Genomic DNA, 288,358 nt, shown 5'->3' with positions numbered 1-288,358 from the left:
CGAATCTGCAATGGCTGCAGTCTCGTTTCAGCGGCCGGAAGCAGCCCCGGCGCTCCGACGTTTCCGAACCGGGGCGAAAACTTGATAGTGGCGCCCCCTCCCCCCTCGAACGTTTGAAAAACCGATTTTTCAAAAATATGTTCATTTTATAGCTCACGGCCTTCTGAAGAGTTTGGCATATGAAACATACATGTTCGAGGAAATGCAAGGCATGTTAATTGGTCTTAAGTATGCCAAAATGCAGTGCCACGCCTCTTCACACAACCTTCTTCTATCGCACATCACTGTATTTCACTCTTTGGAATTCAAGCGTGTATATTTTGGAATGGAAGCCATCAAGCCTACATTCAGGACAGTGGAAATTAATCCTATGAAACATATATGTTCGAGGAAATGCAAGGCATGTTAATTGGTGTTAAGTATGCCAAAATGCAGTGCCACGCCTCTTCACACAACCTTCTTCTATCGCACATCACTGTATTTCACTCTTTGGAATTCAAGCGTGTATATTTTGGAATGGAAGCCATCAAGCCTACATTCAGGACAGTGGAAATTAATCCTATGAAACATATATGTTCGAGGAAATGCAAGGCATGTTAATTGGTGTTAAGTATGCCAAAATGCAGTGCCACGCCTCTTCACACAACCTTCTTCTATCGCACATCACTGTATTTCACTCTTTGGAATTCAAGCGTGTATATTTTGGAATGGAAGCCATCAGGCCTACATTCAGGACAGTGGAAATTAATCCTATCCCCCCCCCCCAAAAAAAAAAAAAAATCACTCACGATTAATACTGGGTGGGATTATTTGTGACTGAGAGAATAAGAACTCTTCAGAAAATTTGCACTCTTTATTGCCTATTAGCTTATAACTTCCTGTTTTATGTGTCATAAAATTAAATATTGGAAACATAAAACCAGTAAACACAAGAGGCAAGCAAGAAAGTACACATTTCTTCAATCGTTAGGTCCAAGAACTTTTTCTCGCAAATCTTGCAACAACTTTACGCAGCGTGCTATCCTTTCTGTGAAAGAATCTGTTATCTCATCAAAGTTCGTCAAACGTTATGCTACATGGAAAATCAAAATCCGTTGCCTAACACCGAAAAAGTTGTTAACATGAATAGTACCCAAGACTGGGGTAATTTCTCGATTTGATTATTTCTATTTTGTCACTGTGTGCTAGATAAAACGAAATATTCCTTCCTAATATCGCAGCAACTGTAACACACGACAAAAAAGTGAGACTGTTTTGGCACAAATAATCAGTTTTCTGTACCTCATTTACATAAATAACACTACAGAATATAATTCACGAAGTACCAAATGCCTATTAGGCCTACAACAAGCAGTAAGTTTTATGTTAGGAAATAGTTTCACATTTCATTAATACGCTCCAGTTTCTCAAGCATGAGATCGAAAAACTCATGGTACTACGAAGTTTCTATAGAAATTGGAAATCGTCTTATACTTCCACATAATTTGTGTGATGTCACCGTTTCTTCTCCTTCCTCGTTCTAACAAACAATCCTGTCGTCGCTAATTCTGTGATTATTCCTGCCATTGCCAAAACTTATTCTCCGGTTAACTTTCCTAACATTGCCAGAATCACCTGTTCAGTTATCCCGCGTTTATTCTCTGGTTGGAAGTTATTACGTGCTCTTACAATGCGTTTTCCGCGCTATTCCGAGAACAAAACTTAAGCCACTGCTAACCGGGGACTGTACAACTGACCCTTAGTAGTGTAGGGTTCTGGCAAAAATTTTCTGGCAAAATTTTATTTTCTTGCATACACGTAGAAGATAATATGTAATCTTTCTTACCTGTTATTCCTGTTAGTCGTTTATTCCCGCTTTGGTAGTCTGAATCTATGAATTTCGCTAATAATTATAACAACACTGATCATTTGCACACCCAGTCAACCACATAAGCAAAGAGCGATTAGCATTCAACAGTTCATGTTTATTCGGCTCAGCTCGTACAGCCCCGTCTTCTTTTGTGTGCGAGAAAGATTTTTATTTCCAGACAGACGGGGATTCCCCTGGCAGAGACGCCACGTACACTATGCACACAATCAAAAATCAACTTAAGATTCGTTCAGAAATAACTTAGAAAGTGTTTAAAAATGAGCAACTGAGATCCTTTTCAAAATCATACGAATAAGCTGGTCCCGGCGGAGATTCGAGTCCTCCCTCGGGCATGGGTGTGTGTGTTTGTCCTTAGGATAATTTAGGTTAAGTAGTGTATAAGCTTAGGGACTGACGACCTTAGAAGTTAAGTCCCATAAGATTTCACACTCATTTGAACACACAAACGAATAAGCAATAGACCAGCTGAGATGCATTTCAAAATCGTATGAATAATCGACAGGCCAACGTGCGCTGGATGCTAGGCGCTTTGTGAGTCGTGGTGGGATTACTGAGGTGGACAAGGAAAGATCGATTGCTGTGCATGTGCTTTTTACAGCAGGCGCAATGGCTTTGTTTTTTCGAAGAAGATGTGGTAACGGTTAATTCAAATTGCTACTGTCACACGACAGAGACCTAAGTTAAACAAGTTTGTTGGTGACCATGAAGAGGGAGAAGTCTGGCTCCAACAATACGGAGCCATAGCTCACACCTCTCGGCTTTCTCCAGAAATTCTGAGAGAGTTGTTTCCTCGGGTCTTCTCTCTTCGTGAGCAGACATCTCCTGGCCCCCAAGGTCACCCGATTTATCACCTTGTGATTTTATTCTCTGGTGACATTTAAAGGCTCAAATGAACAAACATTGCCCCATAACCCCGCAAGCACATAAGCAGACAATCACCTAGGAAGTAGCTGCCATTCCGAAGAACTATGGACAACTTCCGGGAAAGGCTTCGTCAATGTCAACAACGGGGGACGCCATTTAAAAATTTAAAAAGACGTAGTATTTGTGGTTCACAAATAAAAATAGTTTCTCTGTGTCTTTGTTTGTTTGTTAGTAATTACCCTTTGAAATATGGGAGACCTTTTTGCCGGACCCTGTATGTCTCGTACCAACTGTGTCCGTCAATGACTCCCTCTCACACTTGCCGCTATCCATCGGCTCTGCCTACAGGCTCTTCGGCACGCAGCCCCACTGAATCTCAACTCCCGTTGGGTGTCAAACGGTGGGGCTACGCCAGCCGTGCCCACTCTCATATAAACACAGAAAGCGTGCACACTGTCACGTCTTTATTTTATCGGTCTCCAGCGTATCGTAGAGGACTGTACCCTCTCAGCTTGCACCCAGAGTCCTAAATTATTAGTCCGATATATTCCAGTCTGTACACTGATCAGTCAGAACATTATGACCGCCTGCCTAATAGCCAAAATGTCCACATTTGGCACGGATAACAACAGCGACGTGTCGTGACATGGAAACAACGCTGGAGGGAGCTGACACCACATCTGCACACACAAGTCACCTGTTGTTGTTGTGGTCTTCAGTCCTGAGACTGGTTTGATGCAGCTCTCCATGCTACTCTATCCTGTGCAAGCTTCTTCATCTCCCAGTACCTACTGCAACCTACATCCTTCTGAATCTGCTTAGTGTATTCATCTCTTGGTCTCCCTCTACGATTTTTACCCTCCACGCTGCCCTCCAATACTAAATTGGTGATCCCTTGATGCCTCAGAACATGTCCTACCAACCGATCCCTTCTTCTGGTCAAGTTGTGCCACAAACTTCTCTTCTCCCCAATCCTATTCAATACTTCCTCATTAGTTATGTGATCTACCCATCTAATCTTCAGCATTCTTCTGTAGCACCACATTTCGAAAGCTTCTATTCTCTTCTTGTCCAAACTGTTTATCGTCCATGTTTCACTTCCATACATGGCTACACTCCATACAAATACTTTCAGAAATGACTTCCTGACACTTAAATCTATACTCGATGTTAACAAATTTCTCCTGATTCCCGTAAATTCCGGGGAGGGGTGCCATGAGCTCCGAAGCAACGTTCGATCATATCCCAGATGCGTTCGATCGGGCTCAGATCTAGCGAGCTGGGAAGCCAGCACATCAATTGGAACTAGCCACTGCGTTCCTCGAACCCCTACGTCACACTCCTAGCCTTATGATGTGGCGCGTTATCTTGTTGAACAATACCTCTGCCGTCGGGAACACGATCGTCATCAAGGGTGTACGTGGTCTGCAATCAGTGTAGGATACCTCTTGGCCGTTATGGTGCCTTTCACGAGCTCCACTCCATCCATGGATTCCCACGTGAATGTTCCCCAGAGCATAACGGAGCCGCCGCCAACTTGTCTCCGTACCGCAGTACAGGTGTCAAGGCGTCGTTCCCCTGGAAATCGACAGATTCACGCCCTACCATCGGAATGACAAAGAAGGTATCGGGCGCTGCCACTGCACCAACGTTCAGCGAGGACGGTCACGTGCCAATTTCAGTCGTAGTTGCCGATGTCGTGGTGTTAACGTAGGCACATGCAAGGGTCGTCAGCTGCAGAGGCCCATCGTTAGGAGTGCTCTGCGCACTGTGTGTTCAAACACATTTGTACTCTGCCCATCATTGAAGTCTGATGCTAGTTCCACCACAGTTCGCCGCTTGTACTGTTTTACCAGTCTGCCCAGCCTCCGGCGTCCGACATCTGTAATGGGAATTGCCCGCCCAACCCCATGACATGTGGACGTTGTTTCACCTTGGTTTCGCCACATGTTGAAGACACTCACTCGAGTTCTCCCCGAACACCCGACAAGTCGTCCAGTTCCCTAAATGTTCGTGCCAATCCTCCAAGCCATCACAATCTGGCCCCGCTCAAACTCAGACAGATCGCACGCCTTCCCCATTCTACACACGGACACCGCGGTCGCTGATATTAGATGCACCGGGCGTGTGTGTGACTAGCAGCCATTCCTCGCCAGGTGAAGCTGCTATCGCCTTGGCGGGTTTATATCGATAGTAGGTCGGTTGTCATAATGTTCTGGCTGATCAGTGTATCTTCCTCTACAGTTTTTCTCCTATGCAGCTGACCCCAGTACCATTGATGTTATTTTCTATTGTCTCAGCACACGTCCTATCATCCTGTCCCCTCCTAAAGACAGTGCTTTTCACAAAATTTCTTTCTTCGCCGATTCTGCAAAGAATCTTCTCATTTTTTATCTTATCTGTTCACTTAATCTTCAGCGTCCTTCGATATCACACCTCAAACGTCGCTATCCTCCTCTTCTCCAGTTTTCCCACAGTACACGATTGACGTCCACACAGTACTGTGTTCAAGGCGTATACTCATAGAAATCTCTTCCTCAAACCAAGGCCTATGTTCGATACAGGTAGACTTCTTATAGCGAGAAATGCACTCTTTACTGTGTTAGCTTGCTTCTTATATCCTCTTGGCTTTTCTCATCACGTGTCATTATGCTTCTTTCGCTTCATCTCCTACGTACAATTTTGATGTTAAGTTAATAGCCAGTATCATTTCTGCTACTTCACATTGCAATCGTTTTTCTGTTGTTCTTCCTAGCAACTTTCACAATGGATATCCATTTTATCAGCGAACTTTATCACTGATATTCTTTCCCCCTTAATTTTAATTTCAATTCAGGCCTTTTCTCTTATTTCTGTCATTGCTCCTCAAATGCGCAAATTAACAAGAGGGAAGCAAGGCCATCCTTAACAGAGAGGCCAACAAACTGTGCAGTCGACTGTGTTAAACAACCTCATTAGCTATTTTAGAGGAATTTGGATATTGTTTAATTATAAAGGTCTGTTACATAACAATCTGTCTAGAGGCATTAGAACTCGGTTTTCGTGGTCGTGCTGATGCTTAGAGGGCGCTGATCACAAGAATAAATGCGCCATATTCCTTAAAACATTGGAAAGTATGCTTTTCTCGGTCTCTGGAGCAGTGCAGTTGTGTTTTATAGAGTGATCAGTCACGCGCGCTCACACGCACACGCACGCACACGCACACATATACGGGCACACAAATAAAAACAAAATTCCTATACATGTTGCCATCATCGCCAGACACTAAAGGCAACATTTTGTTGACGTAGCCGACTTTCTCCGTCCCTCGCGTTCTTTAAGCCCTCTGCACACGCTGACAGTATTTGCGGCCAGTACTGGCGGCCATTACTGGCAGCCAGTGGACTGGTCGGCACAGTAGGCTTACACACGAAGACGGTACTAGCTTCCAGTGAAACTGTTCTAGTGGCAGCCAGTAGCTAGTCTGTGTGTGCACATGGTGAGCGCAACATTGTCCGCGATATGTGAGAAAATGGAGGAGATTGATGAAGTGTGAGAGGAAGCTGTTGAAGAGGTTGTAAGTCAAACTGTACATTGTATAAGTGAAGCGCTTCAACAAATATTGACCACAAACAGGTCGTGCTCGTTTAAAGGCAGGGTGTGTCGTAGAGTTCAACTGGGAGCTTCATCTATAATAAATCGCGAACTTGCCGAGGAGTATCCTCTAGAATACAAGAGAATTATGAAAACGAGTGTGGGACGAATTAACGAACTGTAAAATTTAACTGAATGTTAAATATCAAAAACAGATAAGCTAATGAGAAACGTATTTCCTGCCTGTCCAAAACTAGAGGCTTCCTTACGATTTTTAGCTACTGGTGACAGTTACCAAACTTTGACAATCGAGTTTCGATTACCAGCCAACACCATTTCAAGTTTTATGCCAGAAGTTCTCATAGCAATAACTACAGCATCACAAGAATATAGGAAGGTAGAATCTCATAAGTTATAGCTTGCTAACCAGGTAATTTATAGTAAATGGTAAAAGAGACGCTAACAGTGGACCTATCTTTGTCTATCATCCAATAAACGTTTCTAAAAAGAGGAGCACATTCTTAGGAATACCGAAGAGTTAAAAGAAAATAAATGCAGAAATGTGCATGTACATTTTGAAGTTGTCACTCTGAAACGTCCCCTTTGAACAATTGTACCTGACTGTGCTTAAACTGACACACAATATTTTGTTAGCGCAACGCAATCTGACTTTCAAAATTCCCTACAAAAGAATGGCCCTGACTAACATTAAACTATACCTTTCACAAATCACTTACCTCACAAAAATCTTCGCTGCTCAAGCTACTGCAATACAGCGAGCGCCACTACTGCCAGCTAAATAAAAGATTCAAACTATGGAAGGCACTAACTACTGATACGGATAGTTAGCAAATGAAAGATATTAATAGAGAACAAACAATGTATTTACCTTGATATCATCATATATAAATATAGCAGTTCATGACAAATTTCAAAACTCCGCCATCTCTCTCCCCACATCCACCACTGCTGGCGGCTCACCTCCAACTGCGCAATGCTACGCGCTGTTCACAGCCAGCTGCCTAACACTACAATGGCGAGTATTACAACAATGCAAAGCAGCCACAGACTGCACACAGCACAGCCAGTGATTTTCATACAGAGTTGGCGTTACCAATATAAGAACCTAAACAGCCTACTTACATAAAGAAAACATAAACAGCCTACTTACAACTCCTAACAACTATGTCAACCATACAAAAGATGATTAAATAAAATATATACAGTTTATTGTTAAATAATGTATTCAGAAGAAAATTTGTTTGTCAGGCAACGATATTTTACTGTAAATGTCTGTAAAGTAAATCTGCTTCAGCTATAAATCCATCATCTGAGTCATCGGTGTTGGGCTACGTTCCAGCTGCCAGTTGTGGGGCTTCCAATAAATTGAGTCTTTCTTTTGTCAGCATTGATTGAATGTGGTCCTGGCATGTAAGTCTATTTTTCAAGGGAAGAAAGGGAAGGTTCCTCAAGCGAGCTGCGACATATTTCCCAAATAAGTCAACCGCATCGGGGTCAGCTCTGTTTGAAGTCGATGGGCGACTCTCGGATCTTTTCTGTAACTTCTCAATGGTACTCTTTTGCCAACTTGATTGGGTGTTGGAAGAGTAGGCACAAGTGAGGGTTGAGATGAGCCCTCGGCATTGTGTATTATGTCAATGGCTTGAGAATCAGATGCGCCAGTTTCGTCATCCGCCCCACCATCGTCAGCAGTTGTGGCTGGTGTAGCCTGAAATTAAAGATGACCGATAACTAACGGCACTCACAGCTCTCAATGTTAATGTTAATGTGTTGGTATGCACTTGCAAAGTTTTGTTTATAACTAACATCTCTTTTTTGGGTTCCGAAGACAACTGAGGAATACGTGGAAATACAAAAAATTTGAAAACAAAACGGAATTTTTCTTTACGTTTTGGTGCTTTTGATGGAAAGCATGTGGCCGTAAAACGTCCGTCCGGAAGTTGTTCCCAGTTGTACAACTACAAAGGAGGTTACAGCGCTATACTTTTGGCATTGGTAGATACTGGTCGTAAATTTCTATACACAAGTGTGAGAACCAAAGGAAGAGTCAACGACACAAGTGCATTCCGGCTTTTATCAAGTGAGTTAGCATTGGACAATTCGTACACTAAATTTCCCTGATGACCACTTTATAATGGATGGTGACGCATTCCCTTTTATCCTCGACAATAATAAAACCCTTTTCCAAACAAAATTTGATATTAGGGTAACTATGTTACGCACGCACGCAGGCAGAGTAGTGGAAAACGCGCTTGGTATAAAGGCAGTGAGATTTGTAATCTTTCAAAAAGAAATCTAACTTGATTTAGGAATTCTATATTTGATTGTACAATGTACATGTACTCTGCACAACTGATTGCGAATAACGTCACCAGCAACACTTGGAAAGGGGATGGGTTGGCCATGAAGACACTGACACTGGAGTTTTTCACCCCGGCCAGTGGCATTTCACTGGAGCGGAACATATATTCCAAAACTGCTTCGGAACCAAGGAAAACACACGCCGAGCACTCCAGTGGCGGACTAAGACTATTGGTATGTAATAAATGACACAGCAAATTTTCTTAGGCACTACTTAGTTAATGACCAACTCTGTAAAATAAACTGTTCTGAACATTTTACAAGTGTTATTGCTCAGTGAATCACAAAGTTTGTTTAAATTTTAATAGCTGATAACATTAACAACGCTGTAAAATGTTTTAAAACACAATGTGTTTGTAGTCGTAGTCGTTTTATGTGACCTAGTGTCGTATTAAATCACATACTCTGCAGAGTGCTTTCTTTTGAAGTAGTTATTATTATCCTTTCCTCTTTATATTAACAAATATTTTTGTTGCTTTTGTTTCTGTTTTAGTAAATAATAGAAATTATATGACCTGACGTCTAGGAAGGTGACAGTTCGCTGAATCTTATCACTCGTTTGCCTTGGCTGCCGTATTTGATTTGACACACGCAAAGATTAAAAACCAAATTTACCCAATTAGATGTTGATCTCTTCGTGATGATTACATATCTCGAGAAACTGTAGGCTGCAGTGGAAACTATGGTACCTTGGGTACGTGGATGACGTCAGTGCCCTCTCCGCTTGTCTCTGACGAAATCAGTTTCAACAGTTCACCTCTGCACGTGGCCTTTATACGGGCTCTAAAGAAGCACATTTCGGGAACTGACACTCCCCTTCCCATTAAGTCACTCCTTAACTTCATCCTGGAAGTCTGCCTCTTCGACTTGGTGGTACAATCACAATGACGTATGTCCCGTAATAGTTCACAGTTTTCGTAAGTTTCTAAAAATGTACCTATATTGTCCGCACTCCATTTAACACTGCGGCAGCTGGTTTTGACTGCGCTTCTTCGGATATTGAAGACATTTCGCAACAATACGCAACAGTACAGCGTCTAGTGCTCTACTGGTGCCAGTAAGATACGTCCAGTAGTGGCTGCCACTAGATCTCGTGACCGATTTACTCATCCTTTATCGTCCTCTAATCTCAAACATGCTTTACTTTGCTGACCTCCAGTAGCCTACTACACGGTGAAGCGGAAGTACCGCCCCACACGGAGATAGTGAAGCGATAATAACTACTGGCTAGTACTACTGGCCGCCACTACTGTCGCTCTGTAATAACGCTCTAGTAATAACACTTTGCAATACAATTGTTCTTAGTATGCCTCTTAATTTTATCCCCAGTATTTTTCGTATGAAGATGCTATGTCGAATTAGGTGTCAAATTAACTTAGTTTTCTTTCTCTGTATCATATTAACCAATGTCCTTTTCTTTTTAATTCCCTTTAGTACTTGTTCATTAGATTTTTTCAGTCCATAATGTTTTTGTGGTTTTTCTCCGCATCTACATTTCTATAACATCCATTTTTTTTTCTTTAACTGTTGCCCCAAGTACCCGCTAGGTTAGCCGACAGCGCTAATGAGCTGCTTCCTGGACTCGGGTAGGCGCGCCGACCCCATATCGAATCCAAATGGCAGATTAACGACGTGGGCCAGTGTGCCGGCCAGCCTGGATGTGGTTTTTGGGCGGTTTTTCGCATACCACTAGGTGAATAACGGGTTGGTCCCCATGCCCCCCTCAGTTACACGACTCGCAGACATTTGAAAACGTTCGCGCTATTACATGGATTCCACTAGATGCAGACAGCTGGGGTTCACTGATTCTGTCCCAGGGGGTATGGGGTGACGACAGGAAGGAAATCTGGGCACTCTCAGACACTAACATTGCCAAATCCGTAGTAACAAGGCCGATCCCACGTTGGAATGGGACGAAGGCCGAAAGAAAATGATGAAATGATGTTTCCCCAAGTCTACCCTTCTCAATCATAGCTTGAAATGGTCCGAGTAACTGTCTTGATGAATTTCTTTCTTGTTTCCATATTAAGCTCTTTGTTTGGTAGTAAATTACTCTTATTTCGAAAAGCTTGTTTAGGCCTTACAATTCTTCTTTTAATATTCTTTACACCCCTGTGTCATCTGTTATTGAAGTAGAAAAATTCATTTGCTTGCATTAGCATTTTATTTCCAATCTTGATGTTTACCCTTACATGTCCCTCTGATTTATCAGTCACCATTGTTTTAGCCTTGTTTGTGTTTATTTTCAGTTTGTGGCTACTCATGGCATCAAACAAAATTTTATTTATGGTTTATATCCCCTTAACAATCTGCTAAAACTACTATACCATCAAGAAATCGAATTCATTGTATTTGCTTACCAATAACTTTGATCCATTTGTTGCCGCTTTTATTGTTTTTATGGCACTTTCTGTAAATAAATTAAATAAAGAAAGAGAGAGAGGTCAGTCTTGTCGGACACCTCTTGTTTTTGCTACCCTCTGTCTCAGTGCCATTTATATCTGTTCCTGTACTCTGGTATTTGTATACCTCTTATGCCCTTAAAAGATTTCTTCATATACAACATCACTCGGCAGGAACTAGAGAGATGGATTATATACACTGCCCTGCGGTGCATTCTGACCTAGAATCATGAACTATGGGATAATGTGACTGACGAACGGATTCTCAAGGATGAGAGACAGTGACAAATGGTTCAAAAACAGCTCTGAGCACTATGTGACTTAACATCTGAGGTCATCAGTCCCCTAGAACTTAGAACTTAGAACTGCTTAAACCTAACTAATTTAAGGACAGCACAGACATCCATGCCCGAGGCAGGATTCGAACCTGCACGATTCCAGAATGAAGCGCCTAGAACCACTCGGCCACACCGGCCTGCGACAGTGACAAAGCTAACAAGTGTCACACTTCACTCCACGTCAACGTTCGCAGCAGTAAGCGTGTACAAACAGGGGCTAACAGTTATCAGTACAAAGGGTCTGTTAGTACACGTCTGTTGTTATACGCCGGCCGCGGTGGTCTAGCGGTTCTGGCGCTGCAGTCCGGAACCGCGGGACTGCTACGGTCGCAGGTTCGAATCCTGCCTCGGGCATGGATGTGTGTGATGTCCTTAGGTTAGTTAGGTTTAAGTAGTTCTAAGTTCTAGGGGACTTATGACCTAAGATGTTGAGTCCCATAGTGCTCAGAGCCATTTGATCCATTTGTTGTTATACGACAGCGAGTTACGTACCTCAAAGCGAGCGGATCGTTCTGAATAGTACAGCTACTCACATACTACAGCGTGTAACTTTTAATTGGCCGAAAAATGTTGTATTGTATTGTATCCACCTAGGGTCAAAATCTGAGCTAGCTGACAGCACGTTCTGAGACCCATACGTAGTTCAGCATAGTAGGGGATATCGGTGTCGTTTATCACCTCTACAGACAAGATGCCTGTGGTAGTCAACGATATCGTCCCAAACGACAATCCGTCCACGAGTAAGAATGACGGGAAAAGCTATACGGACTTAGCCAAACTTATCTAGTGTTGACCATCTTCCCCACTCTTGCGTCATCAGCTGTATGGCTCATTTCTTTTTGTCCTCCACACACGTCCTTCAGATGTTTTATCAGACATTATTCACGCATCCACGAACGATAAAGTCTCGCAGTCACAAGTAAATTAATATGCAAGCTTGGTAGAGGAGTAAGTAAACTTTGAATGGATTCCTCGTAGCTGAGGTTACGGAGATTATAACCTGATTAAAAAATAGACGAATAAAGAGAATAAGCTAAGATAAATTTCTCTACCGATACCTTCGGTCTCGTTTCATGCCTTAGCCGCAGGTGTTTCATAGCCTTTAGGCAGATGATCAGGCACACATAGGCATTTTCACTTTCTCTTCATACCGCTGTCTAATACTCGTCCACAATAAATATTCCCTGCGTTTTCACATTCTATCTCTCGTAAGATCGTAAACATTCTAGCATCACGCACCTTAGTTTCATTAAATATTCCAGTACATTCATTTTCCCTAACGTCCTCATCTTACTGTAGTAGTTAAGCGTCTTCCGTGCCCTTCCCGAACAGCGGGCAGGAAAAACGAACATCTAAACCTTTCTGTTCGAGCTCTGATTTCTCTTATTTTATTTTGATGATCATTCCTACCTATGTAGGATGGGCTCAACAAAATATTTTCGCATTCGGAAGAGAAAGTTGGTGACTGAAATTTCGTAAATAGATCTCGCCGCGACGAAAAACGTCTTTGCTGTAATGACTTCCATCCCAACTCGCGTATCATATCTGCCACACTCTCCCCACTATTACGTGATAATACAAAACGAGCTGCCCTTTTTTGCACCCTTTCGATGTCCTCCGTCAATCCCACCTGGTAAGGATCCCACACCGCGCAGCAATATTCTAACAGAGGACGAACGAGTGTAGTGTAAGCTGTTTCTTTAGTGGACTTGTTGCATCTTCTAAGTGTCCTGCCCATGAAACGCAACCTTTGGCTCGCCTTCCCCACAATATTATCTATTTGGTCTTTCCAACTGAAGTTATTCTTAATTTTAACACCCAGGTACTTAGTTGAATTGACAGCCTTGGGAATTGTACTATTTATCGAATAATCGAATTCCAACGGATTTCTTTTGGAACTCATGTGGATCACCTCACACTTTTCGTTATTTAGCGTCAACTGCCACCTGCCACACCATACAGCAATCTTTTCTAAATCGCTTTGCAACTGATACTGGTCTTCGGATGACCTTACTAGACAGTAAATTACAGCATCATCTGCGAATAACCTAAGAGAACTGCTCAGATTGTCACCCAGGTCATTTATATAGATCAGGAACAGCAGAGGTCCCAGGACGCTTCCCTGGGGAACACCTGATATCACTTCAGTTTTACTCGATGATTTGCCGTCTATTACTACGAACTGCGACCTTCCTGACAGGAAATCACGAATCCAGTCGCACAACTGAGACGATACCCCATAGGCCCGCAGCTTGATTAGAAGTCGCTTGTGAGGAACGGCGCCAAAAGCTTTCCGGAAATCTAGAAATATGGAATCAACTTGAGATCCCCTGTCGATAGCGGCCATTACTTCGTGCGAATAAAGAGCTAGCTGCGTTGCACCTTCGAGGTGATTCATAATGTTTGAATACAGTATATGCTCCAAAACCCTACTGAAAACCGACGTCAATGATGTAGGTCTGTAGTTAGATGGATTACTCCTACTACCCTTCTTAAACACTGGTGCGACCTGCGCAATTTTCCAATCTGTAGGTACAGATCTATCGGTGAGCGAGCGGTTGTATATGAGTGCTAAGTAGGGAGCTATTGTATCAGCGTAATCTGAAAGGAACCTAATCGGTATACAATCTGGACCTGAAGACTTGCCCATATCAAGCGATTTGAGTTGCTTCGCAACCCCTAAGGTATCTACTTCTAAGAAACTCATGCTAGCAGCTGTTCGTGTTTCAAATTCTGGAACATTCCATTCATCTTCCCTGGTGAAGGAATTTCGGAAAACTGCGTTCAATAACTCTGCTTTAGCGGCACAGTCGTCGGTAACAGTACCATCGGCACTGCGCAGCGAAGGTATTGACTGCGTCTTGCCGCTTGTGTACTTTACATACGACCAGAATTTCTTCTGATTTTCTACCAAATTCCGAGACAATGTTTCGTTGTGGAATCTATTAAAGGCATCTCGCATTGAAGTCCGGGCCAAATTTCGCGCGTCTGTAAATTTTAGCCAATCTTCGAGATTTCGCGTTCTTCCGAACTTCGTATGCTTTTTCCGTTCCCTCTGCAACAGAGTTCAGACCTGTTTAGTATACCACGGGGGATCAGTTCCATCTCTAACCAATTTATGAGGTATGAATCTCTCAATTGCTGTTGCTACTATATCTTTGAATTTGAGCCACATCTCGTCTACATTTGCATAGTCAGTTCGGAAGGAATGGAGATTGTCTCTTAGGAAGGCTTCTATTGACACTTTATCCGCTTTTTTAAATAAAATTATTTTGCGTTTGTTTCTGGTGGATTTGGAAGAAACGGTATTGAGCCTAGCTACAACGACCTTGTGATCACTAATCCCTGTATCAGTCACGATGCGCTCTATCAGCTCTGGATTGTTTGTGGCTAAGAGGTCAAGTGTGTTTTGGCAACCATTTACAATTCGCGTGGGTTCGTGGACTAACTGCTCGAAATAATTTTCGGAGAAAGCATTTAGGATAATCTCGGAAGATGTTTTCTGCCTACCACCGGTTTTGAACAAGTATTTTTGCCAACATATCGAGGGAAGGTTGAAGTCCCCACCAACTATAGCCGTATGAGTGGGGTATTTATTTGTTACGAGACTCAAATTTTCTCTGAACTGTTCCGCAACTGTATCATCGGAATCTGGGGGTCGGTAGAAGGAGCCAATCATTAACTCAGTTCGGCTGTTAAGTATAACCTCCACCCATACCAATTCGCATGGAGTATCTACTACGACTTCACTACAAGATAAACCACTACTGACTCACACAAACACTCCACCACCAATTCTGCCTAATCTATCTTCCCTGAACACCGTCTGAGACTTCGTAAAAATTTCTGCAGAACTTATTTCAGGCTTTAGCCAGCTTTCTGTACCTATAACGATTTCAGCTTCTGTGCTTTCTATTAGCGCTTGAAGCTCAGGGACTTTCCCAGCACAACTACAATTCCGACTGTTCCTTGATCCAAGCACGTCCTGTATTTGCCATGTACCCTTTGAGATTGCAGCCCACCCCGTACTTTCCCGAGGCCTTCTAACCTAAAAAGCCGCCCAGTCCACGCCACACAGCCTCCGCTACCCGTGTAGCCGCCAGCTGAGTATAGTGAACTCCTGACCTATTCGGCGGAACCCGAAACGTTGCCTTATAGCGGCACTGTGTGGACTAGACTATGGCTTAACAACATGGAGATGTATGACATACACTGATGAGCAAAAACATAACGATCAGAAACAGGTACCATCAACTCTGGACTCTGCCAGAGCTGTCCCATTAGCTCAATGAGACGAGGCAATGCCATTGGTAACGGAAAGGCAGACTCCCCAATATTCGAGTGACGTTCGCACCAAACTTTTTTTTTCAGTTAACGCATCAAACGGAATCCAATTTTCTCCTGCACAATGCAGTAACCTGTGTATTTCCTTACGTTTCTGTTACCTTTATTTTAACATTAAGACATAACATGAACTTCTTACCGACGTAAACGACCAGTTTTTTCGTGCATTGTACAATTAAAGCCAACAGAAAATAATAGTGGATACAGAAAGATCGTCTGTATAGAAAACACAACAGGTAGGCTACACTAGATTCATATTACGCTACACACAATAATTCCATTCTGTATGTTTGATATTCAGGCTTATCTTCAAAAGAGCCGGTACATACATGCACGAGGAATGTTCTCTTTACAGAAGATGTTCAAAGCAATCATCTTACATTTACAAACACTTCGCCACTTGCTGGATCATACTTCGCTGGACCCTGCTCAACACATCTGCATCCACCATTGCCGAAGCGGCATGCACGGGAGCTATTAGGTCATATACATCAATGGTTGGAGTACAATAAACTTGATGCTTTAAGTGTCCGTACAAATAAAAATCTAGTGGATCAAGGTCCAGGGAACGTGGAAGCTAGGACACTGGATCTCCACGACCAATCCATTTCCCTAGAAATACTTTATTTAAATAGTTACTGATATTCAAATCAAAGTTTGGCAGTGCACCATCATGCTAAAATCCACAGCTGTCGAAAGCCACGTTCACGTGCGACGAGGGTTGTATTTCGTCCAGCAATAGCTGCTGTGGAGCTTGAACATACTTCCACGAGTGAAGCTGGATTCGTCAGTGTATATAATGTTCTTTATAAAATGTTCATTTTCCTCCATTTCTTGCAAAAACACTGTACTCGTCGAATGCGGTCTTCTGGCCGCTCGTCTTGAGTTAACGGGAATGACACGGATGTAGTTCTTCCTCATGTATCACTTCAACAGCCAGTCTTTGAGATACCTGGAGCTGCCTTGCAATACCACGGTTGCTTCGCCGAGGTGACTGGTGAACGGTTCCAAGTATCGCGTTCTCTGTTTGTGGAGTACGTGTAGTCCTTGGACGACCTCTGTCCATTACTCGTAGACGAAGATAACCCGTTCCCGAAGGCGACGAAAAACGGTCTTATCGTGGTGGCGCCTTTGAAGGTACCTCTATATCTACATCTACATCCATACTCCGCAAGCCACCTGACGGTGTGTGGCGCAAGGTACCCTGAGTACCTCTATCGGTTCTCCCTTCTATTCCAGCCTCGTATTGTTCGTACAGCTTATCAACGTATTCATCGTCTGTGTACTCCATCAGGAAGCAGTGTTACATGAACTTGGCAGGATTGGATATGATTGTTCACTGAGCGGTTCGTAGACAATGCGTGGAGTTTAATGGATCATGCTGTCATGTAATATGCTTTTGTCATGTGACAAAATGGTATCCTACTTACAAACGACGGGAACTAGGGAACAGACGCCTAAAAAATATAAAAGAGGAACCTGACGAGGGCTGGAGCATCAGCTCCATAGTGGATTGAGGGCTTGATGTCCCAGCAGTCTCCTAAGTGAGCTACGATAGCTGGTACGGTAGTGCGGGCATATAAACTTTCCTCTGTACATTCCGATGCAATGCACGACGCGTTAGTATTGCCAGCACCTGGTTTTCATACACGTGTTTTCAAAAAGTACGCGATCTGATTTTGCTAGATAAACTTTTCTCTTCGATCCGGATGAGAAATCGCATACCGACCTCCAAGTGCGGCATTTTTTCTTCGCCCTGCACATGCAAAGCAGAGACGAATGAATTGAGGAGAATCTTTCTAGCGACGATATGGCCCACAAAATGGGAAATCTGCTGACGTAAGCGGATTTGAGAAAGGACAGATTTTTACGGCCCATAGACTGGCAACGAATATCACGGAAACGGTGAAGTCGGTTCGCTGTCCACGTGCTACAGTCATGACAGCATCTACGATATGATAGGCGACTTAAGCTAACAACTCTCTTGTTTGTTTATATTCTGTAAGCTACGTAGTACTTCTTACCATTGGGAAAATTATGTAAACAAAGCAAAACATAGTTGTACATTCTGGCCAGAAGGACCAGTAGGGACCGACCGGCCGCCATGTCATCTTCGGCGACTGTCATCCGGATGCGGTATTTCGGGGCACGGGAACAGCACATCGCTCTTCCGGCCGTGGGCTTTCTTGACCGTGGAGTCCCTACTTCTCACTCAAGTAGCTCCTCAGTTAGCATCACGTGGGTGATTGCACCCCGTACCAGTCCTGAGAGTAACGGCAGTCGAACCCAGGTCCTTCTATAAGGACTATATCCATTTTTGTACAATGGATAGAGTCATACCAACAATTTATATACCAACGAGCAGGAGTCAGTAAAATTTTTGGATATACATACTGATAACAACCTGAACTGGAAAAAGCATATTACTGAGCTTCTCAAACAATTACGTTCAGCTACATTTGTTCTTTGTGTAACTGATAGTCTTGGAAATGAACAAATTTACCTCCTGACGTAAATATTTACACTCAATAATGTGTTATGGAATAATTTTCTGGTATAAATTATCACTCAGGAAGAAAGTATTGATCGCACAAAAGCGATCAGTAAGAATAACATGTGATCTTCACCCACGGATGTCATGTAGATACCTCCTCAAAGAGCTAGGCATTTTAATTGCGTCGTCACAATACATAAATTCGTCATAAATAATCGGTCACAATTTGAGAAGGACAGTGATGTCCATGCTACAACAATAGAGGGGAAAAACAGCTTTATTATCTATTATTGAAGCTGTCAGTGACTCAGAAAGGATTTCAATATGCGACAACAAAAATATGTGATCATTTGCCCCGTGCCATAAAATGTCTGACAGGTAGCAAAGAAAGTTTCAAAATGATTTGGAGTAAATTCTCCTGGTCAACTCCATCTCTTCCTTCTGGCAACCAGAAAAAATTAAATAAAAAAAGTTGTTGTAATTGCAGTTACATGAGAATGACCAAAAAACTAACGCGTTCATTAATGTTAAAACTAATTATGTATACACATCCTGTAAACTTATTGGTTACACATCGTTTCGATAAAAGAATCATTCAGATGATATGTGGACCACGTAACTAACTAACTGACTAACTTGGGCCACACATCAGCAACCTCTTTACTTTTCTTAATCCTCTTCGTGAATTATCTCTGTAGTCTGCGCATGAGTGAGTAATTGAAAGTTCATACGTACTGGTAGTTTTTTTCTTTTCTTTGCAAAGTCTCAGAAATTTTCTTTGTTCTTGTCGAAACATGTCCTTTAACCTGACGTGGCGTGGACCCACGGCGCTCCCTCTGTTTTTAGCATTATCGAATTGATAAAGCACGCCCCGTCCCCTCTTTTTAGCGTTTTTCGATTGGTGAAGCACTCTCCCGCTCTCTTTAGCGTTTTTTATCTTAGTAGCAACTCTCCACTCCAGACGGTAAAGGCATAAAGGCAGATCCTGGCGCTCTGACAAAGTTTTCTCGTCACTCTTTTCCTTGGGGAGGGGGAGGGAGGGGGGAGTTTCCGTCATGAGTATTTGTGCTCCACGGAATACGCTTTATGGTAACTTTCAGGTTGCTCGGAATTAGTTAAATGTTCGTTAGCAATGTATATGACTGTCTCGCTTTACTCAAATTTACGGTCAAAAGCTGTATTCAGGAACGACGCTTTTTTATTCTAAAAGTTTAGCAGTATATTAAGAACATTGTAGTTAGTGCTTTGTTCTAGGCAGGATGCCGAACACGTGCCTTCAGCACATTCCTTAGTTAAATTCAGAACTTGTTTCCATGTTTATTAATTAACAGACGCTTGTGTTGTGCGGAGTGAATATTGTCTAAATTTTCCTTGTTTTCGTTAACCACGTGCGTGGCCTTTGTACTGGCTTGCAATTGTGTGAAGTTCTCAAATCCTTCAGTTTAACTGTTGCTTCCAGCGGATAATCTGCAACTTCTGTTTAATTATTGTAATCGTGAGTCAGGTTCCCGTGTGACTATTCGGGCTGAACTTTTATTTCTACATGGTACTGAGTCTGAGTGGAGCATTCCAACTAGGAGACTGATTAATCGAGTAGTTGTCAACTCAATGAATAGAAGGACTGTACAATGTGTATTCTAATCTTTGGTTATTGGAATTCCCCTTCTTATTTTTTATTTTTTCAGTGGCTTCGCCCTGGATCTATTGTCCACCTACAGGACCCTCAGCTAATTATCAGATATAGTGGACTTGGCTTTCTGTCCCTTGAAACCTCCCACTGTGATCGTAGTGCATGCCGATATTTTATGTTGTATAATTTTCCAAGTAGTTTTCTGCCACGTGAATGATTGGATGTTGCGGAACACTGAGTCATTCGCTTCCTAATGTACCCACACTCCCTATTACTTCCCACGAGGTTTGCATGCAGAAGGTAAAGGCGATGGTATTAATCACCCATTCATCTTAACCAACAACGTTAATTGTTTTCCTTGGTGCGATTTGTGTGTGAGAATGAAGAGTTTTCTTTATAATAAATGTCAGTTTTATAGAATAAGAGTCACTTTTGCCCTCAAACCCACTTATGGCGCGCCGTTTCCCTGCATTCCTTGTAAAATCAGTTATAGAAATAACATTCCGCTAGAAAATGTTTGGCAAAAATATAAAGAAACCTCGTACCTTTAACGTTGTGTCAAAGTCTTCACATTGATTCCGTTGCACATTTGAGAAACCTACGCGGTCATAAAATAAATTTTAGAAACGCTTTGCATAGCATTGCACACACTGTGGAACTGAAGAATAGAAAGCCAATTCCCCAAATTTCTAAGAGACTTCAACCTCTTCAAAAGTCCATGGTATATGGCAAAAGAGAATTCCCGGAGAAGATTAAGAGCCAGAAAGTAGACATTTTAACAACAAAAGGTAGGGGTCTCCTTTGAGACATCTGGAGAACGTGGTGGCCAGACCGACAGTTGAACACCTTCTGAACAGAGGTGGGTGAAGACACCATTGGTAATGGCGGTCGTACGTTATTCAGATGAAAGATGACGTCATAGGGACCTCAAAGATAGGACAGAGCCACCGGCCTTAACAAGTCAGAGATTAATCAATGAATAGACACTCCAGTTGCAATGTGTTCTTTATTTTAGTCCACGACCGGTTTCGGATTTTATATTTAAGCTATTTTCTGCTGGATAACTGTGGTGAACCACTGTTTGACGTTGACTTAAATACAAAAGCCGAAAGCGGTTGTGAGTACAATAAAGAACATATTAGCAGTGTTCGTTAAATCATCAGACAGCTGCGGACCAACAGCACTCTCTAAACATGGCAAAACTTTGAGGGGCAGTCAAATTAAAAGCAAACACCCTCCGCAATGGGGCCATTGAATGGTTCCATTGAAAAGTAATCACTACACATTCATCCCACTGAGAGATGAGATAGTCAATTGCCCTCTCGTAACCGCCCGACTGCTACGGTCGCAGGTTCGAATCCTGCCTCGGGCATGGATGTGTGTGATGTCCTTAGGTTAGTTAGGTTTAAGTAGTTCTAAGTTCTAGGGGACTGATGACCACAGATGTTAAGTCCCATAGTGCTCAGAGCCATTTGAAGCCCTCTCGTAAAACGTTGTTAGTGACAGTTGTTCTCACAGAGTGGGCGATAGCACACGAGACTGTGAAGCCTTTGGCTCAGATTCGATAGTTAGTACTGTCCCACGTCCAATTTTTACATCGCCCTCTTGTTTGCTTTTAGCAAAGAAGAGGAAGAACGTGTTTGGTGCACCGCCTCTGGCGGGCCGCTTCCATCTTCCCCCAATATGACCTGTTTGTCTATCTTAAGTGCTAATTAAATCGGAAACGGCGCAAGCTATCGACTATTTTTCTTAACAATAATCCCTCAGCACAGCCTACCCTGCAACACTCTTACAAGCTTTCAAACTATTTTTGATCACCCTGCACATGCATGTAGTGGAAACTGGACTCTTCATGTCAAAGGCTGAGCTTATGAGAACGATAAAGCGTGTGGCTAGGTCGGCTCAAATGGTTCAAATGGCTCTGAGCACTATGGGACTTAACATCTGAAGTCATCAGTCCCCCAGAACTTAGAGCTACTTAAACCTATTAACCTAAGGACATCACACACATCCATGCCCGAGGCAAGATTCGAAACTGCGACCGTGGTGGTCGCGCGGTTCCAGACTGAAGCGCCTAGAACCGCTCGGCCACACCGCCCGGCGGCTAGGTCGGGAGCGCCACCTGCAAGAGGCCCCGTCGCTGATTCAAATATTTTTAGCTGACGCCATTTCGGCGACTTGCACGTCGATGAGGGTGAAATGATGGTGAAGACGACATAACACTCAATCCCCGTGCGGAGAAAATCTCCGGCCCTGCCGGTAATCGAACCCAATCCCTCCCATGACGATCTGCACCGCAAACCACTTCAGCTATGGAAGTGCACAGATTGACAGTGAGTTCCAAGTTGAAGCTGAGTGCGATTTCAACCTTTGACATGAGCAGTACAGTTGAGACCAAGTGCATATACAGACTGAATCACCTAAAACTTGCACCCCAAATATTGCAGAAATGGGAAATGCTACTGATACGCTGTTTTCACAGAATGGCTGACAGCCAGGGGCTCGTATTGTCAGCCAGTCAACAGTTTGTAATAATATCTAGAACGTGAACTTTTTGCGGAAATATACAGTTTTTTAAACGGAACAATGTCTATTGACATTAACTAACTAAACATCTACATCTACTTGATTAATGTGCTACTCACAATAAAGTGCCTGGCAGAGGGTTCAATGAACCACCTCCAAGCTGTTTCTCTACCGTTCCACTCTCTAATGGCGTGCGGGAAAAACGAGCACTTAAATTTTTCTGTGCGAGCCCTGATTTCTCTTATTTTACCGTGATGATCATTTCTCCCTATGTAGGTGGGAGCCAGCAGAATGTTTTCGCAATCGGAGTAGAAAACTGGTGATTGAAATTTCATGAGAAGATCCCGTCGCAACGAAAAACGCCTTTGTTTTAATGATTGCCACTCCAATTCACGTATCATGTCTGTGGGACTATCTCCCTTATATCGCGATAATACAAAACGAGCTGCCCTTCTTTGCACTTTTGCGATATCATCCTTCCGTCCCACCTGATGCGGATCGCACATCGCACAGCAATACTCCAGAATAGCGTGGTGTAAGCAGTCTCTTTAGTAGACCTGTTGCACCTTCTAAGTTTTCTGTCAATGAATCGCAGTCTTTGGCAGCTCAACCCACTACATTATCTATGTGATCGTTCCAATTTAGGTTTTTTGTAATTGTAATCCCTAAGTATTTAGTTGAATTTACACCCTTCGGATTTGTGTGACTTGTCGCGTAATCGAAATTTAGCGGTTTCTTTTAGTACTCATGTGAATAACTTCACATCTTTCTTTATTCAGGGTCAATTGCCACTTTTCGCAGCATACAGATATCTTATCTAAATCATTTTGCAATTCGTTTTGGTCATCGGATGACTTAACAAGACTGTAAATGACAGCATCATCTGCAAACAATCTCAAAGTATGGTAAATTAGAATATCAGTAGTGTTTGTAGTAGAATTCTAGTGCGAGTCGTTTACGAGATATTATATTTTGAAAAGTTTCCACACTGACACTTGTTTGTGCCATTCAGCCTGCGTAGTTGCTAAGTACGATGTTGTCATGTTTGCTTACAGTGTTCTCGTGTGTACCTTGAGCGCATTGCGACTTGCTAGTCAGATAAAAGTGTCCTAAAGTCCAGGCAGTATGTTGTCAGTGGACGATGGGATTTACCAATCCAGAAAGAGCCGACATGCTCACGGTGTATGGAGAGTGTAGGAGAGTGCACTTCGTTCTTGTACGGTGTATGCGGCAAGATATCACAATAGACGTCAACCATTTCGCCAGTTATTTATCAACCTCTTCAACCAGTTATGTGAAAGTGGTAGTATAGCATCTAGACAACGTAACATAACTAAACAAGTGACGAAGAAACAGGGTGAAATTAATGTTCTTGCAGCTGTTGCAACTGATCCGCACGTTAGCTCCCGCGTATTCGCACGAGAAAGTGGCGTCAGTCCGGCAGATGTCCTACCCATTCTCCATCCCAATTACATCTCTCTCCATCAAGAGCTGCATGGAAACTATTAAGAGAAGCGTGTTAACTTCCGTGTATGGGCCTTAAGGCAGGATACTCCAGATATATCATGTACCTTCTTTAGTGATGAAGCCACATTTATCAGTCATGGCCAGGTAATCCGCCAAAACATGTACTATTGGTCTGTTGACAATCCTCGTTGCTTCTTCAGGTGGAATGGCAGCGTCCATGGAGTGTAAACGTGTGGTGTGGGATAGGGAACATCAGCTGATAGGCCCTTTTTTGAAAGACAGAACACTGAAAGTGCACAAGTATCGCAGCCTCAAAACAAACTATCTCTGACGGATGCTAGAAGACGTTCGTCTGCAGACTAAGAGGAATCTGTTGTACAAAAATGGTGATTGTCCATATCATAGTGCAAGAAGTACTACAGCGTGACTTAACGAAATGTTTACAAATCGTTGGGCTGGACGCAGAGGACCTTTACCTTGGCCGACCTGTCCCCGGATTTGACACCTGTAGACTTTTTTCTGTGGGGAAAGCTGAAATACGCTGTCGACAAGGACATACCTATTGCACCCGGTGATACGCAGCGACGTGTTGCTGCAGCCTGCTCGAACATCTCCGCTGAAATGCTGGTCGTTCTGTACTAGACTGGAAGCGTGTATTGCCACTGCCGATGGTCATTTCGCACACAACCTGTGATCGTTCAGTTGTTTCGTTACTGGTCTGAATCCAAATAGCTAGTGTGCGTGATTGTGTCGTTCTTTAGTGTACGCTACCATATACCACCACCACCAACAACAACAACAACACAAACACATGTGTCGGTGTGGGAACTTCTCAAAATACGATAACTCGTAAACGAACCGCACTGGAATACTCCACCCAACACCAATGACATTTTAATTCTTCCTACTTTTAGTCTGTTAGTATCAGTTAGCAAACAATACGAGCCCTTGACAACCAATCCATCCTGTGAGCACTTTCTATTTGTGCAACATATGTGCGGCAAGTTTTTGTGGTTTGCTCTGTCTAAGTGGTTTTAATGTTTAACTTACATTTACTGCCCTGAATATAGCCACGCATTTACCAAAATATGGATATGCCGTAAACACTCTTTGCGTTTGATCGCTGTACCTGTTACTACTTGAAATAAAATAAATACAGTTTTTGGCAGAACTGTTTCCTGTATGTATCTATCGAAACCCTGCTTGCTTTCTCCTCCTCACACACAGCGCAGCGCATTCCTCACATACCCTTGACGTGTGCCCGTAACGCTTACACGCTGCACAATACCGAGGCGAGTTCAAGGCGCGATATGTCCGGACAAACTGCATTGCTTGCATCCAGTGAGACGCAGACCGTCTACCTCTCTCATGTTCCTCTCAAGTGATTCAAAACAGGCAATACAATTTCGTGCACTAACCTTAAAGGGACTGGTGTACACCCCGACACATTTCAACCTATTGCACATGCACTAATACTTGAAATCTGCCTCCTAGAAAAGGCCCACAACAGTTCGCCAACTCCACGTACACAAGAAAATACAATAAAATCTACCAAAACCACAAACATTGTTAAATCAATCCCTCAAAAATTCAACTCCGCGATTCAGAGCAACGACTGACTATACTTATCTTCCCTCTTCTTACTGTGACAAAGGTACAAATTAGCACTCCGCTTGCAAGTTAATAGTGCTTCTGGTACTTGACGTTTGTTATCATTGTAGAGTTCAGATGCATTTTTGTGATCTGAGAATCCAATAAACGGTTAAATTATTCAAACTGTCCACGGCTAAACATTAGAAAACTACCAGGGCTCGGAGTAATCCTAGACCAGGTTCGTCAAAGTCCTAATTTGGCGACCTATAAAACAATTGCGTACGTCAGAAGATTCTCCTAATTTTTATGTGGGGTATAGCATGAGCATTTAGCATAGCCCTGAAATGCTACGAGATATAAACCCGATGACCTATACAGCAGACAGATAGCTCTCTATGAGTTCACGCGAAATGAGAGGGCAAGCTCATGCACCGGATACCTAATTAAATATCTGAATTAAACAGGAGTGGCCCATCTAAACATGAAATATGAATACTATATCTCACATACATATATTGATAACGGCTACCAGTATTCTACTAAATTAAATTAAAGGTCACTACAACAATCCCATTCATTGCTGGAAGCATTAATGCGATTCTAGCTACAGAATAAATAATGCAAATAATTACAGAAGGGTACAATGGTGCAAAAACATGTGCAAAAGACCTTCACACAGGTGTGAAAGTCTTTTGTCTCCTCTGAAATCGCCAGTGATTGCTGAATAAGTCAATAGCCTAAAGAAAGAACTCAGAATAGTACGTATGAGCACCAGTTCTCTCGTCTAGGTGAATATATTCTTCAGCTAGCTGACTATATGCATCAGATGAAAAAAACGAAGCTTTGATGTGAAAAAATAACCTCATGTTCTCCCCGTCACGATGTATGCAAATGCGGCCCATACTTACCATCCTGCTGATACTCAGGTGCAAACACCGGCTGCTGTAGAGGCTGTGATCAACTGTAAAGCGAAGACATCTCCTTTTGCAATACTAAAGTGAAACCGACTCTCCCTGTAGATCGAGGCTCAAGTAATGCACTGCGTCATGCCCTGAACCAAAGTGTCATTTTCCTCTGCTCCACAAAATCTAGCTATTTCTACTAACGCTGAAGTTCGGACCAGTGGAAAATTTATAACAATTGCAAAAATTTCCCACCTCCTAACAAAACTGTCGTGGTTAACTAATATCGCTGAGTTCTCTTTTTGAGAGCCACAGTCGACAGAAATTCTCTTCCACTTTATGTCTGTTTTGGTATTTCGTCTAATAGAAACGGCTGCACACTCGCCCTCGTGAGTCTGTGACATCGTTGTGAAATTAATTATCATGAGGCAACCATGAGCCTCCTTACAAAATTTAAACTAGAAATGGCCTCCTTAAAAAATGTAAGCATATACATCTGTGGCCTCCTCTGGCCCCCAGTAGGCTGAGTGGATCTTATTTTTCTCTTCTGTTTATAGAGCTTATCTTTCCCAACAGGCATTCTTCAAGCTTCTCTAACACGGAAAGTAGACAACGTGCAGGGCCTCTTGGTCTGCCGCACCCATGGTGGCAGCCCAGAGTCCTCGCATCTGTCGGAAATCAGCACTCGATTCCCATTGTGTTCCTGACTGAATTCTGGCTTTGAGCAGAATCATTTGTATGGTCTTCATGCCATGCTTCTCTGGAGCTGGTGACAGGCCAAAGGAAGATCTGATATGTTTTAGTTGTCGTCAGGGCAGTTTCGTCATCTTAACTTATCGACACTGCAGCAGGACTAACAGTGTCATTTGTTGAGTATTCTTCATCAGTTATTCTAAATATTTGCACAAAAGTGATTATTTAAAATGTGTTGTAGGGTAAGCACTCAGCAGCAATGACCTGTATCAATAGAAAAGCGAACAGCAAAGATCATACTAGAATCAGTGGCCGATGGAAATAATAGTTCGAATGGCAGACATGCTACAGCAGTGGAAGCTGGCCATGAGAAGAAGATATGATGGTCATCTGAAATAACGATTTAATAGTTAAAAGTAATGGTAACACTGTAGTTTTGTTTGTGAAAGGGGCTCCAAAATGGTTTAACATCGGTCTTATGGTCAGTTATAGCGCAGGAGTTGTGCTGGACAGTCAGTTTCACACTGAGGAGTTTCCAGTGTCTGTGGCATGCTGACTGTTACAGTTAGCCATTTGACAAATAGTCGCAGCGGAGTGGTGGAACTTCCAGTACTGACAGAGCTTGGGTACTTACAGTTCACAATGATGACTGGTCTAATATAGCTGATTTGTTTAGCTCTGCGAGTTTCTGTCAATGAATAACCGTCTAGTGGTTCCCATTGTTAATCACTGCATGGCTAATAATGGAGATCTTGCTAAGTAATGGAGTAAGAACGGACCTAAATAATTTGTTGGATAATGGAAAACTTCATTGAAAGGACTGTACTAAGACCAAGCACTTGTTGTTGATGCATGAGTTGAGCTAAAGTCAAATACTGATCTGATTTGTTCCATACATTTTGGGTTAGTGTTCCTGTTTAAGAAACTCTGATGCCATTGAGAGTTGTCTATGCGTTTTATATGTGATTAGCAAACTCTGAGAGAATCAAGTGTTTGTTGTATTTATTCGGAAGATCTGCAAAAACTAAGAGAACAGTGTGGTGCGTTTTTTGTGTAGAGAATAGATTGGTTGTTTGCGTTGAGTGATAGTGACTCAGTTTGCAACGAATTTGATTGGGCAGCACTAGCGAATTTCAGAAGGTAACTATATTTTGGTTGTACAGTACAGACCAACCATAAACTGTCAAGATATTTACCGCAACGGTATGTAGTAACCCATTGGAACAATTTATGCAAGCAAGTCACAGTATTGTCATTATATTCTGCTTTGAAGAAGCGAGTGACCATTAATTTAGGTAACGATGGTGGAACGCGATCTGATAACACCCGAAGAGAGCTAATATTGTTTGGGTTGCATAACTTCAGGGCCCAAAGTGATGGAGGCAATCAGATTTTTTGTTTGCATTTTTTAAATCGAAATCGCTGTACTTGGACACATAGAACTGCTGGCGCTTGTCTACTACCACCGATTTGTAATGGAGTCGAAAAAAGCCACCAAAGTTTCGCTATATTAAAATAAAAAAAGAGTTGCTGAATCTTAGTTTGCTGTTAGTTACTTGAATAACAGGAACTAAGTTCATAGATTCAATTTTTTATAAATAAGTTTGGCCTGAAGATTTTATATGGGTACAATTTTATTGATTTAAAAATTAATAAAACAGGAGAAATATTATCGTTATTGGTTCTCGAGTCCACAGAAATATTTCGTAACAAATATTCCGGAAACGAGGAAAAAAGTAAGACATATATTTTCTTTATTAAAAGAAAATATAAATAACATGGTGTCTATTTATATGACACCGCTGACTTGGTAGTGAATTAGCTCTTGTTTTAGTGAACAACATAAATTCACAAATTACGAACTACAGAATATTGTGAATAAATGTCTTAGGCTGTAAGTTTGTCCCTGAATTAATTAACCTTGCTTGAATAAAGACGCTAGCTAAAAAAACATACAGCGGGATTAATCAAGACGTGACTCACTCGTCCGCAATAGTCAGCGATGAAACCGTGGCCGAACTGCGCAATATGATGTGCTAATCCTTACTAGCTGGTACTAAAAATTATTTGGAGAAATTTTAAATTGGCTGTTAATACACATTAATGAAATTGATCTACACTTACGAAAAGGCAAAACAAAAATTTACACATAAATAAAAGTGGAGAACAGAAATTTAGATCCGTGACTTCTTTCCGACTAATGTTTGGCCTCTGACGACTTTAGAAATAAACACTGTTTTTGTCCATCACATCAACTTCTTAATCTACAGGATATCCTCTCTTTGTCTCGAAAGTTGTGGAAAATACGGATATAAAGGAAAATAAAGGGAAAACTTACCAAGTATGCTGTCCAAGATGAACCAGTTTTACCCATGCAAAGGCTGCACAGAGTTACCGTAAGTTAAATTGTTGTCATATAAATAGTTAAGTTTCTTTTCGAAACAGCAAAAATGCATATTAAGGTGAAATTTTCGCTTATACCTCCTTCTGGAGTGTTTAATTTGTGGACACTGTCACTTTGTGCTCCAATAATAGGTTGGTTGGTTGTGGGATTAAAGGGACCAGACGCTCCAATAATAGACAGCCAACATATGTACATCCCATTTACCTCGATCTGTACCTCTATGACCTTCAAATGTTTGTGGAATCACTAACCCTTCTCTTCATTGACTGCTCCAAGTTTTTTCAGGAAGTTAGCAATATATCATGTAGAAAATGCAGTTTGATGCTCAGTTTCCCACCAAACGTTTTGCTGTTCTCCAAGGGCTGCTGGACAATTTCGATATAATTCCGTGCTCGTGTTTTTCAAAGAAAGAATTTGACATTGTTTTTGAACCCCAACCAAGCATTCTTTTCAAGAACTATCATTGTTGTGACAAAATTTTCATCTATAACGAGCTGCCGAATCTGTGGATTTTCGAACACCCAAGTCTTTATCTTTTCATACGACAAGCAAGAAAGTACCGAAACGAGATACTTGCAACGATCTCCTTCAATTGACTAACAAATTCCTTTATGAGACCCAGTTTTATATGCACAGGTGGAAATACGACGTTCTTTCTGCCGACAAATAACTGATGTAGAATTTTTGGACCACGAGGATTCAGGACAGCTCTCGGCAGGCAGTGCCGCTGCTCTCAATGCTTATCACGAGCTCGACGATCTCCCAAACACAAATAACAGGGATGCTTCGTACATACGTGTTGCTAGCCATTGAGGAAGCAGATAATTTTCACTTCAACACGGATGATCTAGTGGCGCATGTAATATTGCAACAAACCACTGACTTATATAGGTATGGTCTGTGCAATACACTGTGTTGATCCACAACCTTATATAAACTGATCAGCCAGAACATTATGACCACTTACTATCGACATAAAACCGTCCAGGTGATGACAGCGTCACCTGTCGAGGAATGACTGCTAGTCAGACACACGAACGGTGCATGTAGTATCAGTGAGCGTGCTGTCCGTATGTAGAATGGGGAAGGTGCGTGATCTGAGTTTGACCGAGGCAGATTGCGATCGCCTGGAGACTTGACACGGGTATTTCGGAAACTGCACGACTTGTCGGGTGTTCGGGGAGTGCTGTGGTGAGTGTCCTCAACACGTGGCGAAACCAAGTTTAAACCACTTCCAGACGTCTTGTGATTGGTTCTCACTGTCGGACGTCGTGGTCTGGGCAGACTGATAAAACAGAACAGGCGCGAACTTTGGCGGAACTAACATTGGACGTTGACGCTGGTCAGAGCACAGATGTGACTGAACACACAGTCCACCGGGCACCCCTAACGATGGGCCTCCGAGGCCGACGACCAATGCGTGGGCCAACGTTAATACCACAACATCGGCAACTACGACTAAAATGGGCACCTGACCATCGGCACTGGATTTTGGCGCAGTGGCAGAGCGTTGCATGGTCTGATGAATCCCGATACCTTCTTCATCGCCCCAACGGGAGGGCGCGAATCCGTCGACACGTTTACTGCAGGACGGAGACAAGGTGGACGCGACTCCATTATGCTTTGGGGAACGTACACATGGACATCCATGGGTCCAGTGCAGCTTGCGCAAGGCACCATGACAGCCAAGGAGTGTCGTACACTGTTGCATACCACGTAAATCCCATCATGACGATAATGTTTCCCACCAGCAGTGGCATTTTTAACAAGATGCACAATGTCACAAGACCACGAGTGTGATTGAGTGGTTCGAGGAACACAGTGGCGAATTCCAATTGATGTGCTGCCCCCCACCCCACTGCCTCCCTTCCCCGCTCGCCACGTCTGAACCCGATCCAACACACCTGGGATGTGACTGAACATGTTGTCAGAGCACATCGACACCCTCCTCGGAATTTATGGAAGTTAGGTGAGTTGTGTGTGCTGATGTGGTGCCAACTCCCTCCAGCGACCTACTAAGACCTCGTTGCTTCCATACTACGACGCGTCGCCGCTGTTACCCGTGCCACAGGTGGAATTACCCGCAATTGGGTAGGTGGTCATAACGTTCCGGCTGATAAGTGTATACACTTGACGAGAGATATTTCCGACTTTTGCTGCATTGTGACACTGAGATAACTCAGTGGCGGCAGATAAAAATTAGTGCTGGACCGGGATTCGAAGTCGGATATCCGAGCATATCCTCCACCCCACTCAAACATCACTGCACACTCCGTCGCCATTGTGTTACCTCAGTGCTCCACTGCAGCAAACGTTGGAAATTTGTTTCGACAAGTCACTGACTCTCTTTGTGTCTTCATAAACTTCTCGCAAACAATCTAAATAGCCGATTGGGACACCAAAAAATAATTTTCTATTGTGGAGGAAGGGTCACTTCGAGCTCCGTTTTGAGCTTTCGATGAACAGTAGTCAATCAGTTGCGTTATACAGGGTTATTACAAATGATTGAAGCGATTTCACAGCTCTACAATAACTTTATTATTTGAGGTATTTTCACAATGCTTTGCACACACATACAAAAACGCAAAAAGTTTTTTTAGGCATTCACAAATGTTGGATATGTGCCCCTTTAGTGATTCGGCAGACATCAAGCTGATAATCAAGTTCCTCCCACACTCGGCGCAGCATGTCCCCATCAATGAGTTCGAAAGCATCGTTGATGCGAGCTCGCAGTTCTGGCACGTTTCATGGTAGAGGAGGTTTAAACACTGAATCTTTCACATAACCCCACAGAAAGAAATTGCATGGGGTTAAGTCGGAAGAGCGTGGAGGCCATGACATGAATTGCTGATCATGATCTCCACCACGACCGATCCATCGGTTTTCCAACCTCCTGTTTAAGAAATGCCGAACATCATGATGGAAGTGCGGTGGAGCACCATCCTGTGGTACGTTTAGCTCCCTGCTTGCTTTGTTCGTCGACTTCCGCGGGCTACGCGTGAAACTTGCCCGCACGCGTTCAACCGTTTCTTCGCTCACTGCAGGCCGACCCGTTGATTTCCCCTTACGGAGGCATCCAGAAGCTTTCAACTGCGCATACCATCGCCGAATGGAGTTAGCAGTTGGTGGATCTTTGTTGAACTTCGTCCTGAAGTGTCGTTGCACTGTTATGACTGACTGATGTGAGTGCATTTGAAGCACGACATACGCTTTCTCGGCTCCTGTCGCCATTTTGTCTCACTGCGCTCTCGAGCGCTCTGGCGGCAGAAACCTGAAGTGCGGCTTCAGCCGAACAAAACTTTATGAGTTTTTCTGCGTATCTGTAGTGTGTCGTGACCATATGTCAATGAATGGAGCTACAGTGAATTTATGAAATCGCTTCAATCATTTGTAATAGCCCTGTATGTTGAAATTCCAAATCCTTCCAACAAACAATGTACGTCATGGCAATATACAAATCCACCATCACTCCGAAAGTTTTGCAAAAACATAGTTTCTCTTGATTAAAAGTGGCATAGCTTAGCTCCTCTTTCAAGCTAGTTTTTCTCGCACAGTCTTGATGCTAACAGTTCTGTGCTATTTTTAAACAGTTGTAAATCTCGTGCAAAATCATTCAACTCATGTTGCCCAAAACCCTTACGAACAGAATCATCTTCAGCAGCAAAATCTTTATCTTAGGTCTCACTCTGATCGTCTGATCTCTTATACTTGTACTTCCAAAGAGGGCAATTACTTCAAAACTGCCACGTCGGGTGGCCGCGCGGTCTAAGGCGCCTTGCCACGAATTGCGCGGATCCCCCCGTCGGAGGTTCGATTCCTCCTTCGGGCATGGGTGTGTGTGTTGTTCTTAGCGTAAGTTAGTTTATGTTAGATTAAGTAATGTGTAAGCCTAGGGACTGAAGGCCGCAGCAGTTTGGTCCCATAGGAACTTACCACAAATTTCCAAAAACTTGAAAACTAGCACTGAGATTTCAGCTGAATGAGGCACACTGGGCATATGCTGATGGTAAACTAGGATACTGTATTATACATTTGTTTTTCTGGTTGTATCCTGACGTTTTTACTGCTTCCACACTTTATGTGGAATCCATGATATACATATTTTTACTTTACGATGTGAAAAATAGGCTTGGTTGGACAAATGTGCCAATGTTTGTCCTTTGACTGGGAATGGCAAAACTGTCACAAATATAATAAAACGAATCGGTGCTGTTTAAGCATTTTCAGCTCAACTGACAGAGGCAGATGTAAGGAAATGTTTCAGTTCATATATACACTCCTGGAAATTGAAATAAGAACACCATGAATTCATTGTCCCAGGAAGGGGAAACTTTATTGACACATTCCTGGGGTCAGATACATCACATGATCACACTGACAGAACCACAGGCACATAGACACAGGCAACAGAGCATGCACAATGTCGGCACTAGTACAGTGTATATCCACCGTTCGTGCTGGACGTGCAGACCGCGTGAGACGACGCTTCATCCAGTCCCAAACATGCTCAATGGGGGACAGATCCGGAGATCTTGCTGGCCAGGGTAGTTGACTTACACCTTCTAGAGAACGTTGGGTGGCACAGGATACATGCGGACGTGCATTGTCCTGTTGGAACAGCAAGTTCCCTTGCCGGTCTAGGAATGGTTGAACGATGGGTTCGATGACGGTTTGGATGTACCGTGCACTATTCAGTGTCCCCTCGACGATCACCAGTGGTGTACGGCCAGTGTAGGAGATCGCTCCCCACACCATGATGCCGGGTGTTGGCCCTGTGTGCCTCGGTCGTATGCAGTCCTGATTGTGGCGCTCACCTGCACGGCGCCAAACACGCATACGACCATCATGTGCACCAAGGCAGAAGCGACTCTCATCGCTGGAGACGACACGTCTCCATTCGTCCCTCCATTCACGCCTGTCGCGACACCACTGGAGGCGGGCTGCACGATGTTGGGGCGTGAGCGGAAGACGGCCTAATGGTGTGCGGGACCGTAGCCCAGCTACATGGAGACGGTTGCGAATGGTCCTCGCCGATACCCCAGGAGCAACAGTGTCCCTAATTTGCTGGGAAGTGGCGGTGCGGTCCCCTACGGCACTGCGTAGGATCCTACGGTCTTGGCGTGCATCCGTGCGTCGCTGCGGTCAGGTCCCAGGTCGACGGGCACGTGCACCTTCCGCCGACCACTGGCGACAACATCGATGTACTGTGGAGACCTCACGCCCCACCTGTTGAGCGATTCGGCGGTACGTCCACCCGGCCTCCCGCATGCCCATTATACGCCCTCGCTCAAAGTCCGTCAACTGCACATACGGTTCACGTCCACGCTGTCGCGGCATGCTACCAGTGTTAAAGACTGCGATGGAGCTCCGTATGCCACGGCAAACTGGCTGACACTGACGGCGGCGGTGCACAAATGCTGCGCAGCTAGCGCCATTCGACGGCCAACACCGCGGTTCCTGGTGTGTCCGCTGTGCCGTGCGTGTGATCATTGCTTGTACAGCCCTCTCGCAGTGTCCGGAGCAAGTGTGGTGGGTCTGACACACCGGTGTCAATGTGTTCTTTTTTCCATTTCCAGGAGTGTAGATATAAACAAAACACATGTAAATTGGTATGCAAACAAGAACTCAGTTTCCAAGTCGAAAAGCGCTTCCCTGTATCAGAGTGACACAAAACGTATCAGTACAATATCTCAAGTATAAATGAACTAGCCTAGACAACGTGAACCATTTGCAGGTCTGCTACGGTGTCATTTAGCCCTCCTCTCGCCGGTCGGAGAGGAATTATGTCAACCAATAGAAGCGCAATAGTGCTTGCTGTGCTCAACTCTCGATCCCGCCGAGAGAAATCTCATTCACATACGGTGTATAGAAAAAATTTAACGTGATGGAAGAAAACAACTTGCAAATTTAGCCCTAAAACAGCTAAAAAGTCGTCTAAACAGAAATTGTTTAACAAATTGGTCCGCAATGTAATCAGCAGAAAGGCGACGCTGTTAAATGATACGTAGTAGATATATCGTCCAGTCTCTTACTAACAAATATACTTACTACTTACTAAAACGTAATGCTTCAAACATCAAACTGTGCTGAATGTTATTACCAGTTATTTAAAAGTCCAACAACACTGTATTCTTAACTGCTTAACGATATCTGGTGCCAATTACGTATAGAAGCAGTTCAGATACGGTCTCGTGCACGGTTGCTTGTACGTATTAAAAAGAAATAAAGTTTCATCTTGTGCTGGAAGAGGGTAATGCCGACTTTACGAGCGTGGCGCGCATAATTATCCTCATACACGTATGCAAGTCTTAAGCTTAGTATGCTGATTTAGTTTATCCAATATTGGTGTTCTCTAATATTAACTGTCAACCAATGCTCGAAGCTTCAGGCGCTGTTAGGATATATTTTGGCCACCTGTGCATAAAGTAGTATCCGCAGTCTGGAATAAGCCCCACACAATATTACGTGCGTATTATTCCGACACAGTGTAAGCTCTTATGCGTTCTCACAGCCGGCTATCCGTCCAAAGCTGCAGAAAAGCACTACAAGGACCATTCACCATAAAGAATTGAAGGAAAGAGAAATACTTAGATTTGCAATCATTCATGTTAGATTTAAGTGTGTGCGCACTTTCTTACAGTGTTAATAATTTAAATGGATTGGGCACCCTCATTTGAATAATGGTATATTAATACGGCTACAGAGCAGTTTTTGAAAATTGTAACAACTGGAAAAGCAACGGAACGGCTGCGACAGTATTGAGCGATGTTAGACCGACGTGGATACTCCCACAGGGCTTGGAATTGTTGTGTATAAGACGTTCCTGCGCCGTATTTTGGAGCACATAGATGTTATCTACATCTACATCTACATTTATACTCCGCAAGCCACCCAACGGTGTGTGGCGGAGGGTACTTTACGTGACACTGTCATTACCTCCCTTTCCTGTTCCAGTCGCATATGGTTCGCGGGAAGAAACGACTGCCGGAAAGCCTCCGTGCGCGCTCGAATCTCTCTAATTTTACATTAGCGATCTCCTCGGGAGGTATAAGTAGGGGGAAGCAATATATTCGATACCTCATCCAGAAACTCACCCTCTCGAAACCTGGCAAGCAAGCTACACCGCGATGCAGAGCGCCTCTCTTGCAGAGTCTGCCACTTGAGTTTATTAAACATCTCCGTAGCGCCATCACGCTTACCAAATAATCCTGTGACGAAACGCACCGCTCTTCTTTGGATCTTCACCATCTCCTCTGTCAACCCGACCTGGTACGGATCCCACACTGATGAGCAATACTCAAGTATAGGTCGAACGAGTGTTTTGTAAGCCACCTCCTTTGTTGATGGACTACATTTTCTAAGGACTCTCCCAATGAATCTCAGCCTGGCACCCGCCTTACCAACAATTAATTTTATACGATCATTCCACTTCAAATCGTTCCGTACACATACTCCCAGATATTTTACAGAAGTAACTGCTACTAGTGTTTGTTCCGCTATCATATAATCATAAAATAAAGGATCCTTCTTTCTATGTATTCGCAATACATACATTTGTCTATGTTAAGGGTCAGTTGCCACTCTATGCACCAAGAGCCTATCCGCTGCAGATCTTCCTGCATTTCGCTGTAATTTTCTAATGCTGCAACGTCTCTGTATACTACAGCATCATCTGCGAAAAGCCGCATGGAACTTCCGACACTATCTACTAGGTCATATATATATATATATATATATATATATATATATATATATATATATATATATATATTGTGAAAAGCAATGGTCCCATAACACTCCCCTGTGGCACGCCAGAGGTTACTTTAACGTCTGTAGACGTCTCTCCATTGAGAACAACATGCTGTGGTCTGTTTACTAAAAACTCGTCATTCCAGCCACACAGCTGGTCTGATATTCCGTAGGCTCTTACTTTGTTTATCAGGCGATAGTGCGGAACTGTATCGAACGCCTTCCGGAAGTCAAGGAAAATGGTATCTACCTGGTAGCTTGTATCTAATATTTTCTGGGTCTCATGAACAAATAAAGCGAGTTGGGTCTCATACGATCGCTGTTTCCGGAACCCATGTTGATTCCTACAGAGTAGATTCTGGGTTTCTAGAAATGATATGATACGCGAGCAAAAAACATGTTCTAAAATTCTACAACAGATCGATGTCAGAGATATAGGCCTATAGTTTTACGCATCTGCTCGACGACCCTTCTTGAAAACTGGAATTACCTGTGCTCTTTTCCAATCAATTGGAACCATCCGTTCCTCTAGAGAGTAGCGGTACACGGCTGTTAGAAGGGGGGCAAGTTCTTTCGCGTACTCTGTGTAGAATCGAATTGGTATCCCCTAGGAGAACGCAACCGATGCTGATTTCAACCGCATACAGAGATTCCAAAATTGACCTTCCAAACTGGCATTGCACCTACACTCGGATTTATCGACGGCGTAATTCTATCAGATAGCTTCAATGTCGGACCGTGAGAGGTTTAGGCTGCCGGTCAGTCACTGCTACGACAAATGTAGGACGGCACGTATCTTAACTTAGGCACCGGTATGCAGTGCCACAACGCCACCAGATGGTCACACGTGCTGGTGGAATAACATGTTCTCGAGCAACTGAAACGAGTTCGGTACAACTGCCGTTCGGCGGAAATCGACCGATTAAATGTGCCCCGAACGTAAACATTAGGCTACGCTACAGGTCAGTCTGTTACCACAAGCTTTATCGGTCATTCACATTCGTTAACTTCGCTAACTCACAACCAAATTATCACCTTGTAACCTAATCCTAAAGAGGCGACGCTACAGACCAGTCTGTCACCACAACCAAATTGACCGGTTTCATCCCAACGCTAGTTGTACTGTACACATTTTAGCAACTCATTACTTGTTCTTGTAACATACTAGTCTAGATTCTTTTCGTCTGTTTTCGAACAACTCCAAAAAGAACTATCGAAGAAGAAAAGTATTGGTATGGATATTAATCGACGGAAGTAACAGTCCATAGGGCTAACCATTCACCAAAGATCAGGAGAAGGAGAGTTTCCGTAAAGAACATCCAGCAGCTGAACTCGTCGCACCAGATCTCGCCGCTGCCCGCTTGCTATTGCTTTAGCGGTATTCCTGTAATTTTTTTTATCTTCCAGTTCCACGGAACACATGTCTCTACTGTTACCAATGCAAAACGCTCTGCGAGAATCTTATTCTCCGAGTAAGTGTTCAATATGTGTGTTTTCTCAGTCAGTTATTCGTTGTAAATGTTTTATCTCATTGGTTTTGCTGATTTATAGTAGTCTAGTACATACGCTCCATAATTTTAAAGCTCCCAATCCCTAAACTACACTTTCTAACCTTCATAATTTTTTGCAGAATATATGCAAATTCTATCACAGCTTTATCATCTTACAGTAATCGGCCTCGCGCCAAAATCAATGAATTAACTGAATGGCTTAATCAAAAGTAGTAGTAGTACCAGTCGTATCACGGTAAATCAAGCTTCAATGTACACTTTATTAAATAGCAGTTACAGAGTGTTCCGAAATTATTCGTTCAGATTAACACAGGATGTAGAGAAGATTAAAACATGTACATATAGTTATGGTACATATCGTTCCTAACAGCAGTTTCTATGTTATGGATGATTTACGTAGAAGGGAGTTAGCGTGCTAATTACATGAGTGGCGTTCACAGAAACTGCTCGAATAGGCGACCATTGGCCTGTATGCACGCAGTACATCGTCGTACCACATTGATTGTCGTGTCCATTCAAAGATTCCTGGATGGTCCGCAATGAAACCAGCAGTGACAGACCTCCTTCTGCTTCCGTAAAAGGTTCATACACCAGCTGCTTCATACGAGGAGTGTGGAAAAAGTAATGAGACAGATTTTTTCATATACCAAAGTTATTTTTTTCAAACAACAATATTGTCCCCATCAAAGTAGTTCCCTCTGGCAGCTAGACACCGTAGGTCGTTGTTCCCAGTCTCGGCAGCAACGCTGAAAGACTTCAGCTGGTAAGGTCTTTAACACGTCCGTCACATTCTTCTGAATGTTCTCCAGAGTCCCAAAATGACGTCCTTAAAAGACATTTTTCAATTTCTGGAAAAGAAAAAAGTCACAGGGAGTCAGATCAAGTGTACAGGGAGGGGGGGGGGGGGGGGCTGTGCAACAACAGGGATGTTTTATAAGGTCAAAAATTCCGTCGTTGAAGTAGCCGTGTGACATGGCTTGTTGTCATGACGCAGCATCCACTTGTATGCAAAGTCCGGTCTCATTCGATTCACTATTTTCCTGAGCCTCCACGGACATTTTTGTAAAACACTTGGTTGACAGTTTGTCCTGGAGGAACAATCTCATAATAGCATGCACACGTTCGACATTTTCGTCGGTTTTTGAAATTGATGGTCTCCCTGAGCGATGTTCATTTTCAACGTGTTCTCAGCCTTCCAAAAATGATTTGCGTCAGCAAAAAACTTGTGCTCTCGATAAAGAATGTTCCCCAAAGGCCTATTTCAATTTTTTTAATATCACACTCGAGGATTCCCCAATTAACACAACACTTGATGGCATAACGTTGCTCTAAATTCCGCTGCTCCATTTTGGTATCACACAACAAAAACATAAACAACTTCACTAGCCGGCCGTTGTGGCCGTGCGGTTCTAGGCGCTTCAGCCTGGAACCGCGTGACCGCTACGATCGCAGGTTCGAATCCTGCCTCGGGCATGGATGTGTGTGATGCCCTTAGGTTAGTTAGGTTTAAGTAGTTCTAAGTTCTAGGGGACTGATGACCACAGCTGTTAAGTCCCATAGTGCTCAGAGCCATTTGAACCATTTTTGAACAACTTCACTGACGGCGATCTTAAAAATCACGCGAGGGCTGTATGGAGCTGAAACTCGGACTGAGTATCAGAAAGGGATGAACACACCGGTTGGCACAAGTAGAACAACCATAGTGTTGTCGGATCGCTCGCAGTGTTGTCTTACTTTTCTCACACACCTCGTAAGCCCCCAGAGAAAGAAATCCAGACGCGTGAGGTCAGGTGGGGTGGGTGGCCAAGCAAAAACCTATCTTGGCCGACCCATCGATTGCAGAAGGTGGCTCACAGATGATTCCTCACAGCAATGCTGGAGTGCTGGAAGTACATCTTTTGTCTAATATTGAGATTTACATCCCCCAGCAGTTCTGGCAAATACATGTTCCACAATGATGCGATATCTCCGTCCATTGGGGTGAAATGGAGAACTGTATGGTCCGATCAACCTATCACCGAGAATGCCGGCCCAGACGTTAGCACCAAATCGCTTTAGATGAACGTGAGGTCGAGTACATGTGCGCAAACATGCGAACTGTGGATATTGAAGCAGCCTTAAGTCTCATCCGTGTACAGGATCTCGGCCGGAACTAATGGACACAGGGAAATCTGTTGTTAAATCCATTGTGCGTACTGCAAGCGTTGGAGAAGTCTTCATGTGCTAGGGCTGATATGCACAAAAATCGAAATGAAGAAGCTGATAGTCTTGTAACCAATTCCACAAGCTATGTCTGCCGCCACGGATGTGTGCAATACGTCGTGTACTTCTGGATGGAGCAGCTTCAACATGTCGCAGACTCTCGTCTTCCATTTTGGGAGTCCCAAGTGTTCTATTTCGACCTGTGCGACGCATACTTGCACAGAAAGTGCCTGTTTCACGCAGCATGCGATGGAGATGTCCGAATGTTTGGTATCGGGGAACGCGTCGATTGGGAAAGCACTGTCGATACTCTCTCACAGCAACTCGTCCATTTCCGTCCACAAACCAGTATTCAAATGCATTTCAGCCACTTCGGCATACGCAGACCGCTGTATCTTCACAGTTGTTGTTCAGAAGGCGGTAATGATTGCGAGTCAGTTAGTGTGTTGATAAGGAAGTCACCGTTGTTGACACAAGGCGGTGATGCTTGCAAATGGATCGGTGTGTTTCCAAGCAGATCTCAAAGCCAATCATCCCTATACACATTCCCAGTCAGCACCATTAACAAATTATTCCCTAACATTAAAAGCTGTCTTCAGAGACTATTTGTTCCTTATCGCCACATATTTGTTTTGATGATCTCTACCTCCAGTATTAATTTGAACGAATAGTTTGAAAACACCCTGTACTTTTCTGAGAGACAACGTTTTGGCACCCAGAAAGGGACCTACAGACATAACATATGGCGAACGATGTAGGGCTTGGCGTGCAGCACTGGACTCACATTCGAGAGGAGATGGGCTTAAATCTCTATTCAGTCATTCAGATTTACGTTTCTTTTGATCGCTCAAAACGATTGTCAGAATGATTTCTTTTAAATGGATGATGTCTGTGTCCTTGTAGAATTCGAAATCGTACTCTTGCCTCCATTGAGCTCAGCATCGACATGAACATTAGACTTCAATTTTCTGGGTTTTTGAAGTCTCTCGCACAACGTGCTGAACAACCGATGGATGTGCCCCTTAGCTTGCCTTCTTTACTTATGGAGTCTTCGCCAGCATGTTGGTACAATTCAGTTTTATTCGCCACTGTACTCAACAAGTTTTGTAACCTTCTTTTCGGCTTTAACAGGAACGCGCGGAAAGTCCAATTAACCCACCAAAATAATGTTGTTCCAGCGTTGCATCCTGTAAGTCTAGGTCTCTGGAACATGATAATCTGTGATTAAAATGGAAGATAAAAGAACTGTAGTTCCGTTTAGCTCTCATACAACACACTAAAAAAATAACTTGGTACATTTTTACACCACTGAAAGCTCCAGACAAGACAAAAAACCCACATTTAACATAGAGCACTAGCCGAAGTGCCGCAGCTCGAGTGCCTGTACGACACAGGTAGGCGCACCGTAGGTGCAACCATATCAGAGCGATGTTGTGAATAGACAACTCAAACATGTTATTACTAAAGACGGAATTATGCTATCGAGGAGACACCACACTCGTTCTGTATTCAATTTGTCTGATTACCACAATCTAGGTCACAATATACCGGTACACTGAGATGACAAAAGCAATGGGATAGTGCTATCCACGTATACAGATGAAGGTAGTATCATCTTATGAAAGGGGAACACATTGGCGGAACTGTCATTTGTACTCAGGCGATTCATTTGAAAAGGTTTCCGAGATGATTGGTTGCACGACGGAGCTAAACGAACTTTGAACGCGGAATGGTAGCTGGAGCTAGAAGCATGCTACACTCTACCTTAAGGAATTCAATATTCCGAGGTCCACAGTGTCAAGTGTGTGCTGAAAATAACAAATTGCAGGCAATACTTCTCACCAACGATAATGCAGTAGCCAACGGCCTTCACTTAACGACGGAGGGCAGCGACTCTTGAGTAGAGTTGTCTGTAACAACAGACAAGCAATACTGCATGAAATAACAGCAGACATCAATGTGGGACGTATGACGAACGTATTTATTAGGACAGTGCGGCTAAGCTGGGGTTAATGAGCTATTGCAGCAGACGACAGACGCGAGTATCTTTGCTAACACCACGACAAGGCTGCAGCGCCCCTCCTGGGCTCGTGACCATATCAGTTGGAATCTAGACGACTGGAAAAACGTGGTCTAGACAGATGAGTCCCTATTTCAGTTCTTAAGAGTTGAAGGTAGGGTTAGAATGTGACACAGACCCCACGAAGGCATGGACCCAAGTTGTCAAAAAGGCACTATGTAAGCTGGTCGTGCCTCTATAATGGTGTAGCCGTGGTAACATGGAATGGACTGGCTCCTTTGATCAAACTCAACCAATTATTGAGTGGAAATTGTTATATTCGGCTACTTGGAGACCAGTTGCAGCCACTCATGGACTTCACGTTCCCAAACAACGTTGTCATGTCACCCAGTCACAATTGTTCGCGATTGGTTTGAAGAACATTCTGCACATTTCGAGTAAATGATTTGGCCACCCGGAACCGACCTACATGAATCCCATCGAACATTTGTGGGTCATAATCGAGAGGTCAGCTCGTCCACAACATCCCACACCGGCAACGTTTTCGTAATTATGGACGGCTATAGAGGCAGCGTGCGCAATATTTCTGCAGAGGACTACCAACGACTTGTTGAGTCCATGCCATGTCGAGTTACTGCACTACGCCGCACAAAAGGAGGTCCGACACGGTATTAGGAGGTGTCTCATGACTTCGTCATGTCAGTCTGTTTATTAGTGATGACCGGTTTCAACGAGTATAAGCTACACTCCTGGAAATGGAAAAAAGAACACATTGACACCGGTGTGTCAGACCCACCATACTTGCTCCGGACACTGCGAGAGGGCTGTACAAGCAATGATCACACGCATGGCACAGCGGACACACCAGGAACCGCGGTGTTGGCCGTCGAATGGCGCTAGCTGCGCAGCATTTGTGCACCGCCGCCGTCAGTGTCAGCCAGTTTGCCGTGGCATACGGAGCTCCATCGCAGTCTTTAACACTGGTAGCATGCCGCGACAGCGTGGACGTGAACCGTATGTGCAGTTGACGGACTTTGAGCGAGGGCGTATAGTGGGCATGCGGGAGGCCGGGTGGACGTACCGCCGAATCGCTCAACACGTGGGGCGTTAGGTCTCCACAGTACATCGATGTTGTCGCCAGTGGTCGGCGGAAGGTGCACGTGCCCGTCGACCTGGGACCGGACCGCAGCGACGCACGGATGCACGCCAAGACCGTAGGATCCTACGCAGTGCCGTAGGGGACCGCACCGCCACTTCCCAGTAAATTAGGGACACTGTTGCTCCTGGGGTATCGGCGAGGACCATTCGCAACCGTCTCCATGAAGCTGGGCTACGGTCCCGCACACCATTAGGCCGTCTTCCGCTCACGCCCCAACATCGTGCAGCCCGCCTCCAGTGGTGTCGCGACAGGCGTGAATGGAGGGACGAATGGAGACGTGTCGTCTTCAGCGATGAGAGTCGCTTCTGCCTTGGTGCCAATGATGGTCGTATGCGTGTTTGGCGCCGTGCAGGTGAGCGCCACAATCAGGACTGCATACGACCGAGGCGCACAGGGCCAACACCCGGCATCATGGTGTGGGGAGCGATCTCCTACACTGGCCGTACACCACTGGTGATCGTCGAGGGGACACTGAATAGTGCACGGTACATCCAAAGCGTCATCGAACCCATCGTTCTACCATTCCTAGACCGGCAAGGGAACTTGCTGTTCCAACAGGACAATGCACGTCCGCATGTATCCCGTGCCACCCAACGTGCTCTAGAAGGTGTAAGTCAACTACCCTGGCCAGCAAGATCTCCGGATCTGTCCCCCATTGAGCATGTTTGGGACTGGATGAAGCGTCGTCTCACGCGGTCTGCACGTCCAGCACGAACGCTGGTCCAACTGAGGCGCCAGGTGGAAATGGCATGGCAAGCCGTTCCACAGGACTACATCCAGCATCTCTACGATCGTCTCCATGGGAGAATAGCAGCCTGCATTGCTGCGAAAGGTGGATATACACTGTACTAGTGCCGACATTGTGCATGCTCTGTTGCCTGTGTCTATGTGCCTGTGGTTCTGTCAGTGTGATCGTGTGATGTATCTGACCCCAGGAATGTGTCAATAAAGTTTCCCCTTCCAGGGACAATGAATTCACGGTGTTCTTATTTCAGTTTCCAGGAGTATATTTTCACACCTGGTTACATAAAACTCGTCAGAACGAGCCGCGCGGTCTAGGGCGTCTTTTGATGGTTCGCGCGGCTCCTCCCGTCGGAGGTACGAGTCCTCCCACGGCATGGATGTGTGTGTTATACTTAGCGTAAGTTAGTTTAAGTTAGATTAAGTAGTGTGTAAGCCTAAGGACCGATGACCTTAACAGTTTGGCCCCAAAGTCCTTACCACAAATTTCCAAATTTTTCGTCAGAACTAGGAGCCTTCGATTAATTCTGACAACAATATCAACTCCAATAAACTCCGTGAACAAGGCTGGTCTTCTCAATCTTCTCTGCCAGTCGCTGGAACGATCCCTTTTCGACCTCCAAACCCAGATGAGAGGCATCTTTTGTCCCAATGTGAGCCATAGTCTGCAGTTTGTTGGAGCCTATTCCCTCGGTGGCTGTCGGTATCGCCTCTTCAACATGCTGAATGAGGTATACAGGCATACAAACTGAGTGCAAATGGTGCCATTTCCCTAAGTGGTACAGTTACTTATCGCATGTTTAAATTGGGAACGCTTAAAAGATGCCTACAATTTTACGTCTGCCTCTTGAGAAGGGACACGGCATATTGACCAACAGGTGAAGTTAGTCTCACTAGCTCAGTTTCAGTCTCAACGGAAGACACCTCGAACTTGTTGGTTAAGGGGATGGATGTAACACCGTGAGTTCTCTCTAATCCCTGTCTCCCCTGTACAGGGCAACTACCACTCATATGGCACTCTCAGTCAAGCTGACGAGTAGTGTTAGATCCCATACTTCCTGTAGGGGTGACAGATTCCATAGGAAATGGCAGTACTTGAAGTACGTTCGCTAACTCTGTTACACGACTCTCAGCAACATTGAAAACATACAAATTCTCAGTGACTTCCAATCGCTTGACAGCAGTCAGCGCCATTTTCAGCTGCTTACGAACAGCAACTAACTTATCCCGTGTCCGAGAACAACATACACTGTGGGGCTGTGAGACCGGTGCAATATTTTTTACAGATCAGTAAACAAATAGCTTTAAACTAAGTTTGCTGATTCTCTTCTAAATGATAGGCCTGCAATGCAACAACTACAACCAGTATCCTTCAAGAATTGAATCGATTAACAACTGGATAGAGATATTTATATTAATGACAGAAAAACTTAGTATAAAATTTACTGTTTCTCTGAAAGGTTTTTGAAGTAATGGTAACTATCAAATTCTACAACAGCTTTAATTTACGGTAAATGCAGAAAACATACACTTCTATTAGGAGAGAAAGACTATTGCGACACAATATGTTAGTTATTTACAGTAGCTGTATATCACAAACGCCGATTTACCTCGAAATAAGCCATACACAACACTCGTAACTTACGAAAATTCTCAAAAATATATCTTTTTCACGTAAAAACACAAGGAAATTAGGGAACGATTGTTTTTGTATGAAGGTACCACTACCAAAAAGAAAATGGTTCAAATGGCTCTGAGCACTATGGGACTTAACATCTATGGTCATCAGTCCCCTAGAACTTAGAACTACTTAAACCTAACCAACCTAAGGACATCACACAACACCCAGCCATCACGAGGCAGAGAAAATCCCTGACCCCGCCGGGAATCGAACCCGGGAACCCGGGAGTGGGAAGCGAGAACGCTACCGCACGACCACGAGATGCGGGCGTACCACTACCAAAAGTTTTGAAAGATACAGATTAAAATTACGGTTGACAATATAGTTCGACGTTTTCGTAGCACTTGCAGATATCCAAAAGTACATCACGATACACACGATTACTGACACAGTCAACGAAAAATTATGGGAAAATGACAAGAACAGTAAAGCATTAGAATCTAGAATTTCGGATCGGGTCTATCGGGCACTCGTGGCCATGCGTTGCTATGGCTCGCTCTAGTTAAATGGAAAAGAAAAGAAAAAAAAAACAGAAAACACACTTTTCTAATATCTATGGTACTTGGATATATGTTCTAATCTCGTTCTTCCTCATGTCTCTCTCCGTCTCCTCCTCGTCTTTCTTTGTCCATCTCCTCTTCCTTCCCCCACTCTCTGTCCATCACCACCTCCCCCTTTTCTATGTCCATCTTCTCATCCCCTCTCCCCATCTTCTCTTGCCTCCTCTCTCTATCCTCTCCTCGTTTCTACTTTCTATGTCCACTTGCTTCCACCGCTCTGTCTACCTCCTCTAACCCCCTTTCTGTGACCTTGAGCCTTGTTTATTCTTATTGCAAATTCAGTGTCTGTAGTAGTATTCTAATCATAAGCTGATAAGCCATAAATACACTATTGTCCAAAATTAAAGCAACAAACGGAAATTTTATAAGGTTGCGTTTATTTTGCCACAAAACAATATAAACAGATGATAATAAAGTAGAAACAATGTGAAGAACACTGAACGTAACGAACTGCAACACGCATCACAGTAGACGAAAATGTTCTTCCTTTTTTTCCAACTTAACAGATTTGTGCACACATTGCGACAAATTGAAACATCCCCTTAGAAAAATTTATCAATTACTGTACTGGTTAACCCCTTACGTTATTTGTTTTTCTAACAGCTGAGCAGAACTGAACGTACTCAGACATTTCGCTCTTTATTTATTCTGATCAACACTAAACTGACATACAATATTTTTAGCGCAATGCAATCTGACTTTCAATAATCCCTACAAAAGAATGGCCCTGACTAACAAAACCTATACCTTTCATGAATCACTTACCTCACAGAAATCTTCGTTACTCGAACTACTGCAATACAGCGAGCGCCAATACTGCCAGCTAAATAAAAGATTCTAACTACTGAAGACACTAACTACTGATAGGCATTAGCAAATGAAAGATTTTGATAGAGAACAAACAATGTATTTACCTTAATAATATTCTAAAGTCATCATATGTATATCAGTTCATCATATCCAGTATTACAAATTTACTCTTTCTGATGGACACACGTCCAGATCGTCCGCTCTCAAAATTCTGCCATCTCTCTCCCCACCTCCACCACTGCTGGCGGCTCACCTCCAACTGCGCAACGCTATGCGCTGTTCACATCCAACTGCCCATCACTACAATAGCAAATATTCCAACAATGCCAACCAGCCACAGACTGCACACAGCACGACCAGTGATTTTCATACAGAGCGCTACGTGACGTTACCAACATAAAAACCTAAACAGCCTACTTACATAGCCCCCATGCTCCCCACAAAAATTTTACAAATTGTTTTGGGCAGTGGCCAGTACAGATTTGAAAAAATGTTTCATAATTACAATAACAAAGATATCAAAAGCACACACTTATTGATACACAGTTGGTTAAAAGGCAAAAATTGTTCTCATAAAGACAGTCCTGATCATTCATCACAGTAGTAATTGCATTGCACAAAGTCTGATCAGAAAAAGAAAATGCACACGGAAGTAGTGGATTTCCATACAGTCTTGACGAAGTAGTGTTGTCCTTCCAACGGAAAGACAGTGTGACTCTTCACATGCAGACAGGTAATGGGCCACAACAGAGCAAGCCCACCGCAGAGTCAGTCGAAGTTTTGAAGAATATTGGTAGGTAGGTCATCACAGAGCAGACCCACTGCAGTCCTGGTAGAGAGTATGGTACTGGTGGGCCAGACCAAACGCAGTCCTTGTAGAGACGGCCAGCAGCCATCTGTTGCGACTGTGCAGCTGCACCTTGACAATTTCTTTCATAAACGTGTCATGCATTCCCTTCAGATGCCAATCCCTCGAGAATCACTCTCCAGGCCAAATTGATAATCATCTGTGAAAAGAACATTGGCCCACACTTCGATTGTCCAGGTGGCATGTTGACGACTCCACTCTAGACGTTCCCTTCTGTGAAGACGCGTCGGAGGCCCACTTACAGCAAGTCTCCAACAATAAAGGCCTCTCTGTCGAAGCCTTCTGTACACCTTTTGCCTCGATACAACACATGCAGTAGAAGCTGCGAGGAAAGATACCAGTTGCTGCGCAGTACTAAGGCGGTACCGTCGTGCCCTTACAGCCAAATAATAGTCCTCTCTTTCTTATGTCACACTTGGTCGGCACAGCCCTGGTCTTCGTGATACAGTTTCGGTCTCTATAAACAGTCGCCTCATCCGGAAACAACAGAGCGATTCACGTTAAGCCATCGGGCCACATGAGTTTGCAACTGTACAGCTCCCATTCTTCCTACAGCCCTCCACCACAAAGAGTCTGGTAGGCGTCTTCTCTGTGCCACTGTCTGTGATGTGTACACAGCAATTTTGGATGTGGGACTACCCGACAAACACTACTCCGTTGAATAAGTGCCCTGACGTCATAGCTGGCGTGGTTTTCCGTTGACCGAAATGCCACCTTCCGTGCAGGACGTGATTGTACGTTCACGTGTTCACAGTTTATATGACTATGTCGTGAATTGGACACAAGACGGAGAAATGGGGGTTTGTTGCTTTAATTTTTGACACCAGTTTAATACTGTGTTGTCTGATAACAACTTACGTGTCTCCAAACGTTTATTAGACTAACACGTAAAAATTTGAAGTAAATCAGTCGAGCAGTTTTTGAGATTTTTGGTATTCCAATGCAACGTTGTGTCAAATTTTCGAAGCAACTGGCGAAAAACTTTTGAGATATAAGATTATGAACAAATAAAGATTTGCATTTCTAAATTGATTTCCGCTATAACTATTACGTGTATATGTATTGTTGTACGTGGCACTCCATTGTGTATATAAAAACCCGCCCATATCCTGTTGCAACCTTTCGGAAGGGGCAGCTGAATCGCCCTATAGTGACAGTATAAACCATATCTGTTCCAATAGGTACATAAAAACACACGAATATTCGAATGCAAAATTGTTTCAGAATTTCAAAACAATTGGTGAAGAACTTTTGGTGCTTCAGCGATTCTGCTTTTATCTCATCAATAGTGGCAAAAGGATGTCCTTTCATGGTTCTCTTCAGCGTCAGAAATCGAAAGAAGTTGCAGAGAGTCAAGTCCGGCGAATACAGTGGCTGAGATCACATAACGATTTCGTTTTTGTCAAAAAATTAGCAAGAAGTATTGAGGTGACCGGCAGCACTATAGCGGTGCAATTTCCGCGATTTGTTTGGCCACAATTCTGGTCGTTTTCTTCCGATTGCTTCTTCCACTTCCAGGTAGTATTTCATATTAATCGTACGACACTAAGACAGGACCTCATGATACACTATCCCACTACAATCGAAGAAAACAGTGAGAAGAACCTGCACATGTGCTCGAACTTATTGAAATTTATTCGGTCTTGGCTTCTGAGGCAGTTTCCACTGGGACGACTGGCCCTTTATTTTGACGTCAAACCAGTCCATCCACGTTTCGTTACCTGTTATAACCTTCTTTAGAAGTTCTGGATCGTAGTAGACTTCATTCAGCAGTTCCTGAGCTACGTCTATGCGACATCGTTTTTGATCGAAATTTGACAATTTCGGAACAAACTAAGCTGCAACACGTTTCGTGCCCAAAACATCCGAAAAAATTGCTTGTCATGAGCCAAATGATATGCTGAAACCATCAGCAACCTCTCTGACGGTGATACGGCGATTTTCCAGAACCATATTCTTTACGCCCCTGTCAATAAAGATACCAGTAACGTCCACCAAACAGGAAATGAGAATAGAAGAAAGCAATTTTTATTTTATTTTCTTTACAGTTTTCGATTTTATTTTATGTTCTTGTTACTCCATCTCCGTCGCACCAGCACGTCCTCGTAAAGACCGGCCTGCGTGGTAGCGACCCATCAGAAAATCATCAATGCACGTCTTCTCGCAAGTGTGTCTAACTGTTAATGGCATCGAAACTGTAAAATGGAGGAAAGGAACGTTTGTCAGCTGCTCTGGCATGGACGATCCAGCTACGAGGGAGGTTGCAGAAAGCACGCCGGAGAAAGTTCGAGAAATATTATTTGTACGTAGCGTTCTTGTCAACTGCACGATGTCGGTCGTTACGGTATTACCAGAAATCGAGGGCTGATTTGTCACCGCCACCAAACAGGTAGTGGACAGTGTGTCTACTAATCCTACTAATCCGAATCACTGAATGGGTCTTCTCGACCTTTTTTAAAACGTGTATACCACTCGTAAATTACACTTGTCTTACTCACAGTAGATTCGCCAAAAGCCACATTCAACATTACGAATACGGTGCTGCATTTTATTACATTTTTCAAGCAAAATTTAATACAAATACCTTCCATGCTGAACTGACAAAGGTAAACAGGACAGCTTCTATTGGAATAAATGAAAGAACTGAATGGAGTACTATAACGTTAAACACTGCAAACTCAGTTTGTGATATATGTTGCGAGGCGTTAAATTTTTACTTCGTGTGAAAGACGTTTTAGTTTGCGATGTAAAAGTTTTCTACGTTATTGTTGTGGTCTTCAGTCTGAAGTCTGGTTTGATGCAACTCGCCACACTAGCCAATCCTCTGCAAGCCTCTTCTTCTCTGCGTAGCTAACACAATCTACAGCCATTTGAATCTGCTTACTACATTCAAGCCTTGTTGTTTCTCTACAGAATTCACCCCTCCACACTCCCTACTGTTACCAAACTGATGATTCCTTGATGACTCAGAATTTGCCCTGTCAACTGGTCCCTTCGTTTAGTCGAGCTGTGCCACAGATTTCACTTTTCCCCAACTATATTCTGTAACTCATCATAATTTATTTGATCTGTCGCCAACGGCCGTGCTGAGATGGCTACGCCGGTTCCCGTCAGATCACCGATTTTAATCTCCGTCGGACGCGACCAGTACGTGGCTGGAGAACCGCCCGCGTACGCCCTGTGCCTTAACAATCTTCCCTTTGCTCTTAATGCAGAGGGGACAGGGGGGGGGGTGGTTCAGCCAATGTCCTGGATTCTGTTCCAAGCCTGTACGCAGTGTCTCATAAAGTGATGGCATGCGACACTGTTTTTGGTGGTTAGTCCGATGGATGCGTACGTTAAGCTCGGTCGCCCCTTTGGTAGCTGCGGGAGAGTAGGCTACACTATGTGATCAAAAGTATCCGTTCACCTCGCTGAGAATGACTTACAAGTTCGTGGCGCCCCCCATCGGTAATGCTGGAATTCAGTATGGTGTTAGCCCACCCTTAGCCTTGATGACACGTTCCACTCTCGCAATCATACTTTCAATCTGATGCCGGAAAGTTTCTTGGAGAATGACAGCCCATTCTTCACAGAGTGCTCCACTGAGGAGAGGGATCGATGTCGGTCGGTGAGGCCTGCCACGAAGTAGGCGTTCCATAACATTCCAAAAGTTTTCTGTAGGCTTCAGGTCGGGACTCTGTGCAGGCCAGTCCATTACAAGGCTATTATTGTCGTGTAAGCACTCCGCCAAAGGCCGTGCATTATAAACAGGTGCTCGATCGTGTTAAAGATGCAATCACCATCACCGAGTTGCTTTTCAACAGTGGGAAGAAAGAAGGTGCTTAAAACATCAATATAGGCCTGTGCTGTGATAGTGTTACGCAAGGAACGAGGGGTGCAAGCCCCTCCATGAAAAACACGACCACGCCATAACACCACCACCTCCGAGTTTTACTGTTGGCACTACACATGCTGGCAGATGACGTTCATCGGGCATTCGCCATACCCACAGCCTGCCATGGGATCGCCACATTGGGTACCGTGATTCGTCACTCCACACAACGTTTTTCCACTGTTCAATCGTCCAATATTTACGCTCCTTATACAAAGTGAGGCGTCGATTGGCATTTACCGACGTGATGTGTGGTTTATGAACAGCCGCTCGACCATGAAATCCAAGTTCTCTCACCTCCCGCCCAACTGTCATAGTACTTGCAGTGCATCCTGATGCATATTGGAATTCCTGTGTGATGGTCTGAATAGATGTCTGCCTATTACACATTAAGACCCTCTTCAACTGTTGGCGGTCTCTGTCAGTCAACAGACGAGGTCGGCCTGTACGCTTTTGTGCTGTACGTATCCCTTCACGTTTCCACTTCACTATCACATCGGAAACAGTGGACCTAGAGATGTTTAGGAGTGTGGAAATCTCGCATACAGACGTGACACAAGTGACACCCAATCACCTGACCACGTTCGAAGTCCGTGAGTTCCGCGGAGCGTCCCATTCTGCTCTCTCACGATGTCTAAAGATTACTGAGGTCGCTGATATCGGGTACCTAGCATTAGGTGGCAGCACAATTCGCCTAATATGAAAAAAGTATGTTATTGGGGGTGCCCGGATACTTTTTATCACATAGTGTATGTGCCAGCATTGGGCTTCACCCTCTCCCTTCTCTTATCATCTCCAACACGGACATAACTCAAGACTATACATGCCAATTACAGTCACATACACTTGACAGATACAAAGGCAGCTCTCATACTTCGAGGAAGAAAGGTACCTGCTGGCGGGAAGGATAAGTAAAACTTTTCTAATTAGGTAGTTTGATGAAATAAAAAAATATATATTTTTTTATGTAAAAAAAATGACGAATGGATGAAAATGGGGAAGAAATGGCTTTAAATATTTTTGTTATTTGCTCTTTCAGTACGAACTTTGTTGTAGAACCCCTTATTTACGTGTGGTAATAAAAATTCATTTACACAGAATTAAGCACATTTAAAATTACGTGAACCTTAGCAACCCTCTAATCCTGATAAATTCATACTAACTGATTAATAACATTTATTTGAAAATTGTATAAATTAAATTTTTTACGTATTTCGGCCTTGGCACACATTTTCTAAATGCAGTGGTTTTTTAAATATTTACTGAATTCTTTCCCGGCGTTAGCTATGGAACACAAGACTGTCTCTGTTAGCATAAAATGGTTAAATATTGCCAAGCCGACCTGAACGTTTAATTATCATTGACAAAACACACTTCACTATACGTTTAAGTTATTTGCTTTAAAAATTGAAAGAACCAACAGATTAACAGCTTCAACGTTAACTATCCGCCTATGAATGCCCAAATGTAAAACCAGTAATAAATTCCGTCAGCCTCAGGATCGCTGTAAAAGAAAAATATTTCGTAATTCACTGCTAATTTTATCTGCTCCCGATTTACGGGTTTGGTTAATTTTTTAGCGGAACAATTTTTTAAATGTGCCGCCGCTGCAAATCGTTCGGTCGCGGCACAGCCCAGCAACACCAACGATAATCGCTAAAAATGCTGAAAATTCTTTAAAGAAATATTATAGATGACATGGGCAAGCTAATTTACATTAGTAATACACAATTTTGATAAATTATAATGTATTTAGACCACAACAATAATTAAACTTACATTACTTTGTAATTTCTCCTCTAATGGCGGCTAAAGATAGATATAGACAAAAGAAGTCTACTCATTCATAAAATGCTACGTCACAGATTCCTCTCTCTCTCAGCTCTCGAGGAAGACGACAAAGAATGCACATTATCTATTCCTATTTATACTATTGCTGATTGTGAATGTCTCTTTGTAATCTTACAACATTATTTTCCTCTGTGGCTGTATTTTACATTTTTTTTATCGCAGATGTTAACATGTTTCGTAATTACATTGTGAGTATAGAAATATTACAATCGTAAATACATCAAGAATATTATTACAGAAAATATTACAATAATAACGAATGTCCTTTATACAAAATTAAATAATGTTTCTTGTTAAACAATTACAGTACATACGAATTGCTTCATAGTGGCGTATATAGTACAATTAAATGTCATTTCATTTTATTAATAGTGTGTGTGCTGCCAGGGAACGTTACAGTAGCTGAACCTGTCCTTCGGGGTCTCCCTTTCATTCATGCCATACGCGCTTACTTCATTCAATCTCCCAATCTATTTTTCAACACTCTTCTGTAGCACTCAATTTCAAGAGCTTCTCATTTTCTTCATGTCTGAACTGTGTGTCGTCCAAGTTTCACGTCCGTGCAAGGCTACCCTTAATACAAATGCCTGCAAAAGAGACCTCCTAACACTTAATTTTATATTTTATGTTTTTCAGAAGTGCTTTTCTTTTAATCATAGTCTGCATTTTAAATTATTTCTATTTCTGCCGTCATCATGAGGTGAGACTTTAGGTTGCAATGACAACAAATAATTATCTGAACCTGAAAGAGAAATCATCTACGCAATTCTTTCGTCAATTACTTTTATTTTCTCAATGATAAGTGATTAAATAATCCGAAATAGTATATAGATCTATTCAACTTGAGCGTGAGAACGCCAGAGAAAAAAGCGCTGTCACGGATAAAGAACGAGTTCCGAGTAGTCTTTGAATAAGATAGATATATCTCTCAGCTGTGCTCTTCTTGTTGTGGTGGTTGAGCCAAGATAGACGTCAAGGACTGTCAGTCGTGAGATGTCAGCTAGCGGGGCAGTATGGAGGCGGGAGGCAATGTCTTCTCGCATTGTGTGTAACTGCAATTGTGCGTTCTGCCATGAAGTTAATGTTAAGAGTGTGTACTTCCATGAAGTGAAATAATAATCGAGTTAAAGAATAGGAAAATCCGCATCAGAAATTATTTCAAGTTGTGTCCCAAAAGAGCCTTGAAGAAAAAGAATTCTGCCGTAAGAAATGAAGTCCACATAACTGCACGGCGACCGAACATCTACACAGGATCCTACGAACAATGCATACGTCATCGCCTCTTAGACAAAATAGGAGATTCAAGGTACTGTCATAACTGATTAGAAAAACTTACAAGAATAGAGAACAGCTCTGAGTTGAGAAAATACTCTATAATAAGCCGGTTTAGTTAAGCTGCGATTGGGAACTAAATGATGGTCTTGTAGGAATGTATCTACAGGTATTACAATTTCCAATTCAACACATTTAAATATAAGTATACACTCTCATTTATATAATTAAATAATATCTCTTCATTGATCTTTTTATATAATTTAATTACATTTCTTATTAGATCCTGCTGCAGTCAGTTATTTTGCTTCCCAAATAGCAACATCTATTGTCTACTTTTAGTGTCCCATTTCCTAATTTAAGTCCCTATCACATTTCCCAAAGCAGAAGAAACTGAAGAAACAACAGTTCTGTTCGACACGTATTTCCCCATTGCCGGCCGGTATCGTCGCTATAATGATTCCCTGTGTTGTCTTCCCACGTATGTGTCCCATTCACCTTGACCACTCCAAATAACTTTTTGTACAGAAACAGTAAAAATGTATAAGCGGGTGTTGGTAAGGACGTCATTCGTATTAAGAATGTAAGCTAGCAGAATAGTAATCGCATTATTTTTTTCTTAATTACAATGTGGGTACATGCAGTACAGTATTGCAGTACTTTGAAATGATATGTTGTGTATAGTGCAGGCTGTCTTTGATTAAAACCTACATAATCATTATTCATCTATTATTATGATTGAATATAGGCGTAATGCAACCCAGCGAGAACTCTACAGAGAGCGATATCCTAACAAGGACCCATCTTTCTTACCGATGTTTCCTAGCCCTGTTGTGATGCTTCAGTGTATGGAATTTTCACCCCTAATTTACGTTGTTCATCGATGAGCGCATTTCTATCTGCTCTTTGTCTGTGTGCGTTGCACTCACACAAACCTTCAACTAAAAACGGTTGACTGAAGGACTCGAACGCAATTTCTTGTGTATCCATTTACTTACTGTCAACTCCATTGAGTAGGCGAGTTATGTTACCCCAGATAACTCCACTGGGTGATAGTACGGGAGAGGCGAAATCAGTTTTGCGTTAGCTTCTTCATAACGAAATGTTTACGTGAATGATACACTGTAAATTTTATGAACGGGCCTTAAAGAGAGAGAGTGGGTTGCCGAACAAAAAATGTATGGTACTATTTAAAACAGACCCATTACTGTACATACAGAGAGTGGACTAAAATATGAAATGCCAAAAACACGACACATTACAAAGTTTAATACAGTGTAGGAAAATCGTTGGGGTTCAAAGCAGCTTCCTGCCTCACAGAAGAGTATTTATTTATTTATTTAGCGTATGGCGCTACACACATGGTTTACACTTATTACATTATGAAATTATATGATAAACTACACTATAAAATACATAAGTGAAGGATACATATTCAGATAAAATATAATACATAAACACAATAAAGAGTAACATCACAGCAGATATTTTGCGTTACACAAGTCTTCAAATTCTGACGTCCAAAGTGGCGATCCATTCGAGGCAGGGCGGTGTGGCGTTGAAGAAGTCAGCCCGACTACCCTGGTAGGCTCTTAATTCAGTCCTGGGCGATGTGCTGTATTGTTTGATTAGGTGCCCCACAGTCACAGCTAGGGCTGGGAAGCTTTCCCCACTTGCATAGATTGTGTGCACGTGGTCCATGTCCTGTTCGGATTCTGTTTAGGCTTTTCCATAGCTGTCGTGGAAGTTCAAAGCCCTTAGGTTTCTCTGATGGACAGATAAGTTCACGGTTGTCAGGGGAGGCACTATCACTCCAGCTCTCGTGCCATTTAGTACCCATGCTGAAGTTGGCAGCTGACAGTTCTTGGGCCAGATTTAATGGCGGATTTGGGAGATTTCTGGAGCGAAGTCGTATTCTTTCCAAAGTTGGGACATCTTCATGGATAGGAAGTAGGGCGCCAGACTTATCTTCTGTAGAGGATCTCCTGGCCTTGGGAACATGGAAGCAAACCTGTCAGAAGGATAAATACAGGTCCTGTGTGGTTTTCTGGGGAATCTTATACCATTCTTCCTGCAAAATAGTGGCGAGCTGAGGTAACTATGATAGAGGTGGATAGCGGCCATGCACGCTTCTCTTCAAAGTAGAACAGCAAGGTTCAATAATATTGAGAGCTGGTGACTGTGTTGGCCAGAGTTGATGGGAGAATTCATTCTCGTGCTGACAAAACCAGTCCTGGGCCATGAGAGTAATGTGAACAGGAGGCCCGTCGTCTTGAAACACGGATCACCACTGGGAAACAAACATTGTACTATGGGACGTGATCACCCAAAATGGTCACATAATCCTTGGCAGTAACGCGAGCTTGCAGAGTAACCACAGACCACTTGCAATACCACGATATGTCAGCTCACATCATCACCTAACCCGAGACATGTTTCACTCTTGTGACGGAAACCCGGCCAGAAGCTGTAAAAAATGTGAAACGAGATTCATCCAACCAAATGACATTCATCCAATGCCCCACAGTCCAGGTTATGTGGTTTCGACACCACGTACTCCTGTTACGGGCATTTGCATCACTGATGAGTGATATTGAATTCCAGCTCGTTTTGTGAAGCTCCTTTCGTGTTGATTTGGTGCTGAAAGGGTTCATGAGGGCGACATTCAGTTCTGCAGCGACTTTTCCAGATGTAGCCCTCTTATTTTTCGTCAGAATTCCCTTCAATGACAGTCTGTCCCCATCAATCAATACACATTCTCCTCCGCGTTGTGACTTAGCGGGCGATGTTTTTTCGCTTTCAATATATGTGGTATAAATCTTCCATATGGTGGCTCTTGAAACACAACACTTCGGCTACTTTGGTTACGGAAGCACCGTGAAACACCCCCGTTATGTCCTTTATTGGGTTTTGTGTGATTTACCGAAGACGCCAAACAGTTAATTTTTATGATTATATGACCGTGTGCTTAATGGATGAAAGGCCATTGGTTTTTCTGCTGTGGTTTCGGGGTATTTTAACCGAGTGCGGCTGTTCTGAGACGGAATAGTTGATGATTATATTTCTATTACTATAGACCACAAAGGTTGCGATATACGAACTGATGTGTATTTTCTATTAACACACAAATTCTGAGGCAGTTGTTACCTTCGCCTGACACGTCTAATTACGGTTATATCTTTTATTGGCTGATGATTTTAAGCACTTCGTCACACGCAACTATGGTTAACATTCACAATAATCCTCACTACAATCCATAGTTGTTGCTGCTCGACGCGGTTGACGCGAAACACGTAATTCGGCACTTGTCACTTTTGGTTTTATATCACTCGCGAATCGGTATCGATGAGGGTCAACCCCACGACGATCAGGGGGACGCGTTCATTTGTCAAACTCCAGTGAATTTACCATTTACTACTCACTCGGCACATGTGCCATTGACACCGTACTCACCTCGACCACCACTCTTGCCCGTCTTCCCAGTACTGCTGCCCACTCGACACTCATCTCACTGCCTCCTGCAGCACTCGACAGTCAACTCCCGTCTGCTATCGACTTGGGTGTCGGACACTAATATCTATGTTCGTGGGATCACGGATCCCTTACAACCGCCATACAAACATCAGCAATTTGCCCACGTTCGACTTATCTTAGCTCCGGCATAATGCACCCATAACAACACAGAACATTGTTCTGGACACGACTGACAATTGCAACGTATTGAGGACACTGCACAGATGCCGTCCGTGGTCAAATACAACAACGCACCATATTTTTTTCCCAATGCTTGTATATCGCGTAGGCTACACCTTCCCAACGCCTGTATATCGCGTAGGCTACACACACACACACACACACACACTCACACACACACACATTCGAATTCGCTTGACAACACCACGTGTAGCTCCTCCGATGACATCTTAGCGTTCTTTTATGACAGCGGCGCTATTCATAATTGGAACGAGCATTTCGTCTATTGTGTTTACTTTTTCTTTGTAGCCGCGCGGAGTAGCCGTGCGCTTTGACGCGTCATGTCACGGACTGCGCGGCCCCTCCCACTGGAGATTCGAGTCCTCCCTCGGGCATGGGTGTTTGTGTTGTTCTTAACATAAGTTAGCTTAAGTAGTGTGTAAGTCTAGGGACCGATGACCTAAGCAGTTTGGTCCCTTAGAAAGTCACATACATTTGAATTCTTTTTTTCTTTTTTTCTTTGTAGACTCCGTCTCGAAACCATCCTCACAGGAAAAAGATGCAAAGGAATTAGGTCATGAGACATTAATGGCCAAGAAATGTTTCTGTCGATCCATCTTTCTGTGGAATGTTAAGTTTAGACTATTTGTCACCTGACGACTAGGATGTGGAGGGACATGATTATGCTAGAAGAACATACCCATCCGTGTAGCCAAAATAACCTCCTCCAATAATGCAGGAACTCGTTTTCAAGAAAGTCTAGATTGTGCGAGCCCGTAAAACGGTGCAGTACAAAAAAGAGTTCTTGAAAATGTGCCTCCAAAAAGGCATACGCGTTTTCATCAAATGAAACTATTTGGTTCTAGAGCCTTTTTCAGACCTCTGTGATGTATATACGCAGACTGAAGCGACGAATAAAAATTTGTATCAAGATCAGAATTCGAACCTGTGTCTCCTGCTCAGTAGGCAGATGCACTAACCACTGCACCACCGAGTGGACTACTCTAGCATGTCTCCCTCTTCCATCCAAATTCCCATTCACGCCTGAGCCCGCTTGATATTCCCTCTAAACTCAGACAGCATTGCAGAGACTCTCCAGCTATACTGGAATAGCACCTCAGTATCGAACGTCACAAGGGATCTACCCGTACCTGGAGTTCAGGCATAGGTGTTTCTATCCTTAATTGCTAATCCAATACAGTTGGATATCCTCTCTAATGCTGTTTGAATTTAAGGAGAATACCAGGGAGGTGTGCTAGGGTAGTCCCTGCAGTTGTGCAAAGCCACTGTGCCAGGGTGGCGTAGTGGTCAGCGCATCTGTCTAGTAACTGCCTTGGTACAAATATTCATTCGTCGCTTCAAACTGCATATATACATCATCTATGGGTTTTCATCGGACATCCGTAACGCCGTCACAGAAGAAAGTGGCTTCGTGAGTAAACAGTTAATGACATTATTCGGCTATTTGCAATTATCCAACTACAAAATTCCAATCGTCTACCTTCAAATCCATCTCGAATATGTTGAACCTGCTGTAAATTGGTAGGATAGAGGCATTGCAATCGTAATGTCCGGCATATTCTTGGAAGTGAAATACCGACATGCGTGAAAATTCTATATTTGCTTGTTGGACTAAGTTGTATCAGATGAATAATGTCTTCTACTTCTTCCACACTCCGTCTGCTTGCGTGTTCACATGAAATATTACTGCTGGACACTACACCTGTTTCATACATTTTACTGAAAATACGATCAACACTTTCGAACTTGGAGCTCCGCAATAAGGGTATTGCCTATCGTAATCTCTACAAGCCAGCGGCAGCAGCAGCAGTGTCGTTTCCATTACGAAAGCCTTACAAAAATATCATATCTTTGGTGTCTGACAGAGATTCGGTTTCCCCACTTATACTGCGTATCGACATGGAAGAAGGGTCAGAAGTGCGCGGACTTGACACCGCGGCCGCTGGTTGTCTCCACGGACAACTCCCCCGCCGCCGCGGCCATGTCACGTGGGCCTGTACACTGACGACGCAGAGTCCGTAAATACCGCGGCCCATTGCAGATCTCATTATTCTCTGAACACTTCGATCCATGCCATTGATAGCAAAGTGACTGACCTTGCCCGTGTTTCAGTTTTTCGATTCGGATTGCTCCCTAGACTGTTTGTGCGAGCTTACAACGACGTTCATTACTCTCCGTACCAGGGCGTTTAATACGTAATTCAACACATTTTTATCTGCCAATTTCATTCGAGAAAAGGCAGAATTTGTTGAAGGACATTTTGAAATATTCCCTCTTCAGCTCCTATAGTTTCATGGAGTGTCGATAGGTGGTGGCGCTATACGTAGCCTTCAAAATGGCGTCTGCAAAGCAGGTGCGTTAGAAGCAGAGAGCTGTCATCGCATTTGTCTTGGCGGAAAACCAGAACGTCGAAGGTATTTGACAATTAATTGAAACCCTCAGCTGCCGAGAGGTGTTGTTGATATACCTCGATGGGGACAGCTGAAAATGTGTACCCCGACCGGGACTCGAACCCGAGACCTCCTGCTTACATGGCAGACACTCTATCCATCTGAGCCACCGAGGACAGAGATGAATAGCGCGACTGCACGCTTCCCGTAAGACCGACATTCCTATCTGTCCACAATCTACATACGTAATATACCTAATAGATATTTGCCCTTCCACTCATTGCTCGCACACACAAAGGTGACGATTCCCGTAAGAGTTCGGGCAAGCTGTGCGCATTCACACAGCCGAAGGTCAATGGCTGGATAGATAGTAACTTCTCGAAACAACAAAAAATGGCTCTGAGCACTATGCGACTTAACTTCTGAGGTCATCAGTCGCCTAGACCTTAGAACTAATTAAACCTAACTAACCTAAGGACATCACACACATCCATGCCCGAAGCAGGATTCGAACCTGCGACCGTAGCGGTAGCCCGGTTCCAGACTGTAGCGCCTAGAACCGCACGGCCACTCCGGCCGGCCTCGAAAAACAGTTACCATTGATGACCGTGCAGCTTCTCTACAACAAATGATAATTAACTGAAACCCTCAGCTGTCCCCATCGAGGTATATCAACAAAACCTGTCGGCATCTGAGGGTTTCAATTAATTATCATTTATTCTAGAGAAGCTGTACGGTCATCAATGGTATCTGTTCTTTCGAGAACATTTACTATCTTTATATATGTCGTACGTATTCATACGCGCTTGCAGGATGTCTACGGAGACCGGGCAGTGACCAAAAGTACTGCGAGTCAGTGGGCGACGCCTCTGTCAATATCGCATCCAGGTCGCACATACCTGTCCGAACGCCCGCGTGCCGGCCGGCCGCACACACCTGTGACTCCTATAGTGTTGGAACGTGCGGACACTCTCATTCGAGGTGACTGATGGATCACAATGAGACGCCTCGCTGCACAACTGGACGTCTCTGTTGATACGGCCGACATACTCGTCCACCAGATGGGATACTCAAAGGTGTATGTCAACTGAGTTCCTCGCCGCCTAACAGAAGACCATAAAGGGCAACTAAGGACTGTCTGTGCGGAACTGCTTGGGCGTTTCTAGCCTGATCATGACAAACATTTGTCGAACATCGTCATGGGCGATGAGACATGGCTGCATCACTGCTAACTGGAAACAAATCGGAAATCCATGGAGTGGCGCCACGTCATCTCTCATCCGAAGAAAAAGTTCAAGGCCGCACTCCCAGCAGGTAAAGTCACGGCGACGTCTTCCATGAAGGAATTACTCTGTTTGATGTCCTCTTTCATGGTGCAACGATCAGCTCTGAAGTGTAATGTGCTACCGTCAGGAAACTAAAGAAATGCCGCGCAGGGTAGCCGCGTGGTCTAAGGGCGTCTTGTCCCGGTCCGCGCGGCTCCCTCCGTCGGAGGTTCGAGTGCTCCCTCGGGCATAGATGTGTGTGTCGTCCCTACTGTAAGTTAGTTAAAGTTAGATTAAGTAGTGTGTAAGCTTAGGGAGCGATGACCTCAGCAGTTTGGTCCCATAAGACTTTACCACAAATCCCAAATTTCTAAAGAAACGGCTTCAGCGTGTTCGTCGCTGCATAAAAACGAACGAACTTTTCCTTCTCCTTGACAACGCACATCCACGAGGAGTCACAAAGCATTGTTGGACTGTTCTTCCTCATTCACCCTACAGCCCGGATCTCGCACATTCCGACTTCCATCAGTTTGGCCCAGTGAAGGATGCATTCCGTGGGAAGAGGTACGCGGGTAATGGGAAGTCAGTGACGCAGCAGGAAGTTGGCTCTGACGTCGACCAAATGACTGAACACCCCTCGTGCTATGCTCCGGTACAGCCATTCAGTTCCTGAACTTCGCCGTCATCGACCACAGGAACTGCCAGTTTATTCCACCGGTCTCTGCGTCACCGTCAGTGCAACTGATCATAAATTGCTTTCCACCTCTGCAGGATAGGATAGGAAAATTTCAGCATACTCAGCATTTGTAAATACATACAGCGTGTTTAAACGGTAAATGTTCTTAGGTTAGTTAGGTTTGAGTAGTTCTAAGTTCTAAGGGACTAATGACCACAGCAGTTAAGTCCCATAGTGCTCAGAGCCATTTGAGCCATTTCACTTAACGGTCGAGAGCAGCGGTGTTTGCGTAAAGTTGTCTAGGCTAACAAACAAGCAACAGTGCATGAAATAACCGCAGAAATCAATGTGGAAAGTACGACGATAGTATCCGTTACGACAGTGCGGTGATATTTGGCTTCAACGGGCTATGATATCAAACGACCGACACGAGAGCCTCTGCTAACAGCACGGCACTTCTGGCCTCGAGGTTATATCAGTTGGACCCTAGACGAATGGAAAACCGTGACCTGGGCAGATGTGTCCCGATTTTAGTTGGTAAGCGATGATGGTAGGATTGGAGTGTGGCGCGGACCCCGCAAGCCATGGACTCAAGTTGTCAACAAGGGACTGTACAAACTGGTGATAGCTGCGTTTAAATGGAATGGACTGGGTCCTCTGGTCAAAATCAACCGATCGTTGACTGGAAACGACCATTTTCAGTCATTCATAAACTTCATGTTCCCAAACAACGATCGGAATTTTATGGAAGACAATGCACCATATCACCGGGACATAAATGTTCGAAACTGGTTTGAAGAACATTCTGGAGAATTCCAGCGAATGATTTCGCCGTCACGATCGTCCGACACGAATCCCATCGAAAATGTATGGAACATAAGGAGAGGTCGGTTTGTGCTCAAAATCCTACACCGGCAACTCTTTCGTAACTATGAACGGCTACACAGGCTGCATGGCTCAGTATTTCTAACGACTTGTGGAGTCCATGCCACATCGAGATGCTGCACTACGCCGGGAAAAAGGAGGTCCGATACGATATTAGGAAGTATCTCCTGACTTTTGCCACATCAGTGAATAATTCATTGTACGCTATTTACGTTGAAAGCCTGTGATTCCTGTGTACTAACGAAACGATTGATGTCAAACATAATTATAAACTACAATATCGCATATTTTCACACAACCATTACTCATATCATCAGTTTTCGATTAAAAAATGTCGACGATGCTCGCAAAATTGTGACGTATCATCCAGGAACATCTTCTGTCCTAAAGCTCACATTCACGAATTAGATCGAGATAATTCATAAATTACAGTGGGATTAACTACATCAACTATCTGAGCTCTCACCCCGTGACTGGAATTTCTCACTGTGGTTAAAGAGTTAGTGAGTTCAGTTGGTTGAGGATAACTCACGGCTGAGAAGACTGATCGTTCAAACCGCCTAAGACAATATGGAAATTTGGCTGAAGCTCTCCAGCTGTTCCACAAGTGCTAAGGGCTAAATGACTATCCGAGGAGAGAACGGACGTCAGAAACATTAATATGCTTTTCTTTAGCACGTTGCTCTTAGTGTGGATTCCGTGTAGTTAAGTGGGACTTCCAGAAATTATCAAAGGTAACTGTACTAGCAATCTAACTAAAATGTAATTTTCGTCCCTCTTAGTACCCCACAAGCGTTGTAGAAGCCTAAGTAAACTTCAATTTAACCAACGACTCCCTTATTCTTTCATAATTCAGGTGCAGAAAGTACACTACTTATCTTCTCGCAAAGGTGTTTTCAATAATCGTCATACGCTCCCCTATGGCTGTATTTCTTTAAGTCATGAAAGGAAATTACTCTGCACTCACTACTCTCGAAGTTAACTTAACACCGAAGGCCCTTTGCTTAAACTAGTTCTCCGTTTTGGGTCGGGGTTGGGTTGGGTTGGGTTGTTTGGGGGAATAGACCAAACAGCGAGGTCATCGGTCTCATCGGATTAGGGAAGGACGACGAAGGAAGTCGGCCGTACCCTTTCACAGGAACCATCCTGGCATTTGCCTGGAGCGATTTAGTGAAATCACGGAAAACCTAAATCAGGATGGCCGGACGCGGGATTGAACCGTCGTCCTCCCGAATGCAAGTCCACTGTGCTAACCACTGTTCCCGGCGGGGTCAGGGATTTGCTCTGCCTCGTGATGACTGGGTGTTGTGTGCTGTCCATAGGTTAGTTGGGTATAAGTAGTTCTAAGTTCTAGGGCACTGATGACCATAGATGTTAAGTCCCATAGTGCTCAGAGCCATTTGACCTATTTTGCTAACCACTGCTCCACTCGCTCGGTAGTTCTCCGTTATCTTGGCACTATCCAGTATCGTTTGGAGATTCCGTTCCTGATATATCTTTAGTCACCGTGAATATGCTTATCCACGAAGCCATAATCTAAAGGATTTTTTTTCCTTGTGTGTTTCGCTTGTAAGGTGCAAACAGATAAACCTGTTGAGACGCCGAGCGAGAAGGCGTAGTGGTAGGACCCTGGACTCGGATTCGGGAGGGCGACGGTTCTAATCCCCATCCGGCCATAAAGATTTAGGGAATTTCCCCAAATGGCTTAAGGTGAATACCGGGCTGGTTGTTTTGAAAGGCCATGGCCACGGCCGATTTCCTTCCCCTTCCTACCCTAATCCGAGCTTGTGCTCCGTCTCTAATGACCTCGTTGTCGACGGAATGCTAGACACTAATCTTCCTTCCGTTTTTCCCTCTTGACAATACGCTAATGGGCTTTTCTAACAATCACACTCAGTCTGGCTTGTTCATCACAACAAGATTGTTGATCAGCGCACAAATTCCGTCCGGTTCTGACTGACTTCTCTGCCTCACAGAATAGCTATCTGTATTTTACACGACTTCCATTAAACTAAAGGTTTTAAATAAATAAGAGGTGTTTAACCGTTACGGTTTTTTAAAGAAATTTCAGCGACTACCATTTGTGAAGGAAGGATCCGCCTCTCGATCTGTGCCCAACTGGGAATTTAACAGAATATACGTACAAATCTGCCAACTGCTTGTTATAAATATAGTGAATGTCGCTTCGTGTACGTGTTGGATGTCAAAAAATATAGCCTTTAATCGAAGTTTGTATTTACAGCTCTGCTCCGTGCTGTTTGTTATACCTCAGTCTGGAGGTACACTTTTTTCGTATTCATACTTCAAGAATTAGTCTGAGCTCTTGTCTAGAAAGAAGGAACGTTTGAGTGCAAACTCCCATATACATTGAGTGACCTACTATCGAGATTTTCCGAAATTTAAAACTATGTGTTTTATTTTCAGTCGATCTTGTTATTTTGTTTATTTATATATTACAAATTCTCTGCCTGATAAAGAAAGTGAAGCACGCGCAATACATCGTCAGCAGTCACTGTAACTCCGTTCATGTACAGACCGTCGTCAGGTATACATGATTAGAGTTGCTGTTACCTGCGACAGGCAGAACGGCCGTGAGAGTGCACTGGTGTTGTCCGTGTTTAGTGTTGTTACCAGGCCTGGTAGGGCGTACTGCATAAGTGGCATGAACAGAGTCACATGTTGAGTGATTACCACCAAGGACACGGAGATGATACGTACTCGAATGAGACCGCGTTATCAGCACCTGACAGAGTTTTAAAGGTGTCATGTTGTGGGTCTCTATTTCGCCAGCTGGTCAGATCGTGCAATATTCAGACTTTCGGGCGTTGAGATATGACAGCGGCGCGATGGTGGACTGCATAGGAACTTGAAGCACGATATGCTCGACGTCAATGTTCCGGTCTGCCTCGTATGAAAATCAAATAAAGGGTCGTCGTAATGTGCACTAAACATTTCGTAACCCCAGGGCCGTTTCTATCATCGGGAAAGACTAGGCGGCTGCATAGAGCGTCAATATTTTAGGGGCGACAAAGAGCGGAAAATTTTCATTTCAAATCAAACAGGGAAAAAATTGTGGAAATCAGGAGAAAAAATGAAAAAGAGGAAAATTAAAACACCGAACTGTTTTCAAAAGCGTAAGGAACAGTTGCTTAAAAGTCTTTACTTACTCTGACAAAAGTAAGCACGTTGCCTCGTCCTACTTCAAAAATAAAGCAGCTGCTACTGAGTACTTTTTGTTTTTGTCTCTGCGGATCACATGTCACGTGTCAGTCGAAATCGGGAGGACCGATGGTAGTAAAAATAGGAGGCGTCATTTTTCAGTTGTCGCCTGGGGCGGCAAAACATCTAGCAACGACACTGCGTAAGTCCTTGACATCTGCGTCTGCCACCAGAGGTAACGGACTGCCCGTAACATTCATCCTGTGCCATTGGTCGAAGACTAGCAGCATCCGGACTACGGAATTACTGTGTCATGTGAAGGTTGCCGTTAACACCACAGCACAAACAGCTGCGTCTGGAGTGACACCGTGACCGGGAAGCATAGACTGCTGACGAATGGCATCGTATTACGGTCAGCGATGAATCGCGGTTCTTCACAACCACGGACGATCATCGTCTCGCGACGACTACGGCGCACACTGGGGCCTATTACCAAAAACGTGGCCATAACCCCGAAAAATGACTTTTCGAATCCGGGAATGTGGACAGTTGATTGGATAGGGGAAGGATTCATGCATCTCACCCCAAAAGGATGCTTCCCTACCTTAAACGCCTGTCGAATTACGTCGGATCGAAGACGACCTTCGTGGAGAGCACACGCGTCGCTGTGATAGCTAGGAAAATAGACGTTCAGTTAGCGAGTGGATTTTTACTTACAAGGGAACCTCCCCATCGCACCCCCCTCAGATTTAGTTATAAGTGGCACAGTGGATAGGCCTTGAAAAACTGAATCCAGATCAATCGAGAAAACAGGAAGAAGTTGTGTGGAACTACGAGAAAATAAGCAAAATATACAAACTGAGTAGTCAATTTGCAACATAGGCAACTTCAAGGAGATTGTAAGCTCAAGAGCGCCGTGGTCCCGTGGTTAGCGTGAGTGGCTGCGGAACGAGAGGTCCTTGGTTCAAGTCGTCCATCGACTGAAAAGTTTAATTTTTTTTTTTCAGACAATTATTATCCGTCCGTCCGTCCGTCCGATGCGAGGTAACTGCGCCGTAGTATGGGGACGCCACACCTAAACAAACATCGAAACACACGACGTCAGTCGACTACAGCGCTCGGAAGAGAGAGTATTCCTGCTAACGAGGCTCCCTGGCTGGCAGTTGACTGCTCACTACTTTGGACGAGAGTGCATTAAATACGTGAGATGTATTCCGTGGGCAATATGAATCCAGCAAATATAGCTCGCGACTTCGATAACAATCGCACGGTTTTGCGGTTCGGTCGCAAAACACAGGCGCTAAACTTATTACAGTGAACAGAGACGTCAGTGAACGAACGGACAGATCATAACTTTGTGAAAATAAAGAAATTAAAATTTTCACATCAGGGAAGACTTGAACCACGGACCTCTAATTTTACAGTGGCTCACGCTAACCACGGGACCACGGCGCTTCTAAGCTCACACACTCCTTGATGTTGCCTATCTTCCACATGGACTACTCAGTTTGTATATTTTGCTTACTTTTTTCATAGTTGCACACAACTTCTTCTTGTTTTCTCGATTGATCTGTGTTCAGTTTTTCAAGGCCTATCCACTGTGCCAACTTATAACTAAATATGAGGGGGGTGCGATGGGGAGGTTCCCTTGTTAGTGAAGCGAAGAAATTCAGTTCTGCAAGATGGAAACGATTGCTACAGGTATATAGAACATATTCAAACACTAATGCAGTCTAAATCACACGGTTATCCTGTTTATATTATACCTTTTTCGATGCTTGTACAAAACGACCATAATTTGACGAACTTGCATTTTCAACGGGAGCAAAAGTAGCATATACCGCAATACACCGCAGAATTACAACCCCCTAACTACATATTGATCAATTATCTGATGGAATTGACAACAACCAGCTGCCTACATCTGCTTATTCAATTGTATAATGAATGTTTCCTCGGCCCGTCGTCCCACATATCATACCACAACACGGCGCGGCGCCGCGCCACGGTCGATGTAGCGCGCGCCGCAGCAGGCTTCAGAACAGTCTCCCGTACATCTCGCTTACGATATTTGCCTATTTGCCTGTACTTAACCTGTTGCTAATGCTACTGTAATATTTTTCACACAGGTTCGGACGAACAGTGCGTGAAATCCACTTGGCAGGAAATATTCAACATCGTTAAGCGATGGTTGAATGATGGCCTACCTGCATTAATCCCTTACCTGAAGTAACAACTTCCAGAGAAAATTGGTCGACAGTTGCAGGCACCGGAGGATATGAAAGTCTCTCTCTCCTCGTTGTTTGGTAAATTGAGAACAAGGTGACAAAAGGCAAACGGGACAGAGGGCCCCTTTTTGAAACAAAAAATGAATGCCTTAATGCACCCGCTTCATTTCCGGCACCTACGGTTAGTGGCAAATATCAGGCTGACCGTGATCTGCCATCGCCTCGGGACTTTGCGTCATTGAGCAAGAGTTCGAAACACAGAAGAACCCAGTCAGTTCGTGAAACTTTGACGCCAGAAGAGTTAGCTTCTACTACTCAAATTAGCCTGCGCTCAGCAGGTCAATTGGAGGCTGCAAAGGTTGTTTATGATACAACAATGACAAGTTCATCGAGAGCGTCCAAGTATCAACAGGTCTTTTAATCGACCACAAGCGAGAAAACTTTGTTCCCGGAGACACGCTTTCAATAAACGTTAAATAAATATTCATAAAGGGTCCATATCAGGGATTGAGAACGATAAGTAAGGAGAATAACTATAAGCTTTATCCTTCCTACAAGTAACCGTCGGAAAAAAAAACTTCACAGAAAACGTGGCTGAAGTACAGCTACAAGCATTGTTCGCTCATACAACCATCCAAGAGGATATCATTCGTAGTGTGGATCAAGCGAATGTTAGCCAAACGTAGTTCATTTGCAAATGGGGTTGTGACGTAAGTTCTGAACAACATAAATATAAACAAACTTTTGAGGATGAGCGAGTATCAAATGTAAATGCATTTTGTAGATCAGTGGTACCCTTACAACTTATTTCTGTGGATTCACAATCTGATGCAACAATCGTGATTTGGAAGAATCCTAGACCTTCGTCTCCTCGATTCTACAGAGCATTGAGAATAGAATTTTTGCACAAAACCACAGAACGTACGGTCAGTGAGGCACAATACACCGAAAAGCAGATAAAGTCACTTGCTGCCTTTGAAAATATACTGCATGGAAAAGAAATCACGGTTTCGTACAATATGGTGTTCACAATGATAAACGGCAAAGTATGTAACGCACTCGCATCCACAAACTCTTTACGACGAAGCTATGTATGTGGACTAGTAAAGATTTCAATGACATCGATGATGTTTTACAAAAAGAAGTCAACGAACAAAATCTGAGGTTTGGACTATCACCATTACATGCTTGGATCAGATTTTTCGAATGCTGCTTGCATTTGTCTTTCAAACTTAGGATTAAAGAATGACGAGCAAGCAGTGCCGAAGAAAAAGAAATGGTAGAAACGCGCAAGAAGATCATTCAGAAGGGATTCAGCTGAAAAGTTGGAATTATTGACAATCGTCTGAAACCTGGCTACGGAAGTACCATTGATGGAAATACAGTTCGAACCTTTTTGGAAAATTCGAAAACATCTCCTCCGATAACATCATTGGACATAGATTTGATAGAACGGTTTCACGTCGTCTTACAAGTCGTTTCGAGTTGACATAAAATCAATAATGATAAGTTACATAATTATACGCTGGTAACTGCGAGAAAAATCGTTGATCTGTATCCATGGAGTTATATCCCCACTACAGTGCATAAGCTATTGATTCACAGTCCACAAATAATATACCGCGCATTGCTACCAATCGGTCAATTATCCGAAGAAACACAAGAAGCTAGGAACAAAGATGTTAAAAGAAATCGCGAAGACTTTTCCAGAAAGTGTACACGAGTAAAAACAATGGAAGATGTTTCCAAACGGGTTCTGGTAACTTCCGACCCATATGTTTCCAGTATTAGAAAACCGCCACAAAACATATGAAACGTTTTTCGAAGGAGGCAATCGAGCCGTTACTGTCCCCTGCAATTACAATCACACAACGCCCGGCGATAGAAAATTCCGATGTGGATTCTGACTCCGAAGACATCGAAACAGATACTGATTCGGATTAATAGGTATGACACCAATCACATATTTTTGTATGCAGCACAACAACATCTTAAACATCAATCAGATTAAGTTTTGAATGTTAAGATCGATTGTCTTCAATAGCTCTTATTATTATTACTATTATTATTATTATTATTATTATTATCATAACTGTTACTTCTATCGGTGATTATACTACTAAGTCTATTAGTTGTACTTAATCACCGATTTTGAAGTTTGTTTCTTTGGTTTAATAAACAAATCATGTTGTCACTGTGCTAACTGTTGTAATTATTGCTCTCCAAGTCCTCTATATACGCTATTATTAAAACGTTATGACGGGTTTTCATGCGTCTCCTTTCTATATTGTATCCGCCATTTTATTTAGACAATTTTTAACTTCAAATTCGTAATCAGCGACCACAAAAACCCACGTGTGATGCGTTTTGTCTGAATTAAGCGTCTTGTTGGGATTTCGGCGACGTTTAGAGGATTCGGCCCCACTGTGTGATGCCGACCTGGGGAGATGTTCCATTCACCCAGTGTTTCGGAGAGGCACAGCAGTATTATCCTGGCGCCATCGTGTAGGGAGCTTCGGGTACAGCTTCAGGTCACGGATGGTAGAGATTGAGAGAAGCTTGACAGCACAACGGTACGTCACTGAGATCTACATTTACATGTACATATATACTCCGCAAGCCAACGAACGGTCCTTGGGGGAACGAGTCATTTCCTCTCCTGTTCCACTCGCGAAGAGAGTGAGGAAAAACGACTTATTTATTTATTTATTATTTATTATTAACATTAGAGAGTGACCCACCACCGTGGTGACTACAGTGGGTCGTTTGCTACTTCTACAAACTAGACAATTTTTAGAATTTTAGTACTTTTCTTGTTTTTATAAATTAAATTGTCAATTAAAAAAGAGAAACAAAACAAAAAAACACACCATACACAAAGTATCATTGGAAAAAATTACTGTAATCTTAAGAAGAAAATGATGCACGGAAGGAAAATTTAGGGAAAGAGGTCCCTTTACCTAGCTATTTTAATTGGGAGGGCTTCCGTAAACACTTCGAATGCGTCTCACCTAAATTAGCATATTCTGTTCTACTATAGCTACTACTGTATGAACGTGCAGGGTAATTATAATTAAAGTTAAAATTTCAAAACGCTGTAGAAATGACACCACTGGTCAGAATCACGTCAAATTGCAACAGAATATTGTCGGAGAAGGGAGAAAACGTAGGGCAGAACAAAAAATATAGTGTGAAAATTGATCAGTAGATGGCGCTGTATGTGTCAGAATACGTAAATGTAAATTCCTGTCATGAGTACGACCCATTGAAGTTGGTATAAACACGCCGGGTACACGGCTTTTCCTCCTTTCGCGTCTGCGTCGTTCGCCATGACTGTCTCAATTCAGGATCGCACTCTGCTTGTAAAGCTGTATTACAAGAATGATAACTGTGCACACGTCGCTCTGTAGAAGTTCCGGACACTGAAGGATTTGAAAAAATGCGTTGGTTCGATGACTGCTGTGGGTCTGGAGAAAACGACTCGGAAATTCGAAAAGACGGTTTCTTTTGGTGTGCAACCTGGCAGAGAGGAAACGAATTGATTCGATGTCACTGGAAGTAATGGCCACAGCAAGGAAGGAGGAGACGAGTGGTGGTGCGCAAACGTGTAGTGCACGGAGAACTGCCGAATATTGGAACTACCCGTGACCACGGTGCGTAAAATCCTACAAAACATCCTTCTTTGCTATCCATTCAAAATTACCCTACGTGCACGAGTTGCTTCCTGTTGACCTGCCAGCAAGAGAGACCTTGCATGGAGTTGGACAATGATTGGACGTGGAAGATTTTGTAGACAGATGAAGCCCACTTCCATCTGACAGGATATGTCAACAAACAGGATTGTCGAATATGGGCATCAGAAAATCCACACTCAAATCAACCAGTACCAATTCATCCTGAAAAGGTCACTGTGTGGTGCGGGTATACGGCATCATTTATCGTAAGGCCGCATTTTTTCGAAGAGACAGATGCTTCCGGTCCTGTTACCTGTTCCGTCACTGCTACGCGATATGAGTGTCTTTTGCGCAACCACGTCATTCCAGGTCTTTAGCGGCGTGGATGTGTGGATGGGATCATGTTTATGCAAGATGGCGGACCTCAGCACATTGCAAATCCTGTTAAGCAGCTGCTGAAGCGCCATTTCGGAAATGCTAGAATTATCAGCCGCCATTTCCCTACAGCCTGGCCTACGGGTCACCTGATCTTAATCCGTGTGACTTCTGGCTGTGGGGCTATCTGAAAGATGTTGCGTTCAGTGTTCCGACTGCAAACTTAGGTGCATTGATGGCACTCATTGCGCAACACATTCTGAATGTGACCCTGAAAACACTTCGATCAGTTGTGGAAAATGCTGTCTCTCGATTTCAACTTGTTGCAGAAGACGGTGGACAGCATATTGAACTAGCTTTGCGCCAGTCACACGAAAATTAATAAGCCGATTTGATTTTAATTGATGTTTTTTATGCGGTTCTTGGCCTCAGGACAATTAAAAACCAATTTTTTTCCATCCGATGTGACATGACTTTGCCGTGGCTCAAAAATGTGTGTGAATTCCTAAGGGATCAAACTGCTGAGGTCATCGGTCCCTAGACTTACACACTAATTAAACTAAATTATGCTAAGAATGACACACACACACACCCATTTCCGAGGGAGGACTGGAGCATCCGGTTCCGTAGGTCGTGGTCTCGCGGTCGTGTTCTCGCTTCTCGAGCACGGGGTCCCGGGTTCGATTCCCGGTGGAGTCAGGAATTTTCGCCTGCCTCGAGATGACTGGCTGTTTGTGTTGTCATCATCATTTCATCATCATTCATGAAAGTGGCGAGCTTGGACTGAGCAAAGGTTGGGAATTTGTATGAGCGCAGATAACCGCTCAGTTGAGCGCTCCACAAACCGAACATCATCACCATCATCATCATCATCATCATCATTGAACCTCCGGCGGGAGGGGCCTTGCTGTCCGTGACATGGCGCCTTAGACCGTGCGGCCACTCTGCGCGCCACCTTGCTGTGATGGATGGGCTAATGTAACTAATAGTGTCACACCTGTACACCCAAGCACTCTGACGAGTACAGTTCGTTTAACGTCCAACGTACACCTTAGGCATTGTTGTATGATTCATTTGTCATTTGTAGTCGACCACTATTAAATTATGATGCTTACAGCGCCATCTATTGCTACATTTTGTAACTATTTATTTTTCTTGTGCCATACATTTTCCCTCTTCTCCAATAATATTACACCGCAAACGTTCAAATGTGTGTGAAATCTTACGGGACTTAACTGCTAAGGTCATCAGTCCCTAAGCTTACATACTACTTAACCTAAATTATCCTAAGGACACACACACACACACACCCATGTCCGAGGGAGGACTCGAACCTCCGCCGGGACCAGCCGCACAGTCCATGACTGCAGCGCCCCAGACCGCTCTGCTAATCCCGCGCGTCTATTCCATTGCAATTTGACCTCATTCTGACCATTGGTGTTATTTCTACAGTGGTTTGAAAGTCTAACTTTAATTATAATCACCGTGTATGTTGCGATATTAACTCTACGCGATTTGTGTTTAAGGTATAACAGTACTATTTGTTAACGCAATAGCTTCCTTCACTTAATAGCGCCGTAAGCGGGAGAGGAGCCTCGGGAGGTGACCTCGAGCCTCGTCTCCCCGAAGGGTGCTGCTTATCTATGTTGTGCCCTTGTGTCTTTACGTCTTATTACACTGCATACGTAAGTCTACGCACAGTTTATAAAGTTCACATGTTTTACAGTTTGTGGCTCTGAGCACTATGGGACTTGACATCCATGGTCATCAGTCCCCTAGAACTTAGAACTACTTAAACCTAACTAACCTAAGGACATCACACAACACCCAGTCATCGCGAGGCAGAGAAAATCCCTGACCCCGCCGGGAATCGAACCCGGGAACCAGGGCGCGGGAAGCGAGAACGCTACCGCACGACCACGAGCTGCGGACTTTTACAGTTTGTATCTTATGCATTCCACAGATTACACATTTACATGTTTCAAAATAATGATGCAAAGAACTAAGTAATTTCATGTTTTACTTGTACGAACAGGAAAATTTGTTATTTTATTTCTATTAGTAACTGCCGGCCGATGTGGCGGAGCGGTTCTAGGCGCTTCAGTCTGGAACCGCACGACCGCTACGGTCGCAGGTTCGAATCCTGTCTCGGGCATGGATGTGTGTGATGTACTTAGGTTAGTTAGGTTTAAGTAGTTCTAAGTCCTAGGGGACTGATGACTTCAGATGTTAAGTCCCTTAGTGCTCAGAGCCGTTTGAACCATTTTTATTACTAACTTATTTATAAATTGCACGTTTGTATTACCTATAGTATTGTTGCAATCGTGTGACCTGCTACTATGTCGTATATATATCTGGTGATACTGGAGAGTTCATGTCATCATCTGTGTCTATATGTTCATCTGTTTCTATGTCAGTGTTTCAATCTCTGTTGTGCCCTGCATCACGTTGTGGTATAAGGTTTGTTTCGGGTCTTGATCTTGTATATCGTCGATGCTACTTACAAGTCTTGCGCAGCGCTCTTGATGTTTCATCAGTGACCCGGTTAGGCATGCTCCATTTATCTGGGTCTCTTAAAACTTGCCCTGTGTCTTCCATTTCTGTCATTTATCCTGCGTGTGTGTGTGTGTGTGTGTGTGTGTGTGTGTGTGTGTGTGTGTGTGTGTGTGTGATCCTAAGTGTGTGTGTGTGTGTGTGTGTGTGTGTGTGTGTGTGTGTGTGTTATTTGTCTGGAGGATCCGTGTTCCCCATATTCACATGTAACACTTTGGCTAAGGCCAAAGCGGTGCAGGTGTACTGGGTAAGGCCATGGCCCGCCAGGAAGTGTGCCATACCGTGACTTGTTCAAAATGTTCAAATGTGTGTGAATTCTTGGGGACCAAACTTCTGAGGTCATCGGTCCCTACACTTACACACTACTTAACCTAACTTATGCTAAGAACAACGCACACGTCCATGCCCGAGGGAGTACTCGATCCTCCGGCGGAAGGGATCGCGCAATCCGTTAGATGTCGCCTCAAACTGAGCGGTCAGTAGGCGCGGCACCGCGGCTTGAATCAACGTGTCTAGGTCTCAACCGTTCTCGGATGTTCGGGAAGAAGGAGAAAACCCGACGCCCCTTCTCAGATGTTTCTCGTGCTTTTTGTCATGTCTCAACCGTTCGAAGATCTAAGTGGCGTTGTTCTGTAATATCCTCCCCAAAAAAAACATAAAAGCGAGAATATGGCTCCGTATCAACCCTAATTTCTCGTATCTTATCATCGTGGTCCTTACGTGAAATGTATGCTTGGGGCAGTGGAATCGTTCTGCAGTCAGCTTCAAATGCCGGTTCCCTAAATTTCTGCAATAGTGTTCCTCGGAAATAACGTAGCCCCCCGCCCCTTCCTTTTGTGCTATCTCTCATGTGGCATTGTGGAATTTTTCGATAGGATAATGCCCGTCCTCTCATGGAAACTGTCTCTAAGATATGTCTGCGTGATGTCGAGATACTCCCGCGGCCAGCAAGATCCCCAGATCTGTGTCTAATACAACAGATCGGACGTCACCTCCATCCCAGAGACAATACCCGTCATATCAAGTACCAGTTGCAACTGCTGTGGACCAGGAGAGGGTACAATGGCTTTATGACACCAATCCCAACCGAGTCAGTGCCTGCATCCAGGCCAGAGGGGTTGAAACGTCTTATTGGTAAATGGGCTCATAGTTCCAAGTTCTTTTTTAAAGTTGCAATCACTGGAATAACGTCACATATCCTCTTCACTCATGAATTTTCATTTGGTTGCCTCATCCCCTTCTGGGCACTTTACTTTTTTTGTGGGGCGGTGTATAAAAATTATCACTATCAAGTTACTTCTTTATTTTTTTTACAGAGTTTCAGTTTTAAAAAAGCACTAGATGGCAGGTAAGTTTTATTTGCCAGAATGCTCAGAGAGGTGATATCAATTTTTATTGTAAGGGAACAACTTCAGAACGTCTTAAGGGGGAACGAAAGGGTGACAGACGAAAATACTGCTCGAATTCGGGACTTTTTTCTCCATGCTCGAATGAAGTGAAGAAACTGGGTTTGCTGCAATGAATAAAGCATAAATTGCAGTTCTTATTGGTGTTTCTTTATTCTAAAATATTAATAACTTCAATGTGTGATAGGGATTTTCCTGAGGCAGCTCTGAGATTTTGGAACTTTGTTGCAATGTCTTACTGGACCAAACTGAGAAGGACATCGGTCCCTAGGCTTACGCACTACTTAATCTAACTTAAACTAACTTTCGCTATGGACAACACACATACCCATGGCCGAGGGAGGGCTCGAACCTCCGACGTGGGCAGCCGCGCGGACCGCAACAAGACGCCCAATACCACGCGGCTACCCGGCGCGGCGGAGCTCTGAAAGAAGGTAGAGTGACGGTTGTCGCTGTAACTCTGGTTGTGGTTACCTATAATATGAAGTTAACATATCACTCTGGTCCTTACAGATGTAACTTTAGTTCAGCGTACGGATTTGGGGAAAAAAGTGAAATTACAGATATTTGAAAAAGATGGCCATATTTTGACTCCTCTTTTTTGGCCGAAAAAATACTAAATATCAACATAAAAAAGATCGGCTGCTATAAACTCAAGAAAATTCAGTTTGTTTCAAGGGAGACAAAAATCATTGAAATCGAATTAAAATTCTAGCGTGGAAGACGACAGCCATGCCGAAAAACACGGTTTTTTGAAAAATGCGCTTAAAGGTTGACAAGCATTTATCATATAAAAAAGGACAAAGCTTGAAACTTACGGTATATCATGGATGCCTGGTCCATAATAGGTATCGGCCCGGCTAGTGGATAGCCGCTTTCTGCTACTTTGACCTGATAAGCCCTCTTCGTCGCTGAGCACATCGCCGCTGGCGTCTCTGTCTTCACAGAAGCGGCCCATTTCATCGCCGATTTTGATTTGAAGGACATTTGCCACTTGCATTAATGCAGTATGGCCTACATTGAATAGACATACGGCCAAATTTGAAGCAATGTTGACAATTTCGCTTCGGCTGGATATTATTTTTGGAGCATATCTCCAAATGAGAAAAGTAAAAGTCTACTATGTGCTCGAGACATTGGTAAACATTTGCACCTTTAGAATCAGCTCTAAACATCTCGCGGACGCACTGAAGGGAGCGTGAGCGCGGAAGCGGTTCTCTGACGCCGAGGCATGCCGTACACGCTCGACTTCAAACGCTCACAGTGTCGTTACTTTTTGGAGTTCGAGCATAATATTTTGAGGAATGATTCTTCAATGTAAATACATTCGAATTCCGTAATAAAAAATTTCGAGATTTTTCATCCGTCACCCTGCTGTTCCCCCTTCAGTTAGTCATACGTTTCCACATGCCTTTGTTACACCACCAGAAGTAAGATTTCATCTTTTTTATGCAGTGCAGTTACGTTGTGACATATCGTTTACACTTAACTTGTTAAATTTACTTTTGTTATGCTCTTTGCGGTGCCATGTCAATCGCAAGGCAGCGACATTTTTTATTTATTTATTTATTTTATTATTATTACTGTTAAAGGCCGTGACACTCTTACTGCTAGTAAGTCGTGCGCCTGTGCAAGTAGCCCCGATAACGTCTGTTATCTGTGAGGTAAGCTCACTCCAAGAAAACAAAGGAAACCAGGGAGGAAGTAAATAAAGCTCATAAACTGAACTTCGATTGTGCCCTTGCCGACCAGAATAAAACGTTCGCGCCGCACATTGCTTGCATAACCTGCACAACCAACTTGTATAATAGATGAGAGGAAATCGCTGTCAAGCCGTTTGCTGTTCCAATGGTTTAGAGACACCCAAGAGATCGTAAACAATCATATTTTTGCACGACAAGTGTGACAAGTCATTACGGTAAAACCAAACGTAGTATTACAGACCCTTGTTTGTCCTCATTACATAAAACTGCGCCTCATCGTGAAGGATTGCCTATATCTCTCTCCGATTTGGAAATTAAATCGGGCCTATACATATATCTACTGGAAGTGAACGAGATGCTAGTCTTGGGAACAAGAACATTCTTGAATCACAAGATACGTTACCTCACCTCAAATCTCAGACGAAAGTATAAGGGGCAATCAAACGAAAACGAGACAGATGGAAAAAAATAAGTAAACTATTTACTGTTTCCAACTATCAAAAAATTTATGCCACTGTGAGACAAGACCGTAAATGCCTTCATGGAAAAATTTCTGCGGTTGCCTGCGGCAGCGTGATTGTGCCCACGCGGGCGCCCCTCTGTTCGAAACAAATCGATGACCAAGGATGTTTTCTTTTCTGGGCTCCAAAAATATGGAAATCTCACGGGGAGCGATCAGGGCAGTATGAAGGATGCTTCCCAATGAAACTTCTGCAGCGTAGTCGAAATAACGTTGGCAACATGTGGGTCCGCCGTGTCCGTCGATTTGCTTCGAATGAATAGGTTCTTGCCGCCGTACAGTCATGTTTCAGTAATGTAATGGGTCTTCAATGCTTCATGTTCAATGAATTGCCTTCGAAGCAGACGCTGATCCTTTCTTTTAATTTAACTGCATCGAATTCCTCATTCACGTTTACACTTATAAAATATTACTGAAACGTTCCCTTAGAAAATTAAGAATGACAGTGCTGTGAAAACTCTTACGTTATTTGATTTTCAAACACCTGAACAAAACTGAACGTACTCAGACAGTTCTCTCTTTACTTATTCTGATCATCACTAAACTGGCACACAATATTTTTAGCGCAAAGCAATCTTTCAATAATCCCTACAAAAGAATAGCCCTGACTAACAATAACCTATACCTTTCATGAATCACTAATCTCACAAAAATCTTCGTTACTTGAAATACTGCAATACAGCGAGCGCCAATACTGCCAGCTAAATAAAAGATTCTAACTACTAAAGTCACTAACTACTGATAGGCATAGTTAGCAAATGAAAGATTTTGATAGAGAACAAACAATGTAACACCTTAACAGTGTTCAAAAGTCGTATTATGTATCTCAGTTCATGACATACAGTCTCACAAATTTCCTTTTTCTGACGGACACACGTCCAGATCGTCCGCTCATAGTAATCTCTCAAAACTCTGGCATTTCTCTCCCCACATCCACCACTGCTAGCGGCTCACCTCCAACTGCCCAACGCTACGCGCTGTTCACATCCAACTTCCCAACGCTACACTAGTGAATATTCCAACAATGAGTCCAACCAGCCACAGACTGCACACAGCGCAGTCAGCGATTTTCATACATAACATTACGTGGCGTTACCAACATAGAAACCTAAACAGCCTACTTACATTGTTTACGTTACTTTTCATTGATGGCCTCTTTGTCTTCTGTGGGATATGAAGCTCGCCTCGGCTCTTATTTCTGATGAAAGGATGATGCTGTTCATGCGGCTACCAATGATTATTAAAAAAATAAAGTTTCTGACCTTTGAAATGGGCCATATTCACTAACATTTGCTCACACTGAAATATTAACACAAAGTACTTCTGTTTTCAGTAGTATTACAAAAACACATTAGCTCCAAATACAATAGCTATTCTACCGAGATTGTCCACTTCACATAACATTACCACCACGACAGACACACAATATAAAAACTCAGAATTTACAACTTGGTCGATAATAATCGCTGGTACATCTTTGAAACAATTAATAAAGTAATTTAAAAATTGAAATAAAATGCTTCAACATTAATTTAAATATGTATAATATGAATATTTAAATATGAAACAATTGATTTTTTTATGAATATGTGTATATACGAAGTTATTTAAATCCAACTGAAGATATTGATACTCATTGGTATCGCACATTTCTCATTCTGTTATTGACTTGACTACATTACAGTAAGCAACCGCAAACATTTTTGTTTGAAGGTAATGATTGTCTTGTTTTGCAATGTGCTATGGAACAAATGTATTAACAGTTACGGCGATTACTTTTGAAATAACAAAATGGTTCAAATGGCTCTGAGCACTATGAGACTTCTGAGGTCATCAGTCCCCTAGAACTTAGAACTACTTAAACCTAACTAACCTAAGGACGTCACACACATCCATGCCCGAGGCAGGATTCGAACCTGCGACCGTAGCGGTCGCGCGGTTCCAGACTGTAGCGCCTAGAACCACTCGGTCACCTCGGCCGGCTTGAAATAACAAACAGTTGACTCATCCATATGACATATTTTCATTTGGCCCTTATAAAATATTTGGTTTGAAATAGTCTAAATAATAAACTGAAACTCTGGAATCTAGATTGCAGCAACAGAATCTTTTGGCTCAAGGAACAAGAATTTCAACGTTCAGAATCACAAATGTCTTCGTACTCTGAAAGTAAAGACTCATTGTGCGTGTGCACATACGTGAATGTTTCAAGGAAAGATTGAGTGTTCAGCATAGACTTCTTCATTGTGCGTTTGCACATTATGTGAATGGTTCGAGGCAAGACTAGGGTGCTGAGCGTAACCCTTGACGTTGATGATAGACTAGTGATTTGTTTAAAGTATTTTAAAAACTACGTTACTGCATCTCGCCGAAAAATTTAAATCAATACCTTTAGATCATTCAGTGGATAAAAAGAAAACATTTCAAAAATATGATCGTGTTGCTGGAGGCCACCAAATATAAAGATCATCGGTGCATAATCTGCTGTGATTTAAAAGTAGATAGAATGCTTTTAGAATTACAGGCTGGGATCAGAAAATACAGTTCTTTTCAGTGTTTGTGGGATAGCCATGACATCAGAAACTACTACAGTGTCAAGGAATGGCCTAGGAAACCAGTGTACAGGGTTATTAATAAATACCTCTGGTATTTCAGAACACGACTGCAGGAAAACTAAAAGACGTACATAAAACAGACACACATAAATGAATACGGCATTTCTCCAAATTTCGATTTGTAACAAGTGCCGTGACGTTGTTGCAGTAGCGGGCAGGCAAATCAGAACACGTATGAGGGCGTACAGAAAAGTAATGGCTCCCAATTTTTATATGAAAACTCTTACAGCTTTATAAATACAGCGAACGTTATCAACATTCTACGAGGTGTATTCGGAAACTAAGGTCACGTTAGACGCAAAATGGAATTCACTGTGAAAATTAGATGAAACTTTGCACAGTTGTCTTGGCCAACCTCTTTAGTGTACTTGTCGATCGCTTCACGTCGCTCTTTTCGGCTTATAGTGCAAAGTGATCAGTAGAAATGCCTAAAACAACAGTGCCTCCCGCGAAGTATGTGGATCTGATAGAGATTTCACCTGAAGCTATGCAGCCCACATAACATAAGTGCCATGCGTTTCTTTCTTCAAGACACTTTTCAGCCGCATCCTGCAGGGGCAATGAAGACGCTCCTGCAGCATTTTCGATGGGTAGTATTTGATCACCCACAATACAACCCTTAATTGGCTTCTTCCGCTCTTCATCTGTGCTCACATGAACCGCTGGCTACAAACACAACATTTTTGCACAAACAACGAAGGGCAGACCAGCGTTGAGAATTGGCGGAAAGCACAGGCGGCTGCTTTGTGTGACGAGGATACTGGAAAGCTCTTACAACGCCACGACAAATGTCCAAGTCGGAGCTGCGACTGTTTAGAGAGGTAACTGGAAGGTGTGGCTAACTGTTGCGAATAAAACTTTTTTATTTTCACTGTGGTTTTCATTTCCTTATCGATCGTGCCTTACTTTCTGAACAGCTCCCGTAGATCTTTATTCTTCGTATCTACATATTTGTAGCCCTCTGTCGCTAGAGGGCCCCGGATTGTAGCGTGCAACTTGGTGATGTGCAACGTTATTATGACTGTGAGTGAGAGACTCTCAGATGCCTGAAACCACGAATTCTAAGAGTTTGTCCACACATGCACACCCTCTCCTTCAGCATGTGCTGCAACATCTGCAGCAATCTGGAAATTTGGATTCACTGTCATCGATTATCCTCTGTACAATACCGACTTGGGCACATCAGATTTTCATCTGTTACCAAAACTGAAACATCACGTTCGAGGACTTCAGTTTGATAGTTTTGAAGCGGCACAAGCGGAGGTGAGCTACTGGCTCCGTCAAAAGAATCAAACAAGCTACGGTGACGGTATCAACAAATTGATCTCTCGTTGGGAGAAATGTGCTCATTTCCAAAGTGACTATGTTGAGAAATAAAGATGTAGAAATGAAGAATAAATATGTTGAATGCTAATAACTCTTATTTTATTTAAAAAGGTTTAAGAGTTTTCACATAAAAAATTCGGAGGCATTACTTTTCAGTACACCATCGTAAACAAATCATATGCTCTGTATTGTCGCAGCGGATTAGTTGCTTCCTGCAGATAGGCAACCCAATAAACTAGGTGCAAAGCGCGCTGCTGTCACGCCTTCCCCGCCAATTCGTGTCAGCAATTTTAGTGAATTACACGCAGGTATTGATGTTTGCCGTGTCATAATGGTGCCTATATTTAGCACCAGGAGATGCCCTATCCACTGGCAGGTGTCTGTTTTCTGTAAGTCTTGAGCTTTTCGCTCGGGTATCCGCTAAAGCAGAGGTACTTATGAAGAACCATGTATACTGCAGGAAAGGAAATGTCAAGAGCAAACCATTATTTTACCAACTGAAGTCGTACTGCCTCCATTTCATACTAAACTAGACCTGATGCTGACTTTTGCAAATCTTCTTGATTAATAGGGCGATGATTTCAACCAATTGTAAGAAGTTTTTCCAAAACAAGTGACATCAGTTTGAAGCATCTGTTACCAAACTGACGCATGCTTAGACTTCTTTCAGTGCCACAGTTTATGACTTTTTGGGGAACAGATGATAAACGAATTACGTTTCTGTAGTGACTGAACTGTTCGGCAACCACAAAAAATGGGGTATAAAATGAAGTGAAAATAACACTGTTTACTTTCACAAATCTTTTTTTTTCTCAAAATTTGGGTACCGTTAGCGATTAACATGGTGAATACTTATATGGAACATCACTATGTTCGACGCTAGAAGCCTTCTATAATGAGGAATTACTTTTGGTTTTTGTTTAGAGAGACTGGTGAGCCCTTTTGCAAAAGGAAAACATCCTCATTCCTTTTCTCCACATAAACTGACATTAAACTTCAAAACACGTTAACGTTTACAATTATGATTACTGTTTCGATGATACAAGTGATTTTCTGTGTAATGTGCTGACTGCTATGATTTTAATGTAATTGTTTGTACAATTTTCGGTTTTATTAATGTTCACCACATACTGGAAATTAAATTGATGTGATTTTATCAGTATTTTGCATCTCAGAGATGTGACGTGAATAAAAAAAATCTGATTGCACCCCAGAATCCAGCATCCCAAAATTTGGTGTCTCCACCTACCTAGAACCCAGATACACAAAAAAAAGTTTCGATTTGTTGACAAGTGTAAACTAAATGGACCTATCATGATCAAAGTTATAAAATGCATTTCGCCCATTATGAATACTTACTGTGGGAGTGTCAAAAATACCTCATGAAACTCTGACCTAGATGCATGTTATTTTCTTCACAAACTCATCATTCTTCGGCAAATGGTTGTCTAAATGATTTTAATTGCCAATTTTTTCGAGTATAGCTGCGCGGTTGCTTTTGGGGATTCAAATTTCGCTGATCGCATCCTTAGACTGTTGGCACTAACGCACAAGCTTGCTATCGAGTTGTTACGCCACATTCTCTTCTAATTTAAAATACACCCCATATCAAAGATCTGTCATTGTCGATACTGAAAGGGCTTCTCCGTTGAAAGTGACCATTAAGTTCGTTTAACACTTTATATGGTATCTTTCCCGTTTGAACGCTCTTACACTTACTACGGTTTGTGCTTCAACGCAAAAGAAATTTCATGAACACCATGGTTGAAAGACAAATGGTACAGGAATACATTAGCTGTATGCATATGGCTACAAACTATTATAAAACTTGCACACAAATCTTAGGGCGTAAGGAAGAGTACTGTATACGAACAGATAACTGAGTGAAGCGAACTGGATCCACAGCACTCTTTTATTTCGTATGTCTTTTCTTCCACCGGTTCTTCAAATTCGGAAACCGCCACATGGAGACAGTAGCACATGTTGTTCAAAATAGTTCCCAGTTTCTTTGTGCTCTCGGCAATTCGTCGATCGCCGCCCACTTGACGGAAACAAATCGTTGAGAGGTAAAACTGCAGTGCTGCTTTCTAGCGCTCGAGGTATTAACTACACCGCGATGGGCGCGCAAAAGTGATGCTGCTCTCTACCGAGCGCTTGGCGAACTTGTGTTTCATGGCTACTCTCTTCGGAGGTTGGTGTAGGCGAGAGGTATACACAGACACCGCAGCGGGGAAACACATGGTTAGTGAAGTCGCGATGCAGCATTTTCGTCAGGTATGTTAGCAACGCCGTCATTTGTGCCATTACGATCTGTAGTTGCTTGCCTCTTTCATTTATAACACCAACTCTGACCTGTCAAAATTAATCGGTCTGTCACTGTTCTCTCTCAGTCCATACGAGTATGAAGTTTTGTTGTTATAATGTAGTTTTTTGCTGTGTCGTTTTAATTTTTTAGTGACAGATGTGCCGAAATTCACATAATTCTATAGTTGCTAGTCGCCAACCACTGTAAGAGCAATTTAATACGTCATATTAAATATTTCGTAATTGCCAGGCAGCTATGTTGTTTACATTTGACAGCGCACTAGACTGTCTTAATTGAGTTAAATGACAAAAACGTACTACGAATTTTAATTTTATTATCAGCTTGGTCACATATTTCACAGCTGTTACCGCACCGTTTCAAGAAGTGTTTTGATTTGATTGTCAGTACGAAAAATGTACAGTACTTCGTCGCTAGCTGCATGGAGAGCGAGTAACTTGGATGAAATATGAGGCCATTTTATCTGTTTTGGAAATATGTACTGAAATAAATATGACGCGTAAATGCCTCGCGTTCTTTAGCATTAGAGCGCAATCTGTTACCATGGAAACAAAGCGCGCGAAGAGCCTTTTAATCCTGCTGTCGCAGCGACTAGCGTCTGTCTTGCGACAGCAAGGCTAATCGGCGCCAAATAAAGATCTGTCCACGATATTTATCGTCGTCGGCTTGTAAATACGACTGTTTGAACTCGCAGGAACTGTTAAGTGAGTAATATCGAGATGGCAAATGCGCCATTATCGTTGATAGATTTTGTTTACACTCGTAATTGCCGCCATCGAGCTTTCGTGAGGAACTAAGAGGAACGCACTATCATACATTTACGCTTACTGTTATCTAGACAAATAATATACATTTATTACGTGGCACTGACGCCACCAGACAATTTGGTGTCATGCATCCGTCTTCTACGCCGTCAGTTAACACTCTACAGGTGTGTACAATCTGCTCCGAAGTGACGTAATGGTTGTTAAAGAGAAGCAGAGTTTAAGTCTTCATACATCAGTCTATAATGTCCTTTGTCTTTTTCTGCCAAAACCACATTAGAAGAATGCTAGGATGTTTTCTCTGACAGTGTCAGACACCCTTCTTATCGCATCTATTTCATAACATAGCTGTCTACATGACCTTAACATTTCATCTTTTTATTTCACTTCATCTACATCTACATACATACTCCGCAATCTACCATACGGTGCGTGGCGGAGGGTACCTCGTACCACAACTAGCATCTTCTCTCCCTGTTCCACTCCCAAACAGAACGAGGGAAAAATGACTGCCTATACGCCTCTGTACGAGCCCTAATCTCTCTTATCTTATCTTTGTGGTCTTTCCGTGAAATATAAGTTGGCGGCAGTAAAATTGTACTGCAGTCAGCCTCAAATGCTGGTTCTCTAAATTTCCTCAGTAGCGATTCACGAAAAGAACGCCTCCTTTCCTCTAGAGACTCCCACCAGAGTTCCTGAAGCATTTCCGTAACACTCGCGTGATGATCAAACCTACCAGTAACAAATCTAGCAGCCCGCCTCTGAATTGCTTCTATGTCCTCCCTCAATCCGACCTGATAGGGATCCCAAACGCTCGAGCAGTACTCAAGAATAGGTCTTATTAGTGTTTTATAAGCGGTCTCCTTTATAGATGAACCACATCTTCCCAAAATTCTACCAATGAACCGAAGACGACTATCCGCCTTCCCCACAACTGCCATTACATGCTTGTCCCACTTCATATCGCTCTGCAATGTTACGCCCAAATATTTAATCGACGTGACTGTATCGAGCGCTACACTACTAATGGAGTATTCAAACATTACGGGATTGTTTTTCCTATTCATCTGCATTAATTTACATTTATCTATATTTAGAGTTAGCTGCCATTCTTTACACCAATCACAAATCCTGTCCAAGTCATCTTGTATCCTCCTACACTCACTCAACAACGACACTTTCCCGTACACCACAGCATCATCAGCAAACAGCCGCACATTGCTAACCACCATATCCAAAAGATCATTTATGTAGATAGAAAACAACAGCGGACCTACCAGACTTCCCTGGGGCACTCCAGATGATACCCTCACCTCCGATGAACACTCACCATCGAGAACAACGTACTGGGTTCTATTACTTAAGAAGTCTTCGAGCCACTCACATACTTGGGAACCAATCCCATATGATCGTACCTTAGTTAGGAGTCTGCAGTGGCGCACCGAGTCAAACGCTTTCCGGAAGTCAAGGAATATGGCATCCTTCTGATACCCTTCATCCATGGTTCGCAAGATATCGTGTGAAAAAAGGGCGAGTTGCGTTTCGCAGGAGCGATGCTTTCTAAAGCCGTGCTGATGCAAATTCGAACGTTCCAAATATCAGTCTGCTAATCTTGTGTTATAGCCTGTAGCACGCATAGTGCTACTGCATGGCGTCTTAACGGTTTCCAACTCACTGTTTGGTGGTCAGTGATCCCAAATTTGTGCACTTACAGAGGTCGGACAAAATTATGAAAACGCCGCACGAGATGCGTAGTCGAACATAAACAGAGATGTTGGCCAAGCCTGCAGGATGCATGTTGTATTTGACTACGAACGAAACCTGTGCAGTGTCGTCAATAAGTTGCAAGTGACAGTCGTGGTCAGAAAAGTGTTCTGTGTGGGTGTGAGTGCATCATGTCTGAGCTAAGCGAATTCGAACGTGGACAAGTTGTTGGTGGTCATATTGTTGGTGCTTCCGTAACAGCCGGCCGAAGTGGCCGTGCGGTTAAAGGCGCTGCAGTTTGGAACCGCAAGACCGCTACGGTCGCAGGTTCGAATCCTGCCTCGGGCATGGATGTTTGTGATGTCCTTAGGTTAGTTAGGTTTAACTAGTTCTAAGTTCTAGGGGACTAATGACCTCAGTAGTTGAGTCCCATAGTGCTCAGAGCCATTTTCTTCCGTAACAAAGGTAGCCGAAGCGTTTAGTGCCGAAGAGACTCCGTATCGAAAATTTATACCACATAAAGGGAAAGCTGGATAACATCAACTGCCGAGTTATAACATCAACTGCCGAGTTCCATCGTGGACGAAGGTGTGTGTTGACTGATCGTGACAGACGGCCATTGAAGAGAACTTTGACGAAAAATAAGAGGACGACGTAGAAATGTTGGAACACGTGAGGCAATGCTGACCCTACTGCTTATCTTAGAAGCTAGATTAAGAAAAGCCAAACCTACGTTTCTGGCATTTATAGACTTAGAGAAAGCTTTTGGCAATGTTGGCTGGAATACTCTCTTTCAAATTCTGAAGGTGGCAGGGGTAAAATACAGGGAGCGAAAGGCTATTTACAATTTGTACAGAAACCAGATGGCAGTTCTAAGAGTCGAGGCACATGAAAGAGAAGGAGTGGTTGGGAAGGGAGTGAGACAGGGGTGTAGCCTCTCCCTGATGTTATTCGCTCTGTATATTGAGCAAGCAGTAAAGGAAACAAAAGAAAAATTCGGAGTAGGTATTAAAATCCATGGAGAAGAAATAAAAACTTTGAGGTTCGCCGATGACATTGTAATTCTGTCAGAGACAGCAAAGGACTTGGAAGAGCAGTTGAATAGAATGGATAGTGTCTTGAAAGGAGGGTATAAGATGAACATCAACAAAAGCAAAACGAGGATAATGAAATGTAGTCAAGTTAACTCGTGTGATGCTGAGGGAAGTAGATCAGGAAATGAGACACTTAAAGTAGTACAGGAGTTTTGCTATTTAGGGAGCAAAATAACTGATGATGGTCGAAGTAGAGAGGATATAAAATGTAGGCTCGCAATGGCAAGGAAAGCGTTTCTGAAGAAGAGGAATTTGTTAACATCGAGTATTGATTTAAGTGTCAGGAAGTCGTTTCTGAAAGTATTTGTATAGAGTGTAGCCATGTATGGAAGTGAAACATGGACGATAAATAGTTTGGACAAGAAGAGAATAGAAGCTTTCGAAATGTGGTGCTACAGAAGAATGCTGAAGATTAGATGGGTAGATCACATAACTAATGAGGAGGTATTGAATAGAATTGGGGAGAAGAGGAGTTTGTGGCACAACTTGACTAGAAGAAGGGATCGGTTGGTAGGACCAGTTCTGAGGCATCAAGGGATCATCAATTTAGTATTGGAGGGCAGCGTGGATGGTAAAAATCGTAGAGGGAGACCACGAGATGAATACACTAAGCAGAATCAGAAGTATGTAGCCTGCAGTACGTACTGGGAGATGAAGCAGCTTGCACAGGATAGAGTAGCATGGAGAGCTGCATCAAATCAGTCTCAGGACTGAAGACCACAACAACAACAACAACAACAACAACAAGAGGACGACAGCTTCAAAAATTACTGTAGAACTGAAAGTCGGACTCGCGAACACTGTCAGCATCAAAACAGCACGAAGGAAGCTCCATAAAATGGGGCGAGCTGGAATTCCGAAACCAGTCATCAGTGGTGCAAATGCCTGCAACAGGAAAACGTTGTGCCGAAGCCATAAAAGCTGGACTGTGGAACAATGGAAGAAAGTCATTTGGTCGGATGAGTCTTGTTTCATATTGTTTCAGGTTTTTAGCCGAGTTTACGTCCCAAGAGTGAAACATGGTGGAGGGAGGGGGAAGGGGGAGGTTTGGTGCAGATGTGGGCAGCCTTATCGTGGTATTTCATGAGCCGCGTGGTTAATTTGCAAGGTCGCATACCGCCAGGGATTTTGTGACCGTTTTGGTTGATCAGGCCCATCCCGTAGCACAATATTTGTTCCCCAGTGGTGATGCTGTCTTCCAAGAAGACAGAGCGCCCGTTCATAATGTTGGTATCGTCCACAACAGGTTTTGTGAACACGAGGATGAAGTGTCTCATCTGTCCTAGCCACTGCTGTCATCAGATCTCGATACTATTGAGCATTTGTGGTCTGCTTTGGAGAGAAGTGTGTGATCGCTATCTACCTTCATCATTGTAACTTCAACTTGCCACTGTTGCCGGCAGGATGGTATAAGATTCCCCTGAAAGCCATACAGGACCTGCATGTATCCATCCCATGACGACTGGCAGTTGCTTTAACAGCCAACAGGTTTCCTATACCATTTTCGGCGTGGTACTGTATGTGATTGCCCACCTCCTACACTTATTAAGTTGGCCACATCAACTGAAGTCGGTCCACTGCCTCAGTCTTTAGCCTCTTCCATCGGTCTCTAGCACTGGTCACGCTCTACTAGGGCTCCAGTCTCTCTTGACTCCATACAGCCACCTCTGTTTCTCCCTGCCAAGGCTCTCAATCTTTGTGGCTTCCCTTCTACCACTGCCTTCACCATCCTTTCTTCTCTTCTCAGTTCATGACCCAGTCATTCTATTCTTCTGCTCTTAACTACATGTCGCGTATCTGGTTCATTAAACAGCTTGTGGATTTCCGTGTCTTTCATTGTAAAAATTCTGGAATATTTCAGCATAAACTATTTATTATAAAACTACACTTGTGATCTCAAGCTGAAGAATCTTCGAAATATTGTAATAACTGTTTTGTCGTCTCTTTGTGAATTAAAGCAGTTCTCATTTTCTCTTCAGTTTCAGTTGCACGTGTCTTGATACATAACACGTTTAGATCTCTCTGGATCATCTTCAGATCTATGTAGCCGGCCGGTGTGGCCGTGCGGCTCTAAGCGCTTCAGTTTGGCACCGCGTGACCGCTACGGTCGCAGGTTCGAATCCTGCCTCGGGCATGGATGTGTTGAAACGTCCCCTTTTGAACAATTATACATGACTGTGCTTAATCTGACACACAATATTTTGTTAGCGCAACGCAATCTGACTTTCAAAATTCCCTACAAAAGAATGGCCCTGACTAACATTAAACTATACCTTTCACAAATCACTTACCTCACAAAAATCTTCGCTGCTCAAGCTACTGCAATACAGCGAGCGCCACTACTGCCAGCTAAATAAAAGATTCAAACTATGGAAGGCACTAACTACTGATAGGGATAGTTAGCAAATGAAAGATATTAATAGAGAACAAACAATGTATTTACCTTAATAGTCATAATATATATAGCAGTTCATGACAAATTACAAAACTCCGCCATCTCTCTGCCCACATCCACCACTGCTGGCGGCTCACCTCCAACTGCGCAACGCTACGCGCTGTTCACAGCCAGCTGCCTAACACTACAATGGCGAGTATTACAACAATGCAAAGCAGCCACAGACTGCACACAGCACAGCCAGTGATTTTCATACAGAGGTGGCGTTACCAATAAAAAAAACCTAAACAGCCTACTTACAGTGTGTGATGTCCTTAGGTTAGTTAGGTTTAAGTAGTTCTAAGTTCTAGGGGACTGATGACCTTAGATGTTAAGTCCCATAGTGCTCAGAGCCATTTGATCTATGTAGTTGCGTCAGCAACCGGTCGAGTCCGTGTCAAACCCTCACATCATTGACAGACTCGTGGGTGAAGCACTAACACAACACGACGAGTTGCTGACGCAATTATGTGGATCTGAAGATGATCCAAAGAGTTGGAAACATGTCATATCAGAAAGCGCGCAACTGAGACTGAAGAAAAAATGAGAACTGTTTGAAATATCGATACAGTTGCTACTCTCTCGGGACGAATATGTCGGCCATAGGATTTGTAATTTCATGCGGCAGAAAACTCGACGTGTGTATGACACAACTTACACCTTCGTCCTTGGAACATATTCTGAGATGAAACTAACAAGGTATCGTGAACACAGTGGCCTCCATCATATTAAGAAGTAAGAATTCAAAAAACGTCGATCATACCACTCCCAGTTCGCGCTTTCCTCAAACGACATACTGAAAGCGGTAGAACAAGCAGTAACATAGACGCAGAACTTCTTGCATTTGACTTGATACCACACCAACGCATATAAGCGAAAGTACCATCTTATGGGGTATCCAACGAACTGGGTTGATGATTTCTTGGTAAGGAGGACGCAGCATATCGACAGATGTTGGTGTAACTTCAGTGTGCCCCAGGAAAGTATGATAGAACCATGGCTGTTAGTGTGTGTTCAATGTCAATAGTAATAGTAACTTCAAATTTTTTGAATATGAAAAGTTTTTGCAGTATGTAAAATAATCCATAGTGGTGCAAAGATTGACATTTTGCTTCAAATTGGAAATGAAAAATTATACACTTCACAAAACTCAAAAAAGCAGTGTTCTACGACGACAATGTCACTATCAGAATTGTAATGAGTCAGGTTATTCAAACACCTGGGTGCCACAGTTTGTGAAGATATGGCCACATTGGCTCAGCCATGCGTAATGATGTTGGCAGATTACGATTTATAGCATTCTGGGAAAATGCAGTCAGTCTACAAAGTAAATTTCTTGCAAAACTTTTGTGCGATTATTCATAGAATATTACTCCAGTGTGTAGGATCCATATATCGAATAATAGCAATGGTGGATACTCAGAGCATTCAGAGAAGAGCAACAAAAATGATCACAGATTTGTTTGAATCGTAGAGCAATGCTAAGGACGTTCTGAAAAGCCTGAACTGTCAGACCCTTCTAGATTTACGTAAACCATCCTGTGAACAAATATTAGGCCTCCGTATTGCTCCCGTAGTGAGTGCGAAAGCAAGATTACACAACGGGGGCTATTTATTTTCTTAAGGTCCTATCGGTCGTGAAATGGAAACTACAGTGAAAATCAAAAATGTTCTGTTTGCAACATTTAGTTACACATTTCAGCTACTTCTCGACATAGTCGCCAGTCCGACTTTGACATTTGTCGTAGCTTGGCACCAACTTTCCAATAGCCTAGTCATAGAAAGCAGCCACCTGCGAATTCCTCCAATTCTCTACACTGGTCTGCATATAGTTGTCTGTGACAAAATGCTGTCCTCACAGCCATCGGTTCATCAGAGCGAAGAGATGAAAATGAGAGGGAGCCGAGTCTGAGCTGTATGGTGGGTGATCAAACACTTCACATCGAACACGCAGCAGAAGCGTCTTCATTGCCCCTGCAGTGTGAGGCCACACGCATAACAGTTGCGTTATATGGGCTGTATGAAAACAGGCGATTGCCCTCAGCAAGAGTTCACGCTTGGTGGGATACTTTATCGTTCTAGGCGTCTCCGCTTGCTCACTGTGCACTTAGAACCCGAAAAGTGCGGCATCTCGCGATCGACGGGCATTCATCGAATTTTCAGTGTGGTTTTAATTTGTCAATCGATCGGACCTTGAAAAAAATAGCCCTTGTGATTACCACGCGCAAATTTAAGCAGTTGTTCTTCCAGCTCTTCTTATGCAAATAGAACAAAAAGAAGCTCTAACACGGGGTACAACGGCAAGTACGTTCTGCTATGCACATCACAGTGGTGTTCTGAGTATGCACATGGATGTAGATGAAGAATCAACTAGGCCAGGATAGCTGTTGCTATTAAATTAGCCAACCAGGCCGTTGCGACCGCAAATTCAGGCAGTCAACCAGATGCTGTTAGTGTCGATTCGTCTCGTACCGTACATGATAGCGCAGTGACTGCTCAGCCTTTGGCTCGGATTCAATTGTTACTACTGTCCCATGTCTAATTTTTGTAACGCTCCAGTGTTCTGTTTTAGGAAACCAAACGAAGAAAGCTTTTGGCAACACCGTCCGTGGCGGCCCGCTTGAATTTGCACGCGCAGAGATCTTCAATGTTAATTAACCCGGAAAAGGAGCAACATATCGGATTTTTCTCTTAACAATTATTTCTCAACATAGTGAACATTGCGACGCACTTAGTTTTCAGACTGTTTTTGACCACCCTGTGTAAAACTTATTATTGCATAGCTGATAGTGTGTGTGTGTGTGTGTGTGTGTGTGTGTGTGTGTGTGTTTGAAAACAGTAACTTGTTTTTCGGAAAGGCGTCGCCTTTAATGTTATCAAAATTTTAGTCGATTCACATTATCAGCTTCCATTTTCTTCGCACGATGTCGTGCGGACCGTGGATGAAGGGCAACAAGAGATTCGGTATTTCCAGAATTCCGGAAAGCGTTTGACACAGTGCCGCACTGCATACTGTTAAAAACTGAATACGGAATAGGTTCTCGGATACGTGAGTGTCTCGAAGACTTGTTAGGTACTCGTAATAGAACCCAGTAAGTCGTCCTGGACGGCGAGTGTTCATCAAAGGTAAGGATATCGTCATGAGGGCCGCAGGGAAACGTGGTATGTTATCTGCATATTAAACGATTTGGTGGATAGGATAAGCAGCAAACCGCGACTGTTTGCTGATTATGCTGCAGCGTGCTGAAAAGTGTGGTCGTTGAGTGAGTGAAGATACAGGATAATTTAGACAGAATTTTTATTTGGTGTAATGAATGGCAGCTTGCTCTAAATGTAGAAAAACCTATGTTAATGGAGACGCGCCGGGAAAAAAAATTCCAGTTACGTTCGAATACAGTATTAGTGGTGTGCTGCTTGCCACAGTCACGACGATTAAATACCTAAGCATAGCACTTCAAAGCGATACGAAATGGAACGAGCTCGTAAGATCTGGGAAGGCGAAGTGTGGACTCAGATTTATTGGGAGAATTCTAGGTGGGCGTAACACGCCTGTAAGGGAGACGGCGTATAGAACACTAATGCGACCCAGTCTTGAGCAGTGTTTGGGATCCCCTCCGTGTCGCATTAAATGAAAATATCGTAGCGATTCAGACCCGTGCTACTGCGAGTATTATGGATATGCTTCGAGAACTCAAATGGAAATATCTGGAGGTTCAAATGGCACTGAGCACTATGGGACTTAACTTCTGAGGTCATCAGTCCCCTAGAACTTAGAAATACTTAAACCTAACTAACCTAACCCCCCCCCCCCCCATGAACCATGGACCTTGCCGTTGGTGGGGAGGCTTGCGTGCCTCGGCGATACAGATAGCCGTACCGTAGGTGCAACCACAACGGAGGGGTATCTGTTGAGAGGCCAGACAAACGTGTGGTTCCTGAAGAGGGGCAGCAGCCTTTTCAGTAGTTGCAAGGGCAACAGTCTGAATGATTGACTGGTCTGGCCTTGTAACAATAACCAAAACGGCCTTGCCGTGCTGGTACTGCGAACGGCTGAAAGCAAGGGGAAACTACAGCCGTAATTTTTCCCGAGGGCATGCAGCTTTACTGTATGATTACATGATGATGGCGTCCTCTTGGGTAAAATATTCCGGAGGTAAAATAGTCCCCCATTCGGATCTCCGGGCGGGGACTACTCAAGAGGATGTCGTTATCAGGAGAAAGAAAACTGGCGTTCTACGGATCGGAGCGTGGAATGTCAGATCCCTTAATCGGGCAGGTAGGTTAGAAAATTTAAAAAGGGAAATGGATAGGTTGAAGTTAGATATAGTGGGAATTAGTGAAGTTCGGTGGCAGGAGGAACAAGACTTCTGGTCAGGTGACTACAGGGTTATAAACACAAAATCAAATAGGGGTAATGCAGGAGTAGGTTTAATAATGAATAGGAAAATAGGAATGCGGGTAAGCTACTACAAACAGCATAGTGAACGCATTATTGTGGCCAAGATAGATACGAAGCCCACGCCTACTACAGTAGTACAAGTTTATATGCCAACTAGCTCTGCAGATGACGAAGAAATTGAAGAAATGTATGATGAAATTAAAGAAATTATTCAGATTGTGAAGGGAGACGAAAATTTAATAGTCATGGGTGACTGGAATTCGAGTGTAGGAAAAGGGAGAGAAGGAAACATAGTAGGTGAATATGGATTGGGGGACAGAAATGAAAGAGGAAGCCGCCTGGTAGAATTTTGCACAGAGCACAACATAATCATAACTAACACTTGGTTTAAGAATCATGAAAGAAGGTTGTATACATGGAAGAACCCTGGAGATACTAAAAGGTATCAGATAGATTATATAATGGTAAGACAGAGATTTAGGAACCAGGTTTTAAATTGTAAGACATTTCCAGGGGCAGATGTGGACTCTGACCACAATCTATTGGTTATGACCTGTAGATTAAAACTGAAGAAACTGCAAAAAGGTGGGAATTTAAGGAGATGGGACCTGGATAAACTAAAAGAACCAGAGGTTGTACAGAGATTCAGGGAGAGCATAAGGGAGCAATTGACAGGAATGGGGGAAATAAATACAGTAGAAGAAGAATGGGTAGCTTTGAGGGATGAAGTAGTGAAGGCAGCAGAGGATCAAGTAGGTAAAAAGACGAGGGCTAGTAGAAATCCTTGGGTAACAGAAGAAATATTGAATTTAATTGATGAAAGGAGAAAATATAAAAATGCAGTAAGTGAAACAGGCAAAAAGGAATACAAACGTCTCAAAAATGAGATCGTCAGGAAGTGCAAAATGGCTAAGCAGGGATGGCTAGAGGACAAATGTAAGGATGTAGAGGCCTATCTCACTAGGGGTAAGATAGATACCGCCTACAGGAAAATTAAAGAGACCTTTGGAGATAAGAGTACGACTTGTATGAATATCAAGAGCTCAGATGGAAACCCAGTTCTAAGCAAAGAAGGGAAAGCAGAAAGGTGGAAGGAGTATATAGAGGGTCTATACAAGGGCGATGTACTTGAGGACAATATTATGGAAATGGAAGAGGATGTAGATGAAGATGAAATGGGAGATATGATACTGCGTGAAGAGTTTGACAGAGCACTGAAAGACCTGAGTCGAAACAAGGCCCCCGGAGTAGACAATATTCCATTGGAACTACTGACGGCCGTGGGAGAGCCAGTCCTGACAAAACTCTACCATCTGGTGAGCAAGATGTATGAAACAGGCGAAATACCCTCAGACTTCAAGAAGAATATAATAATTCCAATCCCAAAGAAAGCAGGTGTTGACAGATGTGAAAATTACCGAACTATCAGCTTAATAAGTCACAGCTGCAAAATACTAACACGAATTCTTTACAGACGAATGGAAAAACCAGTAGAAGCCAACCTCGGGGAAGATCAGTTTGGATTCCGTAGAAACACTGGAACACGTGAGGCAATACTGACCTTACGACTTATCTTAGAAGAAAGATTAAGGAAAGGCAAACCTACGTTTCTAGCATTTGTAGACTTAGAGAAAGCTTTTGACAATGTTGACTGGAATACTCTCTTTCAAATTCTAAAGGTGGCAGGGGTAAAATACAGGGAGCGAAAAGCTATTTACAATTTGTACAGAAACCAGATGGCAGTTATAAGAGTCGAGGGACATGAAAGGGAAGCAGTGGTTGGGAAGGGAGTAAGACAGGGTTGTAGCCTCTCCCCGATGTTGTTCAATCTGTATATTGAGCAAGCAGTAAAGGAAACAAAAGAAAAATTCGGAGTAGGTATTAAAATTCATGGAGAAGAAATAAAAACTTTGAGGTTCGCCGATGACATTGTAATTCTGTCCGAGACAGCAAAGGACTTGGAAGAGCAGTTGAATGGAATGGACAGTGTCTTGAAAGGAGGATATAAGATGAACATCAACAAAAGCAAAACAAGGATAATGGAATGTAGTCTAATTAAGTCGGGTGATGCTGAGGGAATTAGATTAGGAAATGAGGCACTTAAAGTAGTAAAGGAGTTTTGCTATTTGGGGAGCAAAATAACTGATGATGGTCGAAGTAGAGAAGATATAAAATGTAGGCTGGCAATGGCAAGGAAAGCGTTTCTGAAGAAGAGAAATTTGTTAACATCCAGTATTGATTTAAGTGTCAGGAAGTCATTTCTGAAAGTATTCGTATGGAGTGTAGCCATGTATGGAAGTGAAACATGGACGATAAATAGTTTGGACAAGAAGAGAATAGAAGCTTTCGAAATGTGGTCCTACAGAAGAATGCTGAAGATTAGATGGGTAGATCACATAACTAATGAGGAAGTATTGAATAGGGTTGGGGAGAAGAGAAGTTTGTGGCACAACTTGACCAGAAGAAGGGATCGGTTGGTAGGACATGTTCTGAGGCATCAAGGGATCACCAATTTAGTATTGGAGGGCAGCGTGGAGGGTAAAAATCGTAGAGGGAGACCAAGAGATGAATACACTAAGCAGATTCAGAAGGATGTAGGTTGCAGTAGGTACTGGGAGATGAAAAAGCTTGCACAGGATAGAGTAGCATGGAGAGCTGCATCAAACCAGTCTCAGGACTGAAGACCACAACAACAACAACTAACCTAAGGACATCACACACATCCATACCCGAGGCAAGATTCAAACCTGCGATCGTAGCTGTCACGCGGTTCCAGACTGTAGCGCCTAGAACCACTTGGCCACCCCGGCCGGTAATATCTGGAGGGAAGAACATGTTCGGTTTTTGAAACACTGTTGGGACAATTGTAATGTTCCTACGTAATGTAACATGATTGTAATATTCCAGCTGCGCCTTCCAGCGATGATGCGCTACCGCAGTTTGATACGACAACGCTCTTTCCTCTGACGACAACGCTCTTTGCTGAAAAAAAGGAGGAACATCTGTGTTTTCTTGTAATTTTTGTAAATAAGTAATGACGATTAGTCATTGTGTTTTTTTGTTGGAGATAAGTTTGCAGATAGAAGTAATAAGAAGTGCAGAGGTTAACTTGTAATCGCAATTATCAAGAATAAAAAATTTAATTTGTGAAAATGGTAAATATCGTTTACGAACTTTTATTCGATGTTGGATCCCCGGACCTTCATAAAAACTGTTGGCGTGTTTTGCAATACAGTGCATAGTGAGTTCTTCGCGATTTAACAATACTGGGCGAATCTACTACTATCCCGGTCCGAACAACGCGCAATATTTCGCCGTCAACTTGTGTGTTCAAGACGTTCCCTAAGCGACTACTTTGTTAGTCAGAAGATGCCACACTGCCACTGACTGTTTTTTCAACCTTGTCATTTTGAAAGTGTTTTCCAGAAAATCTTACGGCGACTGTGAGTACTTCTGTGGCCAAGAGAGAGACGGAGTCTTCATCACGAGTTGTAGCAGTTTTCTCCAACCTTGCCTGGCGTTCTCTGAGAACCGGAGAAGCGGAAACCTCCGACCGCCAACTCGTTCTGTACCTAACCCTTTCTCTCCTTGCAGCAGCTACGAAGGAAAAATATTCATCTATAGTCAAATTTTTTCACTGATTGTTTGTACTGCACAGGCAAAAATTTTTGTAATGAATGCATCTAGGCAAAAAAAAATTCAAAGAGTTTTTTTAGTGCAGTACCTGTCTTATCTTTGTCAAAGACAAATGTCAAAGAGCAAGCAAGTTAACTAATTAATAATTTTTTTCTTTACGATGTAAAAGAGTTCATTTCACAATTTAGAGAACCGGAATTTGCAGCTAACTGTACAACGATTCTACTGCCAACGTATACTTCGCGTAACGACCACGAAGTCAAGATAAGACAAATTGGGACTCGTGCGAAGGAATATAAACAGTCGTTTTTTCCTCGCTCCATTTGCGCATGAAACAAGAAACGTAATGTCTATTGGTGGTACAATATACCTTCCGCCATGCACTGTATGGTGGCTTGCCGAGAATGTATGTAGATGTAGACAAGTGCATTTGAGCCGAAATAATCTCGTAAATATTTAAACTGACATTACAAAGATAGGCATCGATCGAAACCGCTGCTTGCTCAATTTTCACCTAGAACGAGACGCCACTCGCGCATTACCGTTTTTTACTCTTCTTTATGTATAACAATCTCTATCTTTCATTATGGTTTATAACCTCTACAACACCCTCAAGAACAATGGAGATTATTCCTCGATGTCTTAATAAATGAGTCTCGTCATCCTGTCTCTTCTTCTCGACAATGTTTTCCAAATGTTCCTCTCCTCGCCTATTCTAAAGAAAACCTCTTCATTTCTTATCATCCCGCTAGATTTTCGACATCCTTCTATAGCACCATATCTCAAACGCTTCGATTCTCTTCGTTTCCTGTTTTCCTACAGTCCACGATCAACTATCAGAGAATGCTGTGCTCCAAATGTACATCCTCATTCATTTCTTTCTCAAATTAAGACCGGCAACGGCTTTGCCGCCGTGGTAACACCGGTTCCCGTCAGATTACCGAAGTTAAGCGCTGTCGGTCCTGGTTAGGTCACCGAGAGCGTTCACCGAATGCTGTTGGCAAGCGGGGTGAACTCAGCCCTTGTGAGGCCAATTGAGGAGCTATTTGACTGAGAAGTAGCGGCACCGGTCACGAAAACTAAATACTACCGGGACAGAGGTGTGTTGACCACGTGCCCCTCCGTATCCTCATCCGGTGACTTCTAAGGGCTGAGGATGACATGGCAGTCAGTCGGTACCGTTGGGCCTTCAAGGCTTATTCGGACAGTGTTTGCTTGTTTTTCGTTTCAAATTAAGACCGGTGTTTGTTACAAGCAGACTTCTTCTGGACAGGATTATCTCTTTGCTTGTCCTAGTCTTTCATGTCCTCCTTGCTTCGTCCGTGAAGAGTTATTTTGCTTCCAAAGTAGCAGAATTGCTTCACTTCACGCTTCCATAGCCGAGCTGGTTGTGTGAAAGTACACTATATGATGACCGAAAATATTGCTCGCATCCTACTTCCCACCGCTGTCCTGCTTTAAAATTCAAACATTTCTCCAGTGTCCCATGGTGTCTGTGTATCCACCGCTGTATTCGCGGTATTCATATAACACTCGTTACATTTCATGAGCAGGAATCTCTCAAGCGACAGCCATTGTTCTGTTGTGAGAACGTCTGTTGCTCTTTTCTTTACGCTTGGACACAACAGGTCGGTTTCTACGATTTAAGGGGTAGTACTGAAAAGTAACGCCTCCGATTTTTATTTGTGAAAAACGCATAACGCTTTTTTAATAAAACATTATTATTCTACGTCTTTATTCTTTATCTGCATATCCATTTCTCATCGTAGTCATCCTGGCGAAGAACACATTTGTCCCAAAGAGAGACCAGTTTGTTGATACCGTCACTGTAGACTATTAGACTCTGTTGACGGAGCCACAACCTCACATCTGCTTGCACTGCTTCATCATTATCAAAGTGAAGTCCTCGAAGGTGTTCTTTACGTTTTGGGAAGAGATGAATGGATGGGATCAAGTCGGGACTGTATGGAGGATGCTCGATCACGGTGAACCCAAGGCGTCGGATTGTTGCAGATGTCGCAATGCTCGTGTGTGGACTGGCATTGTCATGCTGAAGGAGAGGGTGCACCATTTGTGGGCGAACTCTTCGAATTCGAAACTCGATTACAGCGCTCTGTTTCTGACGCGGCGACACACACTACTGACCATTAAAATTGCTACACCAAGAAGAAATGCAGATGTTAAACGGGTATTCATTGGATAAATGTATTATACTAGAACTGACATGTGATTACATTTTCAGGCAGTTTGGGTGCATAGATCCTGAGAAATCAGTACCCAGAACAACCACCTCCCGCCGTAATAATGGCCTTGATACGCCTGGGCATTGAGTCAAACAGAGCTTGGATGGGGTGTACAGGTACAGCTGTCCACGCAGCTTCAACACGATACCACAGTTCATCAAGAGTAGTGACTGGCGTATTGCGACGAGCCAGTTGCTCGGCCACCATTGACCAGACGTTTTCAGTTGGTGAGAGATCTGGAGAATGTGTTGGCCACGGCAGCAATCGAACATTTTCTGTATCCTGAAAGGCCCGTACAGGAGCTGCAACACGCGGTCGTGCATTATCCTGCTGAAATGTAGGACTTCGCAGGGATCGAATGAAGGGTAGAGCCACGGGTCGTAACACATCTGAAATGTAGCTTCCACTTTTCAAAGTGGCGTCAGTGCGAACAAGAGCTGACCGAGACGTGTAACCAATGGCACCCCATACCATCACGCCGGGTGATACGCCAGTATGGCGATGACGAATACACGCTTCCAATGTGCGTTCACCGCGATGTCGCCAAAAACGGTTGCGACCATCATGATGCTGTAAACAGAACCTGGATTCATCCGAAAAAATGACGTTTTGCCATTCGTGCACCCAGGTTCGTCGTGAGTACACCATCGCAGGCGCTGCTGTCTGTGATGCAGCGTCCAGGGTAACCGCAGCCATGGTCTCCGAGCTGATGGTCCATGCTGTTGCAAACGTCGTCGAACTGTTCGTGCAGATGGTTGTTGTCTTGCAAACGTCCCCATCTGTTAACTTGGATCGAGACGTGGCTGCGCGATCCGTCACAGCCAAGCGAATAGGATGCCTGTCATCTCGACTGCTAGTGATAAGAGGCCGTTGGGATCCAGCACGGCGTTCCGTATTACCCTACTGAACCCACCGATTACATATTCTGCTAACAGTCATTGGATCTCGACCAACGCGAGCAGCAATGTCGCGATACGATAAACCGCAATCGCGATAGCCTAGAATCCGACCTTTATCATAGTCGGAAACGTGATGGTACGCATTTCTCCTCCTTACACATGGCATCACAACAACGTTTCACCAGGTAACGCCGGTCAACTGCTGTTTGTTTATGAGAATTTGATTGGAAACTTTCCTCATGTCAGCACGTTGTAGGTGTCGCCACCGGCGCCAACCTTGTGTGAATGTTCTGAAAAGCTAATCATTTGTATATCACAGCATCTTCTTCCTGTCGGTTAAATTTCGCGTCTGTCGCACGTCATCTTAGTGGTGTAGCAATTTTAATGGCCAGTAGTGTACTTACGGTACACTTCGCCATGTTACACGGTACAATTCGAGGGCATCTAGCAGCAGAGGCCTGCAACTGTGTAGACACGAAGAATAAAGTTGTGGAATGTTAATAACGTTTGTTTCGTTCAAACAGCTTCGTTTACAAAGCGTTAGTTGAAAACGCTTGAATATTTTTCACATAAAAAATACGAAGGCATCATTTTACAGCCGTCGTTTATTTACGTAAGGCGTACAGACAGAGAAGTTAGTGCGGTTTTGCGGTGTCTTTCCATGTGACAGGTTTGGTACGTAGTCGTTGGCAATAGCAATGCGATACTTAATTATACCTAACCTGTTAACTAATTCAAGGCAGCTTGTCTCGTGGCTCTCTATAGCATAACACACGAGTGTCCACGCTTGTGATATCTCCGCCTGAACCCAGATATTATGGACTGCAGTATTCACTGTTTAGCACATTTCTGAACTGGGTCTTTGTTTCTTCAGGATACTTCGGGTACGCACTGTACTAGGTGGTACATGCAGATACTTACAATTTCACAACAACTCAGCTGCGTGACAGTCTGTCACGAACGGAAATAACAACTCCAGCGCAACTTGGCAGCGAATCAGAGAGGGAGTTGGATGAAAGAGAATCGCCATGAAACGCATCTGAGGCTGTAACAGCCACATGAGCGTGGAATGACTGTCACGCATAATATTTTGGAAACAGTCTTGTTACAGTTCCACCCCCGTCGCCAATGACGTTAAGGCATGCTAGTGCGGTGGAATGGCGGCATGTGTCAACGTTGATGGGCCCCCTTCCGCCGGACAGGGACATTAAGTTCTGCGGCCCGCTTAGAGGTATTCGAGAGCCGTTGGCTATGCGCCAGCATTGGTCTACCCTCTGTTCCTTCGATTCAATTTCATAGACATCCACAGGAACAAAAACACAACTGTGTACTTCACAATAACTTATCACAGTTATTCACACAAGTACACACTCGACACATTACGAACTGAACTGAAAATTTTTAGAGTGAAAATAGCAGAAATTCCATCAAGAAACAATTACAACATTCTATAGCACTGTAGTTGTAACACGCTAAAATATAGTTTTGGAAAATCTAGAAAATGAAGTATTGACTGACCTGTGCAGCCAAAATCACCTTTCGTAATAAAGTCAGTTTCATAGGATGTCTTGTTCTAGAAAGACAGTTCGACTGTGTAAAGTGAATCAAGATCTCTGAAATCCCCAGATGGATAAAGGGTAAAAATGTATATAGAGAGTCCGCCAAAAAAATGTATATACACTTTAAGGAACGAAAAGTATTACTTACACTATGTGATCAAGACTATCCGGACACCCCCAAAAACATACGTTTTTCATATTAGGTGCAATGTGCTGCCACCTACTGCCAGGTACTACATATCAGCAACCTCAGTAGTCATTAGGCATCGTGAGAGAGCAGAATGGGGCGCTCCGCGGAACTCACGGACTTCGAACGTGGTCAGGTGATTGAGTATCACTTGTGTCACGCCTATGCCCAAGATTTCCACACCTCTATACATATTTAGGTCCACTGTTTCCGATGTGATAGTGAAGTGGAAATTTGAAGGGACACGTACACCACAAAAACGTACAGGCCAACCTCGTCTGATGACTGACAAAGACCGCCGATAGTTGAAGAGGGTCGTAATGTGTAATAGGCAGACATCTATCCAGACCATCACACAGGAATTCCAAACTGCATCAGGATCCACTGCAAGTACTATGACAGCTGGGCGGGAGGTGAGAAAACTTGGTTTTCATGGTCTAGCGGCTGCTCATAAGCCACACATCACGCCGGTAAATGCCAAACGTCGCCTCGCTTGTGGAAAAACGTTGTGTGGCGGTACACTAAGTGGCGATCTGATGGCAGGGTGGGGATATGGCGAATGCCCGGTGAATATCGTCTGCCAGCGTGTGTATCGCCAACAGTAAAATTCGTAGGTGGCGGTGTTATGGTGTGGTCGAGTTTTTCAAGGAGGGGGCTTGCACCCCTTGTTGTTTTGCGTGCCACTATCACAGCACAGGCCTATATTAATGTTTTAAGCACCTTCTTGTTTCCACTGTTGAAGAGAAATTCGGGGATGGCGATTGCATCTTTCAACACGATCGAGCACCTGTTCATAATGCACGGCGTGAGGCGGAGTGGTTAGACGACAATAACACGACAATAACATCCCTGTAATGGACTGCCCTGCAGTCCTGATCTGAATCCTATGGAACACCTTTGGGATGGTTTGGAACGCCGACTTCGTGCCAGGCCTCACCGACCGATATCGATACCTCTACTCAGTGCAGCACTCCGTGAAGAATGGGCTGCCATTCCCCAAGAAACCTTCCAGCACCTGATTGAACGTGTGGCTGCGAGAGCGGAAGCTGTCATCAAGCCTAAGGGTGGGCCAACACCATATTGTATTGCAGCATTATCGATTGAGGGAGCCATGAACTTGTAAGCCATTTTCAGCCAGTTGTCCGAATACTTTTGATCACATAGTGTATGTGTTCATTTTACATATAATAATTGATCACACACGTTGTACAACCTTCAGTTTGCACATAGTTACTTTAAAGTTTCAAAATGTTCACCGTTGGCGGCTATATACATAACAAAACGACTACGTCAGTCAGTGTTACAGTGGAGATCGCTGCACATGTCGCTGTTCTCTCCTGGCGAAGTTCCTCCAGTGTGCGTGGCTTACGTCGATAGACGTTATCTTCCACAGTTCCCCACAAGCAAAAGTCCATAGGTATTGGATCTGGCGACCGTGGAGGGAACTAAATGTGCCCTCTTCGTCCAGTCCAATGCCACGGAAAATTGTCATCCAGGAAAGCTCGTACGGCTAGGTGATAGTGTGTGGTAGCGCCCCGTCCTATTGGTAGAAGACCTCTTCATCAGCTCCATAAAGCGCACGTATACCAGGCATAATTGATGTGCCTAACATTTCCAGGTACACTTCTCCAGTGACAGTAGCAGCAAAGAAAAAGGGTCCTACTAAGCTCCTAGATGACAGTCCACACCAAACATGAACCACTAATAGATTAACCGCTTTATCCACATAAACATGCGGATTTTCCGGTGCCCAGTACACACTGTTATGCCGATTCACGGTTCCCTTAAATTTAAATAGTGCCTCGTCACTCCACACTACCTTCGTCACAAATTGTTCGTCATCAGTTACCATTTGCTGATACCATTCGCAAAATTGAATTTAGCGATCAGGATCGTCACCATTAATTGTGTCCAATAATCGTGGAACGTAAACTTCCACTATGCAGCTTTCAGAATTCTTCGTACACTTCTACTGATAACCACAACTTCAAGCGCACATTGCGCAGGAGACTTCTGTGGGGAATCAACAAACGTTTCTAAGACGAGAGCCGACGAAGCAGAACTTGTAGCTGTACGCTGTCTTCTTTATCTTCCTTTGTGAATATCATAAATCGTTCCATGCAATTCAAACTTGTCAATGATGCGTTTAATTGTCAGGCAGGTTGGCGGTTCTGTTTCAGACTCGCGCCTCCACCGACGTTGCACTTCAACAGCATTATCAAACTTGCAAAACCACTTCACAATACACTTTCGTTGCTCGAATGTCAAGCGTGCTCCAGCCATCTTGTTTCTCAATACCGAAATGAAAGTACTAACAACTGTTGAGCCAAAGACCATACTAAAACACACTCGTAACTCAAATCGAACGACCATATCGATATCTCGATAGAGCCTGATAAAGAGTGTATACATTTTCTGGCGGACTCTATATGTACAAGAATCAGATAAGAATGGAAGCCCAAGAGAAGTGTGCACAGATTAATATGGCCGTAAGGCTGGAATACAGTCTTCTTCCTCTACTGTTCACTACGGGTACCAAAAAAAGGGTCGAAGAAATAGAAATAGGAGTAAAATATAAGGTAAAAGAATTTCAATCGTAAGATTTGTTCATGACATTCCTGTCGTGTACGAAAGTTAGGAAAAATTACATGGTCAGTTGTGTGGAATTAATAGACCCCTGAGCACAGAATACGGATTACAAGCGAACCAAAGAAAGACTAAACTATTGGAAAGTGACAGAAACGAGATTAGCGACTAATTTAATATCGAAATTGGAGATCGCATACTACACGAATTCTGCCTCCTTAGAGACAAAATTGTGCATAATGGAGGAAATAAGGAGAATATACGAAGAAAATTAGTACAGACAACGAGAAAAATCCTCACTGAAAACAGTTCAACGAATGTCATACGCCTTACTTTAAAAACGAAGTTTGGAGGACGTGCGTGTGGAGCACAACTTTGCGTGGAAGTGAAGCATGTACTGTAGGAAAACCAGAAGAGAAAAGAGCAGATGCTTTTGAGATGGGGCGTTTCAGAAAGATGCTGAAAATTAATAACGCTGATAGGAAAAGGATGTTCTCTGCAGAAAAGGCGACCAAAGAAACTTTTGGTAAACACTAGCTATAAGAAGGGACCGGACATTAGGGCACGTGTTAAGGCATCGGGGAATAACGTCGCTGTGCTAGAGGAAGCCGTAGAGGAAAGAGGGGTAATGGAAGACTGAGATTAGGAGATGCACCACAAATCATGTAGAAGTGTTACCCTGAGACAAAGAGGCGAGGTCAACTCGTGGAGGACCACATCAAACCAGTCAGAAAACATAAAAAAGGAAAGTCAATATCAGTCCATAATGCTCAGTTATCGAGACCTATCCGCACTCCTGCGTGGATTTTCCGGAGAGAGGAGCATCAGTATCGGGTACATAGCTACAATGAGTGTTTGTGAGCACATCTTAAATTTACGCCATGAAATAAGATGGAATGAAAGAAAACAGTTGTGTAAAATGGTTCAGACAAAAGTAGTATGCTTTCGAGGACCTTAATCGCTTCCGTTACCGAATGTCGCTTGAATGACAATTGAATAAAACAGTCACTAGAATTTTTTAAAAATTGAATCATGGTATTTTTCTACGCCAGTATGGCACTACGTTTGAGAAATGACAAGAAACAACGGAGTGAAAACACACTGAATACGGGAATTTTTGGGCTTTTGTTCCGGCAATTTGGATAGTGCACCCCCTTGAAACTTACTCCATTCTACATTTACAGTACATCTACATGTACATCAATATTCTGCAAACAACTGTAAAGTACATGGCAGAGGGTCGTTCCCATTCTGTCAGATATTAGGGCTTCTTCCCATTCCATTCACGTACGAAGCGCGGGAAAAATGACTGTTTGAATGCCTCTGTCCGTGTCGTAATTAATCCAATCTCGTCCTCGAGATTCCTGTGGCATCTACACGTAGCGTGTTGTAGTACATTCCTAGATTCATCATTTAAAGCCGCTGCTTGGAACTTTGCATGCAGGCTTTCTCGGGATAGTTAGCGTCCATCTTCAAGTGTCTACCTGCTCAGTGTTTTCAGTATCTCTGTGAGGCTCTACTTCAGGTAAAAAAAAAAAACTCAGAGCAACAGTGTTGCCCTTCTCTCTATACATTCAGTATCCCCTGTTAGATCTATATGGTTCGGTCCCACACTGTTGAGCAATGTTCTAGGATGGGAGCCCGAGTGATTTGCAAGCAATGTCCTTTATAGACCGATTTTCCCCAGTACTGTACCACAGCAATCTGCCACTTGCTTTACTTGTGACTAAGTCTTTGTGATCGTTCCATTTCTTATCCCTACAGATCATTGCGCCTCGGTATTTGTATGACTTGACTCTTTGCAGCCTTTCAGTCGCCCTGTCATGTGACTACCAATGACTACTGCAAACTCCTCAACACATCCGTGCACCTGGACACACTTCCCTCAGCCGCCTCCATAGGCCAGTAGGTCATTAAGGCATGCTTATTTGACAGCTTTTGACTCGTGTGCAGCCGATTCGAATACTGGTGGTGGAAGAAATTATCATTAATACTAGCCGGCAAGGGGACGACACCAGACTTTGGGACAGTGTAGCGGGTTAAATTTCAAACCTATCTGCATTGTCAAACGGAATGAGAGCATGTGAAACTGTTGATGACGACACTTCGTTAGTCTAGATACGCCGTCTGGCGATTCATTCCGTGCTGTTCAAGAGGAGTCATGTGACAGTACCAGATTTTATCCTCTCCCTCCTTCATCATCTGACGACACAAACTCGTCAGCACTACACATATTCCCATTATAGAATATAGATACCTAGAACCAGGTATATTTAAGACACAACCCTTGCACTTCGGGAAATCGTTGTACACCTAGATAGCTAATGAACGTAATTGAAAAGGAAGTGGCGTGATTCATAGGGAAAGTAAAAGACTAAAGGAGCCTAACTGGGAGAAGACAGAAGCGTTGGCTTTACTGTTTGACAGAGGAAAAGTTGGCCAAATACGTTAATTTTTAGGAATAACGTTACGAGGGTGACAGAGGGAAGTGCCTAAAAGCAGCATGGTACTTCATTGTGTACAGAGTGCAGGACAGCTTGTTCCAAGGGTGGGCAGCAGCAACATTGAAGGAGTTTGCGAATATTTTATTATAAATGTGTACAGCTAGGGTACAAGAGAAGTGAGATCTTGTGTTTCGATCATGTTGAGATCCCAGGTGTTACGGTCTGGGGTGCTCGCGCACTGGGGAACCAATGGGAAGTAACTGACTGTACGCGTGTAGTGTGCTCCAGTAATCATAATCCCTCATCACAGCCATACTTCTCCAGTACCTCGTCTTCTGCCTTCCAAACTTCACTGAAGCTCTTCACCGAACCACGCAGAACTAGCACTCCTGGAAGAAAGGATATGCGAAGAAATGGCCTAGCCACAACTTGGGAGATGCAGGGGAGTCTTTATGAAGTTTTGAAAGTAGTAAATGAGATACTGGCGGAAGAAAAGCTGTGAGGAGGGGTCCTGACTCTTGCTTGTAGAGCTCTGTCGGCAGAGCACTTGCCTGTGAAAGGCAATCTTCTTAAGTTCGAGTCTCGGTTTGGAACACAGTTTTAATCTGCCAGTTAGTTTCACTTCAGCGCACACTCCGCTGCAGAGTGAACATTTCATTCAAGAAACATCCTCCAGGCTGTGGCTAAGCCATGTCTCCGCAATATCCTATCTTTCAGGAGCTATTCTTGCAAGGTCACAAGACAGGTTGTGTGAAGTCTGGAAGGTAGGAGACGAGGTACTGGTCTAGGTAAAGCTGTGAGGACGGATTGTGAGTCGTGCATGGGTAACTCAGGCGCTAGAGCACTTTCCTACGAAAGTCAAAGGCCCCGAGAGCGAGTCTCGTACGGCACACAGTTTGAATCTGCCGGGAAGTTTCAACCCTGAAGAAACTTTATATTTCGTTATTATCTGAGCACCCGGTGTTGCCTTTTTATGTATTTATTCCAATCTTCTATTAGTCCATCTCCTCCTCCCCCTCTCTGTCTATCTCCTCCTCCCACCCCATCTATTTCCATTTCCTCCCTATCCCACTCTCCATCCACCTCTTACACCCTCCACTCTGCAATCTCCTCCTGACCCTCTCTCTCTCCATCTGCTCCTTCCCCCCTTTGTTCATTTCCCATTCCCCTCTTCTAACGCCCTCTCCTCCTCCCTCCTGTACCTCCTCCTTCCCCCTCTCTCTCCTCCTCCTCCCCCTCTACTTCCTCCTCCTCCTCCTCCTCCTCCTCCTCCTCCCCCTCCTCCCCTCACTCTGTTCATCTTCCCCTCCTACTTCACTTTCTGTCCACTTCCTCATGTCCGTTCCCCTGTCCACGTTATCACCCATATCGCAATAAGATGTTGCTGGCTCTTACTCCACAGCATTTCTGTCCAGATCGTATGTAATATGCGTATCAATTTTGGCTGAAATCGATGCAGGAGTTTAGGAGAAGCTTTTCACTCGTGCCTTTGCCCTCTTACGTGCCACATACACCGAGGTGACAGAAGTCATGAGATTGCAACATGGCGGTATTAACCCGTACACAAGATATAAAAGCCATTTTGTACTTAGATGATTCGTGTGAAAAGGTGTCCGAAAGTGATTGTGGCAGCACGATGGAAATTAACAGACGGAACGCAGAATTTGTAGTTGGAGCTAGACGCTTGGGACATTCCATTTCGGAAATCCTTAGGGAATTCAATATCCCGAGATCCACAGTGTCAACAGTGTGCCGAGACTGCCAAATTTCAGGCAGTACCGCTTGATATGGACAACACAGTGGTGTTTGCGTTAAGTTATCAGTGCCTCCAGACAAACAATACTGCGTGAAATAACCACAGATATCATTGTGGAGCATAACACGATCGTATACGTTGCGACAGTGTGGCAAAATTTACTGTTCTGTACTACTAATAGTAATGACAACGACATATAAATGTGTCAGCTCATTTTAGGTTGACATGGCCTAATAACCATAGCATCTTCACTTGATAATGGCCTAAGGCCGAAATTGCAATCGTGAAATAAAGAAAGTGTTACAGTCACTGGCGTAAATATGATGTCTTTTATAAACTGGTTGTGCTCTGCAAAGTGCAGGGATCTATGGGATACAACACTTGCAGAGGTTTACTTTTTTGTTGCTTTTGTTTATCTGCTATTCGCATTCCACCAGAATAAATGGGAGGGGGAGGAATGGCAGCGTCCACGTTGAAATGGTTCCGCCTTTGAATAAAACAACGAAAAATACTTAATATGCTTTGATAATAATAAAAAATATTATCTGAAGCTTAATAGTGATGAGTGTGCCGTTGAATCCTGTGAGGATGATGGTGCTGTGGGCTTGTGATAACATTTTCTAAGTAAGGGTTTCCGATATAGATGAGACTGGAGAAGAATTGATTTGAAGAAAGATGTTGGATGAGTATTCTGAAGGGTCAAGAGACGGGGAGTATACTGAAGGAGGCCGGTAGCATTGCAGCTGTGCAAGGAAAGGGTAAGCTGCAGCCTTTATTTGAAACGGTAGATGTAGGATAGTAGGATAGATTATTGTTCATCGGGTACGTAGATCTCAGAAATGAATTCATGTTCTAGGAAGGAAAGGCGTGTGTTGATACGAATATTTTTATTCGAAACCAAAGAGTTAGGCACAAAGTTGAAGGAATGGTAGTGTGGTAGTGTGGGAGTGTCAGTCGAGGCGCTGTGGCCGAGCGGTTCTAGGCGCTTCAGCCCGGAATCGCGCTGCTGCTACGGTCGCAGGTTCGAATCCTGCCTTGGGCATGGATGTGTGCGATGTCCTTAGGTTAGTTAGGTTTAAGTAGTTCCAAGTCTAGGGGACTGATGACCTCAGATGTTAAGTCCCATAGTGCTTAGAGCCGTTTTCACCATTTTTTGTCAGTCGAGGGCCTGGTCTTGGCGAATAAATACGAAATAGCAGTGCCTTTGTTATTAAGAAATACGACGGAATGTTTTTTGAACATTCACGCCAGGCCTTCGATTCTCAATAAGGATGTCCTTCCTGGACGGGTAAGTAAAGTACGAGTGCAGGTTGTGACACAAAGACGACGACATGTAGATGTTTTGGTCTGCCTGCGATTATTACTCGAATAGCCGAAGCGCTTACAGCGACTGCTCGCGTAAAGCGGGAAACCCGACTTCGAACCGCGGTGTGGTACAAACTTTCACCATCATCATTCCAATATACAACCAATGGTGGTCCATGTACTCAATACATTTCCTGCATTTCTTGACGGCTGTAGTCGCTGCAGTGCCTTCTGCTTCGGCTCGTACTTGTCAATAACACAGGTACTGCTATTTCTTAGAGATAATGTCAGACGCAGGGCTCGTGGAAAATCGACTTTACCAGGAAACTTAGCAGAAACAAATTCTTCTGTCGTTCGCATGGGAGGAGCGTGCCTATGGCCCAAGTGGCTTCGCAATTGGCGAGTGAGTGGGAAGAAGTGAGGTGGGGGGAGGGGGACAGTGCATCAGATTCTCTGAAGTCAGCCCCCCTAATAAAAGCCAACAGTGTTTGTGGTAGAGCAAGAGGTCACTTGTAGGCGGACAGTGTTACAAAGAGGGCGTCTGATACGACCATCTCCGTGAATTTGAGCCTCCGCTTGGGACGCCGGCGTGGATACTATCGCTGCATCAAACCACGTCGCATTATACAGGTAAACTCTCCCTGCGTAGCGAAACACTGGCACAACTCTTTTTCTGATGTCTCCCGCACTCCATGGAATTCTATACATTCTTCACATCACAGGTCATGCACTGAAAGTCGTGAAGAATACATGCAATTTTTGTCAGCATTTCTATGTTTCTGAGTCTCTTTCTATGACCAGCCTAAACAATAGCTTGTGAGCTGCTATCCCCCCCACTTATTTAGCAGATATGGAATCAGCACACTGTCACCATATTGCTGTCAGACCCCGTAGGCGTCCGCAAACGGGGAAAGAAGGGGCACTTGCCTCCTACTGAAATCTGAGATAAACTTTTTATTAATTTTAAATGAAGGGCATATTTTGTAGTGATAGACGAGGGGAGAAAGCGGTAAGGTGCCGGACCCAAAATATTTTTTATATACTGCCAAAAAATAATTTATTACACGAACATTAGGTTTAAATATGAAAACTCAAAACTTAGTTTTCCCTCGCAATTGAACGTCACATACCTTCACATCATATTATAGTTTCTAATGATACCATGCTACAAGAATAGCAGCTTAACAGTTTGAATGCAACGCACATGCAGTCATATTCAAATTGAAAGTTTCACACACTGACTATGACTCAGAAAAAGAAAGTTTCAAGACTGACATCAGTTTCACAGAACTTTCTGTTACAATTAAACAATTTAAGGTCTGAGTTAGAAAACTTAGCTGAACTTTCGCGAATTTTGACGTGATTCAATTCCAGAAGAATGCAGTTGCAACTGCCGTATAAATCACTGTTGTTGTTGTGGTCTTCAGTCCTGAGACTGGTTTGATGCAGCTCTCCATGCTAATCTATCCTGTGCAAGCTTCTTCATCTCCCAGTACCTACTGCAACCTATATCCTTCTGAATCTGCTTAGTGTATTCATCTCTTGGTCTCCCTCTACGATTTTTACCCTCCACGCTGCCCTCCAAAACTAAATTGGTGATCCCTTGGTGCCTCAAAACATGTCCTACCAACCGATCCCTTCTTCTAGTCAAGTTGTGCCACAAACTTCTCTTCTCCCCAATCCTATTCAATACTTCCTCATTAGTTATGTGATCTACCCATCTAATCTTCAGCATACTTACGTAGCACCACATTTCGAAAGCTTCTATTCTCTTCTTGTCCAAACTATTTATCCTCCATGTTTCACTTCCATACATGGCTACACTCCATACAAATACTTTCAGAAATGGCTTCCTGACATTTAAATCTATACTCGATGTTAACAAATTCCTCTTCTTCAGAAACGCTTTCTTTGCCATTGCCAGGCTACATTTTATATCCTCTCTACTTCGACCATCATCAGTTATTTTGCTCCCCAAATAGCAAAATTCCTTTACTACTTTAAGTGTCTCATTTCCTAACCTAATTCCCTCAGCATCACCCGATTTAATTCGACTACATTCCATTATCCTCGTTTTGCTTTTGTTGATGTTCATCTTATACCCTCCTTTCAAGACACTATCCATTGCATTCTACTGTTCTTCCAAGTCCTTTGCTGTCTCTGACAGAATTACAATGTCATCGGCGAACCTCAAAGTTTTTATTTCTTCTCCATGGATTTTAATACCTACTCCGAATTTTTCTTTTGTTTCCTTCACTGCTTCCTCAAAATACAGAGTGAATAACATCGGGGAGAGACTACAACCCTGTCTCACTCCCTTCCCAACCACTGCTTCCCTTTCATGTCCCTCGATTCTTATAACTGCCATCTGGTTTCTGTATAAATTGTAAATAGCCTTTCGCTCCCTGTATTTTACCCCTGCCACCTTCAGAATTTGAAAGAGCGTATTCCAGTCAACATTGTCAAAAGCTTTCTCTAAGTCTACAAATGCTAGAAACGTAGGTTTGCCTTTCCTTAATCTAGCTTCTAAGATAAGTCGTAGGGTCAGTATTGCCTCACGTGTCCCAACATTTCTACGGAATCCAAACTGATCTTCTCCGAGGTCGGCGTCTACTAATTTTTCCACTCGTCTGTAAAGAATTAGCGTTAGTATTTTGCAGCCGTGACTTATTAAACTGATAGTTCGGTAATTTTCACATTTGTCAACACCTTCTTTCTTTGGGATTGGAATTATTATATTCTTCTTGAAGTCTGAGGGTATTTCGCCTGTTTCATACATCTTGCTCACCAGATGGTAGAGTTTCGTCAGGACTGGCTCTCCCAAGGCTGTCAGTAGTTCTAATGGAATGTAGTCTACTCCCGGGGCCTTGTTTCGACTCAGGTCTTTCAGTGCTCTGTCAAACTCTTCACGCAGTATTATATTTCCCATTTCATCTTCATCTACATCCTCTTCCATTTCCATAATCTTGTCCTGAAGTACATCGCCCTTGTATAGACCCTCTATATACTCCTTCCACCTTCCTGCTTTCCCTTCTTTGCTTAGAGCTGGGTTTCCATCTGAGCTTTTGATATTCATACAAGTGGTTCTCTTTTCTCTGAAGGTCTCTTTAATTTTCCTGTAGGCTGTATCTATCGTACCCCTAGTGAGATAAGCCTCTACATCCTTACATTTGTCCTCTAGCCATGCCTGCTTAGCCATCCTGTCGATCTCATTTTTGAGACGTTTGTATTCCTTTTTGCCTGCTTCATTTACTGCATTTTTATACTTTCTCCTTTCATCAATTAAATTCAGAATTTCTTCTGTCACCCAAGGATTTCTACTAGCCCTCGTCTTTTTATCTACTTGATCCTCTGCTGCCTTCACTACTTCATCCCTCAAAGCTACCCATTCTTTTTCTACTGTATTTCTTTCCCCAATTCCTGTCAATTGTTCCCTTATGCTCTCCCTGAAACTCTGTACAACCGGCTTCCTCTTTCATTTCTTCCCCCCAATCCATATTCACCTACTGCGTTTCCTTCTCTCCCTTTTCCTACTGCCGAATTCCAGTCACCCATGACTATTAAATTTTCGCCTCCCTTCACAATCTGAATAATTTCCTTTATTTCATCATACATTTCTTCAATTTCTTCGTCATCTGCAGAGCTAGTTGACATATAAACTTGTACTACTGTAGTAGGCGTGGGCTTCGTATCACCAAAATTTTCAAAACGTGATATAGCAAAGTTAACTGCAGTGAATAGATTTTAAGAAGAGCAACATTAATTACATAACTTCAGCTAGTGAACACTTCAAAATTTAAAGATTAAATACACATATGTCTCAGCACTGTTCAAAGGTTGACGTAAGAATAAACATAACTCCATTTTCAGATGTAACCGAGGTGCGGGAACTCTATAAGTAGTACAAAAAATTCTCGCATCTTTCTGGAGGACTCGGTACAAAAAACGCACCGGCACATGACTTAGCTCTGCAGATCAGGTAGTATTAACACGGTGGCGACAGGATAGCAGAGTACGAATAATTGACAAGACTCCCACAATAGTCTGCCACAATGTCACTAATTCATTGCAGGCTCCACAAGAGTCCGCCCTACAGAATTCCAAAATAACAAACAGTCTCCTGATTGGTTCTCCTGGACGCTAATAGGGATCTTCGAGGCACACCTGCCTCTAGCAATGGCAAGCCAGAGCACACGCTACTACGCAAGTAACAGACAGCTTAGACGCACCACAGCCGAATGCCCCGGCGTCTGTCGTCGCAGTCCGCGTCATTCGCGGACCCTCACGGGGAGCCACCACACAACCCACGGGCACTACTCTCGAAAAGAGCCCTACGGCAACGCGCAATAGTCTAAATGGCCTCTTGCTCGCTGCATAAGGAATCCTTTGACGGGTAAATTTCGAGAGAACAACCGAATTGTCCCGGAAGTCTGAAGGCGCAGAAAAGCATCGCAAAAGAATTTGATAAAAACAAGCTGAACGGCTCATATTTCTTGAAATGATTGTCTATGATTCCACTCAGTCGCACGCAAGGGGTAACACACTGGTTTCAATAAATACTAAATTATTTGGTTGTCAATTTGTTCGCGAGAAATTACTATACTGTATCTTGCTGTGGTAGCGGTTTCGGCATTATTTTGCAGTCTTGGGGGACGTGAATGTTTACAGAAAAATTCAGAAATAGAGTCCCCGATATCGTATCAGTCGCTTCCTTATATAGCTCTTAATGAGTTACAGAAAGGGATAGTTCAAATAGCTAGTACAGTATGAACAATGTTGCATTATACTTGCTCGGTACCCTTTCCCAGTTACCACAAAGTCAGTCCCTTCGCTTGCACTCATCGTAAGGGGAATATATGAAAAACTGATCAAAAATAGCGAAACTTTTTGTCACCAGTTGGATCTGCAACATATTATCTTCAGGTTTCAGAGTTTAATTCACTTTACAAATGGTGCAAAAGCCATCGTGTTTCAACGAACGCACAGTGCACGCCCCTTTTTCTACACTACTCTGTCCTTGTTTGCGATATTTTGTCATTTCCTGCCATTAGAGAAGACAGTACAGTATAGAAAGCTGCGACTAATTACTATTTATTAACAAAATGCACTTATGGTGGAACACAAAATGCGAAAAAAAGTTTTAAGAACCTTATTCAGAAGAGACGCACGAAGACAACATTTCATTCATTTATTGTTGTTAAGATTTCGTCATATGACGCTTGCCTGGTGTTCAGTGAGGGTAACACTGAAAGGATTAGGACCCTTATGAGACTAGGATTTGATGCAGGTACTATACTGTAAATCTGTCGAAGAAGATTGATGATGCTTGTATTGCTAGTTCTTAAATGTTAGTGAAAGACATTGCCAAAACGGCACGCTAGAAGGATCAGACTAGAATAAAAGAGCTACACGAAGACTAAAAAGATCAAGGTACTTGTTTCTGGCATAAATCCTAATAACATATTTTTTCTGTGCCTCCCGAAACTTGCATTTTTCATTAGATAAGGAAGATTTTCTGCTGAACCATTGCAGATAAAAAGGGGAAATTTGTTACATACTATAACACTACTTTCTGTAGTATAAAATTTTTCAGAGTGCATTACTGTCAAGTTTTTTAAACATTTGTGAAATAAAAATTGTTATAAATCATACACACAAATTTAAAACATTGTTCCGGGAATTCTAAGTTTGGTTTTAAAAAACTGGTACATAAATTGGTTTATCTAATTACTGACTGATAAGTATACTAATTTTTGAGAAAATGTGTTCTAAAAGTATACACAAACAACCTGATCAAATTATTTCAAAAAAATTGAAAAAAACTCCATATTATATCCAATAACATAGTGACAACACGTGCAAAATTTGGTTCAGTAATGTGTCAAACAATAAATGTTACATTAATTTATATGTACCCGTGAATTTTGTCATACGTCCCTCCCAAATCTCAACAGTAGGTTTAGATTTTACCTGTCATGTCTTGCTGAGACTTTATTCAGTTTTACACCGTACAGCCACTGTAGTATAGTATGAAGAAAACGGCCGTGCTATATTACAGGTGTCTTCGCCTGTACTTCATCTGCAGGTCCAAAGTTAGAAAACACAAGTTTTTGCGCTCGATGACAGAAAAAGTGGAGAAATATCAAGGTTTAAAAAGTTTGGACCGTCTTAAAGTATATGATTCTTAAACTATATGGGATGCAGCCCTACGCGACATCCAGTTGCCATGGCTACACAGTAACGTGCTACACCAGGGAGACAAATGCCATTGTGATTGAGTCACAGGCTGTTAAGAGTTGGTCCTACCGAGCGATTTGATAGTTGTTATTCGAATGTTTCCTACGTCCATATTGACATCAATAATATAAAAATATGTACTTATGCTGTACTAATGAAATATGCTTACATTTAACGTACAGCAGTAATCTATCTTCAAAAAAATATTAACTGGGTAACTATGAAACTTTTAAGGAGGGACGCTACTGGAATTGACCGAAAATGTCGATTTTTAATTTTTTTTATTTAGTAGTAGAACTCTTGGACAATAAGTTGCAAAACTTTCAATGATAAAATCGCAACCCAAGCGTCTCAAAAATAAATGTATGACACCACCTTCCTGCAGCGCACACTTTTTGAAGCAAGACTTCAATACTAGTTCGGTGGACAACGATTCCATGGATTACTTTCAAGCGAACGTGCGCGGGATGCATCTAGAAGGCTGTTATATATAATCTTTGGTTTTATAGATCATCTGTGACTGTTCCGTGTCTTAGAAACAATAATAAACCAGCTGTTTTGTTGATGAAGAAGTATTTCTTGTTTTGAGACGTTTTCATCTGCTACAGTTGTCAGAATTGCAACTTATGACGCAGTTCTTGTATTTAATGATGGGGAAAGTAGGGAGGATGTAGGTATTAGATAGAACGGGCTTTAAGACAGAAAATTTCACTCAAAACATCTTGAGAAAAATAGACTTACAGCGCCTGTCTGCAGCTGAAGTCACCCGAAAACCTGATAAAGGAAAGAAGGCAGAAAACAAGAAACCAGAAGAGAAGCATTAAAGGAAAAGAAGACCCTAAGTACAAGCTTTCTCAAGACATAAGAGAAAAACGTTAGGTTGAACTTTAAATTGCATTTCCTGAAAATTATGTTTCAAAGGTTATGTATTCTCTTCTCAGAATCTATAAAATTTCTTACGCTTAGTTCTATAAACCCAATAAATGTTGTCTAGAGAGTAAATTTTGAAACCCTGAGTGTAAGGTGAGACATGGGGCAAAGTGCTGGGATTCTTGCATTAATATTATATTAATATGGAATTACAATTAAAAATTATTAAAATTCTCCTATTCGATATATTCAAAAAAACTTCATATGAGAACATTAATGCCTTGGAAAGTGAAGCCAGCTACCACACCGAGCGAAGTTGCGCAGTGGCTAGCACACTGGACTCGCATTCGGGAGGACGACGGTTCAATACCGCGTCCGGCCATCCTGATTTAGGTTTTCCGTGATTTCCCTAAATCGCTCCAGGCAAATGCCGGGATGGTTCCTTTGACTTCCGTCCGCGCCCTTCCCTAATCCGATGAGACCGATGAACTCGCCGTCTGGTCTCCTACCCCAAACAACTCAACCCAGCTACCACAGGCCCAGCAGCTGGCCAGGTCTACATCTACATCTACATACTCCGCAAGCCACCTGACGGTGTGTGACGGAGGGTACTTTGAGTACCTCTATCGGTTCTCCCTTCTATACCAGTCACTTAATGTTCGTGGAAAGAAGGATTGTAGGTATGCCTCAGTGTGGGCTCTAATCTCTCTGGTTTTATCCTCATGGTCTCTTCGCGAGATATACGTAGGAAGGAGCAATATACTGCTTGACTCCTCGGTGAAGGTATGTTCTCGAAACTTCAACAAAAGCCCGTACCGAGCTACTGAGCGTTTCTCTTGCAGTCTTCCACTGGAGTTCATCTATCATCTCCGTAACGCTTTCGCGATTACTAAATGTTCCTGTAACGAAGCGCGCTGCTCTCCGTTGGATCTTCTCTATCTCTTCTATCAACCCTGTCTGGTACGGATCCAACACCGGTGAGTAGTACTCAAGCAGTGGACGAACAAGTGCAGTGTAACCTACTTCCTCTGTTTTCGTATTGCATTTCCTTAGGATTCTTCCAATGAATCTCAGTCTGGCATCTGCTTTACCGACGATTAATTTTATATGGTCATTCCATTTTAAATCACTCCTAATACCTACTCCCAGATAATTTATGGAATTAACTGCTTCCAGTTGCTGACCTGCTATATTGTAGCTAAATGATAAAGGGTCTTTCTTTTTATGTATTCGCAGCACATTACCCTTGTCTGCATTGAGATTCAATTGCCATTCCCTGCACCATGCGTCAATTCGTTGCAGATCCTCCTGCATTTCAATACAATTTTCCATTGTTACAACCTCTCGATATACTACAGCAGCATACGCAAAAAGCCTCAGTGAACTTCCGATGTTATCCACAAGATCATTTATATACATTATGAACAGCAACGGTCCCACAACACTCCCCTGCGGCACACCCGAAATCACTCTTACTTCGGAAGACTTCTCTCCATTGAGAATGACATGCTGCGTTCTGTTATCACACAATTGGTCTGATAGTCCACATGCTCTTATTTTGTTCATGAAACGACTGTGGGGAACTGTATCAAACGCCTTGCGGAAGTCAAGAAACACGACATCTACCTGTGAACCCGTGTCTATGGCCCTCTGAATCTCGTGGACGAATAGCGCGAGCTGGGTTTCACACGATCGTCTTTTTCGAAACCCATGCTGATTCGTACAGAGTAGATTTATAATCTCCAGAAATGTCATTATACTCGAACATTATACGTGTTCCAAAATTCTGCAACTGATCGACGTTAGAGATATAGGTCTATAGTTCTGCACATCTGTTCGACGTCCCTTCTTGAAAACGGGAATGACCTGTGCCCTTTTCCAATCTTTTGAACGCTACGCTCTTCTAGAGACCTACGGTACACCGCTGCAAGAAGAGGGGCAAGTTCCTTCGCGTACTCTGTGTAAAATCGAACTGGTATCCTATCAGGTCCAGCGGCCTTTCCTCTTTTGAGCGATTTTAATTGTCCCTGATGTGTCGACAGAAGTGCCGACACAGTGTGATTTGAGGGGACCGCAATGCACGCTATAAACACACGAAGGATGGCGTGAGTCTGAAACAGGATACGTAATGAATGCTATAAAGAAAAGTACGTAGTTTTTGGAATACTTAACTTTAATCCATCCTTGTTGTATACATCGTTCTTGATAAGACATGCTTTATACGATAAGTATCAATTGCTATGTAAGGCTAATGGCGCCTTGCTAGGTCGTAGCCATGGACTTAGCTGAAGGCTATTCTAACTATCTGCTCGGCAAAGGAGCGAGGCTTCGTCAGTGTAGTCGCTAGCAAAGTCGTCCGTACAATAGGGCGAGTGCTATCCCGTATCTCGAGACCTGCCTTGTGGTGGCGCTCGGTCTGCGATCACACAGTGGCGACACGCGGGTCCGACATGTACTAATGGACCGCGGCCGATTTAAAACTACCACCTAGCAAGTGTGGTGTCTGGCGGTGACACCACAGTCCCAACGAAGGGAGAAACAATGAGCTATTCGGATTCGATATTGTAGGAGATATACACAGTCTGATCAAAAGCATCCGGACATCTATTATTGGACATTAAATGGGGTGTGTTCACCGTTCGAATGTCTGCGGAGGAGTGGCACCTAATTCTTCCACAAGATCCGAAACCAGAGAAGGTAGTATTGATGGAGACTGGCGTTCTAACTCATCACAAAAAGTTTCCATTGGGTTCAGATCGGGACTCTGGGCAGGACAGTCCACTTCAAGAATGCCACTGTCCACAAACCACTGCCCCACTGATGCTGCTTTGTAACAAGGTGCGTTGTCATGCTGGAACAATCATCGCCTCTACTGTAAGCGGTACACAATGCTGTAAAATGAGTTGTATCCTTCTGCATTAAGCGTTTTTTTTAGCACAATAAGTCGAGCACAGGCTAACCACGAAAAACACCCCCATACAGTAACATCATCTCCTCCGCATTTCACTGTAGGCGCTACACAAGATGACAGGTGTTATTCTCCAGGTATTCGTCAAACCGAAACCCTTCCGTCGGCACAGCATGATTTTTAACTCCAAATCAATCATTACAGTCATCCACTGTTCAATTGGACCGCTATTTGCATCACCTCAAGCGTCGCTTGGCACTGACCACAGAAATGGGTGGCTTATGAGAAGCTGCCCGACGCACAGTCGTTGTGCTAGATGGCCTGCTGGTAGTACATTACAACTGAAAGCGAGGCAGAGTGCGTGACTTTAAGGTATGTGTTTGGAAGCAGTGACTGTTTAAATTAACACATGGATTATCCAGTGGAGAAGTACAACAAAAAACACTCAAATTGTTGACGGAATAATTCTGTGAATAATAAATGAAAAAATACTGTCTGCATCACTATTTCTATTATTAATGATTAACGATTTCGAACTGCCCCGCAGATCACCTTTACATCTGGCGTCACTCGGGGTGATTTGTCAGCGGTAATAAAAAAGACATAAAACTGTTTGATGTCATTTTTACTACTGCTAATAAATTACCCTTTGTGATTTCAGATCTGAAGGTGATTTGCGAGGCAGGTCGAAACCCGGAATCATTAATAAAAGAAATAATTATCCTGACGTTGATCACTCATTCTTTATAACAACTGACATCACGGTTCCTGAGACATGGTGTCAATTACGAAATTATGTGAACTTCTTTCCCAAGTACGACAGTTACAAGGATGGTCTGAAGTTTCTTGGTATTCAGTGAAACAGGTTATACAAAAAATTCAGCGATAACCAGTGATTTCTGTACTAATGACTACGGAGAACTATTTTTCAAGTAAATATGAGCTTCATTGAGTCTACTGTACAGTAAGAGCGATAATGACTATGGCGTAATCTGTTGGGGCACAGTCTGAGCTTCTTAGGAAACTGCCGTTTTGCGTTCTTTCTGAAATATGCAGAAAAAAATTTACTGTTCTGACTGCTGATGCTAGTGGTCATTGTAAACGAAAAGACTAATGTCAACACGCAGCATATTCCTAAAAGTCTAAGGCGCCTTGTCACGGTCCGTGCGGCTCCCCCCGTCGGAGGTTCGAGTCCTCCCTCGGGCATGGGTGTGTGTGTTGTCCACAGCGTAAGTTAGATTAAGTTGTGTGTAGGCCTAGGGACCGAAGATCTCAGCAGTTTGGCCCCATAAGACCTTACCACAAATTTCCAAAAAAGTGCTTCCTGAAAGTCGTTAGTATTTAATTGATTGGTTGTGAAATACACTCCTGGAAATGGAAAAAAGAACACATTGACACCGGTGTGTCAGACCCACCATACTTGCTCCGGACACTGCGAGAGGGCTGTACAAGCAATGATCACACGCACGGCACAGCGGACACACCAGGAACCGCAGCATTTGTGCACCGCCGCCGTCAGTGTCAGCCAGTTTGCCGTGGCATACGGAGCTCCATCGCAGTCTTTAACACTGGTAGCATGCCGCGACAGCGTGGACGTGATCCGTATGTGCAGTTGACGGACTTTGAGCAAGGGCGTATAGTGGGCATGCGGGAGGCCGGGTGGACGTACCGCCGAATTGCTCAACACGTGGGGCGTGAGGTCTCCACAGTACATCGATGTTGTCGCCAGTGGTCGGAGGAAGGTGCACGTGCCCGTCGACCTGGGACCGGACCGCAGCGACGCACGGATGCACGCCAAGACCGTAGGATCCTACGCAGTGCCGTAGGGGACCGCACCGCCACTTCCCAGCAAATTAGGAACACTGTTGCTCCTGGGGTATCGGCGAGGACCATTCGCAACCGTCTCCATGAAGCTGGGCTACGGTCCCGCACACCGTTAGGCCCTCTTCCGCTCACGCCCCAACATCGTGCAGCCCGCCTCCAGTGGTGTCGCGACAGGCGTGAATGGAGGGACGAATGGAGACGTGTCGTCTTCAGCGATGAGAGTCGCTTCTGCCTTCGTGCCAATGATGGTCGTATGCGTGTTTGGCGCCGTGCAGGTGAGCGCCACAATCAGGACTGCATACGACCGAGGCACACAGGGCCAACACCCGGCATCATGGTGTGGGGAGCGATCTCCTACACTGGCCGTACACCACTGGTGATCGTCGAGGGGACACTGAATAGTGCACGGTACATCCAAACCGTCATCGAACCCATCGTTCTACCATTCCTAGACCGGCAAGGGAACTTGCTGTTCCAACAGGACAATGCACGTCCGCATGTATCCCGTGCCACCCAACGTGCTCTAGGAGGTGTAAGTCAAGTACCCTGGCCAGCAAGATCTCCGGATCTGTCCCCCATTGAGCATGTTTGGGACTGGATGAAGCGTCGTGTCACGCGGTCTGCACGTCCAGCACGAACGCTGGTCCAACTGAGGCGCCAGGTGGAAATGGCATGGCAAGCCGTTCCACAGGACTACATCCATCATCTCTACGATCGTCTCCATGGGAGAATAGCAGCCTGCATTGCTGCGAAAGGTGGATATACACTGTACTAGTGCCGACATTGTGCATGCTCTGTTGCCTGTGTCTATGTGCCTGTGGTTCTGTCAGTGTGATCATGTGATGTATCTGACCCCAGGAATGTGTCAATAAAGTTTCCCCTTCCTGGAACAATGAATTCACGGTGTTCTTATTTCAATTTCCAGGAGTGTATAACAAATTAGTCTCATGTAGGAAACTTTCGACTTTTGTTGCAATGGGGCAATCCAGTTCCGCCAGATGAAGACTTGTGCCAGACTAGGATTCGAACCCAGATTTCCCGCTTTACGAGAGCGGTCGGCTCGACAACTTTGACGATCCGAGCACGACCCCCGTCACCCAAATCTTGGTATGACACAGACTGAGTAGTGTCCCTTGTCAGTTATTCTTCTTCGATGGCAGCCCTACTGTATTACATGAATTGGAGTGGGTCCTCTGGTCCAACTGAACCGGTCAATGACTATAAATGGGTATGTTTGGTTACTTGGAGAACATTTGCAGCTATTCCCAAACAACGATGGAATTTTTATGGATATCAATGCGCTGTGTTAGCGGGCCACAACTGTTCACAGTTGGTTTGAATAAAATTCTGGACAATTCGGGCGAATGATTTGGCCACTCAGATCGCCCGACATGAATCCCATCGAACATTTATGGGACAAATGATGACTAACTGAAACCCTCAGCTGCCGACAGGTGTTGTTGACATAACTCGATGTGGACAGCTGAAAATGTGTGCCCCGACCGGGACTCGAACCCGGGATCTCCTGCTTACATGGCAGACGCTCTATCCATCTGAGCCACCGAGGACACAGGTGAATAGCGCGACTGCAGGGACTTATCTCAAAGCGTGCGCGAGTAATGAGTGAATGGGAAGATGTCTATAAGGTAAATTACATACGTAGAATTGTGGACAGTTGGGAATGTGAGTCTCACGGAAAGCGTGCAAGGGATAAGTCCCTGCAGTCGCTCTAATCTCGGTGGCTCAGATGGATAGAGCGTCTGCCATGTAAGCAGGAGATCCCGGGTTCGAGTCCCGGTCGGGGCACACATTTTCAGCTGTACGCATCGAGGTATGTCAACAACACCTGTCGGCAGCTGAGGGTTTCAGTTAGTCATCATTTATTCCAGGGAAAAGCTGCACGGTCAACAACAGTAATCTGTTCTTTCGAGAACAGTTACTGTCTTCATATTTATGGGACACAATCGAGAGGTTATTTCTTGCAAAAAATCCTGCACCAACAACTTTTTCGCAATTATGAACGGCTATAGAGATGTCATGTCTCAGTGTTTATGCAGGGAACTTCCAGCGGCTTGTTGAGTCCAAGTCACGCTGAGTTGTTGCACTATGCCGAGCAAAGGATGTCAATGAGTTTTGTCACCTCAGTTTTCATCCTATTTACTTCAGATTTTTAAACGATACTCTAATAAACTTTCGGACAACATGGGCTACAATTTTTTAATATGTATACTGTACATAGTCCATGCCTATAGATGAAGGCAATTTGTAGTTTAAGGCTATTACCGAAAACCTACAGAAGTTCTAGACGGATTTACTTCAGATTTTTAAACGATACTATAATAAACAAGCGGCCGGACGTAGACTGCCCCCCCCCCCCAACACCCACTCACCCACACACACACCCACATACATATAATAATAAACATTCAGACTGACATAAGACATACAGAGGGGAAAATGTATTGCTAAAAATTCCGAAAAGTTCTTGACCGATGTACTTCAGATTTTTACACGATACTCTAATGAATATGCGGATGAACATAGGCTACACACATACACACACGTCTTTGCCAAAAATCTTGAAGAATTCTTGACTGATTTACTTCAAATTTTTACACGATACTCTAATAGACATTCTAACGGACATGGTCTACATATTTTTTTTAAACAACAAAGTACTGAGCTGGGTTCTGATATGAGAATGTGCGGTATTATTTTCTTTCTCACATGCAAATTGTATCTCCCGTATATATTCTTCCTCATTAAGTACAATTTTTAAAAAACTGTTTACGCAATAAGGTATAATTTCGTTTTCTTCCTCGCAGTCGGTTTTTACATAAAACAGAAAAGTGTATATGGATTATCGGCTTGATTACAATAGTGCTACGGAATATGAATTCGCAGTAACAATAAACGAGGCTCAAGGTCATAGAGGTGATGGAAGGGGGGTGGGCAGAGAGGGCGGAGGGAGGAAATGGACATAGAGACTGAGAAGAAGGAGACGGACAAAGAGAAGCGAGCGGAAGAGATGGACAGAGACGCAGGAGTAGATAAACAGAGGGAGACGCCGCAGGAGGTGATGGACAGAGAGAAGGGGGAGGAAAAGGAGATGGACCAAGAATGGGTGAGGAGAAGATGAACAAAGAGATGGGAAGAAGGAGATTGAAATGTATATCCAAATTCCATAGATAATTGTGAAATATTGGCGTGTCTGCTAGTATACGTATAAACACAAATTTATTGCAATAGGTACTGTATAAGAGGACAAAATCATGTTGCGGAAGCAGGGTGGCGCGTATTGTTTGCGTGTGTGCGTGTGTGTGTCGTATGGGAGTTATGAAGTCAGGCCCCCCTCAGAACGTTTTACTAGTAGTGTTATAATTTTTACGTATGTCAGTTTCCAAATATCTTAGCTAACGTTCCAAGAATAAAGTAGCATGAACTCTAGAAAATTACAAGCTATTTTACCACGGAGTACGAGCTGTTTCATTACTTCCCTCAAGGTTTGACTACGTGTATGGCCTTACAGCCTGCCTTGCTACAGAAAATATTCCAGGCAGTTAAATATGCCCATTCGCATTCTGACGTAAGTCCATGGGCGGAACTGAAAGAGTGCAGGAATTTGAGTGAGGCAAGTCAGAAAGAGAAGTACTCGCCACTAAGAAAAAAATTATAGAAAGGATGTCTTTCCCGAACGTAGCTGGAAAATAACTACATTCCTCTATTTACGCGCTTTCATACTTGTATTATGTATACTTGTGTCTACAGTTATTGTAGTACCAAGCGAAATACTGATAAATGAGTGCACACATGATTTTATATCGAGTAAACTATGATCTTGTCAAAGCTATTAGACTTTGTTGCTGTCACAGCTCGTAAATAAATTGCGGAATATAAACACGTCTCAAATTTTTGGAAGAATTCTTTTTAAAAAAAGTATTTCTCTGATGTATAAATTCTTGGACTCATATTATACTCATTCACTTAGCACAGAAGTAACCAATTATTATTATTATTTTACACATTTTCTTGTTATTATTAAAACTATAGGCAAATGTACCACATTGGAAATAGTGATTACAGCACATAAATTTTTCGGGAGAGAAGACACAGTAACAAACTGACACATGGCGTGTGTGTGTGTGTGTGTGTGTGTGTGTGTGTGTGTGTGTGTGATATGATAATTTTTCTTCTATTAAAAGTTTCTATGGAGGGTGGCTGCAGCATTTAAGAATTTTTAGGTCGGTGTTTATGTGTGTTGGCCTGTGGTTCACATTCATAAGCTCCTCTGCAAATGTATAATTTCTGGTTTTACTCTTTCCTGTTCATTGTGTCTAAACAATAGAATCTATATCTAATACAGTAGAAGGCGAATGGGTAGCTTTAAGAGATGAAATAGTGAAGGCAGCAGAGGATCAAATAGGTAGAAAAGCAAGGCCTGGTAGAAATCCTTGAATAACAAAGAAGACATTGAATTTCACTGATGAAATGAGAAAATATAAAAATGCAACAAATGAAGCAGGTGAAAAGGGATAATAACGTCTAAAAATGAGATTGATAAGCACTGGAAAGTGGCTAAACAGGAGTGGCTCGAAGACAAATGTAAGGATTTAGAATCTTATTTCACTAGGAGAAAGATTGATACCATCTAGAGGAAAATTAAAGAGCCCTTTGGAGAAAAGAGAAACAGCTGTATGACTATCAAGAGCTCAGATGGAAAACCAGTCCTAAGCAAAGAAGGGAAAGCTGAAAGGTGGAAGGAGTATACAGAGCGTCTATACAAAGGAGATAATATTATAGAAATGAAAGAGGACGTAGATGAAGAAGAGATGGGATATGCGATAATGTGAGAAGAATTTGACAGAGTACTGCAAGACCTAAGTCCAAAGCAAGCAGTTGTTGACAGGTGTGAAACGTACCGAACTACCAGTTTCCAGGTGTAGAAGTATAGAAATGGAATCTGTTGTTTGAAACTGATAAACAATATTTTATTCAAAATAATCTCCATTGTTATTCATACATTTCTCCCGCCTCTCCAGCGGGCTGTGAATGCCACGCAAAAAAAAATACTTATTTTGAAGCGAACCACTCGGCGAACCATTTTCGTACATTTTCATACGAATTGAAGCGTTGCACAGCGAGAGCGTGTCCCAGTGAACCAAGTAGATTATAATCAGACAGAGTCATGTCTGGAGAATAAGCCGCATGCCGTAATATTTCCCAACTGAACGCCTCGATGATTTCCCTGACCCGTTTTGCTGTGTGTGATGGGGCGTTGTCATGGAGCAACGTGACTCTGTGTTGCCTTTTTCCATACTGCGGCCGTCTTTCACGTAATGCTCGATTTAAATCCACCATTTGCTGCTGGTAGCGATCAGTGTTAACGGTTTCACCAGGTTTTAGCAGCTCATAATAGATGGCACCCTTCTGATTCCATCAAACACACAGCATTGTCTTCTTTCCAAAACGATTTGGTCTTGCAGTGGATGTCAATGGTTTGCCTGAATTCACCCATGATTTACGACGCTTAGGGTTCTCAAAATATATTCATTTATCGTCACCTGTCACTATACGATGGAGGAAAGGCTTTCTTTTTTATCTGGTGAGCAGCATTTCACAAGTGGTCTTTCGATTTGTTTGCTATCTTTCATTCAGTTCATGTGGAAATCATTTTCCCACTTTCTGCACCTTTCCCATATCTTTCAACCGAAGACAAACGGCTTTCTGCGTCACATTCAATTGTTCCGCGAGTTTCTGCTGAATTTGAGTATCATATTCAACCAATAAGGCCTGCGATTAGTTATCTTCGACCTTTTTGATGGTTTACCGCCCTCGTCGTTTCTTATGTCAAAATCACCACTTTCGAATTTTTTGAGCCACTCGAATCACTTTCTTTTCCCAGGAGCATGTTCGTCGAAAGCTTCGACAAGCTTTCAATGCGATTCTGTTGATGTTTTCTTCAAATAATAATGGAAAACCATTGCTGTCCGCAAATCATAGTTCGTAGGCACAAAACTCGACATGTTTAAGGGTTTGAAACAGATACCGATGTTTGGAACTTGGGTTACTGTGTGTTGAAAATCGTCGTCAGGCGTTGCAGGAAGCAGATGGCGCTGCATGCACGGTCTCACGGGCCCTACACTGACGGCTAGAACCATATATAGGGAAATTCTGGTTTCGTACTTCTACACCTAGCATCAGTTTAATAAGTCATGATTGCAAAATACTAACTCGAATCCGTTACAGAAAAATGGAAAAACTGGTAGAAGCCGACCTCGTGGATGATCTGTTTGGATCTCGGAGAAATTTAGAAACACGAGAGGCAACACTGACCCTGCGACTTATCTTAGAACATAGGTTAAAGAAAGGTAAGTCTAGATTTATAACATTTGTAGACTTAGACAAAGCTTTTGACAATGTCGACTGGAATACTCCCGTTGAATTCCTGAAGGCAGCAGGGGTAAAATACAGGGAGTGAAAGGCTGTTTCCAACTTGTACAGCAACCAGGCGGAAGATATAAGAGTTGAGAAGAGAGTGAGACAGGCTTGTAGCCTATCCCCGATGTTACTCGATCTTTATATTGAGCAAGCAGTAAAGCAAACAAAGAAAAATTTGGAGTAGGAATTAAAGTCCAAAGAGAAGACATAAAAACTTTGAGGTTTGCCGATGACTTTGTAATTCTGTCAGAAACAGCAAAGGACTTAAAAGAGCAGATGGAGGTAATGGAAAGTGCCTTGAAAGGAGGATATAAGTAAGACGAGCATCAACCAAAGCAATACAAGGATAATGAAGTGTAGTAGAATTAAATCAGGTGACGGTGAGTAAATTGCATTGGGAAACGAGGCATTTAAAGCAGTAGATAAGTTTTGTTATTTGAGCAGAAAAATAACTGATGATCGCCGAAGTAGAGAGGATATGAAATGTAGACTGGCAATGCCAAGAAAAACGTTTCTGAAGAACAGAAATTTGTTAACACCAAATATAGACTTGAGTGTTAGGCAGTCTTTTCTGAAGGTCTTTTCTTCCATGTACAGTGCAACATGGACGATAAACAGTTTAGGGAAGAAGAGAATAGAAGCTTTTGAAATGCGGTACTGCACAAGAATGCTACAGGTTATAAGCTAGATCGCGTAACTAATGAGGAGGTACTAAATAGAAATGGGGAGAAAGGAAATTTGTGGCTAAATTTGACTGAAAGAAGGGATCGGTAGACAGGACACATTCTGAGACGGCAAGGGATCATCAGTTTAGTATTGGAGGGGAGTGTGGCACGTAAAAACCGTAAAGGGAGACAAAGAGATGAAAACAGTAAGCAGATTCGGAAGTGTGTGGGTTCCAGTAGTTATTCAAGATGAAGAGGCTTGCACAGGGTGGAGTAACATGGAGAGTTGCATCAAACCAGTCTTCTGACTGAAGACCACACCAAAAACATATGTAATGCTCACATTTGTAGCTGTCTGTCCAAAATAAATTGAATTGCAATCTTGGCACGTGAGCTGATAAATTCCAGATGTATTGTGTTTGTATTAATGTTGGTTGTCCTCAGTTTCTTTTTTTATAGCGTTGTCTGTTCTGTACCTTATTGTCGGTCCTTCTTTTTTAAATATGTTGGCAAACCTCTGAGCTGATTTGCTGTTGCAGGTGTGGACCATTTGTTTGTTGTTCTAGATGTTTCTTCTTCCCATATCTCGTGTGTTCTTGTGTTCTTTGTTTTTACGTTCTGCATACCTGTGTTTGTACGTTGCTATTGATCTGTTGGGTATTGTATATCGAGAGTTTCTTTCATTTTTGTTTTAATTTTGTGATTCAGTTTGTCTGTCATGTTTATTTCGTATCGATCTTCTGCAGCCATTTGCTTGATCGGCAACAGCTCCTTTTAGTATTTGTCCCGATTGACTCCAATATATCCAATTTGTGTAGCATGTATCGGAAACTGCATGTTTATGTGTTATACGGTGGTTTGAATTTCTCTGTATGGCTGTAATGGTGATGGTGGGTTTCCGTATACAGAACATTCATTTTGATTATTGAGTCTGTGCATTCTGACGCATAAGAAATTTAACTTTTTGTCATTTCCTTCTTATATAGTGAATTTTATCTTTGAGAGTACTGTGTTTATGTCACTGTGGATTAGGTGTTTCACCTAGGAGATAATGATATCTCTGCAAGATTGCATTACTGTCATGGATGTGTGACCATTTTGGCTGATCAGGTCGACACTGTGGTGCAACGTATGTGCCCCAGTGGTGATGCTGTGTTCCAGGAAGACAGAGCCTCTGTTCACTCATCGTCCAGGAATGGTTTCGTGAGCACGAGGATGAATTGTCACATTTGTCCTGATGCCCAGTAAGCAAATCATGATATTACTGAGTCTTTGTGGCCTACTTTGGAGGGAAGGTGTGTGATCGCTATTCATTTCCATCATCGTTACTTGAAGTTCCAACTATTTCGTAGGAAGAATGGTGTAAGATTCCGTTGAAAACCATACAGGACCTGTATTTATCAATTCAGAGACGACTGGAAGGTACTTACCTACACCGTGTTATGTTTTTGGTACTTCACATTTTTGTCCACTCCCTATTCATTTGGGGCACAGCAGATGTAGTAGGAAACCATGGACGATGGGAAAACCGGGACAGAAGATAATCGAGATTTTTGAGATGAGGTATTCAAGAAGACTGTTGAAAACTGGGTGGACTGATGAAGTAAGGAACGAGGAGGTTCTGCGCAGCACCGCCTGAGAAAAGAACGTGCGGAAAACACTGACAAGAAGAGGGGGCAGGATGGTGGGACTTGTGTTGAAACATCGAGGAATAAGATTCATGGTACTAGAGGGAGCTATTAAGGGTAAAAACTGTAGGGGAAGACAAAGATTGGAATACATCCAACAGATGATTAGGACGTAAGGTGCAAGTGCTACTCTAACATGAAGAGGTTAGCGGAGTGGAATTTGTGGCGGGCCACATCAGACCAGCCAGAAAACGGATAACTCAAAAAAATTGACTGCGTTACACGGTAACAGCGCGATGTTCCCTGGGACTGTCAATTTTTTATACAATTCCATGGGATGCATGGAATACCTCGATATGGCAGCCCAAAGCATCACCAAATTCCGCCTTGATTCCCTCTCGGGATGTAAACTCGGTCAGAAAGTGGACACAGCGTGAAACAACTTTCTTCCACTGCTCTATACTCCAGCTTTACGGCTATGGCACTACGTTTTCCTGCTTTTGCATCACTGATGAATGGTTTTGAAATTCCCGGACGCCCTGCAACTCCCTGCTTATGGAGCTCCCTGTGTGGTGTTTTGTTGCTGACACAGTACGCGGGTGCGAACTTCAGTTTTGCAGTGAGTTTTGCAGCTGTTGTCCATCACAATTCTCTTCAGTGACCACCTACGATCAGTCAACACCGATTTTCGTCTTCATTGTGTATTAATGGATGATATTTTCCCGCTTTCCTTGAAACACCCAACACTTCAGTTACCTTGGTTTGGAAGTACCTACCGTACGAGCACCAACCGCTTCCAGTGCCAGCACGGTTCTTATGTGATTTAGGTAAATTTTATTACTCCGAAAGTACTGAATTTATTAATTTGAAATTTTAACAGTGTGGTTGTGTTATCCGTAGAATTTGGTACATAAAGTATGAAAAAGATCGGTTAATATTTAGCACTACGCCTTCAGATTCGTAGAGAGTACGTGTAACGTATTACACGCAGCGTTAAGCAAGTACACGGCTCGCTCAGCCCAGTAGCCGGCGTTAGCTGTGCCAGCGTGAGAACCAAAATCCGCTCTCCTCCCGGTTCCACGGCAAGCTAAGCTTTCATTGCAATATGGTAACTCCTAAGAATATGCTACGTTATAACCTGTTTACATGACATCTATCATAGGAACAACCAGTAAGAGAATGCACTTGATCACTCTTTCTCTTCTATTCACCGTTGTCATACACCATGTGCCACTTGGCACAGTGAGTTCTAGATGCCGGTAACGTTACAGTTGTAATTACTCTGTATGGTATGTTTATGCTGTCTGTGCAAAAAGTTCCGAGACTGATTTTTTTCCTGGCATATACGCGACGTCATGAAGTAACTGCGGTGGCAGCTCGAGCTAACAACTGTGAACAACAAATGTGCATTCGACCAGTCAGCTGCGAGCAGGCAGCATCAGTCAAGTAGTGGACGTGCGGCCGTACTGTGTCAACGTTGTTGTGTAACAAATCGCATGCTGGCCGGAGTAGCCGAGTGGTTCTAGGCGCTACAGTCTGGAACCACGCGACCGCAATGGTCGCAGGTTCGAATCCTGCCTCGGGCATGGATGTGTGTGATGTCCTTAGGTTAGTTAGGTTTAAGAAGTTCTAAGTTCTAGGGGACTGATGACCTCAGATCTTAAGATGTTAAGTCCCATATTGCTCAGAGCCATTTGAACCATTTTTTGAACAAATCGCAGTGGAGCAACATCACCAAATCTAGAGTTCATGAAATTCACCAGCATGTTTTGAAGAAGACAAAAGTATGTAGGTTTTGTTCCGCATACCTTGACTCCCGAACAAAAACAACAACACGTGAAGCCTGCCACGAGTTCACTGAGATGAAAAACGCGGACAATTCTTTTCTAGAAAGAATCGTGACGGATGAAGAAACTTGGCGTCATCATATGAAGCTACCACAAGACAACAAAGTTGAGAACTTCACATGAAGAGTCAACGCTTTGATGATGCAACCGATATTCTAGCCATTGTGATGCGTGAGTTGAACATCTCAAAGATGGACTTTTCTGACAGTTTCACATGGTAGTATGAACGTTTTATAAGTCTTCCTCAAGTGGGGGGGGGGGGGGATATGTAGGATTTCTGAAACATTAAAACTACCATCTTAACTTCTTCCAATTTTTTATTGAGTCTCGAAACCATTTTGGACTGATAGGATATTGTACTTTACAGAATAACTTAATCTAGTCGCGAAAGTGTGCAGAAAAGTGATAAGACCCTGCTACGCGCCAGCCGTTGTGGCCGAGATGTTCTAGGCGCTTCAGTCTGGAACCGCGCGACCGCTACCGTCACAGGTTCGAATTCTGCCTCGGACATGGATGCGTGTGATGTCCTTAGGTTAGTTAGGTTTAAGTAGTTCTAAGTTCTAGGGGACTGATGACCTCAGATGTTAAGTCCCATATTGCTCAGAGCAATTTTGAACCCTGCTGAGCTAACATGATAGTGCACGTAAATGCGCAGCGTGTAAATCCGTTCTGAATGGTGCGACTCGTTGTTGCTGCCGCGGTCATATGGAATATGCTGCAAAACGTAGACTGTCAACATCGCTCACTCTCATGCTCGACTGTCGATCGTTTCTTTATTTCTATATAGTTTGTTATCGTAAAGAACTAGTACAGTTGTATAAACATGCAATGAAAATTCTTAAACAAATATTTGTTTATACGGGGTGTTAAAAAATATTCCGTACTTTGAGCGGTGGGAATATGGACCCAAAACAAGAAAAAACGTCCAGTTAATACGGGCTCTACAATACATACCTTAAGAGCTAGGGCCACGTATTCATCTTCGCTACTGTGAAACACATCTCGTCTGTTGTAAGTTCTTTGATATTACGAACGACCTACAAAATACAGTAAATAAATCAGGACATATTGTTCTGTTTTTGTCCTTGGATACAGCTTGCAGTATACATCTTTTAGTGTCGTTACTGTAAACCTTATTCATAGTTCTGGGTAAGTGTAGCGCATATTAGTTCTAATGAAACCAGTCCGTGTTTTTATAAGTTTTTGAAATGCTTTTACATTGTAGTTCTGTCTTTGGACTTACCACCATAACGGAAACGTATTATTCTACACGGGATTTGGTAGACGTAGTCTCCACGATGGTCTCTGGCAAATAGAGGCAACTATCAACCCCGTGTCCTTTTTGCTGAAAAATATCCAGAATGTAGGGTACCATCTGCACAATTCTTCAGTCGTCTTTTCCAGTGACTAGCAAACTCTGCTGCCACAACTCCGACAGCAAGGATTGTGACAGACCTCGCACCATTGGTACTCCTGTTGTGGAGGAGCTAATATTACAACTAGTGGAAGAAAATTCTGGAACTATAGTATGTACAATTTCAGCATCTATCGGTTTAGTCATCCTCTAGTCTGGGCGATCTTCCATGAACAACAGCTATACCAGTATGTGCAGCGTGTCCAAGCACTTCGCCCACAAGGCCAGTTTGCCAGACTGCAGCTCTGCCAATGGCTGTTGCAAAGATATGACGTACATCACTTTTCACAACAAAGATACTATTCACAGAGGAGGCCGATTTCACGCGGCAGGAAATTGTCATTTTTCATAACTAACATGTATGGCCTGATGAAAATCCACATGCAGTTGAGGAAATATGCATAGGCAGGAAATATTGGCGATAGACTAATACGACCTTGCGCACCATCAGACAGGTTTACTGGCGCAAGGTACACTCAACGCTTGTTTAACGCCTTCCCTGTCCTGATAGAGTAGGTACAATTCCAACCATGGATGGAGATGCAGTTCATGCATTATGAAGCACCAGCCCATTTTTTCCGAAAAGGTCCGGGAACACCTCACACAGACATTTAATCTACATCTGCATTTACATGACTACTCTGCAATTCACGCATAAGTGTGTGGCAGAGGGTTCTTCGAACTACCTTCCGACTATTTCTCTACCGTTCCACTCTCTTAGGGCGCGTGGGAAAAGTAAACACTTAAACCTTTCTGTACGAGCTTTGATTTCTGTTATTTTGTTACGATGATCATTTTTCCCAACGTAGGTTGGTGACAAAATATTTTCACACTCAGAGGAAATAGATGGTGATTGAAATTTCGTTAAAAAGATCTCGCCAGAACGAAAAAAAGTCTTTGTATCAACGATTGCCATCCCAACTCACTTATCATATTTGTGACACACTCTGCCCTATTTCGCGATAATACATAACGAGCTGCCCTTCTTTGATCTTTTTCGATGTCCTATGTCAGTCGTGTCTGGTAAGGACCCCGTACAGCACAGCAATATTCTAGCAGAGTACGAACAAGCGTAGTGTAGGAAGTTTCTTTAATAAACCTGTTGCATGTACTAAGTGTTCTGCCAGTAAAACGTAGTCTTTGGTTTGCTTTCCCCACAACATTATCTATGTGACAGTTCCAAATTAAATTTTTCCTGATTGCAGTTCCTAGGTATTTAGTTGAACTGAAAGCCTTTTGATTTGTGTAATTTATTGTGTCATCGAAATGTAACAGATTTCTTTTTGTGCGCAGGAGTATGACGTCACACTTTTCCTTATTGATCGACAATTTCCATTTTTCGCACCATTCATATATCGTGTCAAAGTCATTTTGCAATTGGTTTTGATCTTCTGATGAGTTTACTAGACGGTAAATGACATCATCATGTGCAGACAATATAAGAGGGCTGCTCAGGTTGTCTCTTCAATCGTTTATGTAGGTTAGGGCCTATAACACTTCATTGGGGAACGCCAGGTATCAGTTTTGTTTTACTTGGTGAATTTCCGTCGATTTCTGCGTATCGTAACCTTTCTGAGAGGAAACCACAGATCCAATACTCCATGGGCACGCAATTTGCTCAGAAGTTTCTTGTGAGGAACGGTGTCAAAAGCTTTCAGGATATCTAGAGGTATGGAATCAGTTTGAGATTCCCTACCCGTAACTCATGTAACAGCACGCGAATAAAGAGCTAGTTGTGTTTCGCGAGAATTATATTTTCTGAATGCGTGCTGACTGTGTGTCAATAGACCGCTGCCTTCGATGTAATTCACAATGTTCGAGCACGACATATATATAATCCAAAATGCTACTGGGTAATGGCTTGATCAGGGTGGGATCCATTACGTTGACCAGCTCATTTCTCTGGGTTTAGTATCTTGGATTTTTGGTTGTGTCAACACTTTAAATCTTTGGTGTCTGCAGGCCTCATTAATGAGGTACTAACACTGCAGAAATACGTCATCAATCCTTGCCAGCGTATCCGTGACCAACCTGGAGTTTTTTAGAGTGTCCGTTATTCCTCGAGACGTTGAACACAACCATGTCTTACTGTGAATAGAAACCATATTGAGGAACTCCTTTAGCGATGGCTCGCAAGTGCAGGTCGTATGTAACAGCAAGCAGAACACAATAGGTCTGCTGTTTCACAGTGAAAGAATAATGTGTTCTTGTTTGTTTTCTGCATTATGTAGGTCGTTCGTAACAGCTGTTCAAATGTGTGTGTGATCTTATGGGACTTAACTGCTAAGGTCATCAGTCCCTAAGCTTACACACTACTTAATCTAAAACATCCTAAGGACAAACATACGCACCCATGCCCGAGGGGGAGGACTCTAACCTCCGCCGGGACCAGCCGCACAGTCCATGACTACAGCGCCCCAGACCGCTCGGCTAATCCCGCGTGGCCTCGTAACAGCAGAGAGCTTTCAGTAGAACAGATGTGTTTCACAGTATCGAAGATAATGAAGTTCTCATAACTCTTAAGGTGCACAATTTAGAGCCCATGTTTGCTGAATGGTTTTGTCTTGTTTTTGTCCATACTGGCACCCTGTAGACATATCTGTGTGAAGTACAGTGATGTTCCTCGTACACGAGCGTAGAAAACTTCCCGGAACGGTTTTACCACATCACAGGCTTCCGAACTCATTAGAATACGACAGCTGCCAGACGCTCTGCAAAATGTTAGAAAGAGCAGGTAGCGAACGGGTCACAGAGGGCATCTGCCGTTGCATAGGCAGACACGGCGCATGTCGCACGCCGCTTTTGTGGCGGGCGGCGCGGGAGAGTGCGGGACACGGCAGAGCGACCATTAACTCGCTGCTGGCTGCTGGCAAGTGGGAACCCGTCTGCCGCCGTCCCCGCAGAACCGCCCGGCCTCCCGCGAAGGCCGCTGCCCTAACCGTGGGACTTCCTTTCGTACTCCGCTCTGTCCGGCGCGCTCGCAGTAACGGGACGGGCCGCGCTTAAAAGGAGCACTGAATATGTATACAGATAAAGTTCGAGTTTGCCGACGGTTCCTATAAAAAGGGCCGGCCTTTCGGTTGCATAGGGGTCCGCGCTGAAAAGGGTGAGTAGTGCAGAGAGAGCAGGGGAGTGAGGGCGGTGGGAGGGAGGAGGGAGCGAGAGAGAGAGATGCAGAGCAAGCGAGCAAGGCCCGGCGCGATGTTACGGCTTGCGAGGGGTGAAGACAGGGGGAAATCCGGGTGGGGTTGGCGGCGGCGGGGGCGGTGTGGGGGCCGCCGCTCGGGGGGAGGGACGCGCTGTGGGAGGGGTGGGAGTTGGCCAGGACGGGTGGGGGCGGGAGTGTGGGCGGAGAGGGGTGGCGGGGGAGGGGGGAGATAATTCTAGGGAATGATTGAAGAGGGTTGGATGGAGGAGGGTGTGGGATGAGTGGCGCGGGTGGGAGGGGGAGGGGGTCTGGGAGGGGGGCGGGCGGTCGCCGGGCCCCAGGGTGGAAGCACGCCGGGGCTCGCCAAGGAGAACAAATGAAGGGGAGAACGCGGCCGGGGAAGGAGGTCCGCTGCTGCTGCCTCCGCTGCCGCCGCCGCCAGGCTCGACGCATTCCGGGACACGGCCAGCGGGGAGCACTTTGCGTGAGTACGCGGCGCGGGCATTGATCCGCCACGCCACGCTACGCCGGACGGTCCGCGCGCCGCAGCCACGCACTCGAACCTCGCCGGGGGCAGCGCCGGGCCCGGCGCCGGCGCGCCGCCCACGTCGTTGCCAGATGTCGCCCCCGCCACCGCTGCCGGCCGCCCGCTGTGCGCCGCACGCTTCACAGAAATCGTCAGGTCCCGCTCTGTCTGTGCGAGCACGCGATCGCCGAAGCGCTGGCGAGACAGAGGCGCGGACCGAACCATACGCGCAGGGTCAGCTGACGAGTGCACCCTCCTTGCCATCTAGCGGCAAGTGCATAGCTGGCGCCTAGTCCCAGCAGAAACGGGGCTCAAGACTTTTATTTGTCACTTGCTTCTCGGTATAAGACCCACCTCCTACTTTCTCACAGTCGCTGTTCCTGACCACCTAGCTCGAAGGAGCCGAAGCTGGCAACCATCAATCTCAGCGTCCACACGCACCGTTGCCCGTGTCCGCCAGTAGAGGCGGGTCATTTCTTTTACTCTTTTTTATTTTTTGTTGAAGCGGTTTTTTACTTATTTAAAATAAAATAGGTGTCTCTTGAAATGGAAATAAAATTATAAGCATAGCGTTCCGCGGCCGTCCTCTATGTCGAAATAGTTCTTCAGGGTACCTGATCGCATTGTCGATATGTAACATTATCCGACGTTTTGACCACGACTGCAAATGGCTGCTTCGTAATTTAGAAGAAAGAAACGGCCACGCTGAGGCTCTCACGGCGAATACCTCTCTATTTGTGATCGAACCGTTGGCTCTCAGACACCATACTTGATTATGTGTTAGTTGTAGAATAATCAGATTAAGCTACATCTAACTTGTTGGCTATAATATAAGTAGAACTACAGGTTTACAGTGCCTTATATAACAATATACCGGCATTGTTTAAAATACTATCTTATATTGCCGTACAGTTGCAAGGTCATCTTTTCGTAAGAATAACCGATCACTAGGCTAATGTATATATATGCAATTATACAGTGTGTCCGTTATGGTCATACATATTCTCAAAGATGATGGAGAAGGGTAAATGAATCAATCTGAAGTAACCAACCCTAGTCCGGAACCGACCGAATCCAAAGTTATAAGCAATAGTCTTTCTGATACCTCTGACAGTGGACCTCTTCTTCTGCAAGCTCTTTGCTTTTCAGTCTTTGGGAGGAACTAGGGAAAATTATCCATTAAAATCGGCCGGTGTGGCCGAGCGGTTCTAGCCGCTTCAGTCTGGAACCGCGCGACCGCTACGGTCGCAGGTTCGAATCCTGCCTCGGGCATGGATGTGTGTGGTGTCCTTAGGTTAGATAGGTTTAAGTAGTTCTAAGTTCTAGGGGACTGATGACCTCAGATGTTAAGTCCCATAGTGCTCAGAGCCATTTGAACCATTTTTATCCAGTAAACATGGGCTCTAAAATGCACGCCTGGAGAGCTAAGAGCACTTGTTCAGTAGAAGAGATCTGTTTCATAATAGCAAAGACCTCGCAGCTCGTAAGGAATGCACTTTAGAGCCCATGTATACGGGACATATTTTCTTGTTTGTTCCACCCTACACCAACGAAGCAAAGAGCTTGCAGTAGAAGAGGTCCGCTGTCAGAGATATCAGAACGATTGTCGCTTGTGACGTTCGACTTTGTCTTTTGCAGATTATGGTTCCTTACCTCAAACTGATACATTGACCCTTTCCCATCACGCCTAAAAAACTGTAACATCATCACGGAAACACCCTGGATATATTCTCAAAGTGTCTGGAGTTAATAGTCAAATAATATTTGTGTGTTTCCTTTTTCTTCTTTCACCCTATGGACTCTATCGTTTTGCTGCATATCGACTTGCCCTTAGTATGGCCTAGTGTATAGGTATTCTTTGTAATGTGTTCTTAGCGATTTCCTCTGCTAATTTCTTTGGATGGATCCTTTGATCAACGTCCTTAATGGCTTCGTATGTTTGGCGTGAGTAATTATCTTGTGTATCTGTCACGTGTCCTTAAGTTTTTGTAATTTCCACAGAAGAGGGCTGTATTTTCTGGGGTTCTAGTTCCCAAAATCTGCTATTTGATGTCTTGAGGTACAATCACGCGGTTTAAGTGCGCTAGGTAATAAGGTCGGTGTCCTGCTAAGAAGTGGAACCTCGAGTACCGAAGGCACTAAGAGATGTCTCTGTTGACACCGTATCGAGATCCTAAACTGAGGCAGCCATTCTGGCAGACGAATTAAAGCAGCAGTTCGTAATACCTTGGTACAGTCATTGCTGTTTTGTAAGCGACTGCTGCATTTTCTTTCATTGGAAGTGAGAACCCTCCAACCTCATACGCGTTGATTACATACGTAAAATAACAACAAGCTCTCCCAATGAAACTCGATTATTTCGTTCTAAAACCGGAAGAAGTAATTAAGGGCATACCGGAGGTGACGGAACTATTCCCCTAGCAGCAATTACTGTGCTCTCTTCACGTCCATCCGTACTCTGTAAACCACCGCAAAATGTATGGCACAGTGCATATACTGTTGAGTCATTAATGACTGTTTCTTCCCATTTCTTTCGCGTATGGAGCACGAGAAGATTGCCTGTTTAAATGCTAGCCTCGTACTCGCGATTTACACGAGAGCGATACGTGGAGTCTGAAGAATTTCAGTCAGATATAAAGGCCGTAAATTCAACTAAATACCTAGCAATTACAGTTACGAACAACTTAAATTCGAAGGAACACGTAGAAAATGTTGTGGGAAAGCCTACCCAAGGACTGCGTTTTATTGGCAGGACACTTAGGAAATGTAACAGACCTACTAAGAAGACTGCCGACACTACGCTTGACCGTCCTCTTTTAGAATACTGCTGCGCAGAGTGGGATCCTTACCAGATAGGATTGACGGAGTACATCGAAAAAGTTCAAAGAAGGGCAGCACGTTTTGAATTATCGCGAAACAGGGGAGAGAGTGTCACTGAAATGATACAGGATTTGGGATGGACATCATTAAAACAAAGACGTTTTTCGTTGCGGAGGAATCTTCTCATGAAATTCCAATCACCAACTTTCTCCTCGAATACGAAAATATTTTGTTGACGCCGACCTACATGGGGAGAAATGATCACGATGATAAAGTAAGGGGAATCAGAGCTCGTACAGAAACATATAGCTGTTCGTTCTTTCCGCGCACTATACGAGATTGGAATAATAGAGAATTATGAAGGTGGTTCGATGAACCGTCTGTCAGGCACTTAAATGTGATTTGCGGAGTATCGATGTAGATGTAGACATTCTTCACTTAATACTGATTATAAAAACTTTGCAAGTAGCTTTTCATTGGATAATTGGTCACTTCTACAGGCGTCTGCCAGTTCACGTTTCTGAGCGTTTTAGGGACGCTCTTAAATGAAACAAACCTGTGATCAATAGTGATAGTTCTTTGTACACGTTCATCACCCTCCGTTAGTAACACCTGGCATGATCCCACGCAACTAAGCAAATTCTAAAATGATATACATGATTTTTTTGTACGGAGTTTCTTCTGCGGACGTCATCTTTAATAGTTTTTTGTGCACACTGTTTTACATATCTGTAATTATTTTCCTTTTCTTTTTGAGACTTCTACACATTTTTAAATGAGTATAAAATTGACAGGTTATCACTTTCAACGAAAGAAAAGGCAACAACAGCTTCCAAAGATGATAGAAATGTCCTAATCGAAGACATAATGGGCTGCTGCTTTATTTCGTCTGTTACAATAGCTACCCAACTGTAGCGTCACGATAACGTGACAACAGAGACATCTTTCGGTGCCTTCGGTAGTCCAGGGTCCCCGTTTCTGCTGGGGCTGCAAGCCTGTTCAATAGACAAATGGTCATCGTCCAAGATTCTCCAGCCTACACATCTACAATCTGCAAACCAATGTGGAGTACGTGATAAAGTATATTTCCCGCTGTGGCACATATCAACACTTCTACCCGTTCCATTCGCATAAGGAGCGAGGGAAAGATTATTGTTTACACGCATCAATGCGCGCTGCAAGTTGGCTTATCTTGTTTCCTGGTCCCTACGGAAACGATGGGTAGGGAGGTGTAGGACATTCCTAGATTGATCACTTAATACTGCTTCTTGAAGCGTAATAACAGACTTTCGCGGCATATTTGAAGTGTTTCATACTTCATGTTTACTTCATATTAGTTTCTCCCCTATTCATTCGCGTCTAGAGAGAGGGAAGGGCTACTGTTGAAATGCCTCTGCGCACGTTGCAGTTAGCACACACGATCGCTGCGAGAACGGTATCTGTAAGAGTTGTAGTTTATTCCTAGACTAGCTGAGTACTCGACGTTGTCCAGGCACGCATTTACTCCAGTCTTCTATCAGTTCATCTCCTCCGTCCCTCTCTTTGTCCATCTTCTCCCCTCTCTGTCCATATCCTCCACCTCTCTCTCTATCCACCTTCTCTATCCTCTGTCCATCTGCTCCTTTTCCCTCAGTCTATCAGCTCCTTGCCCATCAGTTTTCTCTGTGGTGACACGTCAGGTAGAGAGATCAGATATATTGTAGCATTTCAACATTCACTAAAGAATGGCTGTAAAGACGAAATCATGATTGTGTAAAATAAATAACAGTAATTTACAGTCAAATGTCAGAAATTTCTTTCAAAAAGTTCTACGTAACTACGGTTCCCCAAGAAGGAAAAATATTTCGGGATATAGAATGAGATTTTCACTCTGCAGCGGAGTGTGTGCTGATATGAAACTTCCTGGCAGATTAAAACTTTATGCCGGACCGAGACTCGAACTCGGGACCTTTGCCTTTCGCAGGCAAGTGCTCTACCAGCTGAACTACCCAAGCACGACTCACGCCCCGTCCTCACAGCTTTACTTCTGGTAGAGCACTTGCCCACGAGATGCGAAGGTTCCGAGTTCGAGTCTCGGTCCCGCTCACAGTTTTAATCTGCCAGGAAGTTTCATTTCGGGATATAGTTAGTGCTGTTCCTTCAGAGTTTCCTAGTTCATACTTTACGACACGCTCTCCAGTGAGTCAAACAAAACCTATGATCGTTGTTGCTCCTATTCTCTCTACATGTTTAAAAAGCCCAGAGCATAATAGCGCACCCAGGACTTGAGTTAGAAAAGGCAGGGGCGAGAGAGCAACTCAGTTTCTCGTTGAAGACAGATGGTTGTACCAATTCACGAAAAATAGCTCTGGGTATATTCGTTAATCGTCAGTACCCATCACATTTCATTCAATTTGTGATAACTGGAAAAACTTGACAAGCCAAGATCGTCAAACAAGCGTATCATTGGATGACCGGTTTCGACAGAGCTGTGCTTTCACCATCGGATCTTGTTTTAAAATTTTTACAACATACTGTAAAAAAAATTTAAAGCATCTAATTCGATGATGACAGCACAGCTCTGTCGAAACTGATCATCCAATATAATGCCAGTTTAGCGATCTTGGCTTGTGAAGTTGTCTTCAGTTATCGCACACTGACACTTTCGGTGTCAGGAATGTATTTCTTAAGTTATATACTCAACTGATACGCCTGTTTAGCTGGGCACGATGCAAGTTAGATTTGCGAGGGTGTATTTTACAAAGGGGAGGGGTGGAGTCGGAAAAGGAAGTTGCCTCTTGCCGGTACGCCCTTGGTCGAGCAATAGTGGAATTAAAGCTAACACAGGAGCTTACCAACAAACATTCTTACCACGCACTATTCGCGATTGGAACATGGAAGGGGGCGTCAGTTAGTCGCACTGGAAGTACCTTTCGGCACACACATTCAGGTGGCTGGCGGAGTGTTGATGCCGATGTGCATATTGCAGGATGAGCAACACGAGCCTTTAGCAGGCAATGTACAGTGTAGACTGACTGCATTTTCCCAGTAACCTGGTACGAAAGAACTGAGGTCTGTCACCTGCTTTACCTACGATTCAGTCGATGTGATCATCCAATTTCCTTTCCTCATAAACTGGGGCACTTAGGTATTTACACAAGGAGCAGTCAAAAGAAAACAGATGGAAAGCAAGTAAATAAACTGTTTATTGTTTCAAAAGTAATCGCCGTAACTGTTAATTCATTTATACCACTGTGGAACAAGACGGTCAGTGCCTTCATGGAATGGTGCTGTGGAAACAAGATTGTATCCAGGTTCATACCTCTTCTCCCAAAGCAAATCGACAACCGCGAATCTCTTTCTTGAGGACTCCAAAAATACGGAAACTCGCATGGGGAGAGATCGGAACTGCATGGATGAAGTGTAAGTGCTTCCCAGCGAAACTTCTGCAGCGTAATCGAAACTGCCTAGGCATCTGCACTTGTGACTCACTGGTACGTTAGTTACTGTTTTGTGAACTGTACAGTTTCACGTTTTTGAGGATTTAAAGTAAGTTGCTAATATCTGCACCACTTTGAAAAGTTACCGAGATCTCCCTGGATATTTCTGTACCTTTTTTCAGATACTACTTCATCATACATAATTGCATTACCTGCAAAAAGTATGTGGTTAGCGTTAATATTGTCTACCATCTCATTAATGCATAATGCGAATAGTAATGGACGTAGCCCATTTCTTCAGGGGCACACCTGAAGTTATGCCCACATCTGTCGATCATTCTCTGACCAAGATAACGTGCTGCTACCTCCTTTCCGTGAAATCATTAATTCAGCGACAATTTTATTTTGTTACGCCACATGATGGTCCTTTCATTAATAACCGTTGTTGTGGTACTGCGTCAGGAGGTTTTTGAAAGTCAATAAATACCTGTTTGCGTAGGTTCATGGGTTCCAAGATATGTGAGGAAAAAAATGTGTGTGAAATCGTATGGGACTTCACTGCTAAGGTCATCAGTCCCTAAGCTTACACACTACTTAACCTAAATTATCCTAAGGACAAACACACACACCCATGTCCGAGGGAGAACTCGAAACTCCGCCGGGACAAAAAAATGGTTCAAATGGCTCTGAGCACTATGAGACTTAACTTCTGAGGTTATCAGTCGCCTAGAACTTAAAACTTAACTAACCTAAGGACATCACACACAACCCATGCCCGAGGCAGTATTTCGATTACGGTGGAAATAGTTTTGTCATGGAACATTACGCCAAAGAATCGTGGAATAACTAAACAGCATGTCAGATTTCATGTCGTTCAGCTGGCAGTAACGATTTCTAGTATAAGCCGTTGAAGATGGTCAGTGCGCCCGAAATCATTTTACCTAGACAATCAGTGCTAGGCACTGCGTGGCTGCTGCCATTATAGGCTACCTCATGCATAAGCGGCTGCCTTGTTCTGTCTGCCCATAATGGACAAAATAATGACGAAATATCTTCAGTATATGTCCTACGTAAGTAACTCCTTTGTAAATTTTAAGCTTATTAGAAAGGGCGTGTTTTTCGTTTCGTGACTGTTCTGGTGGTTTGGTGTTTCTTTCAGTACTACAATATTTCACAGAATATTGTACGTTAGTCTTGTTGTCCGTATGGCCACTGTTCGTAGCTGGTTGCTGCATCTTCTTTATCCCATATCTTCACAGGGTCGGCATGTTTATCTAGCTTTGGGTAGAGGATGGCTGCATACCTTCTTGTCGTTGCTCGTCTCCCAGGAAGGACTTTGTTTACACCATCTTATGTGACCCCTGTGCAGGCGTGTGAACGTTTTCAAAATGTTTGGGAAGCGTGTAACTCGGCAGTTCGTGGGTACCAGACCGGTATTCTCTTATTCGGATGTGGGAAACCACATAAATGCTACATCCAGGCCTCTGTCGCTAATCCGCCCGGCGGATTCAATCCAGAGAAAGCGTGCCTCCACGAACTCCTTAACCTTTTGTGCTAACGCGTACCGTTACGTGGACAGGACATGTTCCGAGGACCGTACACAGAACATCCACTGAGATGGTGCCGAAGGATCCAGATAGCCTAAGTAAGACATTTCTCTGACCAGCATTAGTTAGACGATGGCGAGAGAAGTGTCTACTTAAATTACCTGGAGCCTTCGGCACCACCTCAGTGGATGCACTGTGTGTGGAGCTCAAAACATGTCCCATAGATAAGACGATCAAATAATGAGCTGGAAGGCACTGATTATAGATGAGGAGGCTAGATTAGCTACACACAATAACTGGTGCACCGATACAGACGAAACGTCACCTTAAAAATTGACATTTGAATACATGGCAAAGTAAGTGGGATGTAAGTGATTAGGGACATAGACTGCACGGCTTCCTCCATGACATATTGGGGCGGATGAGAATGAAACATATCGATCCCAGCTGCGGTATGGTACATTTTTTAACCGGACACGGACATCATGCCACGCACTTAAACCGCATGAGTCTGAGACAGACGCCTACATGCGCATGTGGGGAAGAAGGTTCCCCAGAACACACTGTCTTTTTCTGCCGACAACACACGAACAATAGACATCCACTACCTTTGGACTACACAGAAACAGACAAACTCATATACACAGCAATAGGAGACGAACAACAATGGGCGCAACTAAACGCATTGACAAATAGTATTTCAAAAGCAACACATGAAGAGTACCTGTGGTCACAACATAGCGAAGATGCCTGTATGCAATGTAGCAACAATCTTCAGAGGTGGACAGCGACACTCGCAGTGATAGCGAAAACAGTGACACCGAAGACGAACATAAGGAGGGTAACGAGAGATATAAACGAGATACAACAGTAAATAAGCCTAATGTACTGGCGATCTAGCCAAGAAAGCACCAAATGTTGTACATGGATGAGCACCTAAAGTTAATGCAGAGGATTATCAATACTATTTCTCTGCTAATAACCAAACTTCTTTATTGCGAGTGGTGTTAACAGCTCGAAGAAACATTCCGAAGTATTCACCGCCAGTCACAATCGCTGATGACACTAACAAATCTCCCCTTTATCATATCATCTTCTTCTTAAATGAACAAAATTTTATTTATATTTCAACCCTAAATCTTTGTTATTAAAAAAAATCTTATTCTTTGTACAATGTTGTAGACAAAAACAAAAGATAATAAAACTACGAAAAAGATGAAAAACGAAAACAGTAAGATGTACGACCTGTTTTAAAACGTCCGGTAACAGATCTGTAATTTGACAATTAATTAATTATCCAGATAGGTAGCTGCCAGCTACATGTACCGCGTGTTTTTCTATTAAGGCATCGTCGCTTATTCTCCAGTGACAAATCAGTGTTAGTCGGATTCTAAATCGAACAGGTATCCCATACTTTTCATCTTCAGCGCTGTCTCCGCAAAAACAGACTCGCATAACCAAAGAACTGTTCTGAACGCAGTCTCTGCCAGAGGTGCTCACTGCTCATGTTTCCCAGTTTAAATACCCACTTGAATCCATCGGATAAGGACTAAAGTAAAGTCGTACGCTATTGTTGCTTGAGGTGTCTAGCAGGGATTTAGCTACCTACTCGGAAATGTTAATACTTTTTTGGACATGTTTGTGTATTTTTACTTTGAAAAACTGTAAAGTCTGTGCCTTAACTCAGCCTTTATCTTGTAAGTAAGTGGTGAGTGATGTAAAGTCTTTTAGTGTCGTTAACAAGGAGAGAGAAACTGGATAGGATAGAACTCGGTTGGTCCTCCGATGAACCCCTCTCGAATAGCGCCAAGGAAGCCATCGTCTGTATCAGGAGAACAGGTCACCATAAACACTCGCACATGCCTGCGTTATACACGGTGTTTCAAAAAGAATGACCTCGTTTCAAAACTCCATATTTATTAGTAAAAAAATATTACAAATACGGGATAGATTGCAAAATACTTACAAAATTTTAAAGTCCTAGGTATGCTATTGCAAATGCTCTACATGTCCACCACCAGCAGCACAAACATCTTTTTACATTTTTTACCACGGTCAATTTTCAGTGATGGAGCAACATTTCATGTTAGCGATAACGTGCGCGTATAGGGCCTATAGAATCCCTATGATATGATTGAGCAGGAAAGAGATTCACCTAAAGTACACATTTTTTATGCCATTTCTCTTGAAAAGGTGTATGGTCCCTTCGTTTTTTGAGGAAAACGCATTGACTGGAATGAGCTTTCTTCAAAGGCTGCAGAACTGGCTTTTTCCACAACTTCAGGAGGACTCTGATGACTTCATTTTCCAACAGGATGAAGATCCACCACACTGACGCAACAACGTACGCCAGTTTCTCAATGGCACTCTGCCTCAACGCTGGATAGGGCGCACGGGACCCCGAGACACTGATATGCATTCTTACCCTTTACTTCGAAACGTAGAAGAAGAGAAGAACAAAATAATAGCCTTCATAACTTCTCTAAAAGCAGATGCATTGAGAACGAGCTACAAAGAATTTAGCTATCGTCTAGATGTTGTTCGTGCTGCTGCTGGTGGACATACAGAGCATTTGTAATAGCATAGCTAAAACTATAAGATTTTGTGAGTATTTTTCAATTGCTCCCATGTTTGTAACATGTTTTTATCAATAAATATCGAGTTTTAAAATCAGATCATTCTTTTTGAAACACCCTGTATAACACATTGCAGCTGAATTCCGGACTTAACGTAAAACACTAGCGCATAGTCTTTCGAATTATATGGTACTGGAATATTTCTTCTCCTGTTTCTACTGCCAAGAACCGAATTAACTAATGCCAATTCGAACACCACCCCTGCCGGCCGGGGTGGCCGAGTGGTTCTAGGCGCTACAGTCTGGAACCGCGCGACCGCTACGGTTGCAGGTTCGAATCCTGCCTCGGGCATGGATGTGTGTGATATCCTTAGGTTAGTTAGGTTTAAGTAGTTCTAAATTCTAGGGGACTGGTGACTTCAGAAGTTAAGTCCCTTAGTGCTCTACCGAGCGAGGTGGCGCAGTGGTTAGCACACTGGACTCGCGTTCGGGAGGACGACGGTTCAATCCCGCGTCCGGCCATCCTGATTTAGGTTTTCCGTGATTTCCCTAAATCGCTCCAGGCAAATGCCGGGATGGTTCCTCTGAAAGGGCACGGCCGACTTCCTTCCCTGTCCTTCCCTAATCCGATGAGACCGATGACCTCGCTGTTTGGTCTCTTTCCCCAAAACCAACCAACCAACCTTAGTGCTCAGAGCCATTTGAACACCACCCCAGTAGTTTGCTCTAACTTCCCCAACCACGTAGACATGTAGCAATGACTACTAACAACGGAAAGAGCCCACAAACGTCGAGACATTAGAAACTACTGACCCTTGATACTTCTTTCTAACGAATGAATCAGCGAAGAACTTTTTGCATGGTCAATGTTTACTATTGGCCTGTAGTTCTAATAGCCTCACAACAATAGCCTGAACGTGCACAAGTTTGTATTTCGATTCTCAGTTAACGCCATCTCTCTCTCTCTCTCTCTCACACACACACACACACACACACACACACACACACACACGAAACACACAACTTTGCCTGAGAAAGCATATTTCGACAAAATTCTGATACTTCCAAGCAATTTCGAACAAGCCTACATTTGGAAAGACCCGATTTCAAATTTCTATCAGGCCATCCTGATTTAGGTTTTCCGTGATTCTCCGAAATTGCCTAATACGATTACCAGGAGGGCTACCTTGAAATGGGTACCAGCGAGCTCCTTGCTTACTTTTTCTCGATGTTTTTGGGAAGCCTGTAATTGTGTCATTCACGATTTAAATATTGAAAAACTTCACCAGTTGCTTGTTTTTTCAAGCTTTCTCACTATTTTTCATTATGAGTATGGTCTCCGTCTCTGAGGACTTCTAGGAGCACGAGGCGATAACCGTAATCTTTCTTTCAATTTTTACCAAGCCTGTCAGTCAACTAGACGTTTATCGCGTTTCTGCCTGTGTTGTGTTAATTGCCGTGCGTTGCTAACTGCGACTTTTGTGGCGCTAATGAAGTTTGTCAAGTTGATTAGTTATCCAGTTTTTGGATACGTGTTTCCATTTACATCCCTGGCACAAATATTCGCTTAAACCATTAAATTGCACAACCTTCCAACCTTTCGGAATGTTAGAAATTAGCTTGTCTGTGAAACTTGAAGCGTTCTGATGAAGAGCGCCAAAACCCAGTTTCCGCAGTGCGTAACCGTGCCGTTTTTATCCGGCTTAACTTTCCCTAGCGTGGTACATTTTACTTCTGCTACTTCTTCACCAACAAAATGTAACTGACTACATGAGATGGCCAGGTTTCCCTGGGGATGTAAAGATGTACGGACGGACCTCTGTAGTGACCAGGACAATGTCTGCTACGGACATAACAGTGCTATATGTAATGATTAACAACACTTTTCGTCTCATAGCATCTCTGGTGGTCCCTCTCAAAGAAAGCCGGAGTTCCCATAGAAAGGAGGAGAAGAAAAAAAAAGTAATGTTTTGTCGACGACATGGTCATTACAGATGCAGCACAAACGGGGACTGAATAACGATGAGGCAAGTAATCGACCTTGCCCTTTTTTAAGGAACCCTTCAAGAGATTTAGGAAAACACTGGATACTCTGTATCAGAATGGCCGAACTACACGAATCCTGAATTCAAATGCAATTCCTTTAGTACTACTCCACCTCGTTCGTAGTCGTAAAATTGGAATCGTGCAATCCATGAATCAGTCCTTTATGTTTCTACCTGACGAGTTGTGGCGTAGCACTGGAAACGGTGAGGAGCCTCAGTGCTCCGTGATTGCACTGCACGAGCCCACGCCTCACGGAAACCATTTAGATCAATGCCATTACTGCAAACTTGCATCTGGGCTACATCTCAGACTTGCGCGGTAGGTCAGAGGTCAGAGGTCAGGTGACCGCGGAGATTTCACGTCTGTGAAGTGTTCACTAATATACTCTGACACGATTTAGCGAAATGAGACTACACTGCCGGATCGTACGTATAGACTTCGCGAGCGTGCAGAACGCGTGCTTGCAAACGAGTCAGAAGCACCATGCTCCTCGTTTTGTCACATGTGAAGATCCTTCTATGACGGACATCACTCTTGCAACAGGGATCTAGCATTGCAAGTGCTTTCCTAGAAGAACTTATACACGGACTGCTATTCATCAGTGCAGGCGATCCTTTGTACGCCACGAGAGCCCAATAGCAAAGTTTTAGTCCCATTGCTAATCTCGCTGCTATAGTGGGGCCACATGTCAGCTGTCAGAGGGCGAGGGACTCGGAAAGAGGAACGAATGTGTCCCATGCGCATGCGCAACACAAGTAGCTGAAATTCTTGCTGCAAACATTTATCGTCTCCTTGATAGCGTTGTACGAGCCAGTGTCCGTGGTTGAGGCTGTAACTCAGTCGCCAACTGACATGCCTGCAAGCTGCTGGTGTGGCTATAGTAACCAGCGAAGCTTATCTCGGTTCAGTTCAACGTTAGTTTCTGTGTGTCATATCGATAAAATGGCGGAGTGCATCCTTCATTGCGCCAAACAGCTGGAAGTCGGAAGGAGTGAGATCTGGGCTGTAGGGTTGATGAGGAAGAACTGTCGAAGGTTTGTGAGTTCCTCACCGTTACGCAAGTCTTATCTGAATCTTGCTTTGTCATAGAGAAGGGGAAGTTCATTCGCATTTTTGAGGCGACAGAGAAGCCTAAGTCGTTGCTTCAGTTTCTTGAGTATATCACAATACACTTCAGAGCTGATTGTTATGAGGGAGGAGATCAAACAGGGTAACTCCTTCAGAGTCCCAGAACATCGTCGGCATGACTTTACCAGCTCAGAGTGCGGCTTTGAACTTTTTCAAAAATGGCTCTGAGCACTATGGGACTCAACTGCTGAGGTCATTAGTCCCCTAGAACTTAGAACTAGTTACACCTAACTAACCTAAGGACATTACAAACATCCATGCCCGAGGCAGGATTCGAACCTGCGACCGTAGCGGTCTTGCGGTTCCAGACTGCAGCGCCTTTAACCGCACGGCCACTTCGGACGGCTGAACTTTTTCTTCGGAGGAGAGGTAGTGTGGCGCCAAGCCATGGATTACCGTTTTGTTTCCGGTTCGAAGTGATGAACCCATGTTTCATCGCCTATGACGATGTTCCACAAAAAATTCTCTCGATCAGCATTGTAGCGTGCAAGAACTTCTGCACTAACTGTCCTTCGTTGTTCTTTATATCTTTTGTTCGGTGGTGAGGAATCCGCCGGGCACAGACCCCCAACTGGTGGCCGAGTGTGTAAGCACTATAAACAAGACGTCCAGCTGAGCTGCGCGGCATTTGTTCGTGATCCGTCGATCACATCGAATGAGGGTGTCCGCGCGTTCCGACATTGCAGAAGTCATAACTGTGTGCGGCCGGCCGGCAAGCGGGACATCGGACAGTTCTGTGGGTCCATGTTGTGATGATGACAGACGCTTCGTCCAGAGACTCACTGTCCTTTCGTTAATTACCAGGTATCCTAGACATTCCGCGAGCACCTATGAATATCTAATATGCCCTGGTTGTCCGCCAAAAAAAACTCAAATGGTTCAAATGGCTCTGAGTAGTATGGGACTTAACTGCTGAGGTCATCAGTCCCCTAGAACTTAGAACTACTTAAACCTAACTAACCTAAGGACATCACACACATCCATGCTCGAGGCAGGATTCGAACCTGCGACCGTAGCGGTCGCGCGGTTCCAGACTGTAGCTCCTAGAACCGCACGGCCACCCAGACCTTGGCAAATGAGTAAATTGTCGAAGGGCTTCAGGTATGGAACTTTTACTCCGAAGGAGCGAGATTCAGGTCTCTTTCTGGCCATCCCAGTTTTTCATAATTTTTTGGGTTTCTATAGCCAGCCGCTGTGGCCGAGCGGTTCTAGGCACTTCAATCCGGAACCACGCGGCTGCTACGGCCGCAGTTTCGAAATCTGCCTCGGGCATGGATGTGTGTGATGTCCTTAGGTTAGTCAGGTTTACTTAGTTCTAAGTCTAGGGGACTGATGACCTCAGATGTTAAGTCTCATAGTGCTTGGAGCTATTTGATTTTTTTTGGGTTTCTGTAAATAATTTCAGAAGAATCGAATGGAGGTTTGCTTAACTATTTCACGTTCGCTTTCATACTTCTAGTATTGACGTTGGGCGTATGAGATTTGTTGTAGACTGGGTTACAATGCGTCTTCTTTCGATCACTAGTGTAGTGCAACAATTTGTCTCATTTCGCGCATTCTACAACAGCTGTATTGCCTAGACGAGTGATTCAGTAGATTTTATGTGTAGTTTTATGTCTGCATCGAAAGGATGAATGTGGAAATGAAAAGGAGGGTGTGGTGATTTGTTTCAGTAACACGACGTACTCTCTCAGTAAGCACCAAATGGACCACTAGTCGGCCGGCCTTGGTGGCCGAGCGGTTCTAAGCGCTACAGTCTGGAACCGCGTAACCGCCACGATCGCAGGTTCGAATCCTTCCTCGGGCATGGATGTGTGTGATGCCCTTAGGTCAGTCAGGTTTAAGTAGTTCTAAGTTCTAGGGGACAGATGACCTCAGCAGTTAAGTCCCATAGTGCTCAGAGCCATTTTTATAAGGGTTCCGGTTTTACTGACTGACAAAGAAGTCTTTTTAAGAGTTCGGGTTGCCCTTTACAAGACAGTCATCCCGGTTTTGCCTTAAGCTGTTTGGGAAAACCACGAAAAAACCTAAATCTTTACTGCCAGAAGGGCTGAAGATAAAATTTATTTATTGAACAAGCAGTTCCAGACCATGGCCCTTCATCAGATTCGTAAAAGCATTTATATCATACTAGGCGATATGAAATCAATGGCGTCAGATAACAAAATCCATGAATTCGTTACTGTTGTCACATGGTAATATGAATTACATCGCCAGTCATAAAATATGCCAGACATTGCACTCATTAATGCTATATCAACAGACAGCATTAACGCAACAAATGGAGGCATTCTACATAATCGAGTAACTCTTGATGGTGAATCACGACATTCTTGAAAATTTAAGAGCTATGGGGCAACATCTCCATTGAGTCAAGGGCGTTTCCGTGATGATTTTACAATCGTTCAGAGATGATGGAGAAGAGTAAATGTTTCAATTTAAAGTAAGGGACCGTGGTTCGGAAACGACAGAGTGGTAAGTTATATGCAAAACTTGTTCTGATACCTCTGACAATGAAACATATGTATCGGTATTGTTGTTAACGTATGTATTTTAGAGCCCATGTTTACTAGACTTTATTGTCTTGTTTTGGTCCGTATTATCAACTCTGAGAGTTGCCTCTCTACAGTCTTAGCAATAACAGTACCGGTACATGTATTCCACTGCAAGAGGTATCAGATCGAGTTTTGCTTATAACTTTCGACTCGGTCGTTTCCGGACCAGAGTCCCTCACCTCAGATTGATAAGTTTACCCTTCTCCATCATCCCTGCACGTTTGTATCATCATAACTAATACGAGTCCAGTGTCTTACTATTTGGCAACCTCGCTCGATCTGAACGTAAGGAAATTCACTCTTGAAATAATTCTCGGAATGCCGTTAAATTAATTTTTCCGCAACATCCATCCTTTCGAAGGCGTTAGTACTGTGTGGCTAGGTAAATTATACACAAGAAACGGTAGAGATTGTGGAAGATCAGTGTATGAGGTCTGTTTGGAGAGCACCGGAACTGGAAAGGAAGGACTGGTTCGAATTTCGCTCTTGCGTTTTCCACAGGCCACTATCGTTTCCGCGGTAGATATTGAGACATAACGGAAGAAGTTTTATTTACATACTGGTTTGCTGTCCTTGCTCAATAACTTTCGGACGCTGATTTTGTATCACTTCAATACTGTACTCACTTCTGTCTCTACTTCGTGATTATGACAGTTTTAGATAAGCGCACAGCAGTCCCCACGCTCTCGTAGGCTGGAAGAAGTGGAGATAAATTTCTTACCACTACCTCGTTGTCTGGGTCGTCTGTGACCGTATAACGGTTTTCTGGAACAAGAATGCAAAAAGGAGTTAACGTTGGTCTACTACAGAGGATATTCCTGCAGCACCGAAACTGAAATATGGAAACCATCAGAGCTAAATGACATGCCCAGACAGGGATACGAATCTATCTCCTTCCGAGTTCGAGTACAAACTTACCTCACTAGCACTTAAGTATTCAAAACGGCTCGTCCAACGTCTCTGAGACGCGTCCTGTAGCTATGATAGACCTATCTCTACAACCCGCATAAATAGCGTCAGCGTCACAAAAAGCGTCGATTGGGTTACGCAGTTCCTGAAATTCCGATGCTAACTGTAAATAAGACGCGCAATTACTGGGTCTGGTTTTAATGAACGCCAGGACAAAAAAATGTGAATGTGTTATCGCGGAATTATTATATGTCGCTGAAGAGCGGGTAGAAGCCAATACCAAAGACATATAGTAAGAGAGAGTAGAAGCCAGTACCAAAGACATATAGTAAGAGACACGTCCCAGTCGTCTCGAACGATTTTCACCTAAATGTTGTTCACTGCTAATTTAGACTGACGGCTGTCGAAGGAGGTGACTCAACCCCCGGTATGCGCGACGTCCCCCGATCTTGAGTACAGATAACGGCAATGGCGCTCGAGTTGTGGTAGGTGACGAAAGGTTCATGACACACCGGCTAAGAACTCTGTGTTGGATGCGCTATGGAGCGGTCTTTCACAGTTTGCTTACGTGGCTGCTGTATGTTTCTCTTCCCCCTCCCCCTACACCCTTCCCTCTCCATTTAGATCTCTCTCTCTCTCTCACACACACACACACACACTCGGGCGCGCACGCACTACGTTGAACAAGCACTCATTAAAGCCATCCACAAAAGCACGTACACTTTGCACAATTTATCGACTTCCTACAGAGATGCAATAGCACAGTACCTTCATTAACCCCCTCACCCCCTTACTGTCCACGACAATTACAAGGGGCGTTCAATAAGTAATGCAACACATTTTTTCGGCCGATTTCGGACGAAAAAAATATGCAGAATTTACTGTCGGGAATCGTGGAATTTCCCGCTTCAGTCCCTATAGTTTCATGAAATTCCAGTAGGTGGCTGTGCTACACGTCGTCTTCAAAATGGCGTTTGTAAATGAAGTACGTTCCAGCCAGAGAGCTGTCCTTGAGCTTCTTTTGGCAGAAAACCAGATTAGATTATACTTTCATTCCAATTGATCCGTAGTGAGGAGGTCCTCCAGGAAATAGAAAATGCCAGAAAAACAATAATACATGACAAATATTTACAACTGAAACAAATAAGCTAACGTACCTTCCACAGGTCCCAAGTGGAGTGAGAGTCATTTTTTTTTAATGAACACGATATGAAAGAATCATTTTACAAACACTAACGCACTGAATTTAAAATAAAAAAAAAGTTTTTTTGGTTTATAAGGTAATAAACATGTAATAGAATTACTATAATACTTATTTACAATGAAAACATTAATGCTCTGAAATGGTGCAGAAGTTAGATTGTACTTACACACACACACACACACACACACACACACACACACACACACTTATTTACAATGAACACATTACTGCACTAAAATTGTGCAGAAGTTATATTGTGTACACACACACACACACACACACACACACACACACAAATCAGTTGGTTCTACTGAGAAATTCATCAAAGGAGTAGGAGTTGGCCACCAATAAATCCTTTAGGTTTCTCTTAAACTGAATTTCATTGGTTGTTAAGTTGTTAAGCAGGACACAGCAGATATTCATAGGCGCTTGTTGAATGTCTACGGAGACCTGGCTGTGAACAAAAGCACAGTGAGTCGTTGAGCGAAGCGTCTGACATTATCGCAACAAGGACACACAAACCTGTCCGATCTCCCGCTTGCCGGTCGGCCACACAAAACTGTGGCTCCTGCAGTTTTGGGATGTGCAGACACTCGAATTTGCACCTCTTCCTGCCACACGACAATTTTCCTTTTTTGACGTATTTCTGTCTCTCCTTCACATATTTTTAATCAAACCCTTTTCCAACAGTCCACGTTTTCTTCTATACGAAAACCGCAGCATACTTGTGGAACTGAAACACCCGCCTCTATAATAGCGCTCTAGCTTTAAGCATGATCGACGGCTCCTGTATGTCACCACCTGAGATCTACTTGGTTTTGGTTTAGCTGTCGTTGTTCCCTCGCGTTTCATTTCACAGTCACGTCACCGACTCTCGACTTGTGCTGTTTTAGTAGGAATGACATATTCCTGATGGACTTGTTCGGTAACATCCAACGACTAGTTGCCGGCCGGAGTGGCCGAGCGGTTCTAGGCGCTACAGTCTGGAACCACGCGACCGCTACCGTCGCAGGTTCGAAACCTGCCATGGACATGGATGTGTGCGATGTCCTTAGGTTAGTTAGGTGTAAGTAGTTCTAAGTTCTATGGGACTGTTGACCTCAGAAGTTAAGTTCCATAGTGCTCAGAGCCATTTGAACCAACGACTAGTCCACGTCACTGAGCTCTCCTGGCCAATGCATTCTACTGTTACTGCTTCTCGTCTGACAACCCAGTACTTCCCGCCTTCTTTTATACTGGAGGGTCCGCATCTCGTGACATCAAGTGGTCAATTCCGCATTACGTACGGATGGTCAGATAGTGTGCGCTTGGTTTAATGCACGGTGTCGATATCGTAATAGCTCAGATTCCTCGACATCAGTTGTGGATTTAGTCTGCTGTAGAACAGAGGTTGTAGGTGACACTCTAAGATGAAAAGGTAGGCACGGGACAGGAATTCGTGGCGGGCCACATCAAACCGCACGGAAGGACTATAACTTAAAAATAATAAATAAATAAAATAAATGGGACTTCTGATTGGTCTACAGTAAACACATAGATAATGCATGACGCATTGCACATCGTTCTGAAATTTGCACTTATCTAAAGAAAGCGTCACACCTACCTCTATGCAGTGCCGGACGACTGCAACGAAATCCTCAGCGGCTTGACAATAATTCCACTCGGAGTAAGAACACAAACCCGCTCTAAGCCCTCATATCGTTTTGTTGCAGTTTTCCAACACGTTAAATCATCCGTCCTTGATATATTCCTAAATTTAAGGTCATACAGTCGGAACCAAATTACTGAGACGGCGTTCACATACGTCTCTCATAGGCTGTTTTTGAAGAGCAAGAAACCATCAAAATCGTGGCTTACAGGCAGTCTTGACACTGCAAAAAGCAAATACACTTTCGTTTTCTACTATCTGACTTTATCATTCGCGACGTTATATAGTTATCGAAATTTACGCTGTGGCCAAAACTCATGGGAAGCCACTGCGACACGAATCGCACGTCTGCTGATGAAGCCTACGCGGTGCATTATCCTGCGTACGGTCCCGGTATATAGATAATGCCTTCCTGACGCCCCACATTCAAATCAGCAGCAGTCTAGCTCAGAGCAGACTGTCCGTCGTCCCGTACAGCTCTGCTGAGGCGACATGATGTCCGTTCGTCAAACACTTTTTGTCGTGATGTGCGGCGGTTTGCGCATGTGCGAACATTGTCTCTGCGATACTGAATATCCACTCTGGATACTATTGACCTCGAAAACCCGAATTGTTGTGTCGTCTCCGTCATTTTATGACTCCTGCGTCTTCCAGCGACCAGTCATCATCCAGTGTTCGAAGTCGGCAAACTCGTAACGGACTACCACGTCCACTACACATGTGTCTGTAACAAAACTCTCACAAGGGAGACTGCCTTACAATCGGATTTTTGTAATTTTTATATTTATGGTACGTAAAGGTTTGAATTCAAATATCAATCTCCCACAACACTTCAGTGTAACTCTCAAAAATTCTCGAGAAATTCAAATTTAAAAATTTTCGAGGATCTTTATTTCGCGAAATTTCAGGCGATTTTTCCAACTCACTGATTCAGTTACATATTACATGCATTGCAAACATAAATTCTTAATCATCGACTTTTATGCTAATGAAGACTGTTGAAATTAGAAGAACAATACATATTTATTATAAAATATCGATAGTTAAGATTTTATATTTGAAATGAAGACCGGAATTTTGCATACGGAAAGTAGTTAGAAATTAGAAAACGTGCATTTTTAGTAAAAACGATTATTAGATATGTGTTAATTAGCATATATCTAATGAATTTTATATTCAAAGGATGGAGGTATTTGAACTTATAGCAATAAACAAAACGAAAAAAATCAAGATACGAACCAGTGATCCGTTGATTACGCGAATACTACTACCGACGCCACCGAAAGATCAACGCGGCCCATCCTGAAAAAATGGCCTTAATTAAACATCTTCGACATCTTCAAAGTTGATTTTCTCGAGATCTTCTGAGAGTGGCATCGAACTGATCAGGCAGATTGGTTACAAAAATCCATTTCCGGGTGGTCAGATATGCAACATTCGATCATCATTCGGTACATCTTCAAATGGGACAACACTTCCTGTGACCTTTTACCACTTTCTTTAATTCACGTTATACTTTTTGCTCCTTATGACAGAAGTTGTGAGGAAACCTCTGCGAAAGGTACAGAAAAGAGTAAATTAAGATATTCAAGCCGAAAGAAACACAATCCCTACGTAACTTGTGTTACCGATGCTTACACGCCAGAGAAAATTGGGCACTGCCTGTACTGGAGTGACAAAGAAATTTCGCAGTGTCTGAGCAATGCAGAGCTGAAAATTTAATCTCCAATTACGCCTGTCTCACATCTTCTCAAATATAAAATTCTGACTCTGCAAGTCACAATAGCAGATTTACAGTATAGGTATCTGCAATAACGAGAATATTCTAAATTAGTTATGTTACTTATTTCTCCTTATATTTTAATTATTAGACTAAGTGGTCTTCCTTATACTATTTCAAAACGTACACTTTTTTTGAGTCATAGATCTTCTAACTGGTCTGCTGCTGCCCGCCACGAATCCCTCTCCTGTTCCGACCTTTTCATCTCAAGTAGCAACTGCAATTTACGTCCTCAATTATCTGCTGGATGTATACCAGTCTCTGTCTTCCTCTACAGTTTTTCCCCTCTACAGTTCCCTCTAGTACCAAAGAGGTTATTCCTTGATGTTTAACTGACGTCCTTTCATCTTGTCACTGTTTTCCACATATTCCTTTCCTCGCCGACTCTGCGGAGAATCTCCATATTTCTTACCCTATCAGACTACTTAATTTTTAACAGTTTTCTGTAGCACCACATCTCAAATGCTTCGTTTCTCCTCTGTTCCGGTTTTCCCACAGTCCATGTTTCACTACTATACAATGCTGTGCCTCAAACGTACATTCTCAGAAATTTCTTCCTCAAATTAAGGACTACGTTAGATGCTAGAAGGGCTCTCTTGGCCAGGAATGCCACTTTTATCATATGAATGTATGTATGTACGCTCCACATCTCCTCCTAATACACTCGACCTATTTCAACCAACTTCTCGCCGACGACCACCACAAAATTATGAAAGGAAAAAAGTTTATCGCTTACAAAATTTTCGCTGTTCATGCAGTAAAACTGCTACACGAAGCATAGCGTTTCAATTTATAACTGCTCTACTTCTAAATATATTCCTGATCCTCTCAAATTCTGAAGGTGGCAGGGGTAAAATACAGGGAGCGAAAGACTATTTACAATCTGTACAGAAACCAGATGGCTTTTATAAGAGTCGAGGGATATGAAAGGGAAGCAGTGGTTGGGAAGGGAGTGAGATAGGGTTGTAGCCTCTCCCCGAGGCTATTCAACCTGTATATTGAGCAAGCAGTAAAGGAAACGAAAGAAAAATTCGGAGTAGGTATTAAAATCGATGGAGAAGAAATAAAAACTTTGAGGTTCGCCGATCACATTGTAATTCTGTCAGAGACAGCAAAGGACTTGGAAGAGCAGTTGAACGGAATGGACACTGTCTTGAAAGAAGGGTATAAGATGAACACCAACAAAAGCAAAACGAGGATAATGGAATGTAGTCGAATTAAGTCATGTGAGGCTGAGGGAATTAGATTAGGAAATGAGACAATTAAAGTAGTAAAGGAGTTTTGCTATTTGGGGAGCAAAATAACTGATGATGGTCGAAGTAGAGAGGATATAAAATGTAGACTGGCAATGGCAAGGAAAGCGTTTCGGAAGAAGAGAAATTTGTTAACATCGAATATAGTTTTAAGTGTCAGGAAGTCATTTCTGAAAATATTTGTATGGAGTGTAGCCATGTATGGAAGTGAAACGTGGACGACAAATAGTTTGGACAAGAAGAGAATAGAAGCTTTTGAAATATGGTGCTACAGAAGAATGCTGAAAATTAGATGGGTAGATCACATAAATAATGAGGAGGTATTCTATAGAATTGGGGAGAAGAGGAGCTTGTGGCACAACGTGACTAGAAGAAGGGATCGGTTGCTGGGACATGTTCTGAGGCATCAAGGGATCACCAATTTAGTACTGGAGGGCAGCGTGGAGGGTAAAAATCGTAGAGGGAGACCAAGAGATGAATACACTAAGCTGATTCAGAAGGATTTAGGCTGCAGTAGGTACTGGGAGATGAAGAGGCTTGCACAGGATAGAGTAGCATGGAGAGCTGCATCAAACCAGTCTTAGGACTGAAGACCACAACAAAAACATTTTAAAGACAATATTCACATATGGCACTGAATACACCACGAAAATTACATCATTGTACGACTCTAAGTCCATTAAATATGACGTCATAAACACTGAGCTGCGTGAAAGAGAAAATGAAGGGAGAAATTTGCTACAGATTTTATCAAACAGGTGTGCAGCTATGTGTGGAATATGTTAGAGTTATATGATATGTACATATGTGGACAAAGCGGCCCGTAAAAGGCTCCTCCTATACCAGTGGATAGAATTCAACCAAACACAGTACACATCTTACTTGCTATCTGTAAATAAATGCTGTGGTGATAAGAACCACGAGCCTGCTGTTGGGGTAGGGATGGTAACGTGGAGAGAGAGAGCAGGGGGAAGGAGGAGATGGACAAATAGGGGGTGGAGGAGATGTACAGACAGAGGAGAAGGGGGAAATGTATAAAAAGGGAAGAGGAAAATATGGGCAGAGGAAGGGAAGAGGAAGGGATGGACAGATAGAGGGGTAGAAATACAGGGACAGAGGATGAGATAGGCAGAGAGAAGGGCAGGAGGAAATGAACATAGAGGGAGGGAAGGAAATGGACAGAGGAACGGTTCAAATGGTTCAAATGGCTCTGAGCACTATGGGACTCAACTTCTGAGGTCATTAGTCCCCTAGAACTTAGAACTAGTTAAACCTAACTAATCTAAGGACATCACACACATCCATGCCCGAGGCAGGATTCGAACCTGCGACCGTAGCGGTCTCGCGGTTCCAGACTGCAGCGCCAGAACCGCACGGCCACTTCGGCCGGCGACAGAGGAACGGAAGAGGAGGAGATGAACAGGGAGAGTAGGAGGGCAAGTTGGACAGAGAGAGAGGTCAGGAGGAATTTGGCGGATATATGAGTGGAAGAGATGCAATTTGAGGCTGAGGAAATGGTTGACTGAGGGGGAAAGAGCAGATGGACAGTATGGTGAAATGCAGTTTGACAGAGAGAGGAACAAGGAGAAGTGGACAGAGAGTGGGGGAAGAACGAGATGGACTAACAGAAAATTGGAATAAATGCATACCTGACCAATGCAAGGTACTCAACGAGTAATATATGTAACATAGAAAATCTTGTAGCCAAGATAGGTACTGTCATGCATCCAAGTTGCTTACAAGAATAATATACAGAAGAATGGAAAAGAAAATTGCGGATGCGCTAGATGGCGATCAGTCTGGATTTAGGAAAAGTAAAGGCACTAGAGAGTCATTTATGACGTTGCGGTTAATAATGGAAGCAAGACTAAAGAAAAATCAAGGCACGACCTGGAAAAAGCGTTCGACAATGTAAAATGGTGCAAGATGTTCGAAATACTATAAAAAGTAGGGGTAAGCTATAGGGAGAGACAGGCCATATACAATATGTACAACAGCCAATACAGAATAATACGAGTGGACGACCTAGATCGAAGTGCTCGTATTAAAAAGGGTGTAAGACAAGGATGTAGCCTTTCGCCCCTACTGTTCAATAAATACATCGAGGAAGCAATGATGGATATAAAAGAGAGGTTCAGGAGTGGAATTAAAATTCAAAGTGAAAGGATATCAATGATACGATTCGCTGATGGCATTGCTATCCTGAGTGCAAGTGAAGAAGAATGTCAAGATCTGCCGAACGGAATGAACGGTCTAACGAGTACAGAGTATGTATTGAGAGTAAATCGAAGAAAGACGAAGGTAATGAGAAGTAGTAGAAATGACAACAGCGAGAAACTTAACATCAGAATTGATGGTCACGAAGTAGATGAAGTTAAGGAATTCTGCTGCCTAGGCAGTAAAATAACCAATGACGGACGGAGCAAGGAGGACATCAAAAGCAGACTAGCTATGGTGGAAAAGGCATTCCTGGCCAAGAGATGCCTGCTGGCATCAAATATAGGCCTTAATTTGAGGAAGAACTTTCTGAGAATGTACGTCTGGAGTACAGCATTGTAAGGTAGTGAGACATGGACTGCGGGAAAACCCGAACAGGAGAGAATCGAAGCATTTGAGATGTAGTGCTAAAGACGAACAGAAGAGAATCGAAGCATTTCAGATGTAGTGCTACAGACGAATGTTGAAAATTAGGTGGACTGATAAGGTAAGGAATGAGGAGGCTCTACGCAGAATCGGAGAGGAAAGCAGTACATGGAAAACACTGATAAGGATAAGGGACAGTATGATAGGACATCTATTAAGGCATGAGGGAATGACTTCCATGGTAATAGAGGAAACTGTAGAGGGCAAAAACTGTAGAGTAAGACAGAAATTGAAATACATTCAGCAAATAATTGAGGACGTAAGTTGCAAGCGCTATTCTGAGATGAGGAGGTTAGCACAGGAGAAGAACTCGTGGCAGCCGCATCAAACGAGTCAGGAGACTGGTGACAAAAGAAAAGAAGAAAACAATGAGATACTACTGCTGTCTCTATATGTACATATCGCTATCCCATGACTGAAGAGTCAGTGTATACTGTCACTGGATATTGACGAAGAACGTATACTAAAGTTTATTTGTTCAAATGGCTCTAAGCACTATGGGACTTAACATCTGAGGTCATCAGTCCTATAAGACTTAGAACTACTTAAGCCTAACTAATCTAAGAACATCACACACATCCATGCCCGAGGCAGGATTCTAACCTGCGACCCTAGCAGCAGCGCGGTCCCGGACTGAAGCGCCTAGAACCGCTCGACCACAGCCGCCGGCAAAGCTTATTTGTGTTTGTCTGTCAAACAATTTTACTATGTTATAGATCTTTGGACGGTGCCTAGCTTGGTTTCAGTTTTTTATGTTTTTGTATAATATTTTATTAAGACTTGAATTTTTTCGTGGGGTAGGTTTCTTGTTGTTCCGTCGTTCATAGGCCACCTTAAGCCGTATAACATAAACGTTAACTTGATCCACAGCTCCCGGAGTACCTATCGATACCGGCCGACCGCCGTGTCATCCTCTGCCATTGTCGTCACTGGATGCAATTTGGAGGGACATGGGCTCAGCCCTCCCGGCTGTCTCTTTCCGTGACCTCTCGACAACAGAGTATAGCAAGCAGCTTCTTAATTGGCATCACGAAACTGTGTGCGCCCCCTTCAGGTCATCCATCCAAGGAAAAACCCCTGGAAGTACTGGGCATCGAACCCGGGTCCTCCCTCATGGGAATCAGCCGTGCCGACCACTCACCTACAGAGGCTGACCATGTTAAACTGTATATATCCGTAGAAGTGGTTGCACGTGAATTCAGAGGCTTGAGGACAATCAGGGCGTATCACCTCCGATAGGACCTAGCCTAGGAAAGCACTGTGGTGTTCAAACCAAACTTCCCACTGCAAGCTGCCACTACTGCCTGCTCGTTCGTTCCTCGAGGTTGCACATTTCAGAATTAATATACAGGGTGTTTGGAAATTCCCGTTGCAAACGTCTAGGACTTGTAGAGAGGAGTGAGTACATAACATTTTGAACAGGAACCCATGTCCGAAAACGTCATCCATGACGCAGCAGAGCGTCAGAGTTACAGGTGCCGGCGCCTGCGAATGAATGCATATATAGGGTGATTCCGGTAATGATGTTACAAACTTTGAAAAACGTGGAAAAGGATAGATGTATCAATATGAAGTAAGGGTCCCTGTACCGGAGACGTTCTGATTGAAAGTTATAAGCAAAATCCGTTCTGATAGTTCCGACAGTGAAAGTCATGTATTGGTACTATTATTACTGAGACTGCAGAGTAGACAATTTTCAGAGCTGGTAGTATGGGCCGAAAGAAGAAAAATTTCTACTAAACACACTCTCAAACATGCATAGCTTAAGAGCTATGAGCACTTGTTCAATAGAGGAGCTGTGTTTCACAGCAGCGAAGATGAACAAGTTCTCCTAGTTCCTCAAGTATGCATTTTAGAGCCCATGTTTACTGGACTTATTTTCCTTGCTTTTGTCCATAATACCATCTCTGAATGTTGCTAAAAAATGAAATGAAATGACCGTATGGCATTGTTGGCCGGGAGGCCCCATTCGGGTTTGTTCGGCCGCCGTATTGCAAGTCCTTTTTAGGTGATGCCACATCGGCTACTTGCAAGTCAATGATGATGGACACACGACACCGGCGCCCCCTGCATGGTAGGCGATAACGCTACCGCTACGCTACGGAGGCGCACCACTACAATCTTAGCGAGATGACTGGGTGTTTGTGTTGTCCTCGTCATTTCATCATCATTCATGAAAGTGGTGAGATTGGACTGAGCAAAGGTTCGGAATTAGTACGGACGCTGATAACCGTGCAGTTGAGCGCCCCACAATCCAATCATCATCATCATCATCATCATCATCATCATCATACAACCTTAGCCACATGTATTCCACTGTTAGAGGTATCAGAACAGTTTTCGTTTATAACTTCAGACTCTTTCGTTTCCGTTATGGTGACCCTTACCTCAAATTGAGCATTTGACACTTTGTAGCGTCGTTGGATGACGTTTCCGGACATAGATTCCTATTCAAAATATTATGTACTCACTCCGCTCTACAAGTGCTCGAAGTTTGTAACGGAGATTCCAGAATACCCTGCATTCCTGATCGGAAAGTAAACCTCTCGTCAGGTTAGAGTAGGAGCACTAAACACAACCACTGGTAGCGATCAACTTGTTAATTGATAAATTCCTTTGTTTTTGCGTGGCTCCACAAATCTTCATAGATACTTCCACGAGCGATTAATGCAGTGACTCTCCCGTTTCGCTTTTAACATCAGTGATACATATGATATGCGTAGAGGCACCCATATGTCTTATTCAACGCGGAAGCGGGCTAGTGTGTCTCTGCTCCGTGTAGTTTAACCAGTATTGGGTGCAGCCGCTAAGCGCAGCGCATTGTTACGTAAGAAACCTCGCAACGTTAAGGAAGTCTTTACTTCTCTTTTACCGATTAAACGGGTTGTTCTGAACATATCGATGTTGTTGTTGTTGTTGTTGTTGTCTTCAGCCCTGAGACTGGTTTGATGCAGCTCTCCATGCTACCCCATCCTGTGTAAGCTTCTTCATCTCCCAGTACCTACTGCAGCCTACATCCTTCTGAATCTGCTAAGTGTATTCATCTCTTGGTCTCCCTCTACGATTTTTACCCTCCACACTGCCCTCCAATGCTAAATTTGTGATCAATTGACGCCTCAGAACATGTCCTACCAACCGGTCCCTTCTTCTTGTCAAGTTGTTCCACAAACTCCTCCTCTCCCCAATTCTATTCAATACCTCCTCATTAGTTATGCGATCTACCCATCTAATCTTCAGCATTCTTCTGTAACACCACATTTAGAAAGCTTCTATTCTCTTCTTGTCTAAACTATTTATCGACCACGTTTCACTTCCGTACATGGCTACACTCCATACAAATACTTTCAGAAACGACTTCCTGACATTTAAATCTATACTCGATGTTAACAAATTTTTCTTCATCAGAAACGCTTTCCTTGCCATTGCCAGTCTACATTTTATATCCTCTCTACTTCGACCATCATCAGTTATTTTGCTCCCCAAATAGGAAAAATGCTTTACTTCTTTAAGTGTATCGTTTCCTAATCTAATTCCCTCAGCCTCACCTGACTTAATTCGACTACATTCCATTATTTAGTGGCAAAACAATGAAGGCATTCAGCATCTGCTGATGATTTAAGCCTACCCAGTGATAGTTGTGAAATGGTATAAGTAATCATGAACGCTTTTTGTCGTTTGAGGACATCTAGGAAATACATAAATAGGAAATACGCAGAAACAGCGCAGGTGCCTACTGTATGATCAATATAAATCATCCTTTAATATACAGTTCTCACAAAAAATGTGAAACACCGAGAAGGGAAGAAGGAAGCGAAATGAATCACGTGGTGGGAGAATATGCGATGTTATTTCGGTGATCAGAAAATCGAAATAAATTCACAAAGAGCTAGCCAGTACGAGCTCGCTCATCAATATGACGCATCACTCCCTCTGGCCTGGATGTGTGAAATAATTTAGTTGCGAAGGGTGTCACAAGGCCGTTGCCTCCGCTCCTGAGGCAAACTTGCCCACATCTGATGCGACTGGTCCTTGATATCCTGGATCCTGGCAGTGGGACGGAGTTGCTGACCAAGCTGGCCACACACGTGTTTCATAAGGGACAGATCAGAGAATATCTTGCTGGCTGTAGAGGTATCTCACCAACCCGCAGGCAGTTCATAGATACTTGCATTGTGTGGATGAGCATTGTCGTGCTGAAAAATGATAGGACGACACTGTCGATTGGACGGCAACATACGAGGATGCAGAATGCCCGTGACGTCAAGTTGTGCCGTCAGAGTTCCCTCAATCGCTGCTAGATGCGAGCTGAAACCGTACCTGATGGTGCCGCATACATGGCGCACACTCACCAACGGAAGTCATCCATGCATTGCCGTCACGGCACCACTCCAAACGCAGCCGTTTGCGTTGTCGTGTTAACGGTAGTCTGCGCATTTGACGGTAATTCTCTGGTAAGGCTGTTGTTATTCCGCGACCAACGAACAGGATGCCACAGAATGTTTCAGGGCTCCATTATCACGAACAACAGTAATGCATTCTGGAAGCTGTTCGAGAGGTCGCAGAAAACTGCAACTCTGATCATTTACATTCCCACCTATAGTGCTAAGTGTACGACGTTACAACGAAATCCGATCATGTCCTCTGTATGCTCCGAGTATTTTGTCATGCATTTGCACACTCATGGAGTATGGCAGTGCCTGAAAGAGTGAATATTTTGGAGAAAGCTTGTTTAAAAAAATTACAGTGGTGGGGGTTGGACGGTTGCTGTATTGGTAGGGCGGAATGGGACACTTAAGTGAGTTTTGGTGGGACGAGGCCTGTCCGCCTCCGCAGTTGAGTGGTCAGAGCGGCTGACTCCCATGCTGGGGCTCAGGGTTCGATTTCCAATACTGTCAGCGGTTTTTCCATGATGGAGGACTAGTACCGTGTGCAAATCGCCTCGTGAGGCGAGCTGAGCAACTACTCGATCGATTAACAGCAGTTCCAAGGTTAAGAAACCCGACAACGACCGGGAGAGTGTGCTGACAACATATTGCTCCATACTCCATCCAGCTACGCCATTAGCAGAGAATGACACAGCGGGTGGTCCAACCATACTAGCCCGTCTATGGTCAGAACGCGGAACTTTAACTTCCTCTTTACATAGGATGAGATCTGCTCTATACGAGTATGTGGCTTTGGTATAAATTGTAGATGGTGCGTAGGAGCTGGGATTGTATGTTGCGACATTGATTCAAGAGGTTATTAACTTTCCATTGGGACAACTCGAAGGAGTCCCACATCAGATGATAATTAAATCGACACCCTAGCTTCAAACAGGCGTTGATATACATCGCTGGGGACATGCTGAAAATGTGTGCCCCGACTGGGACTCGAACCCGGGATCTCCTGCTTACGTGGCAGACGCTCTATCCATCCGAGCCACCGAGGGCACAGAGGACAGTGCGCCTGCAGGGACGTATCTTTTGCAAGCTCCCCGTGAGATCCACATTCCCCACATGTCCACACCACTACATTCGTAGTGTGTCTAATAGATGTTTGTCCATCATTCTCATTACTCGTGGCAGATTAATTTACCAGTCCCGTACAAGTTGGGGCATAGTGTGTGCGTTCGGACAAGAAGGTCAATAACCTGGTAGCCATATTCTACCTATATATGAAGGCAGTATCTGTTCCCGAAAGAACAGATACCATTGATGACCGTGCAGCTTCTCTAGAATGAGATGATAATTAAATCGACACCATAGCTGCAAACAGACGTTGATATACATCATTGGGGACATGTTGAAAATGTGCGCCCCGACCGGGACTCGAACCCGGGATCTCCTGATTACATCAGTTAAAATTGTACACGTCTGAGAACCACGGGCGGCACGATCTCTTGATTCGGACCGCATTCGGCCCGCGGGCCGCAGTTTGACGAGCACTGGTCTAGCCGACATTCTAACATAAGAAGTGCCCCAGCTGGAACGCGCATGGCCGAATACAGTAATTTTAAAATATTCATAACCTGTAATACGTTCTGTTCTACCACGTATCATCGTCATTTATCTGTAAAGCTCTGCATTCGTATACAATCGATGTTCGTAGTTTAATTGATCTAAAGATTTGTGAAGTCGCTGAAGAATATCGTGTAAAAGACAGCTATGATAGCACACACACAAGTCATAAATTATGCATTATTTGACAAAAAGCGAAATATGTCTTTGAAATACATGCAGTACTTACAGTCATATTTCCCAAAACATAAATAGGTACTGAATGCTTCCTCCCTCGCCGCTTGGTAACGTTACACTCGGTATAAGCCGAAAGCACGAAAATCTCGATATTTTACAATATTTAATTAGTTAGTTAACCGATTTACGGGTTAAAAAGGCGTCATGAGACAATCATGATCTTTATGAGTGATATAGACGACATATCTCCCTATTTTAAACACATTTTTATCCCGTTTTACGTGGGGAACTTCTCTTGAAACGAGTATGCAAAAGGAGTAGAGAGGGGAACTGATGGTAGATGTAGTCGGTGGCACAACGTGTTATAGGAAATGAGCACTTTTCCTACTTGGGAGTGAGTAGTGCGGTGTAATAAAATTCTCATTCAAAATAACATTAAAGTACAATAAGATTAAAAATGTTACATTAGGTTCGGAATCTTTCTCAAATTAATGTAATTGGTTGATAATACATATCTCATAAATCTAGAAAGCTGCTTATGGAGGTAAAGCTGTCTTCAACGCAAAGGCTCGTTCGATAACCGCAGTGTATTTCTAGGCGTGGTCCTGTTGGAGATGCTAGGCCGTAGCCTTCCTTTGCCACAAGCCGAATCAGAAAGTAGACACTGCATCTTTTGAATGCAATCGTGCTTGTTCAACAAAACCGTGGAATTTCCCTTGTCCGCAGGTAAAATAACAACATCAGGATCCATCCTGAGTGAACGTAAAGCAGCCGCCTCAGCTGCTGTAATGTTATACTTGGGTGGACGGGCCCCAGTCAACACACGACAAGCTTCCCTCCTAACCTCTTCCGCAGTCTCGGAAGGTAGTTTATAAACATTCTGTTTAATAGAAGTAATAAAATCGACTGGCAAACTCTTAGGCGTCGGTGCGAAATTCGTACCTTTCCCCAGCACAGACAAAAAAATCGGTGCTGACCCTACTAAGAATGTTGAGACGTAGACTAATAACCTCCTGAAGAAAAGTTCTTTGTCACAGGAGACTATCAAGAGTCTTAATTCTTACTGTGCTGCACCACCTAGATTACATGGCCTCCCTAAGGTCCATAAAGAGGCTGTCCCGTTGAGGCCTATTGTTTCTAATATTGGTGCTCCGACATATCATGTAGCTAAACATCTTTCTAGTTTGTTGAACCCACTAGTAGATAGGTGTGAACACCACATTAAGGACTCTGCAGATTTCTTACGTCGATTGCAGGGATTACGTTTGAATGACTCTGATATTTTAGTCAGTTTTTATGTGGTTTCTCTTTTCACTCGCGTTCCTCTCTCTGATTCGTTGCAGCTAATTGAGGTTAAGTTTGGTGTTGAGTTAACAAATTTGTTTCGACATGTGCTGACTTCCACTTACTTGCCGGCCCGAGTGGCCGTGCGGTTCTGGTCGCTACAGTCTGGAACCGAGCGGCCGCTACGGTCGCAGGTTCGAATCCTGCCGCGGGCATGGATGTGTGTGATGTCCTTAGGTTTGTTAGGTTTAAGTAGTTCTAAGTTCTAGGGGGCTGATGACCTCAGAAGTTGAGTCCCATAGTGCTCAGAGCCATTCCACTTACTTTTTATTCAATGGTCAGTACTAGGAACAGACTGATGGAGTTGCAATGGGAAGCCCGTTGTCACCTATTGTGGCCAATTTGTTTATGGAGGACTTTGAGGAACGTGCATTGGAGTCAGCGACCTTGAAACCTGCGTGTTTTTTCAGATATGTAGAAGATACTTTTGTTGTTTGGCCTCATGGTAGTGAGAATTTAAACCGGTTTTTGGAACACCTGAATTCAATCCACCCGAATATTCAGTTCCCTGTGGAGGTGGAAAAGAATGGATGCCTTCCCTTCCTTGATGAGTTGGTCAGAAGGAGGACTGATGGTACGTTGGGACATTCTGTTTATAGGAAGCATACTCACACTGAGTTGTATCTGCGAGCTGATAGTTGTCACCATCCAGCTCAGTTTGAAGGAGTACTTCGTACCTTGGTTCACAGGGCCCACGTTATTTCAGACTCTGAAAGTTTGGCAGCTGAGCTATCACACATCTCGAAGTCACCTTTCGTCAGAATGGTTATAAGTGAGAGGCAGATCAAACGTGCGTTGCGCTATCAGCCATCTGTGCAAAGGGTGAGTGACGATAGCAACGAAGTGGCACCTAAGTCTACGGCCTTTTTGCCATACGCAGGAAGCATTTCCAACAGTATTGGCCGTATTTTGCGGAAATATGATGTTAAATGCATTTTTCGTCCACCTTCTAAGATTAAGGCCCTTTTGGCGTCCGTAAAAGATGATATTGGTTTGCGTAAGGGTGGTATCTATCTTATTCCTTGCAGTTGTGGCATGTCATATATTGGCCAGACAATCAGGACTGTGGAAGACCGGTGTATTGAACACAAGCATCACACACGCTTACAACAGCCGAGCAAATCCGCTATCTCAGATCATTGCCTTGACACCGGTCATCCTATGGAATACAATAACACGGAGATTCTCGCTTGTACGTCCAGCTATTGGAATAGTGTTATTAAGGACGCTGTTGAAATCAAACTATCAAGCAACCTTATAAACAGAGATGGTGGATTTTGTTTAAATGCTGCTTGGAATCCGGCTCTGTCTCTCATCAAAAAATGGAGGGACAGAATTACTGCTACTTCACCTGTTGATTAATAGTCACTATCGATATTTCTGATGTTGGTTATCTTTGGTTATGTGTTGACTCTGGATGGTTACTTGTTCTGTGTGTGGTATCTTCCTTGTTTCTCCTCTGTGAACCGAGGTATTAAATTCCCTTGCACATTGCTTCCTCCTTGCAGTTGTGCCTTGAGAATGACAGCGTGTGCTCCTGCCAAAATATCGGCGGTGGTCGACGACGTCACCCGGCAGCAAACCCGTAAGTTATTTGAACATTCAATTCGCCGGGAAAAGTTAAGGTCTTACATGGTTAGAACCTGCTTGTGAGAAACGGCGTCGAAAGCCTTTTGGAAGTCAGTAAATATGGAATAAACTTGCGATCCCCTGTCGATAGCACTCATTACTTCGTGTGAATAAGGAATCATTTGTGTTTCATGAAAATTATATTTCTTGAATCCGTGCTATGTGTCAATAGATAGTTTTCTCCGAGATATCTCATAACGTTCGAATTATTTTTATTTCCTTTCTTGCGTATTGGTGTGACATGTGCACGATCCCAGACCTGTGAATCTTTCCTGTGAACTGCAGCAACGCACTCCTCTTTCAGTTGTACACTCAAAGCATTTTTCATGTGAATTGTAAACCCAGGAACGCAGGACATCAATATCTCTGTGAAACTAGTTGATCAGGTAATCAAATATTCTTGGTGAGGTCTCGCACTTTTCCTCGCTTTCTGAGTTTGGAAGGCACCTGGTACGTCCCGAGATTTTCACTCTCCTACGACGCCACCTTTTATCAAATATTGCTTATCGTGCACGTTTCACTACAACAAATATTTCTGGCCTACTAACTGTTAAGAGATTTATATGTGGGCATATTTAGGATAATGTGTACTCCGACTGTAAACAAACTAACTTTAAATCACTAAGCAACCGAATCCGCCGGACGTATGCCAAAAACAAGTATTATTTCGATTTATGTTATTATTAATACAACGACCTCCGTGCTACGCTAGAACCTCATTTAAACTGAATGAAATAACCAGATGACCTCCCAGACAACGTAATCCGCCCCGATATTTGTCCCTCCGACCAACTTGAACCCTTCCTCGCGTATCCCACTCCACATCAGCGCTCCTCTCTCCTTTTCTCTCTGCACCCACCCCTATCGCTTTCTTCTTGTACTACTATCCTTCCCATCCGACATTAATCCTCCTCACCCTCTGTCTTTCGTAGCTTCGGTATTCCCACTATCTACTTCATCTCCTACCTATCATCTCCATAGCTTCCCCACCTAACAGACACGTATCTCATTACCCACGTCACCCAACCTCTATGGAACATGTTCTCTTCTCCCACAATACTTTTGCACCCAGTGCAGGTCTTTCAGCTTTTAAACGAAAATGCAGTGCTCCAGTGTTTTTATATATATATATATATAGAGAGAGAGACTATCACCTCATTGCAACTGCGGTTTTTTAATTGTGTATATTTTTCGTCCTCTTAGATCTCCGTCATTAATGTTTTTAATTTAAAACGCTAACAGTCCTTATATTTTTCTATCACCTTTGTTATCTCGTAATAAATGCTCTCGGTTGACGAGCGGAGTATTGTACCGCTGATAGTCCATCCGTTGTCCACGTGGGCCAGATGACGAAACGGATGCTTTGACCTGGACGGCGCTACACCGCTGCTGTAGAAAGTCCGCGTCCTCTTCAGTTGTGTCGGAGCCGCCAAGGAAGCGCCGCCCTCTATTGTCTGTGGGGTTGTCCAGCGTGTTGCCATGTTAGGTCAGCTGAGGAATCGCAAAAATTCCAGGAGTAGGCGCGCTGGCAAATGTAGGTTTGTTGATTCAGCACTTGGAGAGATGGCGGCCTGTATGTCTCACTAGCGTATACTCTCTGGGTGTTCGAAGTAAGGCTATCAAATGCTGATCAGTGCTGCCAACGGAACAACTGCTTAACTGAGTGTACGTCAAAAGCCACTGTGTTACTTCTTATGTAAGTTTTAACCCGTTGTAAGAGGTGTAGGGGGGGGGGGGGGTTCAGCTGTTTTGATTCACTTGACAAACGTACTGTTATTCTGAATACCTTTGCCGATGTCATTCCCGGCGCGAAAGTCATCAGTTATCACGAGGGAAGGGCGGGTTGGGGAAGGAAAGTCTTGTGAATCGTGTAAAAATTGTTTTGTACATTACCTTAACTGTCTGCGTGTTGTATTTTCAGTGGTGGAAGTCAGGTACCAACCCATAATTTGCCTAAACGAGCGTATGGATTCGATACGAGTCTTGTTCGCCTCCCTGCCTCACAATCCATTGCGCTGAGCTTTACAAGCAGGTCAAAGTTCCTGCCCGCCTGTCACAAGTGAATCTCACATGCAATATCTAGAGTACGGCTCGAGTGACTGTTGTTGTTGTGGTCTTCAGTCCTGAGACTGGTTTGATGCAGCTCTCCATGCTACTCTATCCTGTGCAAATTTCTTCATCTCCCAGTACCTACTGCAACCTACATCCTTCTGGGGCTAGTGTACCAGGGGATACAACCCGTCGGCTTTGGACAATGACGTCACAAGTTGCCAAACGAGAAGCGATTCTTCTTAGTGTTGTAGCTCCCTTCAGTAGCTGATAAGTGTTGTTTGGCATTAAAAAAAAAATCTCACGAGATAGAATAAACAGATCCACTTTATTAAGCAATCAGTAAAAAAACGAAACTGAAACATAACAGCAAAAGCGAAAATGGTAAACTGCTCTCTGGCGACTTGTGACGTCATTGTCCAAAGCCGACGGGTTGTATCCCCTGCTACACTAGACCCTCCTTCTGAATCTGTTTAGTGTATTCAATTCTTGGTCTCACTCTACGATTTTTACCCTCCACGCTGCCCTCCAATACTAAATTGGTGATCCCTTGATGCCTCAGAACATGTCCTACCAACCGATCCCTTCTTCTGGTCAAGTTGTGCCACAAACTTCTCTTCTCCCCAATCCCATTCAATACTTCATTAGTTATGTGATCTACCCATCTAATCTTCAGCATTCTTCTGTAGCACCACATTTAGAAAGCTTCTATTCTCTTCTTGTCCAAAATATTTATCGTCCATGTTTCACTTCCATACATTGCTACACTCCATACAAATACTTTCAGAAACGACTTCCTGACACTTAAATCAATACTCGATGTTAACAAATTTCTCTTCTTCAGAAACGCTTTTCGTGCCATTGCCAGTCTACATTTTATATCCTCTGTACTTCGACCATCATCAGTTATTTTGCTCCCCAAATAGCAAAACTCCTTTACTGCTTTAATTGTCTCATTTCCTAATCTAATTCCCTCAGCATCACCCGATTTAATTCGACTACATTCCATTATCCTCGTTTTGCTTTTGTTGGTGTTCATCTTATACCCTTCTTTCAAGACAGTGTCCATTCCGTTCAACTGCTCTACCAAGTCCTTTGCTGTCTCTGACAGAATTACAATGTCATCGGCGAACCTTAAAGTTTTTATTTCTTCTCCATGGATTTTAATACCTACTCCGAATTATTCTTTTGTTTCCTTCACTGCTTGCTCAATATAGAGATTGAATAACATCGGGGAGAGGCTACAACCCTGTCTCACTCCCTTCCCAACCACTGCTTCCCTTTCATGTCCCTCGACTCTTTATAACTGCCATCTGCTTTCTGTACAAATTGTAAATAGCTTTCCGCTCTCTGTATTTTAGCCCTGCCACCTTCAGAATTTGAAAGAGTATTCCAGTCAACATTGTGAAAAGCTTTCTCTAAGTCTACAAATGCTGGAAACGTAGGTTTGCCTTTCCTTAATCTAGCTTCTAAGATAAGTCCTAGGGTCAGTATTGCCTCACGTGTTCCGATATTTCTACGGAATCCAAACTGATTTTCCCCGGAGTCGGCTTCTACTAGTTTTTACGTTCGTCTCTCGAGTGACTATCGCCGACGAATCAGACCGGTAGAGGTAGTTTCAGCGTGGCGAAGAGTGGCCCTTACTACGTAGGTGGAACATCTGCAGATTCGGCTGTAGAGTCATGTCTTTTCTAAGTGCTTTTCCTTCTTTACTGAAAGTACGTTAGCTGATAGGTAAGACTTCGGGGAAACAAGACCAAGGCGCTTACTTGAATAGAGTCCGGTAGATGCTGACTCACAACACCAAACGCTTTCCAATTATTAGCTCCTTAGCACTATCCGATTCTTCATAGGGTGGTGGGGGCAGACGGTGTCGTTGCGGAGGAGTGTGAGGGGCCGGACAAGGGGTGGATGGGAGGGAAAGTAGTGTGAGTGTTGCTCCTTCTGGGACTAGCTAGGGGCCGGTGGCTGTACCTGCAGTAGAGCGCTAGCGGGTATCCCACGTAGCAATCTATGTGAGAGCCTTCGCCACTTGCTTCCCTTTCACGGACGCTATTTCGCCGCCGCTGAGACCGAGTTGCAGTGGAGATTACTAAAAGTGCAGAGTGCGTCGGCTTGGAAGCTTCTGAGAAGTGTTCGCAATGGCTACTGCCCAAGTTTTGGATTTAAGCGTCCGGTCCGCTGCTAGAAAACACCCCATTGGTAAGTTAACTTCTACCTTGCCTTACTATTTTCGGAGATCGCAGAATTCAGATCGTAGCAATCGTTTTTGGAGCTGTCTGTCATCGTAATAGCAATAATGCTTCAGCGGAGACGCTTTTAATTATTTACGGAGTTAAGTAGCCGTTTGGAAGTTGGGTCGAACATTTGCCAAACGTACTTGAATGCCTACGCTGCTACTGCACAGCTTACTACTAAAATACCGTGGCATGTAACTAGCGTTTAAGTGAAGTAAAGATTTTCATTTTACAAAGTCGTATTCTAATTACATTTTCCAGCACACTCACGTTTGTCAGTGTTGGAATTCTCGCCCTTTGTGCTATATTTTTACAAGTAAGTTCAGTGTAATGCACAATTATTTTAATTTGTTGTATATTACATATTACTCGCTACCCCATTTTCCATCATTACATCATCCCACACGGTAACATTCGATAGTGTGTGTCGTCAAACGTAGCTACAGTCTAATGTTACACATGTGTCTACAACGCTTTGTATAGAAACACGTCTCCCAGGTCTGGTAGGCGGTGCCCATGTTCCCTCAGTCTAGGTGATCTAGACGTGTTTTCAAAAATATGTATAACTGAATTCTGCCATGTTTTGCAAAATATAAATGCGTCTCAATTTTCGTTGTCAAAATACATTTTACCTCACTGTGCAGTCGTAAGTCGCTTTTGAAATTTCTTGCGTATTTGAGAATATTATGTTTTAACAGTCACGGTAGTGATTGCAAGATTATGCTTAGGCGTTTTGTCGCAACTATTACGACCTACAAATCAAACCAAACATTTTTCAATGTCAAAAAATCAAGAATAATCTCAATATTAACAATAATACGCTTATACCTTATTTGTCAGTCGCTAATATTCTCGTTAAATCGTTTAATATTTCTAAGATACATGATAAAAATGACCCCCTGATGATGACATAGCTACTGAACCGTATTTGGACAAGGAAATAGAGAATAATTATTTCTTGTAAAAATGCCGTCATAATCCGTTCCTGTACTGGCCGCTGGAAATAATTATCACACTGTTACGTGTTTTAGTGTTCAGTCTGCTGCGCTGTTTTCTTTCTCATGGGCAAATTAAAACAATGCACTTCTTAGTATCACTACCCCATCCACAACAGATATATTGTGAATTGCTTTTTTATCTGTTCCCCTGAAAGCTGAACACTTTTCTGACAACTTTAAAAATTACAAAAGATATTCTCTTAGGTAGTCTGGTATTTATGTTGCGACTTATAATAATTGTTGTGCCAACGATGTTTAGCATTATTCCACGAGGAGTGTGTCCGATATTTCTTCTAGCAATAACTGAGCATGATGCTGATCACATCAAAATGCGGGCACCGTTGTTCTCAGTGCCAGTGTGGGGACAGTGGCGGATACATATGGCGCTCCCCCCCCCCCCCCTCTTTGCGGGGCCCTCCGCATTGCTACCCGAGCCGGCCAACCCCACCAGTTAGCCCGCACGCTATTCGTTCGTTTCTTTCGTCAGTTGATTCCACTGAATAGAGTTATCGAGTAGTTGTACTTTCCTGTGTAGTACACGCGTCCGCGGCATAATATTTTGTACGCTTCTGTCTGACACATAGATAGGTAGCACATGCCTACGAGAAAAGTCGCGGCCCTTCTAGTGATCTCAATACGTTATTCTGTCTGGCATTTGTTCGAGAAAAGTCTCGGATATTCTACTGTTTTCTTGTTCAGAGAACCTTAGATACGTATGATTATAAATACAATCGGTTTAAATAAAACTTTTCTAAACTTTCCATGCAACTTGATTATTTTTTATTAAGGTAAAAGTAAAGGTAGCTCAAGATATCTTTAGCGCCTCCTCCTTGAGGTTTTTCTGTATCCGCCACTGGTGTGATTTACGAATGTCCAGAACAACAATTTTCATATAATCGAAAACAATGATGAACATTATTAAAGTATATTTGAGTCTTCCTCGGTTTTCAGTAGGATAATCTAGTCTGACTGACAGTGTTTCGTCGATATACCTTACCGATTACTATAAGGTGCCACAACGGTGAACTATTGTGGCAATCATATCAAATCCGGGTTCAGATCCCTGTCTCGCACAAATTTTCATGAGCTGCGACATATACACTATAAAAGACGTTCACCATTTCTGATTTTCACTAAATCCTTTCATGTTCTAAGATCTTCTTTTATTTCATCATCGATCCATTTATTTGATTTCAATGAATCTAATTCAGCTGACAACAGATGTCGTGAAAGTGTGTAGTGGGTGACGTTTCTACGATGATCGTGAGACGCGTGCCGTTCTACTTGTTATGGCACACAACGGAGTCCATTACTTAATTCTGCAAAAGAAGTTACTGTCGGCGAAATACAGTGTGTAAGAAACGCCAGGTACTCAGTGGAATGTTTATTCAGGCTCTACCGCCATGGAAACCCGTAAGATCCCATTAGTCGTCAGTGAGGGGGCCAGAGCAATTCGTGGAAAGTTGGTGACAAGGGTGGAACCGTTACCTGCGGACTGCTGCCTACCCTTCCTTGTCGCCCTAACCTCTCCTCCTACCCCCGCCCACCCCTTCCCGTTTTCCCTTCCAAATGGAACTGAAATTCGTCATCCACGCCACACGCCACTACAAAGCTAGAGATCCTATCAGTGATGCCTGCAGCCGTGCGGTCCCTAGGAATGTGGACACAGTAAAGACAACCACCGGAGCGCATTTGATGAAAGCAATAAATGGCTATCAATCAAAAATTCTCGGCTAAGTATCCTGATAACCATTCACAGAAATCTCAGTAGCGAGAACTACTATCGTTTTAACTGTCACTTTGACATCTTTGTGTACAGCATGGTTACCTTTTGTTATCAAAGTAGCGGAGAAGCTGATCGATAATGATAAATAAGGAACCTTAGCACATTTAACTTTTCATATAGTGTCGATACGTCGCGCAAATTTTCTGCGCATAAATTTTATAACTTAAGGCAGCGCATCATAAATATCCGCCTGCGACGATGAGAGATTGAATCTGTACCAAACTCCCTGCTATAAAACCGATCATACACACTTGATATAGCTCAGGTCCAGTTTCTGTCGAGACATAGTTATTGGTAAAGTTCATCCACACGTTCATCAAATCCTGCCTGACAAGATTCGTTGTTGTGAACTGAGTCTTTATGATCTTGAGCAGCGACGTTTGTGTTAAAGACACAGGCTATACTTTACCATCTAAAACATCGACTCGGTCCTGACCCACAATTCTCTCTCCGCGAGGCATGATACGAGCACTGAAATACTATGAATATGAAAAGATTTTTACTAATACCGCTGCCTGTCAAAATATGTGCACTGCTTAAACTTATTAACTAGCAACATGTTTCGAGGTTAGACCTCTTCCTCAGTGTATAGTGGCAATACAAAAAAAAACACTGACACTAGAGATCGTCCCGTGGAAAAAGAGAAGGAAAACCTAATTAGAGGGAAGTCTCTTTGTGTTTTCGTCTCCTGTCCACATGAAACATTTTAAATATTCACTCACTTTGTTTGCGTGGTTGTGGCTGTGTTCTTATAAAGTGTTCAGGTTTGTACTGCCACTGTAGCCTGACAAAGAGGTATAACCTCGGAACATATTGCTAATCAAATAATGTCAGTAGTCAACAAATTTTATGATTGGTAGAAGAATGACCTTTTCATATTTTCGAAACAGTCACGGTCGGTTAACACTCAGTATCACTTTAAATTGTAGATACTATGAAACTGCGGGCCACATAAAAATCAATCTACACCTTTAGAGGAGGGAAGTAAGACGTCCAACACGTCAGCTGTTTTGTGTATCCACCATACATAACACTGATTAGTATTGGAAAGAACAAGAAAGAAGACATTAGTCTGCATTAATCTCCATCAATTGAATTTGGCCCATGCTGATGTCTTTGTAGGAAGTGCGAGATTTGAATAGTCTACAGTTTAAGTGCTTACATTACCTGCACGGATTATTTCTGTTATTTTCGACAATGTTTATCAGTTTTAGGCGATCCTGATCGAAAAGGGTTGATATTTTTTTCCAACAATTGGTTTTTCCTCTCTCCACTGCGAAGTCTTACGACGACGACGACGACGACGACGACGACGATGATTATGATCATCTTGTCACTGTATACACGTATCGTACTGGCCAGATTTATACACAGCTTCTACGGTAGATCACGCAGTGTTGACCCACGTCTGCTCCTAGAGAAAGGGCTGTTTATGCCCGAAGAAAGTTATGGGATGTGTTTTTAATTCAATCTCTTCCTACTCCAATTTTTTCTAGCACCATGAGTGTAGGATACTTATATTCAATTCTCTCTCTCTCTCTCTCTCTCTCTCTCTCTTCGCTCCATTCTTTCCCAAGTGGCACTTGGATTAGTATGTTTGTCTCTACTATTGGCATTCATTATCAGTTATCTACTCTTTAATGCTGTTTTATACGTATCAATCCAAGCGAGGCTGGACATCTGTTCGGTAGGACGGCGATTCATATCGTCCGGCCTTCCGATTGAGGTCTTTCGTGATTTCCTTAAACAGGCTAAGACAAATAAATGTAGGGACGGTTAATCCGAAAAATCACGGCCGACTTTGTCCCCCATTCTGAGCTTGTGCTCTGTCTCCCATAACGTTACCATCGACCGCACGTCCTTCCTTTATAAGTGGAAATTCTATGTTGTACTTTAGCACTTTTTTTTCAGAATGCAGTTACTTTGGATTGTGGAGTCGTTAGCTATAGTACAGGGTTTCTGGCAAAGGAGTCGCTGATTCCAAAATTAGATACCTCGAAAACTAAGATAGACAGACAGGTGCAATAAAACCTATGTTTATCGTAAAAGCTGAAAGAATTTTGTACAGAAGTTATACAGGGGTTCCTAAGGAGATCGAAAAGCTGCTAACAGACGGCGCTTCAAAGAGTGCAGCTGGTACAGTATCAGCGTGCACAAATTCGTCCTCTGCAAGCAGTCTCTGCAATCACATCGCAATCTAGAATGAAATTTTCACCCTGGAGCTACGTGTGCTCTGATATGAAACTTTCCTGACAGTTTAAAACTGTACGTCAGATCGAAACTCGAACTCGGGACCTTTACCTTTAGATCGCAAGTGCGCTACCACCCGAGTTACCCAAGCACGACTCGCGCTCTGTCCTCACAGCTTAACTTTCCCCAGTACCACATCTCCTGCAGTCCAAACTTCACAGAAGCTCTCCTGTGAGGAGGATTCGTGACTCGTTCTTGGGTAGCTCAGTCGGTCGACCACTTGCCCGCGAAAGGCAGAGGTTCCGAGATCGAGTTTTAGACCAGCACAGAGTTTTAATCTGAGAGGAAAGTTCCGTATCACCACACACTCCGCTACAGAGTGAAAATTTCATTCTGAAAACATCGCCCAGGCTGTGGCTAAGCCACGTCTTCGCAATACCAACATCAAAAACCACTGAGAATCTGACTCGCGTAGTCAGCTCTCCGTCGCACACCTCAAACAGGTGTGCTTCGAATTTTGGATGGCGACATGTGTAGACTCTGTCTCGACACTTTCTGCGTGCTAGAACGCTTCAAACCAGTCTCTGCTGCATTCTTGTAAGGGATTTCTTTGGATTTTGCGTAATAGTTCCAGAAAGTGTGGCGAAATTTTCAGGAGTAACTACAATTTACCTGGGACCAACATTCCCGCCTAGGTCGTCAGCGACACAGGCTGTCGATTGGAATTTAGAAAAGAGCTTGGGAATGGTTTTCGCGTCGGGTCCTATTGGAACATTGAATCGTGTTCGAAAACAGAACCTTGCTGTCGTAGACCTGTGTGCTAACCTGTGGTATTCCAGTACCAGAAAAACACTTGTTCAATGGAAACCATGAGTTCAACCTTTTCCTTAGCTACGATAACGTGCGTTTACATTTCAGCGGTGGAACTGATCGCTCTGAGCTGTGGCTCACTATTTATAGGCGCTGTGTGTTGCGATTACAGCGCCATCTGTTAGCGGATTTTCTAACTATTTAGAAACTTCTGTTTATCTTCAGTATAAAATCCTTGCACGTTTCACAGTGGACATGCCGTTTAATGCGCTTGTGTATCGATCCTAGCTTTCCAGATATTTAACTTTGAAATCAAGAAGTCTTTGGTAGACACCCTGTACGTATTCAGGAGGTGTCTGAGATTTGATCGACAGTCACTACCCAGTGCAGCTAAAGCTCTGTGAAGCAGACAGGTCGGCATCCACAGCAGTCATTCAGCAACGAACCAACACTGTAGACGAAGCTGTAGGTTCCATTATGGTCATGTGGAAAGATGGCGGTAACCCAAAACTTTGCCCACATTGTTTTGTCCAGTGTCACTCGGCATTGTGCACGATTCTCTTTTATCCACTGTTCCCACACAGACGTATCAGACGTGTTGCGTGTAACTATGTCCGTGAGCGGATGAAGTCAGAGTAGGGAGACGTGGCAACTAGTGGGTGGGTGGCGCGGGCGCGCCTGGTGGGCGGCAGTGGGTGGGCCGCAGGTCGTTGCGTCACCCACCAGGCGGCCGGCTATCAGCGCCAGACTGTAGCTGGAGGCTGGCTCTCCACGTCTGCCTGCATCCACAGGGATACCCTACACTACGGCCTCTCTATGCAGCATGTCACACGTATAACGTGGACGCTTGTATCACTGCAGAAACTGTACAAGTTTTCCCACGGAGGCACGGTGTAAGGGTCGCTACTTTTGTGCTCTTTTGACACTAACACATTCAAACATATGTCATTTTTAAAAATTTTATTTCTTTTTGTTGTTTCTGTTGTTGTGGTCTTCAGTTCGAAGACTGGTTTGACGCAGCTGTCCACGCTACACTATTTTGTGCAAACTTCATCTCCGAATAGCTACTAAAACTACATCCTTTTGAATCTCCTTCCTGCATTCATCTCTTGGCTTCCGCCAACAATTTTACCCCCAGGCCCCTCCACGCCCCCCCCCCCCCCACGCGCTTTCCTCTAGTACTAAATTACTGACCCCTTTATGTCTCAATGTGTGCTCTCAACCGCTATGCCACGAATTTCCATTTTCCCAATTCTGTTCGGCACCATCTCATTTGTTACATGCTCTACCGATCTAATCTTCAGCATTCTTCGGTAACGCCACTTTCAAAAGGTTCTGTTCTCTTCTCTTCTTCTTTGAACTGTTTATTGTCCACGTTTCGCCTCTATACAAGGCTACACTTCAGACGAATACCTTCAGACAAGACTTCTAACACCTAAATCTACATTCGATGTAAATAAATTTCTCATCTTCAGAAACACTTTTCTTGCCATTGCCAGTCAGTGTTTGAAATACTCTCTACTTCAGCTGTCATCGGTTACTTTACTGCCAGAATAGCAAAAGTCAGCTACTACTTTAAGTGTCCAGTTTCCCAATCTAATTACCTCAGCATCACCTGCTTTAATTCGACTACACTGCACTATCCTTGTTTCGATTTTATTGTGTCCATCTTGTATTCACTTTTCATGACACTGACCACTCCGTTCAAATGCTCTTCAAAGTCCTTTGCTGTCTCTGACAGAATTCTGGTCCTATCTAAAATCACTAAGCTGGTCTAAGGCTTTTATTCAGTCTCTTGTTGACCAACCTGATGTGGCACTTGAAGACAGCAAAACGAAAGCCGAAGTTTTAAAATTCACGTTCAAGAAATTCTTCGCATACGAGAATCGTACAAACACGGCGTCATTTGATCATCGGAAAGACCCGCGGTATGGAAGACATAGGCATAATCGTCTCTGGCGTAGAGAAACAACTGAAAGATCTGGGAGCAAATTAATCACCAGGTCCGCATGGAATCCCAGTTCGGCTTTACAGAGACTACTCTACGGTATTGGCTCCTTACCTAGCTTGAATTTATCGTTAATCTCTTCTCCAGCATAAAGTGCCAAGCCACTGGAAAAAAGCGCAGGTGAGTCTAGTATATACGAAGGTTAAAGGAACGAACTCGCAAAATTACAGACCAATATCCTAAACTCTGTTTGCTGCAGAATCCTCGAAAAAGTTCTCAGTTCGAATATAATAAACTTCCTTGAGACTGAGAAGCTTATGTCCACGAATCAGCAAGGTTTAATAAAGCATCGCTAATGCAAAACTCAGCTTGCCCTTTTCTGACATGATATACTGCGAACTATGGGTGAAGGGCAACAGGCAGATTCCATATTTCTAGATTTCCGGAAAGCATTTGACACGGTGCCCCATTCCAGGCTGTTCACGAAGATACAAGCATATGGAATATGTTCACAGATATGTGAGTGGCTCCAAGACTTCTTAAGTAATGGAACCCAGCATGTTGTCCTCGACAGCGGATGTTCATCAGCGACAAGAATATCGTCAGGAGTATCCCAGGGGAGTTTGATACAACCGCTGTTGTTCTCTAGATACTAGTACATAAATAATTTGTTCAGACAGACAGACAGGAGTTTTCCTTGATGGAAGACTGAAACGGGATGCGCTCAGCATCGTGATGCAACTGAGGAGCTACCTTAGTGACAAGTAACTGGTAGGTAAAGAACCCCGAAAACGGGCGGGAGAGCAGTGTGCTGACCCCACGGCCCTCCACGCCGACACCAGTTACTCCACTGGCAGTGGATGACAAGACGGTCGGTCGATATACCCATCAGAGCATGAGCGCCGAACTTTTCTAGCTTTACATACAGGGTGTCCCAGGAAGAGTGGTTAGTATTCATTTATATGACAGAAACGATCATTCGAAGCAAAAAAGTGTAGTATATATGAGCTCTAAAATATATACCTTATGGGGTATGAGCACAGTATCTTCGATACTGTGAAACAATCTACGGTTGTTTGCTGACAATGCTGTGGTGTACGGTAAGGTTGAGTGACTGACAAACGTTGGTGTGATGAATGGCAGTTAGCTCTAAATGTGTCAAAAGGCAAGCTAATGCAGAGGGTTAGGAAGAGTAAATCTATAATACTCGGTTACAGCATTAGTGTTACGCTTAACACAGTCAAGTCTTTTAAATATCTGCACAGTCAAGTCTTTTAAATGTCTGGGCGTAACGTTGCAAAGCGATATGAAATGGAAGGAGCATGTGAGGACTGTGGTAGGGAGGGCGTATGCTCGACTTCTGTTTATTGGAAGAATTTTGGGAGAGTGGTTCATCTGTGAAGGAGGCAACATGTAGGACGTGGGTGCTCCCTTTCTTGAATACTGCTCGGATGCTTGGGATACGTACCAGGTCGGATCGAAGGGAGACATCGACGCAATTTGGAGGTGAGTTACTAGATTTGATACTGGTAGGTTTGAACAACAAGTAAGTGTCACGGGGATACCTCGAGAACTCAATGGGTGTCCCTGGTGGGAAGTCGATGTTCTTATCGAAAAATGCTATTGAGAAAATTTAGAGATCCTTCATTCGAAGCTGACAGCAGAACAATTCTACTGCCGTCAACAAACATTGCGTGTAAGGACCACGAAGACAAGATTCGAGTGTTTAGGGCTCGTGCAGAGGCATACAGACAGTCGTTTTCCCCTCGCGCTGTTTGCGAGTGGAACATGAGGGGAAATGACAAGTAGTGGTATGGGGTACTCTCCGCCACGCACCGTACGGTGACTTTGGAGTATCTGTGTTGATGCATATGTAGATGTAGAATTAAAATGTCATCGGCAAACCTCAAAGTTTTTATTTCTTCTCCCTGAACTTTAACTCCTCCTCCAAATTTTTCTTTGTTTCCTTCGCTGCTTGTCCAGTGTACGGACTGAATAACATCGGGAATAGGTTACAATCCTGTCTCACTCTCTCCTCAATAATTGCTTTCTTTATATGCCACTCGACTCGTACAATTGCCGTCTGCTTTCTGTACAAGTTGTGTGTAACATTTCCATCCCTGTATTTTACCGCTCCTACCATCAGAATTTCAAACAGCGTATTCCAGTCGACTTTCTTCAAATGGTTTTTCCAAATCTACAAAAGCTATAAACAAAGGTTTGCTTTTCCTTACGCTATCTTCTAATGTAAGTAGTAGGGTCAGTACTGCCTCGTCCTGAATCCAAACAGATCTTCCCCGAGGTCGGCTTCCACCAGTTCTCCATACTCCTATAAAATACCGTGTCAGTATTTTGCAACAGTGACTTACTAAAATTATAGTTAGGTAATATTCACACCTATCAGCTCCTTATTTCTTTGCAACTGGAATTACTACATTCTTATTAAGATCTGGGGGTATATGCCTGGTCTTAGAGAGCTTCTTATTTATTACACACCTCGAGAGCTCTTGATAAGAGAATTATTGCCCTCCGACTTTTGATAGTCTATGTAATTTTTTTTTTCAAAAATAAAGAGAAATATGGATGTCAAGACTGCGGGTCCACCGTAACTATACCTCCTCTACTACGAAATCGGATAACTAGGCGTAAACTGCTGTTTTCAGTCTTGGTCTCTAGGCGCAATTGGGTCTCAAACTTACGGCCGTAGCTGGTGCGTTCTGTTTTGTTGTCTCTTGGCCGACATACTACACCAACCGTCTCATCGTAAGAAGCTATAGTCGTATCCTGATATTTGGCAGATTCAGACGTTGTACCTTTTCTCTAATTACGTAAATAGTAATGAAACGCTGTGATGTAATTAGTTACCAGCTGGCTTACTGGGATAAAAAAATGGGATGCGTGTAAGATTCGACTACTCACAGCCCCCGTAGACTGCAATGCCTTTCACTCAAAACCTAATTTTATGCAGTATTTATAAGGGGGCGATCAAAAAGCTTCCGTACGAAGCCTAGAAACGGTATGCCCACTAGGCAAAACGCCGTGTTCACTGAGGCAATCATCGCCCGGACGCACTAGGTTGAAGATACTCGTTTGGTAAAATACTGTGCCCTGCTGAGTGAGAAATCCGTAACTGCAATGCCTTTCACTCAAAACCTAATTTTATGCAGTATTTATAAGGGGGCGATCAAAAAGCTTCCGTACGAAGCCTAGAAACGGTATGCCCACTAGGCAAAACGCCGTGTTCACTGAGGCAATCATCGCCCGGACGCACTAGGTTGAAGATACTCGTTTGGTAAAATACTGTGCCCTGCTGAGTGAGAAATCCGTAACTGCATGCTGCACATTCTTGCCCGACAGGAAGCGTCGACCCTTCCTTAAGGGGAGGTTCACTATCTTTTGGTTCAAAAAATCGATTTTTTTAAATTACATTTTTGGATCCATAAGTGTTTAGAATCCACCCCTGAAACTGTTTTTCCGAATACAGAATGGAAATTTTTTTTATTCGCGGTTGAACAAAAAATTGCACCTGCCTGAAATCGGCCTTTTCCACGCACCAGTTTTTTTTTTCTTTCGGAGGACGAGTTATTGTACCGGTGCTTGGGAGGAAACACACAAAATTCAGATGAAAGTTTGAACGAGTGTGTTTGGAAATTAGCCCCCAAGCATTTGCATTCTGGTGCGAAGACTGTGGAGATTGCGACTTTCCTGGCAGTGAGCAGCTTCAACGAAGGGTATTCAGCAATTCTGAAGACCATGACAACGACGGACGTCACCCTGGGACTCTATTCGGCGCAGTTCGCCAAGCATTCGGACGACTACCGGATTCCAGCGGCCGAAAACCGCTTGTCACCGGCAGTACTAGCGGCTCTGGAGCAGCGCAGGATGGACCAGATCGAGCAGAACGCCCTCTATGAAGAGGGAGGACTAGTTTATGGACCCGAAATAGCAGATTGAACTTCATTGCATAATATTGCATTTATATGTGGTCAAAACTTCAAACGCGTTTTTCTCGTAATGACGTTCTTTTATCAAAAATGGTTCAAATGGCTCTGAGCACTATGGGACTCAACTGCTGAGGTCATTAGTCCCCTAGAACTTAGAACTAGTTAAACCTAACTAACCTAAGGACATCACAAACATCCATGCCCGAGGCAGGATTCGAACCTGCGACCGTAGCGGTCTTGCGGTTCCAGACTGCAGCGCCTTTAACCGCACGGCCACTTCAGCCGGCGACGTTCTTTTATCGCACGATATGGTAACTTCAAATCTACCGAACCAATTGGCATGATTCTTTGTTTCCGACGAAGCTAACTAAATTGTCTAGGAGTTTTACCACTTTTATTCCGATTCATCTACTATAAATATTTTTACTTGGCCGACGAAGTCGAAAAATCGATGAAAAAACCCTATTTATTTTCAAATGGCCCCCATTTTGTTTCCTATGGTCCAAATAACTTAAACGAGGTACAACTCCTAAATAATCTTATATACTTCGCTAATGTTAACTCAATTTTGATTTCAGACGACCCGGTTGACTTCTAACATACCGCGCGTGGCGGTCTACATCGAAATTTTGTTTCGTTCCGACGGCACTTCCGTCTTTGCTCTTCAACATTTCCGATGGAAAAAATTTCAGTTTGTAGAGGGAATATCATTAAACATTTAGACCAAATTTGACATTGATATCTATAACACATCCCGAGAAAAAAAAATGAAAGAACCTCCTTTTTTCGGGCCAAAGGTAGTAAACCTCCGCTTAAGGGACCGAAGGCGAGATAATCACGTCAGGAGATATCAGGACTATACGACTTTTGCGATACGGGGACGTGCGTTATCATGAAACAGCAGTGCACCTTGCCGCAGTTTCTACGGACGTTTGTGGTTTTCGACAGATATGCTGCCCCATATACATTCTTCATTCTCCGGTGGGTGTCTACCGGTGTTTGTCCCTCCGCAGCCAAGAAAATAACAGCACGTTGGTGCTGTTTGGACGCATTTGATAATAAAGTCTCCAGAGTTCACGTTTCTGTATTTATCGTACGCACGCTCTCCCGCCAGTTTTCGCCTTTCTTTACTTTGGGGCAGCTACTTGCCACTAAGGAAGCTCTCAGTTCCATGACGGAGCTGAGCGCACCCCGTTTCAATCAAGGCACTACCCAGACTTGAACTCTGTTCCTCAGCATGGACTCTCATACGTGGTATAATCAAAATGCTGCAATATGAGCTACATAAAGTCACCACTCACCACACTATTTCACTACAAACTTTGTGCAGTTTTGTCTTACAATACACACTAATATAATTTAGTGAATACATACAATAATTATAATATAAATAAAACAGAATTCTGGAGTGGGAAGAGAAGTTCCGCATTTTGCAAGACACCTTTTTTTTTGTTTGCTTTACCCATACATGTTTCAGCACTTTTGTGCTATCGTCAGTGGGTTTAATTTTTATTTTTAACTTACATGATATTATTGTCCGTTTATTTTGGTAGCTATTGTGCTACACAATATACAACTTGTCATAGTTTTAAAGTTGTGGTGCGTTTTCCTCTGTTGTTGGCGAAGTAAATAAGCTTACTTCGTAACCTATTGTCGCTTGGTACTGCACGTTTTTCGATTTCTCAAAACATAGGTGAGTGTTCGCTGCCATGGACGACAGTGCAGTGCCAAGCGACCATAGGTTAAGAAGTAAGCCTATTTATTTCGCCAACAACACAGGAGAACGCAACACAACTTGAAAACTAATGCAAGTTGTATATCGTGTAGCACAATAGCTACCGAAATAAACGGACAATAACATCATGTAAGCTAAAAATAAAAATTAAACCCACTGACGATAGCACAAAAGTGCTGAAACATGTATGGGTGAAGCAAAACAAAAAAAGGTGTCTTGCATAAGGCGGAACTTCTCATCCCACTCCAGAACTCTGTTTTATTTATATTATAATTATTGTATGTATTCACTAAATTATATTAGTGTGTACTGTAAGACAAGACCGCACAAATTTTGTAGTGAAATAGTGTGGTGAGTGGTGACTTCATGTAGCTCATATTGCAGCATTTTGATTATATCATGTATGAGAGTCCTTGCTGAGGAACAGAGTTCAATTCTCGGTAGTGCCTTGATTGAAAAGGGGTGCGCTCAGCTTCGTCATGGAACTGAGGGGCTCTCTTAGTGGCAAGTAGCTGCTCAAAGATAAAGAAAGGCGAAAACTGCCGGGAGAGCACTGTGCTGACCCCCATGGCCCTCCATACCGACACAAGTTACGCCATTGGCAGAGAACGACAACACGGTAGGTCGATACACACCAATCAGAGCCAGAAAGCGGAATTTTCTAGCTTTACATACAAGTTCTCCCAGAGGAAGGTCAGTATTCAGGGATATGACAGAAACGATCATTTGAAGCAAAAAAGTGTAGTAAATACGAGATCTAAAATACATACCTTAAGGGGTATGAGCACTATTTCATCTTCGACACTGTGAGACAAGTCTCTTCTACTGCAAGCTCCTTGCTTTTCATATTTTGGGAGCCGGTGGTCCAATAAACAATGACTGTATTGTGCCTCAAGAGCTATGGCCATTGTTCATCCTGCTACTGCGAAACACCTCTTCTTCTGAACAGGTGCCCATAGCTCTTACGTTACGCATTTTAGAGTCCATGTTTACTATTCTTTCTTGCTTCGAGTGGTCGCTCCTGTTACGTCTCTGAATACTGACCACTCCTCATGCAACGCCCTGTATGAGTCATTGTGCTTAGTGTACGATGCAGAATGTCATACTACCTCAGTACACACAATCGAAGTAAGCATAGGCTAGACGGCCGGAGCGGCCGAGCGGTTCTAGGCGCTACAGTCTGGAACCGTGCGACAGCTACAGTCGCAGGTTCGAATCCTGCCTCGGGCGTGGATGTGTGTGATGTTCTTAGGTTTAGTTAGGTTTAAGTAGTTCTAAGTTCTAGGGGACGGATGACCTCAGAAGTTAAGTCGCATAGTGCTCAGAGCCATTTGAACCATTTTTAAGCATAGGCTATATTTTAGTAGTCGAATAAAGTCGGGTGATGCTGAGGGAATTAGATTAGGAAATGAGACACTTAAAGTAGTAAAGGAGTTTTGCTATTTGGGGAGCAAAGTAAGTGATGATGGTCGAAACAGAGAGGATATAAAATGTGGGCTGGCAATGGTAAGGAAAGCGTTTCTGAAGAAGAGAAATTTGTTAACATCGAGTATAGATTTAAGTGTCAGGAAGTCGTTTCTGAAAGTATTTGTATGGAGTGCAGCCATGTATGGAAGCGAAACGTGGAAATAGTCTGGACAAGAAGAGAATAGAAGCTTTCGAAATGTGGTGCTACAGAAGAATGCTGAAGATTAGATGGGTAGATCACATAACTAATGAGGAGGTATTGAATAGAATTGGGGAGAACAACTTGACTAAAAGAAGGGATCGGTTGGTAGGACATGTTCTGAGGCATCAAGGGATCACCAATTTAGTATTGGAGGGCAGCGTGGTGGGTAAAAATCGTAGAGGGAGAGCAAGAGATGAATACACTAAGCAGATTCAGAAGGATGTAGGTTGCAGTAGGTACTGGGAGATGAAGCAGCTTGCACAGGATAGAGTAGCATAGAGAGCTGCATCAAACCAGTCTCAGGACTGAAAACAACAACAACAACATCCACTTTAAAACATTAATTACTTCATGAATATACGTAACAAGAAAATTTCGACGCTACCAACAATCTTTGCACGCAGAATGCCCGTAAATTACGTGTATCTGCATATTACGTTGGCGATTTTAAATGGGTATCATGAAAAAGTGCAACATAGCAAGTGACTGTTGGCGTCTCTATCGAAACAGGTGCACCCCTTGCTCTTTCCCCACAACTACCTTTCACTGTTACTCTCTCTGTATCCCTTTTTCTCTCTCTGTAGCTCATCGCCGTCTCTGCTCTTCCTCGCCTTCTCTCTCTCTCTCTCTCTCTCTCTCTCTCTCGCCTATGCACCACTTCCTGTTTCCCCACACCTACCTTCCACTATTACTCTCCCTGATCCGCCTTTTCTGTCTCTTTAATTCTTCTCCATCCCTCCACTTCCTCGCCTATTTCTCTCTCACTCACTCACTCTCTCTCTCTTTTCTCTACCACCTCACTCACCCCACCCCCCTCATTCATCTCCCTTTGTCTTCCTTCATCACCCTATCTTTCCTTCCCCTGCCTTTTTCTCCTCCTCAACAACGCGCGCGCGCGTGTTTGTTTCCTTGTTAGTGTGTGTGTGTGTGTGTGTGTGTGTGTGAGAGAGAGAGAGAGAGAGAGAGAGAGAGAGAGAGAGAGAGAGTCAGTCAGTCAGTCAGTCAGTCAGATTGACCTTTTCGCCTCCTTAGAAGAAATGGTAGTTTTAAAGTGTAAACATGTCATCATCGACTAGAGGCGCGTTGCCCGAGACAGGCTAGCGGCGTCCCGCCGCGCAGCTATTCAGACGCCCTTCCGCTCCCGTGGACGACTAAATGCGTCACGCCACACCTATTTGGTGGCAGGGCCAGTCCGGTTTTCCCGCCGGTCCCCCGTCCCCCGTCGCTGCCCGCCCACCGACCGCGCTGCCGGCGTTCTCCCCCGCGGCGTGTGGGCGACCGCGTGCAGACTGCAGCGCCCCGTTGTACATATAAATAGCCCGCCACGCTCAGCTGTCTCGTCACAACAGAACAGCTAGCGCCTCTTCTCCGTTCCGCTCTTCGCAGTGGCGGCCCTGCACCGACTTCTGCGCATGCATCGCTCCAGATATCAACACTGCGAATTTGTAGTTATACACTGCTCTGCAAAACTTAAGGACTACATAAAGTAACCTAAAAGCTTAAAACATTAACAACCTAATGGAAATGAATGAGTGGGAGCGTGTACCCAGAGGCCTCCTAGTCGTTCGGAGAAAGCTGAACGTTACTTGGCGTGAGGTCAGCGGGGCTACAGCCCCCCAAAGAAGAGGAGGTGGTTGACTGTGGTCAGCTACAATAACAGCTAGACTGCGCAACGGGCAAGAAGACACGCACGTCAAACAGTGGGTGCATTTGAAAACTACGCAGTTTCACACTGCACAGTAGCACTGCGACTCTATGCCCGACGACCAGTACATTGCGTTTAGAATTGTAAAACTTCCTTAGGCTGCCGTGTGCTATCGTAAGTAAGCATAGTTTTCGTGATAGCTTTCGACAGCTAAGGTTATACCCCCCAACCTGTACATTGGGTGTGTTGCATAACTGTTGGGCGATACCTCGTTTCGATCAATTTTTCTGCGTATGCGACCAGTACCTTATTAGATTCTCCCAGAAACTGGAAGCGGTGAACCATTTGGAAACTGGGTACGGACATGTAAAGGGCCTCCTAACCTAAGGAACATTTTTTGCCCTGCACAGTTATATTCCTTTCTGTTACTTAATAATAAACAATATTTGTAGTGAAATTGAAACTGCCATCGCTTAATTCAGGTTTTATTCGAAAATTGTTGATCTTTAATGTGAAACAGAGCGACATTGTAGTGAAAATAAACTTAAAACACAATACAGATTTATCATAAAGCGCCTAGCAAACGCAATTTCTTCAGAAAAAGGTACAATTAAAAAATGCAAAACAAGAACATATCACACACCGTTTCGATACTTCCTCGAGGTTATATAAAACACTTTTCTGTTACTGCTAAACAACTTCCGCACTTGTCAATTGAGGCAGAAAACTCTTCCTTTGATCATCATGAAGTACACTGTGTTTCTGCATGTAGACTGTATTTGCATTAAAAGTAACTGTTTTGGCCACACAAAAGTGCAGAACCTATGCGACTAGTTTTTTTTTTTTACTTATAAAATGCAATTTGTATTTTGCAACGATATAAAATACGCAGTAGACTAACGCTGGACGACGTGCAGCCCCAATTATACGCAAAACAGACAAACAAAAAACATTTCCTCTCTCACATATTCATTTATATTTCTTTCCCAGTACTATCGGTAATCCTACCATTTACTACGTCGCTTATGTGGTGTACCAAATCGCAGTTTTGATAAAGCGCAATTCTAGTTGTGCTCTGTTGACACCCGTGAATAGGTGGTTCCGTTTGCGTTGCTGTCAAAGCCACAGTGACTGGACCAACGAGGAGTGATGTCGCATGTTCTTCTCGCATGAGAGGGATTCAGTCTCAGCAGTGATTCTGGAAATACCCTCATATGGCGAGAGGTAATGCAGCAAGGAACATTGTCGAACACGGCACGCTCACCGATCAGCGTCATTGTGACACTGTACTCCTCCTCCATGCGCGTCTTTTCAGGGTACGTTCGGCCCTGACTTCTTCCTTATGGATGACAATGCGACATCGCATCAAATAGCACAGGTGGCGGAGCTGTTGGAACGAAGAGGATACTCGGTGTTTGGACTGGCGTGCCCGTTCCCCTCCAGTTAAATCTCATCGATCATGTGTGGAGTACGATATGCAGCCCGTTCACATGCGCCAAGTACCACCCGCTTTTCTCAGCCTCGCAGATACAGGACTATAACGCCCTATGACAGGAACTCCTTACCAACCTTGTGGCCAGCTTGGGGGCACGTTGCAGAAGATTCACTGCCATCCGTGCTGATCACGTACCCTGTTAATAACCATATCCCGCCTTTTGTAACGTCCAGGGGACCATCATAAATCTCCACGACTTGTGTGTTTATTGTTTTCGAATAAAAGTGTCATTTCTGTTCGCCTCATTCTGTATTTGTTTCAGTTATCGTCTGTACTATACTGTAGCATTCCTTACTATACAGGATGGTCCATTGATAGTGACCGGGCCAAATATCTCACGAAATATGCATCAAACGAAAAAACTACAAAGAACGAAACTCGTCTAGCTTGAAGGGGCAAACCAGATGGCGCTATGTTTGGCCCGCTAGATGGCGCTGCCATAGGTCAAACGGCTATCAACTGCGGTTTTTTTTTAAATAGGAACTACCGTTTTTATTACACATTCGTGTAGTACGTAAACAAATAAGAATGTTTTAGTTGGAGCACTTTTTTCGCAGGTTGCACCTTAGAATCTTTCCTCAAATTAACGTCTTGTATCAACAAAATTATTTTCCATTGCAAGCATAATCCCAAGTAAGCAATTCAGAATAGACGTTACGCTACTAGATAACAGCGTCTCAAGTTGCAATTGTTTTCTTGGCTGGCGTCAAGCTTACACTGCGATACGGACAAGGGGCATAGCATCACAGCTTTCCGCTCTTCGAGAAAGCAACAGCGCACGGACGCAACCTGCCGACGGGAGCAATCGCACAGCCGCTGTTGGATCGCTGGAGCATCCATTCTGAACACTGTCTATTCAAAGTCGCAGATTAGCATTTTCGTAGACCATACTTCCTATGAAGATTACAAAATAACTGTACCAACATAATTCACTGTCTAGTAAGACAGCAACCAATCACTTATTGGTGACGATGCTCCTCCGCCAAAATTGTGAGACGCGTACGTCCTTTCTGAATGACAGTTTTGGACAGTACTTACATGTAGTGCATATAGGGTGGAGACGATAACGAGAGACTCTTGAAGGAGAAGTAAACACTAAATTTGTTAGAAGAATAGGAAAGATACAAAGAAAATCGACAAGTTTCATCACCGGTTCGGTTAGTAGGCGCCAAAGCGTCTCGTAGATGATGAATCAGCTCCAGCGGCAGACACTGTAAGAGTGTCTTCGCGCATCACGGAGCGGTTTACTGTTAAAATTTGGAGAGCGTACGTTCCTAGAAGAATCAACCAATTTTGGACAGTATTTACATACTTCTGCGTATATCTCACGAAGATTAGACATATTGGAGCTCATACAAATGCTTAAAAAAATTCTTCAAGCGTAGCATTAGTCAGTGGAAATGGGGGCAGGGGAGTGACAGTGTTGCGTAAAGAACCCTCCGTCATACACCATGGCATGGTTACATGTCGTGCTTCTGTATTTGACCACGAACGGCACCTGTGCAATGTCTCCCAGTACGTTGAAAGTGTCAGTTGTGGTCAGAACATTGTGTTCTGTGTGATTGTGAGTGCATTATGTCGAGCTAACTGAATTCGAAAGTGGGCACCTTATTGGTGTTCGTATGGTAGGTGCATCGGTAACCAAGGTAGCCAAAATACTGCGTGATTCATGAGGCACCATATCGAAGATTTATACCGCGTACTCGGAAAGCGGGAAAACACCATAAGCAAAGTCACAACGCGACAAAAGTGTGTGGTGAATGAACGTGGCGGACGATCTTTGCAGAAGATTGCGACGGAAATTAAGAGAACGACAGTTGCAAAAGTTACTGTAGATCTGAATGTCGCACTTGGGAAACCTGTCAGCACCAAAACAACACGGACGGAGCTCTAGAAGTAGGCAGTTCCAGGGCGATCTGGAATTCCAAAACCATCAGTGATGCAAATGCCCGTAACAGGTAATGTGGTTTCGAAGCCATAAAACATGAACTATGGACCAATGTAAGGAAGATATTTGGTCGCATGAGTCTCGTTCAGTGTTTCGAGCCTCTGCCAGAGTTTACGTCCCAAGAGTGAAACATGACGAGAGTTCGTTGATTATTTGAGCAGCCCTAACGTGGTATACCATGCTCCCCGTGGTTATTTTACAAGGTCGCTTTACTGCCAAAAATTGTGTGACCATTTTGGCTGATCAGGTCCGTTCCAAGGTACAATGTCTGTTCGCCAGTGGTGATACTGTGTTCCAAGTGGACGGGGCTCCTGTTCACACAGTTCGTATCGTCCAGGACTGGTTTTTTGAGCTCGAGGGTGAATTGTCGCGCCTTCTCTGGCCACCGCAGTCACCAGAACTCAGTATTGTTGAGCCTTTGTGCGTTATCGCTCTCCAACTGCAGCATCGTTATCTGACCTTTCCACTGTTTTGCAGAGTGACTGGTATAAAAGTCACTTGAAAAACCATACAGGTACTGTGTTGATCCTTCCCGAAATGACTGGGAGCTGTTTTGCGTGCCAACGGTTTTCTTACATCTTATAAAGCATGGCAATATGTTGTGTTTTCGGTGTTCGTAGAATTTTTCCAACTCCTGTACATCTGGATGTGTAGGTATCTAATAATTCTGTTCTGCGTCACCTTTGTGTTCCTTTGCAACGTGAAACATTTAATCATATTTAAGTAGACAACAATAGTGATGAAAAATACGTATGTTAAAGAGACTTACTTGTGCTATTTGAAACACAAGAGCCGGTTGAAAATATTTAAATTATTGATTTCCCTTGCCGACGTGTGGCCAGACTGCGTGGTAATCGGGTGTACCCCAAACATCTCTGCAATATCTTCTGGAATAAGTTAAAATGATCTTCTCTTATCGTATTCCTCTATCACACGGTAACTTTTAGTTCCACAGTCATTCATAACATTACACTGCAGACGCACTTACCAGTCGTCCACTCAGACGTGCGCTTATTTTAGTATAAAAATGCTTCGCACTGGATTCAAACTGATAACTAGACAGGCATACCTGTCCGTACACCATCGCAAAGTATGGTGTAAAACGGAGCACAAAACTGCGCACACGCTGGTCTTCGTTCGTGTTTAATGGCCTATTGCCGACGTAGCTTTGATTTCGTCTTTCGGTGGCAACAGGCAGGTTGACTTTTTCTGATCACCTCTCTGTAAAACAATAGTCCTGCACATGCTGCTATTTAGAATCTCGACATCAAACCGAGTGAAATATACAATGGAGAAATTTAGTTCCTTGTAAACGATATTCATCCTTTTATTCATTATCTCTATAATCTACCTTTACTGTCGAGAGAACTGGTACACCTTCATCGTTGGAACAGTGACAAGCTTTGTCAGTGGATAATTAATGCTTCTAGATTTATTTGTAGCCATTTTAGATGGAGTGCGGCAAGAGTATAGCCCTAGTGATATGAGAAAAAGAAATTGGTTGTCTCGTTGGTATTTATACAGGGTGGGACAAATAAAAGTGGCCCGGACTTTTTGTCAGCATTAACGGAGGAGGAAAAGACCTACAGCTACTTCCAAAAGAATGGAGCAACTGCCGAACCTTGGGCACATGTACACAATCTTAACGGGTGATAGAGCCGGTAGCAGAGGTCATTTCGGTCGCGTCCCAAGCTGGCCACCCAGGTCACCTGACCTGCCACTGTGCGATTATTTTGTGTGGAAAGCCCTCAAGTTTAAGGCGTATCGCAACAACCCTCATAGTCTTCAAGAACTGTAGCAGAACAATTTCGGATAAGACTGCAGTAATTCCAGCAGTCCAGCTTCGAGCTGCCTTCAGCAACTTGCTGACCACGGCCCGAAAGTGCTAAGAGATAAATAGTGGTCACTTTCAACATCACGTTAGTACTGTATTTCCTTTCCTCTGCTGTGTTTCTTTGCACACTGGATCTCTGTTCTGTAGGCCACTTTTATTTTCTCCACCGTGTAGCAACAGAAAAAATTATTTAATACAATGCAAGTTCCTGCTGTAGTAGTTTAATGATGTGTTTATTGTGATGGATCCATCACCATAAATACGTCATTAAACTGCGAGGACTCTTCCGAAAGTAAGGTCCGATCAGTCGAGAAAAGGAAACTACTGTGAAAATCAAAAATATTTTATCTGCAGTACCTTAAAGCTACTCCTCTGTGCACTCGCTGCTCCCACTCAGATATTTATCTTTGCGTTGTACCTACTTTCCAGTACGCCCCTCACATAAGGCAGCAGCCAGTGTTTCCCGCTAATTGTCTACTCTGGTCATTGTCTGTGCCAAAGTATTGTCGTCACTGCCAGCGATTCTGTAAGCAGAGATTAAATTCAGGGGGAGCCAATTAGGGGCTGTATGGTTTTGCTATTTGGGGACCAAAATAACTGATGATGGTCGAAGTAGAGAGAATATAAAATGTAGACTGGCAATGGCAAGGAAAGCATTTCTGAAGAAGAGAAATTTGTTAACATCGAGTATTGATTTAAGTGTCAGGAAGTCATTTCTGAAAGTATTTGTATGGAGTGTAGCCATGTATGGAAGTGAAACATGACTTTAAGTAGTTTGGACAAGAAGAGAATAGAAGCTTTCGAAATGTGGTGCTACAGAAGAATGCTGAAGATTAGGTAGGTAGATCACATAACTAATGAGGAAGTATTGAATAGGATTGGGGAGAAGAGAAGTTTGTGGCACAACTTGACTAGAAGAAGGGCTCGGTTGGCAGGACATGTCCTGAGGCATCAAGGGATCAGCAATTTAGTATTGGAGGGTAAAAATCGTAGAGGGAGACCAAGAGATGAATACACTAAGCAGATTCAGAAGGATGTAGGTTGCAGTAGGTACTGGGAGGTGAAGAAGCTTGCACAGGATAGATTAGCACGGAGAGTTGCATCAAACCAGTCTCAGAACTGAAGACCACAACAACAACAACAACAACAACAACAACAACAACAACATGGTGGATGATCAAACACTTCCCACTGAAAACGCTGCAGGAGCATCTGCGTTGCTCCTGTAGAGTGCGGCCGAGAACTGTCATGAAGGAAACGCATTACAGTTATGTTACGTAATATCAGGCAGAATATATCACCAGACCCTCATACTTAGTGGGAGAGCCTGTTTTCTAGGCATCTTAACGTGCTCACTGTGCGCTCAGAACTGAAAAGAACGAATTTACACCATCGACGGGCATACTAGACACTGCCCAACTCATCAGTGCAAAGCTTCATCGGATTTTCACTGTGGTTTTCAATTCGCACACAATCGAACCTTGCTTTACGAGTATCGCTCGTACTGTGGCAACAAACAGGATTTTATTACATAATGTCTCCAAGACATATCTTCAACACTGCGGGCCCATTGGATCATAAAAACAATGTTCTACAGAGAGTACTACTAAGTTCTGCACATAGTAGTTTGAGATTTCGGACGCAGATGCGAGAATCCGGCATTGTCGTCTTGGGCAAGATCCAAGTGGAGGCGGTTTTCAGTTGATTTCCTCCGACCATTTACGAAATATCAAGTGCTTGTCTGCGCCATGTCGATGACTGGTGAGTGTTTTTGCAGTACAGTGTCGCGGTTGTATTGGTATGATTAAATGGAAGAGAGAGGCGGAAAACCCAATGCCGATATTTAGCCTACTCCTATCGAATGGTACGTAGGGGACCGCCATGTTATCGTCCCCACTGATAGTCACACGCCCTCACTCTGTGAGGCACTACGGAGAGTTTAGGAATTTAACAGTGGACACTGGAACATGGGACCAGGAACTGTACATTACCAACTCCACTTCCTTTGCCGACCAAATATTAGCGATGAACGATATTACTGTCTCGTTGTGGAGATTACTAGCGGAAGCTGCGACGAGGCAGTTGGAGGCATTGTATGAATAGTTCATTGTGTATGTATGCCAGGTTAGTGGCTGGATATCGGAATTTCCCCGAGAATAGTTAGCTACAGGGCATTTAAATACTTGCTTTGATTAGTCAGAAGTTTAGATATGCTCATAGGTCAAAGCGAGGCTCCCGTCCCTAGTTTTACTGAGTTTAGATATGTAGCAGTGCAGTGAATTAATCTAATTCCGCATATAAACGATTCCTATTAAATCTTTGGAGCAGTACTTCGCGTAATTTGTCTCTCGCGTCGTACATTGCCAAACTGGATCCTGGTCCAGGGCGGAAGTGCGATTTTGCGCGACACCACGACAGGAAAGTTTTAATATACACTGAGGTGAGAAAAGTAATGAGATAACAATATGTACACATACAGATGGCGGTAGTATCGCGAACACATGGTATAAAAGGGCAGTGCATTTGGCGGAGCTGTCATTTGCACTCACGTAATTCATGTGAAAATGTTTCCGACATGATTATAGTCGCGCCGGCCAGGGTGGCCGAGCGGTTCTAGGCGCTACAGTCTGGAACCGCACGACTGCTACGGTCGCAGGTTCGAATCCTGCCTCGGGCATGGAGGTGTGTGATGTCCTTAGGTTAGTTAGGTTTAAGTAGTTCTAAGTTCTAGGGGACCGATGACCTTAGATGTTAAGTCCCATAGTGCTCAGAGCCATTTTTTGATTATAGCCGCACTCTGGGAATTAACAGACTCTGCTGGGTGCGATTCACCATGTGACATTCCACTTCGGAGATCGTTAGGGAATTCAATATTTCGAGATATTCAGGGACAAGGGTGTGCGGAGAATAAAACATTTTAAAAATTTTAGGCGTCATCTCTCACCAAGAACAACGCAGCGGCCGGCGGATGACAACGCGCCATGTCACCGGGCCACAGTTGTTCGCGCTTGGTTTGAAGCAGATTCAGAAGAATTCGAGCGAATGATTGCCCAACCAGAGCGCCCGACAAGAATCCCATCGGCGATTTATGGGATATAACCCAGAGGTCAGTTCGTGCACAAAATATGCACCGTCAACGTTTTCGCAATTATGGGCTGTTATAGAAGCAGCATAGTTCAGTATATCTGCAGAAGACTTCCAGCGACTTGTTGAGTCCGTGCCAAGTCAAGTTGATGCTCTAGCGCGGGCAAAAGGAAGTCGAGCACGATATTAGGCTGTTTCCCATAATTTTTTTCACCTCAGTATGCTATTACTCACTCAGATGGCTTTCTTTCGTTCCGCGTTTAGCGTTAGACTCTGTACTAAAGCAACTAATCACTTCCCCAAAAATGTGTTGTTTGTTCTGAATATTGTTGGCTATCAAAGAGAACTTGCTTAGGCAGGGTGTGATTCAGTTCCTCTTTTTACGATGTTGGGTAATCGAGCCTCGGTCTTCGTTATCGGACGCGGCCGCTAAACAAGAGTTTTGGAGTAGTATTGGGTTCGACTGTATAGGAGAGCAGAGGAAAGTGGAACTGGAGGCACGGCTAGGAATGCACCGGGAGTCGGCAGAGACTCTCGGCTCTGGGCGTGTGTAGCTAGCTAGCGGGCGGGCGAGTAGCGGGCGGAGGTCAGGGGCCTAGCCGGTGTGGGTGGGCTCGTGGGTGGCGGGGGCGGAGGGCGGCGGGGGAGGGGAGGGAAGGGGAGGGGGAAGGGGGGAGGGGAAGGGCAGACCAGGGGCAGGGGGAGTGGGAGGGAGCATTTTCTACAGTATTATTGATCTGTGCGCGGGCGGAGAGGGTGGGTGGCGGGTTGCCTACCGTAGTGGCGGTGGGCCGCCGAGCGCCACGCCAGCCCGGGGGTGGACCGAATCAATACAAGTAGTGGGTGGCGGCGGCGGCTGGGGCTGGCTGGGAGGGAAGGGGACGGGACGGGACGGGACGAGGCGAGGATATCTTCACGGCTCCGTGCGCCCGCCTGCAGCGCGGCCAGACCACGGGCCGCCATGGCTCGCCTGCACCGAGGCTCGCATCCCACTGCCGGCGCCGCTACTCGTTCACGGCGTACCTCCTCTAGCGATAAATTTAGAGATCTTCCATCTCACCTTTAATTCTTGTGTCTATCATTGTAGTTTATGGCCTGTTCCTTGGCTTCGGTGACATAGGACAGCACCGCCGGGAGAACCTAAATCGGGAGAGAGTCTGAGCAACAAGACAAACCGCGGGATGCCACTCCTCAGACGATAAGGAACAAATGTGCACTGAGGTGACAAAACCTCCAAATATCGAGTCCGTCCACCTTTTGCTCGGTGGTGACATGACATCGTTGTCTGGGAATATAAAGTCGACGAATAGTTGCAAATGGTCTCCATGTCCGATCAAAGATCGGTTCAGTTGGAGCAGAGGACACAGTTCATTCCATGTAGACACAGGCCATACCATTATGGAGCCACCACCAGCTTACACAGTCCATTGTTGACAACTTCGCTCCATGGCGTCGTGGCGCCTGCGTCACATTAGAGCTCTACCATCGGCTCATACCAACTGAAATCTGGACTCACCTCACAAGGCCACGGTTCCAACCGATATGGCCTCGAGCTGAGGAGAGGTGTTGCAGGCGATGTCAAGCTGTTAGCAAAGGTACTTGCCTGGGTCCTCTGCTGGCATAGCCCATTAACGCCAAATTTCGCCACTCCTAACGCATACTTTCGTCGTACGTTCCACATTGATTTCTGCTGTTTTACGCATATTGCCTGTCTGCATTGAGTATTCAGTGCTAACAAACGCCACTGCTCTCGGTCTTAGCATTGTGCGTGGTGAGAGAAAATGCCTGAAATGTGATATTCTGAGCATACTCTTGACATTGTGAATCTCGGAACATTGAATTTCCTAACGGTTTCCGAAATGGTGTGCTCCATGCGTCTAGCTAAAACTACCATTCTGCATTCATAGTCTGTTAACTCCCGTCGTGTTGCCACAAACTTTCCACACAAATCACCTGAGTACAAATGACAGCCCCACCAATGCACGCTTTCTTTCACCCTCAGTGTATAATAAAACTAGTAAAGCAAGCTTTGATTTAGACACCACAGTGCTTTACCATACGTGGTCCTCTTTGAAATGGTATGCACACAGTTTTAATCTGCCAGAAAGTGTCATATCAGCGCGCACTCCGCTGCATAGTGAAAATCTCATTCCACTACAGACATGTTTGGCTCATGAGGAGCGGGTCAACCATTGCAACCCATTCTTTTTTTCTCCCTGTGCTCAGTCATTGTGCTGATGGATTTGTTACTCAGGTGACCATCCAGCGACTAGATCACGTTCGAGATCACCGAGCTCTCTTGATTGACATTTCAGTTCTGCTGTTACTGACAACACTGTACTCCCCGCCTGCTTTTATAGTGGCGGAGCCACCACTCGTGAAATTTAGTGGTCAATTCCACTTTACAAACTGTGCCGGATACTTTATTCAGATAGTGCATTCAATTGACCTAAAATATGAACAGTTCAGAGATTAGAAAACCACAGACAGAAGTTTCTTGACGCTTCTTTATCACAGGCTGAATTACACTTCTGTAGGATTCCATTTCCCCGTGGAAGGCAATCATCATGTACGAATGGACATTCCATCAGTGAACGGATTCAGTACTAGGACGGTCAACACTGTCTTCCACAAGAATTCCTGGTGCTAGATAGCACAAGGTGAGCTAGATCCCAACCGAATTGGTGCGGCAGATTAACCAGCACTAGACTGTTACACCACCGATCAGCACGAAATTGGTTTTCAGACGTTTCCCGCGCACTCATTTATCCAGACGTTGCCTGGTCCTCGTCTCCGCCTCAGTAAATACGATACACAATAGTTAGAAATAAGTTATTACACGATTGCTCACGCGCACGATTGCTCTTAATGCCGACCATTGCTCGTTCCAAGAGGTAACGTGCCTCTCATAAGCTTAAAGTGTAAACTGTCTGCCTGTTCCCATATCATCCTAATTCTATGCCGCTTGTCAAGAGTATTCTCTCTATGGTTTTGGTACTGTTGAGCGTTGCCCCGTAATTTCCGAATCTTTGTGTTGTTTCCTGCTCTGCTTGTGATGTTACAGTTTACAGGGAAAATTCCTTAACTATGTGCTGTAGCGCCACAAAGCCCACGAGTGACACACATTGCACACTTCATTTGTTCTTCACTAATCTGTTGGTTCCGAATACTTGTTTATACTCTGTCGGGAAATCATATAATTCAAGCCATGAGACAAGTGTGTTGCTTTATCTTTGTGTGCTTATACTGCCAGACTGCCGATCGCAGGTTATTACGATGCAGCGTATATCGTTTTATTTCCGCTCTTTTATGATATTGCTTTGTAACCAGGCACGGAAAAACGTTATATTACTTTTGCCTTTGTTTCAATTATTAATAATTCGGTTATAATCCATGTTTTGATTAATAAAGTAATATATTATTTTGTCAGCTAGGACGTATGTGTGTGTGGAGGGGTAGGGGGAGGGGGTGGGGGAGGAAGGAGGAAACTGTAACATTTGAATCTGGATCAAATGGCATTCGATTTTAACGAGTTTATGGTCAACTTACTCCCTTAAAACAAATTTATGTTACTAACACAAATCTCATTCGGGCTTCATTTAATAATTACTCGATTTTTCAACTGGGTACTTCTGTCAACACAAAACTTTGCTTGTGTTACATCTGAATACGCTGTTATCAAGGAATGTAATCCTAGGAAGAAAAACATGAGTAAAGCATCGTCAGTATAGCGGTCATCGGAGGCAACTATGTTAAGCGACGAATAACGGGGGAAGAAAGGTCAGTAATCTTATCCGAGGAACAATCCCAACAATACGCGTCATCTTGACGGGTAAATAGGTAACCAGTGTACTGGTGGGGCGCTTTGTGACAGATCAAAATTGTGTGCGGAACTTCACCCCACACTTTTACCTTTCGACGCTATAGTCTAATTGGCTCAGCTATCCAGGCAACATTCACCACCCCGCTTCACACTTTCGATTGTACCATGGCCTGTCTCCCACTGCCCAAAAATCTACAAAGCTCTCTTGCTGGTGTACTAGAAATCCTTAGAGAGAGGCTCAGTCAGTAAGAGTGTTAGCTGTGACTGGCAACAGACCGACTAAGAGCCCCGAACTGGTACACACTTTGTTCAAGACGTGTCACAGTAGCGCACACTTTACAGTAGAATGAATGATTCTGGATTATTTTTATAGTAAAGAAAACGGCAACAGATGTGTTTCTAGCATCTCTTTAGTTCTTGAATTAAACACGTAACCTCTTCACTGTTTACAAGAGCATTCTAAAACTGAAAAATTTTTTCCCTTGATTCGATTGTTTCAAGTAACTGAATTAAGTAATGAATTAAGAAGCGAGACAGAAAAAGCAAAGGAGAAATGGCTGGCAGACAAGTGTGAGAAGATAGAGAAATTAGAGAAAAAAGGAAAATATGATATGATGTACAAAGAAGCAATGGATTTGACATTCAGGGAAAAGAGAAACAATAATGGACTAAAGGAATTAGAGGCAGCAGACGGTAAAATGGTGAGTGAACCCCAAGAAATAATGAGAATATGGGAAGAATATATAGAATGGCTATACGCTGCAGACAGCCGACTAAGTGAAGAAGACCTTGGGATAGAAGAAGAAGAAGAAGAAGAAGAAGAAGACAAAGTTGCAGATGGTGACAAAGGAAATGCAGTGCTAACTAGTGAGATTGAAGAATCTATGGAGGAGATGAAAAATGGAAAGGCAGTGGGAATTAATGAGTCCTGCAGAACTGTTAAAGTCATTGGAGAAAGAAGGGAAAAGGGAGTTGATTGAATTGTGCAATCAAATATACATGACAGGAAAATGGCCAAAGGACTTTACGGAAAGTATCTTAATACCTACAGAAAAGAAAAAAAAACAGCAAATTATGTGAGGAACAAAGAACAATGTGCCTGATATCGCATGCAGTCGAAGTCTTGCTGAGCTCGCTCAACAGAAGGCTATATGGAAAGTTGAATTGCGTAATAGATGAACAATTTGGTTTCAGGCGAGGAGTGGTAACTAGAGAAGCCATTGGGCTACTGAGTGTGTTAGGGGGCGAGGTACGTGGAGAAGAAAAGGAGGCTTTTGACTGTGTCAGATTGGACAAACTGATGGGAGTTGACTGGAGGGATAGATGGCTAATTAGAAATTTATATTTGAACAAGAGAGTAAGAATAAGAACAGGAGATGTGATGAGTGAAGAAATTGAACTGGAAAGAGGTGTAAGACAAGGTTGTTGTTTATCACCAACACTGTTCAGCATATATCTGGAGGAAATTGTTGGTGAAAGTTTTGATGGATAGAGAGGAGTTTGTATAGAGGGTCGGAGAGTGGAGTATATAAGATTTGCAGACGACATGGTTGTGATGGCAGAGTGTGCGAGAGAGGTGGAACAAATGTTAGATGAGCTACGGACAAAATTAGAAGAATATGGAATGAAGATTAACAAGAAGAAAACGAAAATCATGGTAATTGGAGGAAAGGGGAGAAAATGCCATATGAAAATAGGGGGAGAGGAAATAGAGCAAGTTAGTATCTACAATTACTTGGTAAGTGTAATAATGGATGATATGTATTGCTCAACAGAAATTAGGAAAAGAATTGCAATGGCAAAAGAAGGATTCAAGAGGAAACAGAAATTACTTTGTGGACCACTAAACAAAAATCTGAGGAAAAGATTTGCCAAATGTTACGTCTGGAGAATTGCACTATATGGTGCGGAGACCTGGACATTGAGGAAGGAAGATGAAAGAAGATTGGAGGCACTAGAGATGTGGATATGGAGAAGAATGGAAAAAGTGAAATGGGAAGGCCGAGTAAGGAATGAAGAAGTATTAAGAAGAGTTGGAGAAGAAAGAAACACGCTGAGTCATCAGAAAGAGAAAACGGAACTGGATTGGACAATTTTTAAAGATGGGCTGTTTATTGAAGGAAGGAATAGAAGAAATGGTGGAGGGAAAAAGGGGAAGAGGAAAATGGAGATATCAAATGCTGGAAAATATCAAAGGAGGAAATATTCAGAAATAAAAAGACTGGCTATGGACAGACAAAAGTGGAAGAGGCTTAACCCATGACAAGACCTGCCGTAAGGCAGAATACCATACTACTACTACTACTACTACTACTCAAGTAACTGAATGTGGCGACGGCTGTTCCACTCATGTATCGGTCAGTGTACTAAGAGTCATTTTCCTATACGCTATCTCATCAGAACTATCCGGACATCCCTATGTAATGGGCCCGATGACCGTAGCAGTCTGGTCCCTTTAATCCCACAAACCAACCAATCCTATGTAATGGACAACTAGATGTCAGGAGTGGTGGACCGCCAGTATAAAAGCAGTTGTCAGTGGAGAAAGCAGCAACAGGAGTCACGCAGGTGAGCTCAGTTACTTCCAACGTGGACTAGGCATTGAATGTCACCTGAGTAACATATCCATCAGTGATGTTTCAACCCTTCTAAAGCTGTCCACGTCGACTGTTCGTAATGTGATTGCGAACTGGAAACACGAAGGAACAACCACAGCTAAACCAAGAGGAGGTAGAACTAATATACTGGCGGACCGTCGAACTTCGCGTGTGGTGATTACAAAAAAAAAAGAAAAGTCGCGTGAACTCGTCGCAAGGATTCAGTTATGAGTTACTACGTAGTACCGCAGTCCAGCTAGCAAACTGAGTGTGCATAGGGAGTTAAAAAGAAAGGAGTATAAGAATCTAGCAGCTGACCATAAGCCACCCATTTCTATAGTCAGTGCTGAGCTACGCCTGAGGCGGCGTATAGAGCGAACCACTGGATCGTGATTTGGCGTGGTGAATCACGCTATATCCTGTGGCAATCAGATGGAAAGGCTTGGGTTCGGCGAATGCCTGGAGTCTAGTCCTAGTAGTGCAGTACGAGGAGGAGCTGCACCGGTATAGGGGTGTTTCTCGTGGTTAGGTTGTGGTCCCCTTATCGTGCTTCAGAAAAAGCTAAATCCGGAAGAGTAAGAACACATTTTGCAGCATTGTGTAGATAATCAGTTCTGAGACGACGATTATTTGTATCAGCATGACAATGTACCCTGTCACACAGCAGCATCTGTGATGCAATTGTTTGTGGACAATAACAGACTTGAAATAGACTGGCCCGTCCAGTTCCCTTGCCTGGATCCAATGGAACACCTTTGGGACGAGTAAGAACGTAGACCTCGCTCCAGACACCACCGTCCGACATCACTGCCTTCTATGGTTCGGCTCTTGATGCAGAATCGACTGCCTTTTCTCTACAGACATTCAAATACCCTGTAGAAAGTCTCCTCAGTAGAGTTAAAGTCAATGTCAACCGATAGCTGTCCAGACACTTTCGATCAGATGTTGTTCGGGGTGGTTATGATTAAACTTTCCCCACCTGGACCTGTGTACATGGAAAACTATTTACCGTGTGTGTGCCCAATGTTGAAGGAATGATGTTCAGTCTGCGAGCTGCAGGATTTGCGTTGTTAATAGTATTAGTGCCATGAATTGCCATTAGGCATGGGTAATGGTACTGTGACTTAGGGCTGAAACACCAGCACTAGTGTGCGTTACAGTTTCCGCGAGTCAGCATGGATCTGGACAAGGTAAGCAGGGCTTTACTTGTAGAGCAGTTTTATCAAAACAACAGCAACAGGGCTCTTGCTGTTCGCAAGTATCGACGCGTTAAAGAAATATGGAAAGGCCCTCTTCCCGCACCGGGGTTAAAGAAAACCGAATCATTGGTCGATCGTTCCAAACCGTGTGACCACTAAGATCATCAGAATTGACCGCATGTTATTTTTGTCTGTAGCGTTACCTGAAGGTCATGGTTTATCAACGGTACACTAACACATGTTGGAGGTTGAAGATGAGCGTAGCGAGGGAGGTGTTTTAGGCAGCAGGAGAGCAATCTCTAGTGTTTTTTCAGGCTGTCGTGGTTGCAGATTCTCATGAGACTGAGTAACGTTTGGAACTTGGAACGTTAACATGGTATGCAATTACCTAATTTTACTCTTTCATGTTGAATTTGAGATGTGTTTCTTTCAATGGCTTATTCGTTGTACCTCTTCCACATGTCCTTAAAAGTTTCATCGTCGTGCTATCACCTGCTTTACATGGGTGTCCTCTGAAATAGTGAAAGTTTAATTACGATCACCCTGTAAAATGTACTATCCTATAAGCTACATTATTAACGCAGGACAAATTACGCAGTTTCGGTTGTCATTTTCAAAATATGTTTAAGTCCTTCGTTTACTGCTGATGCCAATGAACAGAAATACGCTACAGTATCAAAGATAAACAGACGAAATCCGAAAACTGTTAGTGCAGCGTTTACACGTTTTGCAAGCAATACACAGAATACGCTCACAGTGGCTATATGATAGAGCGAGAACGTTTTATTCTGCGGAGCTAACTATCTACCAATGTGGCCAGGCGTTTTCAGTGCTCTGAAATACCCCTGGCCATTTAATGCCAACGTCATAGTGAGAAGCAAACGTTACAGGACATACATAACTGAAGACCGACCATAGTTCCCTCTCGTTGTAACCTGCAGAACTGTCCTGTATCTATAACCTTCACTAACAAACCACTTCGACTACCTAGCCATGTTCTGCAGCTGCCTTTTACACTGTCGATGTTAAACGAAACAGTATGCATGAACACACATCTAAAAAAGTTTTGCACCACCTCGGTTCCAAGAGTTGCGGAACCTGTGCAGAAAATTGGAATAGAGATCAGAATAAAACTCATTTCTGCCCTTTTTTTTGGTCATGAAAACAACACGTTGCGTGTTGTACCACCATACAGCGAGACCTTCAAAGGTGGTGGTCCAGATTGATATACACACCGGTACCTCTAATACCCAGTAGCACGTCCTCTTTCATTGATGCATGCCTGTATTCGTCGTAGCATATTATACATAAGTTCATCAAGGCAATGTTGGTCCAGATTGCCCCACTTCTCAAAGGCGATACGGCGTAAATCCCTCAGAGTGGATGGTTGGTCACGTCGTCCATAAACAACCCTTTTCAATCTATCCCAGGCATGTTCGATAGGGTTCATGTCTGGAGAACATGCTGGCCACTCTAGAAATACGCTATAGTATCAAAGATAAGCAGACGCAATCCAAAAACTGCTAGTGCTTCCTGAAGGAACTCATTCACAAGATGTGCACGACGGGGGCGCTAATTGTCGTCCATGAAAAAAATGCCTCGCAAAATGCTGCCGATATGGTTGGACTATCGGTCGGAGGATGGCATCCACGTATCGTGCAGACGTTAGGGCGCCTTCCATGACCACCAGCGGCGTACGTCGGCCCCACATAATGCAACCCCAAAACATCAGGGAACCTCCACCTCTCCGCATACGCTGGACAGTGTGTCTAAGGCGTCCAACCTGACCGAGGTGCCTCGAAACACGTCTCCGACGATTTTCTGAAGGCATATCCGACACTCATCGGTTAAAAGAACATGATGGCAATCCTGAGCGGTCCATTCGGCATGTTGTTGGGGCCACCTGTAGCGCGCTGCATGGTGTCATGGTTGCAAAGATGGACCTCGCCATGGACGTCGGGAGTGAAGTTGTTCATCATGCAGCCTATTGCGCACAGTTTGAGCCGTAACACGACGTCCTGTGGCTGCACGAAAAACGTCATTCCATATGGTGGCGTTGCTGCCAGGGTTCCTCCGAGCCATAATCCGTAGGTAGCGGTCATCCACTGTAGTAGTAGCCCTTGGGCGGCCTGAGCGAAGCATGTTATTGACTGTTCCTGTCTCTCTGTATCTCCTCCATGTTCGAACAACATCGCTCTGGTTCACTCCGAGACGCTTGGACACTTCCCTTGTTGAGAGCCCTTTCTGGCACAAAATAACACTGCGGACGCGATCGAACCGCGGTATTGACCGTGTAGGCATGGCTGAACTACTGACAACACGAGCCGTGTGCCTCCTTCGTGGTGGAATGTCTGGAACTGATCGAGTGTTGGACCCCCTCCATGTAGTAGGCGCTGCTCATTCATGGTTGTTTACATCTTTGGGCGGGTTTAGTGACATCTCTGAACAGTCAAAGGGAGTGTGTCTCTGATACTAGTCAACGCCTATCTTCAGGAGTTCTGGGAACCGGGGTGAAGCAAAATATTTGTGTGTGTGTGTGTGTGTGTGTGTGTGTGTGTGTGTGTGTGTGTGTGCACTATAAGGTTGAGACGAATGAGAAAGATAAATACTAGCAATGAGGAGAAACAGTCGCAGGATATCGCCGTGTTAAGCAGACGGCGGCCGGTCGTCGTCTTCTGATCATGTAAATCAGGTAGATCACTTGCATTTCGCGAGAGTAAACATCATACTCGATTTTCAAAGGCTCTCATTACTCGTATAATTTGTCGAGGCCTCAAAAGCCAGAATTTCGCTAGCATGGGACGCTAACACGAGATGCTATTTGATGGTCACTGCTTCAGGATACCGACAAAAGTGAGGCTGAAAGACCTTGCTGGATGCTAATAACAAACACGAGTGCAGCAACGAAAAACAAACCGTCAGCGTAGGTACTTCTATTTCCACCCCAAACGGTTGTTCCTATAAAAAGCTATTCTCGTTACAAGAGCGTTCCGAGGGACGGGGACCCTCCAAATCAGTTAGGTTATCATTTCCTGGTTGGTCCCAACCGGCAACCACCTCCCAGAAAATTAGCCCCCTACGCTTCTGGTGTCTTTATTCAAACCGAGGAGCCTCCGTAACGATCACCGCCATATTGGCGACCACCGATAATTACAGCTGGAAAGGCATTGCATTAAAATTAACCTGACCTAAAGTCACCACTTCAGAGAGGAGATGATGACATGCAATTTCTGTCTCACTATCGTCTCCGGTACACACACACACAAGATGAGGAGGATAGGTTTTCTTCTATTTTAGATTGAAATTTAGGAGCATGCGAGGCAGTACGGATCCTACGACTTATCCTAGAACATAGACAGAAAAAAGGCAGGCCTGTATTTAACGTATTTGTAGATTTAGAAGAAGCCTTTGGCATATGGACCGGACTACATTACACTATCTGAAATTTTGATGGTGGTAGGGATAAAATACAGGGACCAAAATATTATTTACATTTCATACAGAAACAAGATTGTAGTTCAGAGTCGAAGGATATGAAAAGGAAGCCATTACTCAGAAGAGAGTGAGGCAGGGTTGTAGCCTATACTCGATGTTAATCAGTCTGTACATTCAGCAATCAGTAAAGGAAACCAAGGAGAAACTTGGAAAGAGAAATTAAGTTCAGCGAGACGAAATAAAAACTCTGACGTTTACCAATAACATTGTAATTCTGACAAAGGCAGAAAGGGCTTCGAAGAGCAGTTGAACGCAATGAATAGTGTTTTGAAAAGAGATTATAAGATTAACAACAATGAAGGCAAAATAAGGATAACAGAATGTTGTGAAATTAAATCAGGTATGCTGAGGGAACTACATTAGGCAACAGAAGTCATGGGACAGCGATATGCACACACAATATGCACATACGCAAGTGACTGTGGTCTCGCGTACACAAGGTATAAAAGGGCAGTTCATTTTTGGAGCTGTCACTTGTACTCAGGTGACTCATGTGAGCCGGCCGCGGTGGCCGAGCGGTTCTAGGCGCTTCAGTCCGGAACCGCGCGACTGCTACGGTCGCAGGTTCGAATCCTGCCTCGGGCATGGATGTGTGTGATGTCCTTAGGTTAGTTAGGTTTAAGTAGTTCTAAGTTCTAGGGGACTGATGACCTCAGATGTTAAGTCCCATAGTGCTCAGAACCATTTGACTCATGTGAGAAGGTTTCCAATGTCATTCTCACCGCACGACTGGGATTAACAGACTTTGATCGCGAAATGGTAGTAGAAGCTAGACGCATGGGACATCCCATTTCGGAATTCGCTAGGGATTTCAGTATTCCGAGACTCACGCTGTCAGGAGCGTGTCGAGAATACTAGATTTCAGACACTACCTCTCACCATGGACAACGCAGGGGCCGACGGCCGTCACTTAACGACCGGGAGCAGCTGTGTCGGCGTAAAGTTGTCAGTGCTAACAGACAAGGAACACTGCGTGAAATAACCACAGAAATCAATGTGGGACATAGGGGGAACGTATCACTTAGGACAGCGAGGCGAAATTTGGCGTTAATGGGCTATGACAGCAGACGACCGACATCGCCTGCAGTGCCTCTCCTAGGCTCGCGACCATTTCGGTTGGACATTAGACGACCGGAAAACCGTGGTCTGGTCAGCTGAGCCCCGATTTCATTTGGCAAGAGCTGATGGTAGGTTTCGAGTGTGGCGCAGGCACCACAAAGCCACGGACCCAAGTTGCCAACAAGGCACTGTGCAAGCTGTTGGCGGCTCCATAATAGTGTTGGCTGTGTTTACGTGGATAACTGACTGGAAATGGTTTTGGTCGGCTACTTGGAGACCGTTTGCAGCCATTCATGGACTTCATGTTCCCAAATAACGATGGAATTTTTGTGGATGACAATTCGCCGTGTCACTGGGCCACCGATGTTCGTGATTGGTTTGAAGAACGTTCTGGACAATTGGAGTGAATGATTTGGTCAGCCAGATCGCCCGACATGAATCCCATCAAACATTTATGGGACATAATCGAGAGGTCAGTTCGTGCACAAAATCCTGCACCGGCAACATTTGCACTTATAGACGGCTATAGAGAGAACATGGCTCAGTATTTCTGCAGAGGGTTTCCAGCGACTTGTTAAGTCCGTGCCACACCGAGTTGATACACTATATCGGCAAAAGGATGTTCGACACGATATTAGGAGGCAAGGGCACCGACTTTGCAAAATATCTGTGAGTGCATATCGATGGCGGAATGTAGTATGTTTTCTGGGTTCAAAAATGGTTCAAATGGCTCTGAGCACTATGGGACTTAACATCTGAGGTCATCAGTCCCCCAGAACTTAGAACTACTTAAACCTAAAGACATCACACACATCCATGCCCGAGGCAGGATTCGAACCTGCGACCGTAGCGGTCGCACGGTTCCAGACTGAAGCGCCTAGAACCGCTCGGCAACACCGGCCGGCTGATTTTCTGGGGAGTCTCGATATTTTTTAAAATGATTACCTTTTATTTACAATCTTTTATTAACACTGCCTATGTAATAAGATGTGCGCTGTGATGAGTAAAATGTACTGGTACTGTAACTATACGTTGAGCTCGCCCTAGCTCAGTCGGTAAGACAGCTGATTTAAAAGCAATAGAAATGGGATCAAACACGGGTTTAGATGGACGACTACACAGACCCAGAGGCGTAACGTACGCGATATGGACCTATCTACAAAAAATTTCGCCCGGCGAAGAGCTTTTGCTCCACGCATCCCGTCAGTAGACTCTCTTCTTCGATTTAACTATTAGTGCGGTAACACCCCTTCAGTCTGTAATACAAGTTCCAGCGTCGTCTAAAGCCATTTTCTCAACAAACAAAACGATAACAGTCCAGATACGTGAAAACAATTTCACTGAAATCTTAAACAACACCGCTGTTGTGTTTAAAAACAACTATTGAGATAGTCTGCAACAGTCGGCTTCCTTGTACCTCTGATTATTCTCTATTACTGCTCAATATTGGCAAGCATATATTTTAAAACAATTGTTGACGAAAGAAGTGGGCTACTGTAGCATGTCACTTGTACGAAAACGTGAAAGCAAGCCGAAAATACGGGATTGCATTCGCAGCATATTCCGACTGTTACCCTGGAGAGTGCCTTTGACTTGGCCGGAGAAAGGAAGGAAACGGAGGAGTGTATTACTTGGTTGCCTTTGCACAAAGACATCGCAGACAAACAGATACGTTTTAGAGGTCACAAATTTTAACTTCCATCTCAGTGTTTTAACAGTTCATTACTTTCTTATAAAGTGAGAAATATTTATTTTATTTTATTTTATTTTTATCAAACAATATCATGTATGTGGGTGCTCGAACCCCTGCGCACCCTCGTAGTCGGCGCGCATGTAGCAGGTACATCACGACTTCTGCCACCTCAGTATATATGGCTTGAAGAGTTGGTTACTGGTCCTCGGACTGAAGACCGCAACAACAACATCAACAACAACAAAAACTACTACTACTACACTGAGAGCCAAAGAAACTGATACACCTGCCCAATATCGTGTAGGGACCCGGCGAGCACGCAGAAGTGCCGCAACACCACGTGAGACGGACTCGACTGATGTCTGAAGTAGGGCAGGAGGGAATCGACACCATGAAGCCTGCAGGGCTGTCCATAAATCCGCAAGAGTAAGAGAGGGTAGAGAACTCTTCTGAACAGCACCTTGCAAGGCATCCCAGATATGCTCAATGATGTTCATGTGCGGGGTATTTGGTGGCCAGCGGGAGTGTTTAAACTCAGAAGGGTGTTCCTGGAGCCACTCTGTAGCAATTATCAACGTGTGAGGTGTCGCATTGTCCTGGTGGAATTGCCCAATTCCGTTGGAATGCACAATGGACATGAACGGATGCAGGTGATCAGGCAGGATGCTGAAGTACGTGCCACCCGTCAGAGTCGTATCTAGACGTATCAGGGGTCCCATATCACTCCAGCTGCACGCGCCCCACACCATAAAAGAGCCTTCACCAACTCGGACAGTCCCCTGATGACATGCATGGACCACGGATTCATGAAGTTGTCTCCATACCCGTAAACGTCCATCCGCTCGATACAATTTGAAACGAGACACATCCGAACAGGCAATATTTTTCCAATCATCAACAGTCAAATGTCGGTGTTGATGGGCCCAGACGAGGCACAAAGCTTGGTGTCGTGCAGTCATCAAGGATACACGAGTGGGCTTTCAGCTCAGAAATCCCTTGGTATCGTGCAGTCATCAAGCATAAGGATACACGAGGGGCCTTTCGGCTCCGAAATCCCATATCGATGATGTTTCGTACGCTGAAACTTGCTGTAGGCCTAGCTCAGAAATCTGCAGCAGTTTGCGGAAGGGTTGCACTTCTGTCTCGTTGAACGATTCTCTTCAATCGTCGTAGGTCCCGTTCTTGTAGGATCTTTTTCCGGCCGCAGCGATGTCGGATATTTGATTTTTTTTTTTCTTTTACCGATTTCCTGATATTCACGGTACACGCGGTAAAAGGTCGTACGAGAAAATCCCCTCTTCATCCGTACACTGCAGATGCTGTGTCCCATTTCTCGTGCGTCGACTATAACACCACGTTCAAACTCACTTAAATCTTGATAACCGCCTTTGTAGCAGCAGTAACCGATCTAACAACTGCACCAGACACTTGTTGTCTCATATAGGCGTTGCAGCTCCGTATTCTGCCTGTTTACATATCTTTGTATTTGGCTATGCATGCCTGTACCAGTTTCTCTGGCGCTTTAGTGTACTACTATTGCAGCTTAATTTTCTTATAAAATAAGTGCAGTATCACAAATGTGACGGCGTCCTGCTGCGCGCCCAGTAGCGACGGACAGAGCGGCCAGTGATTGCGGCTGAGTGTCCGCGGTGTAGGCGGGCGTGGGTGTAGGCGGCGGCGGCGGCGGCGTGGCTGACCAGGCCAGGCGGCGGGGCGTCCCAAGGTGAACCGCCGCTGCCTGCTGGCGGCCTGCCTGCCTCGCGGCTCCATTCATACCGGCGCCGCCCGTCAGCTGGGAGCGAGGCTCGCGTCGTGTCGCGCCGCCAAGATCGCTGCCCTTCTGCCTACGGCACCGCATTCTTGCCGTCCGCTTGCGTCAGATTCAAGGCCAATTCTCAGTGGCCGTCAATTCACGTCCCGCCTCGGCAATTCGCTTAGCCTAGTACGGAACGGTGAAAGTGAGTTATCAGTTACCATCCCTCATGCAAAAAGTGGGAGTGCAGTATCGGAATAGAGGAACTAATAACAGTGAATTCCATTAATGGCAGAGCGCTCGCCGTTGTCAGCCGCCACTGCTGCTAGCAAAGCGGACTTCGTGATCACTCGAATAGCGCGCATGCTTGTCTCTCTGTGTGAACGGAATAACTCGTGCGCACATTAGCTAACCTTGAACACCTAAAGAACCTGAAGAAGATACGAGCAGAGGAGTCGAAACTGCGATCGTGTAGAAGGAACTGAAGTCGCACATGGCGCGGCCTGACAAACTAGAAATTGTTACTTTCAACGAAAAGGGCCACGAAAGCGTACAGACTTGTGGCAAAGTCGCAGCACAGCCTCTCAGCCGCAGGCAAGTAGAAATGTTGCGATCAATGTACGGTACGAATTCAGAAATGAGTGGGATCAAGTGAGTCCTACTCCGAAGGCGAGGGCAACTGACTCAACATACTTGGTTAGCACACAGATAAGTAGCATCAGTCGCATATCTTCTGTGTCAGGCAACGTACACGTCTCCCGCCGCCATGCCGTGTACATTAGTAAACACACTGAATAAAAATTAATGACCTTCAGGAGAAATCACTCTGATAACGTGTAATACCGCCTCTGGACTTGATAACGGCTTCAGCTCGGCGAGGAAGGGAATCCCCAAGTTTCTTCAGGTCCGCCACACCCATCTGAAGCCGATCATTAGTGGTCACATTCCGCGGAGCTGCTGGTTGCAGAATGCTGGAAGGCGCGTTTCACCCTCTGTTGCGAGTAGTCTGACACCTGGTATACCATTAAGATCGGGTGATTTAGCGGACCAGTCGAGGTTCTACAGAGTGCCCGAGAGTTCGTTAAACCAATGAGGTAAGCGCGCAGCTCTGAGAACACGGCTGTTTTCACGTGTCCACAGCATACTCGTCATCAAGAGGCACAAGAGCGAGCAACATTTGGTCACAGAGATTACGAAATCAACATCCTGCTGATGTCCATTTATTGCAGTCACCTTCGCAATATTCACTCGAAAACTGGTTGAGTTCTTGGGTTTGAAACGGACTGTCCTATGAAATGTTCGATTATGTTCTCTTTACGACCACAGCTCTTACACTGTGTTATACGGGAGCGAGTGGTACACCGTACACAGTGGTTCCCAACCTGGGGGTAGTTACCCTCTGAGGGGTAAAATGAAATTTTCTGAGGGGTAAAAACTAAAAGATTCTATTCTGTTTCAGTCACAAAACTAAATTATTTTCAAAAGGTCATTTCGGTTCTCACAATTTTGTAAGACTCTATACTGAACATATAAGTTATCAATAGTTACGTTTTTTTCAATTAGTAGACTTATTGCGGTGGAGTTTATAGATTCCACACATAGTCCACCGACTACACACATATGTTGTGGTTTGTCCCGCACATTTCTGGTGATAAATGACACATATAAGAAACAAATGCTAAATATCTCAAGAAAATGTCTTCTACAAGTTGTAGGTAGCACCTGCAGTCGTCCAGGAATTGCTTCATTAGCCGCTTCGAAACAGACAAATGAATTAACTGACAGCACGACACAGCAGAAACTACACTGAATCGCCAAGGAAACTGGTATAGTCATGCGTATTCAAATACAAAAATATGTAAACAGGAAGAATATGGCGCTGCGATCGGCTACTCCTATATAAGACAACAAGTATCTGGCGCAGTTGTTGATCGATCACTGCTGCTACAAAATCATGTTATCAAGACTTCAGAGAGTTTGAACGTGTTGTTATAGTCGGCGCACGAGCGATGGGACACAGCATCTCCAATGTAGCGATGAAGTGGGATTTTCCCCTTTCCACCATTTCACGAGTATACCATGGATATCAGGAATCCGGTAAAACATCAAATCTCCGACATCGCTGTGGCCGGAAAAAGATCCTACAAGAACGGGACCAACGACGGCTGAAGAAAATCGTTCAACAAGACAGAAGTGCAACCCTTCCGCAAACTGGTGCAGATTTCTGAGCTAGGCCATCAACAAGTGTCAGCTTGCGAACAATTCAACGAAACATCATCGATATGAGCTTTCGCTGCCGAAGGCCCACTCGTGTATCCTTGATACAAGGCTTTAGCCTCGCCTGGGCCCATTAACACCGACATGTTGTCTGGTCGGACGAGTCTCGTTTCAAATTATATCAAGTGGATGGGAGTGTACAGGTATGGAGACAACTTCATAAATCCGTGGACCTTGCATGTCAGCAGGGGACTGTTCAAGTTGATGAAGGCTCTGGTATGGTGTGGGCCGTGTGCAGTTGGAGTGATATGGGATCGCTGATAAGTCTAGATACGCCTCTGACTGGTGACACGTACGTAAGCATCCTGTCTGATCACCTGCATCCGTTCATGCCCATTGTGCGTTCCGACGGAATTGGGCAATTCCAGCAGGACAATGCGACACCCCACACGTCCAGAATTGCTACAGAGTGGTTCCAGGAACACTCTTCTGAGACTGAACACTTTCGCTGGCCACCAAACTCCCCAGACACGAACATTATGAGCATATCTGAGATGCCTTTCAAGGTGCTGTTCAGAAGAGTTCTCCACCCCCTCGTGTTCCTACGGATTAATGGACAGCCCTGCAGGGTTCATGGTGTCAGTTCCCTCCAGCACTACTTCCGACATTAGTCGAGTCTGTGCCAAGTCGTGCTGCGGCACTTCTGCGTGCTCGCGGGGTCTCTACACGATTTTAGGCCAGGTGTATCAGTTTATTTGGCTCTTCAGTGTATATGTCTATTTTCAGTATTTTTATCATTGTTTATTATTACAATGGCTAGACGCAAAGCGTTAACAGCCTGAAGTCGTCCAATTTGTGCCAGTTCAGAAGTAAGGAGTCCAGCAAACAAGTAATTCACAAAAAATAAGTATAGTGCACACGTCTGAACTTCTTTGGTTTTAAGTAGGGTTGCAGTGTGCAGGTCAAGCAAGTGCCGTAATGGAGATGAATAATGCAGGGCAAGTATGTTTTGTAGCAAGTGTCTACTCTCCTTGCGGATGGTTAGCTTTCTTATCTGAGAAGGAGTTGCGTGTATCACTTGCGATGAACCACAAATTGTTTCATCATTTATTCAAAAACACACACACACACACACACACACACACACACACTCTAAATATCATACACTTTTCACATCTTTCATCATTTTAAAAATTAAAGTGTCCCGAGAAAAGTGTTTCATTCCACAGTGCATTTAGTTTCTAAAGTTGATGATAATGTGCGGCAAGGGCTGGGGCCGGGGGAGGGAGCGGGAAACTAGCTACTGTTTAATTGTACTCAGAGGTAATGGTCTCAGAAAGAATGCAAACCATTACAGAAACGATGGACAGTTCGCACTGATACATAAACAAATCGGGGAACTCCAGTCAGTCTCTTCATGGGCACATTCGTACACGACAGATCAGTCTTTCCCGACAACACGTCGGCCCGTGTTAATGCGCTAATTTGATACAACCGACTGGCACTTACAAACGGCGTATCACTGTTATGACCCACACAGCGGTAAGAGTCACATGACCACCTTTTACCATGTCTCCCATCATCTACAGAGCTATTTTAAGGGGTGACTAATACTGAGATTAAAAAGGATGGAAGAAAGGGATGTAGTCTTTCGTTCTTATCGTTCAATGTATACATCGAAGAAGGAATGACGAAAATAAAAGTAAGATTCAAGAGTTGGAACAAAATTCAGGGTGAAAGGATATCAACGACAAGATACGCTGATGGTATTGTTATCATAAATGAAGGTTATGAAACGTCCCTTTTGAAAAATTAATGAATTACTGTGCTTAAACTGACACACAATATTTTTTAGCGCAACGCAATCTGACTTTTAATAATCCCTTTAAATGAATGGCCCTGACTAACAATAACCTATACCTTTCACAAATCACTTACCTCACAAAAATCTTCGTTACTCGAACTACTGCAATACAAGCGAGCGCCACTACTGCTAGCTAAGTCAAGATTCAAACTACTGAAGGCACTAACTACTGATAGGCATAGTTAGCAAATGAAAGATTTTGATAGAGAACAAACAATGTATTTACCTTAATATTGTTCAAAAGTCATATATAATATATCAGTTCATGACATCCAGTCTAACAAATGTACTCTCTCTGATGGACGCACGTCCAGATCATCCGCTATCAAAACTCCGCCATCTCACTTCCCCACATCCACCACTGCTGACGGCTCACCTCCAACTGCGCAACGCTACGCGCTGTTAACAGCCAACTGCCCAACGCTACAATGTCGAGTATTACAACAATGCCAACCAGCCACAGACTGCACACAGCACAGCCAGTGATTTTCATACAGAGCGCTACGTGGCGGCGGCGTTACCAATATAAGAACCTAAATAGCCTACTTACATAGCCCCCATGCTCCCCACAAAAATTTTTACAAATTGCTTTGGGCAGTGGCCAATACAGATTTGAAAAAATTTTTCATAATTACAATAACAAAGAAATCAAATGCACACGCTTATCGATACAATGTTCGTCAAAAGCTAAAATTTTCTCACAGTCCATAAAGACAGTCCTGATCGTTCATCACAGTAAAATTGCTGTGTTTTTCTCAAAGTCTGAGCAGCAAAAGAGAATGCACATGGAAGTAGTGGATTTCCATGCAGCCTTGATGAAGTAGTGTTGTCCTTCCAACGGAAAGACAGTGCTGACTCTCGACATGCGGATAGGTAATGGGCCACAACAGAGCAAACCCACAGCAGAGTCAGTCGAAGTTTTGAAGAATATTGGTAGGTAGGTCATCACAGAGCAGACCCACTGTAGTCCTGGTAGAGATTATGGTATTGATGGGCCACCAGAGGTGCAGACCCACTGCAATCCTTGTAGAAATGATGGTATTGGTGGGCCATCAAAGATGCAGACCCACTGTAGTCCTTGTAGAGACGGCCAGCAGCCATCTGTTGCGACTGTGCAGGTGCACAATCACCATCAAAGAGCCTTGCAGACAATATAGCAAGTCCATAAACCACCACTTGTGCATTCACAAAGTTTTTGGAATTGTCCTTAGAACTAGCAATGCTGTTAACCAGTCCCTTGCTGACTTATCAACACACGTGCAAACACTATGAGTCCCTACTTCTCACATATTGTCCATATACTATGACCAACAGAAACGTGTGCAGTGAAATGGAACTTACAAGTTAATAATATGATGAACTGGTGTCAATTACAATATTATAACATGAGAATACAATTACAAAGGTACAATATACATCATTAAAGAACATAACAATACAGATAACATTTGTAGTACCGGCTTTACAAAAGAATCGAAATAACATATACATCAGTGTTACAGGAATTATGACATGAGTACATACATAAAAGATCAGAATAACTTTCGAAACATCAGCTTCACACATGAGCATTAAAACAGAACGGAATAAATAATGTCTAAACATCTTTACAAAGAAAATAACATATTATCAGAAAAATTCTACAACATAAATCTTATTAGCTAGACACATACAGACAGGAAAAACACACATTCACATAGTCTAATAACACAAAAATACAGGACAGGGTTTGTTTTCAGTGTAACATTTGTTACTGCAGTCCAACCCAAAACTTCATTCCATAGATCTTTCGTCTCATTTCAACATTTGTTTCCACCAAAAAAATCCTATCCAAGCATGCTTTCTGTATTTATATTTTCACATATTTCTTACCTCATTATTTATTTCCATTATCTTACCTCATCATTTATTTCCAAGAAAATCCTACCTGAACCTGTTGTCCCTAAACCCTACTTTTTTGTTCATATCCTCTTTTAAATACTTTTTTGGCCAAACCATTTTCTTATAGCTTCTCAATGCATTTCTTTCCATTCATCACAACTCGTTCTCTTATATAGCCTACCCCATCTTAAGCTAACTTAAATCTACTGAGCTCAGATGCTAAACTAAGGGACGAGGTAATGCAGCAGCGCAAAACAATTAACACAAACAGCAATGGTAAAAAATGCAAATTGGCAAAGCAAGCAGCATAAATTAGCCAGGCAAATGCAATATTACAACTAATATAAGGCAATGCGCAGCAAACAAGAAAAATAGATCTGTAGTAAAACTGGCTTAACAGAGTAATACAAAGTCAAAGTCAGTAACATTATGCCTGGCAAACAGCAGCAGCAAATGCAATAACTTATATCTAAACATGACAAAGCTCAAGCAGAAAAAACATTACAGTAAAAATGGCCATGTTTAATACCTATGTCACATCTTAGCACTAGAGTGATGCATCACAAAAACTTACTCTGCAAGGAAGTTACCAAGTCATTAAAAAATTATTTATGCAATTCCTGTGAAGGGAAATGTCTATTTGTGCTCTCTTTTCTATGAAAGTAAATCATAAAATTATTCTTTACTGGGTCTGTAGACAGAAAATAGTGATATTAGTACATCTATTAAATTTTATTTTAAACAATTCTGCAGTGTAGCTAGAAACTAGATATTAAACAAAATGAGCAAATATATATATATATATATATATATATATATATATATATATATAGCAACATATGAAATGTCATTCATAGGCAAATGGCGTCTCCAAAGGCAAAAAAATTCTCTCAACTAGAAAGACAATAGATGTAAAATGTTTCTCATCATTTCATTAGGCATTTTAGTAAATATCATAAATTAAGACCTCCACAGTGTAATCATATGTTTTCAAGTTTGAGCGTGTCGTATTTGCAATTCTTTCTACAAAGGAATGTCAATAGTGAGGATAATGGCCCCTTTTTTTTCCACCTGTGCCTCTGAAAGGCACACACTAATGGCTTTTTTCCAGGCGACTGTCGCGCAGCTGGGTGCCCACGACTCATTACGTGAAGGTGGTCACTTAACTTTCTTATTGAAATATTTATGACACCAGTTTGCATTACAGTGACAGTCTCATATAAAAAATTTCACAGGTCGAGAATTTGCATTGCAAATGTGTAGAAACAAAATCCTATGAATATAACAGTGTGCAAAAAATTTTCGCCTGCATTGTGATACATTCACACATTTCATAACTCTTAAAGTACGATTCTTGGTTTCCAACATCCTTTTTCACAAGTCAGAGTCCCTAACCACTACTCATTATTCCTTGCTTTATTACACATATATTTGTCAACACTTCTTCAATATTTCTTCATAATAAATACATAGCATAATCAGATTCCTCATATAACATCAGCTTATTGATCATAAACATACCTCAACAGCATAATACACATCGTCATCGTAATAATATCATAACATCTCAGTCAATTCTCAAAAACGTTGTAGCTTCCTCCAATAATTTCAAAACCTAAAAAAAATTCTCTGCTCATTTCAATAGTGTCATCTACCTCAAACGTACTTTAAAAATCATGATCCCATACCAAATACGACATTCAAAGCTCTCATATTATCACAATGGTTCCGAAAAAATATGAACAGTTCACAAGTACAGACAAAATACAATTTCATAAGTGTGAAGTTATCCAACTGTGTAATTGCGTAAATATCTGTCACTGACGTAGTAAAAAAATGTTTTTTTCTCTGTTAATCAGATAGCTGTGTAATTTATGTGTTACAGTAATATGGTACCGATGTGTAAAGTTGTATAAGCAAATACCATATTAGCTAGGGCTCCTTGTGCTTGCCAAACACATGGTACACAAAGTAGGCGTGTACCCCCTAAGGATTAATGTAATTATACCCTCAGGTGTTACAGATTACAGCAATGGAATGAAATGTATCACGGAAAACCTTTGTATCATTGTACTTCAAATATCTTTAAAAATAAATGTTTTAAGTACAAAATTAATCACTCAAATACGTGTACTGTAGCACTAAACTGTGCGTCTTGATGTAAGATAATCTCTGTGGAAGTGTCGTAGTTATCGTCCTCCGAAAGCTAAGTTCTGAAGAAGTCAATGTACTTACCTCATGATAAACAAAAGTTAAATGCTTTGCGTATAGATATCTTAGTTATTACACTTATTGCCGTGATGAAGTACTGTGCTGTAACGTATTGTTGTGCTACAGAAAAGGCTCTCTCATTGTAGCTATACCATAAAAGTTACTACTAAAACATGTTTTACTTTCCAGAATAATTCAGAAAAACCGCAAAAGCAACATTGTAAATTGTCACTCATTAGTAGCGTCGTGATAAAATCGTGTAGCTGTCACACAAACTAACCACTGTGTCATCTGGTATCTCACAGAAAGTACTTGAAATCCAGAATGTATTTTCAAGTAAACCAAAATGTTGCATTAAAATCTCATTAGCGGTACTGGTAAATGTTCTAAGTATGTGAGCCTTATAGTCATTAGGTAATCGTGCAACTAACAAGCAAGAATGTACACACACAATAACACTGTGTCATCTGTTCACAATAACAATGCATTCGTAATTTCTGTTTAAATAAGTTCTCTTGGCTCTTGACTGGATATTTAACTTCAAACATTGTTGCATGTTAACAGATTCTAAGTCTGACAAAGCATACTAGTAACGTAAAGTGAAAAGTTATATGGCAAAGACAAAGTTAAAAAGCAGATTATCTTTCAATAAACGGTTTTACATGTGAAATGTGGTGTAAACCTTTACTCTTCCCAGTACGCAGAGTTTCAACTTCAACGCAATTATCATGTGGTATACGTCGGATTCTGTAAGGTCCATTGTAAACTAGAAATAATTTGTGACTCAAGTGTTTCTTCTTATGTGACAATGAATGAGCTTTAATGAGAACTTTCTGACCAGTACATAATTTCTTTGCATTTGCTTTACCGTGTAGTTTTCTCCTTTTGTCTGCTGCAGAATTTATATTTTTAATAGCCAAATCAATTATGTCTTTGTGTCGAAGTTTACGTGTATTCGGAAAAGGTACAAGCTCTCTGGTTCTGCTCGGTGGTTCTTCATTCTTCGGTACAAGAATAGGTGGTAAAGCAGTGGAGTCATGAGGCATTTCATTCAGCACGTTTTTAAATAAGTGTAAATATCTGTCCCAATGCTGATGCTTTCTGTGACAATAAAGTCTGCAAAGCTTATTGATTTCTTTCATAATCCGTTCAGAGGGGTTACAATGTGGTGAGTACAATGAAATAAAGACAGGTTTGATTTTATGATTCCGAAGCATGCGTGACCAAACAGCAGATCTGAATTGCGGTCGGTTATCTTAAATGACTTTAGCAACGTGGCCAACTTCACGTAAGAAATTTTTAACACAGGCGTTGGATACAGACCGTCCATTGGCTTTACGTAACTAACTATGCCTGTCAGTAGTTAGTGCCTTCAGTAGTTTGAATCTTTTCTTTAGCTGGCAGTAGTGGCGCTCGCTGTATTGCATTAGTTCGAGTAACGAAGATTTCTGGTGAGGTAAGTGATTTGTGAAAGGTATAGGATAATGTTAGTCAGGGCCAACAAAATCTTCAAAAGTTAGACACAATGGAACAAAATCAGAGACAAACACAGCAAAAGCTTCAAAAGTTAGACACCACACTTGAACAAACACGTGAAGATTTAACTACTGAGTTTCATAACATTGAATCGAAATGTCAAAAAGTCTGTAATGACGTAAAAACGCAAACTTGTGAGCATTTTCAACCTATTTTTTCGCGGCATGAAAATGCATTACAGAATCACGAAGCAGCCATAACAGAACTGCAAACTATTGTTCATGAAAATCACGACACCTTGCAAGCTAAAATTGACTCAGTTGCATCTACCGATTCGGTTACGCAACTTGCAAAAACTCAGGAAAACTTAAAGGACACAGTAGATACGAATTCAACACAAATGGACACTCTGAAACTTGGTTCAGAAAAACACACTGAGAAAATAAGCACACTATCGGAGAAAGTAGCCGAACTTTCGGATCAGTTCACTAACTTATCTGCAAAGGTAGATGATGATCTGGATGACACAAGACCTGTAGCCATTACTGACACAGAAGAGTATGAACAAATTAAGAAATTCAAACAAAATCAGAATCAAATTAATACGTAACACAAAAGAGAAATCCGGGAAGTACAAGATCAGTTGGCACAAGTAATACAGAAATTACATATTTCAGAGGACACTCGCGCTCCAACACGGGAAGAGGAACTTAGAAATACGGAAAAACCACAGAATAATAACACAGGGAATTTCGGAAATTATGAAAGAAATTGGCAAGGTGCACCGAATTTTGAGATGGAACCGCCGACACGACGTAACAGTGACCGATATGCTACTCGCCGACACGATGATTTTGACTATAAGCTGTTCATTACTACACGTAAATTCAAAACATTTAAGAATTCTGGCAACGACATTCATCCACAAGCGTGGCTCCATCAATTATCTCATTGTTTTCCTCCCAACTGGTCATTACAGCACAGATTAGAATTTATGTGTGGCTATTTAGAGAATGAACCAGCTGTAAAAATGCGATCGGTAATTTACGATTGTCACAGTGAAGGAGAATTTTATCTTGCCTTCCTCTCAGCATATTGGTCTCAAGCTACACAAGACCGAGTAAAACATAGCATCATAATGCTGAAACATTTCGAACAATCTGAATTTTCCAGTCTTGTGAAATATTTTGAAGACATGTTGCACAAGAATCAGTACCTGTCAAACCCATACAGCCCCTCAGAACTCATCCGCATTTGCTTAATCAAATTGCCTGAACATTTACGGCATACTATTTTGGCAGGACGTTGCAAAGACGACATTGAAGCTTTTCAGGGACTGTTAACAAGAATTGGAAATTGACACTGACAATCGCGGAACGCGAAAACAGGAACACAACAGTTACAGGTCACATCCATCACAATTCCGCGATGAAAGAAATAATAACTGGACAGGACAAGGCTATTCTCACAACACAAATCGTGACCAAAACAGACACCACTCGTATGACAACCGTTGGCAGAGTAGTAATAATTACAGGGAAAGATCACCTCTCCGCGGTAGTGACCATCACAGAGACAATCAGAGAAACAGACAATATGGGAACCAAAATTATTATTATCAAGGGAGACAGAATAACTTTAGACGCAACGGTCCAGCGGGCAGTTATGATTCAGGGAGAAATTCTCAACCACGTGACCGACAAGAAAGAAACTATGGAATCTACCGACATGACGACAGACGATATGATCGTAACGACAGACCTGAACTGCATCAGAACTGGCGGGATTCAAACGCGGCGGGGCCCTCTCGACAAGGTGAATTTGTAGAAGTTAGGTCTCCAAATCCCAATAACGACGCGCACCAACAAAGAGACAATAGGCAATGACTCATACCGCTGGCAGCCACAGACTGCACACAGCACAGCCAGTGATTTTCATACAGAGCGCTACGTGGCGGCGGCGTTACCAATATAAGAACCTAAATAGCCTACTTACAAAGTGAACAAGAATTACAAGATGTGTTCAATGAAACAAACAGTCGACTCAGTCCAGAACATAGATTTAGAGTAAATCGGAGAAAGATGAAAGCAACGATGAGTAATAGAAATTAGAACAGCGAGAGTCTTAACATCAGAATTGGTGATATGAAGCTAACGAAGTCTTCTAACTAGACAGCAAAGTAACCGATGATGGATGGAGCAAGGAGGACATAAAAAGCAGACTAGCACTGAAAAAAAAGGGGATTCCTGGCGAATAGGAGTCTACTAGTGTGAATCATAGGCCTTAATTTGAGGAAGAAGTTTGAGAATGTACGTTTGGTGCACAACACTGTATAGTAGTGGGAAAACTGGAGAAGAAGACAGTCGCAGCATCTGAGATGCGGTGCTACAGAAAAAAGTTGAAAATTAGGTGGACTGATAAAGTAAGGACTGAGGAGGGTATGCACACAGTCGGCGAGGAAAGGAATATATGGGAAACACTGACTAGAAGAAGGAACAGGACGTTAGGACTTGTGTTAAGGCATCAGGGAATAACTTCCGAGGTACTAGAGGGAGCTGTAGAGGGTAAAACTGTAGTGGAAGACAGACTGGAATACATCCAGCAAATAATTGAGCACATAGATTTGCAAGTGCTACTCTGAGATGAAAAGGTTGGTAGAGGAGAGGAATTTGTTGCGGGTGCACCAAACCAGTCAGAAGACTGAACTCAGTGAATAAATAAATACTTTGTTCAGCAAGCTCATGCATTTGAAGTTGAGTATCCGTGGAAATAAGTTTTATTAAGAAAAACAAACAAAACATCTTGCTGAAGAATAATTTCACCGAAGAACGGTATAATACTTCAGCATTGTCTCCTGAGTGATGCATTTTAATGTAAACGAAAATTCACGATGTTCGTGCTGCAAAGCGTGCCAATAAGTCACGTGATATCCCTTGAGTAATGGTGAGCGTAATTTTCGGGCCCGTGCAATGCTTTTTTTCACGTGGCTATCCCTCGTGGTGCCGCCAAGAGCGGCAGCGAAATTACAAATGCCGCGGCGGCAGGAGGAGCTGGGGGCGCTCCAGAAATAACTGACGGCATAAATGCTTCCAGAGTCGTCACCCCTGTCACAACAAGGCAGGAAAATAGGGCCAGACTTCTAATTCACTGTCAGGCCAACTAGCAACGATCGTTACATTCCGAGACACGGATAATCAGCACGTTTGTCTGTCTTCGATGGGTTTCGACTTTTAAATCAACAACGTGATTCCACATCCAGTGTGGATAATTCTTTCCGTTATTGTGCTCTCCCTGTTCTTTTTCTTCATTCACATTTCAAGCGGTGGGAAGTGACTGTTCGTGTCACCAATGCCGTTTCATTTGTCTTACCTTGTTCTTAATACTCCCTAATCTATTCATTCCTTACCTGTTAATCAACGAAAAGTATAAGTCAGTGCACTGTTCTGGAACAAAATAAGTTTAAAATAATAAATTCCCAAAATTTGTGCCATTCCCCAACTAGAAATTTTTAAAACTGCATACACTACTGGCCATTAAAATTGCTACACCAAGAAGAAATGCAGATGATAAACGGGTATTCATTGGACAAATATATTATACTAGAACTGACATGCGATTACTTTTTCACGCAATTTGGGTGCATAGATCCTGAGAAATCAGTACCCAGAACAACCACCTATGGCCGTAATAACGGCCTTGATACGCCTGGGCATTGAGTCAAACAGAGATTGGATGGCGTGTACAGGTACAGCTGCCCATGCAGCTTCAACTCGATACCACAGTTCATCAAGAGTAGTGACTGGCGTATTGTGACGAGCCAGTTGCTCGGCCACCATTGACCAGACGTTTTCAATTGGTGAGAGATCTGGAGAATGTGCTGGCCAGGGCAGCAGTCGAGCATTTTCTGTATCCAGAAAGGCCAGTACAGGACCTGCAACATGCGGTCGTGCATATCCTGCTGAAATGTAGGGTTTCGCAGGGATCGAATGAAAGGTAGAGCCACGGGACGTAACAAATCTGAAATGTAACGTCCACTGTTAAAAGCACCGTCAATGCGAACAAGAGGTGACCGAGACCTGTAAACAATGGCACCCCATACCATCACGCCGGGTGATACGCCAGTATGGCGATGACGAGTACACGCTTCCAATGAGCGTTTACCGTGATGTCGCCAAAACGGATGCGACCATCATGATGCTGTAAACAGAACCTGGATTCATCCGAAAAAATGACGTTTTGCCATTCGTGCACCCAGGTTCGTCGTTGAGTACACCATCGTAGGCGCAGCCATGGTCTCAGAGCTGATAGTCCATGCTGCTGCAAACGTCGTCGAACTGTTCGTGCAGATGGTTGTTGTCTTGCAAACGTCCCCATCTGTTGACTCAGGGATCGAGACGTGGCTGCACGATCCGTTACAGCCATGCGGTTAAGATGCCTGTCACCTCGACAGCTAGTAATACGAGGTCGTTGGGATCCAGCACGGCGTTCCGTATTACCCTCCTGAACCCACCGATTCCATATTCTGCTAACAGTCATTGGATCTCGACCAACGCGAGCAGCAATGTCGTGATACGATAAACCGCAATCGCGATAGGCTACAATCCGACCTTTATCAAAGTCGGAAACGCGACGGTAGGCATTTCTCCTCCTTACACGAGGCATCACAACGAAGTTTCACCAGGCAACGGCGGTCAACTGCTGTTTGTGTATGAGAAATCGGTTGGAAACGTTCCTCCTGTCAGCACGTTGTAGGTGTCGCCACCGGCGCCAACCTTGTGTGAATGCCCTGAAAAGCTAATCATTTGCATATCACAGCATCTTCTTCCTGTCGGTTAAATTTCGCGTCTGTAGCACGCTATCTTCGTGGTGTAGCAATTTTAATGGCCAGTAGTGTACTATTCATTTTAGAAAATAACTGAAATCTGTGTAACTTTCAAAATTCAATAATAAACACCTAAAAATTATTAAAACAGTTCCACTGGAACGTGAAAGTATAGGCCGTTGCCGAGTCTGTGGGAACCTTTACAGACAATTGTTACTCGAAGCGGCTGACGGAGGTTAGGGAGCGGGTGCTGTAAGAGGAGCTCAGGTAGACAGGCGTTGGTGAGGGAGGGGGCGGGGTGGCTGAGTGAGCGATAGGGTCGACCTTGGATCCCGTCGGCCGGCCTACACGTTTCTTTGTGCCAAGCCACTTGCGGAGGTCTGTTTGCACAACAGGCAGAGCATCAACTGCACTCATCGACACTGGAGGCTTGTGTGTCATTAGAATGGATTTCCAAATCCTCTCGTACAGTTGTGTAAACAAAATATAGGAAAGCTAATGACAGTCTTGAATTCATTGTGGGGAGGGCACTGTGAAATTTATGTTTGCCGACTTGCGTGGCCCAGATTTGCTCATGCATATGAAGTACACTATCTGCTCCATAGTATCCGGACAGCTATTAGTGATCATTAGTATGGAATGGGTCCACCATTCGCATTTGCGACGGCTTAAACTCTGCTGTGGACACTTTCACAGGTGACTGAGTGCTTGTGCAGGGAATCGTGCTTGTGCAGGGAATCTCTCCCCATTCTTCCTCAAGAATCAAAACCAGAGAAGGTACTGATGGACGCTAGGGTCTTGAGCGAATTCTACGTTCTGTCTCGTCCCAAAGGTGTTTTACTGATTTCAGGTCTGAACTCTCGGCAGCGTAGTCGATGACAGGACTGTTACTGTCCACAAACGATCGCCTCACAGATGCTGCTCTTTGACAGAGTGCATTGCATTGCCAGTACAAACAGTAGTTCTCTCCGAACTGTTCCTTTACTGTATGCAGCACACAGTGTTGTAAGAGGTGTACAATCCTTCATTTAGCGTTCTCTTAAGTGGAATAAAGGGACCTTAACTTTTCAATGCACACAATGGTTGGTAACGTTCTCCAGGCTTTCGCCAAACCGAAATCCTTCCATCGGATTACCACAGTAAAAAAAAAAGGCGCGACCGACCGCCGTGTCATCCTCTGACAATGCGGTATAAAGGGACAAGTGGTCAGCACGCTGCTCTCCCGGTAGCTGGCGGGTTTAGTGACTTTGGAACCGCTGCTACTCGATTACTCGGTCAAGTAGCTCCTCAGTTGGCCTTGCGAGGCTGCCAAGGAAAATTTCCTGGCTGTACTGGGAATCGAACTCGGATCTTGCGCATGGCAGTCAGTTTTCTTAGATATAACTGTGGGTGTTCGGATTTGAACCGGCGACCCACAGAATGGCAGCCAGCGAGCTAGCCACCCTTTTTTATATTTATTGGCGCATGTGGAGGCGGACGGATTACCACAAGGCATCGCGTTATTCATACACCACCTCAAGCGTTGATTAACATTGACTACAGAAATTTGTAACTTTTGAGGAGCTGCTCTATCATTGTACTTTATTCTTTTCAACCCGCTAAGTGCTGTCATTGTGGGGGACTGCTGGTAACGCTGTGGGATTCTTCAGTGGTTCTTTCCGCTGATTTCATGCGATTTTTTACAACCAATTTCCACAATGCTCGATGGACCTTATCAGTCAGTACATGACATCTCTCTGTTCCTTCCATCAGTCATCACAATCACATTACATACGGTCAACTTGGGCTCCTTTAGAAGGAATAGGAGTGTCCGGATATTCTTGATCAGATACTGGATGTGTCGAGTTAAGTTTGAAAGCACTTAAAGTAACCTCAGATGCGGACGCCAAGGATTGCTCTACTCGCTGGCGAGTACGACAGAAATGAAAGTCTCTCGACCTATTAAATGGAACACTACATAGTTTCAGAATCGGATAAGAGAAGTGGTAGTCTTTTTCGCAGTAGATTTCTGGAAAACGGCAATTAGTCTAAGTCCTCTTATAAAAAGCTAGTAGTAGGCGTGTTAGAAAACGATGAAAGTATCTGTAGACCGTATGTTTGAATAAGCAGCGGGCATAGAGCTTATAAAAAGAAGAGCAGCACGCGTGATACTTCTAGTAAAGTGTCGTAGAAATGTATGAACTGACAAGCACTCTGAAGAAGTATGTGGCAAAAACCTACGATGGAACGTCCAAGAACAGGCCGTGTGACAGTAATGTAAAAACATCCATTATCTTAATTTCATCTTTTTGTACCAGGGATGACGCCTTCAGCTGTATTTAAAGGTCATGCTTCTTAGCAGGGGTCTAAATATGGTGCAACGGAACGCCGAAATCGACTGCAAATAAAATAAGACCTATAAATACAGCAAAAGCTGTCATAAAAAAAACAGCCGTCGTCTGATGATACATCGGAAAATGGATGTACGGTAAATGTATCTTCCTGGTGTCGCTACACAACCTCCAAACCTCCAGTGACCTCAAAAATAAAATTCTTACAATCACAGTTGTTACTCTTACAGCGCACCGTTCGTAAACGCAAGTGAAAGGAAAGTGGCATAAGATAAAATTAAAAGCACCCTCTGCCACTCACTACCCGGTTATTCGCAGAGTATACGTGTGACTGCAGCAAGAGGTTTAGATGTGTCGGCAAATAACCTGTATTGCCAATAAGGTCACTGACATTATTGTTCACCGTAGAGGGAAATCACGCCGATACGTTTGAAAAAATGCGTGGGGCAATTGCAAAGAAGGAAAACTGAGGTAATTACGTGTCGTTTTAGACGTCCAGGTGTGTCGCGCGGTCGATTGGTGTAGCAACTGATGATTAAACCAGGTATGTGATTGCAATACGGAGGGCAAAGTTCCCGTTTTGCGAATCGGAATTTCAAAGGACATCTTCTCGCTCGCCCACTTCCCCATGTCTCATGACGTCATCTGATCTGAGAAACCAATTTCATTAATCGGTGTTGAGTGCAAGTAATCTTTGTGCTTTAAATCTCATTGTCGAATGAAGTTAATGTTATGGTCTTATGCCAATAGCTGGGCTTTTAGTGCACTTCATGGACTGCATAACGATCATCTCATTGTAAGTTTGTTACGAATTACTAACCGCGGCATGGTATCCGAAACAACGTTCTCTGCAATTGTGATGGCATGCAGCGAGCATTCAATAACAAAAAACGTATGTTTTCAACGTCCTTAAAGGTAGCAGGAGCAAGCATTGTCTGCAGGGGGAAAAAACGACTGGTGAAATTCAGTTTTTCTGGACAGCCACACATCCCATTCAATGTTTTTTTACTGACGGTTTTTGCTCAGTTTAACAAGAACATCGTCAAAAACTGTGGAATTTACGGTTCAGAGTAGTTGGTCGATAACATCACCGATGTCGGAGGCTAAGTTGTTGTTTCCACTCCAGAAAGAGTGATTTTGGGTCTCGTACAAAGAACTGAATCATTGCATAGGCACTGCGGCGGCAGTTGTTGGTGTCGCCTGAAACAATTTTCGTAGTCCTCCGTAGCCCAGCGGTAGCGTGGCCGCCTACCACGCAAGGGGGCCCGGGTTCGATTTCCGGCAGAGGACTGGGTGTTGTGTGTCCTTCATGATCATTGACGTGCAAGTCGCCGAAATGGCGTCAACAAAATACCTTGCAATACAGCGGTCGAATCCCGAAGGGTGTATCCCGGCCAATAAATGCCATACGATCATTTCATTTTATATTTTCCGTTGTCCCTAGGCGTTCGGTCAGCTTTGTGTCTGGTCTTCATAGTCTGAACACGTAATTACCAAGTCTATAGGTAACGAGTCACAACTTTTTAACCTCGCTGAGGAAACGAGACGGAATCTGGCTCTTCCTTCTCCGGAAGATGATGTATTGCCTTTTCAGTATCCACGCTTCCGAAAACTTCACTATTGGCTGGTGCGTAAAGCGTTGATAGTGAGGAAAGGGTAGTTCGTCTGTATTCTGGTGTTTAAGGCGCTCCCATACAGAAATCCTGAAAGAAATTTAACATTTTGCCCAGTCAGAATTTGTTTTCAGTACGAACACCACAAAAGGATATAACCGACGCTGCGTGGCCACCGTTAACGCTACAACCACCCTAAGTATATACACCATGTAGTACACAAATGCTGTAAACCCTCAAAGTTTTCAAGGTGTAATTTTTAATTTGTCATGCCTGTCTTTCACTCGAAAATATGCTATACTTGTGATTCACAAGAAACTGGCAAATTTGGTCAAATCCACGTCCCCTCCCACACACAGACACACAGAGAGAGAAAGAAAGAGAGAGAGAGAGAGAGAGAGAGAGAGAGAGAGAGAGATTTTGCTTGTTGGCGGTAGCTAAGCCGAAAAACCGACTTCACAGAGGAAAATCAACAGGCATTTCTTGCAAGTGTACCTGGTGGATGTGTCAGAATGAAAACAGGGAACGCGAATTCTATAACTATATCGTCTGACGGATGGAATCCATCGAGAAAGTTCCTTTCGTCACATAGTACTCCGTCTTGGAGAGTCAATTTTGTCGTGGTGTGGTATGGCGTTGATTACAGTTAAGTGATAGCTCGTTGCGTATGCCCGACAATACTGACTACGCCGTTCATCCCCACCCTCTGTTCCATCGTATAAGCAAACACTGTTTCGACGGAGACGTAGCAGGTTCGGAGGCATATTGATCCGCTGCACTAGACACGGCAGAGCATTTCATCCGGCAAAGACGGCGGCGGCGATGAGGCACCGAGGAAGTGGTGTGGGTTTTTTTTCCAGTGTCGCCTAGCAACAGCCACCACACACCCTCGGTCTCCCCATGGCGGGGGAGGAGGAGGAGGTGGACGGGACCGTTTTTTAGTTCCCATTCTCGTGACGCATGTGTTGGTGCGAGTGGGACGGGGTTGGCGGGGGGCGAGGGGAGGGGAGAGCAGGGTAGGGGCGGCGGAAGGGGTGGTGGAGTGGGTGGTGGGAGGCGGGCGTCCCCTCCCCTCCCCTCCCCAGGCCCCCGGCCCCTGACTCCCTATGCTCTGCACCACCCTTGCAGTTCAACAACCAGCAGGCCTGCACATATGCAGGTACACGACTCACTAACGGTATACATGCGTACAGGTCCATCTACCGTAACACTTGTGCGCTCGGGTGTCATCTGGACGTCGGCTTCACAACGGTGGGTGAGGTGTCAAAACGAGTGCTAAAGCGCGAATGCTACTTCTTTTCTTCTGCCTTTCCTTGTTTTTCTTTGCCATTTTACCGTCGGCATTGCTCTTTCAGTTTTGGCAATGTTAGTGGGCGTGAGTCGTGCTTGGGTAGCTCAGCTGGTAGAGCACTTGCCCGTGAAAGGCAAAGGTCTCGAGTTCGAGTCTCGGTACGGCACACAGTTTTAATCTGTCAGGAAGTTTCATACCAGCACACACTCCGCTGCAGAGTGAAAATCTCATTCTGGAATGTTAGTGGCAGTTGTTGGCCGGACGCCACCCCTCCTCTCAGGAAGAAATCTGCGTACCCCATCTGCCTGCGTCTGGTGTACATCTTATATTCGAGTGTTGTAACGTTTCCTCGAGTGTTTGTAGAGCATGTAAATGAAGCGGAAACTAGGTCCCAGACCGGCATTTACCTAGCTCGACGTGGAAAATTGCCTAATCACCACATTCAGGCTGGTCGGCTAGCCACCCCTCGTCATCAATTCGCAATGCGAATTCAACTCGGGGTTGGCTCGCCTCCCAGTTTCCCGGAAGCGGTGCGTTAGCGCACTCGGCTAACTGGGTGGGTTTTCTTCACCTTTCCCTAATGGGCTGCTCCTTGTTGCAGGAGGTTTCACCACAAAGTCGTCCACATTATGCAGTACGTAGTATAGTTCGTATGAAGAGCTGTTCTGCCACATTATTGCATCCCTTTATTACTCGCAGAACTTGAAAAATCAGACGAATTAGTCACTTCAGCCGATTCTGGGCAGCGTATCCTTCAACAATAGATCACGCCTCACTTTCTTCCCCATTCTTGTCCAGTCCGAGCCTGTGCTTCGTCGATATATGAGCTCGATAGGACGTTGTCACCTACTCTTCCTTCCTCAACACTTAAAATGCGTTTGAGAAGACTACTTTAGAGACAGTCGCTCACTGGCTTCTGGATCGGTGTAATAGATACGTACTGAGTTTCCTTCAATTTTGTAAAAAGAAAGTCCACTAGTGCCAAAGCGAAGGAGCACAGAGTGTTCGAGATTGTTACGTTTTTGACAGAAAACGATCGTCGACTCAATCTCTGGAGCAACGTCCCACAGCATAAACCACCTATCTTACTTCTCTTAAAGGTCGGTTCATACAGATCTGTCTCGTTTGATGAGATGACACATCATATCTTAGCAAGGCTACGGCTGCTCTGGAACATTAATTTTCCGTGGATGATGCCGCGATAGTCGAGGAACATGATGGGCATATCTTTAGCCCGAGCGAGGTGGCGTAGTATGGTCATTGGACTCGCGTTCAAGATGTTGGCGGTTCAAACCCCCGTGTGCCCAGATAGGTTCAGATGATCCGTGATTTCCATAATCGATCAAGGTAAATCCTTGGATGATTCCTTTGAAGAAAGCAAGGCCGATTTCCTTCCCCTTTTTTCCTCAACACGAAGTTGAACATATCCTAACAATTGAGTTTAAGCAAAAAATAGGTATATTTTCATGTTTTTAAGTAGAAGTTATGTGCAATGACTTTACAGACGTGTGCATTGTTTCCAGTGATTCGTGGGTAAAACGTAGGTGAACGACCAGGTACAGTCAGTATGTTGCAGGCATAGAACGGTTGAAATAACACTCTGTGAATGTGTACAGCACAACTACTATAATAGGGATCAATACATGTAATGTTTCTTAAAGCATTGTAACAAGACTGTGCCACCGATTTGCTGCTCCTTCACATACACATATTTAAATTTTTGTAGCTGGAGATGGGCATATAGGTTGAAACCAATAATGAATCAAATTAAGCCGGCAACTGAAGCTATGGACCATAATGTAATTCCTACGATACAGGTCGATTGACTTAAAACTTGTTCTATAAAATTCCAGGAGAACAGCCGGATTTCTGTACCTTGCTAGTTACAAACATCAGGCAGGTGCCCCGAAATTTAATAGCACAATCTGTACACCAGGACCCAACTTAAAAATTGCACCGTTTTTATCACCTTAACGGCTCAGAATACCGAAATGAGGTTTCTGTAGATGTTAAGAGAGGCGACCCGCCAGAATAAAATGAGGCGGGAAGGATGTATTATGTTTACAGTAGAGAAACAGTAATAGTATAATGCGTCAGCCCAGAGCCCTCAATGACTTCGGATGTGGACTAGTCATCACATGTCATCTGAGTAACAACAAATCCATTAGGGACATTTCACATCTCTAAAGGTGCCTGTGTCGACTGTTGGTGACGTGACTGTGAGGTGTAAACGCGAAGAAACCACCACAGCTAACACGAACAGACTTCATGTACTGATAGCAGGGACCGTCGAGCTCTGGGAGGATGGTTTTTAAATAATCGCTTGAAATCAGTGGAAGGAATCACTCGAGAGTCGCAAGTGCTTCCTGAAGTCCAGCAAGCACAATGGCTGTGCTTGTGGAGTTAATGAGAAGGGGGCAGTTCCTCACATGCCACATAATTGTGCAGTGAATGCTAAGCGACGCTTGAAGTGATGTAAACAGCGAAGTTTCAGGGCAATGGATGAGTGGAAACGAGTGATTGCGAGTGATGACTGACGCTATACCCTATGAAAATCCGATGGAAGGGCTTGCACTTGGCAAGTGCCTGGAGAAAATTTCCTGCCATCATGTGTTGTGCCAACAGTACGAAAGAGGAGGTGTTAAGGTATGGGGTGTTTTCTTCGTGGTTATGGTGTGGTCCCTTTATTGCGCATTGAAAAGCGTTAAATGCGGAAGTATCTCAGCATATTTTGCAGCATTGTGTACTGCGTACAGTAGAGGAACAGTCTGGAGACGACTGTTCATTTCAGCATCACAAAGCATCCCGTCAAGAAGCAGCATCTGTGAGGTTTGCGAACAATAACATCCCTGCCCAAACTACAGGCCGGCCGGTGTGGCCGAGCGGTTCTAGGTGCCTCAATATGGAACCGCGCGACCGCTACGGTCGCAGGTTCGAATCCCACCTCGAGCATGGATGTGTGTGATGTCCTTAGGTTAGTTAGGTTTAAGTAGTTCTAAGTTCTAGGGGACTGATGACCTCAGATGTTAAGTCTCATAGTGCTCCGAGCCATTTGAACCCAAACTTCGGGCCTGAACCTAGTGGAACGCCTCTGGAGTGAGTTAGAACATCAACTTTCGCTCCAGACCCCTGTCGTCCAAAATCACTACCGTCTCTATTTTCGGCTCCTGAGGAACAATAAGCAGCCTTTCCGCCTTGGGCCTGGGCCTGGGTCTGTGTCTGGGCCGGCTGGGATGGCCGAGCGGTTCTAGGTGCTACAGTCTGGAACCGCGCGACCGCTACGGTTGCAGGTTCGGATCCTGCCTCGGGCATGGATGTGTGTGATGTCCTTCGGTTAGTTAGGTTTAAGTAGTTCTAAGTTCTAGGGGACTGATAACCTCAGAATTTAAGTCTCATAGTGCCCAGAGACATTTGAGCCAACCTGGGTCTGGAGCAAAGTCGACGTTGTAACTCACCCGAAAGGTGATCCACTGGATTCAGGCCGGAAGTTTGGGCCTCACAGATGCTGCTTCACGACAGTTTGCACTGTCCCCAGAACAATTCAAGCCGCCATAAGGACGTAGGGTGGAGGCACCTGTTATTAATGTCCACTAATAGGTCTCCGGATTCTTTTGACTTACTACTAGTCTCCAGACCGTTAATTTTTTTCTGTGATGATCTCAAGCAGTAGTAGGTAGGTAAGAATAAGACCAGCGCTCTTTGCAGACGGCGGCAACAGCACCGGCAGTATTAGTAGTAGTTCAGGTCTGTGAATAGATGAGAATAGTAATGAGTGCACTGTGGCCCTTTTCCAGGCGAGGAGCGTCTGGCGGAGCTCGATGCTGGGCGTCAAGGACGGCACTGGCTGTTGGCACACTGCACGCCGTCCCCGATGATGGACGTGGCGTTCGCCGCCACGACTATGGACACCTACGAAGACATGTTCAAGGTTAGTTCGCTTGCCATTACCATGCGGTATGTCTGGTCCTCAGAACGAGTAGTGCCAAATACCTAGCATCAGAGATTAAGTAGCTCTCGTCTCATCATGATTGCAACACGTGGTTATAAGCACCCAACCCGCTTACAAACGCTGGCTAGCCGTTTACTATACCTACTGGTACAACAGTAAACCGTCCTGGCAGGAATACAGTGCGGCTAAACCAGGGCTGTACCGAGATAATCCTACACCTCTGGTAGAATTCTGCAGTAAAAAAGAAAAAAAACCAGACGTCCAAAATCACTATCGTCTCTATTTTCGGCTCCTGAGGAACAATAAGCAGCCTTACCGCCTTGGGCCTGGGTCTGCTCCGAGATGACTGGGTGTTATGTAGTTTTCATCATCATTCATCCCCATTACGGTTGGAGGAAGGCACCGGCAAACCACCTCCATTAGGACCTTGCCTAGTAGGGAGGTGCGGGTCTCCCGCATCGTTCCCCTAGGCTCTGTCAAGAAGCATGGGACTTCATTATCATTCCATATCAACTTTCATAATTTTGTAAGTAGGCTTTAAAAAACGAAACCGACTGTCCAGCGAGATTTGATACAAGGGTTACCTGGTTTAAGGGGGGTAGGACGTCAAACGGCAGTCTTGGAGCAGGAGACACACCACAGGACATTTTAATTTCCACTGTCTATACATTTACGAATAAATTCATAAAACATTGTCAGCATGACCAGGAAGGATTCAGGATTCACAATTATAGCAGTGGAAGTTCAAAAATATAACAAAACAAATTTTTTTACATGTGAAATTTCATCATTTTTTTCACTTCTATTGGCTGCATTTCTTGCTGTAGGTACAGGTTTCTTCATTAGTAAGAGAGATTCTTCGATGAATTTTGCATAGCATACAAACCATACTTACACGTGTATGAAACTCTATATATTATTTAATTTATGAAAAAATGAATGTGCTGTTATATTTTAAACTTCATGTTTAGAAAAAACTCAAATTTTATAGTTAATTATCTCAATTTTTACCACAGTTTTTAATAGATTTGGAACATTCTAGTGTTTCATACACCTGTAAGTGTGGTTTGTATGCTGTGCAAAATTCATCGAAGAATCTCCCTTACTTATGAAGAAAAGTGTACCTATAGCAACAAATGCAGCCAATGGTAAAAGAAAAAAAGGTGAAATACAAATGTCAAAAAAATAAATTATTTTCTTATATTTTTGAACTTCCACCACTATAAGTGTAAATGGTCATTCTGACAAAGTTTTATGAATTTATTTTTAAAAGTATAGACAGTGGTAATTAAAATTTCGTGCGGTGTGTCTCCTGCTCCAAGTCGTCCCGTTTGACGTCCTACCCCCCTTAAACATTTAGCCCAGTGGCTGTAGATTTTTATAAAATCTTTTTTAGCCGCGGACGCATATAGGAAATCTGATAACTAGTTTCTACTGTTTCCGACCGTTTTCAAATCAAAGTATAAGCAGTAGTGTCTAAGATAAGAAGACGCTTTGTCGACTGGCTGTTAACAGCGCAAGGGAATGTCAGCTTCGGACTCGTACTTGTAACATGACTTTCCTTTGAGTTGACTGCCAATTAACAAAGTGTCCTCTTATCTCAGACACTGCTATGCATGCTTTGATCTGAAGACGACTGGTAACTGTCGAAGGTAGTTATCGAATTTCCTATATGCAATCTTGGGTGATAAAGATGTTGTAAAATCCAGAATGAGATTTTCACTCTGCAGCGGAGTGTGCGCTGATATGAAACTTTCTGGCAGATTAAAACTGTGTGCCGGACAGAGACTCGAACTCGGGACCTTTGCCTTTCACGGGCAAGTGCTCTACCAACTGAGCTGACTGGAGACAATATCCTTTCTTTCTACTACTTGAGCTTGAAACGTCCCCTTAGAAAAATTTATGAATTACTGTGCTGATAAACCTCTTACAGTATTTGCTTTTCAAACAGCTGAGCGAAACTGAACGTACTCAAACATTCACTAAAGTGACACATAATATTTTTAGCGCTACGCAATCAATCTGACTTTCAAAAATCCCTACAAAAGAATGGCCCTGACTAACATTAACCTATACCTTTCACAAATCACTTACCTCACCAAAAATCTTCGTTACTCGAACTACTGCAATACAGCGAGCGCCACTACTGCCAGCTAAATAAAAGATTCAAACTACTGAAGGCGCTAACTACTGATAGGCATATTTAGCAAATGAAAGATTTTGATAGAGAACAATCAATGTATTTACCTTAATAGTATTGAAAAATCATAATATACATAGCAGTTCATGACATCCAGTCTTACAAATTTCAAAACTCCGCCATTTCTCTCCCCACATCCACCACTGCTGGCGGCTCACCTCCAACTGCGCACCGCTACGCGCTGTTCACATCCAGCTGCCCAACATTACAATGGCAGACAACAATGCAAACTAGCCACAGACTCCACACAGCACAGCCAGTGATTTTCATACAGAGCGCTACGTAACGTTGCCAATAAGAAAACATAAACAGCCTACTTACAAGCTGACTGGAGGCAATATCCTTTCTTTCAGGACTGCTATTTCTGCAAGGTTCGCAGGAGAGCTTCTGTAAAGTTTGGGAGGTAGGAGGCGAGGTACTGGCAGAAGTGAAGCTGTGAGGACGGGGCGTGAGTCGTGCTTGGGTAGCTCAGTTGGTAGAGCACTTGCCCGCGAAAGGCAAAGGTCCAGAGTTCGAGTCTCGGTGCGGCACACAGTTTTAATCTGCCAGAAAGTTTCATGTTGTAAAATAGTCAACATTCATTGCACTTATAGATCGCGTCTGTACACTGACAATTTCAGGTAACTTCTATTTACCACACACTGATTAGCAAAGATTCTTTAGCATGTGTAGTTTCATTCACTATAGAATAACAACAAAATGCATAAGCATGAGTAGGGCATACTTCCAGTCGTCTTAAGACAGAAATCCTTGAATAATGCAGCCGAAGGCCGACAGCAGCGCTTGCGTTTGTTTACACGAGGATTTAACTTAGACAAAGTGTAGCTACACTATGTGATCAAAAGTATCCGGACACCACCAAAGGCATACGTTTTTCATATTAGGAGCATTGTGCTGCCACCTACTGCCAGGTACTCCGTATCAGCGGCCTCAATAGTCATTAGACATCGTGAGAGAGCAGAATGGGGCGCTCCGCGGAACTCACAGCCTTCAAACGTGGTCAGGTGGTTGGGTGTCACTTGTCATATGTCTGTAGTCGAGATTTCCACACTCCTAAACATCCCTATGTCCAATGTTTCCGATGTGATAGTGAAGTGGAAACGTGAAGGGGCACATACAGCACAAAAGCGTACAGGCCCACCTCGTCTGTTGACTGACAGAGACCGCCGACAGTTGAAGAGGGTCGTAATGAGTAAAAGGCAGACATCAATCCAGACCATGACACAGGAATTCCAAACTGCATCAGGATCCATTGCAAGTAATATGCCAGTTAGTCGGGAGGTGAGAAAACTTGGATTTCGTGGTCAAGCGGCTGCTCATAAACCTCACACCACACCGGTAAATGTCAGACGTCGCCTCGCTTAGTGTAAGGAGCGTAAACATTGGACGATTGAACAGTGGAAAAACGTTGTATGGAGTGACGAATCACGGTACACGATGTGGCGATCCGATGGCAGGGTGGGGGTATGGCGTATGCACGGTGAACGTCATCCGCCAGCGTGTGTAGTGCCAACAGTAAAATTCGGAGGCGGTGGTGTTATGGTGTGGTCGTGTTTTTCGTGGAGGGGCTTGCACCACTTGTTTTGCGTGGCACTATCACAGCACGGGCCTACACTGATATTTTAAGCACATTCTTACTTCCCTCTGTTGAAGAGCAATTCGGGGATGACGATTGCATCTTTCAACACGTTCGAGCACCTGTTCACCCCAGGGTGCCTTTGGGGGTGTCCGGATACTTTTGATCACATAGTGTAGCTACACTGTTTGTAAGTTAAATCCTCGTGTAAACAAACGAAAGCGCTGCTGTCGGCCTTCGGTTGCATCATTCAAGGATTTGTGTCTTAAGATGATTGGAAGTATGCCTTACTTACGCTTATGCATTTTGTTGTTATTCTATAGTGAATAAAACTCTACAGATGCTAAAGAATCTTTGCTAGTCAGTGTGCTAAGTAAGTCCCTTCATATCTCAACCACTTTATTTTCCCGTATCTTCACAATTTGTCTTCTATACATCATGCTTCTTTTTTTTCTGCCTCTCCCCCCTCTCCCCCCTCTCCCCCCTCTCCCCCCTCTCCCCCCTCTCCCACCCTCTCCCCCCTCTCCCACCCTCTCCCCCCTCTCCCCCCTCTCCCCCCTCTCCCCCCTCTCCCCCCTCTCCCCCCTCTCCCCCCTCTCCCCCCTCTCCCCCCTCTCCCCCCTCTCCCCCCTCTCCCCCCTCTCCCCCCTCTCCCCCCTCTCCCCCCTCTCCCCCCTCTCCCCCCTCTCCCCCTCTCCCCCCTCTCCCCCCTCTCCCCCCTCTCCACCCTATCCCCCCTCTCCCCCCTCTCCCCCCTATCCCCCCTATCCCCCCTCTGCCCCCTCTGCCCCCTCTGCCCCCTCTCTCCCCCCGCTATTTGTCTGTTTTCATTCCACTATGGCAGCGACGTTCCAGAACATCGGGGTGAACATCCCAAAGGTGTTCTACAGGATTTATGTCAGGACTCTGTGCAGACCAGTCCATTACAGTTATGTTATGTCATGTAACCACTCCACCACAGGCCATGCATTATGAACACAACAGAAGTCTTATCCTTGAATTATATTGTATTTTACAGGAGATTGTACCAGTCGAACCTTGGGAGCACAAAAAGTACTACTTACTATACCGTTGCGTCTCCCTCTAGGCAAAAATTGGAAATCTTCTTTCAAGTAGCATGCATTATTTGCTTTAGCACCTGCTCGCCAGCCTTCGAGATCCTACAATTACGTGGTGAAGAAGCATCAATAATTCCATTGTTGAACATGAACATAGTAATTGGCAGCTGTGTGAATCAACCTTTCAATGATAGATGTCTGTCGTAATTGTTTCTTTATAATGCCACGTGTACGAAATCCCGACGCGACTGAATCCACATTTTTTTTCTTTATGCTCATATTACGAAATTATTTCAGAGTTCGTGTTATTGGCCTGACAGTATCGCATAGATGCATATATGTTGTTCCTATAGTTTGTCACTTTCTGTTTGCGATATTTTTTTGCATAACCCTTTTAATGGGTGCAATAGAAAAACATTGTTCAGCTTCTTTTATTTTCAACTGCATTTTACTTTGCGTCCACATTTCTTTCTCTCTTCTAGAATGTTCTTCCTGCTCTTTCTTCGTCCGCTTTCTTCTAGTTCATAACCCCCCCCCCCCCACCCCTTTTTTTTCTGGCTTCGGAGCTGCCTTTTTCCTTGCTTCGTTCCCGTGTTGATTCCCACATTTTCGATCTATCTTTCTATATGAGTTTCTGGATTTGTAATTGTTTAGTAAGACAAGGAGTTGTTTAGCTATTCTGTCACTATTCATCCTGCGTGCAGCTTCGTAGAATTTTAATCTCCGTTTTCTCATTAAACTTCTTAACATTTCCAATTTCACATATACGGGTAGTTCCGTATCAGATCTTAATATGTATTCTGATTCAATGCTCCTTTTGAATCCTGGTATTTCTCGTGGATTCTTATTCTAGTTTCGTTGTAATTCTCCGAAGTCACCTTCTACTTAGTTTTAGTTTCCACTGCGTAAAGTACTTCTGGTCTAACCAGCAGTTCATAGAGCATCAGTTTTCTGTTACAAGACAATTTTTTTGTATATATATATATATATTTTTTTTTTTTGTTATTTGAAAAGCCCTCTCCATTTTATGTATTCTAGTCTCTACCGCCCCTTCCCTTCACTTTGTGCAATATCCATTCTCCTCTCTATTGAAAATGGGCTACCTAGACATTGTGTTTTCATTTAGTTTAAGCCCATGCGGTGCTTTACTGATGTTTGTCATAAAATGTGTTTTTATCCAAATGATTTACTGATGTTTGTCATAAAATGTGTTTTTATCCAAATGATGTCCGCCCCGGTAGCTGAGTGGTCAGCGTGACAGACTGTCAATCCTAAGGGCCCGGGTTCGATTCCCGGCTGGGTCGGAAATTTTCTCCGCTCAGGGACTGGGTGTTGTGTTGTCCTAATCATCATCATTTCATCCCCATCGACGTGCAGGTCGCCGAAGTGGCGTCAAATCGAAAGACCTGCACCAGGCGAACGGTCTACCCGACGGGAGGCCCTAGCCACACGACATTTCCATTTTTATCCAAATGATAGTTCTAATCCTTCTGGTGCAGCTTAATGTAGCTTTGTGATATGTGCTTGAGCACTTTAAAGTGCCATGTAATCTGCAGTGATCTTGTTTGGCTTTATTTTTGTAGTTGTACATTTTTAGTATTTATGGCCTTCCAGCATTCCGTAACCACTTTTCTAATGCACAGTTAAATATTTACGGCGACAAAGCATGTCCTTGTCTTATTCCTAATTTCATTTCAAACTTTTCTGACAGTTCCCTTATAAATTTTGCTTTTGATGTTATTCTGATTGAATTTGCTTCAGTTACATCTGTTGTGTTGTCGTCTAGTCCAAACTCTTTTAAAATGAGTAGTGAATTTGTCAGATTTTTCCATATATTTCAAGTTTCCGATTTTCCTGACTTCTATGGTGTGCTAGAAGTTCATGACTTACCAGATATTATTACAGAGCACTTCGGTAAAATGAGTCTCTGTTTCTACAGTATTAAAATCACTTAGTAGTAACTCCATGATGCTTGTATGCTTCGGGCGTCTATACGAACGATATACACTGGTGAACCAAAACATTGTGACCCCTGCTTAATGGCTTGTTTGTCAGTCGGTGGAACGAAATAAATCACTGATTCTGAGTATCGGGGACCTGACAGTTTGTTGTAAGGTTTGTGGAGGTATGTGGCGTTGGACGTCTACGAACAGGTCAAGTACTTCGCGTAAATAACGGGCTGCTGATTCGGGTACGCAATGATGGACCTCGATAGCGACCCAAAAGGGTTCCATACGATTTACATTTGGCGGATTTGGTCGTCGAGACATCAGTTTTTCACTATGATGCTCCTCAAACCGCTGTAGCCTGATTCTGGCTCCTAGACACGAACAGTTATACCGCTGAAAGAAGGCATCGCCGTCGGGGAAGACATCAAGCAAGAAGGGATGCAGGTACTTCGCAGCTGTCGGCATGTCTTCGATTATTACTACGGCTCCAATGCAAGCGCGCAGGGGAATGTCTCCCAGAGCATAATATTGCTCCCAGCAGCCTGCGTCCGGGGGCGCGCTGCACGTTTCGAGCCGCCATTCACCTCATGACAGCAAAAATGCGATTCACCCGAAGAGGTGACACGTTTCCATTGGTCAAACATCAAATCTCGATGGTCGCGTGCCCTCTGTAATCGTAATTGACGATTTCATTGGGCCAGCATGTGAAGACATAGGGGTGGTTTGCTGCTGACCTCCATATTCAAGAATATACGATGAACGGTGTGCTCCGAAACACTTGTGCGTGCACCACCATTGTACTCTTGCAGAGATGCCACAGATCACCTTCTATCCTACTTTACAGAGCAGACGAGCCTCCGAACCTCACGTTCTGTGAAGAGTCGTGCACGTCCATCCATTTAGCTCCTAGTGGTAGTTTCACTGTCTATCAACCTCTTTCCGTAGATGCCCACAACAGTGGCATGTGAGCATTCGACCAGCTTCGCCATTTTCGAGATACTCGTTCACAGGCTCTGCATAATAATAATAATAATAATAATAATAATCTGCCCTTTGTCAAAGTTGCTTGTCTCGATGGACTTCCCCATTTTCAGCCCACATTTTCACTGAACGTGTCTGCTCCACTTAAATACTTCTTTTGCCGAGTCACGTGCCCTCAACTCCACAAGGTGGCATCCAACTCCGCGGTGGGGCGTGGTCATAATGTTTCGTCTTATCAGTGTAGGCGTGGACTCAATGAGTATCACTTACCGTACCTGCTGACCTGCAGTCGGTGCCAAAGTTAGAAACTCGGCGACAATGGCCCTGCTGCACTGAACAGCGTGGACACTTAGCTTGAAATCAGATTAGATTAGATGTACTTTTTTCCGAAAGATTCGGAATGACGTGATCCTCCAGGATGTGGATAGAATATATCAGGCTGGGTTAGTTTTGGGTCAAAATGCAGGCTGCGGCGCGGGACCTTCCTTTCTACATATATATAAAAAAATGCAGCACGGGTATTGTTCCGCAGCTTACCTAGATTCCGTGGCCGGTTGGTATACACCAAGGATTTCAGATCGCCCCGTAGAAAATAGTCGCAGTGGGCTAAATCTGGCGAGCGTGTTGGCCACTGAGGGTAGACCCTCAAAGAGATGAGACGGTCGGGGTGTTCGCCAAGAGTATCATTGACGTTCGTACCGTGTGAGCCGTGGCGACATCCTGTTGGAAGCACTCATCTCCCGCATTCATTTCTTCGAATTTGGTAAAGAAGAATTCTTCAACTATATGTACGTAACGCTCAGAAGTGACCGTAACTGTCCTATCGTTCTCTTACAAAAACCATGAGCAACTTTGGATAATACATGTTTGAATAATACACTACTGCCCATTAAAATTGCTCCACCACGAAGATGACGTGCTACAGACGCAAATTTAACCGACAGGAAGAAGATGCTGTTGTATGCAAATGATTAGCCTTTCAGAGCATTCACACAAGGTTGGCGCAGGTGGCGACACCTACAACGTGCTGACATGAGGAACGTTTCCAACCGATTTCTCATACACAAACAGCAGTTGACCGGCGTTGCCTGGTGAAACGCTACTGTGATGCCTCGTGTAAGGAGGAGAAATGCGTACCATCACGTTTCCGACGTTGATAAAGGTCGAATTGTAGCTTATCGCGATTGCGGTTTATCGTATCGCGACATTGCTGCTCGCGTTGGTCGAGATCCAATGACTGTTGGCAGAATATGGAATCGGTGGGTTCAGGAGGGTAATATGGAACGGCGTGCTGGTTCTCAACGGCCTGGTATCACTAGCAGTCGAGATGACAGGCATCTTATCCGCATGGCTGTAACGGATCGTGAAGCCACGTCTCGATTCCTGAGTCAACAGATGGGGACATTTGCAAGACAACAGCCATCTACACGAACAGTTCGACGACGTTTACAGTAGCATGGACAATCAGCTCGGAGACCACGGCTGCGGTTACCCTTGACGCTGCTTCACAGACAAGAGCGCCTGCGATGGTGTACTCAACGACGAACCTGGGTGGGTGAATGGCAAAACGTCATTTTTTCGGATGAATCCAGGTTCTGTTTACAGCATTATGATGATCACATCCGTGTTTGGCTACATTGCGGTGAACAAACATTGGAAGCGTGTATTCGTCATCACCATACTGGCTTATCACCCGGCGTGATGGTATGGGGTGCCATTGTTTACACGTCTCGGTCACCTATTGTTCTCATTGACGGTGCTTTGAACAGTGGACGTTACATTTCAGATTTGTTACGTCCCGTGGCTCTACCTTCTATTCGATCCCTGCGAAACCCTACATTTCAGCAGGATATGCACGACCGCATGTCGTAGGTCCTGTACGGGCCTTTCTGGATACAGAAAATGCTCGACTGCTGCCCTGGCCAGCACATTCTCCAGATCTCTCACCAATTGAAAACGTCTGGTCAATGGTGGCCAAGCAACTGGCTCGTCACAATACGCCAGTCACTACTCTTGATGAACTGTGGTATCGAGTTGAAGCTGCATGGGCAGCTGTACCTGTACACGCCATCCAATCTCTGTTTGACTCAATGCCCAGGCGTATCAAGGCCGTTATTACGGCCAGAGGTGGTTGTTCTGGGTACTGATTTCCCAGTATCTACGCACCCAAATTGCATGAAAATGTGATCACATGTCAGTTCTGGTATACTATATTTGTCCAATGAATACCCGTTTATCATCTGCATTTCTTCTTGGTGTAGCAATTTTAATGGCCAGTAGTGTATATGTACTGTACGCAAGGCCTGCACATGCAGTTCTCAGGGGTTCGTGCTACTCCAATATCGTACGTTTTGTTGATTCACACATCCAGATAAATGAAAATGTGCATCGTCGCTGAAGAACACAAGGCAGGGTTCCGAACAAGACTTCACGTGCTATTTTAAACAAAATCGCTTGTGTTAAGTATGCGCACCACTGCCTGTTTGTATGGATGAAATTTCAACTGTTAATGAAGAATTCGTCTCACTGTGCCGTCAGAAATTGCAAGAGTAGCTGCATCTTTACGTGCAGATCGTTCGGGTGAATTCATAGTCGCTAGCCTTACTTTCTCGACGTTTTTTGGTGTCATGGTTCTTGAAGGCCCTGGTTGCTTTTTCTGTGCACTACCAGTATCCATAAACTTGTCCACCCAAATAACAATTGATTTTCGGTCAGTAACACGACCTGTAGGCGCTGTGGTAAACTGGATTGCGATGACCAAACGGCCATTAGAACAGTAAGTCGCCACAGCGAAAGCGTACTCCTCTCTCGTCCACTTCGTCCACTGCATGATAGCTGCTAAATTAACCTTTAAAAATGCGTTTAGAGTGCGCTCAATCCCACGCAACCATGAGCAAAGGCCGCTGTGCTGCGCGCGTTTCAAATAAGAAGTTCCCGCTCCAGAGCTTGTAGTACTAAAATAAAGTAAGGACTTCATTTATGAAGTATTGTATTTTTCCTTCATGCCATGAACAGTGTATACATTACTTTAGTTCATATCTTTGAGGAGTGTCCTAAAATAATACATTTTTGGCTCACTAACTACCCTCTTGATTTAAGATTATTAGATCCTGTATTCTGTTCCGCTGTATGTCATGCTCTGAGAGGCCATTGACTACTGGTTTCGTAACATAATTTTTTACATTAGATCTTCTATTAGGATATTATCAAAGGCTGTTTGTAACAAATTAGCTAACAGAGTTAAGAAGTTTACTGCAGGAATTGAGTTTAATGATAGTGTTTCTGACTAATAAATCCCTACTGGAACAGATTTTAAGAAAATCCACATTAAAATCAACTGTAACCACTATTTCTTTGTTTTCTTGCCGTTAAATAGGCCAGTAGAGAATGTTGTTGTTGTTGTTGTTCTCGTGGTGGTGGTGGTGGTGGTGGTGCAGCTTTACGTGCTACTCTGTCTCCGAAGAATTACTGCAGCTTACATCCTTCTGAATCTGCTTACTGTGTTCATCTCGTGGTCTCCCTCTATGATTTTTATGCTTCCAACTTCCGTCCAGTATTAAATCGGTGATCCCTTGATGTCTCAAAATGTGTCCTAACAACGATCCATTCTTCTAGACAGGTTGTGTCACAAATTTCTTTCCTCCCCAATCCTATTCAGCACATCCTCATTAGTTATGTGATTTATCATCTAAAATTCAGCATTGTTCTGTAGCACCACATTTCAAAATTTTCTCTTCCCTTCTTGGCTAAACTGTTTATTGTCCATGTTTCATTTCCATACGTGGCTACACTCCATACAAAGACTTTCTGAGAGGACTTCCCAACACTTAATTCTATATTCGATTTTAAGAAATTTCTGGTCTTCAGAAACGCTTTTGTTGCTGCTGCCAGTCTACGTTTTAATCCTCTCCACTTCCGCCATCATCAGTTATTTTTCTGCTCAAGTAGCAAATCTCATCTACTACTTTACCTGTCTTGTTTCCTAACCTAATTCCCTCAGCATAACCTGAGGAAATCGACCACACTCCGTTATTCTTGTTGTCCTTTTGTTGGTGTCCATCTTACCCTCTCCTTTCAAGACACTGTCCATACCGTTCTTCCAGGTCCTTTGTTGTCTCTGATAGTATAGCAATGTCATCGGCAAACCTCAAAGTTTTTGCTTCTTTTCTCCGAACTTTAGTTCCTACTCCAAACTTTTCTTTGTTTCCTTTACTGCTTGCCCAGTGTATGGATTGAATAACATAGGGGATAGGCTACAGCCTTACCTTACTTACGTTCTCAACTACATTTCCCTCTCATGCCCCTTGACTCTTATAACTGCCGCTTGCTTTCTGTACAAGTTGTAAATAGCCTTTCGCTCCTGTATTTTATCCCTACTAACTCCAGCATTTCAAAGAGAGTACTTCAGTCAGTATTATCAAAAGCTTTCTCTAAGTGTACAAATGCTACAAACATAGGTTTCCTTTTTCTTAGGCTGTATTCTAAGATAAGTCTTAGAGTCAGTATTGCCTCGCGTGTTCGTACATTTCTCCGAAATCCACCATTTCTCCTGTAAATATTTTGCAACAGTGACTTATTAAACTTCGATAATATTCACATCTGTCAGCAACTGCTGTCTACAGCTTAAAGAAGATTAACGAAAAGATCTGAATTAGCTGTAGCTGCTCTATAAATTTTCTCCCAAAGAAGTTAAAGTACATGGTAGGTTTTCTTCAGACAAATAGTAAACCAAATGCTCCATCTTCTCCTCTGCCCAGGGACTGGGTGTTTGTGTTGTCCTCATCATTTCATCATCATAATCATTCGTGACAGTGGCTAGATTGGACTATGTAAAAAATTGTAGTGTGAAAAAAATTGGGGCTTCGTGCGGGCGCTGATGAACGCACTGTTGAGCGCCCCACAAACCAATCATCATCATCATCATCCATCTTCTCCCAGTTAGACTACCTCCTCCCTTCATATCTCAACCACTTTATTTTCCCGTATCTTCATAATATGTCTTCTATACATCATGCTTCTTTTTTTTCTGCCTCTCCCTCCCCCCATCGGTCTCTCTCTCTCTCTCTCTCTCTCTCTCTCTCTCTCTCTCTCTCTCTCTCTCTCTCTCTCTCTCCCCCTCTCCCTCCCTCCCTCCCTCCCTCCCTCCCTCTCTCCCTCCCCCCCCTCCCTCCCTCCCTCCCCCCCTCCCTCCCCCCTCCCTCCCTCTCTCCCTCCCCCCCTCCCTCCCTCCCTCCATCCATCCCTCCCCTCTCCCCCCCCCTTTGTCTGTTTTTCGACTTTTCATTCCACTATTGCAACTAATATTTCCACTTTTTATTTCACAGTTTTTTCTATATTTGGCTATATTTTGGATTCTATACAGATCTCAGAACAACCAACAAATTGTCAGCTAGCTGTTTGAAAAAGAACTAACGCAGCAACAACTGCTTTGTTCGCCGTTGTCATATCGCTCTGCGGAAAATTGAATGTAACTGTTACGTTTCTGTTATGCGATTCGTTTCTTTGTGCCATTCTTTTTTTCTAATGTCCAGAAGTATTGTCTGCGGCTAACAGCGAAAGTGAGCAGCAGTGTAGTAAGGGTATTACGACCCTGCAAGCCGAACTCAGTACTACAGGTTAGCTGAAAACCTACGAAAAAATTCAGTACTGAGCTGCACAGCTGATGCTACTGCGGATATATTAGTTGTGCGGGTGACGGCGAAATTCCAACATGGTCCCTTTCTGTGACTGTCAGTCACTTTTGTTATTCTGCTGCAGGTATGCTGGGTGTAAACAGTAACCATTTACAACGTACCACAGTGCTGTAGGTAAGTCTAGACGACCAAATTGATGCACAACACTTGTGGTCCATCGAACCGCTAAATAGCGCAGATTGGCCTACGAAAACCATCTGAGTTACTGAGCATGCGCACTGCGCGCCTTCATCTATTTTCTTTGCGAAAATCGTCCTGAACATTATAAACCTCTCTTCTTGCACTTACAAAAGTAAAAGTGACGTTTATGTAAATTTGACTTCAACATGTTGTGAATTTTCACAGCATAAAATTGACATATAGTTTTGTTTGTCTGGTTTTCTTATTACGAAACTAGGGTGTCTTGTAAAAGTTAAGGCTGAATGTAAACGTTATTAGTTTTTGATGACGTTTACAAAAGTCTTTTTTCTTTTATTACCTTCACAGGAATGTTTAAATTAATAATATAAACGAAATAGCCGAATAACAGGGGGGTGTAAGAGATCGAGAGGATATTGAAAATCGCGTGTGGCGGGCACGAGCTGGGGCTTTAGGAGGTTTTGGCATTCGGGAGCACGACGGTTCAATCCCACGTCCGGCCATCCTGATTTAGGTTTTCGTGATTTCCCTAAATCGCTCCAGACAAATGCCGGGATGGTTCCTTTGAAAGAGCACGGCCGGCTTCCTTCCCCGTCCTTCCCTAATCCGATGGGATCGATGACCTCGCTGTTTGGTCTCTTCCCCCAAATAATCCAAAGAACAGCACACACACCCAAGCCCGAGGGAGGACTCGAACCTCCGCCGGGACCAGCCGCACACATAAGATACGGAAGTCCACCTCGCGGGCTGTGTAATCCTCGATTATTGTGACGCTGACAGCACTCTACACACTTGCGAGTATTGTCCGCGCGAACGTGGCAACAATTAGACATTCCTGCTCACACTTTGATAGGGTGGTGGTTGCCTCCATAGATTACCATCACTGAGTCGCTCTTTACTGTATGTTACTGATCTTCGATTCGGATCGATCTGTAAGCATTACTACACTCGCTACTTTAGTGATGGCCGAGATGGACACAGTTACACAAAGTAGATATTCCGTCAGTGAAAATACTGAAACTAATAGGTGTGTACTGAGGAAAAGCAAGCAAGTGAAACACTGCGTATTGAAATCTGTGGACTACAGAATCAATCTTTCTACGGAGTGTATGCAGTTTTGAAACTTCCTCTAGGATCAAAACTGCGTTTCGGAATAGAAATATACCCTCGCTTTTCGAGGGGAATGCTCTGTCTTGAGCTACACAAGCACGACTCACGTCCAAGCAACGCAAGGTTCGGAATTTGAGTCCTAGTTCAGCACACAGCGTCAATCTGCCAAGAAATCTGATCCATGGGCTTCATTCTTGATCTTGCTATATGCGCTGTAACTATTCATTTGCACTCCATGTTGTTGTTTAGTGGTCTTCAGTCCCGAGACTTGTTTGTTGCAGCTCTCCATGCTACTCGATCCTGTGTAAGCCTCTTCATCTCCGAGTAACTACTGCGACCAACATTCTTCTGAATCTGTTTAGTGTACTCATCTCTTGGTCTCCCTCTATGATTTTTACCGTCCACTCTTCCCTCCAATACTAAGTTGGTGATCCCTCGAAGCCTCAGAACGTGTCCTACTAACCGATCCCTTCTTGTCCTGCTAACCGATCCCTTCTTCTATTCAAGTTGTACCATAAATTCCTCTGCTCCCCAATTCTATTCAGTTCCTCCCCATTAGTTACATGATCTACCCATCTATTTCACTTCATAATATGTATATATTTTTAACATGGTTTTGCATTTTTGGACATACCATTTTGACTATCTGGCACGGTGATTTGAAAATGGGTCCCTACCCGAAACTAGCCATCAGTAAATAAAAAAGTAAAATTTGCAACTTTGGGTGGTTTTTCACTGTATTTATTCTTGATGGTTTACGATGTTGGTGCAGGATACCAGAGAAAGAAACGCTTCAGTTCCCAACTTAATACTTTGAAGCACGTGAGAAAATTTATTTTGTCTGATCTTAATTCATATGATTAGTTTCTTTCACAAAGACAATGTAACAGAATTGGATGACAAGTTCACTTAAACTGCAAAGTTTATCTGCGCAAGAACTCTGTTTAGTTTTTCGGTGAAATTTTCACCACTTAATCATCATGCGCTATTTCGGAGCTACCTTTTTTCTTTGCGGAAACCGAAGGAGCCTATTAGGACTACAATTCGTTTGTATATTGGCAGATCTCCCTGTAGCAAGTATGTTCGCCCCTGCGATCGCTTTAAAGATATTGCCCCAGTTCTGCCTACTAGTTGGCTGTAAGTCCACTAACTGCTCCACCCCTTGGACAGGGTGTGCACAACCCTGCTTGCACGGTTTGGCACTACCTGTTGAGTACTCGGAATCACCGCCTGGTATACCAGATTTGAAACTTGCTGGCAGATTAGAACCGTGTGTCGGAACGGGACTGAAACCTTTCGCGGGCAAGTGCTCCTCCGACTGAGCTATCCAGGCACCACACACAACCCCCCCTCACAGGTTCATTTCAGATAGTGCCTGTTTTCGTACTTTCCAAACTCCACAGAAGCTCTCCCGCGAACCTTTCGGGTCTAGCACTCCTTGAAGATAGGGCACTCGAGTCCCGGTTCGGAACATAGTTTTAAGCTGATAGGAATTTTCGTATCAGCGCACATTCCGCTGCAGAGTGAAAATTCATTCAGAAAACCAAACTTATGTTCGGCATATTTTCCATAAATGGTTTAAGACAACTGCCGGAATGGTTTCTTTGAAAGAGCGCGGACCTCTTTCTTCCCCACACTGAGTTTGTGCTCTGTGTCTAATGACCTCGCCTTGCATGGGTTAGTAAATCCGAAACCCCCATCCTTTTTTGCCAGGAGTATTGTATCTCCGCACCAGTCGGAACGTTGCAGTGAGTGTGTTCTAAATCTATTCAGCCAAATATCTGGATGGTTCCTTAAAATAATAATAATATTAATAATAATAATAATAATAATAATAACCCACTATCCAACATGCTAAATCAGGGCTTCACAACATACGTGCTCGCGGAGCAAGCTGTGAGCAGCAAGGCGCGAGCACGGAGCAGCGCGAGCACGCTATCCCCACTACCGGACCAGAGCGGAGAGTGGGGAGAGTCACGTGGGGCACACATCAGCTGCCGCCAGTCAATGTAAATCCGCGGCCACCTGCAGGGATATCACTCACGAATTATTACTGCGACAAATGAAACAAATAAAGGAGAATGTACACACGCCACATAATTTTATTAGCTTAGTGTATGCCTCTACATTCGTATTAATTTGTGAACTGTTGCACAATAAAAGGTGTCACTGAATTGTGGGGTTCTCGGTTATCTTGTACTTCTTGTCCTTTACAATTGCGTCTGTGTTCGGAGCAATTGTTCTTGTGCATTGTAGGCGCAGCGTGCCGTTTAAATTTCGATCAGACAATGCGTTTCTCAGGCGCGTCTTGTTACATTTCATTGCAGGTTTCACAAACATACGTGGAACCGATCATTGATATTATTGTAGCCGCCAGTTTGTGCAAACGAGGAAATCTATCCTGAGGGAAGCCTCTGTAGAATTGCAAAATGTTTTTCTTGTTCTGAAATTTGTCTCTGTATTCTCTGTCACACTGCAGGTCAATAATTTCTAGTTGCAGCTCAGGACGAATCTCTTCAATATTCGCTGAATATGGAGAGGAGAACACATCAAAATCACTGTCTAATGCTATCAGATCTTGAAAGTGTTGATCAAATTCTTCCTTAAGGGCATGTGAATAACGTTCACAGTCTTTGTGAACATCTTGCATGGATGATAATGTAGAAAAATGAGCTAGATTTCCTGTTTCCAGCTGACCCAGCCAAAGTGTCAATTTCATTTTAAAAGCTCGTATCGATCTATGAAATGAGTAATTAGCAGATCTTTACCTTGTAGTGAAACGTTCAAAGCATTCAGATGGCTAATTAAATTTGCTAAGAACGCGAGATCACATTTCCATGAAGGCTCTTTCAATTCAGGAACACGCATATTATTTATTTCCATGAACATATTTATCTCATCTAATAGGCAAAAAAATCGATTTAATAATTCGCCACGACTAAGCCAGCGGACCTCGCTGTAATAAGGCAGGCTACCATACTGGCTTTCTACATACTCAAGAAAGCTTTTAAATTGCCTGTGTTGTAGCCCATGCTTCCTTATATAATTGGTTGTACGAAAAACAACACTCATCACATTTTTTAGAGTGATACTCTTTGCACATAAGTTTTCCTGGTGGATCAGCCAGTGAACGTCCCTTGTTTCATTCGGCACGATCAGTTTTTGCATTTTCTCCTTCAACAGCGCGACGATACCTGATTTTTTTTTCCCTGTCATCGCTGGTGCACCGTCTGTAGACACTGAAACTAAAGAATTCCACGACAATCCTATATTTTCAATACTTTCTTCAACACTACTTAAAATATCACCTCTGGTTGTAGTGTTCTTCATGGCTACTACATCGAGGAGCTCCTCCCTCACCTGAAGATCTCTATTAACACCTCTGATAAATATGGTAAGCTGCGCTGTTCCTATGATATCAACACTTTCGTCCAGAGATAGAGGATACGCCATAAAATCTTTAAGGATATTTGCAAGCTGGCTCGGGACGTCGTCTGCCATGTCCTGTATGCGACGCATAATGGTCATGTTAGATAATGGCACAATCCTAAACTGTTCAACTTGAGATGGACACAAATGTTCCGCGGCAACTACCAAATATTCTTTTATTAAATCGCCATCAGTGATGGGGAGCAGGGATTTTGCTAAAAGCAAAGCAATTTTGTAACTCACTCTGAGAGCTGCCTCAGTTGATTTTTCTTCGTCGTCCAGATCTTCTTCGGATAGCTTCCTTTTAAGTTTAATAACTTCCTGTGCACGATCTGGTCCATTACATTTTCCACTTCCGTAGTCTTTCGCGTGGTACGACATATAATGTCGCTGCAAATTAAATTTCCTAAAAGAATTCAGCGTTTTGTGACGTACTAAACATTTTGCAACACCATCTTTTTCTGTAAACAGATGCAATTCCTCCCAATGGGGGTTGAACTGCGAAAGCATGGTTGGGGTTACACAACGGCGACTTGACATGATTCTTAACCAGCGAAGTGACTGTTAGAGCTGATCGTAGTACTTTAAACGTTACACAGTCGGCGCGAATTCAATAGGCACGCTGCGGCCCTATCCAAACGTGCGCGCGCATTTCCCCTCCCTCCCCACTCCGCGACCTTGCACCTGATCGCGAGCACGTGCCTGAGCAGACGCGAGTACTCGCGCTTAAAACCGGCCAGATGTTAAGCCCTGTGCTAAATAATGCAAATTATGGATATAATATTACTGGAACATACCCACACAAAATCACACATTTGCTATACATGGATGATCTAAAACTACTGGCAGCAACCAATCAACAACTCAACCAATTACTAAAGATAACAGAAGTATTCAGAAATGATATAAATATGGCTTTTGGAACCGACAAATGTAAGAAAAATAGCATAGTCAAGGGAAAACACACTAAACAAGAAGATTACATATTGAATAACCACAGTGACTCCATAGAAGCGATGGAAAAAACAGATGCCTATAAATACCTAGGATACAGACAAAAAATAGGAATAGATCATATAAATATTAAAGAAGAACTAAAAGAAAAATATAGACAAAGACTAACAAAAATACTGAAAACAGAATTGACAGCAAGAAACAAGACAAAAGCTATAAATACTTATGCTATACCAATATTGACCTACTCATTTGGAGTAGTGAAATGGAATAACACAGACCTAGAAGCACTAAATACACTTACTCGTTCACAATGCCACAAATACAGAATACATCACATACATTAGGCAACAGAAAGATTCACATTAAGCAGAAAGGAAGGAGGAAGGGGATTCATCGACATAAAAAACCTACATTATGGACAGGTAGACAATTTAAGAAAATTCTGTCTAGAACGAGCACACACTAGCAAATTACACAAAGCAATCACTCATATAAATACATCGGCTACACCACTGCAATTTCATAACCACTTCTACAACCCTTTAGATCACATAACATCAACAGATACGAAGAAAATAAATTGGAAGGGAAAGGCACTACATGGCAAGCACCCGTATCATCTAACACAGCCACACATCGATCAAGACGCATCCAACACATGGCTAAGAAAAGGCAATGTATACAGTGAGACGGAAGGATTCATAATTGCAATACAGGATCAAACAATAAACACCAGATATTACAGCAAGCATATTATTAAAGATCCTAATACCACAACAGATAAATGCAGACTTTGCAAACAACAAATAGAAACAGTAGATCACATCACAAGCGGGTGTACAATACTAGCAAATACAGAATACCCCAGAAGACATGACAATGTAGCAAAAATAATACATCAACAGCTTGCCTTACAACATAAACTTATAAAACAACACGTTCCCACATACAAGTATGCACCAGAAAATGTACTGGAGAATGATGAATACAAAGTATACTGGAACAGAACCATTATAACAGATAAAACAACACCACATAACAAACCTGACATCATACTCACCAATAAAAAGAAGAAATTAACACAACTAATCGAAATATCCATACCCAATACAACAAATATACAAAAGAAAACAGGAGAAAAAATTGAAAAATACATCAAACTGGCTGAGGAAGTCAAGGACATGTGGCATCAGGATAAAGTTGACATTATACCAATTATACTATCAACTACAGGAGTCATACCACACAATATCCTCCAGTACATCAATGCAACACAGCTACATCCAAACTTATATATACAACCACAGAAATCTGTAATTATTGATACATGTTCAATTACCCGAAAGTTCCTAAATGCATTATAACATATACCGTACAGTTAAAAGGAAGTGACTCTTGATCAAGGTCTGCGTCACTTTCCATTTTTAACCAGACTTAACGTCTGAGAAAGTAAAGAAATAATATAATAAGTATTCAGCAATGATATAAATATTGCTTTTGGAACAGACAAATGTAAGAAAAACAGCATAGTTAAGGAAAAACACACTAAACAAGAAGATTACATATTGGATAACCACAGCGACTGCATAGGAGCGATGGAAAAAACAGATGCCTATAAATATCTAGGATACAGACAAAAAATATGAATAGATGATACAAATATTAAAGAAGAACTAAAAGAAAAATATAGACAAAGACTAACAAAAATACTGAAAACAGAATTGACAGCAAGAAACAAGACAAAAGCTATAAATACTTATGCTATACCAATATTGACCTACTCATTTGGAGCAGTGAAATGGAGTAACACAGATCTAGAAGCACTCAATACATTCACATGATCACAATGCCACAAATATAGAATACATCACATACATTCAGCAACAGAAGGATTCACATTAAGCAGAAAGGAAGGAGGAAGGGGATTTATCGACATAAAAACCCTACATTATGGACAGGTAGACAATTTAAGAAAATTCTGTCTAGAACGAGCACACACTAGCAAATTACACAAAGCAATCACTCATATAAATACATCGGCTACACCACTGCAATTTCATAACCACTTCTACAACCCTTTAGATCACATAACATCAACAGATACGAAGAAAGTAAATTGGAAAATGAAAACACTACCTGGCAAGCACCTGTATCATCTAACACAGCCACACATCGATCAAGACGCACCCGACACATGGCTAAGAAAAGGCAATATATACATTGAGACGGAAGGATCCATGATTGCAATACAGGATCAAACAATAAACACCAGATATTACAGCAAGCATATTATTAAAGATCCCAATACCACAACAGATAAATGCAGACTTTGCAAACAACAAATAGAAACAGTAGATCACATCACAAGCGGGTGTACAATACTAGCAAATACAGAATACCCCAGAAGACATGACAATGTAGCGAAAATAATACATCAACAGCTTGCCATACAATACAAACTTATAAAACAACACGTTCCCACATACAAGTATGCACCACAAAATGTACTGGAGAATGATGAATACAAAGTATACTGGAACAGAACCATTATAACAGATAAAACAACACCACATAACAAACCTGACATCATACTCACCAATAAAAAGAAGAAATTAACACATCTAATCGAAATATCCATACCCAATACAACAAATATACAAAAGAAAACAGGAGAAAAAATTGAAAAATACATCCAACTGGCTGAGGAAGTTAAGGATATGTGGCATCAGGACAAAGTTGACATTATACCAATTATACTATCAACTACAGGAGTCATACCACACAATATCCACCAGTACATCAATGCAACACAGCTACATCCAAACTTATATATACAACTACAGAAATCCGTAATTATTGATACATGTTCAATCACCCGAAAGTTCCTAAATGCAATATAACATATACCGTACAGTTAAAAGGAAGTCACGATTCATCAAGGTCCGCGTCACTTTCCATTTCTGACCAGACATAACGTCTGAGAAAAGGAAGAAAGAAAGAAAGAAAGAAAGAATAATAATAATAATAATAATAATAATAATAATGGCGGTAACCTATTTCCTGTCTCATTCTAGGCCAACGCTTGCGTGTGTGTGCTATTGTAATCTACTCCCCCTTGTGGCGGGTTCATTTGGAGATCCTAAGTACATTTATCTTAGCATAGATATGTTTCAGACACCGGCAGCCGAACCTAGTTACAAGGGAACCTCCCCATCGCAACCCCTTCAGATTTAGTGCTAGGAGAGCACAGAGGACAGCCCGTCAGAAACTGAACACAGATCAAGCATGAAAACAGGAAGAAGGTGTACTGGATTGTGAAAAGAAAAGCAAAATAGAAATGCAGTACAGATCAGCCGAGGAGAGAAATGACGTCGTGATTAGGTGGTCACGGTGTTGGACCACCCTCGCGCCAATATATATATTTTTTTTTTTTTTGTGCTGTTCGCTTTATTCAAATTTGTGTATGTATCGTGGCGTAACGTCAGTTTGCAACAGCAAGGTGTAAGGTATAATGACAGTTGATTCTGCACAAATATATTGTTCAAATGTGTGTGAAATCTTATGGGACTTAACTGCTAAGGTCTTCAGTCCCTAAGCTTACACACTATTTAATCTAAATTATCCTAAGGACAAACACACACACACACACACACACACACACACACACACACACACACACACACACACACACACACACACATGCCCGAGGGAGGACTCGAACCTCCGCCGGGACCAGCTGCCTCTATTAGCAGCTGAAAGGAAGTGCCTTTCTAATGGGAACCGCGAACGTTTGATGACAAGGCGACAATTCAACCGAATCCAACACCTGAAAACGCGTCTGGTGTGTCATACACGGCATTAGTGACAGCACATGTGTCGTGTGATGGGCATCCCTTATCGACGTACCTAATTTGTACGCCTGGTGAGTGAGTGAGAGAGATATGCCTCCTTGCCCGATTTAGGTGTTCATATGAATGTGATAACTCCCAAGGAAACGATGAAAACATAACAGTTTGTAACAAAAGTTGCAACAAATTAGCGCAACAGTTTCACAATCTCACGGTTTATCTGTGCTCTGTCAAAACATATGTCTGTAACGTTTTTGAAGTTGCTTGCCGTTTTGGAAGTCTTAGCTCTTGAATTCCTTTTGTTGTAACATATTTCCCACCCGCTTATTTGTTGTTTTCATTTCTGTGAAGCGTCTGTGTGGTATCTCGCCTGCTCTCATTATTCATCACATTCAGTTGTGAGGGCAACGTATTCTTACCACGTGACGGACATCTTTAACCAGCGTATAGTATGATAACTGCCAAGACTACAGAAAGAGATCAAACATTTCAATGACCGGACGGACTGCTCATAATGTTGTGGAAAACAAAAAACGGCGCAAGGGAGATTTGAACACAGCTCGCCCACTTGGTAGTCCAACACCGTGCCCCTTGGACGCTACTGCTGTTTCTGGTTGCTCGTTATTGCACTTCTCGCTGTTGGACCGTTCATTGTTTCTATTTTGCGTTTTTTCACGGTTTAGTACATCTTTCTCCTTTTTTCATGCTTGATCTGTGTTCTGTTTTTGATGGGCTATCGACTGGATCATCTTACCACTAAATCTGAGGGCGGGCAGAGGGGGGGGGGGGGGGGAGGGGGGAGAGGGGTGCGTTGGGGTGTTTCTCTTATTAGTAGTGAACAATATAAAATATAACTATGGTTTAATTCTACAAACAACAACCAGCGCATTAAACTTACACTATTTATCACGGCCATGAACCCCTTTCCAACTAAAATATTGGATTACGCAAGATTTTTACCGGAACCGAACTGCTTGTGTATTGTTCTAAATTTTCTATGTTACTGAAGCGATGTGATGAATTTCGTGCACATTGGATCTGTTCACAGTCCGACGTTGTCGTGACTTCTGTGGTGCGTGATCTGCTGATTAGCCTAATTATTTTTCCATTTTTCTGCCATTTTCCCGCCTCAGTTTTCTGTAGAAAAATTTCAATATCTATGGGCATATACTGACGAAAGTGAATTGATTAATAGAGACTACAACAAAGTTGAAAGTAATGTGGTATGTGAATTCTTTATGGTAGGACAAGAATATTTCTAGCAACAATAAGAAAAGAGTAGGTGCGCTAATGTTTGAATCGGTCGTGCGCTTTGGATCAGAACTATGTATTTTAAAAGGTGACCTCGAAAGAAGGCAGTAAGCTGTTGAAATGGATAATTTACGAAGGACTGCCAGAATATCAAGAACCGAGAAAAAAGCTAATGATGACCTTAGAGCTGGAATAAGGGCAAGTGAAACAGTGATGAGATTGAAATAAAATCATTGAAGTGTTGTGCGCATTCGTTGAGAATGCGAGATAATCGGTAGTCAAACAGAATTTTTTAATGGAAACCACCTGGAAGACACAAAAGCGACAGATCACGGCAATCTATGAAAGGCCATAGTACCGAAATGTGGGAGCATCGTGGAGTTTGTGAGGAGAATATGGTCTGAATACAGGCTTGGCAGAAGGTAACGAAAATACAGCAAAAAGTTATTGACTGATCTTCGCATTAATTAATCCTACAATAATAATAATAATAATAATAATAATAATAATAATAATGCAATACAGCTACATCCGAACTTATATATACAACTACAGAAATCTATAATTATTGACACTTGTTCAATTACCCGAAAGTTCCTAAATGCGATGTAACATATGCCGTGCAGTTAAAAGGAATTCACGCTTGATCAAGGTCCGCGTCACCTTCCATTTTTAACCAGACATAACGTCTGAGACAAGAAAGAAATAATAATCCCCGTGGAGGCCCGGGAAAAGAATAGGCCTCCGGTATGTACTGCCGGTCGTAAAAGGCGACGAGAAAGCACAAACCACTAATAGGGCTAACCCCCCTTTTAGTGCGTTTAGTTGGTTCAGGACAGAACTAATGAAGCCTCAGACAAGCGCTGTCATGGTCGGGGACGACGCTTGATCCCTATGCCCGTCCACAATCGTAACGACACTGCTAGCCACACGGAAAATGATTTAAATCCAAATAGAGGTGTTTTGCAGAATATGGTTCCTGCAACAACTCTAGAAGGAAAACAAAGACAGAGGATGAGATGGTCAGATGAAGTTAACCGACACCTCATGTTCTGTTATTATCAAGCAACAAACTTAGGAACCAACACAACTGAATACAGATCACAAGTATACACAACATTTATTACCAGATATCCAGAATTAAAATTTTTAACAGAACAAAGACTAGCTGATCAGATCTGTGTAATAATCAAAAATAACAGGATGTCCCAGTCAGAAATAGAAAACATCAAACAAGAAGTACAACAAACACGGGAACAAAATAATGTGCAATCAGAAGAAGAAAATACAGTAATGGACTCAAACATCCCAGAGCAAACAAACAAAGAACAACACGAATCAATTAAACAATCAGAGGAAAACGAAATCTTAAGACAGCCACCAGAACAAGCACAAATAGAACAGGGAGTGACACATGTTAGATATGGAAGAAAAATTTCAGCTGACACATATAGAATACAAAGACACAAATACAGACATTAGACCATTCTTTCATAGACCACCAAATAACCCACAAGTCGAATAATAATAATAATAATAGTTAACGAGATTTAGGGATCTTGACAAACTGGAAAGAGTTGAAAGAGGAATTCTAAGGAAGATACTGGGACCTAGAACTAATAGTAACTGAATGCAAGTTAAAATCAAACAGAGAGCTCCAGTTGAAAGTGGAAAACCTAACTGATGTAATTAGAAAAAGAAGACTACATTTATGGCCAGACATACTGAATGGGTAAGAAGACTAAGCAAGCAGATCTTAAGCTTACTAAACAGCTACAAATCCAAACCCACATGGTTCACCGACATTGACAAAGATGTGAAAAACACGGGAATTTGAATGGACCTAATAGATAACAAAATACTTTTTATGGAAGTAACACAAAAGGCAACATTTCGCGAAAGGAAGCGACCTGCAGAAGAAAGAAAGTAGACCCAAGAAGAAAAAGAACGACACTCTCGAAGGACGAAGGAAGTCGGGGACCAACGAAAATTAAAGACAAAGAAGCAGAATAAAAGTTGATTTATCGTAGCCCCCAAAAGGGTTACTCGAATAAAGAAAGAAAGAAATAATAATAATAATAAATTTGTATACGTTTCCTTTGTCTGTTAAAGTACCCGTGGCTGCTTGCGTTACACATTATTCCCCAGCTGACACAACACTCCTTGTCTTAGCCTACACTAGACGGGAAATGAACCAAAGATTGTGGTTGACTAGGGGGGAGGTTGATACTATGCCTGTCACGTAAATAATCACCAAATATTCGAACTGCTGAAAGAGCCTGTGTGGCTACTGGCTACCCTGACAGGTACAGTTCGCAGCCGCGGTCTAGTCGATCGATCACTCATCCGTTTGTCCTGTAGTAGGAGCGATGTCGCAGTACGCTGAACTTCGACTACCCTGCCTTCGCTTCCCTCCTTACGGTGCCGTGCGAGGCAAACTTGTCCGTGTGGCTACGGAGCGCGCCGGTAGAGACTGAGCACTGCTGTGTGTTTGTGCAGGAGATAACCCGCAAGCTGTACGGCGAGGAGGCGGACGTGGAGACGGGCGGCAACGGGAGCGGCGGAGGCGGAGGCGGGGGCGGGGGCGGCAGCGGCGGGGTCGGCTCTGGAGGGGGCGAGAGCGTGGGCGTGGGCGCCGTGCTGCGCAGCATCGTCGCCGACTACGAGGAGCAGGAGGCGCACCACGGCCACGGCAGCGCCCTCGCCGCCTTCGGGCTCGCCGCGCTGATGCACCAGCAGCACCAGCAGCAGCATCACAGCCACCACCACCAGCAGCACCAGGCGCTGCAGGGGCCGGCCGACCGCTGGCTGCCCAGCGACGAGCCGCCGCCGGCGTGGGCGGGCGGCTCGCGCGTCGCCACCTACAACCCGGCGCAGAAGCTGTTCCGCTGCGCCGACTGCGGCTGCGTCGGCTTCCTGGCGCGCGTCGCCGAGCACTGGCTCGGCTCGCACGCCAACCTGCGCGTCTTCCACTGCCCGCAGTGTCCGTACTCGAGCGCCTGGGCACGCTGCGTGCGCACGCACCTGACGCGCCAGCACGCCGTGGCGCCCGCCGACGCCGACGCCGCACTCTTCGCCAACAACCCGGTGCTCGAGGAGGTGTCCAAGTTCCTGCACCGGCTCAAGGCGCGCGCCGAGGCGGCCGCCGCTGCGGCCGTCGCGGGGCTGGTACGGCCGCCGCCGCCGCCCCCGCTGCTGGTGCCGCAGGCGTGTCCTCCGCCGCCGCCAAGCGGACACCCTCCACCCCCGCCGCCTCCGTCGCACCACCCTCCCGCACCGTCACTGCCACCACCACCGCCGCCACCGCCTCCGCCGTCGGCATCCCATCAGCAACAGCAACAGGACTCGGGCGGCGTCAAGCGGTACTGCTGCGGCTACTGCCCGTATTCGACGGACCGGCGCGACCTTTTCACGCGCCACGAGAACATCCACCGCGAGGAGAAGCCGTTTCAGTGCTACGTGTGCCAGAAGCAGTTCAACCGCGCGGACCACGTGAAGAAGCACTTTCTGCGCATGCACCGCGACTACCCGTACGACCTGAACCGCGTGCGCCGCCAGCCGGACAAGAGCCCGCCGGCGCCGTCGCCGGGCGCCGCCGCGCCGGCCGTGCCCACGCCGGGGGCGACGCCGGGCCTGCCGCACCACTACTTCGCCGCCGACCGGCCGGGCGCGCGGCCGCTGTCGGTGCCGCCTCCGCCGCCGCCGCCCACCGCCGCCCACCCGCCGCTGCACGCGCTCGACGTGCCCGCCGGCTTCCCCCCGCCGGTGCTGCGGCCGCCGACGTATCCCCCGCCTCCACCCGACTGCGGCGGCAAGCGCGCGGGCTGCGCCGCCAAGTCGCACGCTAGCAAGAACAAGAAAAAGGCCGACAAGCGCTATTCGTGCTGCTACTGCTCGTGGTCCGGCGTCGACAACTGGTGCCTGAAGCGACACCTCAACACGCACCTGAAGCCGTTCGTGTGCGCGCTGTGCGACTACAAGGCGGCGCGCGCCGAGCGGCTGGCGACGCACGTGCTCAAGGTGCACAACAAGCGCGCCTGCGGCAAGTGCTCCTTCCTCGCCGACGACCAGGCGCAGCTGGCCATCCACAGACAGGAGCACCACCAGTAAGTACGGCCCGGGCCTCGCTCCGAGGCCGCCTCTACCTGCTTACCTCTCACTCTCTGTCTCTCTCTCTCTTCTCTGCCGCTTCAAATTCTCTCTCGCTCCTTTCAGTTATCGCTGCCGCCCTAACTCTCCCTCCTTTCTCGGTATTTTTGCAGTCCGTGGGAACATGGGAACGGTTTTACTTCCGACACCTTATCCCCAAGCCATCCACATTCGATAGCGAGTGCTTCCGGGTAAGGAAAACAAAAAAAATGAACATTGAATATCCACTTTGCTGTAACGATTTTTTGTGCTGCTATTCTGAAAAGACTGACTTGTGAGGATTCACACATTACACCTCTTCACTAAGGAACTTTACACTTATAAGTCTCGTTATATTTCTTGCTCTTTTGCTATAGTGTCAAGTAGCTTTGAGACCAATATTAATTGTGGACTTGTATAAAAAAAGAGAACTAAAAAGGCTGAGAAACGAAAAGTCTGATGGTGAATGCTCAAAATGTTTGATATCTCAGGAAAAGAAATGATCAGTAGTGTTTATAAGAAAGGATGTTAGTAGAGGAACTGTGTGGTTGCTAGAGTGAAGAAGAGGGAGTGCACTGAGGAGGGCGTTTCATCTATTGGCTGACGGAGACCCCCTGCGTGTTGCAGGCACCAGGGCGCTGCCCCGAGCAACCACTTTGGCCTGCTAAAGCGCGAGCAGCAGTATGAGCTGGGTCTGCCGCTCCACGCCTTCAGCGCGCCGCGGTCCGCACCCAAACAGCAGCACTTCGGTGCGGCGCGCCTTTTCCACTACATGGAAGCGTCCGACACCTCCGACCAGGACGAGGAGGAGGAGCCGGTAAGCTGCTCTGCCCAGCGGCCTCCGCCGCCCGTCGGCTGCCGGCAGTGCGGCTGCGAGTTCGCCGACGTCAACTCTCTGCAGACGCACCAGCTCGTCCACCACACGGCCAAGAGCGGCGCGCCCGAGGCTGCCACTGCCACTGCCACCGCGAAGAAGCCGTGCACCAAACCGCTGCCCTACCGCTGTAGCGTCTGCGAGTGCAGCCTCGCGTCACAGGCACTGATGCTGGAGCACATGCGGATACACAACGGACGCCTGCTCGCCTGCAAGGAGCGCGGCTGTGCCTTCGTCACTCCGCTCGGGGAGTCAGCACTCAGGGACCACTCCAAAATGCACTCCCCTTCTGTCGGCAATACTCCCCTTTGCTGCCCCCACTGCCAACATCCTCTGGACTCTGTCGAATCCCTACAGCGGCACAGGCCGCTTCACCACTTACCTGAAACCCTCTGCGATCTCTGTGACAGTGTTTGCCAAAAGTTTCGCCACTGCCCACCACTCTCTGCCACTGCCTGCTGTGGATCTGGCTGTGTAGACCTGAAAACTGGAACTTCCCTCGACTGTTCGTTTCCAAAAACTGACCAAGCTACAGCTGGCACGAAACGTTCTCGGAAGCAGAGGCAGCCCAGACGAGTTGTAGCGAGAGGAGAAGACGCGTCGGAAATTCGCGTCCTGAAACACTCGGCGTCTCCGAAGCCGCGGTCTGCCAAGTGGAGAAGTCTCGGCGCCAGTCGCACCTTGTGTCAACTCCGAGAGAAGTATATGAGCGGACTCCTCTCCCGCAAGAGGATAAGGTGCAGCTGGTGTCCGCAACAGGCGCCACTGTTCCCCTACCACACGCCGGCCACACTGGCGCTGCACAATACGTGGCGCCATAGCATTCGCAAGTTTGAATGCGAGCACTGTAGTGAAACCTTCCGCCACCGCTACCAAGTGATCATACATTCCAGCAGGGAACACGCCGCAGTAAGCAGCACCAGTCGCGGAGACGGATCGGAAGGGAAACCGGTGGAGGACGTTTCACAGCAGTCTGGACCAGAAAGTGGATGTCAAGGTGGAAAGGAGCGAATGACTGTAAACACTCCCTCTTGCCCTCTGGCGGAACCCACATTTCCTAGCATGAATGTACCTGATTCTCTGAGTGAAAATGTGCCAATGACAACGAAAGAACTCTGCAATGGAGATAGCCTACGCAGTGTCCAAAGTTATACAAAAAACTCCATTTTAAATATTCCACTGCCGCCACCCATTATGGCAACGTCGTCTTCGGTATTGTGACCGTATTACTTCTCTTACTAGGTTACATCTTTTCACTCAAGGGTTAAAGTGCAATAAACGTGTTTTCCACGTCCTATTTTTCGTTATGTGTGAATGAAATGAAGTGTGTCACAGCAATGTAACTGTGATAAATATAATGATACCTTTAACTTAATAGTTAATTAAGACTGTATATATAATAAATTTTTACTCCTTCATACAGTTAAATGAGAACATTTAGTAAAAAAAATTGCAACTAATAACTGAACATCTCCATTTTATTGTAACTTTGTCATAAATTTCTTACTGTTGCTTAAATATGTTTTTTCTTAATTTTAGTTCTCCGAAGTGTATTGTTTCAGAATGATGAGCATGACAGTTCTGTAGTGTAAATGATATGAATACAGTTTCACACTGAAATATCTTTTAGTGGAATGTTCAAGGCTTAGTTTTCACACAGCTTCTGGAAATACAGAAATGTTTTGAACCACAGCTTTGGTAGTCACTAAACTTCGTGAAACTTTCTGAACTCAGCTAATAGTGAAACCTGTAAACGAAGCACATTTCAAGCAAACACACTTTAAGTATGAAAGCATCAAGCTAAAACAATACATTGCACCAATAATAGAGTCAAAATGAAAGTGATCAGCTAAACACTGCCTCATACTGACTAGATAAATATAGGAATTGTGATAAATTTATTTATTATCATAGGCTACGTAAAAAATTCCTAACCCATGCAGTACTTTGTAAGAAAATAGAAATGGCAATCATTTTCATAACGCCCTATGTTCAATATTAAGTTCCTAACAACATGACTCAGCACTAGAATCAAATCTGGCGAATTTTCCTCGTCATCTACAGTATCTTTCACTGTTTCAATGTCCAAATATGAATTTGTAATTAGAGACATATCACTGTCTGATAAAGTACACAAAAATGTGAACTATATGATAATGCACAATCATATGTTTTTGATATGTTTAATTTCTTCATCTCCTTGCATCTTTTCTCTTCGTTTGTCTCATTATGTTGTGTGTCAGCTTCATTATGTTACTCTGTTGGTTTCTAATTTTCTGTTATAAGTGAAACAAAAGCAGTTTCTCACTGGAAGATACTTAAATAGCAATAAGTAATTAGTTTAATAATCACTAGAAGAAACTAGAAAAGTGTAGTTTTCATTAGAATGAATTGAATCACTTATACTCGGTTGCAGTTAAAGTGGCATTACATTATACAGGAGTTCCATGTAAAATTTAATGGCCATTAGCAGACATCTAGAAATGTCACCCATTAAGAAGGTGAATAGATGATGTCATTCATAATTTTAGATATAATTTAAAATTTGTTAAAAATCTAAACATTATTTATATAAATGCTACAATATTGATTTATCTCCAGATCACTAATAACTATGCAACAGTAATTACAATATTCATTAGCAAACTCACTTTGCACAGATTTGGCCAAATCAGGGCATTGATGTTTTCATAATTTTTTAAGTCAGTGATAACAGAAATTTCAGGGACAGAAACAATAGCATCAGCAACTAAGTTAAACTTAGAGAACACTAGCAGTTTGTTCCAATATTGCAAATAAAGCTGGTGATGAAAAACTAAATTAAAAATTGTTTTCTGCAATTATAAGAATACATTACTTGATGGTTGCAATATTTTACAGTATCTACATTCATTCCTAGTTTTGGCTACCAGTGAAATTGTTGTAACATTATGTAGTTTCATCTGTATTAAATTTCAAGAGTTTTCCTTGTGTGGTATAATTTTGAGGGCTATAAAATGTAATGGGTTTTAGTTCAGGAAGATCCTATTTTTGTATTTCTTATTTACATGGTATCTGGAAACAGAATCCTTAAAATCAAATGAAACAACTAGAACCTACTGATCATTCTCCCTCAAAAGTATGCAGTTAGTGGGATATATAGAGCTAATTTAATTATGTTTGCTGTAGCAGTTGCTGTAAATGTTGTGATTATGGATGGACTTCTTGTAAACCTGCCATAACAAGTTCTGCTATGCCTCACTGCTAACAACATATGTATAATCCAAACAGTATGTCCTCATCACATGCTACTTGTAATTCTCAAACAAATGTGCGTATATTATGTAAACTAACACACTCACTAATAGCAAATGTCACTGGAGTTCAGTTTTTTCTAAATACACTGCTAGCTTGTTGTCGATATGAGTACTGCACATAGTTCAATATTCTGATAAATTGTGGCAAAGAAGAATAACAGGAAACTTATGTTAAATAATAAATAATCTGCATGTCACCTTGTCTTTCATATTTGTTCATTAAAATTGTACTTTTGATAGTACATGTGCAGCCATTTCTTAAAATCTCATCTATTTCAGAACCTATGCTTCTAACATGATAGAGAAAGAAATGGAGATATCTTTTACTTAAACTGCTCACAACTTCTATGTGCTCATTGTGCATCTGCAAGTAACATAACCAAAAATCGTTTTGTTGAACTATTTTTAGGTAGTGGAGTGCCGAAATAGAGAAACAATACCTTTGGTTTATCATGTTTTACTTTCTGGATTGATAAAGAGTGTAATTGCCAAACAACAGACTCTAGTGATAGTGTGTGATGAGAAAGTGATTACCACCTGGGAATGGAAAAGTTATTGTAATGCTTAAAAAAATTCGACTGGTTTTTAAACAGCACCAATATTTATTAATATAATTTTTTCCTCTCTTGTAAAACTACTTGCATATGAAAAATGTTCTTTCATTTCAATTTTCCTCTACGTGTCAAAGAAATGAAATATCACATTTATTTATTTCTAGTAGATAGTCAGTAACAACTCTTCTTGTTTGAGTACATGTTATATAGATATGATGAGTTACAGCAAAATAGAATAATTTAAATTTTCATCTTAAGGAGAGCACAAAATTTCAGTAATGCATTAAAAACAGAAGAAATTCAAAAGGATTACTCTCTGTGCTAAGGTAGAAAAGCCCTATATCTTACAATTGCTATAGGTTGTTGTCAGTTATTTTCTGTATTTTTAGCCTCTCAATGTAATACTCTTCCTATATAACATTCAGAGCTGTTTGCATCTGATATAAGTGATGGTACAATATCTGACACAAAAGAGTATTTTAATTTATATATATCACAATGGCCAGTAATTTTTCACTGTAAATTCAAGAACTCATCTCTGTAGGGAATTTTTAATTTTAAAATATAGTTTCTCTGAAAAATGAGAGGAAACAGTAACAGTAATGAGACAAAGGGCAGTTGCAAAGAATACATGTTGTTTTTCTGCTTTGGTGAATCACAGAAAATTTAAATGTTATACTTTATACAATTTTTATAGTAATTCATGTATCCAACCTGTCTACAATATTGCCTCTTGATAATTAACTGTCAGAAATCATATGTCATGTACTTGAAAAGTATTCACTTTGCAAAAACTGATCATCACTACAAAATCTTACCAGAATTTGACATATTTTTCATAGTGTCTTCTTGTACTATTCAAACTGCAATTTCTCTGTAGAATAGCTAATAATGTCATCAAAACTGAAAATTGGGATTTGCACTTGTATGTTTAATTTTCTGATTTTAAGTTGTGTTAGGCAGAGTAGGTGCACAGGACTTATTTACAAATCCAAAGCAGGTTGTGCATAAATCATACTGTAAAAGAAGCAAACCACACAGTTCAGTATATTTTAAATACACCATTATGTTTCATTTTTATTATGAAAGGTATATTGTTAATTATTTACACAAACTTACTTTGGAAACACTATGGATTTCATAATGCAGTATGGTGTCACTTTGTTTTATTTTGCTAAAAATTGATAAAGTATGAATAAAATAGTTTCAAACTCTCATAACTATGTTAATAATAATCCTAGCTATAGAGGAATTCATTCTGAACTTAATATTGCCAGCAAACTATAATCAGTACTATGAAACTTATAAAATTAAAGAAACTGGGAAACTGAAATTATGAGTTACATCAGTTAGAGACCATACTTGTCTGTTTCCTAGCAATTACAATGATACATGTGATGTACTTTTTTATTATCAGTTTCTAGATAATGTAATTTCATTACTCCATATCCTCCATATATTTTGTCTAATAATTTTCTGTCATGTCACAATTTGTGCAGCAAATAATGACTTAATGGTACTCTTTATTGCTTGACTGATGTTCTTACTTTGCAGTCTGGTGGTATTTTATGCATTTTTAAGATTTATGCCTGGAAGTTATAGAAAATATTTTGTACTTATGAAGAGTATGATAAAAGTGATAAATAGTGCAAATATTTTCATGTAAAAAATTGTAATTTGATTCAGTGACCTTCTGAAATTATAGAATTTTTTACTGAAAAACTGACATTATTTTTACAAGAATATACCCATCGAAATTTCCTAAAATACATAACTTTAAATTCCTATCTAGAAGCTTTGTATGTTAATTATCTTTCAAGTATTTAATCATTTTCAACATCTGTAACTTAATAGTACATATAAAATCTCTTCGTATTTTCTACTTATTAAATCTTTAATCAGCCAGAACTGAATACAGATGAACATGAATGTGGTATGACCTTCAACAAATGCACGCGCACCCACACACACACACACACACACACACACACACACACACACACACACACACACACACAGAGTGTCTCTCCCCTGAGGCTAGTTGGTCTACAACTGTTGTTGCTGATCTTTGATATCCTGATTACTGATACTGAGACAGAGTTGATATCTGCGTTGGTACCCCATACGTCTGGGGGTCTCACTGGCCAAAGGTATGTGCCATATGTGGATGACCATTGTCCTGCTGAAAGATATTGCCATAGGAGAGGTAACACATGAGGATGAAAGATGTACATGACATACTGTCATTCGATCAGAGTTCTCTGTCACTAACAGCCATGACCTGATGTCATGCTTGATGGCTGCCACACTGTAATGGAGTTAATGTAGAATATCTTGCATTTAGTTGCAGCATGTGATAATAAAAATTATGCCTTGAAATGGTATACCACATGCATAATAAAATCCTTGTCAGACCAAGTGATGAAGATAGGTAACTAAAGTACTATTGATATGTGATAGGTAGCATCCAGTGTTCAAGAATTTATTAAACTTATTAAAATTTGTACTGTTTTCTGATTTTTTAATAAACAGTTTACATCATGTTAAGAGTACAGACACTTCAACTAGTTGTTCATTCATAAAAATGAATTTAACATCTGTCAAAATTAGAAGACACATTAAAAGTACATTTTATTTATTACAAAGAAAGGGATATAATTAAACTGACACACACTTTGTAGGCAAATGTCATCTAATTACCTAATCTGTTTTTCATTTGTAGATTTGAAGATCATCATGAAGAGCCAAAATTAGTGATTTATAATATATGCATATGAGACGCTCTTGAAATTTACTGTTTCTTTATCTCTAGTGATGAAATGTCGTCCATTATCATTATAGTAAAATTTCATTAACTATAATAATGGCAAGATTTTTTCAAAGCAAATTAATTATAATCTATAGAAAACATAGTCTGTATATCAACAACTTTATATTCTGTTGAGGAGGTAAAAGTCCTCTATGGGACATTGCAAAAACTTGTAAATCACAATACATACTACTAAAATTATTACTATTGTGGTGAATTTCAATGAAAAGCTGCATGAAACAAAAAAATAATTTTCGTGTTGGTAATTCCGTCCATGGAAGAAAAAAATACTGCAGTCATGTAAAGAATTTACCCAGAAGCACAATATTTTTCGTTTCAATGCAAACAGAAAATGGACTCAACAAGGAGAAAATGCAACTAAAAGTGAAACTGACTTTATTTTAACAGACGATATATGAAATTTTAAGGATTGGTGATTCCAAACCAGTTTAAATTTCAGATGTGTACAGAGCAATAAACTGATATAAAATCTACAAAGATATAGATTTACCATTCAGCCGAGACACAAATGTGTATCATAACAGGGTGGTTATGAATATTTAGGTATAACAGACTAAATTAAGTAGAATGTTCAGTATCATAAAACATGAAGATATATTTTTGCTCTGTGTCGCATCTATCTACAATTGAGTAGGTCATTTTAGAAATAGAACTTCACATTTTATGAAAAATGAATTATTTATGTCCATGGCAGGGTAGCCACAGTGTTCCCTATAGAAATGAAATAATTTCTATCTAACAATACCAGAGAAGGAAAGCTGCTACTCACCATACAGCGGAGATGCTGAGTCGCGATGGGGACAACAAAAAGATCCACACAGTTATACCTTTCGGCCACACACACACACACACACACACACACACACACACACACAAATCATTCCAGACATAAACATTAAGACATTTCAAGTATTTATCTTGTTGTCCAGGGGCAGTAGTTGCATCACTACTCATCAACACAATAGTGGAACATACATTCATCCTGCAAAGTAGTTGGAAGCGAAATGTGTATTTACTGTAAACAAGGGCGTACAACAGACAGCTGTCAGTCACTGAAACTAAACATGCTGGCCTGAAGAAGATCTTGCAGTATGTTCCTGAAGAATCTGCAGTCTCAGAGAAGTGAAACTTTTGTACATTTTTTGTGTCTGGTTAAGTTTGTGATAGCTTTAGAAACAACATAACTTCTGGAGTTCTCGTGATTCTAATCTTAATGTGGCAGCACTGTTGAGTCCATTGACAGCACTGTTTGATCTGTTTACTCTAATAATATTTGTCGTTGTTTAAGAGTTGGTTATCTTTTAGATGGTACATTCTTGGTCTTGGTTATCTTATATGATAACCAAGTGCAGGTTGATACAAGTTTATTTTAAAGTTCTGTGATAATAGGAAACATAAAACAAAAGAGGATGTGAGGAATGAAGCTGAATGCAAGAGAAACGTAACTAAAAGAGCATGTGTTCAAAGAAGTGAGTACATCAACTATGCAGGAAAAACAATTCTGAAAAAAAAAACAGGTGAGAAATGCAATTCTAAGGAAGTTTGTTTTGCTAATGTTGATATATTTGACCAGACATCTTTGTTAGATAGATTTAACAATTTCAAAAGCAAAGACAAACAGGATATATACTTAGAAGGTCTCATCATCAGTAAGAATGTACAAACATCTTGTCCGTCTAAAACTATGCTCTCTATTAAGCGTAGTCACAGATTTAAGTACTTTACATATTTATCATACTCAATGATGAAAGGAAGATGGGCTGCCAGAAGGCATTTATAGCTTCCCATGGTCTTAAGGGTGACAATAAACTCCGTCATCTAAGAGAATTGTTGACAGCTGGTAAGTCTGCAATTGATTTAAGAGAAAAAAGCCACAACAAATTCAAAGCCTATTAGCATTAAGATGCTCATTTATCAACATATTGAGTCTTTTCCGAAGAAATACCCATTTCTCCTTCAAGGTCAAAAATTATCTTGGTTCAAAATTAAATGTGAAACCAAGTTTCAGATGTTTAAGGAAAAACACCATGACATAGACATTACATATTAATACTACGCTAAATACTTCACAGACCATTTTCAACTCAGTTTTGGGTGGTCTCAATAGATACCAGCAGTATATGCAAAAGTTTTGGAACAGAAACTGAAGTCCCTGCCCCATAATGAGAAGGCAAAGAAGGTTGCTGAAGCAGAGTTAATGATCTGCAAAAGAAAAGCTAAAAATTTTTACAATTTTCAAGTTTCAACGAATCTGTGCAAAGAAAGGAATGGTCTGACTGTTATAACATTTGACTACATGCAAAATATTTCACTGCCTAATATTCCAGTGCAGGAGTTGTTTCATCTTCGACAATTAACTCTCAACGTTTTTTAAATTCATAATGTAAAATCAGGTATTAAAATCCATGGAGAAGAAATAAAAAGTTTGAGGTTCGCCGATGACATTGTAATTCTGTCAGAGACAGCAAATGACTTGGAAGAGCAGTTGAATGGAATTGACAGTGTCTTGAAAGGAGGATATAAGATGAACATCAACAAAAGCAAAACGAGGATAATTGAATGTAGTCAAATTAAGTCGGGTGATGCTGAGGGAATTAGATTAGGAAATGATACACTTAAAGTAGTAAAGGAGTTTTGCTATTTGGGGAGCAAAATAACTGATGATGGTCGAAGTAGAGATGATGTAAAATGTAGACTGGCAATGGCAAGGAAAGCATTTCTGAAGAAGAGAAATTTGTTTACATCGAGTATAGATTTAAGTGTCAGGAAGTCATTTCTGAAAGTATTTGTATGGAGTGTAGCCATGTATGGAAGTGAAACATGGACGATAAATAGTTTAGACAAGAAGAGAATAGAAGCTTTTCAAATGTGGTGCTACAGAAGAATGCTGAAGGTTAGATGGGTAGATCACATAACTAATGAGGAAGTATTGAATAGGATTGGGGAGAAGAGAAGTTTGTGGCACAACTTGACCAGAAGAAGGGATCGGTTGGTAGGACATGTTCTGAGGCATCAAGGTATCACCAATTTAGTATTGGAGGGCAGTGTGGAGGGTAAAAATCGTTGAGGGAGACCAAGAGATGAATACACTAAGCAGATTCAGAAGGATGTCGGTTGCAGTAAGTACTGGGAGATGAAGAAGCTTGCACAGGACAGAGTAGCATGGAGAGCTGCATCAAACCAGTCTCAGGACTGAAGACCACAACAACAACAACAACAATGTAAAATCAGGACAAGGTCATTTTTATTTGTATGATGAAACCCAGGGTAACAAAGGACCAAATGAAGAATCTTCTTTTCTTCTAAATTACATGGATAATTGCATACCAAAGGATGTGAAGGACCTGCACATCTTTAGTGACATCTGTGGGGGTCAAAGCAGAAATTGCACCAAAGCAAGGTTTTTAATTGCTCTTCTAGAAACAGAGTGTTTTGATAAAATCCGGTGCTTCTTTCCCCTGAGAGGGCTTTCTTTTCTCCCCAATGACTGTGATTCTGGCGTTGTGAAGAGGCTTTTGTCAAAGAATGATATGAATTTATCTTCCAAAAGAAGCATGTGAGATTAGTAAAGTCAAGACTCTCTGGGATGTTCATGGTCACTATGGTAGGCATTGAAGATGTAATTAAGTTCAAGGATTGGTGACTTCCTCCATATAAGAAGATAGTAAATTCTCTGGAAAACGAAAATCTTTCAAGAGACAAGTGTGCATCATTCCAGACGTAAACATTAAGGCATTTCAAGTATTTATCTTGCCGTCCAGGGGCAGTAGTTGCATCACTATTCATCAACGCAATAGTGGAACATACATTCATCCTGCAACATAGTTGGAAGCAAAATGTGTATTTATTGTAAACAAGGGCATACAACAGGCTGTCAGTCACTAAATCTAAACATGCTGACCTGCAGAAGATCTTGCAGTATGTTCCTGAAGAATATCAGTAATTTTATCTTGACATCATTGATAATTTGAAGTACTTGTTTTCAGTCTTCCATTTGTATTAACAAATCATAAAATTGTAAGATTATTTTTTGAATAATTTTTTAAAAAAAATGTTAGATGCTTCAAATTAATTTCAATGTTAAAGGCAATATATCGCTAATGTCATGAAATTGTGTAAGTTTTCTGTATAAATCAGTTTTTATATATTTCATAGCTTTAGAAAGTATTATTATTATTAAGTAGATTGCACTAGTATGTTTCAAAAGCATTTGAGTTAATAGTAGAAATAACATAACTCCAATCACTTTGATCACTGTTTTGGCAGGGGTCTGCTAGGAACTGGAGATTATATTGGATGATAAAATACTCACTTAACTTCAATCCTTAAAAAGATGAAACAACTTTTGATAAGTGATAAACTTTCTTTTAAAAATAATTCTTATGTTTCCTGAATAGTATACATTTGTGGAGATTCTAAAATGACCGATTCAGTTAGTTGATTCAGTTAGTTTTGGATAGCCATCCTATATAGTTCATTTATTGTTTTATATAATAGAACAGCAATGCATCTCAGTAATATAAAGTAGAAGGGACTGTATTTGTACAAAACAGTTTACCAACATTCATTTAATTTGTTATATTCCCAAAATCAAGGGCATATTTCAAGTTTCATGTGTCATTTGCATGACTATTAATCAAAGCCTGAATGATTAATCCACTATAATCCAGATTTATATCAAATGATCATAGTCTAAACTTCAGCAGATTCGTCAGTAAACACTTCCGGGCTAAGTTGCCGTGGTCGATCTGTAGAACTTCTTCTCCCTGACGTTTCGTTCTCAACTACGGAGAACATCTTTCGAGGTGAGTCGATGACTGGCTGCTAGGAGCTGGGGCCGCCGCTTATATGGAGAAAGAGAAGAATGGACAACTCAACTTTTTGGATGTATCAGTTATCAAACGGGCGGATGGGACCTTAGGCCATAAGGTCTACAGGAAAGGTACACATACTGATTGCTACCTCCATAAGAACTCAAACCACCACCCTAGGCAAAAGAGGGGGGTCATACAAACACTAGTGGATAGGACCAATAATATTTGTGAACCAGGCTGCTTACAAGAAGAACTAAATCATTTACGAATGGCTTTTGCGAAAAATGGTTATACGAAAAACGAGATTAACCGAGCACTTCAAATGGTTCAAATGGCTCTGAACACTATGGGACTTAACAGCTGTGGCCATCAGTCCCCTAGAACTTAGAACTACTTAAACCTAACTAACGTAAAGACATCACACACATCCATGCCCGAGGCAGGATTCGAACCTGCGACCGTAGCAGTCGCGCGGTTCCGGACTGCGTGCCTAGAACCGCGAGACCACCGCGGCCGACCGAGCACTTCACCCAAGTAGAAAAATGCCTAAAAATAGGAGACAGCAACAACCATCAGCTGGAAAAGTATTTATTCCGTTCATCCATAACATCGCAGATCGCATTGGGAAAGTACTAGGCAAGTTTCAGGTGGAGACTATTTTCAGACCCACTAAGAAAATTAGTGAATGCCTAAGATCAACGAAAGATGCTCGTCACCCCCTAGCCACCCCAGGGGTATATAAAATTCCGTGTAGTTCTGGCAGGATTTACATAGGAACTACAAAAAGAAGCATCAATACACGGTTGACGGAGCACAAAAGAAACTGTCGCTTGGGACATATCGACAAATCGGCAGTAGCGGAATATGTTTTTAAGGATGGAGATCACGAAATAAAATTTGGTGAGACAAGCGTGCTAGCGAGGACGTCGCATTATTATACACGTATGTATAGAGAGGCAATTGAAATCCACAAACATCAATACAATTTTAATCGTAAAGAAGAAGGATTAAAATTGGACAATATATGGCGGTCGACGTTGCATCAATCACGTGACAATCGATTGCCTGCAATCGAGAGAACAGACGATAACCAGAGATAGCTACACATCGACGCCAAGTGACGTGCGGTGGCGCCGTCTACGATCTCCATATAAGCGGCGGCCCCAGCTCCTAGCAGCCAGTCGTCGACTCACCTCGGAAGATGTTCTCCATAGTTGAGTACGAAACGTCAGGGAGAAGAAGTTCTACAGATCGACCACGGCATCTTAGCCTGGAAGTGTTTACTGATGAAGACGCTGGCCGTGAAAGCCTACATGGTATGATTCAGCAGATTATTTCCTAGCCCAACACTGTCTGTATAAAATCAAAGTTTTCTTGATCTCTTCCAATTGCAGCATGTGTTGGAAATTTTCCAATTGCAGCGTCAACCAAAATATTTACAAGACCCACACTCAAACAGAATTTCCCTGACAGTGTCATTTACACCACTTGTCTCTGAATATGTCATAATTACACCACAATCATACCACATTTGGCTAACAAGAGACTGATCACAACGATGACTAGCAGTAGGTTGATTCAGGATAATACTTTCATTGTTATTTATACTCGCTTTCACCATTCTTCCAAGCATCAAAACTACACTTTGCATCACTATTTAGAAATTTTTCATTTCACGTATGAGGTATAAGTGACAGATTGTCCAGCTCCCACCATACAATTTGTGTGTACATCTTCTGCAGTCATTAATTCTATCATCTTTAATACGCAAAAATTATTCATAGCAAGATAAATTTTCTCACAAAAATAACTTGCTTAAAATTAGTTGAAAGTGATTACATTCTCACATGCTAAGAAAACATTCATCCCCAATTTTTATATCGGGAGTGTTGTTGTTAGAGGATGTTATTTTAGATGGTTGCAACTGCAAATCCAGTTCTTTGAAATGCCTCACTTACAGATTTTTGAGTTAGATCCTAGGTAGTGGAACCTCTATGGATCATAAGATATACTTTCTTCTGATTTATTAGTTTTCTTATTTGTAAATTGTGATGTTTGTAAGTAGTAAAATTTTGTCTGTGTCAAGAGTGTATTCATTCCAAATAACTTAAGTTTCTTTTAAGGAAAATGTACTATACATTCACTAAATTTCACTTTGTTATAGGAATAGACATTTACCAAGTGTGTGTAAGAACATAAATTTAAGTTAAACGCTGTTTACTCTTAAATAACATTTGGTGCACAAGATATACTTGTGTGTCTCACTCAGTAGCCATTTTGAACCGAACTGTAGTGCTATTTGCCATCTCTGTTGACAATTTCTGACTTTATACCATATTGTAACAAATATCTGTATAAATAAGGTTACTCATAGAAACATAGTTCACTACTGTCAGTTCATGATTGCAAGAATCTGGGGTGTGAGTTTCAGTTAGAAACAACCATTATTTTTGAGCTACAATATTTGTTAATGGCCTGCCTTTGACACTTATTGACTATAATTTGAAGATGAGATTTCGTTTTTATGTTATTTGTTAAATGAAAATTCTAGAAATTTGTTATTTTACATACATGTGTAAGTTACATGCATATATTGATCATGATCACTTGGTACTGTTTGATAATATCAAAAATGTGCTCATTAAGTGTAAAGTTTCATATATGTATACACAGTGAACAGGTTTACCAAACAAAATACTGCAACAATATTTGTAAATTACAGAAAACGTGCTCCTCTCATTCATTTGGAACAGTGGCTCAAGACATGTAAATTGCTTTTGTGAGGAATTTTTTTGTCATCATAGCTTTTACAACTAGAAACTACTTAATATTACATTCATAGTTATATTGGAGAATTAATGGAATTATTTGTAATTTTTGATTGAATTGCCTTAAGACTAGTTCATCTGTAAAAACCACATAAAGATCTGTTGTAGGATCACAGTATAAAATCAGAAATAGCTATTTGTAGAATAAAGTAAGTACTGTATAACTGTGGGTAGAAGTAGTATGATGTCATTTTATGCATCATTGTTATCAGGAATAGTTCTCCCGTTCAGTTAACTTGGCAATGGAAAGTGAATGTAATATTTTTACATGCAAATCTCTGACTTTCCTACAGTTTTTGTCATTGCCTGAAGAAGAATCAGTTATAAATATGAGTGGGAAGCGTCTGAAATGTTAAAAATACTCCTTAAGTATATTCTGGCAGTAATGGACATTGTGCTGAGCTTCAAAAACTGGT

At 43.3% G+C, this 288,358-nt stretch overlaps 1 protein-coding gene, 1 long non-coding RNA gene and 2 other non-coding genes across 4 annotated transcripts; 3 read left to right on the top strand and 1 right to left on the bottom strand.

The window, feature by feature from the left end:
- Positions 1–86,465: 86,465 nt before the first annotated feature.
- LOC126485083 (uncharacterized) lies at positions 86,466–271,224 on the top strand. Its single transcript, XR_007587904.1, has 3 exons — positions 86,466–86,543; positions 244,274–244,407; positions 271,118–271,224. It is a non-coding gene; the product is annotated as an uncharacterized LOC126485083 (long non-coding RNA).
- Positions 126,936–127,009, bottom strand: Trnat-ugu (transfer RNA threonine (anticodon UGU)). The gene has a single exon. It is a non-coding gene; the product is annotated as a tRNA-Thr (tRNA).
- On the top strand, positions 127,174–127,247 carry Trnat-ugu (transfer RNA threonine (anticodon UGU)). Its single transcript has one exon. It is a non-coding gene; the product is annotated as a tRNA-Thr (tRNA).
- A 121-nt stretch (positions 271,225–271,345) lies between the features above and the next one.
- On the top strand, positions 271,346–274,977 carry LOC126484924 (zinc finger protein 668). The gene is made up of 4 exons (XM_050108526.1): positions 271,346–271,782; positions 271,849–272,212; positions 272,435–272,724; positions 273,374–274,977. The coding sequence occupies exons 1-4, from the start codon at positions 271,346–271,348 to the stop codon at positions 274,839–274,841; spliced, it is 2,559 nt and encodes an 852-aa protein (XP_049964483.1). The 3' UTR covers positions 274,842–274,977.
- Positions 274,978–288,358: the final 13,381 nt, after the last annotated feature.

Source organism: Schistocerca serialis, chromosome 6 (genome assembly GCF_023864345.2).
Source record: "Schistocerca serialis cubense isolate TAMUIC-IGC-003099 chromosome 6, iqSchSeri2.2, whole genome shotgun sequence".
Lineage (NCBI taxonomy): Eukaryota > Metazoa > Arthropoda > Insecta > Orthoptera > Acrididae > Schistocerca > Schistocerca serialis.
This window is presented reverse-complemented; position numbering and strand designations above follow the sequence as displayed.

Bases quoted from the DNA above. Each gene is read 5' to 3' on its own strand.
- LOC126484924 (XM_050108526.1), top strand. From the start codon at position 271,346: ATGCACCAGCAGCACCAGCAGCAGCATCACAGCCACCACCACCAGCAG. The intron at 272,213-272,434 runs GCCGCGCCGGCC...TGCGGCGGCAAG, and splicing joins CGGCGCCGTCGCCGGGCGCC to CGCGCGGGCTGCGCCGCCAA. The intron at 272,725-273,373 runs GTAAGTACGGCC...TGCGTGTTGCAG, and splicing joins CACAGACAGGAGCACCACCA to GCACCAGGGCGCTGCCCCGA.